This window comes from Bubalus kerabau, chromosome 3 (assembly GCF_029407905.1).
Source record: "Bubalus kerabau isolate K-KA32 ecotype Philippines breed swamp buffalo chromosome 3, PCC_UOA_SB_1v2, whole genome shotgun sequence".
In the NCBI taxonomy this organism is placed as follows: Eukaryota; Metazoa; Chordata; class Mammalia; order Artiodactyla; family Bovidae; genus Bubalus; species Bubalus kerabau.
Genome location: NC_073626.1, coordinates 18,830,605 through 19,075,141, shown reverse-complemented (window position 1 = coordinate 19,075,141; position 244,537 = coordinate 18,830,605). Strand labels below are relative to the sequence as shown.

At 41.0% G+C, this 244,537-nt stretch overlaps 2 protein-coding genes across 2 annotated transcripts; one reads left to right on the top strand and one right to left on the bottom strand.

Moving 5' to 3' along the window:
* Nucleotides 1–7,602: 7,602 nt before the first annotated feature.
* On the top strand, nt 7,603–159,570 carry DCDC2 (doublecortin domain containing 2). The gene is made up of 10 exons (XM_055570775.1): nt 7,603–7,895; nt 12,394–12,448; nt 55,648–55,724; nt 55,856–55,987; nt 59,269–59,415; nt 61,182–61,236; nt 72,983–73,142; nt 126,465–126,565; nt 156,686–156,994; nt 157,136–159,570. The coding sequence occupies exons 1-10, from the start codon at nt 7,603–7,605 to the stop codon at nt 157,232–157,234; spliced, it is 1,428 nt and encodes a 475-aa protein (XP_055426750.1). The 3' UTR covers nt 157,235–159,570.
* A 20,563-nt stretch (nt 159,571–180,133) lies between these two features.
* Nucleotides 180,134–192,093, bottom strand: NRSN1 (neurensin 1). The gene is made up of 2 exons (XM_055574540.1): nt 191,881–192,093; nt 180,134–180,532 (listed from the first exon to the last, which is right to left on the bottom strand). The coding sequence occupies exons 1-2, from the start codon at nt 192,091–192,093 to the stop codon at nt 180,134–180,136; spliced, it is 612 nt and encodes a 203-aa protein (XP_055430515.1).
* Nucleotides 192,094–244,537: the final 52,444 nt, after the last annotated feature.

Genomic DNA, 244,537 nt, shown 5'->3' with positions numbered 1-244,537 from the left:
TTGTCCACACTCATTTGCACATGAGAAGAATAAAGATTTATCTTAAAAAAATGAGATATTTATTTGGTGCATACTATATGTCTTCCCTGTAGCTCAAACAGTAAAGAACCTGCCTGCGATGCAGGAAACCAGGGTTTGATCCCTGGGTTGGGAAGTTCCTCAGGAGAATGGAATGGCAATCCACTCCAGTATTCTTGCCTGGAGAATCCCATAGACAGAGAAGCCTGGCGGGCCACAGTCCGTGGGGTCTCAAAGAGTCGGACACAAAGTGTCAGACACTTCTGTAAACACTATGGATTCATCATTATCTCTTTTAATCCTATATGGGTAGTGTTTGGTTGTTCATTTTATAGATGAGGAAACTAAGACTTAGAAAAGTAAAGTAACAGAGTCTCTGTCACCAGAGCCCTGGTGACATAGCTACTAAGTGATGGAGCCAAGATTCAAAACCAGATTTTAAGTATCATGTATAAATAAAACCATACAACCAATCTACTTTGAAATATATTGGCGTTTTCAGTGAAGCAAGTTAAAATCCATCTTGAGACCATCCCTGTGAAATAGATACAACTCTTTCCTAAATCTGACATGTTTATTGACTCCAGTGAATTTGACTGGTTGGGAACCTCACACGATTTTTTTCTTTATTGCTGTGAAATAATTGTCCAGAGACAGGGGAATCCTCCAGGTGGCTAGTTAAACGCCTCCAGAAGGCATACAGGGCATTGATGAATCCCTCTGAGGATTTCTGTAGTTTACAAGTGGCCTTATTGGCCAAAGAATCTCATTAATCATACCGCTTAGAATGAGATCTCCAGAAGTGGCATGTGTGAAGCAATCATAAATCAGATGTGATCTGCATCTCAGAATCTCCACATGAAACTCTCTAATAGAGAGTTGTTTATCCTTGATCCTTGGCTTAGGAAGATCCCCTGGAGAAGGGAAAGTCTACCCAGTCCAGTATTCTGGCCTGGAGAATTCCACGGAATGTATAGTCCATGGGGTTGCAAAGAGTCGGACATGACTGAGCGACTTTCACATATCTTTAAAAAAAAAAAAAATCCCACACTGAAATTTAAAAGTTACTCTCTTGCCTTTTTTGGCATTACTAGGTTCTATTAATTGTTTTGCATGTACCTCTCTTCCTTACTTTCAGTGTCTCAAACCCCTATATTTTCTCAGGTTGTATCAGGCCAGGGGGTGAAACTAGTCAAAAAGATTAAGGCACAGTCTGGCAGGCTCTTGCTTCCTATGAAACATACATGTGCAGCCCCATAAATGTCCCCCCGAAACTTCCCCCAGTTACTTTTAGGAGTTCCTAGGGAGTGAGTTCTAAGACTGTCCAGTCTCTGCATGGCCCTCGTTCCCTGCTGGAGCTCCTTCCTTTTGGTATTCTTTCCTACTGAGGCCTCTTCTGCTTGTGAAGCCAGGTACTGCCACCTGGGTACCATCACCTCTACGGGGTGATGCTGTCTCTTGCCAGGTCCCCGAGCCATGGATGCTACGTTACAGCCCACAGGGTCCATGGAGGCACTGCCAAGGTGACTCTGCTCCCCACACAAGCATGCCTTCTTCTCCATCTCCCTTCCACATTAAATTTTGCAGACAGCATAAAAGAAGAGCTGTTTGTGCTCAATGCTGTATAGAATTTACAGTGAAATATTGATGACAGGTTTTGCTAATAGCCACATCCAAGTCCCTGTAACGAGTACATGGGGACTGGAACCTGGCAGATGAGACGCTAAACTTCAGATTGCCCCCCTCCCACAAGCTAGCTTTTGTTACTGGGTTGACTTCTCTTACAGTCTTTTACTTTAGGATGAATTTATTTTCAAGTAATGCCTTAGTGTTTCCTAAGGATACATTACTGGTGGGTCCAACCAGATGCACTCAGACATATGTGAACCCCTGTAGGGGTCACAGTGGAGACCTGAGCTAGGACACCTTCCTTTCTCTGCCGCCTCCTCCCCTCTTGCTCCCTTCTTTTCTCTCTCCTACTTCCTTTTCTCTCTTTACACACACACACACACACACACACACACACACACACAATATTCATCTGCTCAACTCTATGCCAGGCACTGTTTTAAGTACTTCATATAGAGCAGTCAGAGATCTGACAATGGTCCACTCTCCTGAGCATTCTGCAGAGTGGCAAGTGCTACAAACAGGAAACAGAAGGTGTACTGTGACATACAGTGACTAAGGGATACTTCACATAAGGCTATCAGGGGAGGCCTTTCTAATGAGGAGAACATGGCTCAGTGGTAAAGTATCCACCTGCCAATGCAGAAGACATGGGTTCTGTCCCTGATCTGGGAAGATGCTGCAGAGCAACTAAGCCTGTTGAGTTCAGTTCAGTTGCTCAGTCGTGTCTGACTCTTTGCAACCTCATGGACTGTAGCACGCCAGCCATCCCTGTCCATTACCAACTCCCAGAGCTTGCTCAAACTCATGCCCATCGAGTTGGTGATGCCATCCGACCATCTCATCCTCTGTCATCCCCTTCTCCTCCTTTCCTGTGGCACAACTAAGCCTATATGCCATAGCTATTGAGCCTGTGCTAAGAGCCCGGGAGCCGAAAGTACTGAGCCCACACGTGGCAACTACTGCACTGCGCCCTTAGAGCCTGTGCTCTGTGACCAGGGAAGCCAGCGCAATGAGAAGCCCGCACACTGCGACAAAAAGCAGCCCCCGCTCGCCGAAACTGGAGAAAAGCCCGTGCAGCAATGAAGGCCCAGCACGGCCATAAATAAAAAAATTAAAAAGAAAAAAGAACCAAGCAACATCCTTTCCTCTATTAAAAAAGAAAGACACGCCCATACTAAAAAACCTGGTACCTAAGCAGTCCATGCAGAGAAAATGGCAATACTTATACCTTTATTTATGGCAACCCACTCCAGTTCTTGCCTGGAAAATCCCATGGCCGGAGAAGTGTGGTAGGCTACAGTCCATGGGGTTGCAAAGAGTCGAACATGACTGAACCACTTCACTTCACATACCTTTATCTCTCCTCTCAGAGAGCACATCTTGTCCCTAGTGATGCACAAAGTGGGACTGTACCCTGAACCCACTCCCAAGTGACCTGTTCCCCTCACTCAGGTAGCACGCTGGGATTCTTCTTGTCACACTATGAGGGACCCTGACTTACAGGGCCCTCAGCTGGAGGGAGCCTCCGTAGGTCCCTCCTGGAGTGCAGCTATACTCCCAGCTCACCTGCACACTCTAATGGGGCCTCTGGGCATATGGTTTTCAGGGTTTCTAACCTCCTCCCACAGGGACGGGAGCTTCAGGGACATTCCAGCCCAGGCACAGGATCATGGTGAGAAGGCAGCGGAAGCCCACATCCTCCTTATTCTTAGGGAATTCCAGATGCCACAAAGTTCAGCGCGAGAAGACGAACAGCGGGGGTTTCTCCAATCACTGTGGGCCGTTTCCGACACAGCAGGAGCATAGAACCTGGATTCCTTGAGATGGCTAAGGAACTCAGGAGGCTCTGACATTCCTCAGAGTGGACACTGGCCACCACAGGCTGGGCCTCCTCTGCCAGCCTCTGATTCCTCCTGGCTTCTGGGACTCTGCCATCCAGCATCACTGACCTTCACCTCAGGCTCCCCCAACAGACACAGGCCACCCCACCCACCTTCTCCAGGGCCAGGCCTGGGTTAGAGATGACTGTCTGCCCTTTGGATTCTTCCCTGGCTTATTTCTCCATCTTGTCTTTGCTTACCTTCTTTTCCTCATGAAGATTCCTTTAACTTCCTTTCCAACTCTTCACTATATCACATCCAGTCAATTCTTCATGGCCCACCTCAAGACTCATCTCCCCTGGGAGGTCCCATCCAATGGCTATTGCTCCCATTCATCTCTTCTTTGCTGAATGCCCACAAACACTCCTTCCCAGGTGGCAGTAGTGGTAAAGAGCCCATCTGCCAATGCAGGAGACATAAGAGACACGGGTTCGATCTCCGGGTCAGGAAGATTCCCCTAGAGGAGGGCATGCTAACCCACTCCAGTGTTCTTGCCTGGAGAATCCCATGGACAGAGGAGCCTGGCAAACTACAGTCCATGAGGATACAGAGTCAGATAGGACTGAAGTGACTTAGCATGCATGCCCAAACACTCCAAATCTTCCTCTTCCGGAACCCCCCCCAGTTCCTCTTCCTTCTCTTACTTCACTCCCCCACCCCTCCCCCTTTCTTCCCTCTCTTCCTTCCTTCTAAATAAGAATTAGCCTATTTACTAATGTGACCGTTCCAGCTTTGAACAAATGGGTTAGATGGGGGTCCACTCATGGAGGCAAGGATCTTGGAAAAGAGATTTTTAGGAAAATGTGAGCTCCTGTGAGCATTCTGAGTCCAGACTGCCTTTGTGATGGTCTAAGGATGTTGTCCAGGAGAAAGGATGGGCTGAGAACCACCTTCTACTGACTTGCAAGACTCAGTTGTTAAATTTCCAGAAATTTTAAACATGGTCATTATTAAAAATTAAATTGCATAAATGTAAAATTAAATAAATTAAAAAAAAGATAATAATGACTCAAAACTCATCACCACCTCCATTTTACTATTATCTCTGAGGTTAGATGTCTATTGGGCTTCCCAGGTGGCTCAGATGGTAAAGTGTCTGCCTGCAATGCAGAAGACCTGGGTTCATTCCCTGGCTCAGGAAGATCCCCTGGAGAAGGAAATGGTAACCCACTCCAGTATTCTTGCCTGGAAAATTCCATGGACAGAGGAGCCTGGTAGGCTATAGTCCATGGGGTTGCAAAGAGTCGGAGACAACTGAGCAATTTCACTTTCCTTTCCTTTCCTTTCCTTAGATGTCTGTTGCATCTGTATGGAGGAAATACCATACCTGTGACTACACAACTCATGCCTCCAGGGATGTCAGATTGGAGCTGGAAACTGGCCCGGTTTGTGCTACTGAAACTACAAATGTTGGCAAATGTTGTGAATCAAGGCCTTCCCCACTCTGCAAACCAGTAGTTAAACATTTATCACCATATCACTGTCTAAGAAGCAACTGGATAAATGAGTCTGGGCTCAGGAGACAAACTTGGGCCAGAGGTACTGTTGGGGGAGGCATTAGAATACAGACGTGGGGCTGCCTCCTGGGCTGGTGACAAGGGTTCACGCTTGGAAGATATACGTGCTTATTATTCCGCTGCTGCCATCTTGAAGTTTTGAATGAGAGGCCATGTGTTTTTATTTTGCTCTGGGCTGGTATGCGTATGGGAGCAGGGAGGTTTAAGTGGTCTGGGGGTTGCTAGACTTACTGCCATTCTCCCCCCAAAACTGATTTTCTGTCCTATTTACCACTTGGCAGCACATCTTCACTGATATTTTCCTCTCAACCTGTGTATTCTTAATAACCCTTTTTTAAAAAAAATTATTCATTTGGCTGCACTAGGTCTTTGTTGTTGCCCGTGGGCTTTCTTTAGTTGTGGCTGTCCATCTCTAGAGCGTGGGCTCAGTAATTGTGGCGCACAGGCCCAGGCGGCCTGTGGAATCTTTCCAGAGCAGGGATCGAACCTGTGCCCCCTGTGTTGGCATGCGGATTCTTAACCACTGGACCCCCAGGGAAGTCCAACCTGTAGTCTTCACAACCAGCTCACAAAATTTCCTTCCTCTATTTTACCTCTGTATTCTCTTCTCTTTGGTTTTTTGAAAACTGTTAACTTTCAAGGCATTGATGTATTAAGTAACTTTACTTAATAATGTTTCTGCCCCAGATTGCAACGTCCCATACATTCATCTCTCAGATGGTATGTCATGGTGGTTAAAGTGGTCCTGGGATCACAGAAAACTGGGTTTGAATTTTCCCACGTGACCTGAGGCTTCTCTACTTCTGTTTCCTCATCAGAGGAAAGAATATTTACCTCTGAAGGCTCTGAACATTAAATTAGATAATCTATCTAAAGCGCCTCACACAACGCACATGATAAGTGTTCAATTAATGGTAGTTATTAAGACCATAATTTTTATTCATAGATGATGAATTAGGTACCGCCTGTAATGATATTTGCACACGACACATAGTACTGGTGTCTTAGGAGGAACAGGGGAACATTGGCAGAGACGAGCTGGAAGATTTCACCTTTTTAAAGAACATTTTCTTGTTCCACAATATATATGACCCAGAGTAGCTTGGACAAAGCACCCCTTTACTGAAGTTCTCACCCCACCCCCCAGCCTCCCTGTCCCCGGCACTTCTTAACCCACAAGTTCAGTTCAGTCGCTCAGTCGTGTCCAACTCTTATCTATACACGGATCCAACCTACACAAACAGTAGGCTCCTTTTCTTGCTATAGAACTACACACACACATGGTAGGGACTAAAAAATGCTAGGTTTTTCTTTTTATTTTATTTTATTTTTTTTTAATTTTATTTTATTTTTAAACTTTACATAACTGTATTAGTTTTGCCAAATATCAAAATGAATCCGCCACAGGTATACATGTGTTCCCCATAGGTTTTTCTTTACACCGCTGTATCCCTCAACTTCTAGCACAGCGCAGGCACCCAGCAGGCGTCCGTTTATAGAGTGACTGCTTGATACTGCTACCCGGGCTTCCCCGTCTTCCCTCTAAAAGACTCACTTTCTCCAGTCGCTGCCGGACTCCGAGGGCAAAGCCCAGCGGATCCGCGAGGGCGCCAGGCCTACTTTGCCGACACCGCTCCCTGCGCGGGGCTGCAGTTACTATGGAAACGGCGGGAAATAACAACTCCGTTCCCCCTGGGATGAGGGAGGCCCGCAGAGACAACGGCTGCGGGAGGAACAGCAGGAGCGACGCGCGGCCCCCGGCGAGTTCACCGCGGTGCCAGCCGAGCCGCAGCGCCGTGCCCCACCCCCACCCCGCCCTCCTGTGTCGGTAGGTACCCCGGCCGCGGGCGCCTCCCGGGGACCACCCTCCCCAACCCCCCGCCTTCACCTTGGGACTTGATTGCGCGCTCCTGTTCGCTGCGTTCAAAGGATGCCCACGGGAGCTTCGCTGGGGGCGGCGCAGGTCTTGGCTGCGGATGGGGCGGGGGCGAGGGGTCTCGGACGCTCGACTCTCCTCTAAGTGCACTTTAGGCATATATCTCCCAGCGAGGAAAAAGCTGGGCAGTTTCAGCGCAAACCCTAATTACTTGATTTCGGGAACAAACAGGAGATTGAGAAGTGGGAGCCAGGAAAGAAGTTTCAGCATATTTATAATTATATAGTTCGTGCATGTGTGTGTGTTCCCACCTCTCTCCCACCCAGGCGCACGCAGTCTGCCTGTTTACCGCCCCTGGCGCAGCTCCGGTGCAGAGGTGGTTACACCTTGATTCCGCCGGTAGCGAGAGAAACAGGTGTGTGCGCGCACGGCGAGCGCTGATTGGTGGTGCAGACTTGGGTGAACTACTTGAACGTGCCGGGTGAGTCCTGCAGCGGCAGGGTCTCCGCCGGGTGGACGCCGGGCGCGCGCGGTTGCTTTGCGGTGACCCGCGCGGGCTTGTCTGTTTCGCGTTCGTTTCAGGACGCGACCCCGCGCCGCGCGTGTGCTGTGAGGCCGCTGGGGCAGCCGCGGTGCCTCCCCCCGGAGAAGCGAGCCGCGCGGGAGTCCCGAGGGGAAGATGAGTCGCACCAGTGCCAGGTCCGGGCACCTGTCGCAGCCGGTCGTGAAGAGCGTGCTGGTGTACCGCAACGGGGACCCCTTCTTCACGGGCCGCCGTGTCGTCTTCCACGAGAAGAAGGTGTCCAGCTTCGACGTCTTCCTCAAGGAGGTGACGGGCGGCGTCCAGGCGCCCTTCGGAGCGGTTCGGAACATCTACACCCCGCGGACCGGGCACCGCATCTGGAGGCTAGACCAGATCCAGAGCGGGGGCAATTACGTGGCCGGGGGCCAGGAATCCTTCAAGAAACTCAAGTGAGTCCGTCTGTCCCCACCGCCCATCGTTTCAGGGGTTGCTAAGGTGGAGAGGAGTAACCCCCACCTCGGTGGGCTCAGGGGCTGTGGCTGTGCGAGTTGATGGCCCTCAAAGCTCCCGCTGCGGTTGCATTAGAGGTTGAAACCGTGGTTGGAGAAGAAAGCTCACTTAGGGAGCAGTAGGAACAGACTTTAAAGGTGTGATGATGGATGAGAATCTTAAAAAAAAAAAAGTATTCAATGACTAGCTATTTGGAAAGAGTAGCACATACGTCATGTTAGATATTTTGCATTTCATGTTCTTTTTCTCTTTCCACTTTTTTCTTGGGACCTATCATTTTATTTTTAATTTTGATTGGAGTATAGTTGATTTACAGTGTGGAAATCTATCAGTTTAGTCGAAATAATGTTCTTAAAAATGACTCAGAAAAACTGGATACTGAAATGTGACCAGTGGAGAAAGTGCTCTCTGCACGTTCTCCTCACTGTTGAAATTCTTTAGACTTCCATTCCGAGTAGAACTGACCACGCCCCAAATGTGCGGCCCCTCCTCCCACCACCTGTGCATTAAGGGGATTGCCTCGATGCTTGGAAAAGTTTACTGGCTTACTGTACTAGTCTGCAAGCCGGTCACCAGATGCTTGATGGTTAAATCTTGAAGGCCAGGGGTCGTTAGTGATGCTTGTTCCCAGTTCCTGGCTGGGAGCTCACTTACTGTGGGTGTTCAATGCATTGGCAAACTGTGCCTTTGGTCTGTGAAGGGAACAGAGATAAGACACAACTTGTTCTTTGGGAGGTCACAATCTAACAGGAGATAGGCTATGTGCACACCAGTAATTTTAATGCAAAGTACAAAGGGGTGAGTGCAGTTAGAAAAGTAAAATTATATGGAGGTTGAGAAAAATTATTCCTCGTGGGGGTGGGTACTGTGGGACATGTAGAATTTAATATTCCATGGTGGTTTTTTTTTTTATTTTTACGGTTTTACTGAGGTAGATTTCACATAACATAAACCACAGTGGTTTTAGTATATTCATAGAGTTTTGCAACCATCACCACAAACTAATGTTAGAACATTTCCATCACTCCCAGAAGAAATCCTGTACCTTCCCAATTTCCCCGTCTCTCCTTCCTCAGGTAACCACTGATCAGTAGTTATTAGTTTTTCTGTCTCTATGGATTTGTCTATCCTGGGCATTTTATATACAGACAAACCTTGGAGATATTGCATGTTCTATTTCAGACCACTGCAGTCAAGTCAGTATTGCAATACAGCCAGTCACAGGAGAAGGAAATGGGAACCCACTCCAGTGTTCTTGCCTGGAGAATCCCAGGGATGGCGGAGCCTGGTAGGCTGCCGTCTATGGGGTTGCACCGAGTCAGACACGTCTGAAGTGACTTAGCAGCAGCAGCAGTCACAGGAGTTTTTTGGTTTACGAGTATATATAAAAGTTGTGTTTAAACTATACTGCAGTCTGTTATGTGTGCATTACGTCTAAAAAAAGTACATGCCTCATTTAAAAAATATTTTATTGCTAAAAATGCTAACCATTATCTGAGCTTTTAGCAGGTCATAGTAGTAACATCAAAGATCACTAACCACAGATCACCATAACAAATACACTAATATAAGAAGTGTGTGATATTGTGAAAATTACCAGAATGTGACACAGAGACCTGAATTGAGCAAATGCTGTTGGAAAAACGGCACTGATAGGCTTGCTCTATTCAGGGTGGCCACAAACCTGATTCAATTTGTAGAAGACCACAATATTGGTTAAGTGCAATGACACAAGGTCTGCCTGTAAAAGTGGTCATATGTGACTTTGTGTGTTTCTGTCTTCCTTCACTTAGTATCATGTTTAAAGGCCCATCATGTTGTAGTATGTATCAGTACTTCCTTCTTTTCATGACTGAATAATATTCTGTAATATAGCTATAGCACATTTTGTTATCCTTTAATCGGTTGATGGATATTTGGTTGTTTCAGTTTTGGCTATTATGAATAATGCTGCTATGAACAATTATGCATAAGTTTTCATTTCTCTTGGGTATATACCTAGGAGTGGAATTGCTGGATTGTATGATAACTCTGTAGTTAACCCCCCATAGTTTTTAATGTATTTTAATTAAAATTCACCTTGGGCCTCAGGATGGCCAAAAAATCTTTACCATAAAATCTGTGCTTGTGAATTCTGGTTTTAACTGTATAGAACTATTTCCCTAAATGTCACTAAATTTGTGTAATATACTTCCTTATGTGTTTGTTTAGGTTGAAATCTAAGTGTTCTGTTTTTTGTTATGCCAGATATTCTTTTTACGGGAGGTGAGGGATGTATTTGGCTTTAATTTCCCTTCTCTGAAGCTTCCTTTAGTATGCTTTGTCTAACTTTCTTAGAAAAGCACTAAATGAAACTATGCTTCAAAGAAACTTAGAACTGAAAACGGAGAATCAGGAGACTTGAGACTGAGCCGTTTATTAGCTCTGTATCGTGCAGTTCAGTTGATAATCCTTGTGAATTATCAGTTTCCTAACACAGAAAAGGAACATAACCATTCCTACCTCACAGGGTTATTGTAGAAAGTAAATGCTGTGGATGTGAAGGTGTTTTGTAAGCACCAAAGTGTTCTATGAATGCAAAGCATGTCGGTGTCCAGTCTGTTTCATCATATACTTCATTAATTTTTAAAGTTAAATAACTTTTATATAAAGCAATTTCATGGGGATGGAAACCTGCTTCAGAATCTATTAACAGCTCAAAATTCCAGGCTCACTTTAATAATAATTCATATTCTCTTTTGTTTATTTAGCATTACCAACTCAAAAGATTAAAAACAAGTACAGTTCTAAATCAAATAGAAAGTGCACTTCAAATCATTCTTTACACACACACACACACACACACACACATATATATATAAGAGATTTACACGGCTGTTTTTGCTTTTCACTCACACACAAAAACCCCGAGTGTGTTATAACAGTGTCCATGGTTTGTTTTCCATGCTGACAGATGAATAATTTATTTATTTGTGTTAAAGTGGTAGTATCTATGGTTATAATGATAGAAGCCAAGAAGATTTAAATGCTGAATATATTTGCTGAATATACAACTAGCAGTTTTCAGTTTATATAACAAATTAGGAAACTGGCAGAACAAAGGAAAATCCAAACATATTGAGGGTAATTCATGTCAGGAAGACCCTGAATGATGCTGGGGAAGATAGCAATGGTGGAAAATATTTTTCAAATGAAAGTGATCAACTTTCTTCTTGAATATCTTTTACTCATATTTCTTCTAAAATTTTTGAAACCATGATTAAACTTCAGGTAGCTATCAAATTGTTTATTTTATAGAAGAGACATCTAGAGATTGTTACTTTCCCCAAAGTTTTCCTTATGCATTTTGGGAAGTTGATCTTACTGCATTAATCTGGTGGATCTGAGATGACTTTCCTGCACATGACAGTTAGAATGTGTTGTTATTTTGTCAGAAACCAGTCCCTGAAGATTTCCAAAAGACCCATTATATGCTAAACAGAGGGAGAATTTGCACTGTCTTATGCAGGTAATAACTGTTTATGTAAGGGAAATACATGATAATTTCTAGAGGCATGATTGACTGAAGCGTTCTATCCAAAAAACAACAAAATAAGATGTAGCCAAAATTAATTCTGATATAAGTTTTTTTGGGGGCATCTCAGCAATTATGGTAGTTGAGGTAGAGAGTGTATCTTTCTATGGTTGTAAATTAAATGCTAGATTTATATTTATTTTTAATATTAAAACATTTATTTATCACCTTCTGTGTATGAAGCACAATGGGACCAGATCACAGTAATGGATATATAGCTTGGAAATTGACAAAAGGTATAAAGCTTTTAGGTTGTGCTTACACTATAGCTAAAGAATGATCAGTAGTTAATGTATATAGCAAATAGTTATGGAATAATAGGGGTCTCCAGAGGTTAACTAGTTCACCCATCTGTCTCTTAGCTGAGCCAGAGCCTAAACCATCCCACATGGCTGAGCATTTCTGGATCATTAAAGTGCTCTCCTAGGGAAAAAGCTTTCTCAGCCTTTCACAGTTGTTACTCTAATGCATGGCATCTGTACGACTCTCTTTGGCCTAAAGTCTGTGATTCATAGAACCATTAAGGAGCTTTATACACAAACTGCTCTTTGTATCGAAATGGATATAAAAATGAGAAATAATGTATATGCAGTAAGTAGCTAGCCATTGTGGGGGAAAATGTTCCACGATAGAACTATGTATCTCTAAGGCTTCAATTTCATTCAGGTTTAGAGTAGACATGTGTCAGCTCTGAAAGCCATTCCTGTGACTCTCATGGCTTTAAATTAGTAGCTGTTGACTTTTTTGCTTTTGGCTTAAGCATTTCCTATGGCTTGCTTTACTTTTTAATAATTAAAAAAAGAAATTTACACAGCTGATTCAAAAGTAATAAAAAGAACCCTTATTCTTTTTATTCCCCCCAGTTACTTGGACATAGGAGAAATCAAGAAAAGACCAATGGAAGCTGTGAGTACAGAGGTACTGCCAATAATAGTAACAGCGCCGCTTTGTGTTTCTCACGCTGTTGTCTTAGAGATTTGGATGGCGTTCTGATCGTAAGAGATGAATTGTCTAATGTATATGAATAGGACATTACATGCTTTAAGGCAAAGATAACTCTTCCTTTGGACCATTAGTGGAAACAAACAGGCCGAGTAGTCGTCCTCAGGCATATAGGACAAGATACAACATGCTCTTATTCTCCTATTTTCTAGCTGTGTATTCTCTGGTTGGAATCTGTAGGAATTTTCCCTGTCAAGTGGGAAGACACTCTTCGTAACCGTGATACCAGTCTTTGCCAAAACTACACCCCCCACCCTCATCCTAAACGACTCCTGATAGCTCAGTGTCTGAAATGACCAGGATCACCCTGACTGACCCGGAAGCTTTCAGGGGAGCGTGTTAAGACTTCCTGTAATATCAGGAAAACACCTCCATTTTAACTGGCATTCAAGTTCACCTGAGCGGTGGTCACCAAAAACTGGCATGAAGACTGGCAATGAGCCTTGACAAATAGATGTTCCTAACACTATGTTCCAAGTAGCATCTGGGACCCCTAGTGGAATCATCCCTGGTGGGTATTCTACTGGACGCATTCTTAGCTCATGGATGAAAAAACAGATTAAAAGCAAAGTTAAGGCAACAGCTTTAACTGTCCCAGTGAGAGGGAAAATGATAGTTAAACCCAGACTTGGACTCTGTTCACCAGACCAGACTTCCCTTCTCCCATTTTGACCCCCACATTGTCGATTGCTCCTGGTGGGTGTGTTCTGCCAGTGAAGAAATGGCTAACGGTGAAAGGAGTTCTTCCTCTTTCGTAGTGCGGCGCCTCAGGGAATATCCTCAGCTCTCTCCATTTCTTCTTATGCTGTGTTTATGCCCAACAGGATCATATAGGTCTCTCTAGAAAAAAAACACATAGGAAAATATTTTAATTGTGCAGTATTTTTAATAATGTGAGGTTAAATTCATTATTTAAATAATTTGCGAGAAGAGGTGGTAATCCCAGGCATTGTTTAAATAATTAACATTGTTTGTACTTTTGATTTTCAATGTGTGAAATAAGTTGACCCAATGTATGAGAAGCTGACACAATGTGTGAAAAGTTGAACATGAACGTGCTAAGATTTATAGCTTAAAATAGACAAAAATAGAAAAATTTCAGGCGGTACTTATGTTACAGGGAGAGAAAGACTGATGGTTAGAATCTGTAGCAAGTAGTAAAAAAAGACATTAGAAAATTAGTTCTGGATATAATTTTGTTTGAAGGCCACATGACTGGTTGGAGTAAGTCACCTTGCTTGAGGTTGGTGACTAAAGCTGACTTTCTGCAGTAGAATTTAAAATGTGTGAGTTCCTAAAAAAAGTAGGAATGTATATTTATTCTGGATTCTAGTGCCTTTGATGAAGACATTATGCCTGGAAAATTGTAAGAGGTATGCAAAAAAATTGGGGAATATACTTAAAAAAAATATTAACCGTAACAGAAGACGCATTCACAAGGACTCTATAGTTAATTAATTATTTGCTAATTGTTCTTCCACTTTGGGGCAGTAACTATTGATTTCTCTTTGGGCCGGTGCCCAGGCTACACAGACAAGGTTTTGATCTATGAATACACATGTTACATGTGACAAACCCACATCTCATCTCCAACTAGATGTTAGCATCTCTCCCTGTTCTGGAACACCACATCTCTCCCACTTTACTTCTTACTGGTGGTACCCGCGCCTTCGTATTTCCTTTAACTTCGTGGGATATGCTGGAGCCTTTCACGTCTCCATCCTTCCCCACACAGTCTTGCAAAGGGGAGCCAAAAAAGAGACATTTTGAGGATGCAAAGGAGATGGGAGGAAGAGGTAAGAAACTGTTTGTGACCTTCAGCACTTTGCTTTACCTACCCAAGTCCCCCTCTCTCTTTTGTCCTCCCCGCCCCGCCCCCCCACCAATCTTGCTTCCCTTGTGGCTCAGCTGATAAAGAATTCGCCTGCAATGTGAGAGACCTGGGTTTTATCCCTGGGTTGGGAAGATCCCCTGGAGATGGGAAAGGCTACCCATTCCAGCATTCTGGCCTGGAGAATTCCGTGGGGTCGCAAAGAGCTGGACATGACTGAGCGATCTGCACAATCTTTTTTCCCAGTCTGAACAGTGTTTTCACTTCCCTCACTGTGCATTTCTATTCTTTTTTTTTTTTTTTGCCTCACCTTTGCTTGGTAAGCCAGATCTTAGTTTCCCACAAACGATCAAACCCATGCTCCTGCAGTGGAAGCTTGGAGTCTTAAGCACTGGATCACCAGGGAAGTTCTATGCATTTCCAGTCTTGGTCTTCACAGAGACCCTCCTCCCCAGTGTTCACACCACGACCACACTCCAAGCCTGCTTTGAGCAAAGGAACCCCTGCTTTCATTGTCAGAAAGGGAGAGTTTTGGGTTCTTGGCATCCAAAATGGGGAAGCTGAATGCTTTTCCCAATAGAGATCTCACTTTCACTGTTGGTTCTATAGCCTTATTGCTGCTGTTTTAGGTGGAGCATAAGTCAGAAAAGCTTTTGTGGGCTGCACAGAGAACCTCACTTTTGTCTGTGAAATTCTTACTGGGCATAAACACCTCCCTTTTTTTCTACAGGTGATTTACCATCAAACTTATAGAGTTCAACAAGTTTGTGAGTTAGGAGATGATCTATGTTCAAAGTCGGAGAATGAACTTGACAGAATCTGGCCTTTCACAAATATAGATTCTATTTTCTCCATCTAAGGTAGTGATTTCCTTTCAACATTTGTGTCTACTGGAAAAAAAAACACATCTAGTAAAAAACTGTTGATAACCACCATTCTTTGGAGTAAGTTATCACATCTTCAATTGCAGAGAGGGACTCAGAGATAACTTTCAAGTGGGAACATGGATACATGGAATTGGAGAATTTAGAGTTGTTTCAGAGAAGAAATTTCAGTGCAGTAGTAGCACAAACAATATTTATTCACAGATGTTTTAATATGAAGAGTGAGTAAAACTATTTACTCATCAAAATTGGGGGCATTTCCCTCAAATCTGACATACTTCATATTGTTTAAGTTTTCGGTGTTGAGGCTGCATGATAAAAGTCACTGCATTAAGGTAGATGATTCCATTTTTCTAACTGCTTAAAACGTATTACTTCTAATTCTTCTCAGTGCATGTTATAATTGGGCTTTCCAGGTGGTTCATTGGTAAGGAATCCACCTGCCAATATAGGAGATGCAGGTTCGATCCCTGGGTCAGGAAGATCCCCTGGAGGAGGAAATGGCAACCCACTCCAGTATTCTTGCCTGGAGAATCCCATGGATGGAGGAGTCTGGTGGGCTATGTCTATGAGGTTGCAAAAGAGTCAGATTCAACTTAGTGACTAAACAACAACTATAAGAACAACAACAACATGATATAGTAGAAGGACCTTCACAGTTTTGTAGAATGTGTGGCCTTGGGTCCAAGCTGCGGTGGCTAGATTTTCACACATGGAAGGAAACCCAGCCAATGGGTTCTCAGAGTCAGTAGCATTCCTCCCCTCCTCCTAGAACACCAGAGTCCATAATACAATTTGGTTGTTCGTTAGATGGTTAATAATTTAGACGCAATGGTATCCACTTGCTGACTGAAAGTCATGAAATGAGGCATGCCACCTTGATGTCCTAGGGTCTGTTGTGGTTTCTGCCATTACTTTTCTGTTCCATGAGGCTCATTGTTGAAAAGACACTAGAAGGACATCTAGTCCTTCTCTGTACCCATGTCTTTGGGACAGAAAAAGGCAGAACTCTAATGCATCCATTCCACTAACCTGAAAGAAGTATGTTGTCTTATTTGGCCAACACTTTTTGTAGCAGGAGGAAAGGAGAGAAAGCAGGAGGATGGATGGAGAAGAAAAGGATGGATGGAAAAAGAAAAAACAAAAAGGTGGCTGGTGGTTTGCACCTGCTCCAAAGTTGGGCAGCGCTGTGGGTTCTGAGCCAATGTCCTTTCCTTTGGAGAAGGCGACGGCACTCCACTCCAGTACTCTTGCCTGGAAAATCCCATGGACAGAGGAGCCTGGTGGGCTGCAGTCCATGGGATCGCAAAGAGTCGGACACAACTGAGCGGTTTCACTTTCATTTTTCACTTTCCTGCATTGGAGAAGGACATGGCAACCCACTCCAGTGTTCTTGCCTGGAGAATCCCAGGGACAGAGGAGCCTGGTGGGCTGCCGTCTATGGGGTCGCACTAAGTCGGACATGACTGAAGCAACTTAGCAGCAGCAGCAACAGTCCTTTCCTTTCCTCTCTACACACAGCTCTTGCTTTTACTAACAGCCAGCTCAAGGGATCTTCTAGGCTCTCCTTGGACTCCTGCCTCTACTCCCCTGTCATTGTGTTGAGCTGTATTTTCATCTTTCTTCCCACTTTCCCTGTATCAGTAGTTTTAATGAAAACTGTTCTCATCTTCTGACCTTGGTGTTCATCTCTTTATTTATGTCTTCTCAGTCCTCTCTTTGCTTCCTTTCACCTCTGCTCTCTGCCTGGTTTTAGATTTCATTCTGTGCTTCCATGTTCCAGCTTCCCCCTTGTCTCTGTCAGGGAAGCAAGCAGTCTGCGGAGCCCTCCGACCCCCTGCACTGGGAGCCTCTGGTCTGCATGTGGACACCTTTCCTCTTCCTTACCAACCCGCATTGTCCTTTTAGCCTTTTGCCTTAACTGAAGGACGTTCTTGTTTTTCTACTTTATCCACTTAGCTTTCATGTGATTGCACTCCCATACTGTGCAGCATGATAGGCAGAGGGCAGGGAAGCAAGATTAACAGGACATACAGTTCAGTTCAGTTCAGTTCAGTCACTCAGTCATGTCCAACTCTTTGTGACCCCATGAACCACAGCACGCCAGGCCTCCCTGTCCATCACCATCTCCCAGAGTTCACCCCAACCCATGTCCATCGAGTTGCTGATGCCATCCAACCATCTCATCCTCTGTTGTCCCCTTTTCCTCCTGCCCTCAATCTTTCCCAGCATCAGGGTCTTTTCAAATGAGTCAGCTCTTCACATCAGGTGGCCAAAGTATTGGAGTTTCAGCTTCAACATCAGTCCTTCCAATGAACACTCAGGACTGATCTCCTTTAGGATGGACTGGTTGAATCTCCTTGCAGTCCAAGGGACTCTCAAGAGTCTTCTCCAACACCACAGTTCAGAAGCATCAATTCTTCGGCACTCAGCTTTCTTCACAGTCCAACTCTCACATCCATACATAAATACTGGAAAAACCATAGCCTTGACTAGACAGACCTTTGTTGGCAAAGTAATGTCTCTGCTTTTTAATATGCTATCTAGGTTGGTCATAACTTTCCTTCCAAGGAGTAAGCATCTTTTAATTTCATGGCTGAAATCGCCATCTACAGTGATTTTGGAGCCCAGAAAAATAAAGTCAGCCACTGTTTCCCCATCTATTTCCCATGAAGTGGTGGGACCGGATGCTATGATCTTTGTTTTCTGAATGTTGAGCTTTAAGCCAACTTTTTCACTCTCCTCTTTTACTTTCATCAAGAGGCTCTTTAGTTCTTCACTTTCTGCCATAAGGGTGGTGTCATCTGCATATCTGAGGTTATTGATATTTCTCCTGGAAATCTTGATTCCAGCTTGTGCTTCCTCCAGCCCAATATTTCTCATGATGTACTCTGCATAGAAGTTAAATAAGCAGGGTGACAATATATAGCGTTGACGTACTCCTTTTCCTATTTGGAACCAGTCTGTTGTTCCATGTCCAGTTCTAACTGTTGCTTCCTGACCTGCATATAGGTTTCTCAAGAGGCAGGTCAGGTGGTCTGGTATTCCCATCTCTTTCAGAATTTTCCATAGTTTATTGTGATCCACATAGTCAAAGGCTTTGGCATAGTCAATAAAGCAGAAATAGGTGTTTTTCTGGAACTCTCTTGCTTTTTCGATGATTCAGCGGATGTTGGCAATTTGATCTCTGGTTTCTCTGCCTTTTCTAAAACCAACTTGAACATCTGGAAGTTCACAGTTCACGTATTGCTGAAGCCTAACCTCTTACCTCCAAGAAATTTACAATTTTGCTGAAAAGACAGATATACGAACATTTCCAGTACCGCGTACTAAGCGATCCAGGGGTCCAACCCTGTTTGTGTTGAGCTATTTATTTCCAATGCTTTCAACTATCAGGTGGCAATAAAGTCATCCGTGAACTCATCAAAGGAAAGCTTCATTCTTTGACTTGGGGTTGTAGATGCTGCCAGCTGGCTCCTCCCTGTTGCCTCCATGTAGTGAATCCTTTAGATTATGACATTCTTCAATAGTTATTTAGGGTCCAAAATCTGTTTCACTGTAAGAGGCCCTGAAACACATTCTCTACAGAGAAGACAAGCAGACAGCGTGCAGAGCACTTAAGATGTGCTAGGAGCTGTGACTCACCAGGTGCAAAATGAGTACTTTTAGGAGTTTGGGGTCTAGAGGATGAGACAGGGAAGTAAATCAACTACTATTATTGAGGGCACATGTGCTGGGCTGGAAGACTAGAGGACTGAAAAAGGATGGATGGTTTTATATAATCCATAAACCATAGGTTTATGGGTTAGCCAGTTTTGAAATGGTTTCAAATATCTTTCATTTTTCGCTCACTTCTCTTAGCTTAAGGTTTTGAGAATGTCCCTTTCTCCTCCTTGATTAAGGAGGATAATTTCATATTTATATCTGTATATTGACTCATTGGAAAAGACTCTGATGCTGGGAGGGATTGAGGGCAAGAGGAGAAGGGGACGACAGAGGATGAGATGGCTGGATGGTATCACTGACTCGATGGTCATGAGTCTGAGTGAACTCCGGGAGTTGGTGATGGACAGGGAGGCCTGGTGTGCTGCGATTCATGGGGTCGCAAAGAGTTGGACACAACTGAGCGACTGATCTGATCTGAGGGATCAAAGCCTGTCTCTAATAAAAACAGTGAAAATCAACTGGATAGAAAAGCAACAAAGGCAGCCTTGCCATGAGTCATGCTCGAAGGACAGTCACACAGCAGGCCAGCGGCCTGCACTATCACCCTTCAGGCTCCTCTGTCCATGGGATTCTCAAGGCAGGAATACTCAAGTGGGTTGCCATGCCCTCCTCCAGGGGATCTTCCCAACCTGGGGATCAAACCCAGGTCTTCTGCATTGCAGGTGGATTCTTTACCATCTGAGCCACTAAGGAAGCCCAAGAGTACTGGAGTGAGTAGCCTATCCCTTCACCAGAGGATCTTGCAGGCAGATTCTTTACCAGCTGAGCTACCAGGGAAGCCCACAGTTAACAGAAAACACTGCTTCTCCCACTCATGTTGTCTCTGTAAGATGGCCTAAGGGCCTCCCTTCCTGTGATTACTGCATTCTGGTGGATGACACTCTAGACTTGCTGTACTACTCCTGTATTTTACTGGACATCTTTTATTTTTTGGCCAGGCCACAGAGCTTGCAGGATCTTAGTTCCCTGACCAGGCATTGAACCCTGGGCCACAGCAGTGAAAGCACCAAGTCCTAACAGCTGGATTTCCAGGGAATTCCCTACCCGGCATCTTTAATTGCTAAACCTCCCTCACCTCATAACAGCCCCTAGTTAATCCCCACTTGTAACTTCACCTCCAAACTGCCCTCAGCCCAGAAGTGAATCTGCTTCCTCTAGACTCACCTTCGAATCCTCCAGTGAGAACCCAAACCTTAGGAAAGATGATTCCTTTCTCCTCTTTCTCAGCATCATTTTGTGACTTCTCCAAGTGCCATCCCTCACTGCATAAAATCAACAAATCTGATTTTGTCTGACTACAGATTTGTTCCTGCTTGTGATAGTCTTCACCTGATGAGGCTTTAACACATGCGTCAGAGCTGCTGGTTAGATTGTAGTCTCTGGGAGGTCTGCTCATTCTGTATAATACCTAGCGTTAAGAGGCTGGTGTGTGTGTGAGTCGCTCTGTCATGTCCGACTGTTTGCGACCCCATGGACTATAGCCCGCCAGGTTCCTGTGTCCATGGAATTCTCCAGGCAAGAATACTGGAGTGGGTTGCCATTTTCTTCTCCAAGAGATCTTCCTGACACAGGGATCAAACTCAGGTTTCCCACACTGTAGGCAGATTCTTTGCTGTCTGAGCCACCAGGCGTCTCTAATAGGCTGGTAGTAGTTTTAATTCTCTATAGCTTTGAACATTCCTTATCATAGTTAAGAGAGATACCTGCTTTCCTCGTGTGTCTGGTGATTCTGTTTCATGTATGAGTGGGATGTCTCAAATAACTTATAAGTCTTCATGGCTACTATCTATCGTTTCAGGGATAAAATTAGTTGTAATTAAACCTTTGTGTATTTATTGTCTCTTAGAATCTGCTGCGCGTGTGCTCAGTCACAATTGTAGCCTGCCAGGCTCCTCTATCTGTGGAATTCTCCAGGCAAAAATACTGGAGTGGGTTGCCATTTCCTTCTTCTTTAATGTCTCTGGTGTACATTTATTGTCTCTAGTACACTTTGTGGAGAAGGCGATGGCACCCCACTCCAGTACTCTTACCTGGAAAATCCCATGGATGGAGGAGCCTAGTAGGCTGCAGTCCATGGGGTTGCAAAGAGTTGGACACGACTGAACGACTTCACTTTCACTTTTCACTTTCATGCATTGGAGAAGGAAATGGCAACCCACTCCAGTGTTCTTGCCTGGAGAATCCCAGGGACAGGGAAGCCTGGTGGGCTGCCATCTATGGGGTCGCACAGAGTTGGACTGAAGTGACTTAGCAGCAGCAGCAGCAGCAGCAGCAGTATACTTTGAAATTGTATTGAATGAATGCTATTCACTTAACAAAGGCTTATTGTGTGCCTGCTATGTACCAGGTGACTATGTGCTTGTCACCTGAGAACCAAATAACATGGCCCCTGTCCTCATGGAGTTGACTGCTCTTTAGCCGTCCTTGCTTGTCATGCCTTTACTTTTAACTCTCCCAGCATTGATCTTTGCTGCAGAACTTGTGGATTTCTTTAGCTCACAACCCCACATTTTAAGGGCTAAACAGTTTTTGAAGAAAAATCAGGGCTCTGGTTTTCTTCTTCATTTGCCTGCTCTTCCTCACCTGCTAGTGGAGAGCCAGTCACAGGTGCAGTGACAGCTAAGCAGAGAGAGCTGGTCAGGTCTCACCATTTTCAAAGTGACCCATCCATGATGAAGTGTGCTCTCTGCAGTTGGGAGACCTGCTGTCTTAAGCAGAAATCTTCAGATTAAGATCCAAAGACACTAATGAATGTCTTCTCAAGGAGTGGAAGCTTCCTCTTCGAATAAGCATCCCACTGGATCCTCTTGAATACCCTTCTCTCATTTTAGATTTTCATCAATGGAGAATTTGGATAAACTTTGTTTCTTCTTTGTTGAGGGGAGTGCTGCAGAAGAACCTTGGAGAGGAGGAAACAAAGGAAGTGAGGTTTTGAAACCTCAGAACTTGCCCTGGTCTGAAAAATTTGTGGGAGCATGTGTTGTACTTCGGGTCCATCACTCGAGTGAATGTCTTTAAGATTTTGAATATCATTATTAAAACTTCACATTTCAGTTTAATCATTAGGCATCATCTCCAATAAAACATACTATGGGGTTTGCTACTTAAAGGCTTTGGGTTGGGAATGGGTTTCTAGACATCAAATCAGGTGTAATTATTAACCTTACTGTGGGAAAGCTTGGGACTCTGTGGTTTAACTCACTAATCTTTAGCTTTGGAATTCTGGGTTCAAAGAGGGGACTATGAAATAGTTAAACTCCTAAATGTTTCTTTCTTTAACTTGGGGAAAGATTTCCAAATTATGTTAGTAAAGTTTACTAATTTATCAAAACATCAAAGAAAACGAAACCCACTTTTGTGAGTTCTTCCAACAATAATTGAAGCCCTTTTCCAGTCTTTTGTTTTACATCTTCCCCCATCTCTCTAATGTAAGTGCAGAGTAAGAAGGATTCTTTTAAGGACAGCTAGTTCACATAAGTAATCATGGCGATTCCAAGGTGACTATGACCTTGCCAAGGCTCTAGGAAGACAGAATTTTCTGTTAAAGAACAACTGACATATTTCATTTTTCTTTCACACTTTCCTGTCTTATCCCTTTTCTTGGTATTCAACTGTGTGTGGGGGGAGGGGGCATGGGGAATAAGAGGAAGAAACAGAGGAGTGTTTGTGTCAACCTAGAAAATATTAATCTAATGAAAAATATCCATTAGTAACCCTAATCAGCTCTGACTAAAAGTTAGAGGCTGGGATCTTAATTTTTCCATTAAACATGTGCTGTGGGATTGTTCCATATATCTTGCATTCTCTGCTTGGCATTTAGGTATGATTTAGAATGTCTATGAAATTGGAAGACATACAAATTAGAGCATGTTTATATTTTTTATTTATAGTAATAAGCTGTTCTAAGCAAAGACAGACATTTAACAAGAAAACATTTATAAAATGATTATCAGCCTTTTAAGAAAAAATATGAAAAGTATCTAATAAAATAGTTAAATTGCTAGCTAACCATGAATATTTAAAAGAATCACTTAATCGAAGTATTGAAATACTCTCAATAAGACATTTTATTTGCCCCCAAGATAAAGTCCTTTTGACAATACCAACAGCATCCCCTGTGGAACAGAGAACATCTTGTTCTTATGATGCATGAGATTTGGAAACACAGATGATGAATTTTTGGGCATATGTATTATAATTTGAAGTTCTGCCAAGGTATACCAAACTTTTCATTGATGGATACTATGCACCTACTAGAAAATCAATACTTAGGTTCACATTTTAGGGTAATTGTAATGAGCTTATTGCATTTTTTCATGAGTCAAAGGGACAATTCATGATGGAAGTATGATTTTTCTATGTGGTAGGAATAATAAGAAAATGTAACCAGATAGCAAGTATGGCCAAGGAAGACAAATTGTGCTGAACCACTTGCTGAATGCTGCTCAAGTATGCTTTCACACTGAGAATATTTATCAAGAGCCTGCTGAATGCCAGGCAGTGGGCTGGATTCTAGCCCCATTAAGACACTGAGTATGTGCCAATCAGAAGCAACAACAAGGTAATTGTCATTGGAAGAGACTGAAAAGAGTTTTGAAAAAGTATAGAAGGGTGGAAAAGTAATACCAGCGGTTTTTAATCCGAAGAAAGACAGCAATTTATGTAGACCTAATTAATAATTAGCTTCAATGCTTATAAAGAATGTGGTGACTAGATCTTTTCCATCACAGTTGGGTACCATAAAAGGGGAAACAAAATTAAGCTGTGGTGTGAAGTTTGAAGAATTTCAGTCAGATTGAAAGAAAGATTTTAAAGAATTGGTAAAGATTACCAGGCATTTATTGAAAGAAGGTGTCTTATCTCTTTTTCATCTATTTTAAAATATAAACCCATTCATTCCTTTGGCTGGCACATTTTGGTTATATACCAAGATGACAGGGGTGAACTGAGGTTGCCCTCTCACCTAAGGTTTGGTGGGGCAGGTGGCTGTCAGAGTCTTCCTGGGAAGCCCAGGTTGTCACACTCCCTCATGGAGGCAATTTGAATTGTCACTTTCTGTCATGATCTCTCAAGTTTCAGAGAGTTTTTCAGGGTCAATAAGCAGGTGGTGCTGTGATTTGCTGGCACTTTTAGTCAGAATTTTTAAAAAGCAAGAAAATCTGAAGCCACACCACGAGAGTAGAGGGTTTGGAGAAGATTCCTGTTTTTGGAGTGTGGTTTTTGTATTTATAACTAGAGTTAGCCTAGTATCCTGATAGATATAACAATCATTCAAAGAGATGTTTCCGTTTTCTTCCACACATGGTACATCCAGAAAAGAAAACCCGAGAGAATGATGTGTTAAAGGAGTACAGGAAGTGCAACTCAGAGGAATTGGTAATAAGAAACTAAGCATATGAGGTCACCTGTGGTGATGTCTCCATTTTTGATTAGGATGTAGAAACTTGTCAGTTTCAATTACATTTGTCTTTAATTTAGAACAGATTTGTATGTGTGTGTGTGTTTAATCTTCTTTGTTTGAAATTAATTTATTTTTGGCTGTGCTAGGTTTCGTTGCTGGGCAAGCTTTCTCTAGTTTGGGGAGTGGAGGCTACCCTCTCCTGGCAGCGCACAGGCTTGTCATCTCAGTGGCTTCTCTTTGTTGAGCACAGGCTCTAGGCGCACAGACTTCAGTAGTTGCAGCGTGCGAGCTCAGAAGTTGCAGCTCCCAGGCTCCAGAGCACAGGCTCAGTAGTTGTGATGTGTGGCTTAGTTGCTCAGAGGCTTGTGGAATCTTCCTGGAGCAGGGGTCAAACCTGTGTCTGCTGCATTGACAGGTGGGTTCTTATCCACTGTGTCACCAGGGAAGTCCCGGGTTTAATTTTAAACGCCTAACTTGTGGAAACTTTGTTTCAAACACCCAGAGTAGCACAGAGCAGCGATAAATCCTTGGACCGTTCCTGGGGGAGCAGCATGGTGAGCACACTGTGCTGATGAAGCCAGGGACTCGGACTCGGACCCCACGGTCCCCTCTCAATTCCATTAGGTCCTCGGCCCTAGATTGTCCCCCCAGTATCCAGCTGTCACCTCAAGTCTGGCGTTGGTTAAAGCATAGGTCAGAATATATGTGAGATTCAGCTTACATCTTGTCACCGTATTGGAGATCAACTAGAAAGGTCTGTGTCCCGCAGGTATGCTAATAGTCTTATCTTTATGTACAAAATAAAACATATTTCACTGTACATGAAAATGGATGGATGGAGGATATAAGGCAGTTTTTTTAAGGTTAGTGCGATTTGTTTGCATTTGGTTGATTACAGCATGAAGAATAAAGGCGTATCTAGCTTGGTCAACAATGAAAACTCCCATTTATTATTGTGAAAGACTCCAAAGCAGCCAGCCAGATCCAGCTCAGATGTCATCCCATGATTACATAGTTTGGATGTTTGGTTTGTTGAAAGAAGGTTGATTTCAGTCCACCTGTTAGCTGGGGCCAAAGCTAGATGGTGAGGGCCTGTGGGAGAGTGAAAACTAAATGGACGCAGTATATTTGCAATGTCTAATGTTTAACGTGGGACCTTTCTCTCTAGAAAATTTCTAGCGGCAGTCAGTCCTTGATGCTTTGTGTTTTTTTCCTCCCTTTCTGGCAGTATTTTTGAGTTTCAAAGATTTTTGAACCTCCATGCCTATCTTTGCTATATCAAATTATAAAATGTAATGTAACCAGGCAGCCAACTTTTAGCAATATTTATAAAAGGAGTCATCGAATGTTACCCAAATTGTGTTTTGTAAATTATATGCTGATTGATAAAATGCCATAGTCACAGCTTGTTTTTCTAGAACTGAACAGAGAACTCAATTTCCAGTACTATGAGTTTTGTGTTAGCTTGCATGGGATCTCCCACAAATGATTTTTTAAAAAATGATTTTCAGTATCAAAAATTATAGATATATATATATTTACCATAGCATAGAGATTTTTTTTTTGGTATGGCTTTTGCAAATGTAGCTGATTTCTCATGAACTGTCAATTTGCTAATATTTAAATTAGTCAAATAGTATATGGAAATTGGATTGAATTAACTTTCCTCTAGCTGGCACTTCTTCTAATCAGGTTGCTATTCCCTTGTGTTAATCCTATTTCAATTATTTTATCAATAATATTAACATTGTCTGCTCTTCTTGCCTGTTATCTAAACATGCATACATAGATATGTGTGTAATGAAGTACAGGCAATGTGATTTGCCACTGGGGTTTTTCAGCATTTTTACTTATCGACTCTTATTTATTCCTAAACTTTCTTCCTCACCTCTGCTTTCCTAATTCACTTGCTTGTATAGAACCATATTCATATTATAGTTCCCTGATTAGGAATTTCTTTTTCTGTAGTTTATGGTATCAAGGTAGCAGAGTTGTGTGCATCAAATTTGGTATCAAGAGAATATGTCCAATGCTTATTATAAATGAATTTATCCTAGAAAGGCAGTCTTGGTTATATGTCTATATTGTTATCTGTACCAATGTCAGTTTTGCTTGTGTTCCAGGCCCCATGGGTTACTCTGAGTATATAGACAGAATTATAAAATCATAATGGCAGTCTTTCTACTCCATCTAAATGATCCTAAAGGATTATGTTAATAGAAGAAGGCTTTGTTTGCGGAGTCTGGAGAAGGGGAGTCTGGCAATGAGTTGCTCTATGTCTCTGCTGTTATTTTAGTCCTCCTTGCATGTGGGAGGGTTTGGAGCTCAATGGAATGACACTAATCACAAAGTTATGGCTCTCACTTTTTTTTTAAACTTGGAATTGGCTTTATTTATTTTTGACCTCACCAAATGGCATGTGGGGTATCAGTTCCCCGACCAGGGCTTAAACCCCTGCCCTCTGGGATTGGAAGCACAGAGTCTTAACAATGGACCACCAGGAAGTCCCAGCTCTCACTTTTTGATAGTAAAAAAAATTAACATCACAGATTTTTTCATCAGAAAAGTTCTGACCATTGATTTATGTGCCAGGCATCATGCTAATTGGACTTACAACAGCAAAGAAGTCAGACAAGGCCGCAGGCTTCACAAAGCTTGTGTAGTGGAGAAGACAGATTGCCAAGCAAGCACTTGTAATGGCATCTGCTGGATGGGAGAGGGTGGAAGGGACAGGGTGCTGGAGTGGTAGCTACCATTGGGAATCCTCAGAGCTTCCAGGAAGAAATGAAATTTGAGACCTAAAAGAGATGGGTAGATGTCAGCTAGGCAAACAGAGGGAGGGAGTATTCTTGGCAGTGGGAACAGCATATGTGAATGTCTGCAGATGAGAGATTATGGCACATTTGGAAAACTTACACACGTTCTGCTTGGCTGAAGCATGGGATGGGAGGGTTGGAAAGATGTATGAGCCAAAGAGACTTAGCAAGTAGAGAGAGACCAAGTCATAAAGGTTTTTAAAAGGAGTTTTGACTTTCTCCTAAAACCAATTTGGAAGTTGTTGATAGGGTGTCAGCGGGGAATTGTTATGATCACTTTTGCTGCCCCAGCAAGGCTGGAGGTCAGGAGACCACTTAATGGGGATGAATGTGATACTCATGATGGGTGAGGCTGTGGAGATGGTAGAAGGATCAGAGTCGAGAGACAGGACTGTGACTGGTTTGATGTGGGGTAAGGAGGAGAAATGAGTTGGATGCTTCTTGGGTTTCTGGCTCAGGCAACTGCGTAGATGGTAATTGCCCTTCACTGAGATGGGGGAATGGTTTGTTTTTTGGTAACACTGACAATCAGACATATTTGAAGTATTAACTTTGAACATTGAGCCAACATAAAAAAAATGTTGGAAGATGCACCAAACCAGAACTCATTGTGAGTATGAACATGTGTGTATTTTTCTTTACTGTGTGTTTGGTAGTGTTCTTCTTGCTGTTTAATTGCAAAGTCATGTCCAACTTTTTTGGGACCCTGTGGACCTTGGCCTACCAGGCTCCACTGTCCATGGGATTTCCCAGGAAAGGATACTGGAGTGGGTTGCCTTTTCCTTCTGTAGGGGATCTTCCCAACCCAGAGACCAAACCTAAGTCTCCTGAATTGGCAGGTGAATTCTTAACCACTGAGTCACCTGGAAGCCCTAGTAGAGTTCTAGATACTATATAAAAATTATCTAGTTTAATCTTCACAGCAACCGTATGAAGTAGGGATTGTTATTATTCCCATTTTATGGAGGAATAAATTGATGACTGAGACATGGTCTTATAGATATGATCTATAGGCACAGTTAAGAGGGACTGTGAGTAAATATATTGTGTTAGTGCAAAGGGAAGCATTTCCTACTGAGTTAACAGAATTTAATTGATGATGACCATACAGTGTCTTTTTGCTCTTCAAAGGGCATTTGGAGGGCAAATTTGTTTATTTATTGTACTTTGATTTAATAATGATAGAAAAAGATACACAAAGAAGACTGATGGAAGTAAGTGCAGAAGAGAGGCACAATTTTCTTTTAACTTCCTTAATATCCTTATTTAACAAGTTATCATTAACCAAAAAATTGCCTAGTTATTTTAGCTGTATTCTTAATTGACTTTTTTTTTTTTGCCTTTGTTAATATTCCCTATAGTACAGATATTTATGTTGAATGTTTCCAGTACAGTACTTGAAATGGCTTTGGCATGTCTACTTCTAAAAGGGTTCCCACAGGAAACCAAAAATATCTTTACATGGAAATTTACAACAGAGTGGAAGAGATTGGAGAAAGAGATAATGAGCCAAGAACCGTGAATGAGTTTTTAAACTTTCATCATGTTCGCTGGCAGAGGACCAAGCAAAGGTCACATTCTGATGGCTTAGCTACAATAGGGCTGATGAAGTGAACATTGGCTTTTTTCACTTTCTGTGGCTGGTGGTGTGGGGTCTACTTCTCCCCCAGCTTCCTGTGGTGGGAGCTGTAGTCATTCATACAGAAAATGCATTCAGATGCTGGAAAGCAGACATTTGACAAATAATTGTCACACATCTTTTAATGGTCCAACAGCAGCATATCTTTTGTTTCTGCCAAAATCAATGCTAATGTTTCTTATACCTCTGAAAACATACGCATCCTCTGCTTCAGAAGGAGGTTACCCATAGTCTCTTTATCTATTGTATCTTGTTCCTAGTCAAGATGTCTGGATGATGTCCATTCTTTTCCTAGTTCTACTACTTTCTCAACTCAATATTTTGAGATAAGTCAATGAGATAAAGGGGGTGGGGAAGATGCAGTGATAGACAATATCCAAGATATACATGACATCACAAGAAAGGAAATGAGGGTATTTCTTCAGAGAATCATGAGACTAGAGATAGTATTCATGATTTCCTTTGCCACATCCTTCTTAGCTCCCTGACCAGGGATTGAACCTGTGCCCCTTGCACTGGAAGGGGAAATCTTAATTCCTTGACTGCCTGGGAAGTCCCTCATCCTTCTCACCTTTAGTTAACACTTCATCTGCTTAGGATTCTTAACCAGTTGGGTGATCCAAATATTTATTCTGGAGGGATCTGAGCTCTTGGTAATGTTGTCAATACAGGATTGCTGATGCCTTCCATAACTTCACTGTTTTTTTTAAAATACTATAAATTACATATACAAAAGAGAAATCATAGCTATAGTTTGTAGAACAATAAAATGAACTTCTGTGTACTACATTCAGCTTAAAAAACAGAACAGAATATAGTTAAAGCTCCTCTTGTCTCTCTCTCCTTAGTCCCATTTCTTGCTTCTTTCCAAAATGTAAACACTATCTTTTATATTTATCTTCTCATTGCCTTTTGTTTTTCTTAATAGTTCTACTACATATGTCTATGTATATGATCCTAAACAATATATAGTTAAATTTGGAATTTATGTAAATAAAATCATACTCTATTTGCTCTTTTGCAACCTGTTTTTTTTCCCTCAGAGATATTTGTGGTATTCATCCATTTAATTTGATTTTCTGAAATTTAATTTGTCAATAGAACTGAGTAAACAGTTATTACTAATATGTAGATTTATTTAATATTATTCATCTGATAAATTTGAACACTCACATGCAGATAATCTAAAAAAATGACTTCATATAATTATGAGGAAATAGTTGAAAGAATTTAGATATTTCTAAATGTATTAAGTATTTTTATTATGTCAAAATATGTGTATTTAGATGTAAGTAGTAGAGAGAAAACAATTTTTAATCTAATTAATAACTATTGTGCTTAATTTTAAAAATTAAGTGATATTTACATTCTTTCCAAATATTATTTTCCCTTCTTTTAAATGATTTATACTTTGCATTTTGGATATCCCCATCCTTCTTCTCTCAACTTTTAAATTCTTTTTTTATTTCTTTATCTTCTTTATTCATTATTCTTTAAACTCTTCTTGTGTTCAACTTCTAGCCTTTACTTTGCTTATTAAACATGATTTTTAAAAAAACTTCAGCTGCCAGCTTCTCAATTCATCTCTGTCCAGTGTGCTTCATGTCTAATTTTCAAAGTTTAAAAATGTATGCTGTGATGTCTTGATTAACATGCAGATTTTTTTGATCAAGTACATGTGTCATTGGCCTCCTCTTTGCCTCCCCACTCCAATCACTTTTTATTTCTTGATAATATTTTTATTAACACATTAATTTTGGTGAAAAATACTCCATATCATTTTAGCAAGTGGCATTTGCGGTTGACTTGAATTAATGAGTAGAACAGGAAATGGGAAATGGATTTGAAATACCAGGGAGTCAAAACTATAGGTAGGATAAAAACAAATTGCAATTAGCAACATTTAATGAATGAAAGAGCTGCTTAAGAAATGAATGAATGATTTAATGAGTAACTAGGCAACTCCTTGTAATACCATGCTGAGCTGACTGTCATCTAAATGTCAGAGTCTGCACCATGTTTAGGTAATTTTAGAGATTGTTATCAAATTAAGGATCAGGTTTAAAACATTACCATTTTATATATGTGTATATATATCATCCATTCTCATTAGAGGAAATATAATTTTCTGTTGCTCAGTGTTGAAGACTATTTTGCTAAAAATGGCTGGAGTCAGGTAGCTGGTAAAGAATCCACCTGCAATGCAGGAGAGCCCGGTTTGATTTCTGGATCGGGAAGATCCCCTGGAGAAGGGATAGGCCACCCACTCCAGTAGTCTTGGCTTCCCTGGTGGCTCAGCTGGTAAAGAATCCGTCTGCAATGCAGGAAACCTGGGTTCGATCCTTGGGTTGGGAAGATACCCTGGAGAAGGGAATGGCTACCCCCTCTAGTATTCTGGCCTGGAGAACTCCGTGGACTGTATAATCCATGGGGTCGCAGAGTCGGACACGACTGAGTGAATTTCACTATACACTATACTATAGAAGATAATACAAAATCTTTTCCTAGGTAACTGGAAGACATACAGAGAATTCACTAGTAATTTGTCAAAAGTAATTCCTATTTCCTTCCAAGAGGAGAGATGTGGATATGATGTAGAAGTTAATCAGAGTTAAAGGGCCTCACATGGTGCAACTGCAGACACGCGTGTGTCGGTTTCATTTGTTCTTTAAACCACATAAAGGTTTTTTTTTTCTTAATTGATCTGAGATACATTTACTTTTCAGAAGCAAATACTTGTCAACTTTGTGATTTCTTCATTATTTTAAAGAAATTGAAAACAAGACTTTACCATAGAATTACAAAATAAAGCGGTTCATATCAACTCTTTGCACTGCACTCGCGCGAAAATCTGCTGCTTTCTTTTGATGTTTCTGAGTCATCATGCTGCCCTGCCAGACTACTTATCTAGAAGAGAGGGCGGCAGTCATTGAGGAGCTTGTAATATGAGACAGGTAGGGCTGATAAGGGTATAAGACAATTTAAGAAACATTGAACTAGGACATTGATTGATTTATTAACACTGTGTATAAGCAATGGCTCAAGGCATGTTATAGGACTGTGAGTGAAAGGAGAACTGGAGGAAGTTAAGTCACCAGGGAGAACTCTCTGTCTGTCTCTAGATAGAATGGCTGCAGTTTCAGTAGCTCTTTGAGTGAAGGAAGGGAGACATCTGGAAGAGCTGGGAGCCCAAGAGGACAAGCTGATATATGTGTTGCTGTCATACCAGAAAGAACAAGGGAAGCGCACCCAATTTTTACCTTCTTTTTATTTTAGTATTCCCTTCTCCCTTCCCCCAATATTGTGTTTTCAGAGTACAGAAAATGCTCCAATTGCTTTTCATTGTAATTCATTTTAATAATGAAAACGCCCAATTTCTAAAGTTGCAATTTAAGCCTTTTGGGAACACAAACAATCTTCCCCCTGTGCTTGGGAAAGTTGAAAAATATGATTAACCCACAGCCTGTGCGTGCGTGCACAGTCACTTCAGTGACTTCAGTGTCTGACTCTTTGCAACCCCATGGACTGTAGCCCGCCAGGCTCCTCTGTCCATGGAATTTTCCAGGCAAGAATACTGGAGTGGGTTGCTGTGCCCTCCTCCAGGGGATCTTTCCAAACCAGGGATCAAACCCGCGTCTCTTACATCTCCTGCATTGGCAGGTGGGTTCTAGCACCACCTGCAAAGCCCAACCTACATCCTAACCTCTGAGTAGTGACCCTTTAAAGCATCATTCCGTTGGATCCTATTTCCCTCCATCTCTGTGGCTGTGGTTTTTCCTCTCCAGATGCTCTCTGTCCATCTTGAGTTGTGGGATCCTACCTGCCCCCATCAGTCTCTAAAGAGGTGGCCCAACGTTGAATCAGGAAGATAGCCTGTCTTACACAATCACAAAGCAAATTTACAAGATTCAAATCCCTTAAGTGTTCTTCGAGGTGGTCCACTTTTAAAGGCCAATTTTTCAGATAGTTTGGGAGGCCAAATTCCTCCTCCTTTGAAGCTAGACAGAATGATTTTACTGCAAGGTTGCCCAACCAATACTGTTTATACAGAGTGACTCTTTCCTTTGACTTATTATTCTACTCCCCACGGGTGTGAGGATTAGGATTTATCACTAGATGCATATGGCAGATATTAGAATCTTTGGAACCGGTGTATCTAGAAGTTACATTGAGTCCAGGATTGTTTGGTCGTTGGTAACCTGGAAACCTAATTGCAACAACAAGCCATCCAAACAGAGTTATTCTTCAGAGTGCTCATAATGAAAGCAATACCAGGAGGGATCAGCCAGGAATGGACTAGACATCCCTGGCAAACAACACTGACTTCTAACTTATGGTTATCGCTAATTGGGGTACCGTAATTCTGAGGCATGTTTAATGGAACTTAAAAAAAAAAATAATTCCACAGTTCCTGGTAATGTGTTCACTGAAGACTTCCTGGATGAAGTATCATTCTTTTTCATTTACAGGTTAAAATAGCTGGGTGTTTTCCTCCATATCCAAGCAAGTGTAAGAGTTTTGCTTTCTTAAATAAACGTAGTTTATTTTCTTCAGTATTTCATACTATCTAAGCACTACAGCAAAATGGAAAGGAACACAGTATGGTGACTTGAATGCCCCCCGCCCATTTTATTCGTTCATGTCTTCATTTTGGCATTATAAATACAAGCACAGGTGGAATAGAAGCTAATACAGGGAAGACAGTGTTCCATGTGGAAAGGATTTTGTGTCATCTCTTGGATTTCTTGAGTTGTGTTGAATGTAATTAAGGCACAAAGTAAGTGAGGCCTCTTATAAAACCTAGATTAATCATGGAAGTAGATTGGTTTCAATTTGGGGGTGATAGAAGGCATCCCTCGCCAATTTTCCATTCCTTTTGGAACATTAGGTGGCTCATATTGTTGCTTATTTGTCTCCACTGTATTTTCAGTTCCAAGCTATCACCATTCTCCTTTACCTTTTCTTTGTAGTTTGGGGATTGCAGGGTATATATGAGTTGAAGTAAAATCGCAGTGGTAGTGTTTTCAAGCTCGTCTTTCAGCAAACTTGAGTTGATCAGAGATGTCCCTGAACTTGTTTTTCTTGTTAATATAACAGTTGATGCTCAGGAAAACAGACAAACAAACAAACTTGGTAAAGGCTTTCCAAGAAGTCTGTTTAACGTGGCAAGGGAATGGGGGTAAACATTCTTCTTCAGTTGTATTATTTATTATTTCACTTGTATCTCCTCCTCACTCCCTACTTACTGGCTCAGTGGTAAAAATCTACCTGCCAGTGCAGGAGATGCAGGAGATGCAGATTTGATCCCTGGGTCAGGAAGATCCCCTTGAGAAGGAAATGGCAACCCACTCCAGCGTTCTTGCCTGGAAGAATCCCATGGACAGAGGAGCCTGGTGGGCTACAGTCCACGGGATCACAGAGTTGGACACAGTTGAGCGACTGAGCATACATGCATGCCCTACTCAGCTCTACATCTACATGCATTTTTGGTAACCAAACCTGTTGAGCCTGAATTGTCTGTCCACAATTTGTATGTTTCTATCAGTAGATGAGTGTCCATCCATTTTTATCTAAATGCTTCAGTTTAGTGTTGTTTTTTTCATTGAGAGAGGGCAGGGCTTAGTGGAAAGAGCATGAACTTTGGAACTAAATAGGCCCAAGTTTCAATCCTAATCCTCGGGCCTAATGTATTGTCTCCTCATTGGATAACAGGGAGAAATGATCTCTGTCTTGAAGTTGTAGTTATTAAGAAATATTAAGTAAATATCTACCATGTGTCAGATGCTAAGCTGAACAATTGATGTGAAAAATGAGAACTATGTTACCCTACTTTCCAGGGAAGAGCTTGTTGTTTTTCAGAATGATATGCATGCAGATAACAGTAGTAAAATATGATAAATGCACACAGTGTATAAGCTCACTGTGCATGAATACAATGGAATGCAAAGGAATGCAATTAATATTGCGTTGCAAGTGGGTCAGAGAAAGGACACTTCAGAGTGGAGCTAGGTCTTGAAAAATCAGTAAATTCAATAGACTTCTTGAGGGTGAATTATGAAGGCCATGAGCAAGTACATGTATGAATGTATGTGAAGTTGCTCAGTCGTGTCCGACTCTTTGCGACCCCATAGACTGTAGCCTGCCACACTCCTTCGTCCATGGGATTTTCCAGGCAAGAGTATTGGAGAGGGTTGCCATTTCCTTCTCCAGAGGATCTTCCTGACCCAGGGATCGAATCCGGGTGTCCCGCACTGTAGGCAGACGCTTTACCATCTGAGCCACCAGGGCAAGGACATAGATGCATAAAATTTCATAGCTGCATTGGCCAATAGTTTGAGCAATGACCTCTTGGGTATGGTAAGCCTTGAACTTGACAAAAATGTGCTTTTGGCTATAATAAGTCCGCAAAGCAGTGATCCTCAATTCTTGGGTTATTCTAGCTATACAAATTACCCCTCTGCCCAAAGATCATTCAGATACTCAAGTTATGGACTCAATGAGTTGAATTCATAAGCATCGCATATTCAGATATCCAAAGCACAGCTAATTTAATGTCCCTTGTAGTGTACTTTACAGGAATCCAAACTCTTTATTATCTTGAGATCTAATAACTGTAAAGGTGAATCTCCACAGGGGAATCCACTGTAAAATCCACAGTTGTCAACAACTCAGTGCCAATAGGCAGGGGACTTAGAATTACTCTGTGACTGAGCAGGCAAGCTTCTCAAGTTTCTGTAGATGTGGAGGGGATGTATGCTCTTGAAGAAAGTATTCCTCTTTGCTTCCTGAACAAATACTATTTGTTAGACATCTTCTGACATGCAAACTATTCTTGTTCATTGTCAGGGAATTTATACTACACTCAGAAGGTAGTCTATATTTTCTTCCTTGAAAATGGAAGGATATTCATCTGGACCTCATTTCTTTGCATTTGCCATCTTAGCCATCTGTTGGAGAATAACAAATGTGGGGTATTAAAGTATAAATCAAGCTAAATATATATTAAGCAGAGACAAATAAATGCAAGTGGGAAGACATATTAGCACATTCACTAGGCTGTGATTTCTTTTTGTTAAAAGAATATTCATTTTGTTTCCTAGTAACACCCCATATCTTCATTATAAATTTATAGTGTTAAGAGATTAATTAAAAATGGGTCACAGCAATGAAAACTAATGATGTATCTGAAATTCACATAAATCACATGCTGTCAGTTGCTAAAGATGCTGAAGATACTAGAAGAGATTAGTTTTAAGTAAGTCTTGGGTTCACAGAGAAAGTGTCAGTAGAAATGAAAATAAAATGCTTATTATGTAAAGTAGAAAGATCTCAGGAGTTAGAGTTCGAAGTCCTGGCTGGGTTGCTTTATGGCCTCGGTTTCCTCAACTCTGAATTGTTGATTACAGCAGCAACTGTTCTAACCTGGGTTTCCTTTTAATTCAGTTCAGCTCAACTCATCAAACACATACTATGCAGTTAATCATAAGCTCTCATAGTCTAGGAACCCTGACTGACTTTTTAAGATCATGTGGGGGGCTCCATAGATGTCTGCTGTTGTTGCCTGTAATGTGCTGCAGAAATAGAGATGTGGAAAAACCCAGTCCCTGGATTGACGGAGTGAACTGTCTGAGGAGATGGCGGGCAACAATCCTATAACCAGAATAAGCAAGGGTTAAATTAAAATGTCAGTAGAAGTTCTGCATACATTCTTGGTTTTTATTGATATGAATGATACCATTTTTTGATATCATGTTTTTTGTTTTTCTCCCACTAAACTGATTTATCTGCTCTCCTTGTAAAGATATATGTCAATCCTTTTAATAGCTCTTAATGTCTGTGTAATTTTCAATTTTATGGATCATCTACAGTAAACTTTAAAATTTGAACTGGTTTTTCTACTATCCTGGAAGTGATGGGGGGACATCTTTTTGCTGGTTTATGTATTCTAGAAATAAACATTCATGTAGATGTTAGTTTCAGTCAAAAGGGGAGATAATTAATACATAGGCAAAATAAAAAAGGCTGATTTAGATTTTAAATGACTTGTATTACTGAATGCTTTGATTATCCGTATCTCTTTTCTTCTCCATCAACAGGGAGAATTGGAAGTTTTATACTGATGTGCTTACTAACAAAATTGCCAATTATGCATAGGTTCATATGCTTCATCCATTATTTCAGGTGACCAGAACAGAAATTTTCTCTTTTTTCCTTCTTTCCTTTTTTGGGGCTTTGGAACTTTTCATTAAACTTGATCAACAATTGAAATTGCACTGTCCCACGTGTGATGGTAATACAGAGAAATTATATTAGTTTGTGGTCTGAGTTTTGCCACCTCAGTGGGAAAGGGAGACCTGAAGTAATAGCAAGTAAATATTATGGTATTAAGAATAGGGAGGTAGGACTTTCCTGGAGGTCCAGTGGCTAAAACTCTGTGCTCCCAATGCAGGGGCCATGGGTTCGATCCCTAGTTGGGGAACTAAGATCCTGCATGCCTCCCAGAGCTGCCAGAAAAAGAAAAACAGTAAATGTCTTTAAAAAAAGAAGAAGAAAAAAGGAATTAGGAGGTTGTGAGACTGACATGGTTTTTAGTCTTTTAAATTTTATTTATAAATCAGAGATATGGTCAAATAAATGTGACTCCTCTCCCACTTTGTAGTGTAGTCACTAAGTTGTATCTGACTCTTTGCACCTCCGTGGACAGCAGCCCGCCAGGCTCCTCTGTCCATGGGATTTTCCATGCAAGAATACTGGAGTGGGTTGCCATTCCCTTCTCCAGAGGATCTTCCTGACCCAGGAATTGAACCCAGGTCTCCTGCATTGCAGGCAGATTCTTTGCCATCTGAGCCATCAGGGAAGCTCCCATCTCCCACTTACATGTATAGTATTCACTTTTTTTTTTTAATAAACAGGGCCTTTATATAATGCTAATATAAACTCTATTGCAAGCTGAGATCTGAGTGTGGTAACAAAGAAGAGAGAGAGACGTCATGAGAAAAATGTGCTGGATTTTCTCTTGTAATTTATTTTGAAAGATAATAACAATCCACTCCACCTGCTAAATGTACCTTGGAGTAACAAAATTTTGTGGAACATATTTGTTTAAAACTTTTGGACTAGAGTTGGTTCTTGTTATTTGTGGTGGCTCAGACGGTTAAGTGTCTGTCTACAATGTGGGAGACCCGGGTTCGATCCCTGGGTTGGGAAGATCCCCTGGAGAAGGAAATGGCAATCCACTGCAGCACTCTTGCCTGGAAAACCCCATGGACGGAGGAGCCTGGTAGGCTACAGTCCATGGGGTCGCAAAGAGTCGGACACAACTGAGTGACGTCACTTTCACTTTGGACTAGAAGTGCTAAGGTAACTGAAATCTTTGACTCATTCTTTGCATAACTGCCTTGTAGAGATGGGGACAACAGGACTCCCCTCTGATGTCTTCAGGATGTGAGGGATATCTTGTCTTTCAGGGTAGAGGACAAAGCCCTCTCTGTCTTTTCAGGTGGGTCAAAGCCTAAGTTATCCTCCCAAGGTGGATGGTTTGAGGTTTTAAGACTTTCAGAATTTCTCCATAGGGCATCAGGACCTACATTCTATGCTGCTTTTCCAATCAGAAGGACTTTATAATTTATTGTAATGCTCAAACTATTCTTGGAGAGTACAGAATAGGAGGCAATATTTGCAAGCAATGTTACTGACAAGGGATTAGTCTGCAAAAGTTATAAACAGGTCATGCAGCTCAATATCAATAAAACCACAAATGACCCCATCAAAAAAGGCAGAAGACCTAAAGAGACATTTCTTTGAAGAAGACATACAGATGGCCAGGAGGCACTTGAAAAGATGCTCAATATTGCTAATTATTAGAGAAATGCAAATCAAAATTAGAATGAGTTATCACCTCACACCAGTTAGAGTGGCCATCATCAAAGAGATGTGGAGAAAAGGGAACCCACTTACTCTGTTGGTGGGAACACAAATTGGTATAGCCACTATGGAGAGAAGTATGGAGGTTCCTTAAGGAACTAAAATAGAGCTACCATTTGATTCAGCAATCCCATTCTTGGGGGTATATCTGGAGAAAAACATGGTTCAAAAGGATGCATGCATCCCAATGTTTGTGGCACCACTGGGTTAACAATAGCTGAGACATGGAAGCAACCTAAATGTCCATTGACAGATGAACGGATAAAGAAGATGTGGGGCACAGATACTGGGCTGGCCAAAATGCTCATTTGGATTTTTCCACAAGATCTTACAGAAAAACCCAAACTTTTTGACCCAGTACAATAGAATAGACTATTACTCAACCATTAAAAAGAATGAAATAATGTTATTTGCAGCATCATGGATGAACATAGGGATTATCATACTAAGTGAAATAAGTCAGTTCAGTTCAGTTCAGTCGCTCAGTCGTGTCTGACTCTTTGCGACCCCACGGACTGCGCCATGCCAGGCCTCCCTGTCCATCACCAACTCCTGGAGTTTACTCAAACTCATGTCCATCGAGTCGGTAATGCCATCCAACCATCTCATCCTCTGTCGTCCCCTTCTCTTCCTGCCTTCAATCTTTCTCAGCATCAGGGTCTTTTCAAATGAGTCAGCTCTTTGCATCAGGTGGCCAAAGTATTGGAGTTTTAGCTTCAACATCAGTCCTTCAGTGAATATTCAGGACTGATCTCCTTTAGGATGGACTGGTTTGATCTCCTTGCAGTCCAAGGGACTCTCAAGAGTCTTCTCCAACACCACAGTTCAAAAGCATCAAGTCCGACAAAGACAAATATCATATAATAGCTTATATGCAGAATCTTAAATAATGGTGCAAATGAACATATTTATAAAACAGAGAAAGACTCACAGATTTAGAGAACAAACTTATGGTTACTAGGATGGGAGGGGGATGGGGGAGGGATAGGCCAGGAGTTTGGGCTTGACATGTACACACTGCTATATTTAAAATAAAATGCATTTTCATTATTATTAAAATTTTTTTTTTTAAAAACCTAAACTGCTCATGGAGTAATTAAAAATGGTGGCCTGTGAGTGAGTCCCTTTACTTGAGAAGGAAAGGGGCAGTATATGAGGAAGTGAACATTTTGTTCCCTCACTGGGTGGAGTGTTTGAGTTTGAACCACATGGGTTCTCTGAAGATTTTGGTTTTGGATTAATTCAGTTCACTTCTGGGACCTCCTGATTCCAAAGCTTTACCTGCAGCAGTCAGATTGGAAGTAGAATGAACTTGGCCTTATTTAATTGCCTTTGATATGAAGCCCTTTCTTCTGTCCCTTGTGTTGCAGCCCAAATAGTTTAGATACCACGCTAAGTATGTGCTAAGTTGCTTTAGTTGTGTCCGACTCTTTGTGACTGTATGGACTGCAGCCTGCCAGGCTCCTCTGTCCATGGGATTCTCCAGGCAAGAATACTGGAGTGGGTTGCCATGCCCTCCTCCAGGCAGTCTTCCCTACCCAGGGATTGAACCCATGTCTCTTATGTCTTCTGCATTGGCAGGTGGGTTCTTTACCACTAGCGCCACCTGGGAAGCCCAGTTTAGACACCAGAATGACCCAAATGCCATTGTTCTTGAATGGGTTGCCCTCATGCAAGCAGTCCACATAGAGAAGGAAATGAAGTGTGAAAAAGAGGGGACAAAGAGGGGACAGACTTTGATTTTCTTACTAACAGTGATTTACAAGTGAGACACAAAGGAATCATAAACTATTGGGTTTTTTTTTTTTTTAAAGATCTTAATTCTTAATACAAGGTCTGGGCCAAATATAGATTTTACTTCTTTGTGTGTTTTACTTAGAAGAATTACACCGTCATTTGTCTTAGTTCTCCAGTGAAGGTATTTGGTTCTCCGGTGAAGATATTTTTTTGCGGAGGTGGGGGTAGGTGGCAGGGGTTGGGAGGGGTGGGGGGTAGGGGTCTGGGTTTGGGGGGCCTGGAGATAAGCCCACAGAAGGGAGGGTTCCTTACAGAGGGGAGGGTCGTTGTACCATTGATAGTCTTGAACTGCTGCTTTTTGAGAAATAAAACCTCACTGAACCTTGAACATTCTTCTTTATCTACATCATGTGCTTTGACCTCCTGCATGGTGCAATTTTGATGTGGAGGTGAGATTCTTTTGACCTAGTTCTACCCTAAGGGATTGCAAATATTTTCCCAATTAAGTGAGGTTCACTGGTTAACAACAAACCATTGTTTCTTATTGTTCTGAGCTAGTAGGCCTGGTATGTGAAACAAGATCCTCCCTCCACCACTTTTTGCCAACAAGGGACAAAACTCAAGACTGATCTCAGAGATAACTGTGCTTGCTTCTCTCTTTTAGTGGTGCAAGAAATTATTAATTTAGTGTCAAATTTAGGATGACTTTTTTGTTGTTGTTGTTGTTGTTCTTTCCAAATTGTGTCTCTTGGTTTAACAAAGTAATAGAGGGTCAAGTTTCTTTGAAACTAAACCAAAATCCAGATGTAAGCACTTGACACAAGTGCTTAAGTTTACTCCAGTTACAAGTGACAACTGTTGCTGGTTATCTCAGGAAGTATTTTTTTACATTACATTTTAAGTGCAGAGTTGTGCACAGTTATTGAGAGAAAACAGGGTGAAGGAGGGGAAGAGTGGGCAAGGGAGGACTCCTGTGTATCAGATCTTTAGTTGTTGTTCAGTCACTGAGGCGTGTCCACCTCTTTTGCAACCCCATGGACTGTAGCCGCCAGGCTCCTCTGTCCATGGGATTTCCCAGGCAAGAATACTGGAGTGGGTAGTTATGGTAAGGGGTATTTAAGATTATTACTTGTTTAGCTTTTTATTTTGAAATCATTTCAGATAAAGGTTGCCAAAGAGTACAGAGAATTTCTTGTATGCTTTACTTCGCCCAGCTTCCTCAGTGAATGTTGTCCATAACCATAGAATCATTACTGAAAGCAGGAAATTAAAATGGATACAATGACCTAATTTACAAATCTTATTCAAATTTAGGCGGGTTTTGCGCCAAAGTCTTTTTTTCAGGGCCAGGATCCCATCCAGGGTTCCTCACTGCTTTTAATTTATCATGTTGCCTATGTTTTTACTAACAGGTTACTGCTCCTCAGTTTTTCATGACCTTCACAACTAAGGAATGGCCACTCACTAGAGTATTCTGCCTGGAGAATCCCATGGACAGAGGAGCCTGGTGGGCTACAGTTCACGGGGTCGCAAAGAGTCAGACACGAAAATGACTAACCCTTTCACAACTGTGAAATGACAGCTCTTTTGTAGGCTGTCCCTTTAGTTTGGGTTTGCCTGATGTTTTCTTGTGATTGGGTTGAGGTTATTTATTTTTTTGACAAGAATTTCAAGAAATGATCTTGTGTCCTGCTCAGTGCATCCCATCAGAAGGTACTGTTGGAGAAATGTAAATGAAAACAAAAATCTCTCAATCCTTAAATCCTCTCCACAAAGGTGGCAGAGAAAGAAAGCACTTTTGTTACTGAATATGCATCAAGTCAGAGTATGATGTGAATCACAGGCAATCTACTAAGAGATTTCAATGACAGAGAGAAATTTTACTCTTTTATATAGTCAAGCAGGTGCCATCCACAGCATACATACATGTTTTCAAGATAATAACTGGTCCAAAGTGTGAGGACTTGAAAGCACCATTTGTCACACACCGTTCATTGTCAATTCACCTGGTATTTAGGGTGACTATCTGTGTTAGTTGGCTTTATCCAGAAGAAAAACTATAATACTCATATCTTTATGCAAGGAAGTAGCTTGCAGCTTGGAAAAGATATCCACCAAAATTAGGCTTCTGTCCCTCAACAGAAAATGAAAAATAGGGTGTTATCTCCCTTGATGTTTATATCCTAGGTCTTTGAGAGATATTAGCAAGTCATAAAGTTGACAAAGGCCTATCTTAATCTTTAGAAAGATTGTACATACCTTTCAAAGAGATGAGAAAGTGCTTATAATTGCAAGTTTTCTAAAGTACATGCTCTAGGAAGGAGTTAGGAAGGAAAATCTCTTGATTGCATCCTGGAGAATTAATCCTTTTTAATTTATATTTTTTTCTTAGAGTACATAATGCTGATGTGTCTTCTTATTAATTATATCAGTTTTGATGTCTTGGTTAAGGTGGAATTTAATAGCTTTCTCCACTGTAGATTTCGTGTTTTTCCTTTGTGATTATCAAATATTTTGAGGGGAGATACTTTGGAACTATGCAAATATACTTTTTGTTATCATTCAGGATTTTACCGACTAATTTTATCATCCACGGATGGTTCCTGCCTGCAACAATCATTACAGTGCTGCCTACCTGATGGTAATTTCCTACGTCCGTTGTGCCTTCTGCATGTTTCATTGGAATTCTAGCATATGGGAGAGCTGTCCTTTTTCTCACATTTATTTGTTCATTCATTCATTCAGTTATTTCTTTATACCAATATGGACTTGTGGATATTTATTTTATTCTCCGGGATAAAATCCAGCACCAACATGTTTCATTTTGTTACTTAAATTATTCCTGCTTTGCCCATGGGGACTCTTTCAAGATGGCTTCTCTGTGGCATGGTGCAGACAATAAAGAATCTGCCTGTAGTGAGGGGACCTGGGTTCATCCCTGGATCAGGAAGATCCCCTGGAGAAGAGAATGGCTACCCACTCCATGTACAGAGAGAATCCCATATACAGAGGAGCCTGGTGGGCTACAGCTCATAGGGTGGCAAAGAGTTGGACACGACTGAGCATCTAGCACTAGATTAACACTTTTTTGAGGACTTCATTACTTTCTTGGCTTCCCTGGTGGCTCAGATGGTAAAGAATCCACCTGCAATGCAGGAGACCTGGGTTCGACCCCCAGCTTGAGAAGATCCCCTAGAGAAGGGCATGGCAACCACTCCAGTATTCTTGCCTGGAGAATCTCCATGGACAGAGGAACCTGGCAGTCTACAGTCCATGGGGTCGCAAAGAGTCGGACACGACTGAGCGACTGAGCACAACACAATTACTTTTTAGCATCATAATATGTAGGTTAACAGCTCTCTTAGTATTTATGAAGGACTGCAGGTAGATCCTGTACAGTTGGCACATTCTTCAGTGGGAATCCTGGGGCCTAAATGACTTATTTAAATGCAGGTGGAGGTTGTACTCTGCCCACCTGGACTGCTCCTGCATGCTCCACATTGCTGACTTTCGTCTTGCGTTGTTATGTGTACACTTCCAGCTGCTCTGCATTCTTAGTGGAAATTTTACAGTCCACTGCCTGGACTGGTTTGGTAACCAGAATCCCATTTGGGAAAACAAACCAAACAAAAATGACAATGGTGAAATAGTAAGCAAGGGATAGTAAGTTAAGAAGAAATATTAAAGAAAAGTCTGATGATAAAATTTTTTTTTTTCAATGCTTTGTTAGTGGTGGTTCCTGTAATTTCTCCCAAGGGTGCTCTTGAGTTAATTGGTTATTTTTTAACTTTATGAGGGTCATATTATTCTCTCCAGCATAGCATGAGGGAAACCCATGCTGACTTACTTATGAATGCCTTAAAAATGACTCAAGTCCTATTTGGTTTTGCTGTAAGATAGAGTTCCCATTGCCAATAATTATTTTAGAATAAAGTTAGTAAATGAGAGGTTTAGCATTATATATTCAGAATGCTTAGGATTATCTGGTCTTCTAAAATATTCCACAAAGCACAGAAGAGAGAAAATTAAAAATTTTTGATATGTAGTAGTTTAAAAATTTGTGATATGCTGGGAAGTTAATTTGATGGTTCAAAATTTGATGAAAATTGGTGGTCATTTGTTTTTGCAGACAAAAAGATTTATCAGTATATACACATTTAGATATATGGTTACACTTGAGTTTTTCAAGAAAGGTATTACTAATGATGTATATATTACCTTTTGGGTCACTTTTTTAAAAGTTTAAAACATTTTTTAGACATTATGTTTTAAGGAAACTTTAGGTTCACAGCAAAACTGGGGAGACAGTACGGACATCTCCCATATAGCTTTTGTCTACAGGTGCATAACCTCCCTCTTATCAGTGTCATCCACGAGAGTGGTAAGTTTACCACTGATGAACCTATACTGACGAGTCATAATTACCCACGGTTCATAGTTTACATTAGGGCTCACTCTTTGTGTTACATATTCTCTAGATTTAGACAAATGTATAATGACGTGTAACTTTGGGGTCACTTTTATGCCAAAGAGAAATCTTTTACCTTGCTGTTTTGAATAGTCATATTCTTTGTGAATTTGAGTTGTTTTCCTGCTTCAGCAAAGAGAGACATTCATTTGGAGAACAGTTCAAAAGACAAATATGCAAACTGATGCTAAGATCTCTGTTATTGGCAGAAAAATGACCCTCTGAATAAGATGATAATTCACACCCGACAGATGAATCCTAACCTTTCTTCTGGGAATCAGCCCCTGGACTGGGTACAACAACATGGGGACCTGTAGAGGACCAAGGCAGAGATGAGTGGTTTCATCAGCTTAGAGAAACTAATTGGACCCTTCTGGGAATGTTCTAAACAGCTGGTTCATTATAATTAGAGACATCTCCTATAACTAGATTGTTGCTGAAGTTAGAGTGGTTGGAATTTTTCATCATTATACAACAGTGCTGATGAAAATATTTCATTGGCTGTGATGATTTTATCACTGCCTTGCCTTTCTGGAATTTCTAAAATTTCAGGGGATTAACAGATTTCAGTTTTTATTCTATTGAAGTCCCATAAATTATACTGATATAATCATGTAAGGAATATTTTACAGGTAGCAGCAAAGGGGAGAGAAACTTGAGTGATCTTGAGAAGATACTGGAACCACTGAATAAGGGTGGTCTAGATATGCTAATATATAAAAATGTTTATGGATATTTAGTTGTATATAGTTCAAGAAAGATCCTATTTAAATGGGTGCAAATATGTGTCTACTGTTTCTGCTAGTGGCCCATTTCTGCCTTGAGCAACATTAGTAGGAATGAACTCTAGGCTGGAAATCAGAAGTGGACCCGTGAGACTGTTGCTTTGCTTTCTGTGTGACCTTGAGGGGTGGATAGGGTCATCTTTTCCTTTCTATATAATGGGAATAATACTAACCTCATCATATTATTTTGAGGAACAAACATCACTATAAATGAAAGCGCTTAATAAATTCTGATGTATTTTACAATTATAAATTTATCTGAAAATGACTAACAAAGATATTGTGAAAAATCAAGGTAAATATGGACAGTGTTTGATGCAGCTCTGGGGATGGTATGTGCTCAAAATAATTGGTCCTAATTTTGTTTAATTTTTTACTGAAGACATCCCCCTCCCACACCCACACATATACACACATGTGCATGCACATACACAGTGGACTATTACTCAGCCACAAAAATGAATGAAATGATGCCATTTGGCACAATATGGATGGACCTGGAGATTATCATTATAAGTGATTATCATTAAGTCTGACAGAGAAAGACAGATATCATATGGTATCACTTAAATGTGATATCTAAAACAATTGCACAAATGAACATATTCACAAAACAAAAGTAGACTCACATCCATAGAAAATAAACTTATGGTTACCAAAGAGGAAAGGAGGGTAAACAAATTAGGAGTTTGAGATTAACATACAAGCACTACTATATATAAAATAGATAAGCAGCAAGGACCTACTGTATAGCATAAGAAACTATACTCAGTGTCTTACAATAATCTATCAAGGAAAGGAATGTGAAAAAGAATATATGCATGTGTGTGAATCACCTTGCTGTACACTTGAAACTAATACAACACTGTAAATGAACTATACTTCAATTAAAAAAAAGTATTTACTGAGTGAATTCTATGTCCATAGCACCATGAATAGATCTTTGCGTTACAGTTGAAGTTCTTTACTAAAAATAAATAATAAACAAATAAAAGAGAGATGCAGTACATGAAAATATTGATAATATAAGGGAAATGTGTTATACCTGTGGAAAATGTCTGAGAGATTCAGACAAGATGATATGGAATTTCTGAGGAGAGAGTTATATCCAGATGAGTGAAGGGTAGGTGGTAGGATAGTGAGGAATGAAGTTAGATTATGAAGAAATGGGGCCAGAGTATGAAGTGTGTGAAGAAATGAGGTTAAGAGTATGAAGAAATACTCATATACGATCTCAAATACCCAAGTCCAGGACACACGGACTTGGTCTAAAGGCAGTGGCGGCCTCTGGAGGAAGGTAGAGTTGAAGGCTTTTTGTGTGGGTTGAGCTGTGTGTTGCCAACGAGTAACTTCAGTATGTTTTTGTCCCTAAAAGCCTAAGTCTTCAGGATTTAGTTATAATAGGACAGTTTTTATATGGACGGTTAAAAAAACATGATATATTTTTAAAAAAGCAGTTTAAAATTGAATCTTTTAATTGTATCACGAGTATTTTTTACTAGAGATCAGTGGTCTTTAGATTTTCATGAGAGTGTCCTTTAACAGCATCACTTTCTCAGGTCCTTAGCCTCACATTGGTTTACTTGGCCTGGGGTTTCAAGAGGTGGCGAGTGCTGAGTTTTGAGGCTGGTGGAGTCTCTGAAGCATTCAGCCTAACAGCCCCAGGGAGTGGTATTGCCACTTCATTAATTAGCTCATGGAGCATCCCTTTGGGCAAGTTTAGCAGGATTATCCTTATTTTTACAGAGTAAGAAAAGGAGGTGTGAGGCATTGAATTGGCAATCAGTCCTGGAGTTCAGAATTTCAGACCTTTAGTCAGTTCCTCAGTTGGTGGATCTTGATTTTATCAATCCAGGTATGTATTTTCACAACCACAATTTTAGTTTCCTTGAGTTTATTTTTAATAAAAATTAATATTTTTAAGGTCATGCAGGTTTTAACTTGAACTTGACCCAGCTGCAGTACTGTCCAAGTGTCACATGGAATTTGACTAAATTAAGTGATAGACATCAAATTCACATAACTTTTTTTTCCTGCTTATTATTATTATTATTTTGGCTTTGGTATGCTGCTGCTGCTGCTGCTAAGTCGCTTCTGTCGTGTCCGACTCTGTGCGACCCCATAGACGTCTGGCAGCCCACCAGGCTCCCCCGTCCCTGGGATTCTCCAGGCAAAAACACTGGAATGGGTTGCCATTTCCTTCTCCAGTGCATGAAAGTGAAAAGTGAAAGTGAAGTCACTCAGTCGTGTCTGACTCTCAGCGACCCCATGGACTGCAGCCCACCAGGCACCTCCATCCATGGGATTTTCCAGGCAAGAATACTGGAGTGGGGTGCCATTGCCTTCTCCTGGCTTTGGTGTGGCCACTTATGATATAAACACAATCTAAATAAGATGCCAGAGGCAGAGTGATATTTTGGAAGGTACATGTGCTTTATATCCAAAGAGCTGGCTTGTTCCATCTAGCAGAGTGAACACGACTTAAGTCGCTTTGCCACCTTGGACTCTGAAATATTTCCAAATTTATGTTTGGACTCTTTCCAAAAAACTGTTAGCCAAGTATTTAGTCTGTCTGTCTATCTGTTTCTTTATCTGTCTACCTACCTAGTTTCCACTCAGGGAATGACTCTTCTCTCTGATTCACCAGGCTAAGCTCCTTCTCAAACTGGGTTTTTCTAAGACAATGTTGAACCCTGTACAGAATCAAGATGAGAGGAGCGCTATAAGCATGTCCTTCCTTTGCTTGATAGCGGTTCCCTCACTCACTGATAAAGCCAACCAGGACTATGCATTCTGCTGGGTCCAAAATGAAAGTCTGGGTTTTGCATGGATGCCGTTTCATTTGACTTGCTTCCATAGTCACAGACCACACACTTAACACTGGCCAGGATGCTCATTAACGAGACATTCCTGGTCCATGGGGGTCCGTGTGGGAGTACCGCTACTCTGTCCTTTGGGGCCCATCCCTCCGTCACCAGGTGTATTGATACTTAACGTTATTTTCATCTTTCAAACATTATTTTCAAAGGGCATGGGAAAGTGTACAGGCTAATAAGAAAATGTACATATTTTAAAAATATATTCTAATTCGTTATTACACTTCTTATATCTAAGCTACAGTATCTCTAGATTAGCACCAAGTACCCAACATGTGATTCCTGATATGAGCTCTTGGAAAGTTCCTTTTATATGTAGTTGATTTGCTTAATTCTTTTGTGATTTAAGTTATTATTTAAAATGACAATTAGAAAAATTGCATTTTTAGTGAAAAATGGTACTTTTTTCCCCTCAAAAATCCTATATGTTTTATACAATGGTCTTACATATTTTTTTTCAATTCAAATATATTATTTGGATTGTGTTTTCAAATTCTTTCATTACCATATCTGGAAACAGACATTAGTTAATCACATATAATGATTCAAAGAAATGTATATTTAAGGTTAATCTTCAATTCGCACTGGTTAATCATGAACATTTGGGGAATATTTTTGTCATACTGAATGAGGAAAGCAGCTTATTCAAGACAGATGGTTTGATTTAATTCAAGCAACAGTATATACACTTAGAATAAGTTATATAATTATTCAAAAAATCATCTATTTGTGAATTTCTGTGTATAGTAACTATAGACAAGTATGCAGTCAAGAAAAATAGCATATATCAGACAACTCACCAGGCATTTTCAAAGTTATTTGTTTTTATAATGTATTCACCTTCATCTTTAATTCAACAATCCAACAGGGTATTAAGCAATCAAGGTCAAGCAACCATTTGAAAAAATGACAATTGGTATAAAGTATGTGCTTAGTACATTACTAGTTAATATTGAGAGTTACTGTGAAGTAACAGTAGGGACAATAAATAGAAAACTAGATTAAGTAAAATGTATGATATGTTAGATGATGGAAAATGCTATTTAAAAAACAAAAAAGGCAGGGAAGGGCAATAGAAAACTAGGGATGTGGCAGAAGTTTTAAGCCCAGTGGCCAGGGCGGCAGTATTCAGAGATGGGCAGGGTTTCATGAGGAAGATACTGCACAGATGTGGAATCAGAAAGGCCTGTCATTCACACATGCAAAGATTAATTTGCAGTTAAATAATTCTGGAATATTTTCTGGAAAATAGCATATTTTCTTATGCTGTCAGTTCAGCTAAATTGCTCAGTATGTTCGACTCTTTGCCTCTCCATGGACTGAAGCACGCCAGGCTTCCCTGTCCATCACCAACTCCTGGAGCTTTCTCCAATTCATGTCCATTGAGTCTGTGATGCCATCCAAGCATCTCATCCTCTGTCGTCTGCTTCCCCTCCTGCCTTCAATCTTTCCCAGCATCAGGGTCTTTTACAATGAGTCAGTTCTTTGCATCAGGTGGCCAAAGTATTGGAGTTTCAGCTTCAGCATCAGTCCTTCCAATGTCAGGATTGACTTCCTTTAGGATGGACCGATTCAATCTCCTTGTAGTCCAAGGGACTCTCAAGAGTCTTCTCTAGTACCACAGTTTAAAAGTATCAATTGTTCATCTTTCTTTATGGTCCAACTCTCACATCCATACACGACTACTGGAAAAACCATAGCTTTGACTATGGTTTTGACTAGATGGGCCTTTGCTGGCAAAGTAATGTCTCTGCTTTTTAATACGCTGTTTAGGTTGGTCATAGCTTTTCTTCCAAGGCTATACTATAGTATGAGCTAAATAAATCAAGTGACTTGGGATCAATCAAGAATAAAGCTTGTAGTACATTCCATTAAACTGAAAAAAATTGCCTCTTCTTTATTTTAGCAGTTTCTCAATTCTAATACTGTATTCTACAGATACACTGTAGAATAATGCATTCTACAGATACGAGTATATTCTACAGATAAACCTATTGCAAGATTCAGACTTAAGTTGAAGAAAGTAAGGAAAACCACTAGACCATTTGGGTATGACCTAAATCAAATTCCTTATGATTATACAGTGGAAGTGACAAATAGATTCAAGGGATTAGATCTGATAGAGTACATGAAGAACTATGGATGGAAGTTTGTAACATTGTACAGGAGGCAGTGATCAAAACCATCCATAAGAAAAAGAAATGCAAAAAGACAAAATAGTTGTCTGAGGAGGCCTTACAAATAACTGAGGAAAGGAGAGAAGCAAAAGACAAAGGTAGGAAAGCTATGTCCATCTGAGTGCAGAGTTCCAAAGAATAGCAAGGAGAGATAAGAAAGCCTTCTTCAGTGATCAGTGCAAAGAAATAGAGACAAACAATAGAAAGGGCAAGACTAGAGATCTCTTCAAGAAAATTAGAGATACTAAGGGAACATTTCATGCAAAGATAGGCACAATAAAGGACAGAAATGGTATGGACCTAACAGAAGCAGAAGATATCAAGAAGAGGTGGGAAGAATACACAGAAGAACTATACAAAAATATTTTAATGACCCAGATAACTACAATGGTGTGCTCACTCCCCTAGAGCCAGACATCCTGGAGTGTGAAGTCAAGTGGGCCTTAGGAAGCATCACTACGAACAAAGCTAGTGGAGGTGAAGGAATTCCAGTTGAGCTATTTCAAATCCTAAAAGATGATGCTATGAAAGTATTGCACTCAATATGCCAGCAAATTTGGAAAACTCAGCAGTGGCCACAGGACTGGAAAAGGTCTGTTTTCATTCCTATCCCAAAGAAAGGCAATGCCAAAGAATGCTCAAACTTCTGCACAGTTGCACTCATCTCACACACGAGCCAAATAATGCTCAAAATTCTCCAATCCAATCTTCAGCAGTACATGAACCAAAAACTTACAGTTGTTCAAGCTGGATTTAGAAAAGGCAGAGGAACCGGAGATCAAATTGTCAATATCTGTTGGATCATCGAAAAAGCACAAGAATTCCAGAAAAACATCTGCTTCATTGACTTCACCAAAGCCTCGGACTGTGTGGATCACAACAAACTGTGGAAAATTCTTCAAAAGATGGGAATACCAGACCACCTGACCTGCCTCCTGAGAAATCTGTATGCAGTTCAAGAAGCAACAGTTAAAACCGGGCATGGAACAACAGACTGGTTCCGAATGGGAAAGGAGTCCATCAGGGCTGTATATTGTCACCCTGCTTATTTAACTTATATGCAGAGTACATCATGTGAAATGCCAGGCTGGATGAAGCACAAGCTGGAATCAAGATTGCTTGGGGAAATATCAATAACCTCAGATACGCAAATGACACCACCCTTATGGGAGAAAGCGAAGAGGAACTAACCAGCCTCTTGATGAAAGTGAAAGAGGAGAGTGAAAAAGCTGACTTAAAACTCAACTTTCAAAAAACAAAGATCATGGTATCTGGTCCCATCACTTCATGGCAAATAGATAGGGAAACAATGGAAACAGTGACAGACTTAATTTTCTTGGGTTCCAAAATCACTGCGGATGGTGACTGCAGCCATGAAATTAAAAGACACTTGCTCCTTGGTAAAAGAGCTATGACCAAACCTAGACAGCATATTAAAAAGCAGAGATGTTACTTTGCCAACAAATGTCCATCTAGTCAAAGCTATGGTTTTTCCAGTGGTAATGTATGGATGTGAGAGTTGGACCTAAAGAAAGCTGAGCAGTGAACAATTGATGCTTTTGAACTGTGGTGTTGGAGAAGACTCTTGAGAGTCCCTTGGACTGCAAGGAGATCCAACCAGTCCATCTTAAAGGAAATCAGTCCTGAACATTCATTGGAAGGTCTGGTGCTGAAGCTGAAACTCCAATACTTTGGCCACCTGGTGCAAAGAACTGACTCATTGGAAAAGACCTGGATGCTGGGAAGAATTGGAGGCAGGAGGAGAAGGGGCGACAGAGGATGAGATGGTTGGATGGCATCACTAACTCAATGGACATGTATTTGAGCAGGCTCTGGGAGTTGGTGATGGACAGGGAGGCCTGCTATGCTGCAGTCCATGGGGTCGCAAAGAATCAGACACGACTGAGTGACTGAACTGACTGACAGATACACTTACATATTCATGCAAATAAATATTGTGAGGAAATCTATCATGACATTATTTGAAACAGCAAAAGTTTATTACTTATTTTGGCCATACCATGTTGCATTTAGGATCCCTGCCAGGGATCCAACCTGTAGTGGAAGCATGGAGACTTAACCACTGGACCACCAGGGAATTCCCTGTGAGAGCAAAAGTTTAGAAGCAACTGGAAGGATTGTCACTGAGGGACAGATTAAATAAGTTATGGTACATTCACAGTGTGGATATACATAGCTTTTATAAAGAATGAAGCAACCTTTACTCTACCAATGTGGAACAGTTTCCGTGGTGAATTGTTAAATGAAAAAAAGCAAGGTGTAGAAGAATAGGCATAGTAAGTGATCCCTATGTTTGAAAATTACATGTATAAAATGTCTATGTAAAACCATATGCATATGTAGATGTAGGCTGTCTTTGAATGAACATCATTAAGTTAGTTGCAGCTTTGTGGTTGGGGGACCGGAGGTGGGGATATTCCTCCTTTTTACTGTATCCTCCATTTTACCACTTGAATTTTGGTCAGGTGCATACATTATCTGTTAAACTTTTTAAAAAAGTCAACATCACTGTAAATGTTAGCTTAGGGCCAAGACTCTCTGGGTTTAAAATGAAAGAAAATTATTATGATTGATTAAAAAATGTTTACTCTAAATTAGTTTTTTTTAAATTAAATTTCAGTAAACATTTATATGCAACTAACAGGCATTGCCAAGCACTGTTTTAGGCACTGGCAAGTCAAGGATTTTACCCCTTGTTCATCTCGAAATGGCATAATTTGGCAGAATAGAGTTGCATAAATTATTTAGGGTTAATTTATCTCTAAAATAACTACCGAAGTGCAAAGCAAGTAGAGGTTCATAGGTATGGACAGCTCTCCCCCTTAGTATGTGTGACTTTAGGCAAAGTAAATGATTAACTTCTAGTTTCTTTGTTTGTAAAATGGGGTTAAATAGTAAGTACTTAGTTCAGGGCATGGTTTTGATGTTTTAATGATATAGAACGCATTTACTTAGTACAGGGCTTGTCATTAAATATAGTGCAGTAAATGTTGGCTATTTTCATTTATCAGTTCCCTTTCAAATCAGGAGGAAAAAAAAAAGCCCTCTAAGCAGGTGTGATCATCAATCCTGTAGTAGCTGTAGCAGTTTGAGACAGAAAGGTAAAGAAAGATGAACATGGAAGGACTGGTGATAACCAAGCTGGGTATTGACTAGTGAGTGCAATTTTAGAAGCTGGAAGAAAGGGGAGGGCATTTTAGTCAGGGGCAAGATGAGCAGAGGTGTGGAAGAAGATTCAGAGTGTGTTTGGACAATGGATTGGGAGTCGGCTGGTTCGACCTAGAGTCACACCTAGGTTAGGGGTTGGGGAGGAAGGAGTATTTGGTGGAAGATGAGCGAAGCAAGTAAGCAGTGTTGGTCATGGGTGTCCTTGTAGGCTGAGCTTAAGAGTTGGGATTTAGGGCTTCCCTGGTGGTCCAGTGGTCAAGGATCTGCCTTTGAAGCAGGAGACACAGGTTCAAGCATGGTCTGGAAAGATCCCACAAGCCACAGAACAACTAAGTCCATGTGCCACAACTCCTGAGCCCATGCTCTAGAGCCCATGAGCTGCAACCGCTGAGCCTGTGCTCTAGAGCCCATGAGCTGCAACCGCTGAGCCTGTGTGCTGCAAATGCTGAAGTTCACTCACCTTGGAGCCAGTGCATGAAGCAAGGCAGCCCAAGTGCAGCCAAATATAAATACATTAACTAATTAAAAAAAAAGAGTTGGGATTTATCTTTCACTGGAATCCAGATTATAGAAGACTGAGGAGAGGATGGGGTGGAAGGAAATATGAAGAGAAATGATGAAGAGGAGAGAAAGAGCCACAGGGTCAAGGGAGAAATTGAAGACAATGGGGGTGGAGGGCCTTAGATATTTAATGGAGCAGGCAGCAGGGGACAAAATCAAGGCATGCAGGCTTAGCTTTGTAAAGGGGTCAAGATCCTTCTGAAACAGATAGCAAAGGGAAAAAGTGGTGAAGATGTAGATGAAGTGAGCATAGAGGGAAGTGAGGTTGAGAACTTCATGCCTGTTGAGCTTTATTCTCTTGAAGTTTGGAAGGAAATGATGTGCTGAGAATAAGTGTGCCTGGAGTGAGATTTTAGGATTTAGGGTGAAAGGTGAGGATTTGGACAATCCACTGTGGGAAATGTAAGAAATAGTTGATTCGGGAGGAGGAGAGGCTTGACCAATTCCTAAGCCTTGTCTTAGTCGAAGGTGCCCAAGGGGCCGTGTGGTTCTTAATACAACAGCGTGGACCCTGGAAACAAAAGGGACCAGAAAGATGACCAGACCCACCCAGATGCAAGCGGGTTGGGAAGGGAATGTGCTGTTTAGAGTGTGGCTGGTGAACAGAGGAGGAAGTGAAGCTGAGAAAAGTTGATGGAGTCAGTCTTAGGAGAACAGGAGGAGGTTAAGTGCTTGGCAGGGACCCAGTGACTCTAGGGAGTGGGTGGATGGGCAGAGATGACCAAACACTCTGTCGTGCCTGGAGGGGGAGGGCACTTCGTTCAAGATTTTATACATTTATGTACTTTTATTTGACAGAAAGGAACTGTTTTAAAAATGGCGTTGGAATTCTCACAATAGCTCAATAGTTTCAATTTTTGGTACAGATCGTGAGCAGTATGCCCAGGGCTTAAAGGAAATTTCTCTTGAGAGCTCTGTTAAAGCTATATGCCATCAATAGAGGGTAAGCACAGAGGGTTTGTATAAGTGGGGGGGGGAAAAGCAAGGTTTTAACAAAGGCATTGCAGTTCTCAGCCAGCTCCCTGGAAACCTCTAGTTTTTCCTCATAGGAAAAAAAACACTAACATAAGTACAATGATTTGTATTTCTTTGTTTTTAAAGGTGAAACCAGTAACCCACAGCAGGATCAATGTGTCATCTCGCTTTAGAAAATCACTTCTGGAACCCTGTACTATCTTGTAAGTTGGAATCCTTCACGTTTCGGGTCAAAATTAGTGTGGTGGTTTCCTTTTGGTGTGGGACTTCTTTTGTAGTTCAAAGGCATAACTGTGTCAAATGGTTTGCCTCACTGGCTTTGCCTTTTTTTCAGCTTGATTGCAAATGGAGACCTCATAAACCCGGCTTCTCGACTCCTCATTCCTAGAAAAGCCTTGAATCAGTGGGATCATGTACTGCAGATGGTCACGGAAAAGATAACTCTGAGGAGTGGGGCTGTCCACAGGTATGTCAGAGTAATCTTCTTGCAAGTGCATGGGATTCAGACTTGTTGAGGATATTCCCATGAGGCCCTGGAGACACTGGTCCTAGATCTGAATTTCAGGTCACTAGTTTGTCTCTAGGTGCCTCAGTTTCTCTATCTGTAAAATGGGCATAAAATTGTTCATCCCTTGTAGGGTTGCTTTCCAGTTTATATTTTTGTTACTTTTTATGTTGCTTTTCTCATGCAGTTATATTAAATTTTGATGCAGTCAAATTTTCAGTCTTTCATTATGATCATTAAGTTCTATGATTAGCTTAGGTTCTCTTCACTCTTAGATTATAAAAAATTATCCCACGTTTTCATCTTTCAACTTTTAACTTTCATTTAAACCTTTGATCTTTTTGGATTTTATCTTGGTATCAGGAGTAAAGGCAGATCGCAATAGTTATATATTGATTTTTTAAAAAAAGATATATTGTTTTGTCTTTTGACACATACACAGATGTAAACCCACTCAATAAATGCTCTGAAGCACACAAAGGTATATAAACACAATTGCATGCCCAGATACACCTATTCATACATATATTTATGTGAACAAATTGATAAATAGAAATAAAATATAGGCAAGGACAAACACAGAAATGAGAATATAGTTACATGTCCCTTGAACATGTGAATACTTCAGTTCAGTTCAGTCGCTCAGTCATGTCCGACTCTTTGCGACCCCATGAATCGCAGCACGCCAGGCCTCCCTGTCCATCACCAACTCCCAGAGTTCACTCAGACTCACGTCCATCGAGTCAGTGACGCCATCCAGCCATCTCATCCTCTGTCGTCCCCTTCTCCTCCTGCCCCCAATCCCTCCCAGCATCAGAGTCTTTTCCAATGAGTCAACTCTTTGCATGAGGTGGCCAAAGTACTGGATTTTTAGCTTTAGCATCATTCCTTCCAAAGAAATCCCAGGGCTGATCTCCTTCAGAATGGACTGGTTGGATCTCCTTGCAGTCCAAGGGACTCTCAAGAGTCACCACAGTTCAAAAGCTTGGAGAGGCTTAATTCTTTTTTTTTTAACTTTTAATTTTGTATTGGGTATAGCCAACCAGCAATGTTGTGATAGTTTCAGGTGACCGCAAAGGCACTCAGCCACACAGACACATGTATCCATTCTCCCCAGACTCCCCTCTCATCCAGACTGCCACATAACATTGAGCAGAGTTCCATGTTAGAGAAGCTTAGTTCTTAGTGTAATGCCAGACATGAGTGAGATTTTCATGTTGCTTGCTTGGGACACCCCCACACACCCTTAACAGAACATGGTGGGTTAAAAATACCTGCTGGTAGCTGGTAGTTTAGTTGCCAAGTCACGTCCAACTCTTGCAACACCATGGACCAGCCTGCCAGGCTCCTCTGTCCATGAGATTCTCCAGGCAAGAAGACTGGAGTGGGTTACCATTTCCTTCTCCAGGGGATCTTCCTGTCCTGGGAATTGAACTTGGATCTCTTATATTGCAGGCAGATTCCTTACAACTGAGCTAAACAGAACATGAGTAATTCTTATGGTTGGACCATTCCTGGGCATCAGTATACATATAGAAAACATCCCACACAAATTCTTTCAACTCCCTGTTTATAATTCTCATGTTTTGTAGCACAGGAAGAAAGCGGGTCAGCAAGAGTCGCATAAAAGAAGGCTAAGTTCACAGGCTAGAATTTATTCAGTGTCCTTTACCTGTGTAGAGAAAACCAGTCAAATCTTGGCTGTTGCCAGATCCACAACTTTGCTGGCTTTTAATTTCTAGCTGTAAAAGTTAATGATGGATTCAGCTTTTCCTATTTTGAAGGTAAATGAGAGAAGAAGAACATATGGGTCTAGGCCTCCATCTAGGGGTTGGTTTCCAACAGGTTCTCCACCAGGGGCAGATTTACCAGTAGGGGCTGCTGGCAGTGTCCAGAGTCATAGGGATTAGAGATGGCTACTACTCCCGTCCCATGGGAAGAGGCCAAGGGTGCTGTTGACATCCTACAATTCCCAGGACAGCCTCCCACCTCTCCTACAATTATCAGATCCAAAACATCAATAATGTCCAGAGGCGCTGGTCTAGGTCAAGGCAGGAAAACCAGATTATCTGGGTTAAGTGTTGGCATTTAGACTTGTAGGGATAGAAGTGCGTTACTTTAGCATCTTCATACTAACTCAACACCAACACACTTTAGGGGGTTTGGTGGCTGCTTTTATTTTACTCCTTGACTCCATATGATATGGCCTGTCTGCTTAGACAGATCAATGGATTCTTTTTTCTTTGCAAATGTCACTACCCTTAATTTTGTGATATAAGAAGTCTGAGAACTTTTAAAACGATAATCTTAAAATCCTTTCAGTTCCTAACTCTTGTTTATCACCTTCAAAAACATGCATTGTCTTCTTTGTGGCATGGTTTTCTAAGCCGTCTGTTTTTTTCTTGCTCTTTAAACAAACTGTGGGGACACTTTAAATCGTCTAGCAAGGTTATCACTGTTCTCTTAATAAGTAACACATTGTAGTTTGCAGCAGCAGTTTTACAGTAAAAGGGAGGTTCTTGTGAAATCCCTTGATTCTGGGAAGATGACGGAAGGCAAAAAAAGAGAAGCATGAACGCTATGCAGTTCTGCATCATTAATGCTGGCAATGGGTTCTTTTACCTCCTGCCCTCGCACCTCTTGTTTTCTGACCTAGTTCTGTGTGTTTCTATGGAAAATTCTGTCTGAGGGCTGCTCTTGGATGTTCACCTGAACAGTGCATTAAGAAAATAAATTTTCTAAGTGCTCATGGGATATAAAGAGAAGACTCAAACTTCAGTGGAAGCCAAGCTTCATTTAAAGTATGACATTCTCGAAATGGCAACCCACTCCAGTATTCTTGCCTGGAGAATTTCATGGACAGAGGAGCCTGGCAGGCTACAGTCCATCCGGTTGCAAAAGAGTCCGACACGACTGAGCTCACATATACGCATGCGCACGCACACACACACACACACACACACACACACATTCTCTACAAGTTAATTTTCTCCCTCTAAACTCTAAATATGGCAGCAATAGGGGATCCTTATGTTAGACTGCCAGGTTTCTGTACAGCTAGACCATAATTGTATCTGCATTGGTACTTAGCTGAGTCTTATGACTTTGAGACATTTATAATTCAGTGTTTAGCATAGTATCAAATGAGCCAATTTAGGAATAGAGTTTTTAATTGACTCTGATTTTAGCAGTTCTTGAAATGCTTGTTAACATTTGAATTGCTGGCATTCATATTTTGGCAGACTCTACACTTTAGAAGGAAAACTGGTTGAGAGTGGAGCAGAGCTGGAGAATGGGCAGTTTTACGTGGCTGTCGGCAGAGATAGGTTCAAGAAGTTGCCTTACAGTGAATTACTTTTTGACAAGTCGACGATGCGAAAGTCTTACGGGTACGTTTGCATCCTCACTCGCGTCTCATAATTTAGTTATCACTTGAAATAGCATTGAATCTTATGCTATTTTTTTAGAATCTTGTTTATCGGTTAGAAAGGAAAGGATGTCCAATACACCTTGATCGCTGTTTATTTTGCTGTGATTGGAGGTTGAAAACTATTGCATAAAAATATGATATTGAGGAATCTGTGATAGACTGTGTAGTATTTTTTAGCCATTCTCTTATGAATTTATACTAAATATAAAGATTAGTTTTGTGAAAAAGGTACAGGGCAGTGAGCTTCTTATAACATATGCTTTTAGAAGTCTTAAAGATGTTAACTTGATTGAATAATTTTTCAGTTGATGCATAGAGAAATATCTACAGGTGGTTAAGAAATAATATTTTCTACTTAAAAATAATAATGGTAAAATATAGAAATGATATGTCTTTTATACAAATAAGTGGAGCGCTGGGTGTATAGTTATTTCAGGCAAAATTTAAAGGCTACCCTTATAATCGCACACAGTCCACAGAGAACCCTTTTGCTCTGTGAGATGTCGTGCATTTGTGAAGAAGGCCTTCTTTCAGCCCAGTAGGTGGACTGCCGAGGCATGCGTTTGCATGAAGAGCCTTGGCCCCTGCTTGCAGGGACCCTTGGGCTTGCTCATCGTGCCCTGCGGTCCATCGCCACTGCTTTTCCGTGTCTACTTGGCTGGAAAACTGACTTTGTGTAGTTGCTCCTACTCGGATGGGTGACGTGACAGAGATAGAGCAGAACGTCACCAGTGTGTTCTCCATTGATTTGTCGTCCCGTGTAGCTTGATGGAGAGACTAACCAAGGGTTTCTCAATACGGAATGGGTGGAATGGAATTTCAGGGGTGGTGTTTGAAGTATCGCAAAGAACACATTGCTTTCTAGCACTTTAGAACTACTTACCAGACTTATTGCCAACCATCCTTACCCATCCATGAAATCAAGTCGTTCACAGCGTTGCTCTGAGAAGCAGCGCTGGGTTAGCTGCTGTGGGTTGCAGTACGCACTGCAGTGAGAGCTTGTGCTTCTACTTGATGGCGGTGAGAAAACTTGCTCACGGTGGCCTTCTCAGGCAGGTCAGCAAAGTTTGCCTTTAGCTCCGTGGCTTCTTATTTTCAGAGAGTTGGGTTTCGAGCTGGATCTTTTCCTGTAAAGAGACATCTGGGAAATACTTAAAGCCGAAGAGCAGTTTTTAAATTTTTGGTGAGAATGACTGGTTTAGAAACTCCCTGAATATAAATGCCAGTGTTTTACCATTCTGTGCTTCTACCAGATATGATAGACATGATAAAAAAAACTTTATCATTTTTAGTTTTAAACACAATCTGGCAAAATCCTCACTCAGCTTGGGAAATGCCTTTTTTTTTTTTTGAAATGCAAATAAAAGATTTAGGGATTTTATTTTAAGTGATATGAAAAAGTTAAAGGTGGTACTAAATTTATTTGTAAGCATCAACTAAAATGCTATACAAGAAAACATTAAGAATCTTTTGGACAGTGGAAACTAACAACATTGTAAAGCAATTATACTCCAATTAAAAAAAATTATGTTTTGGAATGGAATTTGGAAATGTTTTGGTTGTCTCTGTGAAATTGGGAAAGTCAGTGGTACTTTTTGTGGAATACTGATGTCTATAAATTGTTGAGTTCCAGGTCGGGGTGACAAACTGAGATATTAATTATCTTGCTTTGTATATTATTTATGAATAATATTCAGATTTATAAATTGTAATTTGTTTTCACAGTCAGAAAACCTCTTCACTACCTCCAATTGTAGGATCCAGAAAGTCTAAAGGCAGTGTGAGTATCATATACTTTACTCATTAATGTTCTGTATTTCTATACCATAACAGAGAGACTGTCTTTGGGTTTCAATTAAATTCGAAGAAATAAAACTTGTGGCATATAAGCAATTATGTGAAACAACATTAGAACATTAATGTTACAACTAAGTTTCTAAAGGAGATTTTAGAATATGGATTTCAAAAGAGATTATTTTTTTCCTAATATATAGACTTGATAAAATTTATATCAACTTGAAATCTAGGCAATAATACATAAATGAGAAGAAACGCTGTTTTAGGTCACATCACTGGTCTGCCCAGCGTTGTTTTCTATCACTGTTGAAGACTAAAAAGAAAGTATATGTAACAGAATGGCAATTCTCAGTTACTTTTTAAAAAGATTGAGAATCACTCTAAATAGTTAGCTCCTTATCAGAATCTTTTTCATCCACCATTCATTCATTTATTTGTTACTTCAGCATAATCTATTGAATACCCATTACATGGGAACTGTGACAAGCATTTAGTAGGTAACTTCTTACCTGTTTGTATGTTTTGTCTGTACCCCCTCATGGGGATGAGCTTCATGTCCTGCTGGAGTATTGCTTTGACAGGTCTTCTTAGCTGAAACTTTTCTTTCTGCTCTTTTGGTTGAATTTCCTGACCTGTAGAGGTCAGAATTGATCTGACGTTTTCCCTTTCTGAATTAAATAAGCAGAACTCTTAATTGGTGTCTTGTAAAATAAGAGGCTTCTGGACAATGATATTGTCTCCTAATGATGATTTAGATATTCCTTCCCCTCCCCCTTTTCTGTAATATCGTGTGAAATTCTTGAAAAAAAGTTTTTTTGTGTGTGTGAAGAAATAGTGCTGACCTTGGCCAAGTTTATAAGCTTGGATGCCTGAGAAAATGGTGGTACTATAGCTAATTAGAGGGCAGCTGAGGAAAGAATCACCTGCTTAATTTCTAATGCATTTAGTTATCAATGTCATCACGGAATCTAGCTGCAGACTAAATGGCAGAGACTGAGGACATCAGATGAAAATTTGCAAGTTCATCCACATGACGGTCATAGTCGAAGAGCAGAGGCGTGTCATGGTGATGTTCTTTCCTTGCACCCATCACAGCCTGGCGAGGAGCTGGCTTCATCACACTGTTGAGTGGGAGGATGGGGAAGTGGGAATAGAGAGGGTTGGGGGCAGAGCTCACAGTGAGAGCCACAGAGGACCCATAACTTCATGGATATGGAGAGCAAGGGGAGAGAGAGTATTCCAGTAACTGAAAAATATATTGTAACCATCATAAAGCTAAACGTATGCTAGCATACTAAATCACTTCAGTTGTGTCTGAGTCTCTGTGACCCTATGGACTGTAGCCCGCCAGGCTCCTGTGTCCATGGGATTCTCCAGGCAAGAATTCTGGAGTGGGTTGCCGTGCCCTCCTCCAGGAGATCTTCCCGTCACAGGGAGCGAACCCGTGTCTCTTAGTCTTGTGCATTGGCAGGCGAGTTCTTTAGCACTAGGGCCACCTGGGAAGCCCAAAAAGCTATTTGGGAGACTACCCTTCCGCTTTTCTTCAGGGCTTTGGAGTGGAATCTCTTCCATGTACCATGCACATAGGAGCTCATTAACCCTCACAGTATAGCTGGAAAGGTGATGGTTAAACAGAGACCAAGTGTAGCTGAATAACTGACTCAGATCACAGGGAAAGTTCATGTCAGAACCAAGATCAGGACTCAGGTCTTTACATTCACAATGACTGAACTTTGGGATTAGGTGCCTGTTATTCTTCTGAAATTTAGAATGTCTGATTTTTTTTTAATTAAAAATGTGTTTCCAATTTTCAAATCCATACACAGGAGGCATATATGCACCTCTTTCTTGCTCACTTGTTTGGAAGTTCTTTCGAATCTATGCTGTGAATACTGCGTCATCTAATGATGACTGGCTATGTCTTCTGTGTGTCTGGCCTAGAACTAAGCCCCAGGGAGATAGTATTGAGCAAAAAGACACAACACTCTCTCTTAGCTCTGTCCTACCCAAGGAGACAAAGTTATACAAACGATACCATAAAGCAGTGTGTAATTGCAAAGTGTGATTAAAATGAGAGAAAAGGATAGAACGATATGCAGGAAAATAAAAGGAGAATTTAGATATGTGTGTCAGGAAAAGGTCTCTTTGAGGAAGTGACCTTTAAGGACTCAAAGTTATGTTTTGAGATGAGTTTCCATCTCGTACACAAGCAAAGACCCAACATTATATTGCCATGCTCTGACTTAGAATAACACAGTGATAGCAGAGTCTGTCCCTTTTCTCACAATGCTTTCTCACGAAGCATTCTATAGATTCATCTATCCATTTGTCCAGTCATCCAGCCATCCATCCAACACATGTTTAACAAGCACCTACTGAGTGCCAGGAATTCCTTCAAGCAGCTGGCAGAGATTGGTGACAAGCTTCAGACGTCACAGAACTTTTGTTCTAGTGCCTGTGTCTGTGTGGGGCCAGGTGGGGTGGAAGAATGGGGGTAGACAGACTATAAATCTCTAAACAAATATATAATTTCAGGTGGTGATAAGTGCCATGAGGACAATAAAATGTGGCAGGGCACTTGTTGATATAAAATGCTCTGAGACTGAGACTTTAATGAGATAAAGCAGCCAGCCATACAGGGTGGGGGCAGGGGAGAAAGAGCCTCCATAGCAGAGGAAACAGTCCACAAAGGCCCTCGGGAAAGAGCTTGGTGTAAAGAAAGGGGACAGAAAGAAGGCTGGGGTGGTCTGTGATGAGATTGGAGGGGCAGGCAGGGCCCAATGGTGCAGGCCATGGGTGGAGTTTGGATTTGATTCCTTACCATTTGAGGGGCAGAGGAAGGAAGTGATAGCATTTGATTTCTATTTTTAAAAGATCATTCTGGCTGTGGTGTCTGCAGAGAAGTGGGTGCGGAAAGAATAGAAGCGGGAGGCAGTGGGACGGCTGGAGTCCTGAGTGATGTGGGCGACTGGGACAGGAGGCAGCGGGGGACGTTGTATCTTGTCACTGATGGCTGCATTCATCCAGTAGCCATCTATTGAGTCCATATTATGTTGTGAGCACTAGGAGAGGGGACGATAGAAGATGAGATGGTTGAATGGCATCACCGACTCTGTGGACATGAGTTTGAGTAAAATCTGGGAGTTGGTGATGGACAGGGAGGCCTGGCATACTGTGGTCCATAGGGTTGCAAAGAGTCGGATATGACTAAGTGACTGAACTGAACTGAACTGTTTTAGTGCTTGTGGGGAAGGGGAGGCAGAGATTCCAGAGAAAACCATAAATGTTTGAAGCCTCCATTCTGGAGGAGGAAAAAGACAAACTAATACACAGTTGATATTAATCAGGGATAAACTTGAAGAAACAGGTATCAAGATATGGGAGGAGAAAGAGAGAGTGCAGTACCCCCTGGGTGGCCAGGGTGGGCCTCTTGTAGGAGATTATATTCAGCAGAGGGGCATAACCCCCTGGGCACACAGTGAGGTTCCATGAAACCTATCTAGTGGATTTGTGAGTGACTGGCCGTGAACCACATGGAGAGAATATTCTATGTTGGGCATTCCGAAGTCACAAACTCACAAACTTTTTAAGGGAAGGATCAGTTTGCTCCTTTCCTTTAACTAATTGGTTCCCTGGAGAATGTACATATTTTCAAGATCCTTAACTGCTTGGCACAGAGTCGGGGTGAGTGTGAGTGAAGGGGACGATGGTTGAGCTGGCTTACAACTTAAGGAGCTACTTACTGTTCAGTTCAAGGGAAGACATCCCTGAACTTGTGATGCAAATCAAAGGGGACCCAGAGTTGGATTTTTAGGAATTCTTTTCTCCGCAAGCTTTCTAGGAATGGCTGTATTGCATAATGAAGGGAAGTGTGGGTGGGGGCTGGATAGAGCTTAAAAAAGAGAGAGAGAAAGCTGCTACACTCTCCATAGAGGACCTACTATGCAGGAGTGATGGGTCAGCAAGGCCCCACCCTTGTGGTAGGAAGTGTGGGTAATAGGGTTTGGGGTAAAGGTGAGGAGGTTTGGTGGAGGTTCCAGCAACCCTTTCAAAACAGCCAGGCAATGCCCTGTGCAAAGCAGGAAAAGACCAGAAATCAGCTCTCATATGACTAGGGGGTCACAGAAACACGTACTTTGAGATTCTAACCTGGGAAACAAAAGGAAGAGATAAGTGAATCCTCTGAAGTTCTATTAAGTTTGAAAAATTAACCCACCAGCGGGAGGCTGTCCTCTAGCTGTGAGGTTTCAGCACACAGAGTCCAAGCACCCTCTAGTGGAAGAGACATAAAATCAGGGACGTGCTTGAAAGTTGGAGCCAAAGACTCCCTTACGTTGTCCTCAGTTCAGTTCTTTTCAGTTCAGTCGCTCAGTCGTGTCTGACTCTTTGCGACCCCATGACTTGCAGCACGCCAGGCCTCCCTGTCCATCACCAACTCCCGGAGTTCACCCAAACTCTTGTCCATCGAGTCCTCAGTTGTCCTTAATTCCCAGGTGGCTAATACATCTTGTGATCAACAATTTACAGATTCAAATATGGCAATTGCTCAGGTTTTGGTGAGAAAACATGATTATCCGTGTATCACAAAGTCACGGTGAAAGGTCGATTCTGAAGCTTCCAGAATTCCATTTTGCCTTTTGGGAACCTGTGTCCAGTTTGGATAAAAAGATTTCTCACACTTCCCATCAGCAAATACACAGAGAAACACCAGCCTGAGCCTGAGTGTGGTCCCCTGCTCACAAGGTCTCCTGGATGCTTCGCTGAAATACACACGCTGTGAGTGCTGCTGCGTGTGGCAAATCCCTCACAAAATCACTTTACGAGGGATTTTGTGATGCATTATGGCTTTTGTGTCTTTGGCACATGTTCATGGAGGCTTCAAGTGAGTTTACCACGGTAATGACAGAAACCTGAGTTGACTGGAGCTTGTTGGAAAGAGCCTAGGGAATTATCTAAAACAATCCCATTTTGAGTAGAGCAAGGGGGTGATGGAAGGGCTCTTTTTAGTTTTCTGTTGGTCTGAGCCAGAGGTTTGCTATTTCTATCAGGTATTTTGATATGTGTGTGAGGAAGAAAACAGGACAGTGCTTGAATGATCACATAGGGTCTAGTGTTTGCATGGGATGCCCCGTAAAATGAGGCTGCTGCTTGATTTCTTCCACTTTGGGATAAAATCGTAATCTGTTACTTCCAGGTGACTTTTTAAGGGAACCAAACCATATGATAGCTGTTTCTAGTCCCTGGGGAACTAGCAAGCATCAGTGTAGTAGAAAAGTCAAAACTGGGTAACTCTGAGAAAGTTAATTCCTTTATCTGAAAAACAGTAGTAGAAAAATCAAACCTGGGTAACTTTGAGAAAGTTAATTCCTTTATCTGAAAAAATGCCTATCTATGCATTTGGTAAATATTTGTGTTTATGAATTTAACTCAGATGACCATTATATCTACTACTGTGGGCAGGAATCCCTCAGAAGAAGTGGAGTGGCCATCAGGGTCAACAAAAGAGTCCGAAATGCAGTACTTGGATGCAATCTCAAAAACAACAGAATGATCTCTTTTTGTTTTCAAGGCAAACCATTCAATATCACAGTAATCCAAGTCTATGCCCCAACCAGTAACACTGAAGAAGCTGAAATTGGACGGTTCTATGAAGACCTACAAGACCTTTTAGAACTAACACCCAAAAAAGATGTCCTTTTCATTATAGGGGACTGGAATGCAAAAGTAGGAAGTCAAAAAACACCTGGAGTAACAGGCAAATTTGGGTTTGGAATACAGAATGAAGCAGGGCAAAGACTAATAGAGTTTTGCCAAGAAAATGCACTGGTCATAACAAACACCCTCTTCCAACAACACAAGAGAAGACTCTATACATGGACATCACCAGATGGTCAACACCAAAATCAGATTGATTATATTCTTTGCAGCCAAAGATGGAGAAGCTCTATACAGTCAGCAAAAACAAGACCAGGAGCTGACTGTGGCTCAGACCATGAACTCCTTATTGCCAAATTCAGACTTAAATTGAAGAAAGTAGAGAAAACCACTAGACCATTCAGGTATGACCTAAATCACATCCCTTATGATTATACAGTGGAAGTGAGAAATAGATTTAAGGGCCTAGATCTGATAGATAGAGTGCCTGATGAACTATGGAATGAGGTTCGTGACATTGTACAGGAGACAGGGATCAATACCATTCCCATAGAAAAGAAATGCAAAAAAGCAAAATGGCTATCTGGGGAGGCCTTACAAATAGCTGTGAAAAGAAGAGATGCGAAAAGCAAAGGAGAAAAGGAAAGATATAAACATCTGAATGCAGAGTTCCAAAGAATAGCAAGAAGAGATAAGAAAGCCTTCTTCAGTGATCAATGCAAAGAAATAGAGGAAAACAACAGAATGGGAAAGACTAGGGATCTCTTCAAGAAAATCAGAGATACCAAAGGAACATTTCATGCAAAGATGAGTTCGATAAAGGACAGAAATGGTATGGACCTAACAGAAGCAGAAGATATTAAGAAGAGTTGGCAAGAATACACAGAAGATCTGTACAAAAAAGATCTTCACAACCCAGATAATCATGATGGTGTGATCACTGACTTAGAGCCAGACATCCTGGAATGTGAAGTGAAGTGAGCCTTAGAAAGCATCACTATGAACAAAGCTAGTGGAGGTGATGGAATTCCAGTTGAGCTATTCCAAATCCTGAAAGATGATGCTGTGAAAGTGCTGCACTCAATATGCCAGCAAATTTGGAAAACTCATCAGTGGCCACAGAACTGGAAAAGGTCAGTTTTCATTCCAATCCCAAAGAAATGCAATGCCAAAGAATGCTCAAACTACCACACAATTGCACTCATCTCACACGCTAGTAATGCTCAAAATTCTCCAAGCCAGGCTTCAACAATATGTGAACCGTGAACTTCCTGATGTTCAAGCTGGTTTTAGAAAAGGCAGAGGAACCAGAGATCAAATTGCCAACATCTGCTGGATCATGGAAAAAGCAAGAGAGTTCCAGAAAAACATCTATTTCTGCTTTATTGACTATGCCAAAGCCTTTGACTGTGTGGATCACAATAAACCGTGGAAAATTCTTCAAGAGATGGGAATACCAGACCACCTGATCTGCCTCTTGAGAAATTTGTATGCAGGTCAGGAAGCAACAGTTAGAACAACATGGAGCAACAGACTGGTTCCAAATAGGAAAAGGAGTATGTCAAGGCTGTATATTGTCACCCTGTTTATTTAACTTATATGCAGAGTACATCATGAGAAACGCTGGACTGGAAGAAACAGAAGCTGGAATCAAGATTGATGGGAGAAATATTAATAATCTCAGATATGCAGATGACACCACCCTTATGGCAGAAAGTGAAGAGGAACTCAAAAGCCTCTTGATGAAAGTGAAAGTGGAGAGGGAAAAGGTTGGCTTAAAGCTCAACATTCAGAAAATGAAGATCATGGCATCCGGTCCCACCACTTCATGGGAAATAGATGGGGAAACAGTGGAAACAGTGTCAGACTTTATTTTTCTGGGCTCCAAAATCACTACAGATGGTGACTGCAGCCATGAAATTAAAAGACACTTACTCCTTGGAAGGAAAGTTATGACCAACCTAGATAGCATATTCAAAAACAGAGACATTACTTTGCCAACAAAGGTCCGTCTAGTCAAGGCTATGGTTTTTCCAGTGGTCATGTATGGATGTGAGAGTTGGACTGTGAAGAAGGCTGAGCGCTGAAGAATTGATGCTTTTGAACTGTGGTATTGGAGAAGACTCTTGAGAGTCCCTTGGACTGCAAGGAGATCCAACCAGTCCATTCTGAAGGAGATCAGCCCTGGCATTTCTTTGGAAGGAATGATGCTAAAGCTAAAACTCCAGTACTTTGGCCACCTCATGCGAAGAGTTGATTCATTGGAAAAGACCCTGATGCTGGGAGAGATTGGGGGCAGGAGGAGAAGGGGATGACAGAGGATGAGATGGCTGGATGGCATCACTGACTCGATGAACATGAGTCTGAGTGAACTCCGGGAGTTGTTGATGGACAGGGAGGCCTGGCGTGCCGCGAATCATGGGGTCGCAAAGAGTTGGACACGACTGAGCGACTGATCTGATCTGATGAGTATTTAGCACACAGGAACTACTCAGTAATGTTATCAACTAACATAGCAGTATGAGATGACAATCTTATTCCCTATGCCCCATAAATAGCAATGACTATCCAATTTATGAGTCACTCTGCCCTTCCCTCTCTTTATATAATTTGTCTATGTATTATCTATACTTTATATAATAAACTATGTAAATAGATAAGTATATAATTTATACTATATAATTTATGTCTGTGTTAATTTATTATACATGTTTTTAGTTTTTAGATGTGTCTTGTTTTCTTTTTTTATTGTATATCGGAGTGTAGTTGATTTACACTGTTGTGTTAGTTTCAGGTGTATAGCAAAGTGATTCAGTTATATAAATATATCCATTTTTTTCAGATTCTTTTCCCGCTTAGATTAAGACAGAATATTGAGTAGAGTTCCCTGTGCTATACAACGTTTTTTCTTTTTAAAATAGAAAACATCTGAATTCTTTCCTGTTTTCTAATTACAAAACAATTATTTTTTTCTAAGTTTAATTTGTGCTGTGTTAGTCACTCAGTCGTATCTGACTCTTTGCAACCCCACGGGCTATAAACCCTCCAGGCTCCCCTGTCCATAGAATTTTCCAGACGAGAATCCTGGAGTGGGTTGCCATTCCCTTCTCCAGGGGATCTTCCCCACCCAGGGATTGAACCTGGGTCTCTTGCATTGCAGGCAGATTCTTTACCGCCTGAGCCACCAGGGAAGCTAAGTTTAGTTCTTGTCAAGTGCCTGGCAATTAGTCATTAATCAGTATTTGAATGCATGAGTGTCTGTTACCAAAGCTATGCCTCATATAGTTATTGGAATTAACTAGGCTTTCTTGATTTTCCAAAATCGGTCTTTTGGGTGTCCCTGGAAACCCACTCCAGTACTCTTGCCTGGGAAATCCCATGGACTGAGAAGCCTGGTAGGCTACAGCCCATGGGGGCACAAAGAGTCGGACACGACTGAGCGACTTCACTTTCACTTTCATCAGAAACGCAGTAAATCAGAACTTCTTATATATTCAGCAAGAGAGTTGATGCTTAAAATCATGTGAATCCTCAGTCTCCCCAGGATGGAGTGTCTGTTTCTCCCTTGTTTTACCCCTTTTGTGAATAAGACTTTTCCCAGAGAGCTGTTAAAAAAAACAAAAAACCTCTCATGATGAAATCCAGAGTTTTGCTTTCTTTGTTTCATTTTAGTCCTGATAAGTTGAACAGCATCTCTGAACATTCTAGTAGGCTTGCTAGAAGGGTTACTCCTCTCATTCAAGGCTTTTAAAGTTTTAGAATCTTGAGATGAATAATAAACTAATTTGAAAATAGACTAGAATGTGAGACCAGGCTGATGCTTCCTTCTCATATGATAGTTTTGGAATCTCCACTGTAATCACATTAGCCATTTCTCCTGTCTGGCAGTTTATGGCTTTGCAAGAAATAATATTTGAAGAAAAGGAAAGAAAAAAGACCCCAACTCTGGTTGCAGTTAATGCAATAATTAAGTGGAAACAGTATGTTTAAATTGCAGTTGGAATAGGAAATTAAATTATGCAAAAAAGTGTTATAGATTTGGACAAGTTTTCATACTGTTAATAAATCTATGCATAATTCATTTTCTTGTAGGCTATGACAAAATAGCATAAATAACTTCATTTGTAAAGCTGTGAAATTTTCTATTCTTAATTAGGTGATAGCTAAAGCTATTTAAACACTTCTGGATGACTGAATATCTAAATGTTTAAAATGAGCAGTTATAATAGGTTTCTAGGCAGATTTGTTTATTTAACATTACTACATTTATTTTCAGATACTAGCATAGTACAGATGTTGCATAAAATTGCACCCAATATGGTGTAAATTTGATATGATTTTTAAGAAAAAGATATTAACTCTCTGCTCTTGGAGGAAGCCCTCTGATAGTCTTTGAATAAAACTACATGCCAGACACTGTTTTGTTTAGTCGGTAAGTCGTGTTCAACTCTTTTGCAAACCCATGGACTGTAGTCTGCCAGGCTTCTCTGTCCCTTGGATTTTCCAAACAAGACTTCTGGAATGGGCTGCCATTTCCTTCTCCAGGGGGTCTTCCCTACCCAAGCATCAAACTCACGTCTCCTGCATTGCAGGCAGATTCTTTACCACCGAGCCACAATGGAAGCCTGCCAGGCACTATACCGGTTACTTTATAAATGTTACCATTTCATTTTATGTCAGAGACCTAACAGCAGGCACATTAACCCCATTCAGTTGATAAGGGGTCCATGGGGTCGCAAAGAGTCGGACACGACTGAGCGACTGAACTGAACTCAACTGAACTGATAAGGAAATAGGTTCCAAGAAGGTAGGAACTAGTTACCTCAAGGTCCCATTGGTGGTTGGTGACCGTGCAGTGACTCTGAGTCAGGGTCTCTAAAACTTGCATTATTTCTGCTACCTGCAGCCTCACACCTCACACATTCAGGTAAGTGTAGCACCTGAGTGTCCTAAGGCCAAGGCTGTCTTGTTAGGAGGGAATTTCTTGCACTGAGAATCAGCACAGCTGTTCCTTGGGTACAGTGGCCACACTGTAGTGGCTCTTATGTGGCTCCCCAGGAACTGTACATGAGCCCACCACAGCAGCCACTGAGCTCAACCTCACCTTCATGCTGTGAAGCCCCCTTTTCAGATGCAAGGTCTTCATTTTGAGATGCACATGGGAATCAGAGGCAACCACCATAGGTGTGGTCAGTGGGGTTGTCTTGCAGGAATGGTGGCAGGGGGTATGTGGTCTTGAGCTGCTTGCGTCTATGTTGCTCTGGATTTGCGATTCATAGAGATGGTGGAAGTCACTGACAGATGAGTCAGTATCGGAGGTTTTCTTTAAGCACAGTGTGTGTCTGCTTGTATGATGATACCTGTGTGCTCACTGTGACAACTAGTTAAGAAGGTATTTCTCAATTAGCTGATCAAACTGGGTTTTGTCATCATTCCTCATCCAATAGCTATCTGCTGATTCTTCTGAAGGGTGCAGGAGGAAGAGAATGGTTGAGACAGCGGACTGGCTCTGGTCCTTGCTGGCTATGTGACCTTGGCCATGCTTAACCTCTGAGTCTCACTTGCTTGTCTATATGATGGGGCGATAACAGTACCTGTTTCTTAGGTTATGAGGACTGAGTGAGACAGTTTCATAGCAACACCTGGTATATATCAACACTCAGCAGTTGTCAAGTGCTATTATTTGTTTAAAAATATTTTTAGATGTGGATCATTTTTTTAAAGTCTTTCACATTTGTTACAATGTTGCTTCTGTTTTATTTTTTTGGACTGCAAAGCATGTGAGAGATTAGCTCCCTGATCAGGGATTACATCTGCACACCCTGCATTGGAAGGAGAAGTTGTAACCCCTGGACTGCCAGGGAAGTCCCTCAAGTGCTATTATTTTTATTCTCCGTTCCCTGGTAGACCCCTCCTCTGCCACCAGGAAGAATTTAATGTAGGTAATGGACAGAAGCAGAATCAGCACAGAACTCCCACCTCTGGCCCCTGCCCCTTTCACCACGTTAGTGACTTGTACTTACCACTCAAGGCGTTCATCAGCCGATAGTAAGAGTTAATCTTTTGCCACGTAGGGAAATGATCGCCAGTCTAAGTCAACAATTGGATCCAGTGACAACTCATCTCCTCAGCCCCCAAAGAGGAAAGGGAAAAAACATGCGAATTCGGAAAAACCCACGAAAGGGAAACAAAATGCCAAGTTAAAGAGTTCACCACAAGCAATCCCAAACAGTGGTAAGTTTGTTATTATTATTATATTGTTATTACTGATGATCATTATCTTAAGGCTGTGATATAGTTTTAATTTGTAAGTAGATCTGTTTGTTTTCCTGGACTCGCAGAGTATTTGTCGCTTATGAGTTTTCAAAGAAGACTTTCTGTGTATGAGAGATTGCTGGTGTTTTTCACGCTTAATTTCTAGTTGTAATTAGCAATTGTGCTATGAGGATACGCTTCAAGAGAAAATATTTCCTGAGTGTTCTTATTGAGAAAGGTAAATTTTACCATCCTGTGTTCCAGCTAAAAGTGCTTGATTAACATTTTTACCACCTACTTGTGATCTCTCTTATTTGTGTGTCTACAACTCTTGTTCACATTTATTACTAACTGCTTTTAGTCACAGATCACTTTTTCAAAAAGGTGTTTCACTGATATCCAAGAGAACACCCACACAACTTTACCAATAAACAGTATGTACGGATTTATTAATAGTTACATACCTTGCATTACCAGTTGAGAGACGGTATAAAATAATTTAAAGCATTTTGCATTAATACAAGATTATAGGATAAAAGTGTGATAAACTAGGGCTTCCCCGGTGGCTCAGCTGGTAAAGAATCCACCTGCAGTGTGTGAGACCTGAGTTCGATTCCTGGGTTGGGAAGATCCCCTGGAGAAGGGTACGGCTACCCACTCCAGTATTCTGGCTTGGAGTATTCCATGGTCTGTATGATCCATGGGGTCGACTAAGGAGGCATGCTGTCAGAATTGTGACCTTTTCACGTTAGCTTTTCGTGAAGACGGGCTCTTTTTGGTTTCACTCCAAGCATGGTCTCAGTGGGATGAACACATGAGTGTCGGGTGATGCTGTGGGCAGCTGGGCTGGCTGGGACACGGCTGCAGGAGTGACTGCTTCTCCCTCCCCCTGGGATCCACTCACCTCCGCAGGAAGATGTGCTGGGCTGCTCTGAAAAGGGGTGAATGGGATCAAGTTTCAGATTCATGGCTAGAGCTTTGTCTTCCTCCTGAGAGCTCCAGCTCACTTCTAAGTCCATACAAAGCGTCACATTAGAATCACAGCTCATGTGGGGTTCACTGCTAAGGAGACAGCACAAACTTGTGTGAGGGCTTAGAAGATGCTGCTCAGATGGTTACAGGGTCAGAAGAGAGACGTGCGAGATGAAGTTAAAAGAGCAGGTGAAATGAAGGAGTCAATTCCACAGAGAAGAAAGTGGAGGGGGCTTAAGGTTTCAGAGATTTAAATGGTAATTAGCTGGAAGCCCAGAGTCCTAGATTCTTGTCCCAGTTCTGCTCTTGACTTTGGGCAAGTCATTTAACTTTCTTTGGCCCCATTAGCTTTCTGCAATATGTGGGTTCATATTAAGATTTATCTTCATAGTTTTGATTTCATCTTTAAGTTTGTTCAGTCCTTTCCAGTGACCATGAAATGGGGAAGCCAGGGTAAAATGTAGTCAATGGACGTTTAGTGAATGCTTGTTGTATGGAAAAAGTTAGTCGCTCAGTTGTGTCTGACTCTTTGCGATCCCATGGACTGTGTAGCCCGCCAGGCTCCTCCGTCCATGGAATTCTCCAGGCGAGAATACTGGAGTGGGGTTGCCATTCCCTTCTCCAGGGAATCTTCCTGACCCAGGGACTGAACCCAGGTCTCCTTCATTGCAGGCAGATTCTTTACCATTGTTGGATGGCAGGCACCAAAGGAAAAAGCTAGCCTGAAAAAGCATGCTTTTACATGGGAACATTAAACATAATAGAGGGTTTATTTTAATCAGTATATACGAGATTGCAAAATCATCAAGGCCATGGGATATGTCTTACTAGTTAATTTTTTTCAATCCCCAATAACTAGGTCTGAGAGATGAGACACTTAATAGATACTGGTGAATGAATGATGGAAGTTACAAAATAGATGTCTCTGTAATATTTTAAAACCCACTAAGAAACAAGACTCACGTTAAACTTTTCATGAATCATTTTTGATTAAAGGCTTTTATGAAATGTTACTTGCTTGTTTTCTGTGTGGCTCTTAGTAGCTTATGAAAATCCTAGGTCCTACTCTCAATTTATGTTTTGAAAATCTTTAGATTTAGCAGTTTTCCCTCAAGAGAGAGGGGACCATCATCTCTTCAGGTTATTTCACTCATGGAAACATGGAAACACAAGAGGCTGAATCAGCATTTCCATGTTTTACAGGAAAGTAACCATTATTAAAAAGTCAAATTAGCAGTGTTTTTGCCTTTGTAGAAATTCATAGTTTTCTCTTTTTTTAAAGATTTTTTCCCCATATTTTCAAGGATCTCTTTAAAAGATTTGTTGCTGATGTGGGCCATTTTTAAAGCGTTTATTGAGTTTTTTATGATATTGCTTCTGTTTTGAGTTTTTTTAGTGTTTTGGCCACGAGGCTTGTAGGATCTTAGCTCTCCGACCAGGGATCAAACCCGTACCTGCTGCTTTGGAAAGCAAAGTCTTAACCACTGGACCGACGGGGAAGGCCCCACAAATAGTTTTCAACAATAGTTTCATCTGTGGGGGGTGAAAATAACCAAAACATGTTGAACATGGAAACAAGTCACATTTTTAAAGTGCTAAGAAAATGTAGAAGCCCTCAGCTGTTCTTCCCCAGTCTTTAGAGAATCTGCACTGGTTTTAATTGCCCACGATAATTGTACATTTTGCAATGTGGTTTTATAATGTGTAGATAGTAGGTTTTCACTGCTATATCCCGGTGTTACATAGGACAACGGCTGGTGTCTTTTAAATGAAGGTTTGGGGAATTCTTGTTCCCAGTAAGAGGCTTTTGGGCTTCCCAGGTAGTGCTAGTGGTGAAGAACCTGCCTGCCAGTGCAGGAGACGTAAGAGACGCAGGGTTGATCCCTGGGTCTGGGAGATCTCCTGGAGAAGGAAATGGCAATCCACTCCAGTGTTCTTGCCTGGAGAATCCCATGGACAGAGGAGCCTGGTGGGCTACAGTCCATGGGGCCGCAGAGTCGGACACGACTGAAGCAACTTAGCACGTACATGTGCACAAGAGGCCTACACCGTGGATTTAGAAGCATATATAAGAGTTTAGACGAAGCATCTTGTATCTTTTCATCTTGATAGAAAGAACATATGACCTGGAAAATGAATCTTGGCTTCCAAAACAATTTTCCCAGGGAAAATGAAAAAAAGCTTTTGTACCGTTTACGAGATTAAATCATCACTTGATAAGTTTAGGGATATTAGCTTAAATCCCTACTTTTGAAAATTGAGCTGTTTCTCCTTATCAGATCTCCCTCCAGATGTCTTTGGCTTTAGGAGATTTTCTAGGTTATATTAGCAAAAGTATTGGTCTTTATTTCTCTCTCTCTTTTTCCTCCTTCAGTCTCCAAATTCAGTTATTATTGCAGTTGCTTTTTGCTTTAATAGCATCTGTTTTAGTAATTAGAACCAAGTGTGTGATTTTGGACATTTGTGCCTCCAGAGGGCTCTTATTCTTTAGAAAGGGAAAAGCAATAAAAACTTGAAACAAAATGAAAGGGAAGGTATATAGAGAGTCAAGCTAATGAGCCAAAAATGCAGGAAATTAATACTGCATTGCATATTTGAAAGTTGCTAAGAGGGTAGATCTTAAAAGTTATTACAAGAATAAAAATTTTGTAACCATGAATGGGGACAGATTTTGACTAGACTTATTGTGATGATCAATTCTCAATATATACAAATATCACATCAAAAAATGCAAGAATTCTATTTTAGCGATGAAACAGTTTTTGATGCTTAAAATATTTTAAATTTGGAATGATGTAATCTATCCAATTTTATTTCTAAGTGTTAAAATTTTAGAGTTAAGATGCATAACTATGCTTCCTTCAGAGCATATGTTAAATTGTGAAGATTTTTTATCAGTGTTCTTTAGTGTTCTCATATTAATTAGAAAAAAAGGGAGACTTCATAGGCTATCTTGATTTTTGCAATCATTACGATTATAGTTATACATTTTGGCCTTTTATGTTTCTGCTAATATTTATTGATGTTCTGGTATCTAGTGCTTCAGGAATGAGCAGTGCTGATAACAGTCTGTAGATGGCAACCTGGGTCTAATTTTATTTCTTTTTCTATTTTCTTCATTTTTTTCCCCGACTCAGTTTCTCTCTATAATAGTAAAGCTTAATAATTCAAGCAGAGCTTTGACATATTTCTTCAGGGAAACAAATCTCATTTTCTTTTGGTAGCCAAGATGCAAAGTAAGATTGGTTGGTGATTGATGAAGTTGGGCGTGAAATGCATTTTTAGTGCTGCATTTAAATACCGGCTTAACTGACCAGCATATGTTTTCCTTACACTTTCCACCTGAGTGGTGCCTGAAGATAGGTTTCAGAGGCTGTTAACTAGTTATGGTCTCCTCTCTGAGAAAAATTTTAATAATGATTGCTTTAAAGTGTTTCGGGATTGATTGTATTCACTGATATTTTTAATAATTTTTACATTAAAAATTTAGTGTTTTTAGAGCTCTTGGAACACAGGAAGTATAGTGGGTTTAAGGCTCCTTCGAAATACTGGGAAAGCTATAGAGAAAATAGCTTAGTCTGTACTGCTGTGGTTTATGTGGTATTGATAACTATATATTTTTTAAAGCAGAGTATTAAAATGTAAGCTTCCCCAGTGACTCAGTGGTAGAGAATCTGCCTGCCAGTGTAGGAGATGTGGATTTGGGAAGAACCCTGGAGAAGGAAATGGCAACCTACTCCAGTATTCTTGCCTGGGAAATCCCATGCACAGAGGAGCCTGGTGGTCTGTAGTCCATGGGGGTCTCAAAAGAGTGGGAGATGACTAAAGTAACCACAATTAGAATGTAAGCAAAACCAAGACCTGTTCCTTTTTTTTCTTTTGCCATGAAGCGCAGCAGGTGAGGTCTTCGTTTCCCTACCAGAAAGCAAACCTGTGCCCCCTGTAGTGGAAGGACAAAGTTCTAACCACTGGACTGCCAGGGAATCCCCACGATTAGTTTTCTTTTGAAGGATGCGATTCCCTTTCTGTGTGGGCATGCTCGTAAACACACATGGGCTAGTACCCTTGATGTAGTTCCTGGCTTGTTCCCAGCATCGTTCAATGAATTTCCAAGGATCGTGTGATGTTTAGACTCATGAATGATGGGGGGGAGGCGCACGTCTGGGGAAGGATGTCTGAATATTATGACCTTGCTGGGTGACTGCCCTTGGGTAGTCATGCTCTTGAATTTTTCTAATACTTACAACCTGCATGGGGTTTGCTTCGTCGCCCTGAGCTTGAAGCATTACAGCAGTCCACCCTCAGAATCAGATCAGGGAACATGGAAACTTGAGCTGCTTTCGTTCAGCTGATGAACCAGCTCAGGCACTTGCATGGTTCCTCATCACAGGTGACTCAGGATAAAAACAGGAAGCAAGGGACTTCCTGGTGGATTCTGATATCAGGAATGTCTGTGATGCTGATAGTGGGAGGTGACAGGGTGGAGTTCCGGGAAGGGGAAGAAGTAGTCATGGGATTTATTACATTTCCTCCTCCCCAACTTCCTCTTTCTGTTGCCAGCCCTGCAGTGAAATAAAACCAGGAGAGGAGCTTGGTCTATTAGAGGATCAGCAATTGCGAGGGCATCATTTACACTCGAGACACAGATAAGCTCTGGGTGGGGAAGATGCCCTGGAGGAGGAAATGGCAACCCACTCCTGTGTTCTTGCCTGGAAAATACCATGGACAGAGGAACCTGGTGGGCTACCGTCCATAGGGTTGCAAAGAGTCGGACACAACTGAGCTCACACACGAGCACACGTACACACACAGATAACCAGCCAGCAGAGTATTCTGCTCAGAGTAGCACTCAGTGTTTGTGTGTGTGTGCAGGTCAGTCACGATTGAAATTAAGGGTGACCGATTCCAAACGCAGAGTAACGGTGCAACTCTGAAGTTTCTGTCCCATCAGTGCAGTGGTCTTCCTCCAGTCACTGTCCCTAGTTCAGCATCAGAAACCTCCTGTGCACAGCACCAGGAAAGATGAAAATGCATTGACATCTCAGATCAAAAACAGAAGCAGAGTCATTCTGTAGAGTCATTGAACACCAACAAATAGTAGCAAGAAAATGGATTTAAACTGTACTTAGGGATTCAAAGAAAATGATTCTTCAGGATTCTAAAATTTTTTTTTTGTATGAGGTGAAGATTTCACAGTCTGAAAATGAATGATTATTCCCCCATAACTGTAAAGCTACCAAAAATATCCAATTGAACGAATAGACAGTTCCCATGTGAGATAAGCCCAAGTTGTATTAAGAGTGCAAGGGAACAATGACTTTTACTTAATTAAAGAAGACCATTTTTGCTCCTCACTGGCACCACAGTTCTCAGTGAAAGTGAAAGTGAAGTTGCTCAGTCCGACTCTTTGCGACCGCATGGACTGTAGCCTATCAGGCTCCTCCGTCCATGGGGTTTTCCAGGCAAGAGTGCTGCAGTGGATTGCCATTTCCTTCTCCAGGGGATCTTCCCAACCCAGGTATCGAACCCGGGTCTCCCTCATTGCAGGCAGATGCTTTACCGTCTGAGTCACCAGGGGGCCCAGTGGCTTCATCTAATTTCAGAATGAGTGGTGTGGGCTGTCATTGTTCTGAAAGATGAGAGGGTTAGCCATCTAGGACAGAAACTTAAAAGGAACCAATATGCGCAGTTACTAGCAAACGGTCTCCATATTTTCTCTGGTGCTTTTCATCCTTGAATGTTTTGGATCTATTACACTTTCAGCTTGGTAAGGTTTGCTAACTGAAACAAGAGTTCCAGATCTAATTACCACAGCACCCGATAGCATTTAGATGGATGAGTTCACCCCTTAGGAATTTTTATTTTCTGAGCAAACATCAGACGAAAGGGACAAAAGGAATAAAAATTTTCTGTAGAGATAGATATAAGGCAATTTTTCACTCGTGAGGCAGGCAGGTTTGCTGTCTAATTTTTAGAAATTAGTTGAGAGAACCATCAAATTCTCTTTAGACTTTATTCCCAGGTTCACCCTGAGGTTCTAATTTAGAAGCACGATTATGGTTATTTAGCATTTTCATCATAATGGAACATTAATGAAAATGAATGTGAATACACTTCGATAAAGTACAAAGTGCCTGAAGAGGCTAGTGGTTAATAGCAGTGTCTATGTAAGGAGATATGAATTAGTTTGAAATGGTCTCCACGTCAGAAATGAAGAACTTTAGTATCTAGAATTAGGGAGCCTGGAGATGGGGAAGTGAGGAGGGTCCTCATTGTTTTTTTAATTCTTGAATTTTTAAATTTTATTGAAGTATAGTTGATTTACAATGTTAATTTCTGTTGTAAAGCAAAGTGCTTTAGTTATATATATATGCATATATATCTTCTTTTTCATATTCTTTTCCATTTTGGTTTATCACAGAATATTGAATATAGCTCCCTGTCCTATACAGTAGGACCTTGTTGTTTATCCATCCTAGATATAATAATTTGCATCTGCTAATCCTAAACTGCCAGTCCTTCCCTCCCCAACACTCATCCACCTTGGCAGCCCCAAGTCTGATCTGTCATCTATGAGTCTGTTTCTCTTTTGTAGATACATTTCTTTGTATCCTATTTTAGATTGTACATATAAATGATATCATATGTTATTTGTCTCTCTTCTTTCTGACTTACTTTGCTTAGTATGATAATCTCTAGGTCCATCCATGCTGCTGCAGGTGGCATTATTTTGTTCTCTTTTATGGCTGAGTAGTGTTCCTTTATATATATAAATACACACCACATCGTCTTTATCCATTCATCTATCGATGGACATGTAGGTTGTTCCCATGTCTTGGCTTTTGTCAATAGTGGTGCTGTGAACATAAGAGTTGTGTGTATCTTTTTGAGTCATAATTTGGTCTGGATATATGCCCAGGAGTGGGATTGCTGGATCATATGGTAGCTCTATTTTTGTTTTCTAAGGAACCTCTCTATTGTTTCCCATGGTGGTTATCCCAGTTTACATTTGAGAGGGGATCCATTATTAATTCATGTTGCCCCAGGTAGCTGCCTTCTTACTGCTTCCCTCCCTCTCCCTTTAAAGACTCACTTGCCACCCTGGTCTGAAGCTCAAAGCTAAGGAAGTCTCTGCAGAATAATGAAAAACTCAAAGAAGGTTGGTAGGCTTAGAAAGAAGTAGGAGGAAAGAGAAGAAGAAAAAGGTCAGCAGTGGGGTGGGGGCAAAATCATTCCTTCTAAAAACATTTTTAAAAGCCAAAAATATCCCTACTCATTCATTTTCTTTCACTTTAGTCAGTTTCTAGGTTAATCTTTCTCTATTTGCTCTGTTGCATTTTACTGTCAGCATGATGAGTCTGCTCCTTGGAGGAGAGGTATAAAGATGGGGACAAACATGGGTTTCTTCTCATGAAGATTAAAATTGAGTTGGAGACTCAAAAACTTCTGTAGGTCAAGGTCGGATATTATGGATAGCAGAAGAAGGTTCATGGAAAAGGCTTTGAGAACAGAGGAGGGAGGCTACATATGACTGCTGAGATTGGGAACTGATATTTGAGAGATATTCTGGGCATAGATTGGGGGATGGGAGGAAGGAAAACCAAGACTGAGTTCAGCATTTTAAAATCTTGAATGCATTTTAAACCCAGAGTAGTTAAATGTTAATTAATCCTCCAAATTAGAATAGTAATTTAATTTAACGTAGGCAGGGAAGGACAGGGATTTCACAGATTTGTTTACTGGACAGTGGAGAATTGCTGTGACTTTTTTGTTTGTTTGCTGGTCTTTTTTTCCCCTCCGGGCTTTTCCTGGATGGCTTAATCTTATAATGTGAATTTTATATACTTTCTCAGATTAACTCAGAGGTGCTCATGTACTCTTCTTAAAAATCATAATGGTGACAGAGAACATCACAGTTTACATTGAAGGCCTTTACCCATAAAAACAACAAAAATGGTGACTTCTCCTTAAAGTGACTGAAGGAGTTCCGTTCTTATGTATCCCTCACCATGAAACACCCTTAACGCATCCTTATGGATAGGACACGGAAATTTGTCTCCAGGTTCAACCACTTTTCTTAGACTAAGGGTTCTATTTCTGACTACTTGCAGCGTCTACCTTGATTTCTCCCAGGCACCCTACATGCACATGTCTAAAAAAAAGTTCTCCAAGCCTTGAGTTGCCTCTGTATATTTAGTTTTCCTCACATATTCCTTGTCTCACCATACTGTGAAGCCAGAAAGAAGCCTGGGAGTGGTTGTTTGTGGGCGGAGTCAGAGGAGGCATCTATAGTTCCTGCCAGTTGGCAGTGGAAATCCAGGACAAGACCAGTCCCTGCTCCATTCCTTTCTAATCCCCTTCCCCTCATGCCTCCCATCATTTTAATCCTGTTAATGTAAGAGTCAGCCTAGACTTTTCCTTGTCCCTCAGTCTCCTTTGTCCCTGCTTGTCCCTCAGTCAGGGCTAATTTGCACAGAGTCTCTTGAATCTGGTTCTGCTCCCCTGGTCCCTCCTGATTTAAGCTCCCTGTTTATCCTGTAGACTTCTGTAGCCTTCTAGGTCAGATCTCCTGAGTGCCCTCCCAGTCTGTCCTTCATAACTACCAGCCATGTCCTAAAACCGCAAACCCGTTTCTAATGGAATTCCTTTAGGAGCTTCTCTTGTTCATGGCCTTCCTTTCCCACTTCATCTTCCGCCAGCCTCCGGCATGCATGTCACAGAACTCATCTAGAGCTGATGGCATGAGCTGTTGCATGTCCTCTGTATGGGCCTAGAATACCCTCCGAGTTCCCATCAACTTTATCGTCTGTAAGACTCACTGTGGCGTTGTGGCTTCTGTCACGTTGGTCCCGACACTCTCAGCGTTGAGTCTTCCTCTCTCTGGCTCCAACAGCAGACGTGACTGTGCCATAGTGCACTTTACATGGCCTTTTCCCACTGGTCTGTGAACAGTTTGTGAGCCAGGACTCCTCCTTATCAGTGTGTTATTCATCTTCTCCAGGGTCCAGCATCTGGCTCAGTTGCTAACATATATTAATAGTTAGCTCTCCATAAAGTGTGATGAGAGCATGATGGAATTTTTCCAAACATACTTTCCAAAGTATGACTTTTTTTTTTTGCTATGCTTTTATTTGAATTTAGGCATTGCAATCATTTATGATGACATTTCTTGATGAGAGTTAGCTTGATTAAATCAAATTGGCTAATCAGATATCTCCCAGTAACATAGAGATTCACAAGGTCTCTGTCTGCTAGAGTGTCCAGGCAAAAGAGATATGCATCCATGTAAGTGGAGATATTTTGTTTAAATTCAAGGGGAGGTAATTGGTTAGAGAAAAAGACTGCTTACTTAAGAAATCAATATTAAAGCTGAGGTGCAATATATGGCTCTACATGGGGAAACCTGAAACATTAATCTCCTTATAATTTGATTTAGAAAATCCACCTGGTTCGATGGCCCCTGAATTGGTGTACTGTGCTGCCAAGATAACAGTTTTAAGAAGATACCACTAAAAAACTGAGGCTATTAAAACTAAGCTGAACTGATAAATTTTCCTCAATTTATACTGTGAAATTATTCTTTGTGTAGTACTGTCTACATATCGAATTTTCCATTAATAGAGGATTTAAAAGCCACTTTGGATTGGAGATTATTTACATTTCTATTTTCTCACTTTAAATGGTGGAGCATAACTTTCAATCAGGCGCCCCCACCCCCACCATGAAATTTTACAGGAGGCTCGGTCAGCCTCCTGATGATTCTCTTGTTCCCACACAGACCCAGGCTACTCACTCTTCTCTGTTATTTTTTTCTTGTACTCTATTCTCTTAAGCTCCAAGGAGAAGAAATGTCTGAAGTTTTGGAGATCTTTCTCTTTCCTTGAGCATCCCAGGATCTGTCAGAAGAGCGAGTGGCTACATAGACACATACACTGGTATACCCTGGGCACATTTTTTAAAAATAAACTTTTCAGGGACATATAACATATAACATATTTGGGCTTCCCTGATAGCTCAGTTGGTAAAGAATCCACCTGCAATGCAGAAAACCCTGGTTCAATCCCCTGGGTTGGGAAGATCTCCTGGAAAAAGGATAGACTACCCACTCCAGTATTCTTGGGCTTCCCTGGTGGCCCAGCTGGTAAAGAATCTGCCTGCAATACAGGAGAACTGGCTTCAATACCTGGGTTGGGAAGATCCTCTGGAGAAGGGAAAGGCTATCCACTCCAGTGTTTTGGCCTGAAGAATTCCATGGACTGTATAGTCCACGGGGGTCGCAAAGAGTTGGACATGACTGAGCAACTTTCACTAACATATATACAGAAGAGTGCTCAAATAAGTCAACAGTTTGATGAATCTTGCAAATTGAGTCAGTCAGTCAGTCCAGTCAGTTCAGTCACTCAGTCGTGTCCGACTCTTTGCAACCCCATGAATCACAGCATGCCAGGCCTCCCTGTCCATCACCAACTCCTGGAGTTCACTCAAACTCGTGTCCATTGAGTCGGTGATGCCATCCAGCCATCTCATCCTCTGTCATCCCCTTCTTCTCCTGCCCCCAATCCCTCCCAGCATCAGGGTCTTTTCCAATGAGTCAGCTCTTTGCATGAGGTGGCCAAAGTATTGGAGTTTCAGCTTCAGCATCAGTCCTTCCAATGAACACCCAGGACTGATCTCTCCTTTAGGATGGACTGGTTGGATTTCCTTGCAGTCCAAGGGACTCTCAAGAGTCTTCTCCAGAACAATTGAGTAGACCCATGTAACTAGCAGCCAGATCAAAAAAACAGAACATTGTCAGTGTGAGGTCTTTTTTTTTTCCCTTCTGACACCAAATACATGGTCTTTTCCACACCATTTCTCCAACTCACCAACACCAACTGGGTGTCCTACAATTCAGTTCAGTCCTGACTCTGACTGCCTGAGTTAGCATCAGACTCCGTAGGTTTAAGGGATCAGCCCTGCAAAGCAGCTCTCATTTCAGGTGACCGTTGCAAGTATCAGGACCCTGGGTTATCCTCACATTCTGTCTGACTTGGCTATAAAGTTTGGGGCTTCTATACCATATCCCTGCACCCCCGCCCAGAACTCAGAAAAGTGCTTTGCTTACTATTACTGGTTTATTTTAAAGCATGCAACTCAAGAACAGGTGGGAGAGATGCAAGGTGAGAGGAGGTGGAGCACAGAGCCTCCATGCCTTCTCCAAGGGCACCACCCCTCCCCCCACCCCAGCAGCCTGATGGGTTCATCTTCCAATAGACTCTCTGTACCCAGTCATTTGGGGTTGCATTATGTAGGTATGATTGATGAAATCACTGGCTGTTCATGATTAACTCCATTTCCAGCCCCCCATTAATAAGGACCTAAGGATATGGGGACAGAATTTAGACACGAGGTGTCAGAATGGTGCCAAGACCAGAAAGTTAGAAGCACTGCTGTATACAGCTATGGATGAGATTAGACAGGCTCTAATAATGTATAAATGGTGTGGGTGTTGACACAGGTTTTGGGAGGTGATGAAGTTGGTGGAGCTTGCCTAGAGTTGTCTTGAAAATAGCAGAGTTTCATGAAATTTCTGATGACTTCTGTCTGCCACTCCAGCTGTGGAAACTGATGTAACCTAACATTGCAACCCAAATTCCATAATCTCTAAAGTAACAGGTGAAAATCCACGAATAGTTAGAGTAGCTCTAGTTGTAACAAGCGAAAAGCATGGCTCTGCTAAACCGTGAGATTCATTTGTGACCATTTAGGGTTCAGTTTTAAAGGAGCAATCTGTTCTACACATACGTGCCTGTCCGTTCTGAAAGTTCTGCAACTATCCAGTTTTGCCTTAACAAAGACAGTTTGCTAAGGAAACAAGGCAGAATCCTAAACTCCAATTAGTCCACTGCTCTATCAGAGATTAATAACACTTTAGACCTGCTGGAAGCGACTTCACATTTGAGCCCCTTCCTACTGTGTCATGGCAACGACTTGCAAATTTTAATAATAGATGTCCTCTTTGAGAAATTGCCTTTCCTTATGCTATGGGAGTTTTTATGATTAGAACTATGCCTCTTCCCTTGCAGTTGTTTTTGAGGCATTTATGTTACTGTTTTTCCTTATCAGGAATGGTTCAAACGTTTTCCAACACAGAGCAATTAATATCTGTCAGTAGAAATAAATTACATTTTTCATCGCTTGTGACACATTCTCAAATGCTGTTTGAAAGTGCCGTAATTATGCATCATCATGCTATGTAATTTCGGTGCCTGGCATAGTAGTGCTTTAGGGGTATGATTTATATTTTCTGGTTTTTTTTTTTAAGTACTGAATTAATAGGGTAGGTGTCAGGACTGGAATGTAAGTTGGGAAATGACATTTCGCAAAATAATTTGTATTATTGCCATTCCAAAGCAGTCTTTTTAAAGAATTGTTCACATATCTTATATATATCTGTGTATGTAAATTGTGTGTATTATGATTGTACCACCAATAACTTTTGCCTTAGAGCACCAAAATGCATAAATTTCCATTTGTAAAGTTGTCTCCCCCTCCCATACTGGGAAGAGAACAACTCTTAATCACTGGGGAAGGCTCATGCCTCTGGAGAGGGCACTGGCTTAAGGCTGTATAAACAAACCTTGCTAAAATAACCCTTAAAATAATCCTCCATTAGTTTCTCCCACATAGTTACCATCTAGCACTCTACCACCCTCAGAAGGCCCAGCTCCTGGTCCTTTGTCTACTCACTTTACTGCCCTTTGTTAAAATGGTATACAAGCCCCCATCCTAGCCACTTTTTTCCATTTCCACTTCTTTTTTTGTGAAGCCTCCACATGCACATGAATAAACCTTTTCCTTTGTTCATTATTTTTGTCAGTTTAATTCACAAACCCCAGTCACAAAACATTAGAAGTGTCAACTGAAAAAAAAAAAAAAGCACGATGTAAGAGTTGTGAGTTAAGTTTTATTTGGGGCAAATGAGGATGGTGGTCTCTCAGGTAGCTCTGAAGAACTGTTCCCAAGAGGTCAGGGGCAGGTCAGCGATTTTAATGAAGGGGGTTACGTGTAGTCAAGTACACATTTTGGGCAGAGGCTGGCTCCTAGTAACAAGTCCCTGTTGATGATCTAGTGCTTTTCTAGATATGAGAAGATTCAAGAAACTGGGCTCATGAAATCTCCTGAAAATATCTATCTATCTGAAGGCCTATTCTGCCAGTTTTTCGCAGAGCACAGGCTGGGAACTCATTCCTGCTTCCCACCCTCAACTCCTTTCAAGGTCAGCTAGTGATTTCATTCTGACTGAACCTGGTGGCGAAGGACAATTTTTTAGTTGGCAGAGGGCAGAGTAAAAGTTCTTTTTCTTCCTTACATAACGTATTTCATCCTGTTAGACTGTAGTCAGTGATCCCATTGGAATCACTATTTCCTATTGAAAATAGTGCTATTTTCTATTATCACTATTAGAAAATAGTCTTATTTCCTATTGAAATAGGAAAAAAAGGAGCTTTAACTCTTAAAATTGCAGTTCAAATAATATTGCTGCTTAAATGTAGTTAGCATAAAGGGAAATGGGGTCAGGGAGGGACCAGAATCACTCACTCAACAAGTCTGTCTCCAAGCACTGGGCTAAGTCTACAATATTCATGAGAAATGTGGTCCTCCAAGTAACAAATAGTCAGTCCTTTCAGTGAAGTCTCTCCTCACTCTCCATGCCTTAACTTTTTTCTTTTTCAATGGAACAATTTTGGTTGGGTTTATTTAGGTTTGGATAAAATATGCACAAGGGTATAATGAAGCTAGATACTTAAAATATAGGCATTTTGTAATGAACACATCCATCCCTTATCTTGAAACTGCTGAAATTATTCGTTCAGGAAAGGCTCTGTTACTGTATGACATAGCACAGCTGTGAACAAAGTTGGAGCTTTACTATGTGAAAATTTTAGAAAAGAAGCTGTATTGAACCTCTCAATTGAGTAAATTAAAAAAAAAAAAAAAAAAACCTAGTGAATAGAAAATTGTCTTCCTACCGGGAACTCAAACCATATGATGCCTATGTAGAATTTTAGTAGTTTATACTAGTTAAATAGGTTTCGGCAAGTCTAACCCATCTCCACAGAGTTGTGATTGTAGTATATTTTTAATTATGGAGGCATTGAAAGCAATCAGCTCACATTAGCTTTCTTTTAAATGGAATCATACAGCACAGCCTTTCACGTTACTAATTCCTTTGTTTAGGGAATCACCCAGTATTCTTAAGTGAGTCACTTCAGAATGATTTTTTTTTTTTGGTAGTACTGAGTTTTAATATATTGAATGAGCATAACGGAAATCAAAGTAGAGGAACCTTCAAGATTACAGTCACCTCATTTTACACCTTTCAATTTCATTCCTGAAAACAAATACCCAAAATGATTAAACAGAAAAAAAGAAACTAAAGCTTTTCACGGGATGGCACGTTGGTAATTGGCAGTTACAGTTTTAAAGGAGCGAGGGCACTGGGTTAATTGTCGTTCTGTGAAGACAGATGCTTTATATTTTCAAACATCTTTCTAGCTATTCCCTACTGAGCTCCCATTTTAATTTAACATGTATGCAGAAGTTCATATTTTGAAAGTGTTTATAGTCATTTTTACTTGTTGGGTTTTTTATATGAGATGGATTGGCACATCTTTCTGTATGGGCTAGTCATCAATACATGGAGTATCAGGCATATAGTAAACAGATGTTTCTACCTGCAAGAGAATTACCAATGAAAATTTGCCTCTCAGTGTCTTACTATTCCAAAGGTCCTATGGTGACCCTTGTTTAATCACACATCCCCTGCCACTTAAATTGGCTTTAACAAATTGTGCCCACTACCGATTAAGGACTTCTGTGTGCCAGCCACTATGCTGAATTCTCTATGCGTGTTGTTGTTGTTGTTGTTTAGTCACTAAGTCGTAACCAACTCTTTGTGACCCCCATGGACTTCAGCCCTCTTGGCCCCTCTGTCCGTGGAATTCTCTAGGCAAGAATACTAGAGTGGGTTCCCATTTCCTTCTCCCTCTATGCATGTGGTATAATTTAATTTTCATAACAGTGCCATGAGGCAGTTACTATCTCAGTTTTATGGATGAGGGACCTGAGACTTGAAGAAGTTCAAACTGTGTAACTTGTGTGTGAAGTCCTAGATCTGGTAAGTGAAGAGGTCCAGGTTTGCATTCAAAGCCCAGCTCCCTAGAACTCCCTCATGTCACGTCTTGCAGTAACAAAGACGGCTAAATTTTTTCAGCAGATACTTAGTGCTGGTGTTCTGCAAAGCGCTTTTCAATGTATTTTCTTTGAATACCCACAACAACTGAAGGTGTTTCATTTCCAACCTACCAATGAGTTGAAGAGAAGTTAAAGAGCATACTGAAGACTGCACAGCTATTAAGGGATGGAGCTGCATTTCAAAATAGGTCACTGGCTTCAGAGCCCATTGCACTGCCTGTGTTCCAAACTGCTCTCTTTTAAACTACTTTGTTTTTGTGTGTGATGATACATGACCAGTTCTCATTTGAATTTGAGAGAGCCCAGCATATATTCAGTTCAGGTTCAGTCGCTCAGTAGTGTCCGACTCTTTGCGACCCCATGGACTGCAGCACGCCAGGCTTCCCTGTCCATCAGCATATATTGGGTTGGCCAAAAAGTTCATTTGGGTTTTTGCATAACATCTTACAGAAACACCCAAATGATCTAATTGGCCAACCCAATATTTGTGAGTGACTGAATGGAGGTTTTTTGGGGGAAGTTTGGCAGATTCTCCTTTCTCTCTTTCGGTATCTGTTTCCATTCTTTAGTGCATCCATCTTTAGTATACCTCATCTTTAGATGACTAGAGCCCTCCAGCCAACTCTTGTTCCTCCCCCAATAAAATTACCTGTTGAAGAAGACTACATTAAGTTCAGTTGCACCAAATTCAAAATAATAATAATATCTTGTTGATTGGCATTTGCTGAGATTATTTTAGTGGAATTCCAGATCTTGGGCACTGGCTGGAAGAGATTGTTCATGTGGTCTTCTTGGGATTCTTCAAAACATAACTGTAGTTAACTCCTTTTATGTATATTAAGACCAGTCTGAGCCTCAATAAGCTGTTTTACAGGGTGTTTTAATCTCTTTTGGGGTTATCTTTTTCTATGGATATGCACTTCTGATTTTATAATGAAAATTAGTGAGAAAATAGGACTTCACAATAGTCTCTCTTCATTAAATGTGTACTGTGAAGCAAAGCAATAGGATGCATATTTATGCATATAGGAAGGATACATGTTACTTAAAAACAAACCAAAAACCCCCAAACTGGCTCTTTTCCATTTACCAATCTGAGACTTTTCATCATTATCTAAGACAGATCTTACACTGAGGTTCATCAAGTAAATACGTATATGCTGTTCAGTTGCTAAGTCATGTCTGACTCTTTACAACTCCATGGACTGCAGCACACCAGGCTTCCCTATCCTCTACTATCTCCCAGAGTTTGTTCAAGTTCATGTCCAAATCATATGGTACATAAATAAGTGGGTTAGGGAATTAATTTTCTCTAAAATTTGGCTGCTAAAAGTCTAGTCACTTGGAATAATAAAATTTTAAAAGAAATATAATCTTTTCAGAGTAAACATTACATACTTTCCTGATTTATAACTATTTTATGGGAAAGTATGCAACTTGCTCTTTTAGAATTTGGACAGATGGAATTTGATCTCTTGTGATTTTTACTCTTTTATCTTGTGAGGCACAGGTAGGTTATATAACTTGGCCAGAATCACACAGCTAGCAGGTGGAAGAGCCTGGATTAAATATAGACCGTCTGACTCTGCAGAGGTAGGCAGCTTCCCACCAGGCCTGACTTTGCTCCCTATTACAGATGAGGTAAGACTTGGTTACCCCACAGGTATGGTGTTTCTTAAACTAATTACATTTTCTAGAAGAGGAACTTGCAAGCCCAGGGTTTTGACCCTACTTACCACTTTGACTCGCCTATTCCGTTTTTGATTACTGAGAGCTTTAGCGTATTTCTGAGTCTGGCTGTCTTAAAATTTTTTTCTCCCTCATTTCTGTGTGTATATTTATTAAAAATTTTTTTTTTCACCACACCATGCAGCATGTGGGATCTTAGTTCCCCGACTGGGGATTGAACCTGCACCCTGTGGGAATCTTAACCACTGGACAACCAGCAAAGACCTCATTGCTATATGTTTAGACTGAGGAGATTCCTCAGAGGATAGATTCCAAGGCTGTTTTGACTGGAAATTTCCATGCCTGTCTCAATAGGACATTTTATTTATTCATTCATTCATCTCTTGATTGTCTGCCTCATCAGGCTTTGTGGTGGGTGAACAAGGGGCAGTGTCTGTCCTCCAGGAGCTGAGGGTCCCGTGTGGGAAATCAGCTATGGCTTCCGTACTGTGGTCTGTGTTGTAACAGAGGCTTGGCTCTGCCTAGAAGGTCGGTGAGGACAGGGAGAAGTCATGGAAGACTCTAGAACTGAGGCTGAAATAAACCTTCTCCAGGTAGACAAATACAGAAGGAAAGTGTTCCAGGCAGAGAACTGGCATGTCGGGTGAATGCAGTGGGTTGGAGGGGCTGGTCAGGAAACTGAGGGAAGAAAGGGGAGTGACACGAAGCTGGAAAAGGAGACCACGCATAGAGATCAACAGGCCCTGGGGACCCGACTGAGGGGTTGGGATTTTATTTTGCAGATGATACTGGAGCCGTGAAATAATAACAAAATATTAGTTGACAAAATCAGGCCATTCCTTTTTGAGAAAATTGTATTTTCCGGTTGTGAAGCCAGTGAAATATGAAACATATCCTATAATTTTTTAGGAATAAGGCATTAAAATATAGAAAGACATACTGCAAATAATCACAGATTGGAAGAACTTTGGGGAGGGTAGCCTATTTAAATACCTTCTTTTGGGATTACTCTCTGAGTGCTTTGTAACACTGCCAAAAGATATTTGGGTATTCTCCCTAGTGAACTTTTCATGAATATGGAAAAATAGTGGGGTTTTTTTTGCCTTAGAGTTTTTATAGCTAAGGAATATATTTGAAATTATTTTAAAATTCCAAAGGACATATGGTATTTTATGATTTATGGCATACTTTTTTCCAAATCTTTTAATTTTCGCTTCTTCGTTGAAGTCTTCCCATCAAAATATGAAGCAAGCTGGGTGCTTGTACCTTTAATTTTGACAGATAAATGAGATGTGATTTGTCAAGCTTTCATGAGCATTGACATGAAGTGTGTTTTAAGTAAAATGTCCTGCCCTCCTGGAAACTCCATGTAGAAAACGCTAACATTGTACAAGCTAAAGACTCATAGTTCTTTCCGTCCTTTTCTGGTCATAGCCTTGGAAAGGCCTATAGGAGAATTACTGATAAAGTAAAACACAAGCCATTTTTGTTTCCCCTTTACATGTTTATGTTCCTTATACATAGCTATCACAGATCATCAAACTGCTTCCTTTCCAACCCCAGCTGGCTGAAGCTCACAGACTTCTAAACTGATGGTGAAACTTCAGCTTGTATTTTTTTAAAATTAATTTATTTTTGGTTGTGCTGGGTCTTCAGTGCTGCACGCAGGCTTTCTCTAGTTGTGGCAGGCAGAGGCTACTCTCTAGCTGTGCATGGGCTTCTCATTGTGGTGGCTTCTCTTGCTGCAGAGCACAGTCTCTAGGTGCACGGGCTTCAGGAGTTGCAGCACATGAGCTCAGTAGCTGTGGCACATGGGTTTAGTTGCTCCACGGCATGGGGAATCTTCCCGGACCAGGGATCAAACTCGTGTCCCCTGCACTGGCAGGCAGATTCGTATCCACTGTACCACCAGGGACCTATATTCTGTTACAGAGATGGACAAGCACTTGCATCCCATAACTAGGGAAAAGAATGACTTACATTTCTCTGTCTCAATACCAGTATCAGGCACTTTGTCAGCAGACATTCTGACTTTACACAAATCGCTGTGCACAAGCAGGAGCCCATTTTCTTGTTATAATATTCAATTTCCTTCCCATTCTCTTAATGGAGATGAAGTCGCCCCTGCTGCTTTCGGGCAGTGGAAGCTTTATGAGTATCGTTTATTCTCAGCTGCATAAAGGATTGGTTCTTTGTCTTCCCAGCTTTTTCAGGTACTTCCCTGTGGGGGCGATGTCTTATTTCTGCCCCCAGCATGATGCTACTAAACATATTCTATCAATCCAGCCCATATGTGATGGCAGAGCACTGATTAGCCCCTTTGGATTATTTTGATTTTGAAATGGACTGTTCCTCTAGTCTGTAAGTCATTTATTCCAAAATGCCTTATAATCAAAGTAATAACATTAATGATTTTCCACCACCAAGGCCCGCATGTAAATTATCTCACAGAAAGAGCTTGAAAAGCAATGCAACTGAATAGGCCTGTTCTTACCTTGTTGACCAAAGGAGTTTGTTAAAGTCCACCCATTTCCAAATTTAGCCCAAAAGCCCCCATGGAAAAAAACTTTATAGTTCAATTAGCAGGAGAGAAATTGCATGATGCCTGTAATCAGAAAAACTGGCATGAACTCAATGTTCAATTATTACCTCTCACCTCTTCCTACTTTCTAATGTATCCCCTGAAAGTCACTGAGGAGTTAGAGGATAATTAATTTTTAGGGTAAATTTAGAAAGTATTCTGACTCTAATCAGGGCTGATTTTCAGCTGGTACTTATCGCTATGGGCAATGGCCGCACTAGTTGTTCATGGTTTTCTAACTGGTCAGTGCCGCTGTGGATTGGTTCTCAAATATTTTGACTCTTTAACCTACAAATAATGCCATGTATAATCTTTATGCGTATTTTAACTACATGACATCTACACCAAAGTCTTATATGTACTTACATTGTCCGTACCTGTACTGGCTGGTTTACATACCTGTTCTCCCTATCTCCAGCACCTACATATCACCTCCTGTGTTGTTAGTGCTCAAAAATACTCTTAGTTGAAAAATAGAAATACGTAATTTATTTTGTTTCCATTTTTTGCGAACCTCACACCAGCTTGGGTTGGTGTGTTATTTCCTAAGTTTTGTTTTCTAGAATGATCTCTTTAAAGAGAGAGAAAGACGAGAAAGACGGCTGCATCTTCCTATCCTGGTTACATTCTACCTGCAAACTTTTGGGTGTTCCAGTGGCTATCTTAATATGAGATGCCTGAAACGGAACACAAACATCCAAGGAGTGGTTTGATTTGTGCAGAATTTGCTATGGGCTGATTACACCCTAGGATCAGTCAGTGGTTTGGGAAGTGGAACTCTTCGGAAGCGGAACTCGTTCGTTAGAGGAAATTTTACCAAAATTCCCCTTTGTGTAAAACATAAAGGGAGATCTTTTCTGATTGAAAGGAGTTTTCTGAACAGGTGGGGAGGCCCACCTACTCATGCCTTTCCTCCTGATGTACTGTGATGCCGCCGAAATACTTTTATGGAACTCTGAGGATTCTGTGGCCAACATCAATATGAAAAATGTATTATTAAAAATATATTACATATTTCTATGAATGGAGTCCAAGTTTCCAGACTCAATATAGGTTATATAAAGTTTAAGTGCTACTAAAATTTCCATTTATACTCATGTAGAGAGCTATCAAGTTACATATTCCCATCCTATAATGCAAGATTTTTCATGTTTTCCTATTAAATTTAATTTTGTTGATGTATATTTCAGCCTGTCCACATCGTTTGGGTTCTGATTTTGTAACTTATCTTTTCCATCTGGATATTTGGCAGTGTGTTATCTACATAGTACCCAACTATTTTTATAAGTTTTTGAAGCAAATAGGAGTCCATCAGAGAGACTTTTCTTCAAAATGACAACTGGATGTGGTTCAGCATTTTGGGGGGGTTCAAAGACTTTGTATCCAACATTCCTAACTCTACAACAGCTGTCTCGCACCCCAAGACTTTCTGTCTTGATAACATCATCACTGTCTACCTGTGCCTGAAATTTAGGCACGATCTTGACTTCTTGCTTCCCACTGCCTCCTATTCTCAACTGTTCACCACATCCTGTTGATTTTACTTCCTAAATATTAGGACAGTTTCCCGATTTTCATCTCTCTACTGCAGCCCTCGTTTAGGTGTGCGTTTGCTCTCAACAGGTAAGAGTAACCTCTAACAGGTGTCCTTTCCCCTGGTCTTTCCCCCTGAGTTCTGTCCTCATTTCCAACGTCACCTGTCTGAACCAAAATTTGACTCTGTGAGGTTCACGTGCTTAAGACCCTCCGGTGGCCCTCTGTCACCTACAGGACAAAGCTGAAGGTCTTCAAGTTCATGACCCTTTTGCATCATCATGTTCCTATACCCTCTAACCTGGGCTTGATACCCTCACAACATTAAATGGCTTGGAATTTCCTCCCTGCCCCATACTCCCTCTTGGTTTTTACTGGCTTCTTTGCCTGAGATTCTCCCCATTCATGAGTGTGCATGCTCAGTCACTTCAGTCATGTGCAACTTTTAGCAAGCCTATGGACTGTAGCCCTCCAGGCTCCTCTGTCCATGGGATTTTCCCAGGCAAGAATACTGGAGTGGGTTGCTATTTTCTTCTCCAGGGGATCTTCTTAACCCAGGGATTGAACCTGGGTCTCCTGCATTGCCGGCAGGTTCTTTACCACTGAGCTACGGGGGAAGCCTCTCCTTATTCATACTGCAACCCAAACTTCTTTTTCTCAAAACTTACTTATTTTAAAGATTTGGCCTAGGTGTGCTCCTTCATGAGTTCTGCATCTGCATACTCAACCAACTGAGGATCGAAAATATATAAAAAAATTCCAGAAAGTTCCATAAAGCAAAATTTGAATTTGTGCACACTGGCAACTACTTACATAGCATTTACATTGTATTAGGTATTATAAATAATATATGGTAGGTTATATGCAAATACTATGCCATTTTATATAAGGGACTTGAGTATTCACAGATTTTGGTATCCATGGGGGTCTTGGAAATATTCCCCTGTGGATACCAAAGGAAGGGTGACCATAATTTGCACTTAATCATACTAGATACTTGGAGAAGGCAATGGCAACCTACTCCAGTACTCTTGCCTGGAAAATCCCAGGGACAGGGGAGCCTGGTAGCCTGCAGTCCATGGGGTCACTTAGAGTTGGACAGGACTGAGCGACTTCACTTTCACTTTTCACTTTCATGCATTGCAGAAGGAAATGGCAACCCACTCCAGTGTTCTTGCCTAGAGAACCCCAGGGACAGGGGAGCCTGGTGGGCTGCCGTCTATGGGGTTGCACAGAGTCGGACACGACTGAAGTGACTTAGCAGCAGCAGCATACTAGATACTTAGCAAATATTTGTTAAATAAAATAATGGATGAGTGAACCCACTTAAATACACATACTCTTGTTATTTCCCAACCCGAATTTTACCATCACATATACAAAGGTATGGGCTTCCCTGGTGACTCATTGGTAAAGAATCTGCCTGCCAATGCAGGAGATGTGGGTTCGATCTCTGGGTCAGGAAGATCCACTGGAGAAGGAAATGGCAACCCACTCCAGTATTCTTGCCTGGGAAATCCCAAGGGCAGAGGAGCCTGGTGGGCTACAATCCATGGGGTTGCAAGAAGTCAGACATGACTTAGGACTAAGCAACAACACAAAGGTAGATAGATTAGTGAGTCTGTTAACTGTTGTGTTGAAATACAAATATTCTGTGTTTGGTGCTTTCTTCATTTATCAAACTAGCAACCTTGTAAAAAAGAAAGAAATTTCCTCAATAATGAAATGCTAAGTGAACTTACTTTGGACTTCTTTCCATTATTACTTCTTTCCTAAACAGACACAAACAATTCTGGAAGGAGTAGATTTCTAATTAAACTGCCTGACTCGAGAGCACTTTTTACATAGTTCTTTCTTTCCAATAGCTTCAAACAATTAACCTGGAGGTAAAATAATATGAATTCATTGACTACTCCCTCTGATATTGTAAATGTGCCTCTTGACAGTAAGCAATTTATAATTTCGTTGGCAGAAGCAGCCATACACATGAAGTAGGTAACAGTAAATTCAGGAAATGGTCCAATATCAAAGAAGAATGGCACTGATGATAAGTGTTTGGCATTTTTATGAAGCAGTGGCGATTTAAACAAACAGAAAACAGATAACCAACCATATCACGTATGAATGGGCAGAAGCTTAATTTACAAAAAATATAAATTATCTAGGAAGGGAATCTGGTGGAGATCCAGGAAGCAGAACCTCTCTTGATTTTATGTTGAGTGAATTGTGAGGCTACCAGGGTTATTCTAGAAATGAGCACATCAGTACACCTAAATTGAAAAATGGTATACTATTTGGAATTGGGCTTTATTTATCAGAACTTTCTTATGAAGACTGATACTACTGTAATCACGTAAGAACCTCTTGCCTACTGAGTTTGCATCCACTTGAAACTGCTTTAGAAACAGAAGAAAAAAGTGAATTCAACACAGGGGAAGGCATCACGTGCTACCCAGGAGAGTCACGCTCTATTGTCTTCAGACTGAGGAAAGCTGTTTGCTAGGCTGCTCCTTGGCAAGCACATAAAAGGAAAACTTGCCAGGTTTTACCCATGGCCAGAAGGAAGTACACTTTGAAGCAAATAGACTTTTTCCAAGAACTCCATCCCTTTAGCTATCATTTACCAAGCGCTGACTCTCCAGAAGGCACTACGTTAAGCCACAGAGAGAATTCCATGGTTGCTAAAGCAACACCATGAATTGATTTTCCATGTTCCACACTCCTCTGCCCCCCAATAATATTTAGTCTATCAACCAGATACAGCCTCCTGTAAATTAAAGAGCATTGCCTGTGTTAAGTGAGAAATATAGGTCTAGTCATGCCTTGGGCAAATTATCGCGCGATTCTGCTCTCAATTGGAAAATGAAAGGGTTGAACCATTTGCTTTCTCGAGTCCTTTGAGGCTCTAAAATAGAATGATCTAATTAATTTTGATGGCCTTCTGGCTTCCATTTTAGTATTTGTGAGTGTGTGTAGTGCCCGAACATGCTGACTGAGTTAACTTTGTGAACTTGCACAGAAGACAAAGTTCTGAAATACAACGGCAACAGTGTGTTCATTTAAATGGGAAAACAGCCTTCTCCTCATAGGGGAGGCATAAACCTCCATTGCTTAGGTGTTTGGAAACTTGATGAGTTAATATTTATTATGCTGTACAAGAATCATTAAAATATTTCCCTGCCTGGTTCGTTGAGATGTGGTGCTTTGATTTTTACAGCATTTTATATGAAAAAATTTTTAAATGCACTGCTTCACTGAATGGATATTCCTGATGCTTCAGACACAGCCGAGACATATATCTTTTTGTATCTGTTACAGTGGATGAAATTGCTATAAAAAGTTTAAACTGCTCCATCAACGAAATTGAGCATTTTAGTGAAAGAAACTTAGTATGTGTGTGCATAAAATTACCAAAGTCACATAGCAAATATTATCTTGAAGTCATTTCTGAAAGGGAGTATTTTAATGTTCCCAGTGAATAATTTCTCTCTGCCCGAAAGCTACTCTTGTATCCTGGGAAATAATCAGAGGAGAAGATAAAATTATTTAGATTTGCAGCTTCTTGTCATGGGAGGTGAAGGCCTTTTTATTATTATTATTAATGCGATGGGAATAGTTCCATCACACCGTGTCTCTGCACAGCACAACCTTTTCATCATGTAAATAATTATAGTTCTGAGTTTCTTAATGCCTCCTGCTGATACTGCACCTCCATCTCAACCACTATCTATCTGAGCGAGAAAGATGGCTCTCTTCTCAGATAAAGGTTTCTCCAGGTCCTGACACTTGCGGGTAGTGGTGGGGTGGGGGAAGGTGCTTTCTCTGCTTCAACACGGACCCAGGTCTGAGCTGACTGGAAAGGTTTGCACAGGGAAACGGGAGCTTGTTCTTTGCAGAGTAAACTTCTTCCATGTAGAAATTGCACTACTCTTTCCAGAGAAAGGTTGAGCTTGTATCTTTTCTTTTCACAGAAGCTTGCTTCTGTTTCCAGGGCTCCTGGCCTGGTCTCAGAAAGGACAGCCTATATATCCTGGGACTAAGGACTAGACTGGGCGGGCCAGAGTCCTCTTGGTGATCCAGGGATGTCAGGTACCATTTCTGCTCTTGGGGAGTGAATGTTCTCACATTCTCATGAGGGAGAGGGATGGTGAACCAGGAAACAGAGAAGTAAGGCAGGTCAGAGAGCAGGAATGCTGTCCAGGTGACGTGGGAAGAGGTGCCCTGAGCACACGCCTCCTCACAGCTCCATCTCTGCATTTGGAGAGCAAGTCATAGGTCAGGCAAGTGTGTCTTTCACACCTTCCCCTGCCCCACCTTTTCTGTATCATTTTTGCCCCTGGAGCAATGACTTCTACCCAGGTAACTGAAATGGTAAAGAATCTGCCTGCAATATGGAAGTCCTGAGTTAGATACCTGGGTTGGAAAGATCCCCTGGAGAAGTGCATGGCAATACCCACTCCAATATTCTTGCTGGAGAATTCCATGGACAGAGGAGCCTGGTGGGATACAGTCCATGTGGTTGCAAAGAGTCAGATACGACTGAGTGACTAACACACACACACTCAATGACTTTTTCCAGTTTCCCTTAGGTCCTTGGTTCAGCCCTGCCATTTTGGAATGGAGAATGGCAGGATATTTGGTGGTTAAAAGAATAGTGTTCAGATTAAAAAAAAAAAAAGAAAACAATTAAAAAAATCAGATCAAGTCTTTTTGCATTGAAATGAATTTTAGCCTTTTTGTTGTGAAAAATCTATACCCTCCTAAGACTTAGTAACTCCTTCTGTGTTCTGTCCCTCCTCAGGACCTTTGACCCAGCCACTCCCTCTCCCTGAAATGTCCCCCACCCCTCAATATCCATTCCTCATGCTTTTTAAGTCATGTTGTTTTTAAAATGAGGCCTCCCCTTAGTGCTTCAATATTGCACCCTCTGTCTAGCACTCCATGGCACTTAAATGACGTAATATTCTTGCTTATTGTATCCATTGAATGTTCACTGTTTCTCCTGCTCCCAACCTCCATGTGGCCTTTAGATTTCTGCTTATGTTCACTTCTGAATTCCTAGTTCTTGGAAAAAAGCCTGGTGCATAGTAGGTGCTCAATAAATGTTGTTGAAAGGATAAAAATTCTTTTTTTTTTAATTTATGATCAGTTTTTAAAAGGTTGATTTAAGCATCTGCAATGTTGACTTTGGCCTCCATTAGGGCTCAGTGCTGGTGGAAGTCACCTTAACAATCCCAGAAGGACCGTGCAGGTCAGTGAGTCACTGGTGGGTCCATCCCCCTCTGAAAAGCACCCCAAGGCTTAGAACCTACACAAGTTTTTCTTGTAAGTGATTCTCAGAGTTTCAGTAGGTGTCTGAACTGTTCTTTCACTTTGAGATTCTTTTCCTTTGTGCCTCTGATGGAATCAGCACACACCTCCAAAGATATCACCTTGTTGCTGTTCTTTGGTGAATCCCCACCTCTGGTTCCACACGTGTCTTTCTGGTATCTTTCAAAGCCACGTGGTGAGGCCTGGCTGCTTCCTGAGGACTCGGTCCTGGGTGAGAGTGCAAAGCAGTAAGGCAGGAGGGCAGGCAGACCCACGCTCTGCCCCACGTCTTCCTTAAAGAGACAAAAGATTAAAAAAAAAAAAATCAACAAAATCCAAAACAACAGCAAAAAACCCAGTGAAGTCCCTTAGGGAAAATATCACAAGGGCTGTTTGTTTGTTTGTTTGCGGGACTTAGGGGTTAGGAGCAAGTGCTCGTCTGTTCCTGACCCAGGTAGGAGGGGGCACATTATCCACGTGGTGGGGGTGGATGGGGTGTGTTTGTGTGGGTGGAGGTGGGGGGGAGCAGGGAATCCAATTGCCCAACCCCAGGGCATCTCAAAGTGAAAATGGAGTGAGTGGGAGCTAGCCATCTGCTGGGCTGGAGACCCTCTGACGTCTCCTACTGTCTTGAGGGTGTCAGGTCTAAGTGTCCACTGGAAACTCCTCCCTCTGTGGTTTGGTTCTAAAGGACATGAGTGTAAAATAATGAACCAAGACGCACTTACAGTTTACCTTCATTTGTAAGTTGTAAGAAGACATGGTCATAAGTTTGGTATTTTTTTTTTTTATCATATTACGAGTGTGTGTGTATGTTTTAAAGTTTATTTGGCCTCGTTGGGTCTTAGCTGCTGCACACTGAATGTTCAGTGCATCATGGGATCTTTCACTGCGGCTCGTGGGCTCTCTAGTTATGGTGCATGGGCTTAGTTGCTCCGAGGCATGTGGGGTTCTGTTTTCCTGACCAGCTATAGATCCTGCGTCCCCTGCATTGCAAGGCGGATTCTTAACCACCAGTGAAGTTCCTAGTGTATGTTCTGAGGAGACTGCTCCTGTAGATGAAACCAACCTTGTCTATTTGACCAGCTGATTTACTTTAGCTTTGACAACCTTTGGTGCTCCTTTCCTAAAAATTTAGTGGGAGTGTGGCAGGCAGAATAATGCTCCCCCCCCCATCCCAAATCCATGTCCTAATCCCCAGGATCTATGAATATGTTGTGTTAAAGGGCAAGATGAGAGTTAAGGCTGCTAATCTGCTGACCTTAAAGCAGGGAGATGTTACCTGTTACCTTGGTGGGTCCTAGTGGACCCATAAGGGCCCTTGAAATGTGGAGTGAGGCAAAAGAGTTAGAACCAGAGAGATGGCATTGTAAGAAAGACTTAATGATGGGCCGCTGCTGGATTTGAAGATTGAAGAGGACCACAAGCCACTGAATGCAGATGGTTCCTGGAAGCTGGAAAAGGCAAAAAGATGGATTGTTCCCTGGAACCTGTGTAAAGGAACACAGCCCTGCTAACACCTTGCTTTTTAACCCAATGACATTTCAGCCTCTGACCTCAGAAGTGTAAGATAATAAAACTATGTTGTTTTAAGTCATCAAGTTTGGGGTCATTTGTTACAGCAGCAACTGGAAACCAATACAGAGAGGGTAAAGGGAAACTTGTCTTTGTGTACAGGCCACATGCCCCCTTCCAAGTGCTATGGTTTTCAGTATTCTTCCAGGGAAAACGAAAAGACAAAGACAGAACCACAGAGCACGTTAGAAGTCTGTGATAGCTGAACTTGGCGTTGACCACTATGACTTCCCTCCGGGGACTGGAGTCAGACTCTCACTTCAGGCCAGTGACCAGAGCTCACGAAAACAGATTCCCGCTGGCAAGGCCTCAAGCCAGGATTCCTCCACCATGGCTGGGATTAGGGAGAGAGATGTGTACGGGAATATTAAAAGTTAGTGCACAGTGCTGCTCTTGGAATTCTTCATTAACAGATGTTTAAAAGTCAGTGCTCTAAAATTACTTGCAGAAGCTTATAAATATGAATTTCCTCTAATTCACATTTTATAAGAACTCCTATCAGCTGTATCACAGCTTGAAAAATACCAAGAATGCATTAGAAAAATCTTTCTGTTTAAAACTAGATTGATCCCACATTTACATGGCAAAAGAAGGCCATTACACGGCAGGCAGTAAAAGCTTCATTTCAGAGAGCTCGAGGAAAAAAACTCAAAATAATTCACTTCTACCCAGGCCATTTGACAACTGTTAGACTTTTCCTTACAAAATAAAATGAAATACCACCACCTGCTGCTTAAAATCTCCAATTAATGCTATAAAAAGTGCCTTCATTTAAAAAGCCAATGTGTAAATTTTTCCAAGCTGGGTGCAGGCGTTTCTTCAAATTTACTGTAACCTTTTGCTCCTGTCTGATTTCAGATTCCAAAGAGAAGCCAGAACTGATTTTCACCTAATTACTTAAGAGTGAAACCCCTTCCTGTTCATTGGGATCAGTTATTTAAGATACTGATAATTCACATATAATCTGCCGCTATGTGTCTTTAGTAGAAATTGCAAAAGATTATTGAAGCTTACCAACATTCCACCTACGAATTAAAACAAGGATGTTTTTGCCACAGAAGAGAAAGAAGAGGCTGGGAGGAAAAGTGAACAGTGGTCTTTCTGACCTTGCAAGACTCTTTGTTTTTAAATTTTGATCTTTTTTTAAATTGAAGTATAGTTGCTTTACAATGTCATGTTAGTTTCTGCTGTACAGCAAAGTGAACCAGCTAAGACTCTGGGCTTCCCTTGCAAGGCTCTTTTAAGATCAAATCAGCAGGTGTGAGATTCACCCCCTTCAAGCAGTTTTTAAGGGATGAGGAAGCACAGGTCTTTTATCTCTCTTTCCCACCCCGATAGTCAGGTTAATGAGAACTTCCGAGGGGTGAGCCCCTGGACACCTTTGAAATGCGCCCTTCTGTTTACCAGATGAATCGAGGGGCAGTCAGCTTTAAACAGTGGCTAGGCAGGGTCAGCTGAAAAATGGGCACAAGGGGTCATTTGCAGCCTGTGTTGAGAGCAAAACCAGCAGGCAGGTTCTGTCATTCTGTTTCCTTGTGTGGCCAGTGTGCAGGACAGGAGCTAGTATGGAAACACTTGTCAAGAATCATCTGGGGCTGTTGCAGGAGCAAGGAGAAACTGGTAGACAAGACCGTGGATGGATGTACAGCTTGACCTAGGATGGTCCTGATGCCGAAAGCTCAGCTTCTTTATACCCTGGTGCCAAATCAAATCTCAGAGACAGAGTTTTGGGTGAAGTAGAAAAGAGTAGCCTTATGGCTTTTCCCGGTAAAGGGGACACAGCGGGCTAATACCCTGAAAGCCAAGTGTCCCAACTTGGGGAAGATAGAAGTTTTATGGTAATTGTCCAAAGAGGGCATGATCAGCTCGTGGACACTCTTCTCATGGGTTGGTGGTGAGATAAGTGGGAGTCAGCAACATCAACCTTCAGGTCCAGCCGGCCCAGGGTCTGCATGTTTGTGGGCAGCATACCACTGTTAACACTTCTGCCACGTGGAGGGGGTTTCAGTATCTGCCGAACAGTTCAAAGATACTGTTGTGTATATCCTTTAATGGGGAAAATTGGATCTTGCCCCAAGGCTGCTCTTGACTGTTTCTCCCTGATCTTCCATCCTCTCCCTTCCATAATCAGCAACTGCTTATATCTGCCAGCTGTACCTCAGGGAAGGTCATGGAGGCTGAATGAAGGCAGTTTTCTATTACCAAAGCAATGGGGTGCTCAGGAGCCCCACGGGGCCTTGCATGGTGGCAGTCCCAGCATCTCTGCTTGACCCTCATGGCTCTTCATGATAGCCCTGGATATGACTGGTACTCATCTCCCCCTGCCCCTCACCATTAATCCAAGAGGAGCGATCTCTTTAATTAAGTGCCTTGGTGATCCCTGCCCCTCCAGTGCTCTGTTCTTATTTTTAATTCTTGCCTGGCACGTCCTGCCCCACCATATCTCTTTTCCATGGCTTCCATGCTCCAAGCGTCCAGAGTATGTGATACAGTTTCCTCCAGGGAAGACTTTAAAATCCTCACTTGAACTGACCTTAACCTTTCACGGTTACTTCCTGAGTCACAAAACTGGCATCTTAGCTAGAGGTTTGTTCTCAAAAAGGTATCCTTGTTGTTTTTTGCTTTATTAGATCAGTGGATCAAGCTGATATGTGGTGGGCACCCTGCCATCTTCTCCACTGTCTTCCGTGGGTTTTGGTGAGATTTCTGTCTGTTGCTTTTCCCTTTCCCCTTATGTTCCTTCTCAGTCCGAGAGGAAAGGTCAACCCCTTTGTGTAACAGTCTATCTTTAAGTGTAGTGACCTTCAGAGTTAGGTCAAAGGCTCTCTCTTTGTATCCGCATCTCCCTGGAACACGAGTCCTGCATCCCAGCTGCCTCCTGCATGCCTTCACTGATGTCACGGAATTTTCAAGCTTAAATTAGGTTCTAAATTGAGCCCCTTTGTGGATCCCCTCCAGTTATGTCTTCCTCCTGTATTCTCCGCACACGCCTCAGTGAGAAACTTCAGAGTCATCTGTTGGCTGTGTTCCTTCCTTGCTGCAGCCCACAGGTGCTGTTGGGTCTGTTTCTAACATCTCTGGAATCAGTTTTGCCTTTGGCCCCCACAGCCGTTGCCCTGGTTCATATCCTCTACCTGTGAGCAGTCCCATCTCAGGGGTTCGCAGTTTCCCAGACCTGTTCTCCCTTCTTCTCTTCTTGACAGTCACAAGTTATCATCTGAAATGCAGAGAGGATCAGGACTCTATCTTAGAAACTGGTGGTTTCTTGCTTACCAGAGCCCACCCTGTCTCTTTCACAAGCTTATAAGTCCTGTTGGGTCTCTCTCGTCTTCTTGGCTTGTACTCAAATAAGGATGGTCCAGCCACTGGGATCCTGAGTGCCTTGCAAGAGTCTGCTTGGATTTTAGTGTCTCTGTCAAACCTTCATTGAGCCCTCAGTCAGAAATAAACATTCCTTTAAAAAATTACTTATTTTTTATTTATTTAGCTGTTTCAGGTCTTAGTTGTGTCCTCCATTGCGAGGGCTTAGTTGCCTTGTGGCGTGTGGGATCCTAGTTCCTGGACCAGGGATCGAATCCACGTCTCCTGCGTTGCAAGGTGGATTCTTAACCACCGGACCACCAGGGAAGTCCCAGATATAAGCACTCTTTTTTTAGGGTACCGTTTGCCCTTTGCACAGACCTTCATTATGGTACCTGTTATATAAAATGTTATTTATCATGAACATGATCTGTTCTAGGGCAGGGACTGTGCCTTTGTTCATCTTTGTGTCCTGAATGCTGGCCTTATACTGGGATCAAAGTGGGTCGGGGGCAGGTGCCAACTGAGGTTTGTCAGTCTGCGGATGTCCACTTCCAAAAGAATACATATCCATTATTAGGAAAGTATTACGTGTTAAATGTCTTTTTATCCTTATACTAAGCACACAGGTGACAAAGAATAAATACTTGTTGGCTAATTTGTGATTAAAACTATAAGCAGGAGAAAGTGGAACTGTAGGACGTAGACATGAGGCAGAAATATTGGATGTCAGTGTTGCACAGCGTTATGTGGGAGTGTATGGAGGTTTGCTCATTATGCTTTCGTGTGATATACTGTTTTTTTACTGCTTTGGTATGAATGGGAGCACATGATTTTAAAGCAAGAAATTGCCAGTATTTGGGGAGGAATATATATTTAGGTGAAATCAGTCAAATTAAAAAGGAAAAGGGAGGCTTCCCTGCTGGCTCAGTGGTAAAGCATCCCCCTACCAATGCAGAAGACACAGATTCGATCCCTGATCCGGGAAGATCCCACATGCCACTGAGCAACTAAGCCCATGCACCACAACTACCGAGCTTGTGCTCTAGAGCCCTGGAGCTGCAACTGCTGAGTCCACGTGCCATAACTACAAGGCCGTACACCCTAGAGTGCATGCTCTGCAACAAGAGACGCCACAACAATGAGAAGCCCATGCACCACAACTGGGGAGTAGCCCCCTCTTGCTGCAACTAGAGAGCCTGCACAGCATAAATAAATAAATTAAAAAAAAATCTAGAAATACCTGAGAATTCAAAATTTCCTTAAAAATAAAAAGAGAGCTTCGGGTCCACCAAAGAGCTATAGTCTCAGAACATGCATAATAGCATGTGTGTATGTGTGTGGTGTGCATGCACACACAAGTGTGTATGTGTGTGGGTAGTCATATAGGTAAACCCTCTTATTTACAAGTTCTCTTTATGCAGTATATAAAATATAAGTAACTTATGGCATCGTTAATTTGCCAGTGTGTACCCTCTCTGACAATTCGAAGGCCTTTCTAAAATTAAGGTAAAATTGTTGCAAGCCACATGAATTTTGTAAAATATTGGGAAAGTGAGAGGGGATGCTGAATACACAAAAGGTAGTTTTGCAATTGCTAAATTAACAGAACAGTGAATAGGTGTCTTTGTTGGAGTGGAGTTTCCCAGCTCACATGCATACAGAAATATCATCCTGGTCTCTGCTTCCTTTGTGGCCCCTTAAGACCATTGCATATGGTTTTATCATCTCGTTTAAAAATGTGCAGCCTAAAATATACTTAAGAACAACGTGTAACACATTTAAATGTCAAATTGGACTGTATGAATATTCTTAGAATAGCATTCATAAAGAAGTCAATTCACTTCGACACAATCGCAATGATATCATGAGCTCTCTCTTTGCTTAAAAGCCTTTTCCAAAAGTTTTCTGATAGGGGATTGCTGGATTCCATTTATACCCAGGTGTGGATTTCATTAATGTGTGCTCAGTCCATTTGGCCATGGACTTTCTGTGGAAGAACCTCATGATTTTTTTTAATGCACACATCCTTGTATGAAAATAGACATTTTAATCAGTCCTTTTTTTTTTTTCATGAAAGTTTAGCCTTTGCTCCCCCCAAAAGAAAATATATGCAAATAAGCAAATATTATTGGAAATAAAAATAACTTGGATTATAGTGAAACTTTGTGACTTCACTGTTTAAACGGTGATTTGATTTTTTGATTATTTTTATTTGTATTCTAGTTGATTCCACTGCCTTATGGATGTACTGTTATTTTATAGGGATCTCAGCTCTCCTTTCAATGAGAAAGGATATACAGAAGCTTCAGGAACATCTAAGGAAAACAGTTGGTTTTTCAGAATTTCTTTAACGCTGAAATTAAATCTGTTGCTTTTCACTTTTGAGCTAAGAATAAAATCATTATGGATGTTCTCGTACTGCGTATTAATGCCTGTTACACTCGAATCCCACATTAACATTTTTATTTCCACTGAGATTTCTGATATAATCAGGTATTAAACCTTGTGGTTATTTTGACAATTATGCTTTTTATAGAAGGAGTCTAACAGTTAAACCCTCAGTTAGGAAAAAGTGTTGTTTTACTTCATCTGGAAGAAAAATTATTCTAAGAGATTGTTAGAAGATTCAATAGTAGGTTAAAGATTTTAAAGAAAAGCTCGCAGATAGAGTCTTCTACTTTCCATTCATGAAACAAAACAGATAAAACTTTTTTCTTTCTCCAGCTCCCTCCATGGCATATGCCAGGCTCAAGCTCATGCCTTGTGCTCTATGCCTGAGCAATCAATTTTTAAAAATTGACAGTTCTCTGTTATTCTTCCAGAGTTTAATTTCTCACACTATCCTACAATTTTAATTGATATAAAAGAGTATTCTCTCCCTTTGTCTTGTTTGTCAAAACTACTCACCCTCCTTCACATGCCCCTCCACCTTCTCACCCTGACCTCCTATTTCCATTTTCAAATTTGAATTTACCTTTTTTTCATCCATAACTTAGAAGGCAGCCTTAAAGTTCAAAAAACAAACAAACAAAAACAGCTGTCCCCTGTGACTTATAAAGCATTTGCTCAGGTTTGGTCTAATTAGCATGATTTGTTTTTCATTACCTTAACATTGGCGATGCTTTTTCCAGGGTACCATTTAAAAGGCAGAAGCTTGGGAGAAGCTTAGGCCTTGGGAGAGGCTTAGGCCTTGGTCCTGGTTCTAGGAAAGCTGGGCAAGTTATTTAAACCTCAGGTTCTTTATCTGTAAAGTCATCCGCAGACACCTACTTCACAGTGTAGTCATGGGGAGTATGGTTAACATATTTAGTAGATGTTCAAAAAAAACTGCATTGTTTCTCCCTCTCCTGGCTCCATACTGAGTGCTACAATGTAGCCCAACCATGTTAAATATCATGGGCTGTGGGAGAAATGAGTATGAGATAATCTCATATCTTTTCTGGGGCAACATCTGAATTGTCCATAATGTGGTACCGTTACGGTACAGGGAGTAAATATAAAAATTTCAAAGACGCGAAAGACAAAGACATTGGGGGAAGGGGCCCCTGAATTGTGTCTGGAAGGAAGGATGGGCCGGTGCTGTGGCTGGGAGGAGATGGCTTGAATAGAGGCCAGGAAGTGAAGAGTACAGGGAAGTGAGTGCCATCGTGTTCCCGTGGGGTTGAGGGGTCAAGTTGCAGAGCTATGGAAAGTCAGTAGGAAAGTCAGTCCTAAGTATGAGGGTCTTTAGGAATTGAACAGAGGAGTTTAGATTTGAAACAGAACATAACAGGGAGCAGGAATTCAGGTAATTACGTTGTCCTCGTTAAGTGGATTATCTTCCAGGGTGGCAAGAAGTGAGCATTTTTATGCCTTTTATTTTCTCCAGTGTAGTGAAGTGATTTTTTAAATTCTCTTTGACTCATCATGTGAAAAAACATTTTTTTACATCATGAGACAGTACACTTGCATATATTATTTTGTCACTAAGTTGTATCTGATTGCTTTGCGACCCCATGGACTGTAGCCCGCCAGGCTTCTCTGTTCATGAGATTTTCCAGGCAATGATACTGGAGTGGGTTGCTGTTTCCTACCCGAGGGGAATCTTCCCGACCCAGGGATCAAACCCACATCTCCTGCATTGGCAGGCAGATTCTCTACCACTGAGCCACCAGGGAAGCCCTGCATATTGCTTGTGTATATTTGTTTCATGAAATAAAAGTCTTGTGAAACAGTGGTTACGCTGGTATGTGTACTGCACAGGGCTGACACTATAATTTGAAGGGTCTTATGCAGAATAAAGATGTGGGACCTTTTGTTTAAAATGCAGGAAAAAGGTGCTGTTAAACATACTTAAATATATACTTTTTCCTTTCTTCCATGGTCTCTTTCTTTCTCAGTTTGTCACGATGTTTTGTTTATTCTGCTTTTGTTGTCATTCTAAATAAAGAAAAATTAAATTAGATGTTTAAATTATTAAGATGAATTGTACCATTTGTCTTTATAAACTGCAATGCCAGAATGTTATAGTATAAGATCACTTAGCTCATATATGAAATCACCAAAATTGTACAATTTGTATTTCTGAGCTCATACTTGCCTGTGCATTTTGTTCTTATCAGAACAGTGGAAGTACTATATAAAACTAACACAACTATTTGTTTAATTTTTAATATGTACATTCTATAACACTCTCTACCTTAGGGGTACTGATGAGTAAGGAAGGACTGAAAAGAACAGGACTCTGGGTTGCCTTATGTTTCCCTTTTCTTCTATGTCATCATTTTCAGCAGAAGCGATTGACTACTATAGGAAAGTAACATGAGTAAGAAAGAGTAGGATAGGATTATCCTCAGTTGTTCTTATTTCTTAGAAGGCCATTGCCTTCTTTCTTCTTTGGAAGCAAGTTCTAGTTTTATTGGAAAGTGTGGTCCCACCACACCTTTCTTGGATACAGACGTAATGTGCTTATCCTGTACTCACTTTGGGTCTTGACAGTAGCCCATGCATCCTGGGTCCACCTGAGTTCTGTACTCACCCGGCATCACCTAAGACAGGGAACCATGGGCGCACGTAACGTGCATGCATCCTCTCTTCGTGAACGTGCTGCATTGTCTCATTGGACTTCCCGTCAAAAATAAAATTATTCAGAGTTTCAAGATGCTGGCAGCAGGTCATTAAGCCAAGTTGGAGGCTTTTCATAAAATGGGGCCTTAAGAGACAGTATAGACCACAAGCCCATGAAGCTGACAATATGTTTTCTGTTTTCTTCCATCTTAATAAAAAAACATAGTTGGAGCGCATTACATTGGTGTCACGATTTACTAGTGAGCCATGATCGGTAGATTGGGAAACCCGCCATTAAAAACATCGACTCTAGTGTCAGATTGCCAGGTCTGAATCCTGCTTCACTGCTTGGTGCCTATGACCTTTAGAGGACCTCTGTTTTTCATATATAAAATGCAGGAAATATTAGTAATTACTTCATAAATCTGCTTTGGTATTAAATGAGTTAATACATGTAATATGCTTAACATGATGAATGTCATATAATAAGCATCCAATAATTATTAGCTGATCATCACCATTAATATTGTTACCATTATTATTAATTTACATCTTGCTCTAGGTAAATGCTGAAGAAGAAGAAGTTTCTTTATTGAACAGTAAGCATCTCCGCTCATCCTAAAATAGATACTGTCTTAGGTTTACCAATCTTTGTGTTTTATCTTGACTGCACATATGTGAAATATTATAATAATCAAATGAAAGTTAATTCTTACCAGCCTTAATGCAATTAAAATACTTAAAAATTAAATGTAATGAAAAACTCAATGAAAGATTACTTTATTTCTGTTCCTTCTCTCCAAGATTAAAACAAGTAGATGATTGGTATTTGTCAATTACCAGTTTAATAAAAAAAGCAAGGATGTCTGAAAGATACCATTCCTTAGCTTAAGGGACCAGAATTATTCCTTTTGGAGTGAAATTCTTAGATGATAAACTTGAATCATAGGTTAAAATGCTAAAGGAGAATGTTTTCTATCTTTGCAAACATATGGCATACATGGATTTTTGTTATAGACCGAAACTAAATCCCTAAGTCACAACATTAAATGAAAAGAGTGCAGAATCTGGTGGGTATTCAGTCAATACCCGTTGTCGGAACAACATCAAATCAAAGTGAGCAAAATACTGGCTGATCTGTTTTGAATTTTGTTCCTTGATAGTTTCATAATAAGTAGTACTATTTTGTAGCTAATTTACATATTTCTCATTATTAATTGAGGCTGTTTAGCTCTCTTCCCATTGATGATTGGGCATTTTATGTTTACTTGATTCAAATTTGGTACTAAGTTGATATATGGTCACTTTATATCTGATGGTCTATCAATTGCTGATACAAATTTGTACATGATATATGGACATATTTGTGGTTAGATAATCATCTTCACATGGAGTTCAACAGACTCATTTAAATGAATTTATCTCAGGCTATTTTAAATAAAATTCGGGACACAGTAGATATAGCAGAGAAAAATGTATGCAAAAATTTGTTTTTATCTACCGTTTATTAACAGCAGTTCCTTGAGTTGTAGACTGCATGTGTCTTCAAAGATATGCTAAATTGGGTATATTTTAACTTCCCATTTTATGTTATGATGGAAGATTAGCTACCAATCAAAGCTAAATTATATCTTTAGCAAAGCATCAGCTCTGATAACAATTTATCTTCCTCTTCAAAAATTGCTGAGGAATAGATAAAAACACCTGAAATGCCAACCATTTAAAGAGATCTTACTTTGATTCTCCAAAGCAAATGGAAGCATACAAACCTGTAAAATGCTGGGTTAAATTGAAAACAGCCTCTCTTAGGTTTAAAGAATAATGCAGATCTATTACCTGTGCCAATTAGATTTGATGAAAAAGTATCCATGTTCTTTTTTTCCAGAAGACTGATTTGCACTGATTTGCACATTCACAATGCATCTCACGACCCTGAGTGAGGACCACAGTTCACAGCATCACTAGCACTCATCTCAGGATTAGGTTAGCTTTGAAAGTGGTGATATTATACTTACTTTACACTTCTACCAGGATTGGCATTTTTAAGCATAGTATTTTAAAGCATACTATTGCTGCTGCTGCTAAGTCGCTTCAATCGTGTCCAACTCTGTGCAACACCATAGATGGCAGCCCACCAGGCTCCCCCGTCCCTGGGATTCTCCAGGCAAGAACACTGGAGTGGGTTGCCATTTCCTTCTCCAATGCAGGAAAGTGAAAAGTGAAAGTGAAGTCGCTCAGTCGTGTCCGACTCTTCGCGACCCCATGGATTGCAGCCTACCAGGCTCCTCCGTCCATGGGATTTTCCAGGCAAGAGTACTGGAGTGGGGTGCCATTGCCTTCTCTGATACTATTGCTAGTAAATGGGAAGTGAATGTTAGGGCCTTAGATGATTAAAACTGTAATTTAGAAATAATTGGGATTAATAACCAACTTTTTAAAAAAGGAAATTCAGTTCAGTTCATTTTTATTTGCATATCTGAGCTAGGTTTTAATCCATTAAGTATATGGTGTATATGTAATTTGGGAACAACTTTTAGAAGCAGGATCTCAGTCTTCCACCTCAAGTTGATCAACTACAGATAAGAGTTTGAAAATTTACAATTCTGGTTTCTCTTGGTTTTTAGATTCCTTGCATGAATTCTTAGTGGTCTCCTGAAGCTAAGGAGTTTTAATTTCTTTGTCTGAAATGATTCTGAATGACCACATTAGTGTTAAATAGAATGCTTTCACTCAGGCGTGCCAGTTGAAGGTGACTTGTTTCCTGGGATGGTTGATGCCTGTGGGCTTCTCTCCCCACATCCCTTACAACCTACAGCCAGCCTGTCGTGTTGTAATCCTTTTAGGATTTTTGGCTAAGGTTCAAACTCCAATAAATGTCTGTATAGTAAGAATGGTATTTTCATGAAATACAATTCCAGCTGCATTTATATTATCAACATGAAGACGACGCGTTTTGGTTTAACTTGGCCATGGGTGAATGAGGATTGTTTGGGTTCCTGCAAGAAGGCTTGGATTTCATTAGACATGCTTGTGCATTAGGGGCATAGGTTTAGCAACAACTCTATGGTGCTGACATCTGTGACAAATTCTTTGGAAGGCAGGAGTCAGAAGAAGTGGGATTTAACCCTGTTTAGCCCTTACTAACTCTGTGGCATTAGGCCTCTGAGTTAGGATTTATGACTATGGTCTCTCTTCTCCAGTTCATAGCCCATCATCTTCCAAGAGTGGTTCATATTGCCCTTGTTCTCTGATAGGCACACTCTTTTATTCTGCACCCCAATATAATCTGATTTTTATGTTCTGCTAAAAACCAGAGACATTACTTTGCCAACAAAGGTCCATCTAGTCAAGGTTATGGGTCTTCTAGTAGTCATGTATGGATGTGAGAGTTGGACTGTGAAGAAAGCTGAGCGCCAAAGAATTGATGCTTTTGAACTGTGGTGTTGAAGAAGACTCTTGAGAGCCCCTTGGACTGCAAGGAGATCAAATCAATCAATCCTAAAGGAAATCAGACCTGAGTGTTCATTAGAAGGACTGATGTTGAAGCTGAAACTCCAATACTTTGGCTACCTGAGGCGAAGAACTGACTCATTTGAAAAGACCCTGATGCTGTGAGAGATTGAAGGCAGGAGGAGAAGGGGATGACAGAGGATGAGCTGGTTGGATGGCATCACTGACTGAATGGACATGAGTTTGGGTGAACTCTGGGAGTTGGTGATGGACAGGGAGGCCTGGTGTGCTGCAGTCCATGGAGTTGCAAAGAGTCGGACACAACTGAGCTACTGAACTGAACTAAACTGAGAAGTACTTTCACCTAGTTGACCAGATCATTGTGATGCCAAAGCTGGAGGACACTCTTTAATACTGATTACTCCTTTGCAATTGATTTTCACTTTGCCCATAGCTTTCCTCCTTTTGGCTACTCCTTGCAGCTTGCGGGATCTTAATTCCCTGACCAGGGGTCAAACCCATGCCCCTTGCCTTGGAAGCTTGGAGTCTTAACCACTTAGTACCAGCGGAGTCTCCTCTATGCCTATTAGCAGTCTATGTAGCACTAGTTATGTTATCATTCTATTCTACTGATTTTTCCATTTAAATTTCCTACTAGACAATAAGCGTTTTTCTGTTATATGCAAGTATGCCATTTATTACCATGATAGTCAAACCTAAGGTATAGTCAAAGCTATGGTTTTTCCAGTTGTCATGTATGGATGTGAGGGCTGGATGGTAAAGAAGGCTGAATGCTGAAGAACTGATGCTTTTGAATGGTGATGTTGGAGAAGACTCTTGACAGTTCCTTGGACTGCAAGGAGGTCAACCCATCAATCCTAAAGGAAATCAACCCTGAATATTCATTGAAAGGACTGATGCTGAACCTCCTATACTTTGGCCACTTGATGCGAAGAGCTGACTCATTGGAAAAGACCTTGATGCTGGGAAATATTGAAGGCAAAAGGATAAGGGGGCGGCAGAGGATGAGATGGTTAGATGGCATCACTGACTTAATGGACATGAATTTAAGCAAATTCATGCCAGGAGATAGTGAAGGACAGGGGAGCCTGGTGTGCTGCAGTCCATGGGGTCACAAAGAGTGGGACACGACTTAGCAACTGAACAACAGCCATGATACATTTTCTATGGTAGAGAAGTAACTTGAGTATGGGGAGCTCTTTTACAGACTAAAATACACAAGGTCATTTGGAGGTAGTTGGATTAGCCAGAATTAAGAACAGGAATCGTGAATTTTAAGTCACTTATTAAGTAACTTGAAGTCACTGGGACCCAATGAGGAACAATTCAATTATTCTGATAAACTAAAACTAATATGCAGTGTATTTTTTATATGATTACAAAATTAGAAATAAAAAAATGAAAGCTATGTATACTTGTTGGCTTAGGTAAGCCAACTCAGAAGTATTTTATTATTCTCAGATCCATGTATCTGTTATGAACTTTATAAAGTATATCAAAATTGATATAGATTATAAAATAATTTTGTCATGAATTATTATATATATGTGTGTGTTTTATTCTTTGTTCTTTGAATATTACTGATTTTGATGAAAATCTAAAACATCTAAAAAGAATAAAATAGAAATGAAGGGATAAGAACAAAATTACCTTTGATCTGGGGAAATCAATAGTAATAATACTACTTTTATTTTCTGCCTACACTTAGCAAATTTTGTTATCCCCATTTAAAGTCAAGGTAAAATAATCAAAATGGTTAAGATTAAGTCTGTGCAAAGACTTAATAGTCAAATTTAAACATCAGTTGCATAACAGATGATAATATTGAGAGTAGGAGTCAGAACACAGAAAGAAGCCAGATACCATTCAAGCTGCAGTTAAGAAAACTCAGCCTATTTAAGTGGATAGATAAGGTTATTTTCATATAATATTCTAAATTTCCAAAGAAAAATATCACTCACTTGTGATAGTCTTGTTCCTGTAAAGAGTTTCCATTTGAGTTTATGGGTCATAATGAAACATATGGGGAAGATTAGTGATTAAAAAACATTCAGGTTATATGGCTGTACTAAATTAGATGTACTTAGAACATTAGCTGTTACTTGATTAGTTTTTCATTCTGCCTGATGATAATAAACTTTAATTCAGGGGAGCACTATAAAGGAGATATTGTACAAGTTGTTATGAGGATCAGAGAAGGCTGGCCAGTACCCTCTTCATCAGGAAGTGTTATCACATGGGAATCCCTCTTCTTCTTGAAATCACTACTTGCTAAACTTCATGCGGGGTCCACTTTCCAAAAGTGCTTTCTTTGAATTTCATTAAGATGTGATGACCACAATCTGGATCTGGGAAGGGTTTTATTGGAAATTAAATATATTTCACATATGAGTATAGTGCACATTAACCATATTAGCTAATGAACATTATTTGGGTGTCACCTTCTTACCAATTTTACTTCGAATTCTGCCTCTAGTGATTAATGACACAGATAAAGACAGCATGAGTTTTCCTTATATAGAGAGCTGTGTACTTTTCCCTTCTTAGAATATTATCTTATATACTGAAAGCCATAAACTCCTTGCTGCTCACATTTTTTCTCAGTAATTTACTGGTAATGAGCTGCTTTTTAAAGTTAATACTTTATAGTTAATTTAATATTTTTATGAGAAAGTCTCAGTAGTAAAGCATGGTAAAATGTTTATGGTCACACTAAACTTTCTTATTTACATATAGAGCTTCCACTTAATAGATATCTTGTATTTCCAGAAACTATTTAAAACTGGCCATTATTCTGTTATTTTTCTTTTTTTCTGTCCTGATAAGTTCTAATCAGTTTCAAATACTGAACACATTCAATTATAGTTTATAATACAATTTTAAAAGAATTTTTAATAAATCTGGTGAGAAAGTATCCTTTAAACAAGATTTTTGTTGTTATTTAGTTGCCAAGTCGTGTCTGACTCTTTTGTGACACCATGGACTATAGCCCACAAGGCTCTTCTGTCCATGAGACTTCCCAGGCAAGAATACTGGAGTGGGTTGCCATTTCCTACTCCAGGGGGTCTTCTCAACTCAGGGATCGAACCCACATTGCAGGTGGATTCTTTACCACTGAGTCACGAGAGGAGCCTTAAACAAGATTATTGGGCTTAAATACTGATTATCACCAATTACATGAACGTATCATTCATTATTTGGCCACTTTTCTTACTTAGCATTGACAGTTTTAACATATTAAAATTCTGTAATGTTACTAAACTAAATACTGATGCACTGAAATAAGGAAATGCTTTCATTTCTGCCATTGTAGTTGTGGAAAGGCTAAAAATGCATAAGCATTTGTATCCCATTTCTGTAGGGGAAACAGGTTCGTATTTATTACAAACTACACGGTGATGACATGACTGCCCTACCTCAGCAGCTCTGCTTTCATTTCTTAGGCAATAAAATTCATAAGGGATAAGTGAAAAATAATTGAGGAGCATTTTTATTTTTACTAGAGTGTTTGTTATTGCTTTGCTGTGTAATATACACTAAAATGTCTATTCATGATTCAAAGGAAAAAGATTAGAGCTGAATTTCGGTGTAGTGTGCATCCAAGCATTGAATTTGATCCTCAGTGTAGTAATTGAATGAAAGCAGTATTGTGTATCAAATTTATCCTCGCTCTTTAGTTTGTTAGCAAATGGCTTTTATAATGAAGATTTTAGGGTAGGGGAGGACTTTAAAAAAATTGAATCCCTTTTCTCCTTTCTGGCAGATGTGTGGGTATCTTGGGGTGGGTGTTTTTTTGTACATTGTAGGGGAGTGAGAAATGGAGGTAATAACAGAGAAGGAAAACAGAAGGCTGCACACTTGCGGGAGGTTTTGTAACCAGTACCTTCAGAGCAGGAGGAACCGGGCGTCTGCCCTCCCTCAGCAGGTGTCTGCAGGAGTCAGAAAGCTGATTTGTGAAAGCTCTTGCCCCCACTATTCTTTCCAGATCATTAGTTTTGAGCAGTCGGTGTATTAGTTGCTTGTTACAGCTGTAACACATTACCACAAACGTGGTGGCTTGAAACAGCATGCAAGCTTATCATCTTACCATTCTGGAGCTCAGAGTTTCCACAATGGTCCTCACTGGGCTGTAATCACGGCGTTGGCAAGGGCTTCGTCCTTCTAGAGTCTCTAAGAGGAAACTTTCTATTCTTGCCCTTTGCTAGTTTTGAGGGGTTGGCTGCAATTCCCCGGTTTATGGCCTCCTTCCATCTTCCAGTCCAGCAATGGCCCCATAGTCCTTCACCTGACACTGATCTCCCCGCCACTCTCCTTCATTTCCAAGGACCTTTGTGATAACATTGGGTCCGCAAGAATAATCTAGGATAATCTCCCCATCTCAAGGTCAGCTAATTAGCAATGGTTATTCTATCTGCAATCTTTATTCACCTCTGCTACACGAAGTGACTTACTCAGTTTCTGAAGATTAGGGTGGAGAGATTCTTGGGTAGCATATTATTTTGCCTACCACACATAGCCTCATTTGTATTGATCCTTGTGTAGCTTTTATGCCAGTCTTCTTTCTGTTCACTTCCCTCTATCCCTCTCCTCATTTAAATGCTATAGTGCCAAGTGTGGCCAGACTGGGGCAAAACCCCTGTAACAATACAAATAATTAATGGACTGGGCTAGTGGCTTTTGGAGAAGGCAATGGCACCCCACTCCAGTACTCTTGCCTGGAAAATCCCATAGACGGAGGAGCCTGGTAGGCTACAGTCCATGGGGTCGCTAAGAGTCGGACACGACTGAGCGACTTCACTTTCACTTTTCACTTTCATGCATTGGAGAAGGAAATGGCAACCCACTCCAGTGTTCTTGCCTGGAGAATCCCAGGGACGGGGGAGCCTGGTGGGCTGCCGTCTATGGGGTTGCACAGAGTCGGACACGACTGAAGCAACTTAGCAGCAGCAGCAACAGCAGCAGCAGTGGCTTTTACATTGTACTGTCTTTATATTCTGTCTCCATGCAGCAAATATTTTTGGGTGCTTGCTCTTCATTCTTTCAACAAACACCTTTTGAACTCCTGTGTGCCACTCTGTCTTCTATGCTAGGTACAGAACAGTGAACAGTAGGGTGTGGTACCTGCTCTCTTGGAGCCAACACTTTGGTGGAGACTGAGAAACACTAAAACACCAAATAAGCAATAAAAATACCAGCTAGTAATAAACGCTAGCGAGAGACTTAAAACCGAGCATTGTGGTGAATGACTTGAATTGGAACAAGGCAGGTTTCCTGAGATCTGAATGAGAAGGAACAGCTAATCATGGCAAAAGGGAGTAAAGAGCATTCCAGGTAGAAGGTGTAAAAACAACAAAGGCATAAGGTAGCAATAAGTTTGCTGTTAGAGAAACAAAATGTACCTGGAATTTTATGGGCAAAGAGAAACTGGTATGAAATGTGGTCTAAAAGGGAGTTCAGGACCAGATTACATCTCTGTAAACCATGGTAAGGAACCTGGATTCTGTGTAGATTGGAAAGTGTTAGAGGGTTTCTTAGTAATTCTGATCATCTGTTAATATTACTTGACTATTGTGTGGAGAACAATCTAGAGGAAAGCAAGAGTAGAAGCAGAGGGATGCTACTTTGTAAGCTGTTGTAAAAGCCCCTCCAACCGATAGTGGTGATTGAACCAAGTTGATAGTGGAGCTGGAAATAATATTCACATATTTGTGGTGTATTTAAAAAGATTGAATTGACAGGGCTAGAATGGAATGGATATAGGGAGTGAAAGCAAGATGGAAATGAGAATTCCCACGTTTGGGATTAAGTGGTGGTGCTGTGTTATGGGATGAGGAATATAGAGGATGAACAGTTTAGGCTCGGGACCCAGAGTTCTCTTATGACCACGTTAAGGTTGAGATGCCCATTAGACATCCAAGGTGAGTTGTCAAGTTAGGTAATTGGATATATGAACTTGGGGATCCATGAAGAGGCTGATATAGATTAGAGAGTCTTTGGCACATGAGCAGTTGAAAATTATGTTAAAGCTGTAATAAGGGTTAGAAGAAATCTTGAAAGTGGGTCAGATGATTATTGGTGCACCAAAATTTCACAGGCAGGCAATATATGACAAAAAGGGGGCACTTGTTGATGTTGGGATGGAATAAGACTAAATTTCTGTTTTTATGTAAATTTGAGGGACAATAAAAGTAATTGTGTGTCCCATTAGAGGCTAAACCCCTTACTCTCGGTAGCTTGTATACTCAAGTCTCTCAGGCATGTCTCTGTGACCCCATGGACTATAGCCCACCAGGTCCTCTGTCCATGGAATTTTCCAGGCAAGAATACTGGAGCTTGCCATTTCCTTCTCCAGGATACCAGGATCAACCCAGGGACAGAACCTGCATCTTCTGCATTGGCAAGCAGATTCTTTACCACTGAACCACCTGGAAAGCCGACCCTAGGTAGCACCTACCCTTAATGAGTTGTGGTTAGGACATCTGAGGTATTGGTAGCAATACCTATACAATCATTGCACATAATGGTTGCCATTATGATCTAACTTTACTGTGTAAGTTTAAATGAGCAGTCACGATAAAGGGCAAGTAGTTAGGTTTTGAAGTGCTTGCATAATACTGCCCTTGATGAAACACTTAATATTTTCACAAAAATTTTAAATTTCTTGTGTTATCTATCCTTGCAAGCAGGTGTTTGAAGTTTTTAATGTTTTATGTTTGCCTTCTTCCATGTGGTGTGTGTTTAGTAGCCTTTTTTTGTGATTTCCTTTTTTTCAAATTCATTTTTATTGGAGTATATTTGATTTACAGTGGTTTATGTTAGTCTCAGGTATATAGCAAAGTAAATCAGTTAAACACATATTAACTTTTTTTTTAGGTTCTTTTTGCATATACATCATTAAGAGTATTAAGCATAGTTTCCTGTGCTATAAGTAGGTTCTTATTATCTATTATGTATATATATATATATGTATATCTATAATAGTGTGTATATGTCAGTCCCAATCTCCCAACTTATCCTCCCCATCTGCCCCGTTAACTGTGGCACTGACAGAAAGGGAACATACTGTATCATTCTAATTCTTTACCATTGTATTTTGGCCTTCTTGGCAATTCTTTGGTGTTATTTTTAATTTTCTAGTTTGCAGGCCTGCCTTTGAACTTTCACCTTGAACATTCACATGCCTTTGAACACTCATCATGAATGTTTGTCATATTTTTTTCTTTTTTTTTTTTGTCTTAATTTTATTTTATTTTTAAACATTACAATATTGTATTGGTTCTGCCATACATAGAAATGAATCTGCCACAGGCATACATGTGCTCCCCATCCTGAACCCTCCTCCCTCCCCATACCATCCCTCTGGGTCATCCCAGTGCACCAGCCCCAAGCATCCAGTATCGTGCATCAAACCTGAACTGGCGACTCATTTCATATATGATATTATACATATTTCAATGCCATTTTCCCAAATCATCCCACCCTCTCCCTCTCCCACAGAGTCCAAAAGACTGTTCTATACATCAGTGTCTCTTTTGCTGTCTCATATACAGGGTTATCATTACCATCTTTCTAAATTCCATATATATGCGTTAGTATACTGTATTGGTGTTTTTCTTTCTGGCTTACTTCACTCTGTATTATAGGCTCCAGTTTCATCCACCTCATTAGAACTGATTCAAATGTATTCTTTTTAATGGCTGAGTAATACTCCATTGTGTATATGTACCACTGCTTTCTTATCCATTCATCTGCTGATGGACATCTAGGTTGCTTCCATGTCCTGGCTATTATAAACAGTGCTGCGATGAACATTGGGGTACACGTGTCTCTTTCAATTCTGGTTTCCCCAGTGTGTATGCCCAGCAGTGGGATTGCTGGATCATAAGGCAGTTCTATTTCCAGTTTTTTAAGGAATCTCCACACTGTTCTCCATAGTGGCTGTACTAGTTTGCATTCCCACCAACAGTGTAAGAGGGTTCCCATATTTTTGAACATCCAGTTTGGCCCTGAATGAAGTACAGTAGTTTCCCTTTATCTGTGGTTTTTCTTTCTGCAGTTTCAGTCACCCACAGTCAACCATGGTTGGAAAATATTAAATGAAAAACTCCAGAAACAAACAATTCATAAGTTTTAAATCGCATGCTGTTGTGAGAAGCATGATGAAATCTCACGGCCTCCCGCCTCTTCCTGCCCAGGACGTGAATCAGCCCTTTGTCCAGCTTATCCCACTCTTTAAACACTTTAGTAACCCTCTTGATTACCAGATGGACTGTAGAGGTATTGCAGTGCTTGTGTTCGAAGGAACCCTGATCTTACTTAATAGTGGCCCCAAAGTGCGAGAGTAGTGATGCCGGAACTTGCCTAGCGGTCCAGTGGCTAAGACAACTGTGTTCCCAACGCAGGGGGCTGGGTTCAATCCCTGGTCCGGGAACTAGATCCCACGTGCCGCAACGAAAGATCTTGCATGCCACAACTAAGACCTGGTGCAGCCAAATCAATAAATAAAAATAAAATATTAAAAAAAGAAGAGTGGTGCTGGAAACTCAGATATTCTCTTGTGCCTAATTTATTGATAGAAATTAAACTTTATCATAGGTATGTTCATGTAAAAAAAAACATAGTGGTTTCAATGAAAAAAATTAGTAGTCAATCTAAGAAAGAAATGGAGAATTTTATTTGAGCCAATCTGAGGATTTTAACCTGGGAGGTTGTCTCTGAGAGCTTTGAGAACTGTTCTGAAGTGGTAAAGGGGGAGGCCAGTACATATGTGATTTTGACAAAGGGGTATGTTCAGTCCAGCATCATCTTGGTAGAAGGTCATTGCTATTTTTGAGGAGCAGATAGCTTACTTAGTTAATGGTTTTATTTCTTTTCTAAGTATGGGAATATGCAAGAATCCAGGCTCATCATCCATTAATTATAGTATGGACCCATCAATTTATCATGTGTTCTAATAATGTTTACTGACATGAGAAATACTCATGACATGGTTTTAAAGTAAAAAAATCTTTTGAAATTATATATACATTAGGATCTCAGTTTTATGAGTGTCTGTGTGTAAACATGTGAGAGGTAGGGGAGAGAATCTCTGGGTCATGGGATGTTTATTTCCTTCATCTCCCAAGTTTTCTAAAATGCATGCATGCATATTAAATAATCTATAATCAAAAAATGTGATTTAAAAAATTGCCACTAGAAATTCATATTCCTCTATTTTAAATTTCATACATTTTTAATAAAAATTCAAGTCCTTTTTCTTATCATAAAGTCACTTTCTCGCTGTTCTTTTTTCCATCACTGTTTATTTATTTCCAGCCTTCCTTTCTTGCTCTGTGCTACTGAAGGAGGTGGCTTGCACATCTCCTTTCGGTGAGGAACAAATCCTACGCCACACCTCAACCAAACACTTTTACCTTTGTGTTCTGTGTTTTTGTCACTGTACACAATGCTGAGCTTTGTTGACTTGGCTACTTGCTGTTTCTGTCCTCATGGTTGCCATTTTCCCATTCCAGTGCCCTTTCCATGTTATTTGTTATTATTGATCTCATTCTTCTTTTCCTGTGAAATGTTTATCCTAAAACACATCTGCAACCCGTCCAGAGCGCTGCTCGGATACAGTTAAACATTTCAATGAATGTGAGCACCAAAAATATATTTCTTTAGTATCTGTAGGTTTCTCTTTGTGGTCTCTTTGAAAGCAAGTGCAACGCTCGGATGCAAATATGTCATCCCCAAAAGTCACAGACATAGGTCATAGTCTACTGGGACCAGCATCTATCTTTAAAGGACATTGTGTGGATTACTATGATTGTTGCCTTTTAAAGTAATTCAGAAGGCAGAAAGGAATGTCAAACACAGTGAATTTTCCTTTTTCAACCATTTTGGAAATAACACTTGATAAAATTGGCAGCCCTATTTGAAATTAGTTTATTCGGCCTTTACGTGTTCTCAGAATTATGAGCTCCACATGTGAGTAAGGGGGAATTTATTTTTCTATCATTTAATTAATGTCTTCTACCATCAATGTAATGTTTATTATTTCGTTGAGTTTCGTGTTCCAGAACTTAATGGAGAGACAAATATCCACTTACCCTCTTCTTGTTAACTCCGATTTTATAGACTTGGATTACTCCCTTTCACTTCTCTTCTTTTCGGACAGAATAATTATAAGCTATTTTCCTTGCCCCTTGAAGTGTCCTTCCCTGTACTTTTCTTAGCTCAAGAATCACTTTGTTGAGCTTGTGACCAAAACTTTCTGCATTTACTCCAAGCTAAACATCAGTACATGATAAAATCACTACGTTTTCTTTTTTGTTTTTCTTTATTCTTTCTTCTGATATGCTGAGCTGCAATTTCATTTTGGATCCACATTTTCAGTCATAAGATTCGATGGAGTCAGGACATAACCATTAGACCAATTAAGTCAGACAGGGAAAGACAAATATCACATGATATCACTTATATGTGGAATCTAAAATATGATCCAAATGAATTTATTTACAAAACAGAAATAGACTCACAGACACACACAAACACACACAAAACCAGCAAACTTATGCTTACCAAAGAGGATAGCAGCTGGGTAGGGGGAGATAAATTAGGAGTTTGAAATTAGCATATATACACTATTATATATAAAATAGTATAGATCACTGCAAGATCAAACCAGTCCATCCTAAAGGAAATCGTCCTGAATATTACTGGAAGGACTGATGCTGAAACTGGAGCTCCTATACTTTGGCCATCTGATGAGAAGAACTGATTCTTTAGAAAAGACCCTAATGCTGGGAAAGATTGAAGGCAGGAGGAGAAGGGGATGACCGAGGATGAGATGGTTGGATGACATCACTGATTTGATGGACATGAGTTTGAGCAAGCTCTGGGAGTTGGTGATGGACTGGGAAACCTGGCGTGCTGCAGTCCATGGGGTCGCAAAGAGTCAGACACGACTGAGTGACTGAAATGAACTGATATATAAAATAGATAAACAACAGGGACCTAATGTATAGCACAGGGAACTATATCCAATGTGTTATAATAACCTTCAATGGAAAAATATGGAAAAGAATATGTGTGTGTATATGTGTGTGTGTGTAACTGGATCACTTTGTTGTATACTTGAAACTAACACACCATTGTAAATTAACTATACTTCAGTAAAAAATGAATTAATCTATGTGAATTAATCTAACATGTCTAATCAGCTTTGAGGGCAGCTCTGTTATTCCTGGTTTTTAAAAAGGATAGTAGAGAAGTAATTAAAAAGGAAAATGGTTTCTCTAGGAGAAATGAAAAGCACTTGAGTTTGGTTATATTTCTTCTCTCCCTTCCTTTCTTCCTTTTTCACTTGGCCGTACCTCCTAAGCTTCCACAGGGCTCTATTATAGACCTTATTCCTTTTACATCAGGGCACTTTATTGATGATGTGTATATATTTCTATCTGCTCATTAGTCTGTAAGCAACTTGAAAGAAATCTAAATCTAATTTATATCTTATATGGCCACATTGGCTCCTATTGTGTCTCACATACAATTGAGCCTCAGCGAATGTAAAGTTGTATTTTATGCTTTATGAAGAGTGAGTTCACAACTTGGACAATATGAAATATTTTCATGTGGAATGTGTTAAATATTTGTGCTCTGAGAGAGAAGTTTCCATTTGAGAAGTAGAAGGGGTTTTTAAGACAAAAGATGAAACATTTTCTAGACTGTAAGGGTAATCATATGCTGCGATAGATTATCAGAGAAGGAGGTGGGATCTCCATCCCTGGAGACTGTAAATGACTGGGCAGAGAAAACATCCGTGAGAATGACTGAAGCATTAGACCTGTCCTGAGGCAAACAGATAGACAGAATGACAAATGGTCCTGTGATTCTTTGATTACTTGGGCTGTGAAGAGAAGACAGAGGGAAGACGTTGAAATGACTGCAAATATGGAGAACAGTACTTATTGCTTTCTATAGGAGAACAAATCAAAGGAGCTTAACCTAACATCTTAAAGATCTGGGTTATGTTTTACAGTTAAGGATTTTAAGACATATATTGTGAAAATCCTGTAGAAACCTGCAAAATAAAAGATTGATTTGTGTGAGATATGGAGTTAGCTCTGATTCTGTTGCAGTAAAAATATTTTTGATGTTACTCAGAATGGAGAGAATTGTTCTTATATATAATTTTCAGTGTATAGCATTCTTTTGGGAAAGGCAAAATGCTAAAAGTAGTATTTGCAAGCACCAAGCATCATCATTGCTTCATGGCTAGGAGGAGAGAAAAGAGATAATAGGTGGGAAATCTTGCCCTTCTAAATATCTGTGCAGGATTGTGTTGTTTTAATCAGTACCAGAAGGTGAGGGGGAGGCTGGGACACAGCCCTGCTCCTCTGGGTCAGCCTTGTGTTGGTCACTGAACCTTTTTCCAGTGAAAATCTAGAAGAATTGGGGGCTACAAAAATCTTGCCAATACAAGGGGAACCAGAATACCTATAAAAAAGAATCGATAGGAATTTGATTGTAATTTCAACATTCAGCCACATGATGTCACAATTGGATTTTGATTTTCACTGTGTATTTGTCTCAAATTATAGATGAAGGCGTTTTCAAAGCTGGAGAGGAGAGATCAGAAACGCGGGGGGCAGCTGAAGTCCAAGAAGATGAAGACACTCAAGTTGAGATTCCAGTGGACCAGGTAGCCACCATGCCTTTAAAAAGACGTGTGAACCAATGACTACCATTTTCTTTCAAGTTTTGTGGGTTGCTGTTCTCATGCAGATATAAGTTAAACCTTCTCAGGTGCTAGCTATGTGACCAAATGACCTTAAAAATAAAACACCTTCAGTTTTTCCGAGTATTCCTACAAAGAGGAGCCATTAGGGCAGTCTTTATTACAGAAAGTGGTATATCTTTAATAAACAGCACTGAAGAATGAGGTGGGTTGGACTCAGGTATGAGAAACAGAGGGAGAAGGTTTGATACAAAAGAGCATTGGCTTGGGGGTTTTATCTAGAAAAAAAAGTCCTCCATTTAGAACAGCAGTTTGAAAGTGCTGTCGTCTTCTGTCCTTTAGGGTCCTTGAAAGGGCTATGGTTGGAATTTGTTTTTCGTGAAGAAATTGCTTACATAAATGCAGCTCAAATATTTGCTACGTGTGTATTGATTTTCTTTTTCGGCCAGTGGAACACTGTGCTGTAGAAGTGTGTGTGTGTATGTGTGTGTGTGTGTGTGTGTGTGTACACGCATGTTTTTAGAGAAGAGACTAGTATTCATTCTGGCTAAATGACACAAGAAATAAAAGTCATTTAGGCTTTTTAATACAATTCAGTCAGGTTCCTTACAATTCTAAGTGGAGGATTGGAATTTAAGTGAGGAGGGGGAATTCGTAATCCCAAGCTCAAGGGAATACAAAATCACCAGAAATTGCCACTTGTTCTCTGGCTCTTATGTGATGTTTCCTTTTCAAAGAGCAAATTTCACAATCCAACAAATTCCATAGATGATGTTCTCAGTTGTATTTGTCTTAACAGTTCAGCAGTGAAGTTGCTGCCTGATTATTCCACAGGCATTTTCTGTAAGCGTCGCCTTCCTGATGAAAAGCTTAGTGTGTTAAAAATCACCCAGATTTCTAAAATCCAATTTATTACCCAGGATTAGCTACAACTAACAATTTTTCATAAACTCCAGTTGTAGGTATTTTTTCCCTGAGGGAAACTGGGATTTTAAGTCTTCGGTGAAGCTATAATTAAATATTATATTTTAAGACAAAGAAGATCACGTATGTACAACACCAAATAGCAGTGGGAACCAAGACTAATTTATATTCTAGAGTCAAAAATGCCAAATATCAAGGGAAAGTCATAGCATTATTATGGAAGAGAGATCTCTCTGTTAATCACTTAAGTTTTGTAATCTGTGATAGGTATTTCTTTGCTTGTGAGTTGGATGATCACCGGAAAGAGGAGGGGATATAGGGGAAACTGATCTCGATAATACTTGAACAGCCTTGGAAAGAGTCTGCAGAGCTTGATTTCTTATTTGACACAAGAATGCTAGCCTATTAAAAATACAAGTATGCAAGAGAGATTGATTAAACAGATTGCTGAAGGCTGGGCAATTTCAACACATTGATGTCAGTTTGAAGAAAAGAAAACCAGGTAACAAAAGGTCAGAGTAGGTTTTGACCTATTTAGGTATTTCTTTGAACCTATTGGTAATGGAGCTGGGATTGTCTAGCTCAGGGGGTTGGCATGAGATGCTTATGAAGTCAGGTCTTAGAATCATTCTCTCTGTGGCCTGGTAATCTTTGCTCCATAGATCTTTGCTCTAAGCAGCTATGTCATAAATACTGTGAAAAACCAAGTGAGAGTGTGGAGACATTAGTATAAAGCTGATCATAGTAAGAACAGAAAACAAAAAAGTGGAAGTATTAGTCATTCCATTGTGTCTGACTCCTTGCAAGCCCATGTACTGTAGCCTGCCAGGCTCCTCTGTCCATGGCATTTTTCAGGCAAGAATACTGGAGTGGGTTGCTATTTTCTTCTCCAGGGGATCTTCCCTACATAGGGATCAAACTTCAGTCTCCTGCATTGCGGGCAGATTCTTTACCATCTGAGCCACCAGGGATGCTGAGGACCTGCCCTAATGGTGATGTTCGTGAAGCAATAACTACAATTTATTCAGTACTTACTGAGTGCCAGGCACTGCACTGGGCACTTTAGCTCATAGAATTGTGATGACAACCCTGTAAGGTGGTCTTATCACCCCCACCTTATATATGAAAAGTAAGCTCCTACAGGTAGAATTACTTGCTCATCTGTTGTACTGTTAAGTAGAAGAATTGGGATTTGTATCCAGGTCTAACTTCAAAGCACAGAAGTGATCTGGGGAAAGAGTATTAAATGCCCTCCTCCCTGCAAAATGTTAGTTTTTAACCCAAGGAAGGGAAACCATTCTTGCATAAGAAAGGAAATGTCCATCATATACTCCTGGGCTCAGCTATTTCCTTTTGGGGCATCCCTGGTAACTCAGCTGGTAAAGAATCCACCTGCAATGCAGGAGACCCCGGTTCAATTCCTGGGTCGGGAAGATTCCCTGGAGAAGGGAATCTTCTACCCACTCCAGTATTCTTGGGCTTCCCTGGTGGCTCAGATGATAAAGAATCTCCCTGCAGTGAGGGAGACCTGGGTTTGATCCCTGGGTTGCAAAGTTCCCTTGGAGGAGGGCATGGCAACCCACTCCAGTATTCTTCCCTGGAGAATCCCCATGGACAGAGGAGCCTGGCGGGCTACAGTCTATGAGGTCTTAAAGATTTGGACATGACTAAGCACAGCCTGGAGAATCTCAGGGACGGGGGAGCCTGGTGGGCTGCCATTTCTATGGGGTCGCACAGAGTCGGACACGACTGAAGCGACTTAGCAGCAGCAGCAGCAAGCACAGCAGCATATTTCCTTTTGGGCCATACCTGCTTAATTTCTCTGGACTTGTTTCTCATCATCTCAATGGTTCATGTTGTAATTTTAGTCAAAGGACCATGAAGAAGGGGGTGTGTGTGTGTGTATGTGTGTGTATGTAAATATCAAGTGCAAATTGACCAAGTACTTTATACATGTCTGAAAAACAGATCTAGTTTCAGAAGTGAGAATTAAGGCCTCTGTTGAGAGGCAGCTCACCATGGATCTCTGGTGTTTTTGCATGTTTTGTGAGTTGAGGCACAGAGTGCCTTTGTTCGGGACTGCTTTATCAAGGATATTTGCCTGGTGAAGAGCCTCCAAACACAGATAGTGACTTCCTCTGAAACAGTCATTCTCAACTGAAGGTGATTTGCTTCCAAGGGGACATTTGGCGATTTCTGGGCACATTTTTGCTCATTATAAATGATCAAATGCTACAGACCTCTAGTGGGTAGTGTGCAAGTAATCTGTTCAGTATCTTGTAATTCCTCACAATTTGACTGTCCTCACAACAAAGAAGTATCCAGTCCAAAATGTCAACAGTGCTGAGATTAAAAAATTCTGGTTTGGAGCAAAGGCTAGGTTTGTTTATGGTTCAGTTTAACAAAGATAATACCTCCCTATAGTGCAAAGGTCAGGCAGGTTTACTATCCATTATAAAAGATGTGGTGCCATTGAATTGGGAGAAGGCAATGGCAACCCACTCCAGTACTCTTGCCTGGAAAATTCTATGGATGGAGGAGCCTGGTAGGCTGCAGTCCATGGGGTCGCGAAGAGTCGGACACGACTGAGCGACTTCACTTTCACTTTTCCCTTTCCTGCATTGGAGAAGGAAATGGCAATCCACTCCAGTGTTCTTGCCTGGAGAGTCCCAGGGGTGGAGGAGCCTGGTGGGCTGCCGTCTATGGGGTCGCACAGAGTCAGACACGACTGAAGCGACTTAGCAGCAGCAGCAGCCATTGAATTGTATGCTGAAGACTAGTTAAAATGGTAAATTTTTATGTTATGTTTGTTTCAGGACAATAAAAATATTTGGAAAAAATGATTTGGATTCCCTAAGCTTGGGGTTCTTCTGCTGTAATGCAAGCCACCATGTGTCTCGCCCCCTTCACAATGCCCTGTGGGAACAGAGCCTTGGGCAGTAGGTACAAATGCCAGTCCTCTGGCTACTGCTGTTGCTGTGAGCAGTAAAGTCCTTTGTATCTGAGCCAGTAGTCTCTTGTCTTCTGCCAGCATCCATGGAAGGATGGCAGGCTAATGTGTCAGCTTGTTAAGTATGGTAAAATTTTAGATCTCTCACAGCCTCTACATCCCATCTGGCTTTGTGTTTGTGTGTTTAAGTGTGTGTAATGGGGCGTTGTGTACTAATTTCAGCTAAATCCATGTTTGAGCTCTGTCCCAAGGTCTAGATGCCTAATTTTTTTTAGAGACAAGTTAATAATCCTGCATCTAATACTGCCAAACTGGTGGGAAACTGAGGAATATCACATTCTTTCATGGATTTGGGGAGGCCAAAACCAACTTCTTTTCTCAAGGAGGAGTTTAGGTCTCATAAGAATAAAATACTCTTTTAAAAAATAATTTTTTTGCATGCACATTGCAAATCAGTCTGGTTTCCCATAAGCAGTGAAGGAAGTGCCTGATTAACCAGTACCTGTGGTTGTGTACCCTAGCACTGATGATGCATTTATAAATGGATGCTTTTCCAAGCTAAGGAGGCAAGAAATGAGACTGTTCCATTATAGATAAGTACACTGTCTCTAGTAGGTAACGATCAGGCAGGAGAAGCCACCATCTCAAAGACACAGGCAAATAAATACCTATAAAATAGGGTGAGAAGCAATTATATTTTGGGTTTTGTGCCTTTTGAGAAAAGAGAGCAGAAAACGTAGATAGTAACTTCAGAGTGGTCTTGGATTGTTTTATAGCATTTTCCATCCATTTGTAGTAGATTTTGAGTAAGAAAATGGCAGCCCACTCCAGTTTTTGTGCCTAGAGAATCCCATGGACAGAGGAGCCTGGCAGGCTACAGTCCATGGGGTGGCAAGAGTCGGACACGACTTAGCAACTAAAACCACTAAAACCAGTAATAAAATGAGAATTGCAAGTTTTTTTTTTTTTTATGGTAAATAGTTTCTTTAAATGACATCTAAGCCAGAATCATGAACCCAGGAGCAGTGAAAGCTTTCTTTTTTTAATTGGAGTTTTGATATATACTATTTTCTTATTGACTGATTTAAAACTTAATAAATCCTTAATAACAAAGTTGCACATATACTCTTCTAAAAAATCAACCAATCTAACAAAAATTATGACAAAAATAGCAACCACTTGCCCCAGCCTTTCCCACCTGGATTCCTGCTCTACAGATCTGATTTGAGCTGTTAGCTATTGCTCATGGAATACATGGCTATGTTTCTAAACAACGTGTTCTCTTCCCTCTATTTTAATACCTCTGAGATCTTTGAGCCTTACAAGTGATGACATGTCATAGTTTAATTGGCATTTTAAAAATTCTAAGACATATAACATAATGGAGATCCTTTTAATTGGTGACATCTTAAATATCTTATTTTACTTTTCAAATTTAGATATTATTTATTAATTTTACCTGTAACAATGATGGAAGATGATTATTTAGATCACTTACCAACCCCTGGCTTCCCCTTCCCCCCTCCAAATCAGGCCATATTCACACACACACCCTTTTCCTTCTTTCCTTTTTTTTTTTTTTTGGATGTATTTCAGATTCCTGTCCCTTTTCTTTTTTTTTTTTAATTTTATTTTATTTTTAAACTTTACATAATTGTATTAGTTTTGCCAAATATCAAAATGAATCCACCACAGGTATACATGTGTTCCCCATCCTGAACCCTCCTCCCTCCTCCCTCCTCCCTCCCCATTCCATCCCTCTGGGTCGTCCCAGTGCACCAGCCCCAAGCATCCAGTATTGTGCATCGAACTTGGACTGGCAACTCGTTTCATACATGATATTTTACATGTTTCAATGCCATTCTCCCAAATCTTCCCACCCTCTCCCTCTCTCACAGAGTCCATAAGACTGTTCTATACATCAGTGTCTCTTTTGCTGTCTCGTACACAGGGTTATTGTTACCATCTTTCTAAATTCCATATATATGCGTTAGTATACTGTATCGGTGTTTTTCTTTCTGGCTTACTTCACTCTGTATAATAGGCTCCAGTTTCATCCACCTCATTAGAACTGATTCAAATGTATTCTTTTTAATGGCTGAGTAATACTCCATTGTGTATATGTACCACTGCTTTCTTATCCATTCATCTGCTGATGGACATCTAGGTTGCTTCCATATCCTGGCTATTAAAAACAGTGCTGCGATGAACATTGGGGTACACATGTCTCTTTCAATTCTGGTTTCCCCAGTGTGTATGCCCAGCAGTGGGATTGCTGGATCATAAGGCAGGTCTATTTCCAGTTTTTTAAGGAATCTCCACACTGTTCTCCATAGTGGCTGTACTAGTTTGCATTCCCACCAACAGTGTAAGAGGGTTCCCTTTTCTCCACACCCTCTCCAGCATTTATTACTTGTAGACTTTTGGATCGCAGCCATTCTGACTGGTGTGAAATGGTACCTCATAGTGGTTTTGATTTGCATTTCTCTGATAATGAGTGATGTTGAGCATCTTTTCATGTGTTTGTTAGCCATCTGTATGTCTTCTTTGGAGAAATGTCTATTTAGTTCTTTGGCCCATTTTTTGATTGGGTCATTTATTTTTCTGGAGTTGAGCTGTAGGAGTTGCTTGTGTATTCTCGAGATGAGTTGTTTGTCAGTTGCTTCATTTGCTATTATTTTCTCCCATTCTGAAGGCTGTCTTTTCACCTTGCTAATAGTTTCCTTTGATGTGCAGAAGCTTTTAAGGTTAATTAGGTCCCATTTGTTTATTTTTGCTTTTATTTCCAATATTCTGGGAGGTGGGTCATAGAGGATCCTGCTGTGATGTATGTCAGAGAGTGTTTTGCTTATGTTCTCCTCTAGGAGTTTTATAGTTTCTGGTCTTACGTTGAGATCTTTAATCCATTTTAAGTTTATTTTTGTGTATGGTGTTAGAAAGTGTTCTAGTTTCATTCTTTTACAAGTGGTTGACCAGAGTTCCCAGCACCACTTGTTAAAGAGATTGTCTTTAATCCATTGTATATTCTTGCCTCTTTTGTCAAAGATAAGGTGTCCATATGTGCGTGGATTTATCTCTGGGCTTTCTATTTTGTTCCATTGATCTATATTTCTGTCTTTGTGCCAGTACCATACTGTCTTGATAACTGTGGCTTTGTAGTAGAGCCTGAAGTCAGGTAGGTTGATTCCTCCAGTTCCATTCTTCTTTTTCAAGATCGCTTTGGCTATTCGAGGTTTTTTGTATTTCCATACAAATTGTGAAATTATTTGTTCTAGCTCTGTGAAGAATGCTGTTGGTAGCTTGATAGGGATTGCATTGAATCTATAGATTGCTTTGGGTAGTATACTCATTTTCACTATATTGATTCTTCCAATCCATGAACATGGTATATTTCTCCATCTGTTAGTGTCCTCTTTGATTTCTTTCACCAGTGTTTTATAGTTTTCTATATATAGGTCTTTAGTTTCTTTAGGTAGATATATTCCTAAGTATTTTATTCTTTCCATTGCAATGGTGAATGGAATTGTTTCCTTAATTTCTCTTTCTGTTTTCTCATTATTAGTGTATAGGAATGCAAGTGTTTTCTGTGTGTTGATTTTATATCCTGCAACTTTACTATAGTCATTGATTAGTTCTAGTAATTTTCTGGTGGAGTCTTTAGGGTTTTCTATGTAGAGGATCATGTCATCTGCAAACAGTGAGAGCTTTACTTCTTCTCTTCCAATTTGGATTCCTTTTATTTCTTTTTCTGCTCTGATTGCTGTGGCCAAAACTTCCAAAACTATGTTGAATAGTAATGGTGAAAGTGGGCACCCTTGTCTTGTTCCTGACTTTAGAGGAAATGCTTTCAATTTTTCACCATTGAGGATAATGTTTGCTGTGGGTTTGTCATATATAGCTTTTATTATGTTGAGATATGTTTCTTCTATTCCTGCTTTCTGGAGAGTTTTAATCATAAATGGATGTTGAATTTTGTCAAAGGCTTTCTCTGCATCTATTGAGATAATCATATGGTTTTTATTTTTCAATTTGTTAATGTGGTGTATTACATTGATTGATTTGCGGATATTGAAGAATCCTTGCATCCCTGGGATAAAGCCCACTTGGTCATGGTGTATGATCTTTTTAATGTGTTGTTGGATTCTGATTGCTAGAATTTTGTTAAGGATTTTTGCATCTATGTTCGTCAGTGATATTGGCCTGTAGTTTTCTTTTTTTGTGGGATCTTTGTCAGGTTTTGGTATTAGGGTGATGGTGGCCTCATAGAATGAGTTTGGAAGTTTACCATCCTCTGCAATTTTCTGGAAGAGTTTGAGCAGGATAGGTGTTAGCTCTTCTCTAAATTTTTGGTAGAATTCAGCTGTGAAGCCGTCTGGACCTGGGCTTTTGTTTGCTGGAAGATTTTTGATTACAGTTTCAATTTCCGTGCTTGTGATGGGTCTGTTAAGATTTTCTATTTCTTCCTGATCGAGTTTTGGAAAGTTGTACTTTTCTAAGAATTTGTCCATTTCTTCCACGTTGTCCATTTTATTGGCATATAATTGTTGATAGTACTCTCTTATGATCCTTTGTATTTCTGTGTTGTCTGTTGTGATCTCTTCATTTTCATTTCTAATTTTATTGATTTGATTTTTCTCCCTTTGTTTCTTGATGAGTCTGGCTAATGGTTTGTCAATTTTATTTATCCTTTCAAAAAACCGGCTTTTGGTTTTGTTGATTTTGGCTATGATCTCTTTTGTTTCTTTTGCATTTATTTCTGCTCTAAGTTTTAAGATTTCTTTCCTTCTACTAACCCTGGGGTTCTTCATTTCTTCCTTTTCTAGTTGCTTTAGGTGTAGAGTTAGGTTATTTATTTGACTTTTTTCTTGTTTCTTGAGGTGTGCCTGTATTGCTATGAACTTTCCCCTTAGGACTGCTTTTACAGTGTCCCACAGGTTTTGGGTTGTTGTGTTTTCATTTTCATTCGTTTCTATGCAAATTTTGATTTCTTTTTTGATTTCTTCTGTGATTTGTTGGTTATTCAACAGCGTGTTGTTCAGCCTCCATATGTTGGAATTTTTAATAGTTTTTCTCTTGTAATTGAGATCTAATCTTACTGCATTGTGGTCAGAAAAGATGCTTGGAATGATTTCTATTTTTTTGAATTTAGCAAGGCTAGCTTTATGGCCTAGGATGTGATCTATCCTGGAGAAGGTTCCATGTGCGCTTGAGAAAAAGGTGAAATTCATTGTTTTGGGATGAAATGTCCTATAGATATCAATTAGGTCTAACTGGTCTATTGTATCGTTTACAGTTTGTGTTTCCTTGTTAATTTTCTGTTTAGTTGATCTATCCATAGGTGTGAATGGGGTATTAAAGTCTCCCACTATTATTGTGTTATTGTTAATTTCTCCTTTCATACTTGTTAGCATTTGTCTTACGTACTGCAGTGCTCCCGTGTTGGGTGCATATATATTTATAATTGTTATATCTTCTTCTTGGATTGATCCTTTGATCATTATGTAGTGACTGTCTTTGTCTCTTTTCACAGCCTTTGTTTTAAAGTCTATTTTATCTGATATGAGTATTGCTACTCCTGCTTTCTTTTGGTACCTATTTGCATGGAAAATTTTTTTCCAGCCCTTCACTTTCAGTCTGTATGTGTCCCCTGTTTTGAGGTGGGTCTCTTGTAGACAGCATATGTAGGGGTCTTGTTTTTGTATCCATTCAGCCAGTCTTTGTCTTTTGGTTGGGGCATTCAACCCATTTACGTTTAAGGTAATTACTGATAAGTATGATCCCGTTGCCATTTACTTTATTGTTTTGGGTTCGAATTTATACACCGTTTTTGTGTTTCCTGTCTAGAGAATATCCTTTAGTATTTGTTGGAGAGCTGGTTTGGTGGTGCAGAATTCTCTCAGCTTTTGCTTGTCTGAAAAGCTTTTGATTTCTCCTTCATACTTGAATGAGATCCTTGCTGGGTACAATAATCTGGGCTGTAGGTTATTTTCTTTCATCATTTTAAGTATGTCTTGCCATTCCCTCCTGGCTTGAAGAGTTTCTATTGAAAGATCAGCTGTTATCCTTATGGGTATTCCCTTGTGTGTTATTTGTTGTTTTTCCCTTGCTGCTTTTAATATTTGTTCTTTGTGTTTGATCTTTGTTAATTTGATTAATATGTGTCTTGGGGTGTTTCGCCTTGGGTTTATCCTGTTTGGGACTCTCTGGGTTTCTTGGACTTAGGTGATTATTTCCTTCCCCATTTTAGGGAAGTTTTCAACTATTATCTCCTCAAGTATTTTCTCATGGTCTTTCTTTTTGTCTTCTTCTTCTGGGACCCCTATGATTCGAATGTTGTAGCGTTTAATATTGTCCTGGAGGTCTCTGAGATTGTCCTCATTTCTTTTAATTTGTTTTTCTTTTTTCCTCTCTGATTGATTTATTTCTACCATTCTATCTTCTAATTCACTAATCCTATCTTCTGCCTCTGTTATTCTACTATTTGTTGCCTCCAGAGTGTTTTTAATTTCACTTATTGCGTTATTCGTTATATATTGACTCTTTTTTATTTCTTCTAAGTCCTTGTTAAACCTTTCTTGCATCTTCTCAATCCTTGCCTCCAGGCTATTTATCTGTGATTCCATTTTAATTTCAAGATTTTGGATCAATTTCACTATCATTATTTGGAATTCTTTATCAGGTAGATTCCCTATCTCTTCCTCTTTTGTTTGGTTTGGTGGGCATTTATCCTGTTCCTTTATCTGCTGGCTATTCCTCTGTCTCTTCATCTTGTTTAAATTGCTGAGTTTGGGGTGTCCTTTCTGTATTCTGGCAGTTTGTGGAGTTCTCTTTATTGTGGCGTTTCCTCACTGTGTGTGGGTTTGTACAGGTGGCTTGTCAAGGTTTCCTGGTTAGGGAAGCTTGTGTCGATGTTCTGGTGGATGGAGCTGTATTTCTTCTCTCTGGAGTGTAGTGAAATGTCCAGTAATGAGTTATGAGATGTCTATGGTTTTGGGGTGACTTTGGGCAGCCTGTATCTTGAAGCTCAGGGCTGTGTTCCTTTGTTGCTGGAGAATTTGCTTGGTATGTCTTTCCCTGGAACTTGTTGGCCCTTGTGTGGTGCTTGGTTTCAGTGTCGGTATGGAGGCGTTTGATGAGCTCCTGTCAATTAATGTTCCTTGGAGTCAGGAGTTCCCTGGAGTCAGGGTTTGGACTTAAGTCTCCTACTTCCAGTTATCGGTCTTATTTTTACAGTAGTTTCAAAACTTCTCCTTCTATACAGCACCATTGATAAAACATCTACGTTAAAGATGAAAAGTTTCTCTACTGTGAGGGTCACTCAGAGAGGTTCACAGCGTTACATGGAGAAGAGAAGTGGGAGGAGGGAGTTAGAGGTGACCCAAATGAGATGAGGTGGAATCAATAGTGGAGAGAGTGGGCTAGCCAGTAGTCACTTCCTTATGTGCACTCCACAACTGGACCGCTCAGAGATGTTCACGGAGTTATACAGAGAAGAGAAGAAGGAGGCAGGAGACAGAGGTGGCCAGAAGGATAAAAGGGGGAAATGAAAAGGAGGGAGACAGATCCAGCCAGTAATCAGTTCCCTAAGTGTTCTCCACCGTCTGGAACACACAGAGATTCACAGAGTTGGGTAGAGTAGAGAGGAGTTAGGGAGGAGATACAGGCGACCTGGTGGAGAAAATGGAGAGTCCAAAGGGAGAGAGAGCAGTCAAGCCAGTAATCTCGTTCCCTAGTGAAAAATGGGTCCTGAAGATTGGGTTCTTAAAGGTACAAAATTGGTAACAAATACATAAAAGCAAAAATTAAAAATCTAGAGTAGAGTTTGGAATTTCAAAAATGCGATGTTAATGAAAAGAAGAAGGAAAAGAAAGAGAGAAAAAATGAACAAAGAAAAACAAACAAGGTTGCGAAAATTATAAAGAAACTACAGGTACAAAATTGATAACTAATACCAAAAAGCCAAAATTAAAAATCTAGAGTAGAGTTTGGAATTTCAAAAATACAATGTTTAAAAAAAAAATAAAAGAAGAAGAAGAATAAAAATAAAGAGAGAAAACAAACAAACCAACAAAAACAATGTCGCAAAAATTATAAAGAAAATACAGGTACAAAATTGATATCAAATACCAAAAAGCATAAATTAAAAATCTTGAGTAGAGTTTGGAATTGCAGATATACGATGTTATACAAAAGAAGAAGAGAAAGAAACAGAGGAAAAAAAAAGTCACCGAAATTATAAAAAACAACTATATGTACAAAATTGATAACATATACCAAAAGGCTAAAATTAAAAATCTAGAGTAGAGTTTGGAATTTCAAAAATACGATGTTAAAGAAAAGAAGAAGGAAAAGAAAGAGAGAAAAAACGAACAAAGAAAAACAAACAAGGTCGCGAAAATTATAAAGAAACTACAGGTACAAAATTGATAACTAATACCAAAAAGCAAAAGTTAAAAATCTAGAGTAGAGTTTGGAATTTCAGAAATACAATGTTAAAAAAAAAAGAAGAAGAAAAATAAAGAGAGAAAACAAACAAACCAACAAAAACAATGTCGCAAAAATTATAAAGAAAATACAGGTACAAAATTGATATCAAATACCAAAAAGCATAAATTAAAAATCTTGAGTAGAGTTTGGAATTGCAGATATACGATGTTATACAAAAGAAGAGAAAGAAACAGAGGGAAAAAAAAGTCACCGAAATTATGAAAAAAACTATAGGTACAAAATTGATAACATATACCAAAAGGCTAAAATTAAAAATCTAGAGTAGAGTTTGGAATTTCAAAAATACAATGTTAAAGAAAAGAAGAAAAACAAAACAAAACAAAACAAAACAAAACACGGTCAAAAAATTATAAAATATATATATGAAGTTTGCTGAAGAAGAAAAAAAAATAGGGTCTTGTTTTTTTTTTTTTTTGCAAAGTAATAGTTATAAAAGTGAAAATTAAAGGACAATAGAGGACTTAAAATTTTTTTTTTTAAAAATTAAAAAAAAAAAAAAGAAAAAAAAGAAAGAAAGATTGATCGTAAAAATAGTAAAAATATATCTAGGTCTTTCTCTGGTTTTGTTGTGAGTATTGTGGGTTCAGTTCATTTTTGGCTAGTTCCTTGGTCTGACTTATATTTCTCAAGATCTATAGGCCCCTTCCTATGTAGTCCGTAGTAACCACAGGGTTTTAATCTATGGCCTGTAGCTTCCAAGGCGTTTCCCTCTGTTAGAGCTTCTTCTGTTTGCTGGTCTCTTCAGTGTCTGGTTCCCGCCCTGACACAAAGGGGACGGTGGAGGACACTATTTTTTTTATTTTATTTAGGCTCACTTGTTCAGCTGCGCTGTGGGGAGGGAGGGAGGGATGCTGCAAACAGATAACACTGGCGTGCGCTTGCAGTGCCTCAGCCACACTGGGTCTGCCCCCCCCCCCCCCCCCCGCTCACGGCGCGGGTAGCCTCCCTGCCCACACTGCTCGGGCTCTAGGTTGTTCCGCCAGGAACAGAGGCCGGCCCTGGGCTGAGCTCCCAGGTCCAAGCCGCTCAGGTTCAGGCACTCGGGTAGTCTTCAGAGGCGCAGACTCGGTTGGGCCTGCATTTTGTGCTCTTCCCAGATCCGAGCAGCTCAGGTGATGTGTTTGGCGGGCGCCAATGCTGCGACTTATTGCCTCCCCGCCACTCGGTTATCTGGGTGTAAAACCGGCGCACCTTCTCAGGCAGATGTTGACCGTCCAGACCCCCAAGAAGTTTTAGTTAGCAAAGAAGCCTGCTTACAGTTTTATAGATAGTGTCTCTCTTGGGCTGCGATTGCCCCCTTATGGCTCTGGCTGCCTGTCACCAGAGGGGGAAGGTCTGCAACCGGCTATCTCTGTTCAGTCCTTTGTTCCGTGCGCGGGCCTGGCGGTGTCTTAGGTTAGGGCTGGCTTTTCGCGTGGTAGATATCCCACAGTCTGGTTTGCTAGCCCAAATTATTTCGCTCAGATAGCGCTCAGGACATTCGGGCCAATTCTTACTCTAAGGGACACAGCCCGCTCCCTGCTTCCCTGCCCAGCCCCCGCTTGCTAATGCCGTGTGCAGGCGTCTGCGCTGCTTCTCCGCTGGGGGAGTTACCGTAGGGTTCACAATCTGCGATTTTTAATTGTTTGTTTATTTTTTTTCTCCTTTTATGTTGCCCTCTGTGCTTCCAAAGCTCGGCACAGATTCGGCAGTGAGAAGGTTTCCTGGTGTTTGGAAACTTCTCTCTTTTTAAGAGTCCCTTCCCGGGACGGAACTCCATCCCTCCCTCTTTTGTCTCTTTTTTTGTCTTTTATATTTTTTCCTACCTCCTTTTGAAGAGTTGGGTTGCTTTTCTGGGTGCCTGATGTCCTCTGCTGGCATTCAGAAGTTGTTTTGTGGAATTTACTCGACGTTTAAATGCTCTTTTGGTGAATTTGTGGGGGAGAAAGTGTTCTCCCCGTCCTTCTCCTCCGCCATCTTGGCTCCTCCCTCCCTTCTTTCTTTACATTCTAGTTTTATAATAATTTCTTTTTTCCAAATCAGTGTTCTATCTGCACATTATTTTTACTCTGGAAGTATTATTTTAGCTGAGCCATATAGGATAGTCACATTTTCTTTCTTGTGTAATATTTTTTTCCTCCTCCCTATTTTAGTAATTGCCTATGTTTTTAAAAAAAATTTTGTTCTTAGTTTTCTAAGTTTTCATTTGATTAGTTTTGTCATCTGTGTAGCTATTTCCAAGCCATCTGCAAACTACCAGGACGGGTTGCTGCTGCTAAGTCGCTTCAGTTGTGTCCAACTCTGTGCGACCCCATAGACGGAAGCCCACCAGGCTCCCCCGTCCCTGGGATTCTCCAGGCAAGAACACTGGAGTGGGTTGCCATTTCCTTCTCCAATGCATGAAAGTGAAAAGTCAAAGTAAGGTTGCTCAGTCGTGTCCAGCTTGTAGTGACCCCATGGACTGCAGCCTACCAGGCTCCTCCGTCCATGGGATTTTCCACGCAAGAGTACTGAAGTGGAGTGCCATTGCCTTCTCCAGGATGGGTACACAGTGACAATAATAAATAAATCTCAAGTTCGTCTTTTCCTCAAGCCCTTCAGTCATCTGCCTCCGTCATCAGGCTGGTTAGTTGGTTTTTGGATCTAGTTTTTTGAATTCTCCTGGTATTTTTCTTCCCCATCATTTTGGGAAGTTCTTTTGCTTCTCCAGTGGGTGGATTCCCTATTAGGTTCTGCATCTCCCTCTTTCATGGTCATACCTTCACTGGTTTTGTGGAGCTCACCTCTAGCAGGTGCCTGGGAAAAGCTTCACGGGAGGCACTGTCATTTCTTGAGACCTTGCATGTCTGAAAATGTCTTTTTTTTCTTTACTCAAACTTGATTATAAGCAGGACTAGATATAAAATTCTAGCTTAGACATAGCTTCTCTCAGAATCCTGAGAGTGTTGCTCAACTGTCCTTCCCGTCTAGAATGGTTGGGAAGTCTGATGGCATTCTGTTTCCTGGGCCTCTGTAAATAATCCTTTTTCTATCTCTGGAAGCTTTTAAACTCTTTTCTTTGTTCTAGGTGTTCTGAAAATTTTCAGTTATGTGCTTTGGTGCAGGTCTTTTTATTTATTGGACTGGGTACTTAATGGGCTGTTTTATTCTGAAAACGTTTGTTTTTCAGTTCTGGAAAAAAATATTTCTTAGGTAATGCTCTTCTCTCCATTTCTCTACCTTTCTTCTGAAGCTCCAAGTATTTGGGTATAGGACCTCTTATATATCTTTATGGATTTTTTTTTTGCCATTTTCATAACTTAAAAAAATCAATAAGCTTCAGAATTTGTTTTCCATCTATTGATTTTTTTAAAGCCATGTAGTTTTAATTTTTAAGAACTCTTTCATATTCTGTAACTGTTCCTTTTTGTAGCATCCTATTCTTGTTTTATGTATGTGATATCTTCCCTTCTCTCTCCAAGGATTAATCTATTATTTTAAACTTTCTTTTCCTGAACTATGTTTGTTTCTTTTTTTCCCTCTTATTTCTTTCTACCTTCATGATCTCTGTTTCCATGTTAGAGGTTCTCCTTGGCTGTCTGGTTAGACTTTTTAAAAATTGCAATATGTTTGACATGTATCATTATATAAATTTAAGGTGTATGTTTGGTTAGAGTTTAGAGTGAAGCAACTGAACTCTAGTTTAGTTTAGGGAACTCTGTGTGCATTGGCAGAGCTCATTAAGCTAATGAAGTTTCACTCTAGTGGTTGATTTTGCTATATTTCATTGGCATACCTCCAGCTTTCAATATCTGTGTTATTCCTTTGGGTTGGTCTGTTTCTGTTAAGTAGAATCTTTCAATCTCTTGTCATGACGGTGTAAGCTTGGCTGTGAGCATTTTGGAATATGACTGTGGGAAGGAGGCATGGATACCTTAAATAAAAGACTGTTTAAGTAGAGAGGTTTATTCTTCTGGGTTTCAGTTTGGTGTCTTTGTTCTCACTATGCTTGAGTCCAGCCTCTCTATGGTTCAACATCTTTAAAGAATAAGCCTCCTTTATTTCTCCAAGGGCAGAAAGGGTATCTTGGAAGCCTACCTCCTTTCAAAGACTCTAAGCCAATCCACCTGTTTCTAGTTACGCTTTATGCCCCTTCTTTCAGAGATGGATGGTGCCTCCAATCCCTTCTATAGTTTTTTCCAACATGCAAAGCTTGCTTCTTGGCTCTCCCTCCCTTCCTACAGACTCAAATTTTAGCTTCCTCAGTTCTGCTGTTATTGGCCCCATATCCACTGGCTTAGACAGTTTCCCAGGTTTGGGGGCTGGGAAACTGTGTCCCTAGAGGTTTGTCCCTTTAAAAATTTCCCTTACCTAGATTTTAGATGGGAATCAGAAGACAGCTAAGAAAAAAACCCCACACATTTGTTCAATCTGCTGTGTTTAACCAGAAATCACTTTCACACTAATTCATCACTGTGAAAATAAACTGTCTGCATACTCTCTGCACCTTGGATGACAGACTGGCAGCCTGTGACCAAGCTCCTATGAGAATCTTTTTGGCTGGCACAAGGCTTGCAATATAGAATCTCCTTAGTGGGCCTTGTATGCTCTGTCTCTCTCTCTCTCTTTAAAAATTCTTTATTTATTTTTGGCTGTGCTGGATCTTTGTTTCTGCACAGCTTTTTCTCTAGTTGTGTCAAGTCGGTGCCTACTCTCTAGCTGTAATACATGGGCTTCTCATTGTGGTGATTTCTCTTGTGGATCACGGGCTCTAGGGCATGTGGGCTCCAGTAGTTGTGATTTGTGGGCCCAGTCATTGTGGTTCCCAGGCTCTAGAGCACAGGCTCAATGTTTGTGGTGCACGGGCTTAGTTACTCTGTGGCATGTAAGATCTTCCCGGCCCAAGAATCGAACCCATATCTCCTACATTGGCGGGCAGATTCTTTACCCCTGAGCCACCAGGGAAGCCCTGGGTACTCTTCTGTTTACCACAGGTCTCAGCACTCCCTATTACCTCACACCTGTCCTGAATTACACATTTATGTTATTTGCCCAACTCCTGGGGGCATTTGAGTTTGTGATGCATGATCCACACACACAGAACACAATGGCATTTTAAAGACTCTGCAGCCTAGAAGCTATCACCAGAAATAGGAGGTTTGAAGTGCAACTATGCCCACTGACATAATTTTGTCCCTTTTAGAGAATGAGAGGTCACTTACAACTTCTCTTATGAATGATAAGGTCAATGGAGAGCTTGTTTCTGTTACTTGTTCACATGCCATAAAACATACAGAAAGATGAAGAAGGCTGTTGCTTCTGACCAGACCCCTAAATCTATTTCAGTGAAATGGATTTATTACATCAGTGAAATGTGTTTATTCATTCCTTAAGAGGTTATGGAAAAACCTAAATGAACTTTTTGGTCGGTCAGCTCAGTTGCTCAGTCGTGTCTGACTCTTTGCGACCCCATTGACTGCCGCATGCCAGGCCTCCCTGTCCATCACCAACTCCTGGAGCTTGCTCCAGCTCATGCCCATTGAGTTGGTGATGCCATCCAACCATCTCATCCTCTGTCGTCCCTGTCTCCTCCTGCTTTTAATCTTTCCCAGCATCAGGGTCTTTTTCAAGGAGTCAGTTCTTCGCAAGGGGTGGCCAAAATACTGGAGTTTCAGTTTCAGCATCAGTCCTTCCAATGAATATTCAGGACTGATATATTAAAATAAGGGCTTCCCAGGTGGCTCACTGGCAAAGAATCTGCCTGCCAATGCAGGAGACGAAAGAGATGAGGGTTCAATCCCTGGGTCGGGAAGATCCCCTGGAGGAGGAAATGGCAACCCCCTCCAGTATTCTTGGAGAAGTCCAAGGACAAAGGAACCTGACAGGTATAGTCCACACGGTCACAAAGAGTCAGACACGACTGAGCACGCTCACATGAACTACAGTATTAAAACAATAATTATAAAATGTTGAGAACCAGAAGGGAAGCGGGTCTTGACTTCTTTTTTGCCATGGAAGAAACAAAGCCCCATACTGTAGTGGGAAAAGCCACTTCCCCACACAGATACAGCCTGCTGGGGGCATAAGTGGGGGGCCTACACTATTTGGCGTTCTGTCTGGACACCTCAAGGAACAGAAGCTGGGAGATAAGGGGCCTCTATTTCATTCCAATCCCAAAGAAAGGCAATGCCAAAGAAAGCTCAAACTACCGCACAATTGCACTCATCTCACATTCTAGTAAAGTAATGCTCAAAATTTTCCAAGCCAGGCTTCAACAGTATGTGAACTGTGAACTTTCAGATGTTCAAGCCGGATTTAGAAAAGGCAGAAGAACCAGAGATCAAATTGCCAACATCCATTGGATCATCCAAAAAGCAAGAGAGTTCCAGAAAAACATCTACTTCTGCTTTATTGACTATGCCAAAGCCTTTGACTGTGTGGATCACAACAAATTGTGGAAAATTCTTCAAGAGATGGGAATACCAGACCACCTGACCTGCCTCCTGAGAAATCTGTATGCAGGTCAAGAAGCAACAGTTAGAACTGGACATGGAACAACAGACTGGTTCCAAATCGGGAAAGGAGTACGTCAAGGCTATATATTGTCACCTTGCTTATTTAACTTATATGCAGAGTACATCATGAGAAATGCTCTACTAATTATAGCACAAGCTGGAATCAAGATTTCTGGGAGAAATATCAATAACCTCAGATATGCAGATGACGCCACACTTATGGCAGAAAGTGAAGAAGAACTAAAGAGCTTCTTGGTGAAAGTGAAAGAGGGGAGTTAAAAAGTTGGCTTAAAGCTCAACGTTTAGAAAACTAAGATCATGGCATCTGGTCCCATCACTTCATGGCAAATAGATGGGAAAGCAGTGGAAACAGTGACACACTTTATTTTTTTGTGCTCCAAATCACTACAGATGTTGATTACAGCCATGAAATTAAAAGACACTTACTCCTTGGAAGGAAAGTTATGACCAACCTAGATAGCATATTCAAAAGCAGAGATATTACTTTGCCAACAAAGGTCCGTCTCGTCAAGGCTATGGTTTTTCCAATAATCATGTATGAATGTGAGAGTTGGACTAGAAAGCTGATTGCTGAAGAATTGATGCTTTTGAACTGTGGTATTGGAGAAGGCTCTTGAGAGTCCCTTGGACAGCAGGGAGATCCAACCAGTCCATCCTAAAGGAAATCAGTCCTGAATATTCATTGGAAGGACTGATGTTGAAGCTGAAACTACGATACTTTGGCCACCTGATGTGAAGAGCTGACTCATTGGAAAAGACCCTGATGCTGGGAAAGACTGAAGGCAGGAGGAGAAGGGGACAACAGATGCCCTATGAGATGGTTGGATGGCATCACTGATTCCATGGACAGGAGTTTGAGTCAACTCCGGGAGTCGGTGTTAGACAGGGAGGCCTGGTGTGCTGCAATCCATGGGGTCGCAAAAAGTTGGACACAACTGAGCGACTGAACTGAACTGAACTGAAGTATCTCACAAATGGAAACAGGTTCCATCTGAGTGGAGGGCTGCTTGGCCTCCGCTGCCTTCCCTGAAATGAAAGGAATTGTATGCAAATGGCCTTTTCAGCTTCAAGTCAACCTCCTTTTAGTGAATTGTATTCCTATTTGGTACTGCAGGCATCTCACACTGCAGGAAGAGTTAAGAAGAGGATGCTCTGGCTTCTAAACTTCCCTGTGCATCTGCACCGAGGCTTTTTGTGACATCCCCTTGGTTGATCTGTTTAATTGATAGGAATGGGGTTAAAATGGTGTTAAAACATTAACATGTAGCCTTCAGGAATTTCTGATGTAAGTGAAAGAAGATAACATTTACTTGCCAAGTGAGAAAACTTAATGGGATAGGTTTTTTTTTTTTTTTTTTTTTCAAAAATAGCTATCTAAACATAAATTCTCAAAGTATTATATCTTATCCTACTAGTGTCTGGGCCCTTGTGGAATTCAACGGGTCTAGGCTAGTCAGCTGTCAGCAGGTGGCCAGGCCAAACGTTCCCTCTCCGTGTCCTGACAATGTCATGTCTATGAATAGAGCCACTTTTTTTTTTTGGTAGGTCATTGTACTTCAAACCACATCCAAACCATTTTCCCCTACCTTGTGAAAGTAAGCCTCTGAAAACTGAAAACAGGACGCAGTACTTTGCTGTCATGAAAAATTGAAACTGATTATTTCCAAACACCTCATTCAGCTTGGGTAGGAGATGATTTTAGTCTCCATGGGAACAGAAATAAAACAAGTGCAGTAACTTCTTTACTTTCAACATCTCTGCCTGAATTCTGCCATCAAATCCACAGAAACACCTATAACAAATCCTACTCCTAAATTTCAAAGGTAGCAAATGTTACACCGAGAAAGGAACATCTAAGGTGGTATTTTTATTGGGGGGGGGGGCGCAGTAGTGTTCTGAGCTCCAGTTTCTAGGTCTAGGATGTTTCAAGGATGGAGCAGGAATGATAGGCAAGAATGGAGAGGATGTTTGGGTGGTTAGGTAGGCTCTCTTGCCTGGAAAGTTCTAGCTTGTGCTATTACCTCAGATAGCAAGGTTTTAAAGTTTCAAATACATTTCTTGGGGAATTCTGATATAAATATAAGAAAAATCAACATTTACTTCTAAAGTGGGTGGGACATCAGCTGTAGGCACAATTTAGATGCTTTTCCCATTTCTAATTTTTGGTGCTGTGGTTACAGTCAAAGGTGTGATGTGAGTTTAAAGTGTAAGTTATCTAAGCAGTCCCATCTGTCTATGAAAATGCCTTCCAAGTAATTGATGCTTCCTATATTTTGTGGCTTATTTCCATATGATTTCCATATTCCATCTTCTTTCCTCTTACCACTCAGGAATCCTAAGTTAACCTTTGTAGCTGAACACATATTATCTAGAAAACCTGAATACTTATGGTTTCCCCTGAGCCTTCCGTGCTTGGATGCAGCCAGCAATCATAAGTACCAGACCTCTTCTGTCTTGCCATACAAATCAACCATTTTCTCAGGATGGGCTCTTACAAAATAAATAATCAGGTATGCATGTAGGCAAATGCAGGCAAAAAGGCACTTGGAATATCAACAGTGGTGTCATGTTAAGGAGAAAATCTAGTATAACTTTTCTAGTAACTATTAAGAGCAATTGTTTATGATAGATAATGTGATTTTAAAAAGGTAAAAAGTCTCAACTACAAAAACTTCTATGTTTAAGGGTACATGTTTTCTGTAACTGTCCACATATGTGTAATATGTCTGTTAATCTAGCTGCGCTCTGGATGTTCTTGAAGTCAGTGAGACTGTGAGACTGAAATATATCTGCATGATTTGTATGATCATTATGTGTATCAGTTTAGTGAGTGCAGGGGGTGAGGTATAATGAATACCTTTTCTTGACTCCAGTGAAATGTAAGAATTGTGCTTTATACAGAATACAGTATTACACAATTACTCATAGGCATGAGCTAATCTTGAAAGGTCAGGATGGAGCAGTTTTCAGTATCTACCTTAAAACTATTCTCTTCAAATTTTAGTCACAAATTGGCTAAAATTCGACATAAACACCAAGGGAGAAGACCTTTAAGCATAGGTAAAAATATCTTCCTAGTTTATTGCCTTGGCAATGATGTGTTTCTTTTTTATAAAGTGACTCTTAAGAAAGAGTGGCAGGGTGATGTAATTAGAATAAATCTTGCAGGGCTGTATTTATGGCTGAACATTATTCTGTCAACAGTGCTGTGCTTAGATGCTCAGTCGTGTCCATGTCTTTGTGGCCCCGTGGACTGTAGCCTGCCAGGCTCCTCTGCTCATGGAATTCTCCAGGCGAGAATACTGGAGTGGGGTGCCCTTTCCTACTCCAGGGGATCTTCCTGACCTAGGGATCGAGTCTGCATCTCTTGCGTTTTCTGCATTGGCAGACAGATTCTTTACCACTAGCACTACCCGGGAAGCCCAACAGTCAGTCCTATTTTCTCCCAATTTTCAATTAAATCGGTATTTTTAACTTAAAAATATGACTTTCATCTAGTGAGGCATTATTACAATTAGAAATTTTAAGCAAAGATATCTTTTGGGGGTGGTGGTATGTTTATGATCTTGCCTGTGTTATACATGGATTAGAGCCTCAGAAAAGTAAGATCATGGCATCCATTCCCATCAGTTCATGGCAAAAGGATGGGGAAACAATGGAAACAGTGAGAGACTTTATTTTTCTTTATTTTTTCAGTTCAGTTTTCATTCCAGTCCCAAAGAAAGGCAATGCCAAAGAATGCTCAAACTACCGCACAATTGCACTCATCTCACATGCTAGTAAAGTAATGCTCAAAATTCTCCAAGCCAGGCTTCAGCAATACGTGAACTGTGAACTTCCTGATGTTCAAGCTGGTTTTAGAAAAGGCAGAAGAACCAGAGATCTAATTGCCAACATCCACTGGATCATGGAAAAAGCAAGAGAGTTCCAGAAAAACATCTATTTCTGCTTTATTGACTATGCCAAAGCCTTTGACTTTGTGGATCACAATAAACTGTGGAAAATTCTTCAAGAGATGGGAATACCAGACCACCTGACCTGCCTCCTGAGAAATCTGTATGCAGGTCAGGAAGCAACAGTTAGAACTGGACATGGAACAACAGACTGGTTCCAAATAGGAAAAGGAATACGTCAAGGCTGTATATTGTCACCCTGCTTCTTTAACTTATATGCAGCGTACATCATCAGAAACGCTGGACTGGAAGAAACAGAAGCTGGAATCAAGATTGCTGGGAGAAATATCAATAACCTCAGATATGCAGATGACACCACCCTTATGGCAGAAAGTGAAGAGGAACTCAAAAGCCTCTTGATGAAAGTGAAAGTGGAGAGTGAAAAAGTTGGCTTCAAGCTCAACATTCAGACAATGAAGATCATGGCATCCGGTCCCACCACTTCATGGGAAATAGATGGGGAAACAGTGGAAACAGTGTCAGACTTTATTTTTTTGGGCTCCAAAATCACTACAGATTGTGACTGCAGCCATGAAATTAAAAGACACTTACTCCTTGGAAGAGAAGCTATGACCAACCTAGACAACATATTAAAAAGCAAAGATACTACTTTACCAACTAGTCAAAGCTATCTAGTCAAGCTATCCATCTAGTCAAAGCTATGGTTTTTCCATTAGTCATTTACAGATGTGAGAGTTGGACTATAAAGAAAGCTGAGCACTGAAGAATTGATGCTTTTGAACTGTGGTGTTGGAGAAGATTCTTGAGAGTCCCTTGGACAGCAGGGAGATCCAACCAGTCCATCCTAAAGGAAATCAGTTCCAAATATTCATTGGAAGGACTGATGCTGAAGCTGAAACTCCAATACTTTGGCCACCTGATGCGAAGAACTGACTCATTGGAAAAGACCCTGATGCTGGGAAAGATTGGAGGCAGGAGGAGAAGGGGACAACAGAGGATGAGATGGTTGGATGGCATCGCCAAATCAGTGGACATTAGTTTGAGTAAGCTCTGGGAGTTGGTGATGGACAGGGAAGCCTGGCGTGCTGCAGTCCATGGGGTCGCAAAGAGTCCAACACGACTGAGTGACTGAACTGAACTGAAGTGCCCTCTAGGGACCAGCAACATCAGCGCACCTGAGCTGTTGGAAATGCCGAGGCTCATAAGTGCTGACTTAGAATCTGCATTTAACAAGATGCCGGGTGATGGAGAACCACTGGCTTAGAAGACATGAGACTGGAAGTAACTGTTTAACATGGTGTTCAGTTTGGGAGGTTGCTCCATACATTATCTTGGGGAAATAGTATAGTCTCGTGATCATAAAAGTGTTCATATCCCTCTGTCTCTATTGGTGGGGTTTTGAACAAGTTTAACTCTTTATGCTTCAGTTTGTTTGTCTGCAAGTTGGGATGAGAATAGCAGTTTCCACAAATGGTGGTGAGGTTAGTGTAAGGCGAGTGTAGAGAAAAAGAGAGCTAGCCGGGCAGTCAGGCAAGAAAAGGGAAATTTATTAGAGGGAAGTGAGAGGGTGACTGGCCCTTCAGGAGAACCAGTGTCCTCCCTTTCTGACGGGGTCTTTCTTATACTCTGCCAATGAAAAATTCTCTGAAGGGATGGTTAATTTTTAGCCTGTTGTTGAGTCCTGTGGTCACATAGCCAGAGGTCTAGAATCTGGTGGTCTTGTAGCTTTGAGAAGGTAGGCGCCAGTGAGAAAACAGAATGTCGTTTGGGCAGTCTTAAGCATCACTTGAGATCACTAAAATGATCACTTGATCGTTTTATTCTTTGTTTGTGAGGTCAACATAATAAGCCGTCTCAACAATGAGATCCCATGTGGGCCCTATCAGTGAGTTTAAGTATGATCATGCATATGAAGTACATGGAACATAAGATCAGGTACTGGATGGAGTTCCCAATAGACATGAGTCTTGTCACCATTGTCTGTCCCTTCAGGCACACACTATGCTGGCTTTTATCTGTAGGAGGCACATTTGGGTTTAGTTTAAGACAACGAATTGCAGTCCTGTGGGAAATGGGGTGATGAACACAAAGATGAATAAAAAAGAACCCTTGCTTCTAGAAACTTCCAGAAGGCCTCCCTAAAGCTAAAGGTTGATATTTCCCCATTATTCCACAGTTATTCCAAGCATTGTCTGAGGCATCTACTCGACTGCAATTCATGTTCACTGTTTTCATATCACACAAAGCAGAGGATAAGAGTACACTGAGATTAGAGTTTGAATGATGTTCTGAGGGTGCAGATAAGGAGTGACAACTGGCCTGAGGGGACAAGGATGGCTTTGAGAGAAGGTGGGTCTATCAGAGGGAAGGTAGATCCTTCCAGGCAAAGGTAGAAGGAACAGGATGAATGGCTACTGCCAACTTGTCATTACAACTGAAAAGCTGTCCATTGCTGAAGTGCACATACTAATCTATGGAAATCATCCTTTTTTGGTATCTCTTGGTGACACATTTGTATTACTTTTAAGAGTGAAATGAGTTCAGAAACAAAGAAAGCTATTGAATGGTAAATTTGTCGTGAAAAGCGCCTGACAGCACACTCAGAAGCAAAGATAAAAGGAAGTAACTAAAAGCAAGGGTGATTAGTTTATGAAAATCACACCTAGCCGTCTCAATGGACTGGAAGTTGAACATCAGCCTGCATTTTACCTGTATTAACCAAAAAGAGCAAGATGACTGCTGTGTCTTGCTGTATTTTATTTGTTTTCACTGTGAACGTGATTTAGAAAGGATACTGCTCTAAGTGGCTCACTAGAATACAATTTCATTAGTGCAAATCCTATACTGTACTATTTCACAGACAACCTCTCAACTCCTTCCATTCAGTACAAGAGAAATGGATTGGTAACAGTAATAAACATACATATATATATGCATATATATGTAGCTTTTCCAGTTTATAATGGTCTTTCATGTGCATGATCTCATTTGGTCCTTACTCAATTCTGTGAGATCATTATTTCCACCAGCCCACAGCGGTCTCATCTTGCATAGTATATATTTTACACTGCCAGTTGATATCACCATTGTAGAAGACATCAGTAGGCAGAAATTTTGTCTATGAACCACTGCCCACCCCCGCACCTCACCCCCACCCCCCGCCTCGTGATCTTCTTCAAGTCTGAACACAGTCCCTTGGGATCATGTGAGAACTGGCTCTTGCAGGAAGGAGAGGTGACATCATGTATGAGAGCTCTGCTTCCCTTCACTGTAAAAGGGACAGTGTGATTTGACCTGGGAAAAAGGGCTCTTCCCTGCCTGTCTCTCTTCCTCCTTCTTCACTTTCTCAAATTGAACTTGTGATTTCTTACTCGCACCTTTTCCATTTCTTTCTCCCCAAACCCTCCAACCCCGCCCTTTTGGTGCTGTGTCTATTCTGCTTTGTTGAAACTGTTAACCTCATCTGGATCTTGTAAGGTTCTTTGGGTGAGTGGCGGTGTGGGACGTGGGCTCCGTGCACAGGTCACCCCCGCTCAGTCGCTGACACAGGGGTCCGGTGGATGTGACTCCCTGTTTAGCTGGCAATCAGCCAGGTTCAGCTTAACAAGCAGAGGCTCAGAACTTGGGGATTTTGAAGAAATTAAATAGTTGCTAAGTTTTTTTTTTTTTTTTTTGATGAGGTGGAATGAGATCACACTTACAATATAATGTGGCTGTCTATTAATGGACGCCCACTCTCTTATAGAAGCAGTGGTTTTTAAATTTTTTACTTCTTTGCAAGCCCTTACTTACTATGGTATAGATTTTATCCTTGTGTGTGTGTGTATAGGTATAAAACTCGGTGTTCCTTCTGGGGATGATTTGATTGATGTATACACTGTAAACATCTTTAATAATTTAATGCTTGCTTCAAAGGAGATTACACCAAAAAGCGCATTGCTTTTCATTTATTCATTACAGATCTGTCATAGAAGCATTTTTTCTTTCTTTTCTTTTTTTTTTTTGCCCTGAATTGTAGTGTTGTAGTAAATTTCGTACTACACTCAGGATATTTTAAAAGATTATAAGCCTTTTAACTAATGTTATCGTCCTATTTAAATTGATCAAATTGGTATTTCGGCCCCATAACCTTGCATTTCTGAAAGTTGAGCTAACCAGATATGGCTTCTTTTGATGACTACTAAAATAGCTGTGCTGGGGAAAGTCTAATAGAAATAATGGGGTGAAAACATAACACTGCTTGTTAGTAGTGGTGACAATCACAGCAAAGAGAACAGAGCCTGGATTCAGGGCTGGGTATCTCTGTCCGTAAAAGGAGATTAGCGTATGTCGCAGCCCAGCTCTTTTCATTAAAGGGGAAAAAATGAATATACATTTGGGAGTAAAGAAAGGAGTAGGATGAGAAACTCAAAACCAGAAACCAACACTCTATCATTTGGCAACCTTTAGGTATAAATCCAGATGTCAGTAAAGGAAAACAGACTTTTCCCCACTGAGACAGCAGTAGTTACCTTAGCAGACTTCAGCAAGCTCTTGTAATACATTCTCAGAAGCAAGGGACCTATCTAGATTCCTGAATGATTACACTAAAATTTGAGTTTTCTGTTGTTATTATTAAAGATTTTGTATTAAAAAAAATGCTAACTTCTCTTTAAAACCAAAACCCAAAGTTGTTTTTAATAAGGCGAGTTTTGTTGTTGTTGCTTAGTGGTGAAGTCGTGTCCTACTCTTTATGATCCCATGGACTATAGCCCGCCAGACTCCTCTGTTTGTGGGATTTCCCAGGCAAGAATACTGGAATGGGTTGCCATTTCTTTCTCCAGGAGATCTTCCCGACTCAGGGTTCGAACCCCGGCCTCCTGCATTGCAGGCTGATTCTTTACCATCTGAGCCACCAGGGAAACCCTAAAGCAAGTTTAGGCATAGTAAAGGTTACATTTTCCAGGAGACTAATAGACAATTATCCAATTCTCAGAGATAATTTGCAAAGAAATCGTTTTATTCTTACTAGCTATTAGTGCTGTGATATTTCTGGATTTTGTCCTGTCCTGCTTCACATACTCTGCCTAATAATCTTCATAATGTTCCTTCCCTCGATCGACTGGTCTTTAATAGAAATTCAGAAATGTTTTGTTCTCAGGTTAGTAATTCCTTAAACAGTAAAAGTATTATTGTCAGCTGCCTGTGTCATATTTTCTGGCCATTGAAAGTACCCTTGAGGGTGCTTACAGCAGCAACTGGGTAAATTATCAACTGCTTGTGTTATTGCTGTGAGGAAGAATACAGGACTTTGGGACAAGATTGCCTTGTTGCACCTTAGCCCTGTGTATTCACCTGCTTTGAGATGCTGGCAGCATTGAGTGATTTCTCATTTTCCTAATTCATATAATGGGCATCAGAAGCCTATTTCGTAGGGTTTCTGTGAGGGTTTTAGGAAATGATGAATGTATGAGGACTGAGAGTGACATTTGACTCTTACGGGTGATGGGTGGTTAGTGTGTTTGCTGCCTGTCTTTTGTTCTCCACCTGTAAATGCAGTCATGCCGTCCTGTAGAAATCTCTGTGCACAGATGTTCACTCTGTGAACAGCTCTGGCCTCAGGCCACCTCACCCCACCTTGAGTTACTGCTCTCTCTGCCTGCCCTGTGATCACGTGATGTGTTAACTGCCCTGCTCTGCATTCTTTGATGTCTTTTCCTGTTCAAAATAATGTGTTGAATTTTATCCGGAATTTTTAGTCTACTCTGCTCCATTTCCTCCCTTCTTTACTTCCAAAACTGAGCACATTATGGTAACTTATAAGAAGACTACTTATAGCCCCATAAGAAGAATTTGGGGCTTCCCTGGTGACTCAGATGGTAAAGAATCCACCTGCAATGTGGGAGACCTGGGTTCCATCTCTGGGTTGGGAAGATCCCCTGGAGAAGGGAATGGCTACCACTCCAGTATTCTAGCCTGGAGAATTTATTCTATGGACAGAGGAGCCTGACATGCTACAGTCCATGGGGTCGCAATGAGTCAGACACAACTGAGTGGCTTTCACTTCACTTCACAAGAAGAATTTGGGCCATTAGAGGAGAATGGACTTCCAGAGTTAGAAGGGAGGTCAGAGTTATTGCATCTCAAACCTTCATTTTCCAGATTCCAGATGATTAAGGGACCTGTTCAATGTCAGATAGCTGGAAAGAGGCAGGTATGGGGTCATAACATAAAATAAATTCTATGTTCTTTCTACCTGATCCTTAAAAAAAAAAAACTATTATTTTATTTATGGCAATGAAGGAATATGGTAGGTGCAGGAAAGAAAGAGAACAACAAATGAGAAAATATTTTATTTTATTATTATTATTTTTTAGGATCATGCAGTGCCAAGTGCTCTGCTAGGTACTATATATAACTTATTTACTCCCCATGGAAGTTTTATTACATTCTTGTTTTACACGTGGGGAATCTGAAATTCAAAGAAATTGGGTAATAGACAGTGCCTGGCCAAGACTTGAACCTGGGTCTTTCTGTCTCCAAAATCTTGCCTCTGGAATTTTGCCTCTTGTTCTCTTTTAAAACAGACTTACAGGTATCCAAAGAACAGTAAAAGCTCCTTTGGAGTTTATAAAGTACTTAAGCATTTTCATAGAAAGAACCTATTGTTTCTTGGCTTTGGATCTTCACGACAATCAATTTTTGTATTTGCAAATATACAGTCAGCTTTCTTAGACATTATGTGGAAAGCTGTCCGCATTTTTTGTAAGAAAACCTGGATTCACATCCTTGGCATCGTCGTCCCCTTTTTTCACACTTAGAAATTTAAATACATACCAAACACTAGTGGTGGGGATGATAATCTCTCCCCAAAGAATTTTTTTAAAATCTCCTCCTCTGGGCCAGACATTCCACTAAACATTGGCCAAGGATCTTATTAATTTTCTCTTTCCCATGGGGAGTAAGAACATTAATTTTGGAGTCACATGCTTTGTTCTCATTCTGGCTCTTCCACTTATAAGCAGTGGAATCTTGGCCTAGATACTTGATCTCCCTGTACCGTAGTTTTCTCACCTGTAAAATGGGAATACTACCAACCTTATAGGATCATTGTGAGAATTCAATGAGAAAATATTTGCAAAGAGTGGTATCTATAGCTATGCAGTAGAGGTTACACAGGACATACTGTGTATGTGCAAACTTACGGAAGTTTTATTTGACAGTCATACTATAATTATTATATGATTATAATGTGCCATGGAAAAATCTCTGGTCTGCTTCCTATCTTTATTCATTATTTCTTTTGATCCATCAGAGGCCAGCAGAAATAGTAGATGAGGAAGAAGATAGAGAGAAGGAAAACAAGGAGGTGGAACAGAAGGACAACTTCTCAGGAATGAATGGTGAAGTTAAAGAGGAAGAAGGAGACCAGGAGGAGCCCGAAGCTGCAGAGCAAGCAGAGGAGATCCCGGATCACAGGGAGGAGCAGGCAGGTTCTGCTGCTCGTGTGAACGGAGGGACCGATGAAGAAAATGGCGAGGAACTGGTGCAGGTTAATAATGAGCTTCAAGAAGTGGTGGAGGAGGAAATAAAGTCTCAAGGAGCTGGCAGTGGACATGAAGAGGTATTTCTATAGGATTATTTATAAGGATTAACTATTTATAAGGGTTAAAGACAATATTGAGTCATTTTTTTCCCTTGTAAATTTTATTGCCTCTGTAACTAAAGAGCTAAATATCTTTATTTTCATCTATTTTTCCCTCAGGCTGACTTGGACCCTCAAAGACCACCAAAACCAGAAGTAAAAATCACTAGTCCACAAGAAAATGATGACAACGAACAAAACAAGGATAATTCGTCATAGCATGGATAATTTTTTAAAAGAGAGTATATTGAGTATAAGAAAAATGAAGGATTAAATACTTGAAGAAGTATATAGCTATTGCTAAACATTAATGTGACAATGTGGTTGAATACTACCTACTGAAATTTAAAATTAGAGGCCTGACTAATGGGAAAGACTAGATAACTTTGAATAGCTACTAAAGGAGAGTGACTTCTTTTTATGAGCTGTGTTTTTAAAAGTCATGTAGAAAAATTAAGCGTAATAGAGGGGATTTTGCACGGGAAGACAGTTAGCCACTTGTCTTTGTAAAGATGAAAAAACACAGGACCACACCTGTTCTTGAGAAGAGAGATTATTGGATGGCAGCCGATGCTAAAGCACTTATCTAAGAGGGCATAGAATTTAAAAAAATGATAATAGGAAAGCATGTACTATTTTTTTTAAAGCAATAAACTCTTGAATAAACTCATTGCAACTTAGTTTCAGAGATAATTTGAAGATGGCAATAGACTGAAATGTTTCTGTGTCCTGTTGACATTCCTTTCTTTCTTCCTCCTTAGCCAAAATCCACCTTAAAAGAACTAAAAGGATAATGCAAGGTATTCATTTTGGAAGGAGGAAGTATTCACTCAATGTATTCCTCGACAATATTGTCATGCCCCTCCCTTAAGTACTGCAGATTTTAATCCTCCGGCTTTAATGACACACACTCAGGAAGGAATTACAGAAAGGAACACCTAATTATATCACTGAGCCTGTCTGGGTGGTTTACAGATTCTGGTATCCTATGGATTTTAGCTGATCCAGTCTACCATTACCAATAATACTCCTCTCTTCATATTATTATATTTAGAAAACTCAATATTGGGTATTCCAAAGATTGAATTTTCTCCAAACAGTTTTTTTTTTTTTTTAACAAAAAGAGCAAGGTTGTGTAGTAGGAAAAAAACCTAGGCTATAAGATTTTGTCACACCTCAGTTTCTCTTGCTTTTTATGTTATTTTTTATTAGAACTACCCTGTCATATTTTTTCCCTTAGGGGCATCAGCAAATACTTCTTTTCATGGTCACTTATATTTAGACTTTTAAGGAGATTCTTTTCTCTATAATTTGAAGCTATAGGATAGAAATTGTTGAAAAAAGTTTAAAACGTGTCATAATGAAACCAGTTCCTGATTACAGTTCTAGGGTTAATTAAATTAAACCAGATTGCCTCATCAGGTATATGTGGGGAAAAAAGGTCACGTTAGTTTTGAATTTTTAAGCGATGATGTAGTTCTTCCTTAAATATAGAAATAATATGTTTTCTCATATTAAAGAATATTTTTTGTTAGTTATGTATAAATTTGCAATTTTAACTTCTTATGCTTTCGTCAAATTCATTATTAATGATGATTTTGAAAGATTTACCCCCCCCTCCAGGTTTCATAACCAATCACTTGGAATTAAAGTAAAGTTATATAAAGCGCTCAATAATATTATAGAAAACTGATATATTTTTCTTAAAAGCTATTTTAATATTTTCCATAAATAGGAAGTATATGCAGTGACTATAATAGTATTGGAAAGAGATACTGATATACAGGTATATTAATTTAGGAGCATGAATTATAAATGGGGTACTATATTTCTAATATAAACTCTAGATTGTTCTTTCTACTAGTAGGTTTACTTTTTCAAGTGAGACAGTATAAAGCTTTGCAGGTGATAGGCAATCATCTTAATAACCTTTGTTGCTAGGGCAATAGGCTACTTTGTTTTTTAATGTTAAATTCCTACACTATTACTGGGTCTGGAGTTAATGATTTCAAATAGTTTATAAAAATAAAAGATTGCATATAAGAAATTATAACTAATTATCAAGGTGATTCTTCTTTCTTTAATGAGGATTTTATCTGTCTCTTCCTTCTTCAATAAAGGTATTGTCTCTCATTTTTTCCTGTTCTTTGCTTCATCATACTTAACATTTTGGAGAAGGGAATGGCAATCCACTCCAGTATTCTTGCCTGGAGAATCCCATGGATAGAGGAGCCTGCCAGGCTACAGTCCATGGGGTTGCAAAGTAAGACATGACTGAACGACTAATATACACACACACACACACACAAACACACCTAACATTTAGGTTTGGAGGAACTTTTTAAGAGTCATCTTAGTGAAGCACAATGTCACTTTAAATGAAACACAACTTTTGGTATTTAAATATACTTAAGAAAGTGATAGGCTACAATAACTGTGGCAGAAAGTTTTAACATTGGGATGTAATACTTGTATGTGCATATTTCACCACCTATCTATAAGATATAATTGTGACCTAACTTGAGGAATGAACAATCACTAATGACTTTAAAACACTTTGCAAGCATATGTTACTAAGAAAAAAAAAAAAGAAAAAAAATGTCTTACCAAAGAAGAAATCATTAACAGATGATTTCTGTAAACGGTCATTTTGGAGATGACTTTAACACAAATGATGCAAATTAGTTCACCTCCCAAACGATAGTTTTCTTTTGGGAATGGTGGCCTCCGTGGAAGATTAGCTCCACAAATTGAGACTCACTGACTGGTTTGGAGACCATTTATGTGAGTGAGCAGAAAAGATCTTGGTTAGGCTTCAGGTATTGTTTTATAAAGAGTTCTATGAAAAACCGACGGCGCTTTTATGTGGTGACCAGTCATAGAATGTTTTGATCTGTTACTTCTTGTGATAGTTTTCAGTTTTAATTTTATTTTTCATCGTTTTAATCAAATGCCTTTCTTAAATTTAATTGCATTTAACACACTTGTCAATAATGGGTTTGTTAGTTGAAATGGAACACTGGGAGTTACACAGTAAGAGTAAGGAAGATTTTTCAGTTCAGTTCAGTTGCAGTCATGTCCGACTCTTTGCCACCCCATGGACTGCAGCACGCCAGGCTTCCCTGTCCACCACCAACTTACTCGAACTCATGTCCATCCAGTTGAACTAAAGTCATTTTTCATGCAAAGGACAGTTTATCTTGTTTAGCTTCCATTTAAATAGCATTTGAGCATCCATGAATTTCTCATATAAAACAAGATACTCTGGCCATGAGATAACTTTTTACTCATTATATTTCTCTATGATCATAGGATGACTTTTTATTTAAGACATTTTTAGAGGGGCGGTATTAGAAAGCCAGACTCATAGGAAGAGATTAATACCCTCTTGTGCCTTCCGTTTTATTCTGTGTTAATTCTTGTTGTCGTCTATAAGCGTAGACCCATATAAATATAAATATATATATATATGACTTGGAGTCAGTTAGATCTCTCCGTAGGCTCACAACTGTGAAGCCATACTAATATGAACTTATGTTAACTCTTCTAGTTTACAGTTCATAAACCAACATCCCCCAAAATTTCACTGAATACCCTATCTTCTACCCAAAGGATAAAGCAAATTCACCCAGTTAAAATTGTGACCATTGAACAACAGGAAGTCTTCTTTATTTTGTTAACTGACTCTGCTAAAGGATCAGCTCTATCCTTTCATTTTTTGCTCAACAAGGAGCCAAGGCAAAAATTTAGAAAGTAGATTAATTGCTAAGCAGAAAGCTTCACATCTGAAGTGTTGCCAATCTGAACAGAAATAGACCGCATAGATACACATAGACACATAACAGACACTCACACACTTTAAAATGTTGAAAAAGACTTCCTCAGGCACAGCATGATTAATGCAATAAGGCTCTTGAGAGAAGCAATGGATATAAACTGTTAGGAAAGGCTAAGAAATGATTATATCATGGTGCTTTAAAAGTTGGTTCCCAAAGACTACAGGATATTTTAAATTCTTCTCAAAGTAAAAATCTACCAGCATTTTAATGGAAAATTCTAGGGAAGGGTGAGATATGTATCTATATAACCTTATTTTCTCAAATTAACTACAGTACAGTTCTTCAGTCATCAGTCTTAAGTACCAAAAACTTTAGGTGCAGAATATGTCCTGCCAACACAGGATCTGTGAAAAGTCATTACTGCTTGTTAATGTGTGTGTGATTTCCGTGAACATCTAGAGAGGACTCTGGCATCAAGTAGCCAAGTTCACTACAAATAGAATAAAAGTCTGACTTATTAATCTATTAGTTTATCTAATTTTCAAATTTAGTGCAGAAGATTTTTAGGTTCCTTGTATGAGTGATATATCCTGAAATGGAAGAGTTTTTTTTTTGTTTTTTTTTTTTTGTTTTTTTTAAGGTTAGTCTGCTTTTCTGAGGTGACAAGCATGTACAATTCTTCATTATTAAATATCATTTTTGTAAATAGTGTATGATTTTTGCTTTTCAGAAAATATCCTGGTATTTGGATGGGTCTGATTTTGTTCTTACTACATGAAATTTGTATATTTCTTACCATGAAGTCTAAGTGACTTGGATGGAGAACAAATATGTGCCCCCACATGTTGATGAGGAAGAAAAATACTGTTTTTGAAGAGACATAATGTCCTGTAGGATATGGGGAATTAGGAAAGAATTAAAAAAATGTCTTGATAATAATAAAGCATTTATAAAATCAGGAGATGACTAATGCAGGTTCATTGACTTGAGCCAACAATGACTTAGCTTTAATCTATGAATGGGACCAAATGAGTTCTCCGTAGTTTCATCTGCTTAAACCATGTATTTTAATTGAAGGTTTACATTATTGTCATAAATGTAATGGCATATGGGAAGCAGAAATGATAGTAGTCAATATTAGAAGAAGATTGCAGAAAACCTATTTTTTTGCTTCAATATTTTTCCTTTGTCTTAAATCCTTAATATGTCCAAAGATAATGGGTGATTATTGAAGTTTTATGTAAAAATTAAGTTGAGCTCATCATTTTTGTATGATTTATGTTTAGAACTCCTCTTTGTAAGGAGAATTATTTATGTTTTGATCAAATTATGAGCATTTAGGTTTTTATTTCTGTATCAGTGCTCACTCTAAAATATGTTTGCTGTATTTTTTCTCACTCTAAAATATAAGTTTGCTGCATTATTTTTAGCAAATAGATCTGTGTTTTATATAATTAAAATGTGTTTGAATAGTTGTTTGTTTATAATGTGTTGCTAATATTTCATGTATTAATTTTGTATATGATATTTTTCACAAGCATAATAGTAACTTTTCATTTGAACCATGTGGAAATTCAGCGCATTAAGAGATACTTCTGTTTCTATTCGGCATAGGTATTAAACCTCATTATGTAAACAAATTTTTTTATAGCTTCATATACATGTTGTTTAGCTGATAAAAATTTGAGGAATTTTTTTTTTAATTGTTTTTTTCTTTTATGAAATGTTATTAGAGAAACACAGGTTCAGAATGTTTGCTACGATAAATAAACACATCTTTAAAACAGAGAAAGTTACTCACATTTTTGTAGCTAGAGCTATAGGAATAAATTCACAGTTTTACAAAGAGATTGGTTAAAATTCTGCTTCAGTTTTCACTGCCTTCATTCTATTGAGTTAAAATTGTTTTTTTCCTTTTGTGCTTGAAAAACAAAAGCAAGCATGTACGCATTTTGCCTTCTTGATGCGTAATAACAACGTGTGTGATTCAGGTACCATAACTGAGAGCACATTAATGTACCTGTCAGCTGTCAATATGCAGTTGACCTCTCTGTATCTTTGTTATTTCAAGGGCAAACCTGGGCAATGGAGGAGGCATCTAGATTGCCAAAGTCAAATCTCTTTAGACCATATGACTAATTGTCACTAGAAACTTCCCACAACCAACAAGGACTGTAGTCTCTACAAGGGATTGTAAAATGGTTAGCATGCATTGGCTATAAAATTCTTATTTATGAAAATAAATATACAGCTTTCCTGCAGGTTTCTAAGTATTTTTTTTTCCCCTCAGAATGGAACTGTAATCTCTTAGATCGTTGTCCAGGTCTCTCAAATGCCCTCACAAACTCGATCTTTCATTAACGAGACAAATAATTTGGATATGGCCTACACTTCTGTTTCCATTTATTATGGGTTTAGTAATAAGAAAAATGATTTTGAATTGCAAAAAAAAAAATACACTTCAAGTTTAAAATTCAATGAGACACTCCTCTTGGTTTCATTGTATTTGTTCTTTTTGGATTCAGAGAACTCTGGTGACTGTCCTGACCTTCTCCTGACTCTGGTTGCTAATATTCTGACTTCTCTTTCTTCTCCTCAAAATTTCTCTCAGCAATCTGTGGGACACAGTTCCCACCCTGTCCCCAGGCCACTAGCTCACTCAAGGACCAAGGGCCTGGAGACCCCCGGGGAGAAGGCTTTGATCCGACTTACACTGCACTCTCTGCCACGAGGACCACTGTCAGGCTGACCGTTGACAAAGTGGCTCTCTAACTGCACTCTGGGTCTCACCCTAACTGTCCTCCCACCCAGGTTCTCACGGTATCTGGTCCAGCACTAACAGTCACTAATGGCTGTGGGCCAGCCCCACCCCTATTGCACTAATACCATTGATTGAACATGCTATTTTCCCCTCATTAATTTGTAGTGGGATCTACCCCAAGTTCTCACGTGTTTTAGGGATGTTTTTGGACCAAGATTGGAGGACTGTCCTGCTATGGACTAAGTTACATCCCTCCAGATTTGCAGATTGAAGCCTCCAACCCACAATGTGACTGTATTTGGAGAGAGGGCCTTTATAGAGGCAGTTGGGGTTAGATGAGGTCATAAGGGTGGGGTTTTGTCTGTCTGTCCTTATAAGAAGAGGAAGAGGCTCTAGAAGAGCTTACTCTCTTTCTGTGGAGAAGGAAATGGCAACCCACTCCAGTGTTCTTGCCTGGAGAACCCCATGGAGCCTGGCAGGCTACAGTCTATGGGGTCGCAAGAAGTCGGATACGACTGAGCGACTAAGCACACACACACACACACACACACACACTCTCTTTCTGGACACATGCAGAGGAAAGGCTCTGTGAGAACACAGCAGGAAGGTCACCATCTACCAGCCAAGAAGAGAGGCCTCACTAGAGACGAAATCTACCAGCACCTAGACTGTGGAATTTGAGCTTTGGAACTATAAAAAAATAATTTTTATTTAAGCCACTCCGTCTGTGATATTTTGTTATGGAGGCTGAGCAGGCCAAGACACATCCCTTCTCTTTGTTGAGTCCTAAATTACGTAATAGGATTTTTTTTGGTGGGGGAGTCAGTGAATATACAAAAGAAGATACTAATTTAAAAGGTTTTTTTTTGACAAATTCTGTTTATTTTATACTCAAGATAACGTGAAGTTTTTGTCTTCCGCTAATGAGTGCCCTTCCTTAGAAGGGTATTAGATTAGAGGCTGTGACTATAGAGAAGAGGATCCAAAGGGAGCCGTGTGGGGTCAGGCTCCTCAGATTTAATCTGATGCTGCTGCTTCACCAGTGTGGTAATTATTACTTTATTTTATCTTAGGATGGCTGACAGTGTGAGATGCAATAGAAAACATGTCTTATCTAAAGTATCAAAAGGCAGGGTTTTTGTCTAATGAAAAATTAGAAAATAAGCAAGCCCAAAATATTTATGACAGTATTCAATATAAAAGGGCATGTGCTGCTCCATGTTTTATTCCTTCCCTCTTTTAGAACTATTAGATGTGATCTCTTGGGATGGGAATGACCAAGCCTGCAGGTATCCAGCTCTCCTTGTGAAGCGTATCTAGTTCTTGTATTCATAGATGCAGGAAACACTGTTCATGACAAATGGCCCGTACAGGGTGCTAAGTCACCTAGGTCGTGTCTGACTCTTTGTGATCCCATGGACTGTAGCCCACCAAACTCCTCTGTCCATGGGATTCTCCAGGCAAGAATACTGGAGTGGGGTGCTATTTCCTTCTCCAGGGGATCTTCCCAACCCAGGGATCAAACCTGCGTCTCTTTTGTTTCCTGCATTGGCAGGCAGATTCTTTACCACTAGGGCCACCTGGGAAGCCCACGAGGGCAACCGTAGAGGGTGGTTTTCCCACAGATTCTCTGGTCTGATGGTCTGCTTCCATTCTGTTTTATTGGGCTCCCTATGCCAAAACTTCACTTTTAAAATTACTGACTGTAGCTTTATAAAAAGAAGTGATGTCTGATTGAGTGATTCTGCCTACGCAATTAAAAAATTTCTTGGTCCTTATAGAATCAACTTGTCAGGTTCTGTGAAAAACCCTGTTGAAATTTTGATTTGACCTGCATAGCTCTTTATAACATTGAGGTATCCTATCTATAATTTTAAACATCCATTTACCTAAGTGTTTAAAAAATTCCTTCCAAACATTTGTAAAGGTCTTGAACATCTTTTAATATGTTTACCCCCAGTCATCTTATTTATTGTTGTTACTTAGTCACTAAATCGTGTCTGACTCTTTGTGACCCCATGGACTGTAGCCCACCAGGTTCCTCTGTCCATAGAATTTCCCAGGCTATAGAATACTGGAGTGGGTTGCTGTTTCCTTTTCCAGGGGATCTTCCTGACCCAAAGATTGAACCTCGCATCTCCTGCATTGACAGGCAGATTCTTTACCACGGAGGCACCAGGGAAGCCGTCTTACAGTTATCTTACAGTTCTGTGGCTATTGTGAATGGAATAACTTAAACGATTGTTTTCCAGTTTTTAAAAATTAATGGTATCTAGAGATGTCACTGATTTCTGTGTATTGATTTTGTATTCAGCACCATGCTGAACTTTTTTATTAGAGGTGGTTTGTTAGTTTCTGCAGGACTTTCATGAAGATTACGATACCATCTGCAATAGTAACATTTGTTTTCTTCTGTTACAGTCTTAAACATCATCTTTTTTTACTTTATTCAACTAACTAGAACCTCTAGCATTTCTTCAATGGAAGCAGCAATAGTAGTTAATTTTGTCTTCTCCTGATGTTAAGGGAATTCTTCTAGTATTTGCTTATTTTTTAGTAGATACCTTATATCAAGGTAAATTTCTCTTTAACTCCTAGTTTTCTAAGAGGTGTTTTATTTGAAAACTGAAAGAATGAACTATGAATGAATTTTATAAGACTCTTCATCCTTTAAGATTTTCATTATTTTTCTTCTTTAGTTTGTTAAATGTTATGAACTTCATTAATTACCCCCTAATAAGCCATTCTTACATTCTTAGGACAAACAGTAATAATTGGTAGTATGTAGAATTCATTTTTACATGTTGTTGAACTTGCTTTGTTAATATTTAGAGCTTTTATATCTGTGTTTGTAAATGGAAGTGATCTATTTTTATTGTTTCTTATTTGACCTCTTCCTGGTTTTAGTATTATTATAGTTGTTCATCAAATGAGGAAGAAAGCTTTTCCTCCATTTCTACTCACTGAAGCAATTGTAGGTATGGGTGATATCTTTCTTGAGGATTTGATTACCTGTAAAATCTTTCAGCCTGGGGTTGTGTTTGTATGTTTGAAGTAGTTTTTTAAAAAACTCAATTTCTTTTAAGGTTATATGTCTGTTTAGGTCCTCTGTTTATTGAATCAAATTGGCAGTTTATATTTATCTAGAAAGTTGTTCATTTCTTTCATGTTTTCAACTTTATATGCCAAAACTATTTATAGTCTTATTTTAGAACTTTTAAAACAACTTGTGTAAATCTAGTCATATTCTCTGTTTTTTCATTTCTAATATGGTTTATATGTGCTTTTCTCTTTTTTGTTCAATAATACTGGTTATTTCTTTTTATTCATGTTTTTAAAATATAGAATTTTTGATCCTCTGCACTATTTTTCTATTTCATTATTGCTCTCTTTTCTTATCACTAATATTTCTTTCCTTCTACTTTCTCTGTGTTTTCTGTAACTCAAGTTGAATGCCTTTCTAATATATTTTGGCTTTATTCATTTCTAACATATGTTTTTGAGGCTATAAATGAACCAGTATGTATCACATTAGCTATAACTACAAGTTTTGATAGACAATCCTTTTTTTGTTGTTGCTGTTGTTATTTGGCTCTAAATAGGTTTTTTTTTTGTAATTTTCTCTGTTTCTTCATTGACTCATGGGTAACCGGGTATGTATAGGAGACACTGTTGGTGCCCCATCCAGACCCCATTTTCCTTGGCCAAGGCACCTGTCCACCAAATGCTATGAGTGCTGACTTTGCAGAGAATTCCCCTCAGCCAAACAGAAGCTGCCTTTTCCGGGAGGTTATATCCTCCTCCTGGTGACTTATAGTCAATGACGGACTGACATGGGTGGAAAAGATGGCCACCCTCTCTCTCAAGGTGGGACTAACTCTGTGGTGCAGTCTGTGCTCCAGAACTCCCTGTGGAATCAACCTACTTTTTAGCTGATATATATCTTTGCTCTCCTTTCCTCTCTGCCCTCGCCTGTTTTCACCATTCATCTTATTCTAAGAAACTTCCCTCAACAAAGCATATGAAAATCTCCATCTTGGGTTCTGCACCTAGTGGGGCATAACCTAAGACAAAGAACTCAAAGCCTAGGCAAGTGCCCTGGGGCATTGTCAGGTCCTTGGTGGGGAAGAACAAGGACCCCAGGAGTTGGTACAGAACCATCTTTGGATTCTTTACTTCATGTGAGACACAGATGCCATGGGTGGACACATATGGCCTTGGCTCTTGGTGTGCTGCTGAACCGGAATACCTCATCCACGGAGGACTCGGATGAGCAGGGCTTGTCCTCCGTGTGCTGCCTCTTCTACTCCCTTCTTCTGGGTCACTTCAACTGTCCCTAGAGCTTAAACACGGCTTCAGCACCAAGCAGATCTGGTGTGAATTTTGTCTTTGAACACTTAGGGAGCCTGGTGGGCTGCTGTCTATGGGGTCGCACAGAGTTGGACACGACTGAAGCTACTTAGCAGCAGCAGCAGCAACTTACTATGTGACAACATTTACTATGTGAACACTTACTAGACAACGTTTTCAACTTCTGGGAGCCTGTTTGCTTATCTATGTAAAAGAGAAAAGAATAGCATCTACCTTGTTGACCTGGGAGGCCATACGGAAAGATCCCACGTACAGTAGTCAGCAGAGAGTAACCATTCCACAGCTGTTAGATATTAGGATTATTAGCTTTCTAACTTGGATTTTGGCTGCTGCTTTTGAAACTCCTGCCAACTTTCCCTGGCTTCTTACTACATCTTTACTATCTGTCTTTGAGCCAGAATTGATTTCTCTATTGGTACTTTTCCATTATTGACAAAAATACTTTCCAAAGCTCATATTTTCAGTCTTGCTGTACATAGATTAGCTTGGATCAGCTAGGTTCACAACTTTTGACTATTACTAAAGTTGCTGATTACTTTCAGGATGTTGTATCTTGAGATGGCATGGACGGTGGTGCTAGTGTGTATCTGTATGGATGAGAGTGGGGTGGATCAAACTGCTTGGCATTAATTTTGGGAAGATTTACATTGATTACGCTTCCCTGGTGGCTTGGTGGTAAAGAACCCACCTGCAATATAGGAGACGAAGTTTCGATGCCTGGGTGGGGAAGATCCCCTGGAGAAGGAAATGGCAACCCACTCTAGTATTCTTGCCTGGGAAATCCCACGGACAGAGGAGCCTTGGTGGGCTACAGTCCATAGGGTTGTAAAAGAGTTGTATAAGACTTAGTGACTAAACAACAACAGTGATAACAGAAGCTGTTTATATGTAAAATTCAGGGGTTTCATCTTTGTATTTACCTTAGAGCCTTAGTTGGGGCTTCCCTTGTGGCTCAGCATGTAAAGAATCCGCCTGCAATGCAGGAGACCTGGGTTTGATCCCTGGGTTGGGAAGATCCCCTGCAGAAGGAAAAGGCTACCCCTCCAATATTCTGGCCTGGAGAATTCCATGGGCTGTATAGTCCATGGGGTCACTAAGAGTCAGATATGACTGAGCAACTTTCACTCACTCTCTCACTAGAGCCTTAGTTAATTCCAACTCATGAGCCCAAGTGAAATAACCACAGGATGCATATTGGAAACTTTTTGTTACGTGAATGTGGTTATCTGTGAAATGACCAGAGTGGTAGACTTCCTATGAAACACTAGTGAGTAACTAGATACTGGTATGGATATCACATTAGTGTGACATTTTAAAACTTATCATCTTCATCATTAATGAAATGTTTATTTATCCTTGCATACTTAGTCTTTCAGTCACGTCTGACTCTTTGTGACCCTATGGACTGTAGACCGCCAGACTCCTTTGTCCATGGGGTTTTCCAAGCGAGAATACTGGAGTAGGTTGCCATTTCCTTCTCCAAGGGATCTTCCCAACCCAGGAATTGAACCCACATTGCCTGTGTTTCCTGCATTACAGGTGGATTCTTTACCTGTTGAGCCATAGATGTTTAGTATATACAAATACAGATATAGATGTAAATTATGGTGTTGCTTAAGGAGTTTTGTTTTAATTGTGTAATGGTTAATCACAGGGAGAATACTTTAAATGGAACATTGATCAACAAAATACAAGGAAACTATTAGAGCCTAAAAATAATGGCAAGCATGGGCAGTTGGGGCAAATTATGAACAAGGAGGTCCAACCAGTCCATTCTGAAGGAGATCAGCCCTGGGATTTCTTTGGAAGGAATGATGCTAAAGCTGAAACTCCAGTACTTTGGCCACCTCATGCAAAGAGTTGACTCATTGGAAAAGACTCTGATGCTGGGAGGGATTGGGGGCAAGAGGAGAAGGGGACGACAGAGGATGAGATGGCTGGATGGCATCACTGACTCGATGGACGTGAGTCTCCGTGAACTCCCGGAGTTGGTGATGGACAGGGAGGCCTGGCGTGCTGCGATTCATGGGGTTGCAAAGAGTTGGATACGACTGAGTGACTGATCTGAGCTGATCTGATCTGATGAACAGGAAGGTACAAAAAGGTAAAAAACCTTGGGTTCTGTGCATGATCCTTGTACACAGCACCACCAAATGGGTGGGCAGACCATCTAAGCCATCCCTCCAGCCTGACCCTCCAATCTGCCTTTATCTGCACTCCATTGAAGGGACCAGCCCTCCCTCCTTACTTGTTTTTGCTCTGTTGTGCTGTGGCAGGAGTCCAGATAAAGCCTTGCCTGAATTCATCTGGCCTGTTACCAATTTCTAGTGATTAAAGTGTCCAAAGACCCTAAATAGGTAACTGTGCCTCCAGGCTCCATCCTAGCCTCTCTGCTCCTGTACATATAAGTGACCCCGACACAATGAGGGCGTCACCAGGGGCCCACACACGTCCCAACTGCAGCATCAGATCCTTCTCTGGATTTCTGAACGGCAATCTCCAGTTAGAAATTAAAACATAATCATGATGACGAGTTGGGCTATTCAGGTGAAGTGGAACTTTGCCCTTCATTTCTAGGAGTGAAACTTTTAAGTCCACTGAGATTATTTCAAGGTCCATGTTCATTATATCCATTTTCTGAAGAAAATGTCTTAGCAAGAGTGTCTGGTTACTTCTGCCACGGAAATTGCTTTCCTCTCCTTGGCTGGAGACCATCGTCCTCTAACTAATTTCCTGTTTAGTGTTCAATATTTGAAAGCAGGAAATTGTCATAATAAATAGGAAGCTAGAGACGATGGTGGAAATGCATTCAGAAATTTGGTTGCTAGGGAAATCATTTTTGCCTACTTTAGTTTATTAAAAACCCAGACCTTTTTTTGGCATTTTTCTCCCCTTTCTTATCCTCATCAATAGCCATTATCCAAAGAAGCTTATTAAATATCTATCTCTCCTTGGCCCTATGAGTGAGCGATTGGACCCCTGCCCACCAGCAGCTTGTAACAATAACAACTGCAACAAAACTGCAACAACAAACCTGATAGTATTAAAACCTGATACTTAACTTTGATAAGCAGTCTTTCTAAGCACCTTTAATTGGTTTTTCAAAAATTTAATACAACAGCCATATGAGGAAGGTACCATTATGACTTCTATGCCATCGTCAAAGTGTGAGAGACATGAATTAAATAATTTACTAAAAGTCACACAACTAGTAAAAAAAAAGGGTCTGGATTCTTCCCTTCTCAGCTCACCTTATTAACCTAAAATCACTGCAGATGGTGACTGCAGCCATGAAATTAGAAAACATTTGTTCCTTGGAAGAAAAGTTATGATCAACCTAGACAGCATATTAAAAAGCAGAGACATTATTTTGCCAACAAAAGTCTGTCTAGTCAAAGCTATAGTTTTTCCAGTAGTCATGTATGGATGTGAGAGTTGGACTATAAAGAAAGCTGAGTGCCAAAGAATTGATGCTTTTGAACTGTGGTGTTGGAGGAGACTCTTGAGAGTCCCTTGGACTGCAAGGAGATCCAACCAGTCCATCTTAAAGGAAATCAGTCCTGAATATTCATTGGAAGGACTGATGCTGAAGCTGAAACTCCAATATTTTGGCCACCTGATGCGAAGAACTGACTCATTGGAAAAGACCCTGATTCTGGGAAAGATTGAAGGTGGGAGAAGGGGACAACAGAGGATGAGATGGTTGGATGGCATCACCGATTCAATGGACATGAGTTTGAGTAAACTCTGGGAGTTGGTGATGGACAGGGAAGCCTGGTGTGCTGCAGTCCACAGGGTTGCAAAAAGTCAGACATGACTTAAGTGACTGAACTGAACTGAATCTAACCAGAGAACACTAGAAAGAACAGAGAGGAAGCATACCTTGACAAACAAGGCAAATGCAGATTTATTATTGCCCACTAGAGTTAAGCACAATTTTCAGGATGGGAAGTGAAGTGAAGTGAAATTTGTTGAGTCGTATCTGACTCTTTGTGACCCCATGGACTATACAGTCCATGGAATTCTCCAGAATAACTGGAGTAGGTAGCCATTCCCTTCTCCAGGGGATCTTCCCAACCCAGGGATCAAACCCAGGTCTCCTGCATTGCAGGCGGATTCTTTACCAGCTGAGCCACAAGGGAAGCTCTGGTGGGAATGGGGGTGAGAAAGAAATTTGGGGAATTGTATATTGAGGAGAATTTCTGCTGCTTTCAAAAACAAAATAACAGGAGACATCTGCAACTTGATTGAAGAGATAGGGTGAGGCAGCTAGGGAAGCAGCTGAGGTCGTTTTAGAACTGGACACAGTCTGATGGGCTAAATGCAGAGGTGGGTAAATTAGCTTGAGTTTAATGGGCTCAGACAGTTGGTCTTCAGGCAGCAAGGTCAGCACATCCCAGGAACCCAATCTCCCTGGCACTGGATTCCTCAAACACCAGCAACACCCCATAGCAAGGAGAAGTAGGAGAAGGTTCTAGCCTGACGGCCTCACCTTGAAACATCCACAGCCTTCTGCCGTCACTAGAGGCAGGTGAGTTTTAATAAAGCTCCACGCTTGCTTAAACTTTTGATCCTTCTGTTGGAGTAACATGGTCTAGAGACGCAAATGCCAGCCTAGGAAGTCAGCATGGTCAGATTCTATTCTTGGTCTTCACTGGGAGAAGTGGCTGGCTGGAAAGAGCAGTCACTCTGAGCAGCTGAAAAGAACTAACAAGAGATTTTAATGAGTTAATAAATCTTTCTCACTGAACTACATGGAAAGACATGAAACATTTCATGTTAGCTCCTCACCAGCCTTAATTAAACTTGATGTTGAAAAGGTCAGTGCCCTGTCTGGCACATTCCAAATCACTTCAGTTGGACAGAAGGGGTGACTGGAGAGGTGTCTGCAAATGTGTGGAGAGGAGCCTTCTGCCTTTCCTTGGAGCCTTCAACGGGGCATTTTAAATGAGCCACACCCCATGAATAACAGCTAGCTTTTATGAAGTGCTAGCTCTGCGGAGAAGGCAATGGCACCCCACTCCAGTACTCTTGCCTGGAAAATCCCATGGATGGAGGAGCCTGGTAGGCTGCAGTCCATGGGGTCGCTAAGAGTCGGACATGACTGAGCAACTTCACTTTCAATTTTCACTTTCATGCATTGGAGAAGGAAATGGCAACCCACTCCAGTGTTCTTGCCTGGAGAATCCCAGGGACAGAGGAGCCTAGTGGGCTGCCGTCTATGGGGTCACACAGCGTTGGACACGACTGAAGCGACTTAGCAGCAGCATCGGCTCTGTGTAAGTCACTGTTCTGAGTCACTTTAGCTGTGTTAACTCATTTAATCCTCAACAACAACATTTGTAGATGCATGCTCTTGTCATTCTTGATAGTGGAGGGAACCGAGGCATGGGGATTTGTAGTGATTTGGCTAGAGTTCTGTAGTCTACGGAGTGATGAGGTCTGGCTCCAGAGCCTGTGTCCAGAACCTGTAGGCTCCCATGCGCCCTCGGTTAGCGTGGGGCTTTACTCACGCAGTTAAAGAGGCACAAGCCTCCCATGGGTTTCAAGGCTCTGATACCTTTGGGAGTTCCGGTAAATGCACTTTCAGACAGAGCAAAGCATGCAAGGCGGTCAGGTGCTGCTGGGGATCCATGATTCTTACCAGTGCCATCTGGAGTGGTGGAGGTCACCAGGAGGTCAGATTGGAGAGAATTTTTTTTTTTTTTTTTGGAGCTAAAACACCTGGCTTCAGCAAACTTTTATTGAGTTTCTAAAGGGAACCAGATATTGTGCTAGATATTGGAGAGAAATGCAAGACAAAGTGTTGACCTCAATGAGTTCACAGATTCGCAGATTTGCCCTTTACCAAATTTCTGGGAAAACTGAAATAGCAATCTGGATGGATTTTAAAAATAAACTTAGTGCTTGAGTTCAGAGGGAGTCTTGCCTTGCACAGGTTTAGATTGAATTCCATGTAGTGGTAACGTATGTATATGTTTCCTGCCCATTTTTTTTTTTTATGCTCTATAGAAGTGTAGAGCTCTGTGATGAAGGGCGTGTTTAATCTGGGACATTTTGAACAGAGATGAGATGCACCTACTTTCTCATCCTTTTCAGAAGAATCTGTCCACAAGGAGGGAGATCTTTGAGTCACTGTGCATTCTTGTGTGCTAAGTTGCTTCAGTCTTGTCCAACTCTCTGCAACCCCTACCTGGGAGTAAATGCTAGTTTGATCACTTTCTGTCTGCCTGTTCTTGGGTGAATTACTTCATCTCTCTGAGCCTAGATTTTCTTATCTGTAAAACAGAGGAAGTAATAGTAGACAACCTTAACATTCTTTCAAGAATAGATTAAATAAAATACAAAAATGCGTAAGAATGTTGTCATATTGCAACATTCTTGCAATGTGCAAGAACTGCACAGAGAAAGCTCTGCTTTCTGTTTCTCTGCAACAGAGAGAGCTCTTAATATAAGCTTTGTTTATTTTCTGGGCATTGTTTCATTTCTTAGTCCCATGGCATCATGCAGGACTCTGAAAGTGTTGCTGTTTAGTCGCTAAGTCATGTCCATTTCTTTATGACCCCATGGACTGGGGCCTGCCAGGCTCCTCTGTCCACGGAATTATCCAGGTAAGAATACTGGAGTGGGTTGCCATTTCCTTCTTCAGGGGATCTTCCTGACACAGGGTCAAACCCATGTCTCCTGCATTGGCAGGCGGATTCTTTACCACTGAGCCACCCGGGAAGCTTCACTCTGGAAGAGACTGTTTTAACAAAACAAACATAATCGATTCTTTCTTCTTTTACCCCTCCCCTGGAGCAGATGGTAGATTTATCCAGGGGCATGACAAGCTCAGAATTTCTTACTGGCATTTTTTATTTCCCAGAAGGCAGAGCAAGTGGCAAGGTGGCAAGTCCTCTGGACTAGACTCTGAGGCTGGTGATGTGCTGGAGACAGCAGACTGAGAGGAAGCCAGAGTCCCCCAGCACTGGGGCTTTGGTCATCTCCTCCATCAGGTCCCTACTCACTTCTGATTGACTCTCAACTGCTTTCCCCACAGTGGCTGCTCTAAATTGTCCTCTGCGATCCTCAAGCTGCTCTTGCCTCTTCTGGCCTGATCTTTGTTTTCTGTAGGAAACCTGCACCACTGCTTACTCTCATCATCCAGTACAGCCTGCTGCACAACTCTAGGGGGCGTTGTTCATGTTGGAGGTTGGGGGTATGCAGCTGGGTGGCCTTGGCATCCCAGATGCTCTGTGCAGAGCATGTGGTCTGTTTCATCTAGAACACAGTTCTTTTCTCTTTCCTTAGTTCACAGACTCCTACCCCCAACACAAAAAGAACAAATTCCTCCTTAGGCCAGGATCACTTTAGTTAACTTCTTATATTTCAAGATACAGATTAAATATCATTACATCAGTGAGGCATTCCCACAACCTTAATTTAGGAAAAATCCTTTTGTTTAAACAATATATATCCCTTGATACTCCTTTTTTGTAACATCTAACACAACAGTGATTTGCTTACAGTCTATACAAAGGCCACAGCGGCAGGAATAGAGGCTATCTTGTCTTCATTATGTGAGTCAATAGAGTCTGACCTTACCCCTGGCCTCCCCCAATCTTTCTCAGAGGCAACCGCTTTTAATGTATCCTGTTTGAAATTATTCTAGTGGCTTCTTCCATGACCCTAAATAGTGTACTTATTTATAGCATCTTGATTGAAGGCAGGAGGAGAAGGGGACGACAGAGGATGAGATGGTTGGATGGCATCATCGACTCAATGGACATGGGTTTGGGTGGACTCCAGGAGTTGGTGATGGACAGGGAGGCCTGGCATGCTGCGGTTCATGGGGTCGAAAAGAGTTGGACACGACTGAGCAAATGAACTGACTGACTGATTTATTAACTGATACATTAATGATTGATTTCCTATAATGAAAGATGAGGGCTTAATTTACTTTCTCTACATCTCATTTAATTTCATCTCTTCTTTCCAGTGTTATGTTTCATTTTTAGTAGCTTTATAATCTCTAATTTTCAGAAGGAAATGGCGACCCACTCCAGTATTCTTGCCTGGAGAATCCCCTGGACAGAGGAGCCTGGCAGGCTACAGTTCATCAGGTCACAAGAGTCGGACACGACTGAGCGACTAAACCACCACCACCATATACTCTTTCAGGGTGCTGGCTTTTCCTCAGGTGTCTGATGATTCTGATTTTACTTTCATGTTTAAGGATGAAGATCTGATTGTTTATTCAGGACTGCAGGAGACAACTTAACTTGCTCATGACTAGGCAGGTCTATCTTTTCCATCTGTCTCTCCCAGGATTGGAAAGTATAACTGGAAGCTCTGTGTCCAAGAGCAGGGTTGGTTGGCTGGAGAATTTTGCTTTTAGAAGCAAAAGTAATGTAATACTTTTGTACTAAAGTAATGTAGTAATTGGAGAAGGAAATGGCAACGCACTCCAGTGTTCTTGCCTGGAGAATCCCAGGGACAGGGGAGCCTGGTGGGCTGCCGTCTATGGGGTCACATGACTGAAGTGACTTAGCAGCTTAGCAGCAATGTAGTAATAACCAGCTTTGATCCCCGGGTTGGGAAGATCCCCTGGAGAAGTAAATGGCAACCCACTCCAGTATTCCTGCCTAGGAAATCCCATGGACAGAAGAGCCTGATGGGCTAAGTCCATGGGGTCACAAAGAGTTGGACATGACTGAGCAACTAAGCAACGACAACAACAAATGGCCAGCTAATCATTAGACCAAGCTCCCAGCAACCCAAATGTTAGATCAAGGAGAGTTCTACTCATAGGTACCCAAGCCTATGCCGTCAGTTTTTAGTCCTCTCCCAAAATCCATTTTCACCTCTGTACACACACACACACACACACACACACATTAGATATGCAAAAACTTTAGTGCCCCTATTAATCATCTCTTTTTCTGTAGGGCCAGCACAATGCCTGGCTCTAAGTAAAAATGCAGTAACTGTTTTAAATGACCATATAATAGCACATAGCTTTTTATATATTCACTTCGGAGGGTTCACCACTCATTAAGACACACTCCCTGTACCCAAGCAGCTAATAGTCTAGCTTCTAATGGAATAAGCAGATATGTAAACAAATCGCTATAATAGAGATAAGTGCCATAGAATGTGTTTGCACAAAATGCTGGCACTTGAGGAAGAGACATTAAGTCTGAGTAAAAGAGAAAGAGAGAATGAAAGCCAGAGAGACAGAGAGAGAGAGAGAGAGAGAGAGAGAGCGCGCGCATGTGAGCATGCATACAATAGAGAATGAGAGCCAAAAGACAGAGAGAGCTGGAGGAACAGCTGCATAGAGAAGGTGACATTTCTAGAGGCAGAAGAGAATACTGGATGAAAATGCAGCCTGAAAATGCAGTCTGGAGCCAGGCTGCCTCTGTCACTTACTAGTTCTCCTTGGACAAGTTATCCTCTCTTTGCCTATTTTTTCCCCTGTATCATGGGCATATGATAATAGCCCCAAGCTCATATGGTTTTTGTGAGGATAAAATGAATTCTATACAAAATGCTTCAATGGTGCCTCCCACTCAGTATGTATTAGTTCTTCCCAGTGTTGCTGTTGTATCTTGACGTGGTCTTGAAGGAAGGGTTCAACAGTCAGAGACTGGGCAGATGTTATTTCTGGTAAAATAAGCTTGGTGAGTGAAGGCACACTTACAGTGGAGAGTGGTTGAGTATAGCTACTGATAGAACATAGGGTTCCAGGGAAGATGCCAGAATAAAGCTAGAAAGGAGCTGGACTGGATGACAGGAGGCCTTGGAAGCACATGGAATTGCTGCTTACACAATCTCTCGTTGTCAGTTTTCCGTCTTGAGGTGCTGTACACATAGTAAGGAAGACAATTAATGACTTCAGGGAATCTGCAACCTACTGAAGATCACTTGGAGAAGGAAATGGCAACCCACTCCAGTATTCTTGCCTGGGAAACCCCATGGACAGAGGAGCTGGGCGGGCTTACAGTCCATGGGGTCGCAAGAGTCATGACTTTCTGACTAAACAACACCAGTAACAACAGGGATTCCGTTTAACAGGTGGCATGTAAAGCCGAATCCGGCCTCTCTACCCTGACACCAAATTAAATCTCGGAGACAGAGTTTTGGGTGAAGCAGAAAAGATACAGCTTTATTGCTTTGCCAGGCAAAAGAGACCACAGCAGGTTAAAGCCCTCAAAACTGTGTATCCCACCTTGGCATGGGGAGTGGGGGTGTAGTGAGAAGTTTTATGGTAAGGGTTCAAAGAGGGTGTGATCAGCTTGTGGACATTCTTCTAATGGGTCAGAGATGAGGGAGGAACCGTCAAAAAAAACCAGTAATGCAGCTTTGGGGGCAGGGTCCTGGTTCCTCCTCAGTGAGTGAACGTTGCTCAAGTCGCATCTGACTCTTGGATACACATAACAACACCTATGAGCTGTTCTGCAGATACTGAAACCTCCACCAGTTGGGAGAATTTAGTGGTATATTGCCCACAAGCACTAGAGACTTGTGGGCAATATAAGCACTGGAATCAGAAGGATGTATTTTTCATTCTGGAGGCTCTTAAAAGTCAAGTCTCATTCTTGAAGATTCCTTGCTACACATCATAGAAGTCAACATGGAAAACCTCACAGTGTTACCTTGAACAGGTGCCTGGGAGCTTGAATGAGGCTTCTGAGAACACAAGTAAAATGGCATTGCCACAGGAAGGAAAGAACCCAAGTAAACTAGAACAGTTTCTCCCAAATGTGGCCAACGATCCTTGTGAAGGATGCTGATCTGCCGCCTGTTTGATGCTGGATGATGCAAAAGAAACCATGTGCACAAGAGCACTAATTGCTTCGTTTATTCTTCCACTTCGCCAGGGGACCTGCAGAGCTCACTCAGCCTCAGAATGGAAAATCACACGTTGGAGACAAAACAGCCGCACCGAAGGAATGACAAAGCAATTCGGGTTCTGCTCGTTCACATGTTTTATTTATCCAGTGAAGGAAGGAAAAAACAAAAAGACAGAATTCGAAGGTGGCACAGGTTCTGAGAGGGTCTCAAGCTCACGTGTTCTGTTTTCCTCAGTCTAATTTAAATCCACAGACTAAACAGAAGTGCAGAGGGATGAGATGAACACTTTACAGGAGAAAAAAGTGCCTTTTTCGAGAAAAAAAACCCTCTTAAGGTTTATATCTACTCAGGGGGTTTCTTAGTGGAGGATGGCTTACTTTTGTCTCTATAAAAATATGACAGCATTGTATAAACTGCTGGGGCTGGATATTTAGGAGTAGGTGGCATGAGGATCCTGACTTGGCAAGTTTCTGGGAGTCCAGATCTGAAAGAATCCCACTGTGGCGAGACCACAGGAGCGCTGTAAACATCCTTGGTCATGGACACACAACGACACACGGCAAAACGAGACATCACAGACCAGGACCCCCATTCTACAGACGGGGAAACTGAGGCCTGGGAGGTTAGGGGCTTTCCCCAAGATCACGCAGCTAGTTAGTAACAGGAACTCAAATTTCTTGACTTTTACTTCAGTGCTTTTGGTCACTGCATAGATTCTCCTAATAGTAATTTCTTTCCCAAGACTCTAAATTTGGCAATTTGAGCTCTTTAAGTGGAAAAAACTGGAGAAAACAAAACAAAGAAAGAAAGGTTTATGGAGAATTCTGAAGTTTGTTTCTGATCTTAAGGACTCATATTATGTTAGAGCTAAAAGACCAAGGTTGGGGGTCAAAATCAGGGAATTTGATTTTTCTATGAACACACACGACAATATCTTACATGTAGTGAGACCAGGAATAGAAGGCAGCACCACACGGGAAAGGCTAGAAAATTAGAAAAAACAACACAAGAAAGTAAAATGGACCACGTTAGCCATTGGTAGGCTGGTCTGAACTGTTGAGCGCTTTCCAAGAACACGGAAAATGTCACAAAGTCACACTGTATGAGAGAGGAGGTCCAGAGAACTCCTGGTGGGCACCCAGCTGCACCTCTTTAGGCAGCTGGGTACATTTGCCCACACTGACCCACTGCATCAAGCGTCCCCAGGGCCACTGAATGGAATGAGCCTGAGCTCAGTCACCACTCTGCCCACTGCCCAGCACAGCTCTGGGGCAGATCAACGCCAAAGCCTTGTCATGTCCCAAACTGGCCTGCTCCCTTGCAACACTGGGTGTAAATTAGAGAGGGGAGGGTTGGGTGGAAAAGATTTCAGGTTGCCGCTAAGGGCTGGACATTGTGAACCCTGGACAAAGTGACTGGTATCTTTGTTTCTCCTGGGCCCGGAGCTCTTGTAATGGGCTGAGTGTGGGCCTTGATGTCTGCGATTCGCTCTTTAAACCTTTGCTGAAGGAATTTCTCTTCTTTGGAGTAGCTTTTTGCGGACACCGACATCAGCAGGCACCCTGCCATGGATGTGCCCCCGATGCAGAAAAGCACGGCGCCCGCCAACTTGCACATGTCAAGGGCTCCGTTAAACTGGACAGCGTGCGTGTCCACCACCACGAAATTGGCCTCGCCAAAGGCTTCGATTTTGGGGGGCACAAGAAAGCCCACTGCCAGGACAGTCAATCCGAGAATCACGAAGACTGTGCCCGAGATGAGTCCGACCTAGAGAAAGACATAAATAAGATAGAGTGAATGTGGTACTTCAGCTCTCTAGGGCAGGGCAGGTCTTGTTTGAAAGGAGAGATTTTTCCCAGTTGGAAGCCTACATAATTTTCTTTTTAAAAAAGAAGATGAAAGGAGGACTTTTCTGATTTTGATACCAGCCAGGTGCTGCACCACTGACTTGATTTTTCCTTCGAGTTTTCTGTTTGTCTGATGCTCTGCAATTGGCAAAGTCCCTTTGGCTTATGTTGTCTCCTTTGGTCTTGAGCAAGAGAAAAACAGCCCCATCACTCTACCCGCCAGAAGCTGGCCTGGGACCCCCATGGGTGCCATGTTGTTCTGTTGGCACAATCAGCCTCACAGAACCTCAACATCAGACAAGCTCATTCTGTACTCATGACGAAGTGAGACAAACCAAAACCACTTCATAATTTTGTCTAAGCACAGACAAAAACAAGGTCATTTACAAACCAGAAAGTACTATGTTCTTCCCACCCTGCATAATATAAATGACTGTTGATTCTTTACCAATTACAGTTTTATTTAGTCTCTCTCTAGTCTGCCATGGAGAAGGAAATGGCAACCCACTCCACTATTCTTGCCTGGAGAATCCCAGGGACAGAGGAGCCTGATGGGCTGCTGTCTATGGGGTCGCACAGAGTTGGACACGACTGAAGCAACTTAGCAGCAGTCTGCCCTTGGGATAGATAAGATTTATTATCTATTACCTAATCATAGAATTGTCCCTCCCACAGAGTCCATAAGACTTATGGACTCTGTGGGAGAGGGAGAGGGTGGGAAGATTTGGGAGAAGGGCATTGAAACATGTAAAATATCATGTATGAAACGAGTTGCCAGTCCAGGTTCAATGCACGATACTGGATGCTTGGGGCTGGTGCACTGGGATGACCCAGAGGGATGGTATGGGGAGGGAGGAGGGAGGAGGGTTCAGGATGGGGAACACATGTATACCTGTGGCGGATTCATTTTGATATTTTGCAAAACTAATACAATTATGTAAAGTTTAAAAATAAAATAAAATTAAAAAAAAAAAAAAGAATTGTCCCTGATAATCCAAAGTAAACTCTGGCTCCTGTAGACTCTTCAGTCCCCCATGCCTACCCCACCCTCCTCAAATCACCCAACCAAAGCCCACACCCTATAATCCTTTCTCACATTCTCTTATTGAAATGCCCTTTGGTGTCATTTTCTCTCACTGTGATGAGCAATACACTCAACTTGTTCAACACAGAAGTGTGTTCCTGGTGATTTTGGCTGGAGGCCATTGACAGTGTGGAACAACTTGCCCTTTCTCCAAGTTGGTGGAGAAAGAACCATGATTACCAGTTAAAGGCAAGGGAATGTAGCCTCATGGAGGGTAGGTCACTGCCCCAAGGAGGGACAGGGAGGACAGGTAGTGAGTAGCACAGGATGGGCTAGAAGCCACAGGTCAGACCCCCAGGCCAGTGTTCTTTCTCCTCTAATATGTAGCTGTTTGGACTTTACTTGTGCAGAGGTTGAGAAACGTAAAGAGCAGCAGATGGAGATGAAACTGCATTAGCTCAAGTTCCAATAAAATGTAACCCACTGAAGATGGAGAGTGATATACCATTTGGTGGTTTAAGCTCAGAGGTTTGGAATGAACAGACTCAGGCTTGGATTCCAGCACTGCCAACTAGTACTTGAATCATAGAAGGAAAGCTACTTAAACACTCTCGTTAACTTTCCCATTTATAAAATGATAAATGATAATAGTACCTACCTCATAAAGTTGTGAGGAATAAATGAGACCGTGCATGAAAGCTTTCAGCCCTGGGCCTGGCTAAGTCACGCATTGCAATAAGTAGCTATTACTACTATTATTTGGAAATGTGCCTCTTGTAAAATTATGCTACATTGGCAAGAGCATTGCAACAATCTGTCAGTACTTGGGATAAAGAACAGCTAATATAGCTTATTTTTTAAACACATTTTTCATTTCCTTCTGTTCCTAATTGCTTTTAGTTAGAATAACAAGGTTGGAAAAATAACCAAATGCATAACACCATTTAATCTTGAACATCTAAAGTATATTTATCTAACTTACTTATTGTAATTCAAGGAAATACACCTTATTAGATACTTCTTTAGTAGAAAGTTGGGATAACAGAAGGAAAACATTCGCAAATCCATCACTCTAACAAAGACGGGAAGAGAGCTAATGTTAGTGAGAACTGATCATGACCCAGGCACTGTGATTTTCACTTAATCCTCACTAGCGTCTCATGAGATGTAGATACTTTTATCCCTATTTCACCTATAAGAAACTGAGGTTTATAGGGTTGAAGAAACATAGTTCAAAGTCCCCTGATTAAGCAGGTGGTGTGACTGGACTCTACCAGCTCTGTGTGACTTCTAAGCCCCACTTCCCACCTTCATTCTTCCATGAGACTTCACCAATTGATATTTTGTACATTGCCTTTACTATTTTTTAAAAAATTACAATAGAGTTTGTCACCATATATAAACAAATTTCCATTATGTAATATTGTAAAGAAACTGAAAAAGAAGAGTCAGTCATCTGAAAAAAAGTATTCTACATAAGATAAAGTATTGCAGGAAAAAATTGGGTTGTAAAATATCACATTTTGGATGGCTTTCTACATTTTTCCAAGAATGGTGGCAAATCAATTCACCTTCAAAGACTAACTGTTATTTATAATGTTTAAAAAATGACTCATGTTGGAAAATTCGGAATGCCCAAACTAAATTAACTTAAATATCCATGGTGACATGCTTCGTATGTCACTAAATTACCTCCCTCCTCAAGAACTGGCACTAATTCTCCAAAATTGAGGGCAGCAAAAACGTATCCATCTTCGTTTCTAAGGTTCCTAAGAGCAAGGGAGGCCAGGGCGCTCCGTCTTCTATTTCTGTCCTGTCTCTCTGTAGCAGCCAGTCTAGTCTTGCGCCCAATAAATATTCCTGACGGACTAACTTAAACCACCAGACTGCTGAACTTGGAGCCAGGTGATTGATTCTCAGAGAAGTTTGCTCCTCAACTGAGCAGTGTTTTATAGATTAAAATCCACTCTTGGAATATCAGTCAGAAGCTAAAAGGCAGATGATGCCTTGCAGATGGCAGAACTGCTCACTTCAAGAACTGGAAAGTGGCTGGCCTCCCTGAGCCTTGCCCCTGTCCCTGTTATATCAGAGGATTGGAGAGAGAGGCTTGCCATCTGTGGAGGGGAGCATGACGTAATGAATAGCACGTAATCCCCAGGATTCTGAGGGTGCAACCCGTGCAAGTCTAATGAGGATCTCCAAAAGAGGTGCCCAGAGAGTGACTCCAAACCTGTTCAAACACATCAGGAAGAGCTTGGGGTGGTAGACATGAAGGAGAAACACAGAGAATACTTCACTGAGAGTGTCAGAGTAGTGAGGAGGAATACTGAGATACATCAGTGCAATCCTGGTGCCATCTAAGCGTACTGAATGGAATAAGGACTTTGGAGTGATGCCATACAGTATCAAAAAATTTGTCTCTGGACACGGGTCTGACTTGAAGTAGTTCTAGGTCTAAGAGAAAAGAGGTTCTATTAAATAAAGTTTAAGAAAGGCAACACAGGCTTTTCTTTTAAAGGTTCCAAGAGAGTAAACAGTGGAAACAGTGTCAGACTTTATTTTTCTGGGCTCCAAAATCACTGCAGATGGTGACTGCAGCCATGAAATTAAAAGACGCTTACTCCTTGGAAGAAAAATTATGACCAACCTAGATGGCATATTGAAAAGCAGAGACATTACTTTGCCAACAAAAGTCCATCTAATTAAGGCTATGGTTTTTCCAGTGGTCGTGTATGGATGTGAGAGTTGGACTGTGAAGAAAGCTGAGCGCTGAAGAATTGATGCTTTTGAACTGTAGTGTTGGAGAAGACGCTTGAGAGTCCCTTGGACTGCAAGGAGATCCAACCAGTCCATTCTAAAGGAGATCAGCCCTGGGTGTTCTTTGGAAGGAATGATGCTAAAGCTGAAACTCCAGTACTTTGGCCACCTCATGCGAAGAGTTGACTCATTGGAAAAGACTCTGATGCTGGGAGGGATTGGGGGCAGGAAGAGAAGGGGACCACAGAGGATGAGATGGCTGGATGGCATCACCGACTTGATGGATGTGAGTTTGAGTGAACTCTGGGAGATGGTGATGGACAGGGAGGCCTGGCGTGCTGCGATTCATGGGGTCTTAAAGAGTTGGACATGACTGAGCAACTGAACTGAACTGAACTGAACTGAAGAGAGTAAACCAGCTCTGTTTGGGGTCATGCAAAAGTCTTGCAGGGATGCTGGGAGAGGGGCTGCCCAGAGTAGCTGGGTGCCGTGGGATGGTTAAATCCACACCCCTAGTGAGAGAGAAGGGCCTCTCCAGGAAATGACACACTGCCTGTAGAGACAGCAGCAAGGGCAGTTTTCCCTGGAGAAGGAAACGGCAACCCATCCAGTATTCTTGCCTGGGAAATCCCATGGACAGAGGAGCCTCATGGGCTACAGTCTATGAGGTCACAAAGAGTCGGACATGACTGAGCGACTATACCCAAGGGCAGTTTTTGTGCTGTGACTTCTGATGACTCTGTTGACTCTGGGGAGGAGCGGTGAAAACCCAGTCTCTGCTGCTGGAAAGGAGGACTGGACAGGGAAGAGAGCTCGGATTCCAGAAATTCTGCTGCTGGGGGCCGCGAGCCAGAAACTGCTGTTATTTTGACCAACGTCCCCTTCGTTGTTCCGTCTGCGAGCTGATGAGATCTGAAAATGCAGTTTACTCCAAGAAGCAGGGCTGGCAGCAGGAGCAAGGCAGCTGTTCTGGCAGAGAGGAGGCAGTCATGACTGTTGGAAGCCAGAACCAGCGTGGCAGGGAAGAGCAGCGTGTGGGGGAAATTGCTGGATGGAGCTAAATGTGAAAGGAGCCATCTGGATTTGAGGTAAAATCCAGAAGAAGCATAGCAAGAGTGGAGATGGGCCTTCCTTCATCCTCCTCTGCTCTGAGGGCTGCGGCTGACCTCTCCTTAGCAGCACCTGAGCTCAGAGTGGTGTCCCCTGCCAGACTGATGGCAGATTCTAACTCATCTGGCCTGACCCTCTTGTAGGGACACTGAGCTTTACAAAGCAATGACAGATGCCAGACTGGGATCCAGATCCTTCCATGTAGGCCTCACCTGGTACAGTTTCCACAGCCCTCCTGGGCAGTGGGATCCCCCGCTAGTTCCTCTAGCTATGTCCCTCTGGCCAGTTAGCACATTCGATCACTTCCATCTTCAAAAGCTATTCCAGAACTCTGCATTCCCCTCTAGCTACTGCTTGAATTCATTCCTACCCTTGGCAGAAAAGCTTAGTCCTCTACCATTGCACTGAAACCGGTTTCTCTGAGGTCACCGATGACCTCCCAATTGTCAAATCCAATTTTTCTTCTCCATGTGTATATCCTGTAGTCATTGATTTTCAGCACTTAGGCTTTCTTAAGACCATCACCAATGGTTTTCCCTGACACATTTCTCTCCTGCGTCCACATCTACATCTTTAATGACTCACTCTAACCTGCTTTGCCAGAAACTCCTAAATTATTGGTGTTCCCCAGGGTTCCAGCTCTGACTCATATTGCTTACTCAATATATTCTCTCTAGGGTTTAATTTTGTGGCCACAGTTTCAACTCCTACCTATATACCAATGGCTTCCAAATCTCCAACTCGTCTAGATTTCTCTCCTGGGCTGTAGCCCCATATTTATGATAGTCAATGGGAGGATTTACACAAAGATGTCCCAAAGGCTCTTCAAAGCCCAAATATTCAAAATGATATTTTCTTCTTTTCTGCTTAATTTCTCTGCATTCCTGCCATCCATCCATTCACTGAGTCCTTCCTCATGCTGGTAGTCAATGGACAATTAAATCTTATTAACTCTACCTCATAAGATTCTCTTGAATCTTCTCTCTCCATCACCACAGCTGTGCTAATGGTAACAGAGCACTATTAACTCTCGCCCACGTCATTGCAACACCATTCTGATCGTCCCCCTGGCTAGGCTCATCTTTCTTCATCCATTTTTCACATGCCATCTGAGAAAAATGCTTTTTAGAAAATAATACCACGTGGTTTCTCTTAAGGGGTTTCCTTATTCATTTTAAGCAAGACTTTGAAAAGAAATCCAAGATGTAGGTTTAAATTCTGATTTAAAGAGGGGGGAAACTGGAGAGACTGGGACAGGAAGGAGGGGGGTCTAGGGAGATGGTAGAGGTACCGGGATCATTTTCACTTTTACTAAGTCTGGGGAGGAAACAGTCTTGCCTTGTACCTGCCCATTGCTGTTGAACATCCTTTGAAAGTGAAGGGCTCAGACTCTTTGCGACCCCATGGACTATAGCCTACCACACTCCTCTGTCCATGGGATTTTCCAGGCAAGAGCACTGGAGTGGGTTGCCATTTCCTTCTCCAGAGGATCTTCCCAACCCAGGGATCGAACCCGGGTCTCCCGCATTGTAGGCAGACGCTTTACTGTCTGAGCCACATCCTTTGGGAAATTTCTAATATCAGCTGAGAAGGAGGAGGATAATCCTAGGGTGAGGCAAGAGCGATTGGGGTGAGAAGACTGCTTCCATTAGTTCACACCTGCTGTACTTTGGCTGTTTGCTGCACAATGATAATGGCAGCAGTCTTAGTCAAGGTCAAGTGCAAGGATGAAAAAGAAAAATTCCACGCCAGCCTGTTAGGTTCTTGGCCAGAGGCAGTGGGTGGCAGGGGGTAGGTGGGACAGTGTCACACAGGTTTTTGCAGACAGCAGCAGTTACAGGCACTGGGGAGGTGAGCAGTGCCAGAGGCAGTCAACGCAGGCATCTAGAATGTGAGGCACAGAGAATGTGTATAACACTGTGTGTGTGGTGTGGTGGTGGTGGGGTGAGGCTGTTTGTTCCTGGTTGTGAGACAACCTTCCCAAGACAGTCTTGATTTATTACCTTAGCCTCTCACTGTACTCAATCAAGCTGGAAGGTTCTGGAGACATTTCTACTTCACAGCCTTTCAAAGTCTCTGTGATCCAGCTCTTGTTACAATGGATTGTAACAATCTCCGTGCACAACCATCTTCCTTATTTGACTGTGAACTCTGTCAGGTCAAGGCTATACCTTATTCACAAGCAAAGAAGTGTCGTGTTCACAACTGAACCCAGAGCCTTGCGCATGGTGGACATATAAGTATTTGTTTTTTTTAAAAAAAGAACAGCATTGTGGGAACAAGGTTATGTCGATCCATGGATAGAGCAAAGTTTCTTAAGTGTTAGACTCTTTGGGACTCCATGGACTGTATGGACTGTAGTCTTCCAGGCTCCTCTGTCCGTGGAATTCTCCAGGCAAGAATACTGGAGTGGGTTGCCATTTCCTTCTCCAGGGGATCTTCCCGATCCAGGGACTGAACCCACGTTGTCCTGCCTTGTGGGCAGATTCTTTACCATCCGAGCCACCAGAGAAGTCCCATAAAGTTTCTATTTCAGGCCCGACTGATTCCAGTCTCCATTCTCATTAAGCCCCCTCCCATTGCTGCCCACACTCAGGAGCTGGCTCAGCAGCAGAGCCCTGCTGAGGCTCTGTGAGTGTGGCCCCAGTGAGAGACCCCTGTGGCCTTAGCAACGCTATAGTGGAAGAGGGGTCAGGGGGAGCCCACATCTCGAACTACTTACAAGATGCAGTTAGAAATGAAAAAAAAAAACATAAAAAAGAATCATAATGGAAACATGCATAATCAGTGCCTTCTCTGTGTTGATACAAAGTACTTCACACATTCACTGGCAAGAGTTCCCTTATATTCCATAGGAGGCAACCCAGGAGTGGCTGGTGTATTCCCTTGGTAGAGATGAGGTCTCTAAGACAATCCATTCTTGGGTATTTCTGGTTGACTGTAAGCTTCTCAAAGCCCCATCTAGTGTTTTATGATTAGGATGTAAGTTTAGGATTTGGATTTTGCTGGCATATAACCTCTATGATGCCATGGATGTTTGCTCGGCTTTATTCTCTGAACTAGGTCCAGTACAACAGGGAACAAGTACTTTTTTGGATCTTATTTGTATAAAACAGAAGAGAGAAAATACTGAAATCTGAATTCTGGGGTTGGTAATTTACTGAGAGTTCTTTATTGTAAATCCATACCCATATATTATTTGATGGATTTATAGCTTCACAAATCATATAACCACTAGTGCTTTGGAACCACCAGCATTTGCAATATTCTGTATGTCAGAGGCATTTTAGGCTCTTGGCACAACAGACCTGTCAGGCAAATATTTGTTTTTTTGACACATAGAGAAGCAACCACCCACTTATCTGGGTAAATACAAGATGTGCCAAGCTTGGCTGTGTATTTCACTGGTCCAGGCCAGTACCGATTCCTCAGAGGTAACACTTGTACAGAATAAAAATGCTGGCTTGACCAATTCTAATACAGGGAACCTGCCAGTAGTAAGATTTTCAATCAACAGAGGTCTTGGGTAAACCATGGTAACAACTATATTACCCAATATTTTCCTTATTAACTAAATTTCCAGTTTTATTTCTATTTCAGACCTCAGTGTTCCATATGACATCTGATAATAGGAGCTAATACATTAAATGCTTATTGAGTACCTGCCAGACATTGTACTAAGCTCTTTTCATATGTTATCTTACTTAACTCTTACAAGTATGTGGTAGGTATTATATGTATCACTGTTAGAGGCTCATTAAGGTCAAGTTTCTCATGTTCGTGCTTAGTCGTGTCCAACTCTTTGTGACCCTATGGACTGTAGCCTGCCAGGCTCCTCTGTCTGTAGGATTTTCCAGGCAAGAATACTGGAGTGGGTTGCCATTTCCTCCTCCAGGGGACATTCCTGACCCAGGGACAAAACCCACATCTCCTGCATTGGCAGGTGGATTCTTTACCACTGAATTACCTGGTATAATAGTTATAGCTATTAAATGAAAAAATTGAGATTTGAACCCATGTCAGCTGAGGAATGGATGTCTTTGAACTGTGGTGCTGGAGAAGACTCTTGAGAGTCCCTTGCACAGCAATAAGCTCAAACCAGTCCATCTTAAGGGAAATCAACCCTGAATACTCATTGGGAGGACTGAAGCTGAAGCTGAAACTCCAGTATTTTGGTCATTGATGTGAACAGCCGATTCACTGAAAAGTCCCTGATGCTGGGAAAGATTGAGGGCAGAAGGAGAAGAAGGCGTCAGAGGATGAGGTGGCTGGATGGCATCACCTATACAATGAACATGAACTTGGGCAAACTTCAGGAGATGGTGAGGGACAGGGAGGTCTGGCGTGCTGCAGTCCATGGGGTCACAAAGAGTCAGACGTGACTGGGCGACTGAACAACAGCCGAGGACAGAGTCCATGCTCAAAATCATTACTTTGTTAACTGCCTCTTGTTGAATTCTATTGCCAGTACACTGGAGGTTTATGTCAGTATCAGTGTCTAAATTTCTGTGATATTTTGGGAGAAAGTTGGGGATGATTGGAAATCTCTAAAACGCAGAATTATAGACTGGAGGGAATCTGAGGCATCATCTAAAGCTGAACCTTCTCAGTAGCCCTTCCTACATCCTTGTCCTTTTCCTGATTTATAAATGTTGGAACATCCGATGCCTTCTTCTCTTTTATGTCTGTACTCTCTTCTTGGATGACCTTTTCTAGTCTGGTACCTTATATACATTCTATAGGTCAGTTACTTCCAATTCAGGAGCTGAAGACTGGTATATTTAAATGCTTCTGCAGATCCCCACTTGCATGATTAATAGGCACCTCCAATGTGGTGGTGTTGTTTAGTTGCTAAGTCGTATCTGACTTGCCAATGTAGCAATGCCAAAATCAAACTCTTGATTCATCACCCATCCCACTGCTCTCCTGGTGTTCACCATCCCAGTGAGTTATAACATCATCCACTAAAGATCTCAGGCTGCAAGTCATGGAGTCAGGCTTGACTCTTCTTTCTCTTATGTCTAATTCACCAGTGTGTCTTAACAGCTGGCCTTCAAACTTCATGTTCAATCTGACTACATTTTACCATCTCCATTAACACCATCCTAATCTAATCCACTATTATCTCTTGCCCCTGGGTACTTCAATAGACTCTTAAATAATTTAGCTACTTCTATCTTTGTGGTTCTGTAATTTATTTTCTGTGCTATAGCCACAATGATCCTGCTAAAATACTGGTCAGGTCGCATCACTCATCTACTTGAACATTCAGGTGGCTTCTTGTGTCTCTCAAGGGGAAAGCCAAAGTCTTCACAATCACCTCCGAGGCTCCACACAAATCATCTGTGTCCCGTCATTTTTCTGAAATTGTCACCTGTTCTTTCCTCCCTCTCATTCCTCTCCACCCAGACTGGATCTTGCTATTTTTCAAACACACCAAACTTATTCCCATTTCAGAGCTTTTGGACTTGCTATTTTCCCAGCCAAGAATGACCTTCAGCCCAATAATTTTATGGTCTCCTCCCTCAGCATATCCTGGTATTTGTTCAAAGGTCATCTTCTTCAAAAGGCTTTCTGTGATCAGCATAACTAAATATCAGTTCTCTATCCCTCCCTAGCCTCTTATTCTGATTTAGTTCTCTTCATAGCACTTGCCACTATTATTCTTGCTACTTGCAAGACTAATACTTGCTACTTTCTACTATTATTGTGTGGTTTATTTGTTTATGGTATGTTTTCCATGATAGATTGTAAATTTTGTAAGGGCAGGGACTTTTTCTTCTCCCATTTACCGCTTTAATTTTCAGCACTTCGCAACTTTTTGAATGGAGTAGGTGTTCACTAATTCATACTGAATGACTGAATTTCTTGTCTAGCAAGGCTCCTACCTTTCAAGGAAGCTGAAGCTCACAGAACTTTATGACCACATATCTAGTAGAAGTAGGGCAGGTAGACTGACCACTGTTTTATGCCTCAGCATTAACTCTCTCCAGTACCCAACTATTTCTTTTAATTATTATTGTAACTTTTAAAATGATACCATCCAAACCTGCAGGGGAGGCTTAAAGCATGTTTTGCCTTTGAATGGCTTTCATAGTTGGTGAATTTATGTGGCACATTAATAACAGTAGCAAAAAAAAATAATGATGGTGATTATACCTATTTACATTTCACCTGAAAATCAACAACTGTGCTGTGTTTAGAGGCTTTCTTCCCAAGGTTTACCGTCTCCTTTCCTAAGGAAGAAAACTGCACTCAGTATCACCAAAAGGAATGCACATACAGAGTCCCAGACCTCTCAGCTCTCTGCAGCTGAATTACTTACCGTATGAAATGACTTCTCCATTTCCTGAGTTAAACCCATGCTCTTTACTTACCTTCCAGAATACTGAGCTCCACCTGTTGGGTGATCTCTGGATCTGGAAATCATCCTCATACTCCCAGATGGAAGTGGTACAGTCCTCATAAAACTGGTGCAGGTAGGACCGGACTCCGTAGCGCTGGTGCCTGGCCTCGGTAGCAGCCTGTGCCTGCCTGGACCCACAGACGTTGCTGCAAGAACTCATCCTTCTTGGCTGGAATGACAACATCCACAGGCATCAGCCCGATGAGCTCTGGCCTCAGGATCAAAAGGCATATTAAAGGTAAGAACCAGGTCGAATAATGTCAGCCTAATTGAACAATGCTCTTTTTCTGGGCAGAAAAGATACCTTTAAAGACTTGTCTTTCTTACCCAAGCTGATCTTCTTTACTGAATGCAAAATCACCCCAAACACTCAATGACCAGAACTGGTTCTCCATAAGTGAAACGAGACATTCACAGTGCAGCACACTTGCAAAAATTTAAGCAGGAAGCACGTGAGAAATGCAGCAAGGAAGCTGAGATTTTCAGTTGTATTGACAAGAAAGCTTCAATCTCTTAGAATCCAGTAGTGTTTACACTTTCATGTTAAAGAATTAGGCAGGCACTCTCACTTGCTACAGATGAAATTTGTCTTGGACTGTCCTCTTCAATGCTTTACCATGTTCCCTTGTGGAAGCTACCTGGTGTTACATAGCAATTTGAAATTCTGCCTTTGGATCTCATGTATCTTCTTCTAACAATTGACAAGGTGTACAGAAGCTTCATTAAAAAGTTGCTGAGCAATTTATGCTTCATACTTTATTAATCACAAATGGCTTGGTCAATAATTAACACCTCACTGACTCTAACTCCAGATATTTCAGGCATTATTTGTTGATCCATCTGATCACATGGGATGCTAGAGCATAATGTAGAGAGTAGACCTACTTTTTACTATTTCCATTTAGTGTCTACTATAAATAAAAATTCACATAACTGTTTAATGAAACTAAGCTCTGGGTAGGTTGTTTAGGATGCTGCCTTCTTCAGATGGAAATTTCAATTTAATTTGATCTAATTTGACCTTAAAGAGAGGCATTTGGTTATTAATACATGGCAAAAACAAACAAACAAGGAATTACTGAAGGACAGAAATTTTGGTAAGAGAATTCTCATTCTGTTGTTTCTTTGGTTTTCTGATCTCCATATAATCAGATCAATAGGTAGCTGGAAATGTGAAATACTTTTTTAGATTTTTCAATTATCTTTTAGATGGTTTTCCCTGGGTGGGCATGGTTTAAAATCTAGATGGCTTTCCCTGTCTCAACCTGACAAAGCAAGGAACAACATTCAAAGGTATCTTCCTACTGGACCAGGGTTTCTCAGGGCCTATGTTATATAATACAATAAAAACACACATTAAGTGTTTTCAATTACTTGTCATGAAACCAAAGCAGTATTGTTTATATACAAGAAAAACTTAATCTAAAATTCTAGCAAGTGTTCCTGTGTGGCCACTTAGTTTGGTTGGATATAATGATGGGGCTAAAATCAAAGTTGAACCAAGGGATTCACTGACCCATAGCCACAAAGTGAACCCTGGAGAATAGCTTGCAACTGTGTGCCCTCAGCCACAAGTGGGATTTGGCTAAAAAATTGTAGTCAAATTCAGGAAAATATGGCCCTGATCGTAGAAAAATGATGCAAACAGGTGTCACTGATGGTGACTGATGACCTCATCTTTTTACGTGTTGGTCAGTGTTATGCTTAGTGCCTGCCTTCCAGTGGCTTCATCCTGTCTCAGGTCCAACTACCTTCTGAAGAAATCAGCCAGGAGGAGAGAGCAGGGAAAGAAATTTTTTTGTGTGTGTGCTTACTTTTTAACATTTCAGAAGGATATTATTTTGTAACAATATCAAGATTTCAGAGTGTATTTTGCCTGATTAGAGCAATAACATCTAATGGACCAAATTCTTTTGTTAACCTAGATTTCATATTTTAAATGCTAGGATGACCTCTTCAGTACCTTTTATTTCATGCTTATACAATGAAGATGATTAATAAGAGCCTATTAGTGATATAGAAGTAGAATAATTTTAGAGGCACTTTCTTCTAAGACATTCTAATAAACTTTCAGTCAAGGGAAGAAGGGATTAGTATTACTAAGTCTGCTTTGTCATTGAGGAAATTGAGGCATAGAAGAGTTATCTACTAAAGGTTATATGAGTCAGGGAGTAGATGAAAGATGACAAAACAATAAACGGGAGTATGGATTGATTAATAGATTTGCATAATCAGAACCAGCTCATACAAATACATATGTTCAGGTTTTCTATAAAGCAGTAGAGATTTTAACATTAAAAAAGGCCAAAAATAGATATGATAGGTATAAAAAAAGTCCCTCATAACAGTAGTAAGGGTTATCTTCCTTTGATGCTGAAGTGGTCCTTTCTCAGGATTTAGCTTTGGTGCAGAGCAGGACTTTGTGACATACTGGAGTCATTCCCTGCACAGCTTGTTTCCAGAGCACTAGGTTAAATATTTCTGCTTTAGAGGATGAGACCCAGCAGTCCAACTTGGCTAAACACGATATGGGTAACATCATAAAAGAGAGAGAAGAGGTCATAAAACAAATGCTTTTGAGCCTGAGTGATAGATGGCTCTATTCTAAGTCAGAATGGATTTTCAGTGATGTTAGATACATTTCAGAAGAGAAATCCCAAGGAGTCTTATTCTCTTCTCTGGGCATACAAAGTACAAGGACATGGCTTTGATGGTGACAACCACACAGAGCAGAGAAAGGGTTCTAATGCTGGTTCTTGATTTGCAACTTACTGGTATTGACATCTTGGGCAAGCTTGGTAACCTCTCTGGGTTATGGTTTCATCATCCTTAAAATAAGATGGCTGGACCTGATGACCTCTAATTCCTTCTAGATGTAGTTTTTTCAGGAGTCTTTGGCCATGAATTTACACAATGAGTTGATTTTTGTTGGATAAACAACTAGGTTTAGGGATTTCCCTCCTCCTCCCAAGTTCTGAATGATTGGTTGTTAGAGTGGTTTATTATCGTATGCATGAAGCTTCAGTTTAAAAGAGTGTATAAGCTACTAGTTAGATTAGTTACTTGGTATTCAAGAGACTGAACAGTTGTGTGTTTGTTTAATGTTATTTCAGTAGAGGTAGTCCCTGGGTTTCATACATCTTTCCAAACATATAATTTGTTGGGATTCACTCTTATGGGAGATGGATCACTTGGTAGAACATGAATTTTAAAACATAACATATTACAGTAGAAATTTTGCACCTACAAAATCTCAACAGAGAGTTATATTCCTCATAGGAAAGTCAGTAACTTTTTGTCCTAGTATAGAAAATGTCACAGTTATACCTGGTTGATTGACACCTCCAATATTATAAAGAGGATACACAAGATCATTTCACAACATCATTTTAAAAGCTGGGTGATGATTACATGATAAAGTAGGATTGAGAAGAAAGTGATGGTATATGCAAAGGCACTTTAGCTTGTCTTAGCATTTATTTAATGAGTAAGGTTTCATGAAGATTCTGGTTTGTGTTTCGATAGGTATAGTAGCGTCAGCAAAAACAGTAATGTTAAATCTATGGCTGTTGTTAAGTGATGGATCCTGAAGGGGCTCCTTTCTCTAGAGAAAGCTTTAACATCCCAGGAAGTGTATGAATAGGGGAGGTGAGAAAAATATTCTCTGATAGTGTATTTAAGTGAGTCCTTACGAGTATTCATTTCATTCACATTCTAGAGAAGCCTGCTGCATCCTCACTGCCAGCATGGCCTTCATGATGGAGAACAAGCAACACGAGTGTCTGGTTACTTGGTCATCTATGGAGTGGGAACTGCCTTCATTCTTCCAGAAGGACTTTCTGGGTGTGGATAAGTGAGGATACATCCATAGTCTTCTTCTTTTTCTTGTATATGGTATCTATCTTAACTGTTGTACATTAAATGGATATTCAATTCTTAGCAACATATCCTACCTATTATATACCAGGGACTCATAGAGACAGAAAAATCATTCCTTAACTGCTCTCACTCCCCAACTCTTCTGAGAGGCTTTCAACAGTGAGCATGATAAATATCAGCCTGCTATCACTCTCTATCCCCTTATCTAGAATTGTTTCTCTTCATAGCACTTGTTATTGCCAGTCCTCTGTGATGTGGTTTATCTGATGGTCTGATAGACTGTATACATGATCAACTGAAAACTTCTTGAGGCCAGGGACATTTTTTCTATCCTGTTTACCATTTTGAAATTTCTTGGCACAGAGTTCTAGATGAGTTGGTGTGCATGATGGTCTGAGTGGTCCTTGATTTTTCATTCCTCCTTTCCTTCGGTGTTTTTAAAGCACTAGTTATATGCTAGATTATGGGAGACACTGGTTACAAAGATGAGTGGAGCACACATTTTGCTCTCAGTTGACCCTTGGGCTAGAAGAAGAAACACTTCTGAAGTAGTATGTGCAACGAAATGGGCACTGAAATGAGGTATTTGCAGCAGGAAGAAGTATAAATACTGAGAATCCCTTGAATGACTATTCAGCTAACAAACCCATGCATGTGTTACCATGATCCTTATGTGTGCCACTACATTAGATATCAGTTCTTGGAAATTTGAATTTCAGTCTAATAGGAGCAGTTACTTTTTATTTTACTTGAAAAATGTTTACAGTCATGAAAATAGAAATAAGGTTTTATGCCTCATGAAGCCTTAAGAATACCAGAGATTTTATATTACTTGTCTTCATGGTCTCCTCGAGAGGAGAGGCAGAAAATTGAGGCCCAAAAAGGATGAGTGTTTTCCCATGGCTCTATGTGTGAGTCAGCTGTGAAGCCAGGCACAGACCTTGTTCTTTTTATTCTCTTGGAAAGATCATTCAATTTTTTCATACTGTTTTTCTCTCCCATAAAATCATTCTGAGATAATGAGAGTGAAGTTCTCATTAGAGCCACTTCTGGGCCACAGATGCAAGGTATAGGTACAAAGCTGATTTAGATAATTTATCCAATACCACAGCAAAAGGTCAATTCACTTTAAAGAATCAGTTAGACTCAGAATGGATGCAGGATGGCATGAAAGCCTGCTAGCAGCTTTTTACTTTCAAATCAGGCATTCTGGAATTATATAAGCATGAACTTAAAACTTGAAAATGTGTTTCTACTAATGAATGATGGTTCATTCAGAGATACTTCATTGTCCAGGGACAGTGGTAGAGATTGTGGCTCTCCATGTTAATTTTTATTCCTTCTAAGTTAGTAGATTAGCAGTCACTCTTATAATTTTTAAAGGGGGAGGGGAGATAATGATATGCAGTTATCTTATGATCTTTACCTCTTTGAGATGTATTTTTAAGTTAGATAAAATAAAGTCCCAAACCAAAATGAGCAGAGCAAAAGAATCCATATTCACGCTAAACTTCTTTATCGATGTGCAGATCACAAGGTGCTTACCAATTTACATGTGACAAAGTTTGAGTCTTACCTTTGAAATTCTCCTCTTCCTCTTCTTGTTGTTTACTCTTTGACCTTTCCTTTTAATGGCTCATTCTTCAAACCTAGTTAAGAATAAAAATCTCTGCAGAATGTGATCCAGATAAAAGTCTAAATTTCATAAGTCATTGTTATAACTTGTAAGGAATCATTTAACATCGACAAAAACATTGACAAAGGACTTCCTGTTCAAGAGCAGAGATAGTTTTTTTCTTTTTAGAAAAGTACAACATATTTTATAACTTTTTAATGGGCTCTCGTGAGAGTTTATAAAGGAGATAATGTAAATAAAAAGGACTTTGTAAACTATAACACATTATACAAATATATTCTTATTTTGATATAATTCTATTCCATGCAGTCAATAATACCAACTAGACTGACCCACTTGTGTTTTACAAATTCTAAAGAAAAAGGTTACTAACTTCCGATAGAGACTCCAGACTTGATCTCTTTGGTGCCTGTTCCATTATAATGTAAAATAATCTTATAGCCATTGTGTTTTTAATCTATTTACATGCATTTTAGACTTATTAAGGCTCTTTGGATGATTTACTCAAGAGGTCGATTTTTTTACTCCTATATCCATTTTCTTCCTATCATGATCATTTTACTTTTCATCTGCCTAAGAAAAGCAGGTGCCCATGCAAGATTTAATTAAAAAGCCATTGCCAGCTCTAGAGCTATTGGTTTCCTACATTACTCTAGTCATGTGAAAGAAAATAAGAACTGGGGCGGTATTTCTCAAGAGGCGTTAAGAATTCTTTCTGATGAACAGTTCCCCATCCATCTTCAGGAGAATCTCAAAGGCTTGAGGTGTGTAAGCATGGCTGAGGCCTGAAAAACTGTTTTCAATATTTTCCTGGTTCACTTTGTATGTACCATGGCCAAACCAACCTTCTTCGAGACATTAGTTTGTCCTGATATTTTATTGTATTTCTGGGTCTGGATAAGTAACAGAAAACAAGTCTGTCTGTCTTTCGTCTGTGCCTCTCTCTCTCATTAAATGATCCTTCTTTTTATCTGTCGTCGTCCTCTCTTTCTTTGAAAAAAATTGACTCCACACATGCCCTTCACCAGAGGCTGGCCTGGTCTGGAGCCCAAGGAGCTGTTCAAGGTGCTGAAAATATTTCTGCTACAGAGCCAGGAACCAATTAAGTAAATAAAAGCTGTTCTGCTGTTTTCTTTGAGGTCATCAGCTTTGGTCGGACCCGCACCCAACGCCTCATTCTAACAACACAAAGAAGTAGGTGCTGAGATCATATAAAAAAACTCAAACATCTTTAGATAAGGCGAAGGAGAGGAAAGGGCAAGGAGTGGATACATTCAGCCTGGAAAAGAAATCAATTCAGCTTTGCAAACCCCCAATACATTTATTTTTACTCTCATCTAATATTACAACTTTTCTTGTCTCACGGGAAAGAAACTCCTGAGTTCACCCTGTATACCTCCCAAATTCTTACATAACATAAACCACAAACAGCCAAAGAATGGAGTTGGTTACTTCTAATTTGTACGTATTGGTGGATTTTAACATGCATGGATTTCATAGAGATTTGTGCCCATATAATAAATGTAGTCGAATTAGGTGTGTGTGTGAGTGCGCGCCTGTGTGTGTGTGTGCGTGTGTGTTAAAGACAGAGAATATGAATATTTGTGCATGAGGAGAGAGAAAGGAAAGAAAAAGGGAGGAGAGGGAGAAAGACAAATCGAGCCTAGAAAACCTCACCCCTGGGCTCCGCAAGGCTTTACCTGCCCCCTTGCGATCCCCTGACCCGTGGAGCAAATGCAGCCAGTTAGCCGCAGATCTCTCGCTGGGGTCCCATCGCCGCCGCCGCCGCCGCCGCCGCCGCCGCCGCCGCTCCCGCCTCGCCTAACTCAGCCTGCGCGTGATTGACAGCTGGGCGTCCCGCGTGCCCGCGCAGCCGAGGCCCGCGCAGCCGCTGCCGCCGCCGAAGGGGCGCGGATGTGCAGCGAGTGGGCGGGGCCTGGACTGGCTAGCCCTGCTTCCTGCCTGCGTCCCGAGTCTGGTGGTCCCTGGGCCTTCTGGAAGGCGGGGTCCTGTGCCTTGTGCAAGCGCGGGCCCGGGCACCCTCTCTACCTTGTCCAGTGTTCTTCCCCTGCACAGCACCATGAATGGACCTAGCAGGCTCCACACGCGTATTTTTTTAGATGGTCGGAGAGGCAGACTCACACCACCCCCATTGGTAGAGGCTTCTCCGGAGCCTATTTTTTTTTTTTTTTTTGTCCTTGATGAGACACAAGGCGAGGAACTGCGCGGCTGGCGAAGCTTTGCCCACCTGAAAGAACCTTCTCACTTCTGTCAGCGGTTGGACACTTTCAGTGTCTCCTTTTGTCCCTGACCCAGGGACTTACGTGGATGAGATGGAAGAATGATGAGGAAAATGAATTAAATGATGATATTTAAGAAAAACACACAAATACACTAAGGCAAGCACCCTAGAAAATTACCTGTGAGCACCACAGAAAAATGTGTGTAGGTGTGGGCAGGTTAGCATATAAATACAACGACCCCTGCTTCATGAGACTTTCTGCAGACCCCTGGTAAGTGGCCTATGATGAAAATGATCACTAAAATAGTTAATATTTGCACAGCCATTCTACATGTAAGATAACATCCAATATTTGCACAGTGTTTTCTATGTCCCTTTGGATTTCTATCTCAAGTGACTTGAATCAGTGAGATAAAGTAAGATATCAGTTACGTATGCCAAGATGTCCTTAAAATGTGACTTATCAGCATTATTTTGCCTTGTACAAACCATGGTTTTTATTTATCAGCTAAACAAGCATTAGGGAACAGAGAAGATAATTTTGAAGCAGCTAAGTGTTCACTTCAAACATACTGCACAATTTCCCTGAGTTATATTACATAGAAACATTTACCAGTGAATATCTTATTAATTCATTATTCAACACATTTATCGAGTGTCTGCCATTTAAAGCACAAAGGGAGAGATACAAACAGAAGCATTTTGGAAAGTCACAGAGAAGAGAGGTCAGGTGAGGTTGCAGACTCCTTGAGCTGTTTTCCAGAGGGAAGCTGTGTTTTGGCCTCAGCCTGCCTTTGTAACCTTATATTTCACGGCTTGCCTTCCAAGTTCATTTCTCATCTCACTGAACATATTCTGTGTTCTTCAAGCACAGCGTGCACCTCCTTCCTTCTCTTTATTTACTTCAGTGGTTTTCTGTGCTTACCCCCTCATATCTGTGTCTCCAAGTGCTGCCCATTTGGTCCTAGCACAACCCGCATCTTTTTCATACAGCGTTCTTTGATACACTTGAGTACGATTCATTGTTCTTTATTTTGACTATATATACACACATATATGAAAATCTCTATCCTTACCTGTCTTATACTGATACGTTTATTTTTGCCTTGCATTCAGTTCGGTTGCTCAGTTGTGTCTGACTCTTTGCGAGACCATGGACTGCAGCATGCCGGGCTTCCCTGTCCATCACCAACTCCCAGAGCTTACTCAAACTCATGTCCATTGAGCTGATGATGCCATCCAACCATCTCATCTTCTGTTGTCCCCTTCTCCTCCCGCCTTCAATCTTTCCCAGCATCAGGGTTTTTCCAATGAGTCAGTTCTTTGCATCAGGTGACCAAAGTATTGGAGTTTCAGCTTCAGCATCAGTCCTTCCAGTGAATATTCAGAACTGATTTCCTTTAGGATTGACTGGTTGGATCTCCTTGCAGTCCAAGTGACTCTCAAGAGTCTTCTCCAACACCACAGTTCAAAAGCATCAATTCTTCGGTGCTTAGCTTTCTTTATAGTCCAACTCTCACATCCATACATGACTACTTGAAAAACCCATAGCTTTGACTAGACGAACCTTTGTTGGCAAAGTAACATCTGCTTTTTTTTTTTCTTTTTTTAATTTTATTTTATTTTTAAATTTTACATAATTGTATTATTTATATGCTGTCTAGGGTGGTCACAGCTTTTTTTCCAAGGAGCAAGCGTCTTTTAATTTCATGGCTGCAGTCACCATCCACAGTGATTTTGGAGCCCCCCAAAATAAAGTCTCTCACTGTTTCCATTGTTTCCCCATCTATTTGCCATGAAGTGATGGGATGGAATGCCATGATCTTAGTTTTTTGAATGTTGAGCTTTAAGCCAACTTTTTCACTCTCCTCTTTCACTTTCATCAAGAGGCTCTTTAATTCTTCTTCGCTTTCTGCCATAAGGGTGGTGTCATCTGCATATCTGAAGTTACTGATATTTCTCCTGGCAATCTTGATTCAAGCTTGTGCTTCATCCAGCACATTTCATATAATGTACTCTGCATATAAGTTAAATAAGCAGGGTAACAATATGCAGCCTTGATGTACTCCTCTCCCGATATAGAACCACTCTGTTGTTCCATGTCCAGTTCTAACTGTTGCTTCTTGACCTGCATACAGATTTCTGAGGAGGCAGGACAGATGGTCTGGTATTCCCATCTCTTTAAGAATTTTCCACAGTTTGTTGTGATCCACACAGTCAAAGGCTTTGGCATAGTCATTAAAGCAGAAGTAGATATTTTTCTGGAACTCTCTTGCTTTAAATGATCCAATGGATGTTGGCATTTTGACCTCTGGTTCCTCTGCCTTTTCTAAATCCAGCTTGAACCTCTGGAAGTTCACAGTTCATGTACTGTTGAAGCCTGACTTGGAGAATTTTGAGCATTGTCTTGCTAGCGTGTGAGTTGAGTGCAGTTGTGTGGTAGTTTGAACATTCTTTGGTGTTGCCCTTCTTTGGGATTGGAATGAAAACTGACCTTTTCCAGTCTTGCGGCCACTGCTGAGTTTTCCAAGTTTGCTGGCATATTGAGTGAGGCACTGTAACAGCATCATCTTTTAGGATTTGAAACAGCTCAACTGGAATTCCATCACCTCCACTAGCTTTGTTCGCAGTGATGCTTCCTAAGCCCTGCTTGACTTCACATTCCAGGATGTCCGACTCTAGGTGAGTGATCACACCATCATGGTTATCTGGGTCATTAAAATCTTTTTTGTATAGTTCTTCTGTGTATTCTTCCTACCTCTTCTTGATATCTTCTGCTTCTGTTAGGTCCATACCATTTCTGTCGTTTATTGTGGCTATCTTTGCATGAAATGTTCCCTTGGTATCTCCAATTTTCTAAGACATCTCTAGTCTTTCCTATTCTATTGTTTTCCTCTATTTCTTTGCATTGGTTACTGAGGAAGGCTTTCTTATCTCTCCTTTCTATTCTTTGGAACTCTGCATTCAAATGGGTATATCTTTCCTTTTCTCCTTTGTCTTTAGCTTTTTTTCTTTTCTCAGCTATTTATAAGGCCTCCTCAGACAACCATTTTGCCTTGCATTGGCATTATTTATATATCTATTTACTCTCCCTTGTTATGCTTGTAAACTCCTGAAGCAAGGATTTACCCACCATCCACTATGTATATGTCTAGTACCGTCAATTTTTAAAAATTGAGTACTCACTAATGGTAAATGAATAAATTAGTGAATGAGTGATGGGACCTGGAGATGAGCCTTGACAGGTTGATGTGTTTTGGATAAATGGAGGAGAGAAGAGAGTGTTGTGACAGGCTTAGGGAATAAAAAAGCAGAAGATTCAGCTTGCAGGCTCAGTTCTCATATTTGTTCCTGGGATGTAGGATCCTTAGGAGGATGGAGAAGGGGCTCCATATAATTTGTTTACTCCCTGATGAAAGGCAGAGCCTCCAGCCACTGGACACTTTGATGGTGGCCTCAATTGCTCCTGGGTTGACTGCAGCCTGGTCAGCCTCTGTCTGCCTGGCAGTGAGCCCGCCCCACCAAGGCCACAGTGTTCGTACCAGGCAGTAGCTTGTGATTAGTATGCTCTCTGTGTTCCTGGACAGAACAGATGTCTTGTCTGCTTTTTTCTGCTTCACCATGATGGCAGGTTCCCAAGGATCAGGATCCAATTTCACATTTTCTGAAATCCTGGGCTGAAAAATTCTGTTTGGTCAGTTCTGAGACCCAGCCTCCCTCTTTGCGGGAAATCTTTACAGATTTGTGTGGACAGAGGGTGCAGCAGTACTTAGCCTTGAGTGAGTGGGGGCAGGTGACAGGATGGAGCACTGTTTCAGATATTTTTTTTCTCTTTCAGATAGTTCATTGTTCGCATATAGTCACACCTTGAAGATATTGCAGATTTGCTTCCAGCTTATTGCAACAAAGCAATTATAGCAATAAAGGGAATCCTAGCAATTTTTTGGTTTCCCAGTGCATGTAAAAGTTATATTTACATTATACTGTAATGTATTAAGTGTGCAATAGCATTGTATCTGAAAATATAAATAATTTTTAAATGCTTTATTGCTGAAAAATTCTAACCATCATTTGAGCCTTTAGCAAGTTATAAGTTTTTTGTAATAGTAACATAAAAGATCACTGATAATAGATCACCATAACACATGTAACAATAATGAAAAAATTTGAAATATTGCAAGAATTGCCAAAATGTGACACAGAGACCCCAAATGAGCAAAGCTTGTCAGAAAATGGCGTTGATGCCCTTGCTTGATGAAGGATGGCCACAAACCTTCAGTTTGTAAAAAATGTAATTCTGTGAAGCACAGTAAAGGAAAATGTAATGAAATGAGAGGTATATCTGTATATAGACACAACTTACTTTAAACTTTTATTTATTCATTTATTTGGCTTCCCCTGGTCTTAGTTGTGGCATGCTGGCTCTCTGATCTCTGCGGCGTGGGGGAGCTTTAGTTGTGGCATGCAAACTCTTAGTTGTGACCTGTGGGATCTAGTTCTCTAAGGATGGAATCTGGGCTCCCTGGATTAGGAGGGGACGTCCCACAAGGGAAGTCCCACAACAAACTCTTGTACATTTATTTTGTCTCCTAAAACTTTACTGAATTTATTGATCAGTTCTAACATTTTTTTTTTTTGGTAGAATCTTTAGAAGTTTATACAAGGTCATATCACTCTGAAACAAAGACAACTTTACTTCTTCCTTCCCATTTTTTCCCTCTATTCCTTCCTTCCTTCTTCTCTTTCTTTCAGTTCTAATAGAAACTGATAGTTTAATTAGTGCTTTGAATTCTTGGAGAAATGAAAGCATGCTTGTATAATGTAAAATGCCTAAGTGTGTGTGATAGCTTCATTCTCCCAGCTTACCTTGGCTCCAACTTTGCTGGTTGCATGCACAAGCCCTAAAAAAATGCCATCTAACTAAATGACAGACCTTGTATAAAGCAGCTTCTCTAAGTTCCAGAGGAATCAGTGCCAAAGGCTTCCTCTGTTTCAGATTGCTGTCATGGAGACAGATAAACATAAGCTAGGTGTTTTTCAGCAGGTGTCCAAATACCTGGTGGAATACTTGGTCCTCCAAAATGTTCAGACAATGAAAATATAAAACCTATTTCACAATAAATAGCAATTCAGTTAGACTTTGGGGGAGTAGTGGAGAGTCAGTGATGTTAAAGTTTCTTGGGAACACATTTTAAAGAGGAGCTCATCAGGGATGACTGGAGGGACTTTTGCAAGAGTTCCTCACTAGCTAGAGACAAAACTTTAACTAAGACCCACGCCTCCTGATTCATAATCTACTTCTATTTCCACTGCTTCCTGGTGTGGTATCTGATTCATTCCACACCCAAGGAGGAGGAGGTGTCATTAGTCATCGTTTGCCCAAGGTCTGCTTGAACCCGCTGTAATAACAACAGTATAAGAAAGTTATGTATCACTGTGATGAGGCCCATATGCCCACTGAGACCCTAATGGAGAAACGGGACTTTGGAGGGATGTCTCTTCTATCAGGAAGCAGCAAATCTGAAGAGCAGTGTGATTTGCACAAGTTAGAAATAGTGCTGTTAACTTGGCCTGTCAGAAATAATGAATATGGCGCATAATGTAATCCATTCAGGGTCCCCTGGTTTCACAGGCTCAGAACTTGAATACTGTATTTTTGAAATAACGAAGAAAGAGTATTGTGACTTCTAAAAAATATTTTGAGTTTCTATCAGCCTAATTTTCCCAGGACTGAGGAGTTATTTCAGCTGCTGTAACTGCCATTCCACCTTTTGCCAGATGGCTCAAAACATTGGCATAAGGACCACATCTTTGGGGATATTTAAATAGTCTTACAGTTGCCTAATCAAATATGTGTCAAAGTAATATTGCTGGATACTGCCTAGAACCTTGGCATTAGAGAGAATGGTAGAGGACTATTTATTCTTCTTCACTACTCAAGTGGTGGCTTGTAGAAATCCATCGAAACCTAAGATTCATTCCTTCTCGACTTAAGATTCTATGCTCTTTAACATATTTTAATGAAATCTCCTTTATTCTTAGCTCTAATTATTTTCTTCCTTGCACTAATATTTTATTTTCTAGGTCTTCCTTTTCATATTTATTCTTTCTACCTATTAGCTGTCTTCCTTCTACTGTCCTTCCAGTTGAGCTTTAGCTTAACTCAGTTTGAAAGCATTCATTAAACAGTGTCTATAAAACACTTATGCAATTGTTTTGAAAGATATTAAGGAAAGAAAGATGCAGTCTCTAGCTTATCCTGTGAGATCAGAACTAAGGCAAACTACACTAAGCATCCATATAACATTTCTGAAGCAATGGATGGTCTGCTGTAGGGGTGGAGTTAAGGCAGATACATGGATCTTAACAAAGTGCCCCCAGTTCTGTACATACTCAATGTGTTTGCTGAATGAAAGAAAGAACGATTGGAGTCAAAGTAGAGGACAGACCACAGTACAATGACTACACTCATTATTCATCGTCATTGTGCTCAGTCACTTGGTCGTGTCCGACTCTTTGTGACCCCATGGACTGTAGCCCACCAGGCTCCTCTGTCCATGGAGTTTTCCTGGTAAGAATACTGGAGTGGGTTGCCATTTCCTACCTCAGGGGATCTTCCTGACCCAGGGATTGAACCTGAGTCTCCTGCACTGGCAGGTGGATTCTTTACTACTGTGCCACCTGGGAAGCCCTCTGCTCATTATTGGTGAAGGGCTAATCTGAAAAAATGCTTTTTGTACCTTTCCATTGTGTCCTCTGCCCATCTTATGCTCCGGCCATAGCAAGCGAATTACACTTTGCCAAAGACTTGCTTGTGCACCATCTTGTGCTGGTTCTTGTATGATTCCTGCTCCTGTTTGATGAAATCATAATCATCTTTTAAGGCTCAATTAAAAGGTCAGCTCACCCAAGAGACCTTCTCTAAACTGTTCCAACTACTGCATCATAAGGGTATCCTGATTATTCCTGTACCTCTTTCTACATGTCCCAGTTTTGGGCTGAAGATGTTCAGATTAAGCTTTTGATAATCTTTTTTTTTTTTTTTAAAAGGACATTGAGTATATCGAGCACATACCATGCAAGATAAAGCCGGGAAGACACAAAATTAAGTAAATCATGACCCTGAATGTAAGAGCTCATAGTCTAGTATGGAAACCTATGCATTACATAAAACCATGTATATGCATAAAGCAACACATAAGGGCTATAAGGGTTTATACTCGATAGCTATTTTGAGTATTCCCAATTTGAGACTCATTAGTTTGGGATTAAAACAGATAATAGGTTACTTGTGAAAAATATTAATGATTGCCAATTATATTTAGAATATAATATTCTAAATATAGGAGGGTGTATAGTTTGAAGCTACTTAGCAAGCAACTGATACCATAAAGTATCTCCTGTAAAATGATCATGCCCTGCCCCCTTATCAACAGCCTTGCCCTGTGGCTAGCTTCCTCTGGGGAGGGAGAGGGGCTGGGGCTTGCTGAAGATGGGAAGGGGCCTTGAGCAAGGCTGAAGATTCTCATGCCTGTGAGTTCACACTCCACAGTGTTGGGGTTTGAGGGTGGAAAGCTTGTGTGAAGAAGGAAAGGAAGGAAAGGATATCTGCATCTTGGCCAACTGGACCTATCTTAAATTCCAGGGAAGCTCAGCCAAAAGCTTGACAGCAGTGAGTGCAACCAGGCAATTTATGCAATGTTGAATTCCAAGCGATGGTACTTGTATTGATTCTGTAGTCCTGGAACCGGAAATGTGCTTGAAACACTGGGAGTAATTTAAACTAAATAATTTTGCATTAAATCTGTTCTGTGCCAAAGAGGAAGCTCAGGTCAGTGACCAGACCAGCTCTTGGAAGGGAACTCAGAGGCAATGGAGGCGAGATTTTTAACCCTCAGAGCATTGAGTTCCTGCTCTGAGTAGAGCAAAGGAGACTCGAGGGGCTGGCCAAATGGTCACCTCTGGAGTGCCCAGAGCCCTGGTCTGGAGTGCTAACTCTCAACCTCAAGAATTACCTTTCCTGAAAGTGTGTGAACAGATAATTCACACAAAAAACTAAGAGATCCAGTAAATACATGGGGAAAAATATACTAATAGCTCACCAGTTAGCAAATAAAAGTTGTGTTGTTTTCTATTTCTTTTTTTTCATTTAATGATATGTGGTGAATTTATTAGTTTCCTAGGGCTGCTGTAACAAAGTCCCACAAACTGGACAGCATAAAGCAATAGAAGTGTATTCTCTTACAGTTTTGTAGACTGTTTAAGTCCAAAATCAAGTTGTCAGCAGGGCCTGTGACTCTGGATGGAATCCTTCCTTGACTCTTCCTTGTTTCTGGTGATGGCTGGCAATCCTTGGCTTGTAGCTCCATCACTCTGACCTCTGCCTCTGTCATCATATAATGTTCTGTCCCTGTGTCTGTGTCTTCACTGTTATTTTTCTCTTTTTATAAGGACACTTATAATGACTGGCACTCACCTTAACTGACCTGATCTCAACATGATTGCATCTGCAGTGATCTTATTTCCAACCAAGGTCACATTCACAGGTAGTGAGGGCTTGGGACTTCTAAGTATCTTTTTTGGAACACAATTCAAGCTGTATCAGTATTGTCTTCTGTCACTGTTTTTTCAAAATTTGATTTTTAATGGCTGAGTGCTATTCCATTGTATGGCTTGAGCTTAATTAAAATATCTACTGAAGTGAAAAATGAAAATGATTGTCCTCAGTCTTGGTAATGAGTTGGAGAAATGTGCATATTTTTATTTTTATATTACCAGCACGTATATTACTTGATACAGTTCTCTTTGGCTGATTAATCTTACTTCCTATCAGAGATGTGGCTTGAGGACTGGGCTGGGAGCTGATAGGCATGAGTGAAAGCTCGTTTTGCAAACCAGTCAGGCCCTGAGACTCTGACATCTGTATAGGAGCTTTACAGTCTTTGAGACAGAAGATAGAATTAAAGTTATCTAAGTAGTAAGCAAAGTAAACTCTGTTCCCTTGGCCATTCCAATTCCAGCCTCAGAGGACGCAGGTCTGAAGAAGATGATTCTTTTTGTTGTCGCTGCCAGCCCTGGGAAGCTCTTCTGCTCCCTGTCCCTGTCCCCCCATCCTGGCTTCCATATGCCCTGAGAGTCCAGACGAGCCCCTGCTTCATCTCTGGATCTTGCACACAGCCTGAACTATGTGAGCAACGTGAGCAGGTGGACCTTCTTCTTTTTTTGACCGCGCTCCACGGGGTATGCGGTATCCTGTTTCCCAACCACCAGCAGTGATTGAAGCCTTACCTCCTGCAGTGGAAGGGGAGTCCTGACCCCTGGACTGCCAGGGAATTCCAAGAGCCTTCTTGGAAGATGGACTTCCCTTGTGGCTCAGATGGTAGAGCATCTGACTACAATGCGGGAGACTCAGGTTCGATCCCTGGGTTGGGAAGATCCTCTGGAGAAGGAAATGGCAACCCACTCCAGTACTCTTGCCTGGAAAATCCCATGGACGGAGGAGCATGGTAGGCTACAGTCCATGGGGTCACAAAGAGTTGGACACGACAGCGACTTCACTTTCACTTTCTTGGAAGATGAGTTCCTCAAGGGCCAGGCCTGGCTATGCTCATTTTTATTTACTAGGGTTAAGACAATGATCTGTGCATTTAGTGTCCTAAAACCGGAACTTCTGTATTGGTCTTTTCAGGAATATTGCTTGGAGACTATAGCAGACATCTCATGTGGAGACTATTGGAAGAGGCCACCCTGTATGCTTTTACCTTAACAATACTCAGCCAACTCTCTCTCCCTCCTCACTGGCCTCCTCAGCCCTATGGCTTTCTGCATTAATATGTATCAGATTCCCAGGGCCTCTAATGCCCTTAAAACAGGCAGATGACCACATGACGCTACTCCCTGATAAAGGATAGGCAGCTTCCACCGGTCAGTGCAGTCTTTCCCCATGTGTGCTCATCAGAATTCTGGGAGGCTGTTGAGGACTATACCATAGCTGCCCTTGTTTCTTTTTTGGAAAGAAACAGAAAGCAGCAGAAATTTTGCCGGAGATACACTCAATTTATGAGCAAGGGTGTTGGGGAGGCTCATGATTGTTCTGGAAAGTCTCCCCTACCTCTTTGTTGCCTGTGCCACTCCATGACATTTTTTAAGATCTTGTGTTAAGGATTGTAGTGAGAATGATGGCCCAGCCCAGGCTCTGCCCTCTGGTGCAGCCTGCTCAGAGTATCATGGCAACGTTGCCAGTGGGAAAAATGCAGCTGAGTCCCTGTGATTGGCGCTGCTCTATTAACAACGGGAATGTGAAGGATCTCAGGTGGGAGATGAGAGTGATAACAGAAAAGCTATTTCTTTTCATTTCCCCAGTGTTTATAGACTCCAAGCAAAATTGCTAACAGAGGCATCTCCAATTTGAAGTGCTAACGCTTTGGTACCATGTTGGAATAGAGACTCTTGATTAACAAACGTGATTGAATCACAAAAGCACAGCAAATTGCGGCATCGCTTTCATTCTTTACAATAATCATGTAACGAAACATCACTACTTGGGGGGCTGAATGATGGAACAGCAAGCTTCCAATTAGAATGCCTTCTTCCTACAGGAGCCCCGATTGTACCAATGTGTGTGAAAGGATGTTAGAGAGGCCGCTCAGGTAGGGAAGAGCTGCCTGGGGCGACTCCAACCTTTAGTCTGGGCCTGAGAACTCTCTTAATGGTTTTCCAAAAGGGCAGTAACACAGTTTGAGAACCTTTCTCTTCAGAGAGCTTCTTTGAAATAGCCTTTTCTCTGTTACCAAACACACTAGACCATCTCTGCTCAGGACCTTGGCTCCCTGCTCTCCTTAAACACACACACACACACACACACGAATGTATACACATGCACACACACATTTGTACACATCCATCTTTGCTTCATGTATTCTCTGCAGGGTTTCTGTGATATTTTTTATATTTTCCCTACCGTGTCATAATTAGAAACTAATTGCAAACTATTGAGTGTTTGCCAGGTATCAGATACTGTCCTTTAACCTACATGATCCCATTAATTCTTCATATACCTGCTGGGTAGCAACTGTGAGCATCTCTCTTTTGCAGATGAGTAAACAGACGCAGAGAAGTTACAGGATGTGCCTCCGTCCATGAAGGTAGAGGGGAGAGAGCAGAGTTGTGAAGTCAGGTCTCCACAGCACTCCCCCCGTTTTGATGCAAGAGGCATCAAGGAGTAGGCGGGAGCTAGGACTCACAGAAATGGCTGAGCCCAAGTCTGCCCTGTCGGCATCTGCTGGCCCACAGAAGCCTGCACCTCTGCTGCAGAGGTGCTCAGAACTAGGTGCCTTTGCTTCTGCCCTGCAGAGTTTGGCTTTCACTGCTGTAGGGGATGGGGCTGAGGCCACCAGACATTCTGGTTTCTGTTTCTGCGATCTTGTCTCGTAGTGATCACCTCCTGCCTGCCTGCCTCCTGGCAGTGGTGGCAGCAAGTGGAAATGGGATAGTTTAGGACCTGGGACCCTTTACTGGAGCACTTACACCTAGATCAACATCTCCTTGAGCAGCAGAATACAAAGAGGCTATAGGGAACTAAAAATAATTGTATTTATTATGATAAATAATTATTTACAAATAATTATGAACAATAAGATACAAAAAGGCCAAAACCAAGAACCACTTCTGAGGCGCCAGGAGCCAAAGCAGGGTATTGTGCATGAGCCCTGCACACAGCACCTCCAAAGGGGTCTGCAGACCTCCTAAGTCATCCCATCCCACCTTCCCGATCTGCTGATCCGTCCCCACTTTCACCCATTATAGGAGCCAGGCTGCCCTCTCGGGGAGCCAACAGGGTCCCTGTTACTTGTTTTCACTCTCTTGTGCTGCAGGAGTCCCAGTGAAGCCTTGCCTGAGTTCCTCATCTGGCCTCTCATCAATTCTTACTGAAATTTCTGTTGGTTAGAGTCCAAGGACCCAAGTCGGTAAGCACAAAGAGGTTCTGTCACTGACGGAAGACTTGGGGGCTGACTCGCTCACTTTCACTCACTCACTCATTCACACACTCACCAGATGAATTTTTGAGTGCCTCCTCACCCTTTTGCGATGCACTGTGATGGAGCCTGAGGTCCTGCGGGGGAACTGATCAGGTTTGATATCTTTCTGGAGTTGACATATGTTATCCATTTCACCTATTGGAAGGCTTCCTTGTCACAGCATGAGGATGACAATGCCAACCTCCAGAAATCGATGAGAGTATTAGATTAAATGAGAGAATACATGTGAAAGTACCCCGTAAACTCTGATGTCCTGAAGAAACAAAAAACATTGCTGTCATTTGTATCTTAGTGGATTATCAAGATGGGACCTTGCCTCTACTGCTACGATTCCTGCCAAGAACCAGCATCTGTCCTCTTAGCGTTCCTGAAATTAACTTTCAAACTGTATTTGAGTTCCTACTATGCTCAAATACATAATCTTATTCAGTCCCTGAAAGTGTAGTGAGTGTGGAATCATTGCTCGGGGCATAGTTTAGCTTCTGCCTGTTGCTGCTGCTGCTAAGTCGCTTCAGTCGTATCTGACTCTGTGCGACCCCATAGACAGCAGCCCACCAGGCCCCACCATCCTTGGGATTCTCCAGGCAAGAACACTGGAGTGGGTTGCCATTTCCTCCTCCAGTGTATGAAAGTGCAAAGTGAAAGGGAAGTCACTCAGTCGTGTCCAACTCTTAGCGACCCCATGGACTGCAGCCTACCAGGCTCCTCCATCCATGGGATTTTCCAGGCAAGAGTACTGGAGTGGGGTGCCATTGCCTTCTACTTTGCCCTAAAATAAAAATAGCAACATTTTATGTTTATTTTGTGCACTGTACTTTTTCTGCTTAGTTGTGTATCATGGACAACTTTCCAAATATAACCCTTTCTTTGCTGCTTTAAGACCACTCTATTCTTTTTAACAGTTGCATAATACTTTACTATATGGTTTAATGTCATCTATTTAATCAGTTCCTTCTTCATAGGCATTTATAGTGCTTCTAATTACTCTCATTGCGAACAACACTTTAATGAAAATCCATGGATATATGTCTTTGAGGATTTGTGCTAGAATTTCTGTACAATGAAAGTGGGATTGTGAGTTGGGGAGAATTTATGTTTAATATTTATTTAATATTAATATTTAATATTGATGGTGGTGGTTTAGTCACTAAGTTGTGTCTGACTCTTGCGACTCCATGGACTATATAGCCTGCCAGGCTCCTCTGTCCATGGGATTCTCTAGGCAAGAATACTGGAGTGGGTTGCCATTTCCTTCTCCAGGGGATCTTCCCAACCCAGGAATCAAACCCGGGTCTCCTGTGTTGCAGACAGATTCTTTACTGACTGAGCTATGAGGGAAGCCATTTTGTCTTTCCAAAAGGCTATGCCAGTCTGACTGTCTTACACCACATATATGAATAGTCCACATTCTTGCCAACATAGGCTATTATCTGTGTTTAAAAATGTTTGACAAACTTATGGACAGAATTTGTATTTGATTATTTACTTTGTGGTTCTTTAACTGTAAACAAGCCTGATCTTGTTTTTTTTTGCCTTTTAAAAGTTTCTTCTATAAATTGATATTTCAGATCCCCACTCCAGTACTCTTGCCTGGAAAATCCCATGGATGGAGGAGCCTGGTAGGCTGCAGTCCATGGGGTTGCGAACAGTCAGACATGACTGAATGACTTCATTTTTACTTTTCACTTTCACTTTTCACTTTCATGCATTGGAGAAGGAAATGGCAACCCACTCCAGTGTTCTTGCCTGGAGAATCCCAGGGATGGGGCAACCTGGTGGGCTGCTGTCTATGGGGTCGTACAGAGTCGGACACGACTGAAGTGACTTAGCAGTAGCAGCAGCAGCCATTCTTCAGGGGCTTTTCTTCACTGAGTTGTAGGATGTCTTTATATCCTTTGGAGGTTAAGATTTGTTAGATCCGTTGTAAGTAACTGCAGCCCACCAGGCTCCTCCGTCCATGGGATTTTCCAGGCAAAAGTACTGGAGTGGGGTGCCATTGCCTTCTCCATTGTAAGTATGTGCTTTTCCCTATTCCTGCTAATGGGTATTAATCTCTTCCCTGAGAAACTCTGCAGATCATAAAATTTCCCTCTTCTTTTGGAACACCAGATACAGAATCTTGGTACTTAATTTTGGGGAACAGAATGATGTCATAGAGTTACAGAAAAGAGCATCAACTTTAAAGACAGGTAGCCTGACACTGAATATTTGTTCTATCATTTACCAGCTGGGAGACATTGGGAGAGTTGTGTGATCCCTCCGAGCTTCTGTTTCCTTATTGTAAAATGAAATACTAATGTCTGCCTTCTCCAAAGACCATATCTATCCTCAAAACCTGGAGATGTTGAGAAGTTCCTCTTCTGGGAAGTTTGGGGCATATAAAAGGTTTAAGAAAGAAGGATCTCTTGGTGGTAAAGTTATATAGACTAGGGTGATCTGGTGACTTGGAATAGAGTTCCTTTTGCCATATTGGCAAATAAGGCTTTTTTCTTTTTAATTGAGAAATAACATAAAATAAAACTTGTGAATTTAAGACAAATTTGATGAATTTGAAAAGTATATAGACACTTACCTAATTACCACCCAAAATAAGATGTAAAATTTCCATCCCCTCAGAAAATTCTTTGCATCTTCATGTGTTTTTGGTCATGCCATGCAGCCTACGGGATCTTAGTTCTTGGAGGAATGGAACTTGGACCGCCTGCAATCGAAGGGTGGTGTCTTAACCACCAGACCATTAGGAAATCCCTCTCTGCATCTTTTTTGTAACTTGAACTCGCCACAGCTTTCTGATTTCTCTCATAATGTGTTCATTTTTCCTGTATTTGTGTTTCATATGAATGGAATCATTCAGTGTATACTCATCTGTGTTTGGTTTCTTTCACTCAACATAATATTCTGAGATTCATTTGTATGTCAGTAGATACTATTTTTAATCACTGGGTAGCTTTCCATTGTAAAGATTTACCACAGTGTATCCATTCTTCTGTTAGTAGACACTTGAGGTTGTTTCCAGTTTTGACTACTTATGAGTAACAAGGCTATAAACCTTCTCATGCACACCTTTTGGTGGACGTATATTTTCATGTCTTTTGGGTACTACAGGAAGCTCTTTGGGTCAAGTGTATGTTTAGTGTTATCAGAAACTGCCAAATAGATTTCCAAAGTGGTCGCACCATTTTACAATCCCACCAGCGGTGCAAGGGAGTGCCACTGGGTGTTCTGAGCCTTTTTGACTTTAGACCTAGTGCTTGTGAAATGGTATTTCACTGTGGTCTGGCAAGTTGGACTATCATGCTTTGTTTTCAGCAGCTCTCTCTGTGCATATGTGCTTAGTGTATCTTTCTATTTTTCATGTGTATTTGTTCTCCAGTGAGATTTGAAATTCTATGAGGGCATAGCCTCTACTTATTATGCTTTCCTTAAATACTGGACTACACCAAACACAGGGCCAGGTATGTAGTGGGTGCTTAATGTCTTGTTCATGTCTTCCTACTCAGACATGTTTGTAAACTGTTTTGTAAGGAGAGCAGATGAGGAAGGGCTGCTACCACCAAGGCTCTCAAACCCTTATAATTGCATTGGTTCCCTTGGAGGTAGTTAGGAAAGACTGGCTGTGGTTCTCTCTGTCTCTCTCATTCTCTCTGACAATTAGGTAATTAGACAGGGCTTCTTAGCAGCTGCTGGGTGTGGGTGGCACTTTCTTGAGACAAGGTCTGCTAAGCAATAACAAGTTCAAGAGAGCAGAAAAACAGGCAAGTTGGGCTTTCTTACTGGCCAACTCCCTTCTACCTCAGCTGGCCTCCTCCCTGCATTCGCCCTTTGATTGATGCTATATAGTGTCAAGAAAATGGTTCTTTCTTTGATTTTTAGATTTTTATCCCCCTCACCTTAATATATTCCCATTAAAAATGAAATGGACAAATGAAACTGTCTGTAGTATGAATTTTTTTTTCTTCCAAGAATTTGAAGAAAATGGAAAACAGTTGACAGCCTAAAAATTCTCTGAAGATAATCATAGATGGCATGGTGACTTATTTTGCTCTTTAAGTGTTGTGTGCATGCAGGAACACTGTGAGGCTCTTCTCTTGGGTAGAAGTCAGATTTTCCCATGTGCAGCAGTGGTCGGGGGGTGGGCATCTCAATCAGAACCGTCTAGCACCGGCTCTAGGAAGACCTTGCAGAGGACTTGAGGCAAGGTACAGCTCTCCCAGCTTTCATGCCTTGCTGTTGGAGGAGTTCATCGAGAGGATGTGCCCGCCAGTTGACCTTTGAGCAGGAGCTGGGTAATCAGAGCCTCTGCAGCCCCTATCCTTGGAATATACTTTCTGTCCACTGTTCCCACAGTAGGAGCTGTTTTCAAGGACATAGCCATGAGAGAGCAATTGATGAGTGAATCAACATCTGGAGTGACTATGTGACTGAACTCAATTAAGGGCTCTATATAAACTTTTAAGATTCTGGTGTGTATGGGGGGCAGGGTGCATCCATCAGATGAGCCTTGCTAGTGACTCTCTTTGCTTACTAGACCTGCCACCTACTGATCTGGATGGTTGGCCTCTTCTTTCTGTGTCTCCTTGCCTCTGAGCATAAGGGCCAGTTTCAGACTTCATCTAGGGTAACTCTTGAGGTTGCAAATGAACACTTGGCCGCCAACCCCCTCATCTTAGCTGTGATTGGATCAGAGATTTGCACGCACACACACAATCAGAAAAAAAATGTTGAGGTTTCACTCAAGTGTTACTAGCTTTCTTTAATTACTGGGGATAATGCTTCCTTTTATTATATTTATCAAAGCTTCTTGTTTTCTTTTGTATATTCAGTAGATATTGATTATACACATACTACGTGCAGGCTTTATGATGCATGATGGAGATGCATCTGTGAACCAGACCAGACCTGTTCCTGAGTTCAGTGTGGCCATGACCCCCCGAAAAGCAATCAGAGCGCATTAGAAAGGAATATGTGACAAGGGCTGTGGCTGATGTTGGCCAGTGGTGCCGAGTGCCTCACTCACGTCTTGGGATCAGGACAAGCTTCCCAGAGTAAACTGCATCCAATTTGGAAGGAGTGAATCAGACTTAATTAGGCCAAGATGCAGGAGTCACTGTTTCACCCAAGGGCACAGCAGATATAAAAGGTCCAGAAATGGAAAAGAGGAGGGTGCTCCAGGACCTGACATTTAGTGTTGCTAGAGCATGGGGACATGTGATGAGGACAATGGTGAGAGATAAGGCTAGGGATGAAAGCAGAGGCTAGATCATGTCAGGTTGAGGAGTCGGTCCTGCATCTTAATAGGAATTGATGCTGTGGATTTAAACAAAGCAGTCATATAATCAGACGTGTTCTTTAGAATGATCACTCTGCGTTGCTGTGTGGAAGTTGGGGAGGGATGAGGCTGGATATGGGAAGACTCCTGGAGAGGATGGGGGTCAAAGTTAGGGGGTGTCGGGGGCTGGGGAGAAGCAAAGGCTTTGAGATATGGTTACAGCTTAGATTCTCGCCTGATTTCCTCAGCAGTGGTGTATTGACCAGAAAACTCAGGAGGACTGGGAACGCTGGGAATCCAAATGACCTCTTTCACCCCCTGTGGTGCCATTTCTGAGCTCAGAATCGGTAATTTAGAGCTGAGTGAGACTTAATGAAATCACCAAGATGGATTCCAGAGTGTATCTGACTGTGTGAGATTTTTCTGAGTGTGCAGGAGGCATGCTAATTGCCAACTTTCTTCTTTTCTGAGCTGCATGGGGCTAAAGACCAACAGAATTTATTCCTATGAAAAAAAATATGCAAGTGTTTCAAAATAAGCAGCCCTCTCACAAGTATATTGCTCCTTAGTTCATTGTTCTCTGTGCAGAGGGGGACAAAAAGGACCCCAGATGGCCAGACGTGATACTCCTGGTCCATATTATAGTTGCTGTGGGGTTTCTTGGGTATTTGGTGTTCAATAAGTCTTGGTTTTTATTTTGCTGATCATCAAATTTTCCATTAAAATATTCCCCTCCTCTCACCAAATCTATTTTAGTGTGTTCTCCTTTATGGTTTCCAAAGGTGAAAGATAGTCACCTATTTAGAGTCAGTAGGTTCATCACATGGGATGAATAAAACTTTTCAACTGATGGGAACTTCTTAAAAACTGGCTTCCCACAGAAAGGAAAAAAACTGATGATGACTGGTTGTCCACTTGTAGTTTAATCAGGGAAGTTATAGCCTACACCGTTGCCACATGCCCTGAAAGCAGAGCTAAGGGACAATTAAAACCACCGGAGAAGACTGTCAGCTGTAGCCACAGGCTGTGATCCCCACCCCTCCCCAACAGTCCTCTGCCACAAGCTGGCTTTTGTTCACCCATGTGGAGAAGAGGGGTGCCCACGCCTGGGCCAGAAGCATCTGCTGCTGTTTTGATGATGAGCATCCAAGTCCTTGGACTTTCCAGGTGGTTCAGTGGTAAAGAATCCGCCTGCCAGTGCAGGAGACATAGGAGACTTGGCTTCGATTCCTGGGTTGGGAAGATCCCCTGGAGGAGGAAATGGCAACCCACTCCAGTATTCTTGCCTGGAAAATCCCAGAGAAAGAGGAACCTGGCGGGCCACAGTCCATGGGATTGCAAAGAATCAGACATGACTAAGCACACATGTACGTATATATCCAATTCCCCATCAAACCAGGGGAAAGCTGACTCCTTAGCTCCTGAGCCATCTATTGGGATACTGACCTCTGCCTTTTGCTTCTGCTGAGTCCCTAGTCCTGGAGATACTGCTAATTTATCTTCAGCTCACTAAATGTTTGTCCTACTCAACTATATTGACTTTCTGGACACAAAATCTGACTTGCCCATTTGGGAAATCTTCCCCTCCTATTCCTCCCTCACCCGTGCTTGCTTCCTGGACTTTGGTTCAGATCTGTTGTTCTACTTATTTCTTGGCCTCATACTTTGCTTATAACCAACTTTATTTTCTGCTAGGTTCATAGCAACTGACTCTGGGACTGACTCTTCCAGTCTGCCCTGTTTTAATTTCATTTTATTTATTTATTTTTGGTGTCTAACACATGATACATAGGGGCAAAACATGAAAGAAAGCAATTTATTTTGACTCTAATACAGATATTCACTGAGATCACACTGGCATTTAAAGGTCAAATGGAATTCACCTGAACCTTTATTTTTCTGGCAGTGGGATGCTCCCAGTCTCTCGAGGAGGGATGGGGGAAGCTTCTGAATGCATAGGATGAGATGGGATGTTTTCCTTCATTAATTCTGTTTACTTGATTCTACTGAATTCATCCAGTTTATTGCGCTTGTCTCAGCCTCAGCACCCTGTTGAATTAATGAATATTATTCCAGGCTGGAAACCCTCTGGTGTGCTTTTGCTCCCAGGAATACCATCTCCACCAGATTGAGAGGGAGTCTGCTCTTACCAAGAGCTTCAGAGTTATAGAGGGAATTTGTCTTACAACATTGCAAATCACTTAAATCAAATGAATATATCCTGCCTGATTAAAAGTCTCCTCAGAGGAGATCATCACAAGCATTTCCCATTGGCTTGCTCTCCTCCCCAAACTCCTGCATTTACTGCTTTAGTTACTTGTGTCAACTGCCAGCTTCAGTGAACAGATAGATAATTCTGTTGCTATTTGTTTTTCTGCCTTTGGGGCTTGCCTTCCCTATTTTAAGAATCCAATCAGAGTATTCTGTGTGCTGAAGTTGGCCCATGCTGGCTAGAAGGAGGTGATTGTTAGATATTCAGGAATTCAGGGCCCACAGGTAGTTTAAAGTTGGCCAAAGCAGGAGTGTTTACACCACAGACCTTGGTAATCGCTATGAATTCATTGTTGTTTTGGTTTGTTTTTGTGTTCTATTGACACTGTGTCTAAGCACTTTGTGTCTTCAGAAAGCTTACTTTCTGGAGAAGCATCTTTTTGTCCCTCTTGCCAGCAGAGATGGCTGTTGTAAATTGTGATGTTTTTCTCTTCATCACACAGGCAGCAGTAAGAAGGCTTGTAGTTGAATCTGCTGCCAGGTTAGTGGAGATCTTTAGAGAATGTGCTGGGGTTTTCCATCTGGATAGATCTGAGCCTTTGCTGGTGTGAGGATAAACTGGGTCTGTTTCCAGAGTCATGTCTCCTCTGTGCAGGTGTATCGGGGTGCTTAGCACCAGTGGGGACAGGCTCCTTATAAAGACACTCGTGTTTGTTTGGCTTATTTTTTTTCATTTGATTTTGTTTTTTATATTCCACAAAGAACACAGTAGAGATTACCAGAGGGGAGGGAGTGAGGGGGAGTCAGGATGGATAAAGCCAGTCAGCAGATGAAATGAAACTCTTCTTGGTGAGCAGGCTGTAGTGTATACAGAAGTTGGATATAATATTGTGCACGTGAGACATTGTTATCAACCAATGTTATGTTAATTAGGAAAAGAAGAATACATCTGTGAAGCTCAGAGATGTAGCCACATCTTGTTTCTATGGAAGAATAAAGGCAAAGACCAGAAGGAGGGGAACCAGCAGAATGAGAGTTGAAAGTCAGATGAAGGGTCTTTATCCTTATTTCCCTAGATAGTGAAAAACAGGGACAAAATAGATCAAATGGAATTTTACCAAGATTTATCTTGTGAATTGACTGGGATGAGAAGCCCACTAAAGGGAGGAACACTGGATAGTGAGCTGTTTTGATACATAACTCTCCACTCCCCCACATCCTATACTCTTCTTAACCTGTTTCTTCAAAATTGTCTTCCTTTACTCCAGATGAGTCCAACAGAGGTTCTGTTTTCTTTTTGCTTCAGTTCAGTTGCTCAGTCGTGTACAGCTCTTTGCAACCCCATGGACTACAGCATGCCAGGTTTCCCTGTCCTTCACTGTCCCCCAGAGTTTGCTCAAACTTAGGTTCATTGAGTTGGTGAGGCCATCCAATCATCTCATCCTCTGTCGTCCCCTTCTCTTCCCACCTTCAATCATTCCCAGCATCAGGGTCTTTTCAAATGACTCAACTCTTCACATCAGGTGGCCAAAGTACTGGAGTTTCAGCTTCAACATCAGTCCTTCCAGTGAACACCCAGGACTGATCTCCTTTAGGATGGACTGGTTGGATCTCCTTGTTGCCCAAGGGACTCTCAGGAGTCTTCTCCAACACCACAGTTCAAAAGCGTCAATTCTTTGGTGCTCAGCTTTCTTTATAGTCCAACTCTCACATCCATACATGATTACTGGAAAAACCAAAGCTTTGACTAGATGGATCTTTGTTGGCAAAGTAATGTCCCTGCTTTTCAATATGCTGTCTAGGTTGGTCATAACTTTTCTTCCAAGGAGCAAGCATCTTTTTGTTTGGCCCATGATAAATAATTCATTAGTGTTTCCAATGAGACTTAATCTTTTGCTTCTTTATGATACATCACTGAGAAAATTGCTTTAATAGAAAACCCAGTTAAAACCCACTGCCAGTAGCTGCAGGGCCCCTTCAGTGGAAGATTAACACTGTTTGGCCTTTGACTCTCACCTCATGGATGTGTTCAACCATCACCCCATCAGCCCAACGTTTGTGAAACATCAGTCTGGGACTAGAATGAAGTTTTGTGATAGAATATATGGGGTAAGACAGTGACCTGAAACTCTGGGACCAACTAGTCTTCCAGTTCCTGGGCCAGAGTCTCCTCCTCAAACAACCAAAAGAATTAGTTTGGCATAAATTGATATAACAACCCTGGGGAGTCAATTTGACTTAATCTGTTGAAGTTCCATCTGTGTGTACTTTATGACCCAGAAATTCAAGTTCCTGGTATCTATTTTAGAGAAAGACTTAGGTGAACCAGGAGACATGCTATCGCCAAGCATCATTTCAACTCACTCTAAGAGAAAGCAACAACACCCATAACTTACTTTCTCCTGGACTCATCTTTCTCACCTGTAAAATGGGAATAGTAACACATGGAGGCTTGTTTTGAGTTTCAGATGAAGTAATGCCCATCAAGCACTTTGCACAGTGCCTGATATAAATTTCCAATAAACATCAAGTAACAGTTTTAATTTTAAATTAAATTTTAATTATATGCAAATATGTCATCTCATAAAAATATTGAAATGTTTCAATAAGAACAAGTGTTCTTCAAGCCACTTCTCCTTGATTTCATTCTTAGCCTTCTACCCCTCTATTGAGGGGTAATTACTTTTGCCATTTTTGGTGTATTTTTCCTGGCCCCTTGCTATGCATTGAGATATATAAAATTTCTTTTTTGCCCCAGAGAAAATACATAGTATTATTCTATATCTTTTTTTCCTACTCAGCTATGATTTCAAAATCTACCCGTTAATAGATGTTAAATAACTTTATTATTTTTAACTACTGCAGAGTCCCTTATTAAGTGTGCATGATATGTTTTAAAGCCATTTCCCTATTGATGGATATCTCAGTGAATTCTAGTGTTTTGCTTACATAAGCAATGTTGGAATAGATACCTTTCCAGCTCTCTTGTGCAAGTATTTCTCTGGGGAAGCCATCAGGAATTAGATATGTAGGATCATAAGGTGTGCACATTTTTAGCTTCAACCAGTTCTGCATAATGGCCAGCAAAGTGACTCTACCAGGTTAAATTTCAAACCATGACACACGGGAGTACTTCTTTTCCATTCTCTCTTGTCAAACTTGTCAACACTTTTAACAAAGGCTAATCTTAAGAGTGAAAAAAGAAAAGGTATATCATTTGCGGTTTTAACGTGCTAATGACCAGTGGGGCTGAGTATTTTTCATGCCTGTCTTGGCCATTTATATTTTCTTTTCTGTGAATTGCCTGGCAATATATCTTGCCCATTTTTCTACTATTAATAAGGAATACCAATCCTTTGTTCTCTGTGTTGCAATTATTTTCTTCCAATTTTTGCATATGTTCTAACTTTGCTTATGATGTCTTTTGATAAATAGTTTAAATTTTGATATAGTTGTATTTATCATTCTTTTTGTCATTAAAAAAATTATTTTGCATCTTGTTGAAGAACTTTCCCTACCCTCAAAGTCATAGAGATATTCCTTAATTTTTTTTAACACTTTATAAAGATGTTGTTCAGTCAATAAGTCATGTCTTGACTCTTTGCAACCCCATGGGCTGCAGCATGCCAGGCCTCCCTGTCCCTCACCATCTCCCAGAGTTCGCCCAAGTTCATGTCCATTGAATCGGTGAGGCAATCCAACCATCTCATCCTCTGCTGCCTTCTTCTCCTTTTTCCTTAAATCTGTCCTAGCATCAGGGTCTTTTCAAGTGAGTTGGCTGTTCACATCAGGTGGCCAAAGTATTGGAGCTTCAGCTCCAGCATCAATCCTTCTGGTGAGTATTCAGGGCCTTAAAGATGTGTGTAAGTTTTTTACATTAAAAATATATTTATTGTTTATTTGGCTGTGCCAGGTTTTACTTATGGCATGTGGGATCTAGTTCCCCAACCAGGGATTGAACTCAGGCCTCCTGCATTGGGCGTGCAGAGTCTTAGCCACTGGACCACCATGGAAGTCCCTAAGTCTTTAATTTATGTGAATTGTCTTAAATTCATATGAATCTCTGTATGAACAAATTTTCTTTTGCTTCAAAAAATGTTTGTTATTCCCAACATCACTTATTGACTAATCTTTTTCTTTATAGGTTTACAGAGTCATCTTTATCTTTATTAAATTCCTACGTATTTATCACTGTGTTTTATTTTTGATTCTCTTCAAACAATCCATTTACTCAGACATTGATACCATATAATTGCTATAGTTTTTAATGTCTTGACACTTGGTGGGGCTGGTTCTAGTTCTGCTCTTTTATAAAATTGGCTCTTCTTGACCATTTGCTCTTCCAAATGAATTCTAGAATCAGTTTGAATGTTTCATGAAGAAACCTACTGGGCTTTGATTGAAATCATATTGAATACATAGCTTTATTCTAGGGGAGTTGATGAGGATAATGATACTGTTTGATGAAGATGACAAAGATGGGTTTCTGATTTCTGCCAGGGCATTTCTTGGAGTTCCAAATAGGGTCCTGTTGGGACAAGTGGAGATGATTGTGATGTGATGAACCATCTTTTCTTTTTACCATTTCTCTACTTAGATGACCCCTTTCCCCTGAATTAAGTCCTTCAGAATACAGCACAGAAGAGATCTGAAGAGCCCTTTGATTAAGGAGGTCAAATATCATTCAGGAGTAGCTGATGCCTATGGTGTATTCTCCAGTATGACATCTGACCTGCTCACTCAGGTCCTCAGGGTCAGCTGGAGCTCAGGAAGCCAGGGCCCATTCCAAGGTCTTATCCTGGCTCTTGGGCAGTGAGACCATCTACCATATGAGGACCCCATATAAAGCCTCTCATGGGAAAGCACTTATTCTTCTAGGAAGTGTTTTTTTGAGAATATATGTATGAAGAAAGGCTGAGTGACCTAATTCTTAACTGTGATTGTGTATATTAGAAAAGCAAAAGTGTTAGTCAATCAGTCTTGTCTGACTCTTTGTGACCCATGGGCTGTAGCCCATGAGGCTTCTCTGTCCATGGAATTCTCCTGGCAGGAATACTGGAGTGGATAGCCATTCCCTTCTCCAGGGACTCTTTCTAACTTAGGGATCAAACTCTGGTCTCCTGCATTGCAGGCAGATTCTTTATTGTCTGAGCCACCAGGGAAGCCCGATATGTGTCAGACACTACTTATTCAGCTATAGATGGTGCTTGGTGTCCACAAGGTTTGGAGAACCCCTTGTGCTGACAGATAAGGAATTTCTCTTCCAGGGAATCCTGCAAGCCTTTCAACTGGATTTACTTGAAGACCAAGGCCAATCTTAAGTAATCTCATTTTTTGTCACATCCTTTCATACTCCTGGGAGGTAGTCTGAGCTAAAACTTATATTTAAAATTCTGCAAGCCTTTAACTTGTATATAGTTCACCATTCACAAAATTGTGGATATTTTCTTTTCTTTATATGTGTTATAGGTACCTAGTATCTAGCTATCTATCCATCTAAAATACATATTAGCTTTTAACAAAATGGACTAATCATCCGCAGACAAAGCAGTATTCATATATTCATTGAACTTTGACCACATGAAATCAGAATAGTAATAATTCCCCCCTCTCAGGGTTATGGTCAAGAACAAATGAGCTGAGGTACCAGAAGCCATCTGTAAGCTAGGAAGCCCTATACAAATGTTCTTTTGCTGCCCAGTCCTGTAGAAAGTTATAAATGAAATGGCCAACTTGGTGCCTGCCCTTGAGACATTAAAAACCAGCTGGAAGCTCAGATCTAGGTGGAACAATTAAGGGGGAAATTGCATGATAACTTGGAAGCAATCTCCTGCAAATATAATGAAAGTTCTGGCCCTAAGGGTTAATATAACACAGGGACCTGGCGTTCGCACGACCAGCTCTGACAGCCTATGCAGGTGCAGCCTCTCCTTGTTCTGTTCCCAGCGAGGGGAGGCAGCTTCTCCATGGCAGCAGGTCCCTGCTGTGCCACCTTCTTCTCTTTCTCTTGCATCTTTTAAAAAAGTTCTCCCTCTCCACGAAAACTTTCCAGGCCGAACCTCCCAGTTACACAGGGCCTCTGTCTAACAGCTCCTTTGCCTCTGTGTCTTTTCCTTCCTCCCACACGGTAATATTACATCTATTCTGCTGGCGGTCCTGGGGCTGGTGTTCTGTGGTCCTTGATGCGGAGGAAAACAATGTCGAAAAGAACCCACAGCAGGCTCTCTGTCCTTGGCTCCAGGTCAGAGCCTTGTGTTTTGATCACTTCATTTATTATGCTCTCATTTTGAACTGGCGAGCACGGGTACCCACTGTTCCTTCATCTTAGAGAGTCCAGAGCTGCTAGGAGGTATTCTCAGGTAATTAATTTGTCAGGGTAGGGGAAGCAGTCTTGCCAAATACAAGCAAAGAAGCCCAAATTCGCACCTCATCTAGCAGTTGATTAGTTCTGCAAATGACCATGAATAACATAAAAAGGTGTGGGGAGCTGGGGGAAGGGATGGTAGGACAGATAGACCTGCAGATGGATGAGGCTTTACTGCTAAGCCTGGTGTACTCATACTTTTTGCCTCTTTGAGGGTTGTAATTTCCCCTTGTAAATGAATCCCTTGTGGCTATCACATCAATCTCCTGGATAGATGAGTGTGCTGCTTGCCTGATGTGGTCCATGTGTGGGTGAAGGGAAAGGTTCTTTTTTTTTCTTTCTTTCTTTCTTTTTTAGAATTTTTTGGGAAAGGTTCTTTTTCTCTTTCTTCTTTTCTTTCTCTCTCTTTCCTCACTCTTTTACTTTTCTTCTTTCTTCCTTCTGTCCTTCTTTCCTTTTTCTTTCTCTCTCTCCTTCCTTCCATGTTTCTGAGAAACCCATACTTTAAGTTGGCTTTCATGCACACATTTTTCAAACTCATAGTTGGGAGACATAGTCTGATGATAAGAGAATATTTGAAGTCACTATAATTATAGAAGAGAGAAATCTCTGGACATAGAATGAGTGTTTCTCTGGGTGATGACTGACGTGATCCCAGGGTCTGGAGTTATCAAGAGTGTAGTGTTTGTGGTCATTATGAGTGAAGCTGCCTCGTGAAACTTACATAATGAACCTAGCATGTGAGAGGTGCCTAGTATAGTTTCCTTCACCATTGATTTGAATATTAACTAATAGAGTGATTAAATTTTATGTTTTGTTTTGTTGATGATTTGTTTTGAAATCAGTTTTTAAAATCTAGAAATGCAAGGGGAATGTATTGTTTCAATTACTAGATTTCTGGCGCACTTTGTTGGCTGAAATAAATGTGCCTGGGAAGCTGTATAAAGTTAATATTTATAAACTAAGTTATATTTTATGCACATTAAGAATACCTTGCTGTTAATGGTGTCCTAAAGGAATTCTTTTCTTTGGAAATGGAAATATGAGTTTCAGTTGAGTTCAGTTCAGCCGCTCAGTCGTGTCCGACTCTCCTCGACCCCATGAATCGCAGCACGCCAGGCTTCCCTGTCTATCACCAACTCCCAGAGTTCACCCAGGCCCACGTCCATCAAGTCAGTGATGCCATCCAGCTATCTCATCCTCTGTCGTCCCCTTCTTCTCCTGCCCCCAATCCCTCCCAGCATCAGAGTCTTTTCCAATGAGTCAACTCTTCACATGAGGGTTTGGTTACCTCTAATTTTGGCATATTAGTTTTGGTTTCCTAAGGTGAAATATACTTATTCAGTTCAACTTGTTTCAAATGAGAATCTGTTATGTTCTATGTATTGCTTTGGCACTTTTGTGACATGAAATGTATTGTAATAATTCTTTCAAGAACTATCTCCATTTTGTACCTAAGGTCTGTGTGTTTAGTTGCCTGCTCAAAGCTCACAGAGTTAGCAAGTGGCACCCCTGAGATCTGAATCCAGGTCTCATATATTGTTATCTTGTTCAGCCACCAGTTCCCAGGTCTGAGATGGCTATCTATTCTCTTACTCTGAGCAATATGAGCCTTTTAGAGGAGGCATTTTACTTGGGGCCTTGGAGTTAATCTGGGTTTGAAACTGATCTGGGTTTTCTACTTACTAGCTGTGTCATGTTGGGAAAGTTTCTAAACTTCTCTGAGTCTTGGTCAACTCACCTGTAAAATGCAGTTAATAATATCTGCCTCAGAGTATGTATAGGGATTAGGGGAAATAAAGATAAAACACTGGCCACATAAATGGCGGTCCTTACATGTTAGCTATCATTATTATTGTTAGTAGTGGAGAAGGCAGTGGCACCCCACTCCAGTACTCTTGCCTGGAAAATCCCACGGGCGGAGGAGCCTGGTGGACTGTAGTCCATGGCGTTGCTAAGAGTCAGACATGACTGAGCGACTTCACTTTCACTTTTCACTTTCATGCATTGGGGAAGGAAATGGCAACCCACTCCAGTGCTCTTGCCTGGAGAGTCCCAGGGATGGCGGAGCCTGGTGGGCTGCTGTCTATGGGGTTACACAGAGTCGGAGACGACTGAAATGACTTAGTAGTAGTAGTAGTGCTTATTTAGATGTTTTCCTATCAGCTTTGACAAAGGAACCCACAGGAAAGGGGGCACATCTTGTTTACCTAGTAGGCTTTTTCTGGGGCAATTAGAGCTTGTGCAAGTGATGTAATCATGCTGTGTCTTAGAATCATAGAAAATGTAACAAGTTTTCAAATTTATTAAAACTGCAGTTGATTTTCAAATACCTTCCCTTCCATCTACATAACCTCTCATTATGCCTACCAGGCTCAAAGGAGAAGGCTTATTAACATTTGCTCTATTGGTTCTCTTTAAGTTGCTGAATCTCTAAGTTGCTGAATCTCTAAGTTGCTGAATCTCTGTGACCCCATGGACTGCAGTGCACCAGGTTCCCTGTCCTTCACTATCGCCTGGAGCTTGCTCAAACTTATGTCCACTGAGTCGGTGATGCCATCCAACCATCCCAACTTCTGTTGCCCTCTTCTCCTCCTGCCTTCAATCTTTCCCAGCATCAGGGTCTTTTCCAGTGAGTCGGCTCTTCACATCAGGTTGCCAAGGTATTGGAGCTTCAACTTCAATATTCAGGACTGATTTCCTTTAAGATTGACTGGTTGGATCACCTTGCTGTCCAAAGGACTCTCAAGAGTCTTCTCCAACTCCACAGTTCAAAAGCATCAATTCTTCAGCACTCAGCCTTGTTTATGGTCCACCTCTCACATCATACATGACTATTGGAAAAACCATAGCTTTGACTAGAAGGACCTTTGTTGGCAAAGTGGTGTCTTTACTTCTCAGAAGCAAACGTTTTCTAATTTTGTGGCTGCAGTCACCATCTGCAGTGATTTTAGAGCCCACGAAAAGAAAATCTGTCACTGCTTCTACCTTTTCCCCTTTTATTTGCCATGAAGTAATGGGACTGGATGCCATGATCTTAGTTTTTTAAATATTGAGTTTCAAGGCAGCCTTTTCGCTCTCCTCTTTCACTCTCATCAAGAGGCTCTTTAGTTCCTCTTTGTTTTCTGCCATTAGAGTGGTATCATTTGCGCATCTGACATTGTTGATATTTCTTCTGGCAATCTTGACTTGACCCCGTAACTCATCCAGCCCAGCATTTCACGTGATCTATTCTTCATAAAAGTTATGTAAACAGAATGACAATTTATAACTTTGTGGTTCTCCTTTCCCAATTTTGAACCAGTCAGTTGTTCCATGTAAGATTTTAACTGTTGCTTCTTGACTGCATACAGGTTTCTCAGGAGACAGTGAAGGTGGTCTGGTATTCCCATCTCTTTCAGAATTTTCCACAGTGATTTGTTGTTGTGATCTACACAGTCAAAAGCTTTAGCATAGTCAATGAAGCAGAAGTATATGTTTTTCTGGAACTCCCCTGTTTTCTCTATGATCCAACGAATGCTGGCAATTTGATCTCTGGTTCCTCTGCCTTTTCTAAACCCAGCTTGTACATCTGGAGGTTCTTGGTACATGTACTGCTGAAGCCCAGGTTGAAGGGTTTTGAGCATAACCTTACTAGCATGGGAAATGAATGCAACTGTGTAGTAGTTTTGAACATTCTTTCTCACTGTCCTTCTTTGGGATTGGAATGAAAACTGACTTTTTCTAGTCCTGTGGCCACTGCTGAGTTTTCCAAATTTCCTGACATATTGAGTGCAGCACTTTAATAGAGTCATGTTTTAGAATTTTAAAAAGCTCAGCTGGAATTCCATCACCACCACTAGCTTTCTTGGTAGTAATGCTTCCTAAGGCCCACCTACTTCATACTCCAGGATGTCTGGCTCTAAGTGAATGACTACATTCCATATATCTGGTACACTTCTAAATGCTTTGCATGTATTAACTCAGTAACCACATAGCAGTGGCAATAATGGTCATCTTTAGTGGAGTATTGTCTCCTCCCTGAATATGGGGCTAAGGAATGGTGTGTGTTCATTTGTTGTGTGTGTGTGAGAGAGAGAGAGAGAGAGAGAGAGAGAGAGACAGAGACAAGCAGACAGACAGATATACACAAGGATGAAGACATTATATCAGAGGTTAGATCTCAACCCAGGTCACTAAGTTAGGATATTTCTTTCTGCAGCCTTGTTATTACTGATTTTCTTTTTGCCTCTGGTGTTTTCCTGACACTGCTCCCTGAGCTTGCTTGTCTATGCTTGCCTTCTCTGAGAGCAGCCATGATGTAGACATCGTATTGTCAAAATGTATCCCTCCTGTGTCCCTCCCTTAATGCCCTGCTAGGTGACTGGCAGCTCAACCTGATAAGCAAATTAAAGCTACGGTAGAAATGTTTGATAATGCATAATTCATAAACTTCCCTTTTCATATCATATGTGCATTAATATAGATCATCAGTGCTTGAGTCTAAAACAGGGACTAATTTGGGAGTATTTTCCAGAGAAACTCTCAGAACCTCTTAGAGTGAAGGGAATTGAAAAACTTGTAATGGAAATGGAACTGGGGAAGTATGTGTTTGGTATTCTTCTTGAAAGCTTAATATAATAAGTCCAAGAAATAAGACCAGAAGCAAGAATGATAGAGAGAGGTGGGAGACCCTGAAAGAGGTGAAGAGACCTCCCCTAGGTGACAGATGCTGCAGTAGAAGATGGAGTGACATTTGTGCAGCTAAGCACTGGATTGCTGTTGGCCACAGGAATTAGAGAAGAGTGTCTTGATGCTTTATAACAGTGTTTGAAGATCTATGAATATTGCTTCTAGGAAAGTTATATCAGAAGGAGTTCTAGTTCATTTTTATTTGAGTTTGTTGTGTACTGAACAAGCATAGTATGCATTACCCTGAGGTGAATGTTCTAATAATTGGCACAATTTTTGCAATGCAAACAGTATATATTGTACAAACTAAGATCCAATTAGATCAGAAGTCTGGATTTGATTTGAAAGGTTCAGTGTTACCTTCAGTTATTACCAAATGAAGCAGCCATAACTTCTAAAGATTAGGATAAGATGACATGACAGTTTTTTGGCACAGGTAGGAAATTTACATTTGTCGCTCCAAAGGACAGGCAGCATATAGTAACAGAAAAAGTTATCTAGAATATCGAATTATGTGTTATCTAAAATACTGAGTTCTAAATATACTTTAAATGCAGTCTTACACAGATCACTTTTTTTTGGTTTGTTTTCAGTTTTACAAGTCTGTAAAATCAAGAATTTAACACTTAAAGACCTTTCACTTTTCAAATAACATTCTAAGTCATTTCTTCATACTTTGCAAGACTATAAAATTTCCTTCCAAAAGGCACTTATTGAAAAAAGCAATGGTTGTTTTTGGTTGACAATGCAGTGATTGACAATAGAATATGTTTGTTGGTGTTCAGTCGCTAAGTTCTGTCTGACTCTTTGAGAACTCATGGACTACAGCACGCCAGGCTTCCCAGTCCTTCACCATCTCCTGGAGCTTGCACAAACTCATGTCCTTTGAGTCGGTGATGCCATCCAACCATCTCATCCTCTGTTGCCCCTTTCTCCTCCTGCCCTCCAGGGTGTTTCCAGCGTACAAAAGACAGTTTCTATGTTGAACAGGACGACCAGGGCCTCGCTTCCTGTCCCTCAAACCCCAGGGAACTCTACAGTGTGAAAAGGGAGATCCTTTTCTACAAAGTACTTGTTTAAAGTGGATTGGAACTGCCCCACGTGTCCTCATCCTTTCCCGTTACATTTCACCAATTCCAGTGTACTCAGATTCTGTCCCTTTTTTTATCTTTCCAGAAATTGTCAGAAGATTTTCACAAAAGTCTGGCATAATATTTACCTCATGATCATAAAACTTTATCAGTTGTCTGATGCATCCTGATATCAGAGCATCTGAAGATGTCTCTGAAAGAATGTCTTAGGCATGAGGAAATAGGGTGTCTCTATAGTCCCTTCTTTTTCATCCTTTCTACTTATATACTACCCCAATTTCTCCCTTCCTTTCAGGGACCCTAATATGAATCTGAAAATTGTTATAATGTAGTGTTAATTATGACACTTTTAATTATAACACTTTTCCCTTTATTTTAAAAACATTGAAGTTGAAATAATTTTAAAAGCACTGAAGTTTTTCTAAAATACCTACAAAGTAAATTTGTGTGTGTATATGTGTGTGTGTGTGTGTTATTGTTTGTGAATCTTCCTTCAACTTTCCTGAGGGTTAGTGTAATTTAATAGCAAAAATACTTAACTCAGTTTTGTAGGATAAAATTTGATGCATTTCTTAGAGGGTGCAATGTTTGATCACAGGTTGGTAGACAGTCATGGAAAAGTCATAGTATCTAGCAGGTTGGTTATATGTCCTTTGGCAGGTCCAGCAGAGGAACACAAATACTCAAATTCTTGGCCAAGGAATTGTGAGAACAATTGTATTGAACATAAATATCATTGCTTCTGTGGAAAGCCTTCCAAGCCTTTCCTAATGCTCTGCCTTTTGACCCAGGGATTGAACCCATGTCTCCTGCATCTCCTGCATTGGCAGGCAGATTCTTTACCATTTGGCCACCTTGGAATCTGAATTGTAATACAGGATGTAATATAAACATCATTGCTTCTGTGGAAAGCCTTCCAAGCCTTTCCTAATGCTCTGCCTTGTGGGTTCCCACCACCTTTTTTAAAAAATAATTTTGTTACACTTATTACTATATCATGAACCTTTATCCCCATCTCTCAGTATTCCATGTTAGACTTTCATATCAGCGTTTCTCTGAGATAGGACCTGTGTTTTAGCCATCATTCTATCCATAGAGGTTACATACTGAGAAAATTGTGTTTATGAAGCATGAAAGAATTAGGAAATTTATCATCTCACCTCCCCAAAAACAAAGGTGTGAATCAGTAGCGCTGCTTTGTATCCGATGGGAAAGAAAATCTAGGTTTGGAAACTCAGATAGTATTTTCTGCTATATCTATGACTGCTGGTTATAAGAGGCATTTTTAGAAGGAAATCTTGGATTATATCACCCACATCCTGTTTGGCTACAATCTGCTGAACTGCAGGCAGATCCAGAAAAGTGATGACCTTTCACTGATTAACTTGAGTAATATTCTGCATCTCCTGCTACTTGCTTCTGGATTGCTAGTGTCTGGTAAAAGATTGAATCTGTGGCTTGGTAGCATCAAACACTTCCTGTGTAGCTTGGAGGTTGCAGTTCACAATTATCTCGTCTGGACTCTGCTGAGAAGTGATAATTAGGTGCTAAATGTTAACTGGATTACAGGAGGGACTGCTCCCACCCATCATTTAACACCTCATCAGGAGTCGGACCTTGAATGTTGTTTTCAACTCACTCTTCCTGGGCCTCTGCCTCTTCCTGACCTTTCTTCAACATCTGTATTTTATCTTTCTGTCCACTTTTGGGACAGCAACATTTTTTCACCTACTCGATAGAATCAGTACCCATACACAAGTGGGGATCTGTGACGCTTCTAAGAAGATGGAAGGAACCAAGAGACTGAGTGTCTTTACATTTTTCCCAGAAGAGATAGAATTCACTATAATCATAATGACAACTATATATTGCTGACTTGTGGGTGCATGATAACCCATCAGTTCTGTGCAAAGAGTATTCTGTTTATGGTCTGTTTTATGTTATTACCGCCCCTATGCTACAGATGTGGAAGCTAGAGTGATAACAGATGTGTTTTCACATAAGCTGGGTGGACTAAGAGGCTCTGTTCTTAACTACAGTGCTGTACCATGGCCTCTAACTTCCCTTAATTCCGGGCCCTCCATTATACTCATTTGGTATGGACAGGGAGTTGGACCATAAAGAAGGCTGAGCATTGAAGAACTGATGCTTTCGAACTGTGGTGCTGGAGAAGCCTCTTGAGAGTCCCTTGGACTGCAAGGAGATCAAACCAGTCAATCCTCAAGGAAATCAACCCTGAATATTCATTGGAAGGACTGATGCTGAAGCTGAAACTCCAGTACTTTGGCCACCTGATACAAAGACCCGACTCATTGGAAAAGACCCTGATGCTGGGAAAGATAGAAGGCAGAAGGAGGAGACGACAGAGGATGAGATGGTTGGATGGCATCACCAAGTCGAGGGACATGAGTTTGAGCAAGCTCCAGGAGTTGGTGATGGACAGGGAAGCCTGGTGAGTTGCAGTCCATGGGGTCACAAAGAGTCAGACAGAACTGAAGGACTGAACAAGAACAACAATGAACAGGGACTCACCATTCCACAGTTCCCATTCAGTGCTTGAGGATTGAAGGGGTGAATGTCCTCACTGGCAAGAGGACAGAGACGCAGAGTGTTTGGTGGTCTGAGAAGGAGTGTTTCCATGAAGCCAGCTTGGGAAATACCTCAGACAGAAGGTCAAGCTGGGGAAGAAGAAATTTTCCTCTACACTCCAGGTTCTTCTGACTGGTCTAAGAATTACATTGACATGAGATAGATTGATCAGAGAAGAGTCAGACATGACTGAAGGACTGAACAAGAACAACGATGAGCAGGGACTCACCATTCCACAGTTCCCATTCAGTGCTTGAGGATTGAAGAGATGATTGCGCGACTTAGCAGCAGCAGCAGCATACATGGGAGAGGGCTTCTCAGGTGATTCAGTGTAAAAAAATCTGCCTGCCAATGCAGGAGACACAGGAGATGTAGGATCAATTACTGGGTTGGGAAGATTCCCTGGAGGAAGGCATGGGAACCCACTCTGGTATTCTTGCCTGGAGAATCCCCTGGACAGAGGAGCCTGGTTACTGGCCACTGTCCATAGGGTCGCAGAGTGGAACACAGCTGAGCATGCATGCACACATACATGGGAGAGGATTGCCCCACCAAAAAAAAAATAAATAAATAACTGGCCAAAATGGCAGAAACCTGTGCCTTAAATACGTTTGCTAAAGACCAAAGAGGATGATGGAGGTAGTGGTTTGGGACTTTAAAGGGGAGAAAGGCAATTCATTTGGAGATAGAAAGCAAGTTTTTGCTAAATAAATGGAACACAGAGTAGACTCTGCTGTTCAGGCTCTACTGAGTTTCCCCACCACACTTAACACATCTTCTTTGCAGATACCTCCAGTGATAGCTTTATTCCAGAAATAGGCCCTCTATCTAAATTCTTTTAGGTAGTTAGAGGGAAAGCCAAAGTTTCTTCCTGAGTCTTTTGGACCTTGATTGTTTTTAGCTGAAAATAATCCACATGCCAGAAGGACACATTTTTTGGGGTGGCAAATTTTGCTCCCCTACAGCCACTGCCTGAAATTTATACAGATGCCAGTCTCCTCCCGTCCTTCTTGTTCTCTTTGAAAATCCAAAAATGCAGGTTGTAGCAAAGGTCTGCAAATCATGGGGTAAAAATTCCATGGAATGTGAGCTGATTTAGAAAAATTAGAAAGCCACAGAAAGGGACTTCCCTGGTGGTACAATGTATAGGAATCCCCCTGCCAACGCAGGGGACATGGGTTCCATCCCTGGTCTGGGAAAATCCCACATGGAATGGAACAACCAAGCCCAAATGCTGCAGCTACTGAAACTCGTGTGCCTAAAGCCTGTGTTCTGCAATAAGAAAAGACACTGCATGGAGAAGCCTGTGCATTGCAACTAGGGAGTAGCCCCAGCTCTCTGCAACCAGAGAAAGCCTGCCTACAGCAGTGAAGACCCGGTGCCACCAAAAACAGCAAAATAAATAAATACATTTTAAAAAGATGAAAGCCACAGACAGAGAGGTTGGAGGGGATCAATTCAAATATCATGCATACAGTTGTCCCTGGGCATCTGAGGGGGAGTGGTTCCAGGACCCCCGTGGGTACTAAAATCCACATGCCCAAGTCCCTTATGTAAAATGGATGAGTAATTGCATACAACCAGCCAATATCCTTCTGTGTACTTTAAATCATCTTTAGATTACTTATAACATCTAATACAATGTACATGCTGAAAAATAGATGTAAATACGGTATAAATGGTATTTAAATTGTTGCTGGTGCATGATAATGTCCAGTTTTGCTTTTTGGAAATTAAAAAAATATATATTTGATCTATAGTTGTTTGAACTCAAGGATGCGATACCTGCATATATGGAGGGCTGACTGTGTGTTAATTGATCAGTGTCTCAGGTCACTTTAAATGTCACTGGCAAGAGGTTTGTGACTTTATTTCTATATTCATTACACAACAAAAATGTAAGACATTGTGTGACTATAGATTTTTTTCTAATGGTGTTTTCTTTCTTTAATTCTATCACAGTAATATTTGGTAAATAATAAATTTCCATGGATCTTGGCTTTCACTTGTGGATTTTGGAGGAGAAAAGCTCTGCAAGACTCAAAACATATTTATTCTTTTGCAGTAGTAAATCTAGCAGTTCTCTTAAAGTAATTTTTGGTTTCTAAAAATGTTGTTTATCAACATGTATTGTATCAAAAAAAATGGACTTAATTATTGTTCTTTTTGAACCAAATCCACTGTGAATATACCTGTTAAGTTGTTTATCTGGCTGCATATTTTTTTTCCTAAATACTGCTGAGCAATTGTACTTTCAAAAAGGCAATTTCGGCCCCCAGTGAGTGACTCGCCATTCAAGACACTTTCTCTGGTGCCATTTGTTTTTCTGAGGTTTTCTCTAGATGGTGGTTTGTACACTTCTTCTTCAGCATGTATTTTCTTAGTGTTAACTATATATTTGGCTTGATCTTGGTACAAACTCACTTAGCATTTTAATCTGAGTCTCACTTAATCCTTGTCACTCAGTTGATATAGACTGCACATTTACAATGCCAGTTTAATCATTCTGGAAACATTTGGTCATGAATAAAAGAACACTGTAGATGTTCCAACTTGCAGGCTGGATGAGACCCTTCCTTACAGAGCTCTTCCAGGGGCTACTGTAAATTCACACTGATCGTGATTCCTTGCTTGTGGGAGAGATGAATAGGTTGTGATTTTATTTTAAGCTGCTGCGTCTCCCAAGCCCATCAAACATTTTATTAAAATACTGCTTATTTGCTGAGCTTCACTAGTCAACGCCAGGAAACTTTTGTGGTCTTTTAGGGTCATTTTATCTTTCCCTCTTTTCCTTATCCTAAAAAAGAAGCAATTTGCACTTGCTGAGTGTTGGAGGAGCAAAATGGCAGGACAGACAGATTTAATCAGATTTTTTTCCCCTCAGATTCAAATGTATTTGCTATTGAAACTGTTACAAGTGAACCCTGCTATAAGGCTATATTTTCTGAGGTTCAGTGGTGAATCGTTGTTCTAAATCAGCTAAACAATACTCTGTGGGCTTCCTCTAACCCATCTTGTCTTTGTGTGGGAGGCTTCTTCCTCATTATCAGACATTGCCATGCACACTGTTTCTTCTCTCTGGCTGTCTCCAAGTATTGCAAAGGATCCTTTGAGAATCTGTTTATGACCCTCTGCATCCATCAGGGTAGGCTAAGTTATGGGAGAAAATAACCCCACAATCTCAGTGGCTTAAAATCACAAACGTTTATCTTGCTCACAGAGCAGGTTTATTGCACATTGTCTGGGGGGCTCTGTCTTTCTTGGGGACTGGCTGAGAGAAGCTCCATCTTGACCACCCAGCCAGGAGCAAGGCAGCGTGGTGCCTGGAGCCCTAGCCTCTACACCTTTTGCCCAGATGCGACATCATCACTTCCTGCTAACATTTTATCAATGACAAGTTTTGGTTCAATCCTACCTGTGTCTGGAAGGAGAACCCCAAATGCTTGGTCTGCAGCACTAATGACTATCACACCCGTAGGGTACACAAGCTCTGGGAAGGTCACAGGGCACAGCTGTCTTGCTGCAATATTTCCTCCTATCCCAGGTTCGGCTTAAAACATACATCTAGGGATGGCTATGTGATTTGTGGGGCCCATTGTAAATTGAAAATATGTGATCCTTCAGAAATTATTAAGAATTCCAAGAAAGTGGCATCAGAGCATTAAAGCAAACTTGGGGCATTCCTAAATATGTTGCCCTGTACCACTGTCTAGGGCACTGGACCTGCGTACATCAGGAAGGGCTGAGGAAGACAGGATCTCCAGGGGAAGTACCGGAGGATGCCAAATTACATGTGTGCGCTTGCCCAGAGAGGCCGCGTAGAGCAAAGCAGATTGTCTGCCTGTCTCACAGGAGGTGCTGTCAGGATGAGTAAGACAATGGAAGGGTGAGGATTTTTCCTTTGTGAATCCCTGCAGGGAAGTGACCTCTAAATTCAAGGCATAATCATTCCCCAACAGTGATTTAATGACATTAATTACACTCCTGTAACTGAGCTGTCTCACTCTTATAATTTCCTTAGAGAAGGAAGGTTGGGAACACTGTCCCCCACCCCACCCGCCCTGCCCTGACTTTCTCTCAGGCAGGAAATAAGGTAGCCTGCAGATAAGAGATGAATGATTTTCCATTTGCCTGTGTCCATTTCGGCCTAAGTCGGAAGGATGGATTTAGTCAGGGGCCGGGCAAGAGGTCTGTTAACTGGAACGTCTTGTTGGAGCCCCAGCCTGTTTTGTGCCCTCCTAAAACAAAGAGCCTTGGAGAGTCTGCCTGGCTTGAGTAGATTTTTAGGATTTAGTAGAAATTTTATTTTGATTTTTTTAAGAGTAAGAAGGCAGATTGGCCATTTAATTCTTCTGGATCAAACTCTTTATGGAGTCATGTGCCTGTGTAAAGGATATGAGGGCAGTGACTTTGTTTTTATAGTCCTACTGTCTGACTATCGTAGGTGTATTGGTGCCCTGCCCAAATCCCCCGGGGTCACATGGGCCCTGGCTGCTCTGGGGTCCTTGCCTCATCCTCTGCCTCTCCTGGGGAGTTACCCTTGGCTGACTATAGCTGTTTCACCCTGGAAGCACCTCAGGACCAATGACTCACTATTAGGAGGGTACCAAAGAAAAAAATCCAAAGGCACCACATTCTTTGCCTCAAGGTGAGAATAACTTTGTGATGTGACTTATGTTCTAGAGTCCTCCATGGATCAGGCTAAGGCCACAGTTTACTTGAGATCGTATCCTTGCTCAGTTCTTTACCTTTCCCTCTCCTGATTTGTTTCCTTTTAGATTTTCCCCTGGGAGCACCCTCTCAATAAATCATGTTCAGTAAGTCCTTGTCTCAGGCACTTCTAGGGAACCCCACTTGAAACAAAAACTATACTTACTTTATTCCCTGGGAGATTCATCCTGAATAGACAATGACCACTGGGTCAGAATTTATACTTTAAGGACTAGAACTGTGAGTGTATTCTTTTCCTAGAAACAGGGATCTGATTTTAGTGATAACAGAGAAATAGCATCTTCTTGCCTTTTCCTGGTATGTGGATGGCTAAACAAGCAGCAGATGGAAGGAAAGATGAAGATGTTTGTTAAAATCGCTGATGAGGGCTGTTCCTCAGCGTTAACCATCCTGGCTAGCAGTGCTGCTTTGAGCGGGGTCTTCGGGGAGCCACTGTATCACACCTCACTTCCCATGTTCCTGCTCTGTGGTGCCCAGTTAACCATTGGTGGTATGGTAGTAATTATAACTAGCCTGTACATTGAGTATTTTTTATAAGTCAATTCCTTGAATCATCAAAACCACTCCGTGGGGTAGGACCAAGGTGGTTGAGCTGATAGGTGGCACAGCCGGATTTGTACCTAAGCAGTTGGCTCTGGATTCCCTCACTTACTTTGCTTGACTGTCTCACAGGTAAGGATAGAGGGTCCTTCTCACCTGCTTCATGGGGTTGCAAGGATTAAATATGTTCATGTGGTTAAAGCACTTAGTATAATGAATGCCTAACACATACTAGAAATGAAGTGAAAGTCGCTCAGTTGTGTCAGATTCTGCGACCCCATGGACTATACAGTCCATGGAATTCTCTAGGCCAAAATCCTGGAGTGGAAAGCCTTTCCCTTCTCCATGGTATCTTCCCAACCCAGGGATTGAATTCAGGTCCCCTGCATTGCAGGCAGATTCTTTACCAGCTGAGCCACAAGGGAAGCCCAACACATACTAAGGGTTCTGTAAATAATAATCATTGCTATTATGACTTTGTGGAAGAGTTTACAGAGAGATGAACATTTTGAGAGCTGGAATCAGTGTCATCTTAGTCAATTCCTTTGAAAATACAAACGTTCCTTTTTCAATACCTGTTCCTTGCCTCACTGACCTCAGCTCCTCTCTATACATGTGCACGCAGCCTAGAGAGAGGGATAGTCTCTGTCAGTATCATATCTCAGCAAGGTCATGGTGATGAGCATAGTGTTGCTATTATCCAAGTGTGGTAATGGTTCCAGTAGCACTTTCTTATAATCATTGCCCTTTATGGTCTTGGGGTAACATCAAGAAAGACACAGCCTGGGGGGAAGGGGCTTGGATATTTTTATTGTTTTCAGGTCAAAAAGAATCACACAGGAAATGGGCAATGCAGCCTTCCAATCTTATAACTGAGCTGGCAGATTGGAAAAACATCACTAGACAGAGTCATTTGCATCAGTGGTATCTTTGGGTTTCACTGTGAGTCATCTGCCTTCTTCACCAAGTGAGCCAGCTGTGCCCTGAGCAGCACTGAGCATCTATATTTTGGTTGAGTGTGGAGACCATATGACACCTGTCTTAGTAGATTGCAAACTTGCCATTTACGCCACTTACAGGGACACCTCGCTGGATTTTGAGTGAATGGATTAGCTGTTAGTTAGGGCACTTTTGAAAGACCATGAAAGGTATAGAGAAATTGTGACTTTGAGAAATTTGCTTCCTGGGAAGTAGTTAACAAAAAGTCATACTGACTAGTGAAAGCCAGGGCATTCATGAGGACACAGACATACACCCTGTTGGCTTAATTGTTCATGGATGCAAATTAATTCAAGTGAGAAATATCTGGGCAGTGGGCTAATTTTAAGGTTCGGTTCAGTTCAGTTCAGTTCAGTCGCTCAGTCGTGTTCAACTCTTTGCGACCCCATGAATTGCAGCACACCAGGCCTCCCTGTCCATCACCAACTCCTGAAGTTCACTCAGACTCACATCCATCGAGTCAGTGATGCCATCCAGCCATCTCATCCTCTGCCATCCCTTTCTCCTCCTGCCCCCAATCCCTCCCAGCATCAGAGTCTTTTCCAGTGAGTCGACTCTTTGCATGAGGTGGTCAAAGTACTGGAGTTTCAGCTTTAGCATCATTCTTTCCAAAGAAATCCCAGGACTGATCTCCTTCAGATGGACTGGTTGGATCTCCTTGCAGTCTAAGGGACTCTCAAGAGTCTTCTCCAACACCACAGTTCAAAAGTTGTGTTGCCTCAAATTTACATCTGCTCTTTGAACATAGACTCTATAGTAGGCTCAGAGTGAATGTTGGGTGGTGGAGGCAGCAAAGGTGGTGATGGGAGTAGAAGTCATGTGTAGTAGATGATGAAATTTTAATGGTAACAGTGAATTAATTAAAATATAGGTAAATAAAACCCTTAAGATAAACCATTGACATCCCACACAGGTCAGTTTAACATCTTTCTGTTTTATTATTACAACCGAAAGACCTAGTTTGGATCACAGGACAAGAGAGAGAGTATGAGTGGAGCAACTGAAAGTGATTGCAGGAGTTAGGAGAAAAGCCAAATCAGATATCTCTGCCCGTTTGCCAGTGAGATTCATGTTCATCATTCATGCTCGGAGAGAAGACTGTTAGGTGAAAAGGTTAAAAAGAGGTAAAATACGGATTGGGCCAATGACTGGTTGGCCCTTAGATTTTTGCTTTTGTTTGTTGGCTTTTCTTTAATTCCTTGTGTCTGAGCAAGAAATGAGTAGTCTCTTTTGACTATCTGGGAATGTTTCTTTGTTGGTAGCCTAAAAGAATTAGTTTGCCTGTTATTAAGGTACCCAAGTACAAGTGATAAGTTACAGGACAGATGTTATTTCACTGAAGGCAAGTTGGAACGTTGGTGGAGGGGGCATTTCTGGTAGGAGCATGAGGTTTGTAATAAAACTGCTTAAATTATAGTTGGAGTTCCTCATTTTCCGTGTGACCTTGGGAGTGTTATTCAGTCCCTTCAAGTTTCTTAATCTGTAAAATTAAGATTATATATACAGCTCTTGTTAAAGAGCTTCCAGGTATTGTAATGCTCAATCAGGACAAGTCAAATGGAAAGTAGCAATTAAGCCTTTATTAACTGCTGTGATCGTGTAAGCAAGAAGCCAAAAAAGAAAGTGCTGGTTCCTCTAATGTCCCATTTTCCCCCATCCTCCTCCTCCTCCTAGGTCGCTTCAGTCGTGTCCAACTCTGTGCGATCCCATAGAGGGCAGCCCAGTAGGCTCCTCTGTCCCTGGGATTCTCCAGGCAAGAATACTGGAGTGGGTTGCCTTCTCCAGTTTTCCCCGATGGCTCTGGTCAAAGGTCAGATCAGTACAGATAGGGATGAGAAGGTGGTCTCACTGCTAAGGGAGTAAGACACACATAAAAGGATTTTTGCCATTTTATGGACCTGGGGCCTCGAAGAATGGAGACATCCCCTCCCTACCAACATAAACAGAGACTTGTGAATGGAGATGCCTAGGCTAGGAATGGAAATATGAGCATGGCTAGTGGGTGGGTGGGATGGGTGGAGTCTGTGAAGGCAGTTGCCTCCAGAGCCTGCAGAATGCTGACTCTGCACCAAGTCTAAAGTGGTCACGGCTGCTTTCTCAACAGGACGCCTGCCAGGCAAAGTCTACGGTTGGGCCTAAAAGATTACATTTAGCATTCTGGCATAGAGCAGGATGCCTCAGGACCCTTTGAACACAGTCTGAAAACCACTATAATACTTGATAGAACCTAGGATTGCTTGATAAAGGAAAGACGTAGTCACTTAGTGTTTATGGAGAATGGAGTTTAATATATTCTATGCTAATAAATAATTTATACCTAATTGGCTTAGTAAACTCAGTTTAATATACCAGTTGATCAAGCTTTTGAAAGCATGCTGTTTATCTTGCTGGTGGAAGCCAAGTGTCTAGTTCCTAGAAAGTATTTTTGCGATTCATTGAACATGCCTCAACTTATGTGACTCCTCCATGAGGTGTACTAAATAAGGACTGTCAATATAAGCATAAATGTTATAGCCTGAAAATATGAAAGCTTTTGTAAATAAGGCATCAGTCATTTATAGTCAATTTCATGGTTGCTCAGTAATTAAGAGCAGAGGAACAAGGCTTGCCAAACAAATGCTTTGCCTCTCAAATCAGATTTGAAATAATGACTTATAATCATTCAGCATTTACATGGCATTTTTATATGAATAAAATGCATTCTAAACCCTAGTCATTTTTATTAGTGATGATCATGTAATCATGTACCTTTTTTTTTCTCCTTTGGGATGATTTTGGTCACTACCTCCTATATAAGCTCATGAACCTCTGTTCTTTAGGCACTCTGTCTACCAGATCTAATCCCTTGAATCTATGTGTCACCTCCACTGTATAATCATAAGGGATTTGATTTAGGTCATACCTGAATGGTCTAGTAGTTTTCCCTACTTTCTTCAATTTAAGCCTGAATTTTGCAATAAGGAGTTCATGATCTGAGCCACAATCAGCTCCAGGTCTTGTTTTTGCTGACTGTGTAGAGCTTCTCCATCTTAGAATTCAAAGAATATAATCAATCTGATTTTGATATTGACCATCTGGTGATGTCCATGTGTAGAGTCATCTCTTGGATTGTTGGAAAAGGGTGTTTGCTATGACTAGTATGTTCTCTTGACAGAACTCTGTTAGCCCTTGCCTTGCTTCATTTTGTACTCCAAAGCCAAACTTGCCTGTTACTCCCAGTATCTCTTGACTTCCTATTTTTGCATTCCAATCCCCTGTGATGAAAAGGACATTTTTTTTTTGGTGTTCATTCTAGAAGGTCTTATAGGTCTTCATAGAACCAGTCAACTTGGTATCAGTGGTTGGGGCATAGACTTGGATTACTGTTATGCTGAATGGTTTGCTTAATTGTGCTCATTTCACATACTAGTAAGGTTATGCTCAAAGTCCTTAAAGCTCGGCTTCAGCAGTATGTGAATCAAGAACTTCCAGATGTACAAGCTGGTTTAGAAAAAGGAGAGGAACCAGAGATCAAATTGCCAACATTCATTGGATCATAGAGAAAGCAAGGAAATTCCAGAAAAAACATCTACTTCTGCTTTACTGACTATGTTAAAGCCTTTGTGTGGATCACAACAAACTGTGGAAAATTCTTAAAGAGATGGGAATACCAGACCACCTTACCTGTCTCCTGAGAAACCTGTATGCAGATAAGAAGCAACAGTTAAAACTTTCCATGCATCAAATGACTGGCTCAACATTGGGCAAGGAGTATGTCAAGGCTGTATATTGTCACCCTGCTTATTTAACTTCTATGCAGGGTACATCATACACAGTGAGGGACTGGATGACTCATTAGCTGGAATCAAGATTGCTGGGAGAAATATCAACAACTTCAGATATGCACATGATACCATTCTAATAGCAGAAAGTGAAGAGGAAGTAAAGAGCCTCTTGATGAGGGTTAAAGAGGAGAGTGAAAAAGTTGCCTTAAAACTCAACTTGCAAAAAACTAAGATCATGGTATCTGGTCACATCACTTCCTGGCAAACAGGAGGGGAAAAAGTGGAAGCAGTGACAGATTTTATTTTCTTGTGCTCCAAAATCACTGCCGATGGTGACTGCAGCCATGAAATTAAAAGGCACTTGCTCCTTGGAAGGAAAGCTATGACAAACCTAGACAGCATATTAAAAAACAGAGACATCACTGACAAAGGTCTGGATAGTCAATAAAGTGGTTTTTTCAGTAGTCATGTATGATGAAAGTTGGACCATAAAGAAGGCTGAGCACTGAAGAATCGATGCTTTTGAATTGCGGTGCTGGAGAAGATTCTTGAGAGTCCCTTGGACTGCAAGGAGATCAAGTCAGTCAATCCTAAAGGGAATCAG

Bases quoted from the DNA above. Each gene is read 5' to 3' on its own strand.
- DCDC2 (XM_055570775.1), top strand. From the start codon at position 7,603: ATGAGTCGCACCAGTGCCAGGTCCGGGCACCTGTCGCAGCCGGTCGTG. The intron at 12,449-55,647 runs GTACTGCCAATA...TTGTTTTTAAAG, and splicing joins TGGAAGCTGTGAGTACAGAG to GTGAAACCAGTAACCCACAG. The intron at 126,566-156,685 runs GTAGCCACCATG...TTGATCCATCAG, and splicing joins TTGAGATTCCAGTGGACCAG to AGGCCAGCAGAAATAGTAGA.
- NRSN1 (XM_055574540.1), bottom strand. From the start codon at position 192,093: ATGTTGTCATTCCAGCCAAGAAGGATGAGTTCTTGCAGCAACGTCTGT. The intron at 180,533-191,880 runs GTAAGTAAAGAG...GTCTTTCTCTAG, and splicing joins GGAGCTCAGTATTCTGGAAG to GTCGGACTCATCTCGGGCAC.